This window comes from Apiospora phragmitis, assembly GCF_038363925.1.
Source record: "Apiospora phragmitis strain CBS 135458 chromosome Unknown utg000001l:1.0-2902119.0:1.0-2906034.0, whole genome shotgun sequence".
NCBI lineage: Eukaryota > Fungi > Ascomycota > Sordariomycetes > Amphisphaeriales > Apiosporaceae > Apiospora > Apiospora phragmitis.
In genome coordinates, this window is record NW_027117399.1 from 302,972 (window position 1) to 547,685 (window position 244,714).

The 244,714-nt window shown below is 47.7% G+C and overlaps 76 protein-coding genes across 76 annotated transcripts; 36 read left to right on the top strand and 40 right to left on the bottom strand.

The window, feature by feature from the left end:
* Nucleotides 1-5,943: 5,943 nt before the first annotated feature.
* Nucleotides 5,944-8,229, top strand: PG994_000092 (C6 finger domain-containing protein; the record flags this gene model as incomplete). Its single annotated transcript, XM_066851501.1, has 4 exons — nucleotides 5,944-6,351; nucleotides 6,422-6,609; nucleotides 6,653-7,879; nucleotides 7,968-8,229. 4 exons carry the CDS (start codon nucleotides 5,944-5,946, stop codon nucleotides 8,227-8,229), a joined length of 2,085 nt encoding a protein of 694 aa, XP_066722133.1.
* A 6,713-nt stretch (nucleotides 8,230-14,942) lies between these two features.
* Nucleotides 14,943-15,608, top strand: PG994_000093 (uncharacterized protein; the record flags this gene model as incomplete). Its single annotated transcript, XM_066851502.1, has 1 exon — nucleotides 14,943-15,608. One exon carries the CDS (start codon nucleotides 14,943-14,945, stop codon nucleotides 15,606-15,608), a length of 666 nt encoding a protein of 221 aa, XP_066722134.1.
* A 1,906-nt stretch (nucleotides 15,609-17,514) lies between these two features.
* PG994_000094 (uncharacterized protein) lies at nucleotides 17,515-18,765 on the top strand (the record flags this gene model as incomplete). Its single annotated transcript, XM_066851503.1, has 1 exon — nucleotides 17,515-18,765. The coding sequence occupies one exon, from the start codon at nucleotides 17,515-17,517 to the stop codon at nucleotides 18,763-18,765; it is 1,251 nt and encodes a 416-aa protein (XP_066722135.1).
* Nucleotides 18,766-19,561: 796 nt separating this feature from the next.
* Nucleotides 19,562-20,490, bottom strand: PG994_000095 (gmp synthase; the record flags this gene model as incomplete). Its single annotated transcript, XM_066851504.1, has 2 exons — nucleotides 19,562-20,109; nucleotides 20,184-20,490. The coding sequence occupies 2 exons, from the start codon at nucleotides 20,488-20,490 to the stop codon at nucleotides 19,562-19,564; spliced, it is 855 nt and encodes a 284-aa protein (XP_066722136.1).
* A 746-nt stretch (nucleotides 20,491-21,236) lies between these two features.
* On the bottom strand, nucleotides 21,237-22,818 carry PG994_000096 (Cytochrome P450 monooxygenase alt3; the record flags this gene model as incomplete). The annotated part of the gene is made up of 2 exons (XM_066851505.1): nucleotides 21,237-21,393; nucleotides 21,449-22,818. The coding sequence occupies 2 exons, from the start codon at nucleotides 22,816-22,818 to the stop codon at nucleotides 21,237-21,239; spliced, it is 1,527 nt and encodes a 508-aa protein (XP_066722137.1).
* Nucleotides 22,819-23,928: 1,110 nt separating this feature from the next.
* Nucleotides 23,929-31,779, bottom strand: PG994_000097 (uncharacterized protein; the record flags this gene model as incomplete). Its single annotated transcript, XM_066851506.1, has 3 exons — nucleotides 23,929-27,032; nucleotides 27,083-31,208; nucleotides 31,477-31,779. 3 exons carry the CDS (start codon nucleotides 31,777-31,779, stop codon nucleotides 23,929-23,931), a joined length of 7,533 nt encoding a protein of 2,510 aa, XP_066722138.1.
* Nucleotides 31,780-32,845: 1,066 nt separating this feature from the next.
* PG994_000098 (uncharacterized protein) lies at nucleotides 32,846-34,466 on the bottom strand (the record flags this gene model as incomplete). Its single annotated transcript, XM_066851507.1, has 5 exons — nucleotides 32,846-33,056; nucleotides 33,115-33,512; nucleotides 33,570-33,937; nucleotides 34,017-34,287; nucleotides 34,353-34,466. Coding segments are annotated over 5 exons (1,362 nt in total), but the record flags the coding sequence as incomplete, so codon positions are not given.
* A 1,421-nt stretch (nucleotides 34,467-35,887) lies between these two features.
* PG994_000099 (uncharacterized protein) lies at nucleotides 35,888-37,545 on the bottom strand (the record flags this gene model as incomplete). The annotated part of the gene is made up of 2 exons (XM_066851508.1): nucleotides 35,888-37,034; nucleotides 37,091-37,545. 2 exons carry the CDS (start codon nucleotides 37,543-37,545, stop codon nucleotides 35,888-35,890), a joined length of 1,602 nt encoding a protein of 533 aa, XP_066722140.1.
* Nucleotides 37,546-38,173: 628 nt separating this feature from the next.
* Nucleotides 38,174-39,910, top strand: PG994_000100 (uncharacterized protein; the record flags this gene model as incomplete). Its single annotated transcript, XM_066851509.1, has 4 exons — nucleotides 38,174-38,278; nucleotides 38,339-38,852; nucleotides 38,925-39,693; nucleotides 39,751-39,910. The coding sequence occupies 4 exons, from the start codon at nucleotides 38,174-38,176 to the stop codon at nucleotides 39,908-39,910; spliced, it is 1,548 nt and encodes a 515-aa protein (XP_066722141.1).
* An 866-nt stretch (nucleotides 39,911-40,776) lies between these two features.
* PG994_000101 (uncharacterized protein) lies at nucleotides 40,777-41,726 on the top strand (the record flags this gene model as incomplete). The annotated part of the gene is made up of 2 exons (XM_066851510.1): nucleotides 40,777-40,846; nucleotides 40,900-41,726. 2 exons carry the CDS (start codon nucleotides 40,777-40,779, stop codon nucleotides 41,724-41,726), a joined length of 897 nt encoding a protein of 298 aa, XP_066722142.1.
* A 509-nt stretch (nucleotides 41,727-42,235) lies between these two features.
* Nucleotides 42,236-43,255, top strand: PG994_000102 (U2 small nuclear ribonucleoprotein A; the record flags this gene model as incomplete). The annotated part of the gene is made up of 4 exons (XM_066851511.1): nucleotides 42,236-42,314; nucleotides 42,439-42,479; nucleotides 42,564-42,824; nucleotides 42,890-43,255. 4 exons carry the CDS (start codon nucleotides 42,236-42,238, stop codon nucleotides 43,253-43,255), a joined length of 747 nt encoding a protein of 248 aa, XP_066722143.1.
* Nucleotides 43,256-43,497: 242 nt separating this feature from the next.
* On the bottom strand, nucleotides 43,498-44,034 carry PG994_000103 (uncharacterized protein; the record flags this gene model as incomplete). The annotated part of the gene is made up of 1 exon (XM_066851512.1): nucleotides 43,498-44,034. The coding sequence occupies one exon, from the start codon at nucleotides 44,032-44,034 to the stop codon at nucleotides 43,498-43,500; it is 537 nt and encodes a 178-aa protein (XP_066722144.1).
* A 27-nt stretch (nucleotides 44,035-44,061) lies between these two features.
* On the bottom strand, nucleotides 44,062-44,854 carry PG994_000104 (uncharacterized protein; the record flags this gene model as incomplete). Its single annotated transcript, XM_066851513.1, has 4 exons — nucleotides 44,062-44,444; nucleotides 44,510-44,600; nucleotides 44,653-44,738; nucleotides 44,791-44,854. 4 exons carry the CDS (start codon nucleotides 44,852-44,854, stop codon nucleotides 44,062-44,064), a joined length of 624 nt encoding a protein of 207 aa, XP_066722145.1.
* Nucleotides 44,855-45,783: 929 nt separating this feature from the next.
* Nucleotides 45,784-48,445, top strand: PG994_000105 (voltage gated chloride channel protein; the record flags this gene model as incomplete). The annotated part of the gene is made up of 2 exons (XM_066851514.1): nucleotides 45,784-45,951; nucleotides 46,103-48,445. 2 exons carry the CDS (start codon nucleotides 45,784-45,786, stop codon nucleotides 48,443-48,445), a joined length of 2,511 nt encoding a protein of 836 aa, XP_066722146.1.
* Nucleotides 48,446-48,675: 230 nt separating this feature from the next.
* On the bottom strand, nucleotides 48,676-50,143 carry PG994_000106 (uncharacterized protein; the record flags this gene model as incomplete). The annotated part of the gene is made up of 5 exons (XM_066851515.1): nucleotides 48,676-49,146; nucleotides 49,261-49,296; nucleotides 49,374-49,488; nucleotides 49,739-49,925; nucleotides 49,969-50,143. 5 exons carry the CDS (start codon nucleotides 50,141-50,143, stop codon nucleotides 48,676-48,678), a joined length of 984 nt encoding a protein of 327 aa, XP_066722147.1.
* A 996-nt stretch (nucleotides 50,144-51,139) lies between these two features.
* PG994_000107 (uncharacterized protein) lies at nucleotides 51,140-51,364 on the bottom strand (the record flags this gene model as incomplete). Its single annotated transcript, XM_066851516.1, has 1 exon — nucleotides 51,140-51,364. One exon carries the CDS (start codon nucleotides 51,362-51,364, stop codon nucleotides 51,140-51,142), a length of 225 nt encoding a protein of 74 aa, XP_066722148.1.
* Nucleotides 51,365-53,038: 1,674 nt separating this feature from the next.
* Nucleotides 53,039-53,586, bottom strand: PG994_000108 (transcription initiation factor IIA subunit 2; the record flags this gene model as incomplete). Its single annotated transcript, XM_066851517.1, has 3 exons — nucleotides 53,039-53,185; nucleotides 53,316-53,463; nucleotides 53,540-53,586. 3 exons carry the CDS (start codon nucleotides 53,584-53,586, stop codon nucleotides 53,039-53,041), a joined length of 342 nt encoding a protein of 113 aa, XP_066722149.1.
* A 596-nt stretch (nucleotides 53,587-54,182) lies between these two features.
* PG994_000109 (uncharacterized protein) lies at nucleotides 54,183-54,596 on the top strand (the record flags this gene model as incomplete). The annotated part of the gene is made up of 1 exon (XM_066851518.1): nucleotides 54,183-54,596. The coding sequence occupies one exon, from the start codon at nucleotides 54,183-54,185 to the stop codon at nucleotides 54,594-54,596; it is 414 nt and encodes a 137-aa protein (XP_066722150.1).
* A 999-nt stretch (nucleotides 54,597-55,595) lies between these two features.
* PG994_000110 (uncharacterized protein) lies at nucleotides 55,596-56,975 on the top strand (the record flags this gene model as incomplete). Its single annotated transcript, XM_066851519.1, has 4 exons — nucleotides 55,596-55,953; nucleotides 56,006-56,444; nucleotides 56,525-56,806; nucleotides 56,864-56,975. 4 exons carry the CDS (start codon nucleotides 55,596-55,598, stop codon nucleotides 56,973-56,975), a joined length of 1,191 nt encoding a protein of 396 aa, XP_066722151.1.
* A 1,067-nt stretch (nucleotides 56,976-58,042) lies between these two features.
* PG994_000111 (uncharacterized protein) lies at nucleotides 58,043-58,813 on the top strand (the record flags this gene model as incomplete). The annotated part of the gene is made up of 1 exon (XM_066851520.1): nucleotides 58,043-58,813. The coding sequence occupies one exon, from the start codon at nucleotides 58,043-58,045 to the stop codon at nucleotides 58,811-58,813; it is 771 nt and encodes a 256-aa protein (XP_066722152.1).
* A 486-nt stretch (nucleotides 58,814-59,299) lies between these two features.
* On the bottom strand, nucleotides 59,300-60,225 carry PG994_000112 (DNA replication complex GINS protein PSF2; the record flags this gene model as incomplete). The annotated part of the gene is given in 3 exon segments (XM_066851521.1): nucleotides 59,300-59,684; nucleotides 59,698-59,999; nucleotides 60,112-60,225. The coding sequence occupies 3 exon segments, from the start codon at nucleotides 60,223-60,225 to the stop codon at nucleotides 59,300-59,302; spliced, it is 801 nt and encodes a 266-aa protein (XP_066722153.1).
* Nucleotides 60,226-60,722: 497 nt separating this feature from the next.
* Nucleotides 60,723-61,884, bottom strand: PG994_000113 (uncharacterized protein; the record flags this gene model as incomplete). The annotated part of the gene is made up of 4 exons (XM_066851522.1): nucleotides 60,723-61,341; nucleotides 61,373-61,437; nucleotides 61,523-61,744; nucleotides 61,807-61,884. 4 exons carry the CDS (start codon nucleotides 61,882-61,884, stop codon nucleotides 60,723-60,725), a joined length of 984 nt encoding a protein of 327 aa, XP_066722154.1.
* A 918-nt stretch (nucleotides 61,885-62,802) lies between these two features.
* Nucleotides 62,803-63,900, top strand: PG994_000114 (uncharacterized protein; the record flags this gene model as incomplete). The annotated part of the gene is made up of 2 exons (XM_066851523.1): nucleotides 62,803-63,175; nucleotides 63,296-63,900. 2 exons carry the CDS (start codon nucleotides 62,803-62,805, stop codon nucleotides 63,898-63,900), a joined length of 978 nt encoding a protein of 325 aa, XP_066722155.1.
* Nucleotides 63,901-74,681: 10,781 nt separating this feature from the next.
* PG994_000115 (reverse transcriptase domain protein) lies at nucleotides 74,682-75,337 on the bottom strand (the record flags this gene model as incomplete). The annotated part of the gene is given in 2 exon segments (XM_066851524.1): nucleotides 74,682-75,097; nucleotides 75,109-75,337. The coding sequence occupies 2 exon segments, from the start codon at nucleotides 75,335-75,337 to the stop codon at nucleotides 74,682-74,684; spliced, it is 645 nt and encodes a 214-aa protein (XP_066722156.1).
* A 115-nt stretch (nucleotides 75,338-75,452) lies between these two features.
* On the bottom strand, nucleotides 75,453-76,902 carry PG994_000116 (uncharacterized protein; the record flags this gene model as incomplete). The annotated part of the gene is made up of 2 exons (XM_066851525.1): nucleotides 75,453-76,643; nucleotides 76,834-76,902. The coding sequence occupies 2 exons, from the start codon at nucleotides 76,900-76,902 to the stop codon at nucleotides 75,453-75,455; spliced, it is 1,260 nt and encodes a 419-aa protein (XP_066722157.1).
* Nucleotides 76,903-81,613: 4,711 nt separating this feature from the next.
* PG994_000117 (uncharacterized protein) lies at nucleotides 81,614-83,436 on the bottom strand (the record flags this gene model as incomplete). Its single annotated transcript, XM_066851526.1, has 4 exons — nucleotides 81,614-82,722; nucleotides 82,764-82,998; nucleotides 83,062-83,088; nucleotides 83,158-83,436. 4 exons carry the CDS (start codon nucleotides 83,434-83,436, stop codon nucleotides 81,614-81,616), a joined length of 1,650 nt encoding a protein of 549 aa, XP_066722158.1.
* Nucleotides 83,437-84,164: 728 nt separating this feature from the next.
* PG994_000118 (uncharacterized protein) lies at nucleotides 84,165-85,143 on the top strand (the record flags this gene model as incomplete). Its single annotated transcript, XM_066851527.1, has 3 exons — nucleotides 84,165-84,255; nucleotides 84,330-84,883; nucleotides 85,117-85,143. 3 exons carry the CDS (start codon nucleotides 84,165-84,167, stop codon nucleotides 85,141-85,143), a joined length of 672 nt encoding a protein of 223 aa, XP_066722159.1.
* A 2,167-nt stretch (nucleotides 85,144-87,310) lies between these two features.
* PG994_000119 (V-snare-domain-containing protein) lies at nucleotides 87,311-88,124 on the top strand (the record flags this gene model as incomplete). The annotated part of the gene is made up of 2 exons (XM_066851528.1): nucleotides 87,311-87,313; nucleotides 87,396-88,124. The coding sequence occupies 2 exons, from the start codon at nucleotides 87,311-87,313 to the stop codon at nucleotides 88,122-88,124; spliced, it is 732 nt and encodes a 243-aa protein (XP_066722160.1).
* Nucleotides 88,125-88,757: 633 nt separating this feature from the next.
* PG994_000120 (uncharacterized protein) lies at nucleotides 88,758-89,781 on the bottom strand (the record flags this gene model as incomplete). Its single annotated transcript, XM_066851529.1, has 3 exons — nucleotides 88,758-89,363; nucleotides 89,460-89,563; nucleotides 89,625-89,781. 3 exons carry the CDS (start codon nucleotides 89,779-89,781, stop codon nucleotides 88,758-88,760), a joined length of 867 nt encoding a protein of 288 aa, XP_066722161.1.
* Nucleotides 89,782-90,726: 945 nt separating this feature from the next.
* Nucleotides 90,727-91,865, top strand: PG994_000121 (mitochondrial intermembrane space import and assembly protein 40-B; the record flags this gene model as incomplete). The annotated part of the gene is made up of 4 exons (XM_066851530.1): nucleotides 90,727-90,940; nucleotides 91,028-91,200; nucleotides 91,236-91,441; nucleotides 91,532-91,865. The coding sequence occupies 4 exons, from the start codon at nucleotides 90,727-90,729 to the stop codon at nucleotides 91,863-91,865; spliced, it is 927 nt and encodes a 308-aa protein (XP_066722162.1).
* Nucleotides 91,866-92,415: 550 nt separating this feature from the next.
* PG994_000122 (uncharacterized protein) lies at nucleotides 92,416-93,863 on the bottom strand (the record flags this gene model as incomplete). The annotated part of the gene is made up of 3 exons (XM_066851531.1): nucleotides 92,416-92,803; nucleotides 92,851-93,524; nucleotides 93,630-93,863. 3 exons carry the CDS (start codon nucleotides 93,861-93,863, stop codon nucleotides 92,416-92,418), a joined length of 1,296 nt encoding a protein of 431 aa, XP_066722163.1.
* A 778-nt stretch (nucleotides 93,864-94,641) lies between these two features.
* Nucleotides 94,642-95,437, bottom strand: PG994_000123 (nicotianamine synthase; the record flags this gene model as incomplete). The annotated part of the gene is made up of 2 exons (XM_066851532.1): nucleotides 94,642-95,106; nucleotides 95,165-95,437. The coding sequence occupies 2 exons, from the start codon at nucleotides 95,435-95,437 to the stop codon at nucleotides 94,642-94,644; spliced, it is 738 nt and encodes a 245-aa protein (XP_066722164.1).
* Nucleotides 95,438-98,207: 2,770 nt separating this feature from the next.
* On the bottom strand, nucleotides 98,208-100,552 carry PG994_000124 (uncharacterized protein; the record flags this gene model as incomplete). Its single annotated transcript, XM_066851533.1, has 4 exons — nucleotides 98,208-98,285; nucleotides 98,554-99,426; nucleotides 99,473-100,082; nucleotides 100,155-100,552. 4 exons carry the CDS (start codon nucleotides 100,550-100,552, stop codon nucleotides 98,208-98,210), a joined length of 1,959 nt encoding a protein of 652 aa, XP_066722165.1.
* Nucleotides 100,553-100,920: 368 nt separating this feature from the next.
* Nucleotides 100,921-101,325, bottom strand: PG994_000125 (uncharacterized protein; the record flags this gene model as incomplete). Its single annotated transcript, XM_066851534.1, has 1 exon — nucleotides 100,921-101,325. The coding sequence occupies one exon, from the start codon at nucleotides 101,323-101,325 to the stop codon at nucleotides 100,921-100,923; it is 405 nt and encodes a 134-aa protein (XP_066722166.1).
* A 705-nt stretch (nucleotides 101,326-102,030) lies between these two features.
* PG994_000126 (uncharacterized protein) lies at nucleotides 102,031-103,629 on the bottom strand (the record flags this gene model as incomplete). The annotated part of the gene is made up of 3 exons (XM_066851535.1): nucleotides 102,031-103,002; nucleotides 103,076-103,234; nucleotides 103,366-103,629. 3 exons carry the CDS (start codon nucleotides 103,627-103,629, stop codon nucleotides 102,031-102,033), a joined length of 1,395 nt encoding a protein of 464 aa, XP_066722167.1.
* Nucleotides 103,630-105,975: 2,346 nt separating this feature from the next.
* On the bottom strand, nucleotides 105,976-107,493 carry PG994_000127 (caspase domain-containing protein; the record flags this gene model as incomplete). Its single annotated transcript, XM_066851536.1, has 4 exons — nucleotides 105,976-106,001; nucleotides 106,060-106,792; nucleotides 106,853-107,065; nucleotides 107,359-107,493. 4 exons carry the CDS (start codon nucleotides 107,491-107,493, stop codon nucleotides 105,976-105,978), a joined length of 1,107 nt encoding a protein of 368 aa, XP_066722168.1.
* Nucleotides 107,494-108,398: 905 nt separating this feature from the next.
* PG994_000128 (uncharacterized protein) lies at nucleotides 108,399-109,733 on the top strand (the record flags this gene model as incomplete). The annotated part of the gene is made up of 5 exons (XM_066851537.1): nucleotides 108,399-108,483; nucleotides 108,670-108,807; nucleotides 108,918-109,052; nucleotides 109,106-109,372; nucleotides 109,435-109,733. 5 exons carry the CDS (start codon nucleotides 108,399-108,401, stop codon nucleotides 109,731-109,733), a joined length of 924 nt encoding a protein of 307 aa, XP_066722169.1.
* A 2,398-nt stretch (nucleotides 109,734-112,131) lies between these two features.
* On the bottom strand, nucleotides 112,132-112,996 carry PG994_000129 (uncharacterized protein; the record flags this gene model as incomplete). Its single annotated transcript, XM_066851538.1, has 4 exons — nucleotides 112,132-112,247; nucleotides 112,370-112,494; nucleotides 112,643-112,862; nucleotides 112,906-112,996. 4 exons carry the CDS (start codon nucleotides 112,994-112,996, stop codon nucleotides 112,132-112,134), a joined length of 552 nt encoding a protein of 183 aa, XP_066722170.1.
* Nucleotides 112,997-114,747: 1,751 nt separating this feature from the next.
* On the top strand, nucleotides 114,748-115,026 carry PG994_000130 (uncharacterized protein; the record flags this gene model as incomplete). Its single annotated transcript, XM_066851539.1, has 1 exon — nucleotides 114,748-115,026. One exon carries the CDS (start codon nucleotides 114,748-114,750, stop codon nucleotides 115,024-115,026), a length of 279 nt encoding a protein of 92 aa, XP_066722171.1.
* A 1,349-nt stretch (nucleotides 115,027-116,375) lies between these two features.
* On the bottom strand, nucleotides 116,376-117,833 carry PG994_000131 (uncharacterized protein; the record flags this gene model as incomplete). The annotated part of the gene is made up of 6 exons (XM_066851540.1): nucleotides 116,376-116,832; nucleotides 116,892-117,295; nucleotides 117,348-117,415; nucleotides 117,470-117,506; nucleotides 117,565-117,660; nucleotides 117,726-117,833. 6 exons carry the CDS (start codon nucleotides 117,831-117,833, stop codon nucleotides 116,376-116,378), a joined length of 1,170 nt encoding a protein of 389 aa, XP_066722172.1.
* Nucleotides 117,834-119,564: 1,731 nt separating this feature from the next.
* On the top strand, nucleotides 119,565-120,659 carry PG994_000132 (aminopeptidase; the record flags this gene model as incomplete). Its single annotated transcript, XM_066851541.1, has 1 exon — nucleotides 119,565-120,659. One exon carries the CDS (start codon nucleotides 119,565-119,567, stop codon nucleotides 120,657-120,659), a length of 1,095 nt encoding a protein of 364 aa, XP_066722173.1.
* Nucleotides 120,660-120,961: 302 nt separating this feature from the next.
* Nucleotides 120,962-122,238, bottom strand: PG994_000133 (uncharacterized protein; the record flags this gene model as incomplete). The annotated part of the gene is made up of 2 exons (XM_066851542.1): nucleotides 120,962-121,660; nucleotides 121,774-122,238. 2 exons carry the CDS (start codon nucleotides 122,236-122,238, stop codon nucleotides 120,962-120,964), a joined length of 1,164 nt encoding a protein of 387 aa, XP_066722174.1.
* Nucleotides 122,239-125,049: 2,811 nt separating this feature from the next.
* PG994_000134 (uncharacterized protein) lies at nucleotides 125,050-127,565 on the bottom strand (the record flags this gene model as incomplete). The annotated part of the gene is made up of 2 exons (XM_066851543.1): nucleotides 125,050-127,442; nucleotides 127,517-127,565. The coding sequence occupies 2 exons, from the start codon at nucleotides 127,563-127,565 to the stop codon at nucleotides 125,050-125,052; spliced, it is 2,442 nt and encodes an 813-aa protein (XP_066722175.1).
* Nucleotides 127,566-128,969: 1,404 nt separating this feature from the next.
* PG994_000135 (MCM2/3/5 family-domain-containing protein) lies at nucleotides 128,970-131,986 on the top strand (the record flags this gene model as incomplete). The annotated part of the gene is made up of 4 exons (XM_066851544.1): nucleotides 128,970-129,001; nucleotides 129,057-129,245; nucleotides 129,303-131,778; nucleotides 131,849-131,986. 4 exons carry the CDS (start codon nucleotides 128,970-128,972, stop codon nucleotides 131,984-131,986), a joined length of 2,835 nt encoding a protein of 944 aa, XP_066722176.1.
* A 974-nt stretch (nucleotides 131,987-132,960) lies between these two features.
* On the bottom strand, nucleotides 132,961-133,730 carry PG994_000136 (mitochondrial F1-F0 ATP synthase subunit F of fungi-domain-containing protein; the record flags this gene model as incomplete). The annotated part of the gene is made up of 5 exons (XM_066851545.1): nucleotides 132,961-132,986; nucleotides 133,052-133,117; nucleotides 133,235-133,388; nucleotides 133,583-133,597; nucleotides 133,653-133,730. The coding sequence occupies 5 exons, from the start codon at nucleotides 133,728-133,730 to the stop codon at nucleotides 132,961-132,963; spliced, it is 339 nt and encodes a 112-aa protein (XP_066722177.1).
* Nucleotides 133,731-134,192: 462 nt separating this feature from the next.
* Nucleotides 134,193-135,105, top strand: PG994_000137 (uncharacterized protein; the record flags this gene model as incomplete). The annotated part of the gene is made up of 3 exons (XM_066851546.1): nucleotides 134,193-134,434; nucleotides 134,588-134,698; nucleotides 134,796-135,105. The coding sequence occupies 3 exons, from the start codon at nucleotides 134,193-134,195 to the stop codon at nucleotides 135,103-135,105; spliced, it is 663 nt and encodes a 220-aa protein (XP_066722178.1).
* Nucleotides 135,106-136,034: 929 nt separating this feature from the next.
* Nucleotides 136,035-137,199, bottom strand: PG994_000138 (uncharacterized protein; the record flags this gene model as incomplete). Its single annotated transcript, XM_066851547.1, has 3 exons — nucleotides 136,035-136,490; nucleotides 136,679-136,874; nucleotides 137,051-137,199. The coding sequence occupies 3 exons, from the start codon at nucleotides 137,197-137,199 to the stop codon at nucleotides 136,035-136,037; spliced, it is 801 nt and encodes a 266-aa protein (XP_066722179.1).
* Nucleotides 137,200-138,624: 1,425 nt separating this feature from the next.
* Nucleotides 138,625-140,600, top strand: PG994_000139 (uncharacterized protein; the record flags this gene model as incomplete). Its single annotated transcript, XM_066851548.1, has 10 exons — nucleotides 138,625-138,828; nucleotides 138,882-138,959; nucleotides 139,017-139,066; nucleotides 139,148-139,292; nucleotides 139,366-139,393; nucleotides 139,450-139,535; nucleotides 139,595-139,622; nucleotides 139,730-139,771; nucleotides 139,822-140,053; nucleotides 140,117-140,600. 10 exons carry the CDS (start codon nucleotides 138,625-138,627, stop codon nucleotides 140,598-140,600), a joined length of 1,377 nt encoding a protein of 458 aa, XP_066722180.1.
* Nucleotides 140,601-141,719: 1,119 nt separating this feature from the next.
* On the top strand, nucleotides 141,720-145,755 carry PG994_000140 (uncharacterized protein; the record flags this gene model as incomplete). Its single annotated transcript, XM_066851549.1, has 3 exons — nucleotides 141,720-141,779; nucleotides 141,987-142,482; nucleotides 142,544-145,755. The coding sequence occupies 3 exons, from the start codon at nucleotides 141,720-141,722 to the stop codon at nucleotides 145,753-145,755; spliced, it is 3,768 nt and encodes a 1,255-aa protein (XP_066722181.1).
* A 1,760-nt stretch (nucleotides 145,756-147,515) lies between these two features.
* PG994_000141 (feruloyl esterase B) lies at nucleotides 147,516-149,117 on the top strand (the record flags this gene model as incomplete). Its single annotated transcript, XM_066851550.1, has 1 exon — nucleotides 147,516-149,117. The coding sequence occupies one exon, from the start codon at nucleotides 147,516-147,518 to the stop codon at nucleotides 149,115-149,117; it is 1,602 nt and encodes a 533-aa protein (XP_066722182.1).
* A 1,682-nt stretch (nucleotides 149,118-150,799) lies between these two features.
* PG994_000142 (uncharacterized protein) lies at nucleotides 150,800-152,456 on the top strand (the record flags this gene model as incomplete). The annotated part of the gene is made up of 2 exons (XM_066851551.1): nucleotides 150,800-152,064; nucleotides 152,141-152,456. The coding sequence occupies 2 exons, from the start codon at nucleotides 150,800-150,802 to the stop codon at nucleotides 152,454-152,456; spliced, it is 1,581 nt and encodes a 526-aa protein (XP_066722183.1).
* Nucleotides 152,457-152,895: 439 nt separating this feature from the next.
* PG994_000143 (cytochrome P450) lies at nucleotides 152,896-154,936 on the bottom strand (the record flags this gene model as incomplete). Its single annotated transcript, XM_066851552.1, has 4 exons — nucleotides 152,896-153,019; nucleotides 153,133-154,086; nucleotides 154,170-154,699; nucleotides 154,781-154,936. 4 exons carry the CDS (start codon nucleotides 154,934-154,936, stop codon nucleotides 152,896-152,898), a joined length of 1,764 nt encoding a protein of 587 aa, XP_066722184.1.
* A 1,792-nt stretch (nucleotides 154,937-156,728) lies between these two features.
* PG994_000144 (uncharacterized protein) lies at nucleotides 156,729-157,373 on the top strand (the record flags this gene model as incomplete). Its single annotated transcript, XM_066851553.1, has 1 exon — nucleotides 156,729-157,373. One exon carries the CDS (start codon nucleotides 156,729-156,731, stop codon nucleotides 157,371-157,373), a length of 645 nt encoding a protein of 214 aa, XP_066722185.1.
* Nucleotides 157,374-159,947: 2,574 nt separating this feature from the next.
* Nucleotides 159,948-160,640, top strand: PG994_000145 (uncharacterized protein; the record flags this gene model as incomplete). Its single annotated transcript, XM_066851554.1, has 1 exon — nucleotides 159,948-160,640. The coding sequence occupies one exon, from the start codon at nucleotides 159,948-159,950 to the stop codon at nucleotides 160,638-160,640; it is 693 nt and encodes a 230-aa protein (XP_066722186.1).
* A 1,247-nt stretch (nucleotides 160,641-161,887) lies between these two features.
* Nucleotides 161,888-162,508, bottom strand: PG994_000146 (uncharacterized protein; the record flags this gene model as incomplete). The annotated part of the gene is made up of 1 exon (XM_066851555.1): nucleotides 161,888-162,508. The coding sequence occupies one exon, from the start codon at nucleotides 162,506-162,508 to the stop codon at nucleotides 161,888-161,890; it is 621 nt and encodes a 206-aa protein (XP_066722187.1).
* Nucleotides 162,509-163,718: 1,210 nt separating this feature from the next.
* On the top strand, nucleotides 163,719-164,006 carry PG994_000147 (uncharacterized protein; the record flags this gene model as incomplete). Its single annotated transcript, XM_066851556.1, has 1 exon — nucleotides 163,719-164,006. One exon carries the CDS (start codon nucleotides 163,719-163,721, stop codon nucleotides 164,004-164,006), a length of 288 nt encoding a protein of 95 aa, XP_066722188.1.
* Nucleotides 164,007-164,944: 938 nt separating this feature from the next.
* On the bottom strand, nucleotides 164,945-166,673 carry PG994_000148 (peptidase family M20/M25/M40; the record flags this gene model as incomplete). Its single annotated transcript, XM_066851557.1, has 2 exons — nucleotides 164,945-165,977; nucleotides 166,030-166,673. The coding sequence occupies 2 exons, from the start codon at nucleotides 166,671-166,673 to the stop codon at nucleotides 164,945-164,947; spliced, it is 1,677 nt and encodes a 558-aa protein (XP_066722189.1).
* Nucleotides 166,674-167,215: 542 nt separating this feature from the next.
* PG994_000149 (cytochrome P450) lies at nucleotides 167,216-169,120 on the top strand (the record flags this gene model as incomplete). Its single annotated transcript, XM_066851558.1, has 4 exons — nucleotides 167,216-167,235; nucleotides 167,343-167,476; nucleotides 167,535-168,029; nucleotides 168,102-169,120. 4 exons carry the CDS (start codon nucleotides 167,216-167,218, stop codon nucleotides 169,118-169,120), a joined length of 1,668 nt encoding a protein of 555 aa, XP_066722190.1.
* Nucleotides 169,121-170,434: 1,314 nt separating this feature from the next.
* Nucleotides 170,435-170,752, top strand: PG994_000150 (uncharacterized protein; the record flags this gene model as incomplete). Its single annotated transcript, XM_066851559.1, has 1 exon — nucleotides 170,435-170,752. The coding sequence occupies one exon, from the start codon at nucleotides 170,435-170,437 to the stop codon at nucleotides 170,750-170,752; it is 318 nt and encodes a 105-aa protein (XP_066722191.1).
* A 1,105-nt stretch (nucleotides 170,753-171,857) lies between these two features.
* Nucleotides 171,858-173,504, bottom strand: PG994_000151 (uncharacterized protein; the record flags this gene model as incomplete). Its single annotated transcript, XM_066851560.1, has 6 exons — nucleotides 171,858-172,226; nucleotides 172,581-172,711; nucleotides 172,821-172,983; nucleotides 173,029-173,205; nucleotides 173,310-173,433; nucleotides 173,488-173,504. 6 exons carry the CDS (start codon nucleotides 173,502-173,504, stop codon nucleotides 171,858-171,860), a joined length of 981 nt encoding a protein of 326 aa, XP_066722192.1.
* A 3,325-nt stretch (nucleotides 173,505-176,829) lies between these two features.
* On the top strand, nucleotides 176,830-177,778 carry PG994_000152 (uncharacterized protein; the record flags this gene model as incomplete). Its single annotated transcript, XM_066851561.1, has 2 exons — nucleotides 176,830-176,987; nucleotides 177,205-177,778. The coding sequence occupies 2 exons, from the start codon at nucleotides 176,830-176,832 to the stop codon at nucleotides 177,776-177,778; spliced, it is 732 nt and encodes a 243-aa protein (XP_066722193.1).
* An 845-nt stretch (nucleotides 177,779-178,623) lies between these two features.
* Nucleotides 178,624-180,121, top strand: PG994_000153 (uncharacterized protein; the record flags this gene model as incomplete). Its single annotated transcript, XM_066851562.1, has 2 exons — nucleotides 178,624-179,057; nucleotides 179,200-180,121. 2 exons carry the CDS (start codon nucleotides 178,624-178,626, stop codon nucleotides 180,119-180,121), a joined length of 1,356 nt encoding a protein of 451 aa, XP_066722194.1.
* An 811-nt stretch (nucleotides 180,122-180,932) lies between these two features.
* PG994_000154 (uncharacterized protein) lies at nucleotides 180,933-182,129 on the bottom strand (the record flags this gene model as incomplete). The annotated part of the gene is made up of 1 exon (XM_066851563.1): nucleotides 180,933-182,129. One exon carries the CDS (start codon nucleotides 182,127-182,129, stop codon nucleotides 180,933-180,935), a length of 1,197 nt encoding a protein of 398 aa, XP_066722195.1.
* A 2,087-nt stretch (nucleotides 182,130-184,216) lies between these two features.
* On the top strand, nucleotides 184,217-185,324 carry PG994_000155 (uncharacterized protein; the record flags this gene model as incomplete). The annotated part of the gene is made up of 2 exons (XM_066851564.1): nucleotides 184,217-184,417; nucleotides 184,497-185,324. The coding sequence occupies 2 exons, from the start codon at nucleotides 184,217-184,219 to the stop codon at nucleotides 185,322-185,324; spliced, it is 1,029 nt and encodes a 342-aa protein (XP_066722196.1).
* A 283-nt stretch (nucleotides 185,325-185,607) lies between these two features.
* On the top strand, nucleotides 185,608-185,970 carry PG994_000156 (uncharacterized protein; the record flags this gene model as incomplete). Its single annotated transcript, XM_066851565.1, has 1 exon — nucleotides 185,608-185,970. The coding sequence occupies one exon, from the start codon at nucleotides 185,608-185,610 to the stop codon at nucleotides 185,968-185,970; it is 363 nt and encodes a 120-aa protein (XP_066722197.1).
* An 89-nt stretch (nucleotides 185,971-186,059) lies between these two features.
* On the bottom strand, nucleotides 186,060-187,642 carry PG994_000157 (uncharacterized protein; the record flags this gene model as incomplete). The annotated part of the gene is made up of 3 exons (XM_066851566.1): nucleotides 186,060-186,693; nucleotides 186,758-187,181; nucleotides 187,282-187,642. The coding sequence occupies 3 exons, from the start codon at nucleotides 187,640-187,642 to the stop codon at nucleotides 186,060-186,062; spliced, it is 1,419 nt and encodes a 472-aa protein (XP_066722198.1).
* A 1,384-nt stretch (nucleotides 187,643-189,026) lies between these two features.
* PG994_000158 (FYVE zinc finger) lies at nucleotides 189,027-191,126 on the bottom strand (the record flags this gene model as incomplete). Its single annotated transcript, XM_066851567.1, has 2 exons — nucleotides 189,027-190,751; nucleotides 190,818-191,126. The coding sequence occupies 2 exons, from the start codon at nucleotides 191,124-191,126 to the stop codon at nucleotides 189,027-189,029; spliced, it is 2,034 nt and encodes a 677-aa protein (XP_066722199.1).
* A 1,024-nt stretch (nucleotides 191,127-192,150) lies between these two features.
* PG994_000159 (Siroheme biosynthesis protein met8) lies at nucleotides 192,151-193,093 on the top strand (the record flags this gene model as incomplete). Its single annotated transcript, XM_066851568.1, has 2 exons — nucleotides 192,151-192,255; nucleotides 192,371-193,093. 2 exons carry the CDS (start codon nucleotides 192,151-192,153, stop codon nucleotides 193,091-193,093), a joined length of 828 nt encoding a protein of 275 aa, XP_066722200.1.
* Nucleotides 193,094-193,338: 245 nt separating this feature from the next.
* PG994_000160 (uncharacterized protein) lies at nucleotides 193,339-195,144 on the bottom strand (the record flags this gene model as incomplete). The annotated part of the gene is made up of 1 exon (XM_066851569.1): nucleotides 193,339-195,144. One exon carries the CDS (start codon nucleotides 195,142-195,144, stop codon nucleotides 193,339-193,341), a length of 1,806 nt encoding a protein of 601 aa, XP_066722201.1.
* A 1,912-nt stretch (nucleotides 195,145-197,056) lies between these two features.
* PG994_000161 (uncharacterized protein) lies at nucleotides 197,057-197,974 on the top strand (the record flags this gene model as incomplete). Its single annotated transcript, XM_066851570.1, has 1 exon — nucleotides 197,057-197,974. The coding sequence occupies one exon, from the start codon at nucleotides 197,057-197,059 to the stop codon at nucleotides 197,972-197,974; it is 918 nt and encodes a 305-aa protein (XP_066722202.1).
* A 632-nt stretch (nucleotides 197,975-198,606) lies between these two features.
* PG994_000162 (uncharacterized protein) lies at nucleotides 198,607-199,893 on the bottom strand (the record flags this gene model as incomplete). Its single annotated transcript, XM_066851571.1, has 2 exons — nucleotides 198,607-199,578; nucleotides 199,828-199,893. 2 exons carry the CDS (start codon nucleotides 199,891-199,893, stop codon nucleotides 198,607-198,609), a joined length of 1,038 nt encoding a protein of 345 aa, XP_066722203.1.
* A 1,586-nt stretch (nucleotides 199,894-201,479) lies between these two features.
* On the bottom strand, nucleotides 201,480-202,990 carry PG994_000163 (uncharacterized protein; the record flags this gene model as incomplete). The annotated part of the gene is made up of 2 exons (XM_066851572.1): nucleotides 201,480-202,757; nucleotides 202,829-202,990. 2 exons carry the CDS (start codon nucleotides 202,988-202,990, stop codon nucleotides 201,480-201,482), a joined length of 1,440 nt encoding a protein of 479 aa, XP_066722204.1.
* On the top strand, nucleotides 202,989-203,423 carry PG994_000164 (uncharacterized protein; the record flags this gene model as incomplete). Its single annotated transcript, XM_066851573.1, has 3 exons — nucleotides 202,989-203,138; nucleotides 203,190-203,233; nucleotides 203,393-203,423. The coding sequence occupies 3 exons, from the start codon at nucleotides 202,989-202,991 to the stop codon at nucleotides 203,421-203,423; spliced, it is 225 nt and encodes a 74-aa protein (XP_066722205.1).
* A 1,936-nt stretch (nucleotides 203,424-205,359) lies between these two features.
* PG994_000165 (uncharacterized protein) lies at nucleotides 205,360-206,101 on the bottom strand (the record flags this gene model as incomplete). Its single annotated transcript, XM_066851574.1, has 2 exons — nucleotides 205,360-205,751; nucleotides 205,783-206,101. 2 exons carry the CDS (start codon nucleotides 206,099-206,101, stop codon nucleotides 205,360-205,362), a joined length of 711 nt encoding a protein of 236 aa, XP_066722206.1.
* An 8,932-nt stretch (nucleotides 206,102-215,033) lies between these two features.
* On the bottom strand, nucleotides 215,034-216,765 carry PG994_000166 (uncharacterized protein; the record flags this gene model as incomplete). Its single annotated transcript, XM_066851575.1, has 3 exons — nucleotides 215,034-215,851; nucleotides 216,033-216,391; nucleotides 216,662-216,765. The coding sequence occupies 3 exons, from the start codon at nucleotides 216,763-216,765 to the stop codon at nucleotides 215,034-215,036; spliced, it is 1,281 nt and encodes a 426-aa protein (XP_066722207.1).
* A 1,443-nt stretch (nucleotides 216,766-218,208) lies between these two features.
* Nucleotides 218,209-219,856, top strand: PG994_000167 (uncharacterized protein; the record flags this gene model as incomplete). Its single annotated transcript, XM_066851576.1, has 4 exons — nucleotides 218,209-218,325; nucleotides 218,380-218,651; nucleotides 218,708-218,780; nucleotides 218,846-219,856. 4 exons carry the CDS (start codon nucleotides 218,209-218,211, stop codon nucleotides 219,854-219,856), a joined length of 1,473 nt encoding a protein of 490 aa, XP_066722208.1.
* Between the last annotated feature and the right edge of the window lie 24,858 nt (nucleotides 219,857-244,714).

Genomic DNA, 244,714 nt, shown 5'->3' on the forward strand with positions numbered 1-244,714 from the left:
GAACACTCGGACCCCTCCCTCTCTTGTACACCTTACCCATCCACCATTATGTCATTTGACGCTGGACGCTTCCGGTGTTTCTGCTGCCAAACTCTATGTAGGTATCCCTGGAGATACTGTGTAATGATGTAGTTCTGTTTATGTATTTACCTTCCATCCACCCCTCAGACTGTGGGCTAAGGGCGTTCCCCCTCTTGGATGGATCTCGTCCGGTTAAAGTGAAGAACCCTGAGGGAGGGCTTGGCAATGGAGCTTATTTCCCACGCGGCATTGACGTTGATCTGGTAGTACAGCTCCGGTGACACGGCGCGTGCAACTAGCTGTTCAGTAATTGCCAGTACCCTGACCGGACAGGCAGGGAAGGCGGTTTCCAGTTTACCGGTAAGTTACTTATCAATCACTACATACAAAGATTAGGGGAAAAGATCGCATTCGCATCATGCGCAAGCGTGTTTGTGTGTGCCTCCCAAGACATGTCGAGACGTGGACGAGCCGCCCTGCAATTTCTCACGCTCTTCGAAAGTTGCCGGGAGATTGTAATGGCGTAATGTTTTATCGTCACTCGTACGATCTGATACTGTTACCTCGACCACCCACCCCCTTGCAATCACCCAGCATGCCCTATAGTTTGTTCGACTATACCGCCCAATCATCATATTTTCCTAGTCCAAACAACTAGCCTTGGGATGAGTTTGCTCGAACGAAAAGGTGCGAACATGTCTACAATCAAAACAGGCTCTTGCCTTGCATTAATAACAGAGCTGATAAGAAGTGGTTTTATATGTCCCAAACAGCGGACAGGTGATGCTCTTCTTCCCCTGGTAACCCAGAGTATCGTTAACAGCCGCTACATTATAATACTTGGAGCATCATCATGACGACGGAGAAATTTGGCGGCGTAACAGCATGCCATTACCCCAGAACCTCATTATTTAGTTCAGTTAAGCCCACATAAATGCAGTTCCAATGCAGATATCGCTCGAGAAAGATGCAGAAGCCTTGTCTTCTCCACACAAGTGCGCTGCTTCCAGGAACAGAAGATTCCTGGAAGCGAAGGAACTTGAGCTCACAGCTTCAAGCTCCGCAAGTGGAAGGACGACTTACATGCAAAGATAGAGTCTGTGCTCAGGCATATCGATACATACCACATGCATATTGTTACAAGGGGACAGAGAAATACCTTTACCTTGATTGCATGTGAAGATATCATTAGTATTATCAGAAGAGCTGCGCCAGACTCTGAGAGTATGGGGATTGATATGTGCCTCAATATGGCTGCCATGAATACAGACACAGTCTTTGGGCCGGACTGGGATTCGGGGCCAACTTTCGACAGCGAGGCCAGGAAGCCGAAACGACGAGACCGGTATCCCCTGAATCTGCATGAAGCTACAAAGGCAAGCCGAAGTAGGTAGAGCCCTTTCAGAGATCACTTGACTGCCACTCAGCTGCAGGATGCATGAAGCTCCTGCCGCATGACTCTTCTCCAGCAGCAAGTTTAGGTGAGGAGAAGCCGGCTTGGATCGTACACGGCATTGATTCAATATTGACACGCATACATACATGCACTCCGCGTACGCAAAGGTGCGGAGAAAAGAATATTCGGCACGTTTCTTGCAGTTAAGAGCCTCATTGTTGAACCACCAACTGGCTGCGCTTCTGGGCAAAGCCTCCATCGAGCCACTCACCGAGGGCAGAATGTTGCGGGGTTCCCTTCAGCAGGGGGGGGTCGAGACCTCATTAAGATAGATTAGATCGCTCCTGCAAAGCAGAGCAGGAATGGAAAGCCAGCTTGCCCGGTGGGCGTGTTCTAGAGGGAGGACCCTGGCGGATCGGACCAATGTGCGTTGGGCAATATATATAGAGAGTCATGGTCTTTACGCCCCTAATACGACAAGAATAGCAACACGCACCAGGGAGAGCATCGTGTTGTGTTGTATCAAGCCACATGCGTACGCACAAATGTAGTATGGCTTGCGGTACTCCGTACTATGACTGTTACTCATATGGGGATTTGCTATCCAGTTCGTCATGATTGATGCATTCTAACGAGTTATTCCTTGATCGTGGAAATTTAAACCAGAGTTCCAGGCACGTCAACGGCCGCTTATAGGTCGGATGCTCCAACGGGGGGCCTTGAGTGAGGGTTCGAGCGAGTTGGCAAGTGTCGATGATTACTTAATTGACTATGTATGAGTCCGGTCTTATGTTAAGGGCGATGCCCCAGTTGTGCGGATAATTTGTCGTTGATATGGCGTTTAGTGCTGCCAGTTTGTTGAAGCATGTAGCCAAAGAGGCGATACACGCCATCCACTGACCATACTTGAACCAGGTAGCAGAGGTCTATGACATTACGACCCGAGCTGACATGAGTCACAGAGCTGATATGTACAGTTTTGAATAGATCATCAGGGATTGTCGGCGGTAGAAGATGACGTGGTAGAGAAATGGTTCATGGTGTGTGACACCACTCGATGGCAAGAACTTCCATCGACTTGTGTACCTTATGCATGCTGGCTGGTTTCTCTTCCTTGATGATTGGGAGCATTACGATGCTTGCCATGAATCCCAGTAACTGCAGAACAGGAACCACAGTAAGGTTTACCTCGTACATCCCTTGTCTCTGCGTCACCGTCAAAGCAGCATCCATCGTCATCGAGCTGTTGCTGATATGCTACTATGGGTATATCTTAAGCTCGACCACGATGAGTTCAATCATAGTGCTCCAAGGTTTTCGATGATGCGCAATGTGAAATCTTCCCGAAAGGAAAACCTAGGATGCCAAATGCCTGCCATATTAGCATGAAATCGAACCTGGTGTTTCAAAAATAAGCCTCCAGCCCTGAGCTGCCGGCCGAATGGCAAATCCATTGGATACTTCCTAGCCCAGTTCCAGAAGGCGGTGGTACAAGATTGCGAAAAGTGCGAGCAAGCGTTGCCGGGACCACATGGACATTGCCGGTCTGCCACGCGGAAAGCCAGTCATGGTGATCGAGTATGTATTCGGGCCGTTCCAAGCCTCCTTTCCTGCAAGTGCTTAATAGACCACGGTGTTCCCTTCCTCCAACCAGTCAAGTCGACGACTCCCTTGCAAATGGTTTACACGTTCCAAGATGCATGTAATCAACTTACAGTGTCCCGATAGTGTATGGTCCGTATTGATCAGATACGTGCTGCTGAGCAAGCAATCTAGAATTGGCGGTTGGCTGCACCATGAACCAAGAAAGAAGCTCCAAGTCCACCTGCCTCTTGTTGTGGCATTGATTGGCAGGGCACGAATTCTTGCTGACGGATGGTAACGACATATACAAATTGGGGTCCAGCACGATCGTCAGGATTGCGTAGTCGAGCCCAAACTGTCAGCAGGTTTTTTACGTACATTGTATGGTATGGACTTCTTGCCGTGTCTTGGCTGCGGCGATATCCAGAAAGGAAGGTGCGCCGTTTAGCGAAGAAGAAGAGAAAAAAGGCAGCAGTAATGACATTGGTGGCAGCATGAGGAGTTCGCCGCAGATCGCGCCTCGTGATCCGAGTCGGCATCAAGTGGACATGTCGGCTCGGCTCGCTTAATGAACGAACCACGGGCTTGGTTGATACTACAAAGAGATAACCTAGGCAACGAGCAGCAACTGGCAATATGGCGAGGGAAAACGAGCAACTCATAACACGTCCGTAGTATGATTGTAGGCGCTGCAGGATGTAATAGATACTGACTGTAAGGTGGCCCCAGAAATAAGTACTGCAAGCAAGTAAATCTGCGGGGTAGCAGCAGTAACTCCAACATGAACGATGTTGCAGCAGCTCTGCTTACCTACCAGCCATACAGTACCACCTACATCATACATACTCCAAGGACCTTCCTTCCCAATTTTCGGCGTGTCATATAAGGCGTTAGGTCGTGTTTCTAGTGGCCGTTGTGCTGATGTCTACACAAGCTGCGGCGGCAGCGACCGGGTCTGCGACGGTTTGAGCCTGGAATCAATGGTCGGATAGGACATTGCAAAACCGGAATCTCTTTTTACCATTCCCAACAAATCACAGGCTGATTGCCTGGCATGGTTCTTGAACCAGCCGATGTGTTACTGGCCTTCTCAGATTAGAATCTTGAGTTTGTGTTATATACATACCCTATTCAGAATTTCTACAGGAGTACAATGGAAGAAATGTAAGGAGGGCAGACACAGCCTGTATAAGTCAAGGACATGGATGTACCCTGAATTGTTCATGTAACTGCTATTAAGCGACACGGATGGGCGGTAGCGAGCGATTCGGAGGTGGGACTGTCCAAACCAGTGACACCACTGCTTTCAACCTGCAGCCAAGCTCGCGTACTTGTGCCGAATTTGCAGTTGGCACCTACTTCAAGTTTTCATGTCTCGGTACTTCACTTAAACCCAATATTCAACTGAATCTTTTGCGACGGATTGACTGACGTCAATATCTGCCTTGACTGCTCTTCGCTTTCAGGCTCGACGATTTCATCTTTCATCTTGGCAACACGCTGGTGTGCGTTGTGCGTTCCGCTTGAAGAATGCCCAGTCACTCCTTCTATTCGAATCCTGCATCTCATCTCCCCTTCGCGAAATAATCCCAAGGATACCGGATTGTATGCCTGCCGTTCTAACCTCGTTAGGAATGTGCGTCCAGTAGCTTACAGGCAGGCTGCTCGAGTGCCCTCGATCTCTGCCGGCCGTTCAATGTACCTACATACACCCAAAACTTGATGGGGTTGATAATGCATCTCTCTTATTTCAGCTTGGGAGGTTACACTGAGCTTCCCACCTTCGACCGAGGCAAATAAGTGATACTAAATAACACCAATCTCGTTACCACCACCCTCGGGCAGCCTCACACGGATAATGCCGTTCACGCGCAAACGGGTATTGTTACAAAGTACTACTCCTACCTAACCTACTCACCAGATCGACGGATGGGACACCCTGCCAATCGCAGACGGTTCTGTACATCACTTTAGTTACAGGCCAGCCCAGCTAGTCATCAGAAACACGATGCCGCCAAGGACAGTCGCTCTTCCTGTTCTAGAGTCTCCTCCGTCGCACACGCCGATTTCACTCCACCGAAAGTCTGCACAAAATCCTTCTGCCAATGCGAACAAAGCTCGTGGATTGTGACGGACTTTTGCTGCTGTCCCCTCATCCAATCTTCGTGGCTGGAATGAATTATTCCGTATCCACGAACCTACATACATGACAACATGTCTGCTCCGCCCTGTCCGTACGTACATGTGTAAGTATATATGTACCGGACGTGGACCCTCGATTGAGGGAGGAGGAGGAGGAGGAGAGAGCTGACGGGAGAGATCACCCCTCCACCCAAACCCGCATACCCCAGTCCCCTATCCTACTGGTGTCTAAACCACGAGCGGCAATCATTCTGGGGTTGTGTGTTCTTTTACGGGGCGCCGTCTCATAGTGGATTGGATTGGGTGAGATGGGATGAAAGAGGGTGTGCATGTGCCAGGGTCTTATGCATCGTGGTCTGCTCCCCCCTCGCCCTGCAGCATATTTGGTACAGCACAACGCAGCACAGTAGTACACCTAGCACGGCCAAAAGCCATGGCAAGGATGGTAATGGCCGTGGCATGGGCAATTCTCGAGGACGAGTTCTGTTGCCCGATCCTCCGGTTTATCCATTAATCCCGTCCCAAAACATAAGAAGGCCTCTATCGTTCCTTGCAGGCCACACCTTTGAAAGTTGAAAGGGTTCCCTCCTCATCATCTTTCAAAAGTCCCTTCTCACGTTCGGCGTACTGGGTATGTAATTGTGTTCTTGTCAGCCAGTCTCAGCATACACCATCCTGTTCGCCTCGTCCCGGGTTACACAATCTGGTTTATATACATTACGCTGGTTTTTTTTATCCATCACGCATGAACTCGGAGGACACGAACGTACGCACCCACGCCACTGTAGAATACAGCTCCGATGGCCACGGCTGCTTTGCAACCATCAAAGCTATCGCCGTCTTCGACTGGCGACTCGCCTCACTCGATTGGCGGTGCAAGCAGTACAGGTCGGCCTTACCCTCTCCCATCTAGGGATAGCTTTTCGATCGAGGTCCCCTCGCCGCAACTCAAGCCAGTGAATGGTTCAACTCTCAAATCACCAACTTCCGCCAAGGTCCAAAAGACTTCCGGCTTCAGTCGAGAAGGTATTCTAGGCTCAGCACAGAAGGCACGGAACCTTTCACAGTCTTCCGAAGTACGCTCAGACCCGTACACCACTGTAAATGGGATGTCAAAAGGTTCGAGTGACGAAGGCACCATCAACCCTCTTAAGAGGCGTAACACGGATGCAACCGTAGACTACCCGCGGAGACGAGCTACGATAGCTGTGAGTTGCCCAAATTGGTGCACTTCAGGCCGGGTGAATTGCCATGACTGACGTTGTTGGCTTCTAATAGTGCGAAGTCTGCCGGTCCCGCAAGTCGCGGTGCGATGGCACCAAACCTAAGTGCAAGCTTTGTACGGAACTCGGGGCCGAGTGCATCTATCGCGAGCCCGGCATCAAGCTTGACGCTGGCGACAAGCTGATCCTGAGAGAGACTTACGCGCATCGAGAGTCTTCTGCAGATGAATCTGGTTGGTGGTGGTGGGAACCCAATGCAGATATCCGGCGAATCACCACCTATCAGCAACGGCACCGTGGCTCTTACCGGCGACAACCTCCTGGCCCACGATGCCAACAGATTCGTTTCGATCATCCCAAGCGGAGGCTTGGGCACCTGGACGAGCGGAACCAACATCTCTACCATGCCAAAAGTGCACACCAACGCCGCGTTGCACTTGTTACAATGGCCGTTGATTCGAGACCTGGTCTCGAGGCCGTACGACCCTCAAATACTTCTCCAACTCGAGATGGCGCGGGAGCCGTTGCCTTCTCTTGCCAAAACCCCTTGCGTCGATCTATCCAACACCAATGCATACATCGAGGCGTACTTTGACCGAGTGAACATCTGGTACTCGTGCGTGAACCCCTATACCTGGAGAAGTCACTACCGCAGCGCCTTATCAAACGGGTTTCGTGAGGGGCCCGAGAGTTGCATTGTCTTATTGGTGCTTGCTCTTGGCCAAGCCAGTCTGCGCGGCAGTATATCGAGAATCGTACCCCACGAGGACCCGCCAGGACTGCAATACTTCACCGCCGCATGGTCTCTCCTACCGGGCATGATGACGACCAACAGCGTCCTGGCAGCTCAGTGCCACTTGCTAGCGGCTGCATACCTGTTCTATCTTGTACGGCCACTCGAAGCTTGGAATCTTTTGTGTACTACGAGCAACAAGCTGCAACTGTTGCTTATGAGCCCAAACCGAGTGCCCGAGGATCAGAGAGAGTTGTTGGAGCGGATCTATTGGAACGCTTTGTTGTTCGAAAGCGACTTGTTGGCCGAGCTTGACCTACCCCACTCTGGGGTCGTCCAGCTTGAAGAGCACGTTGGCCTGCCTGGAGGCTTCCAAGGCGAAGAGTCAGAGGCCGTAGGGCGAGATGATCTCTGGTATTTCCTAGCCGAGATCGCCCTGCGAAGACTGCTGAATCGCGTCAGTCAGCTTATATACTCCAAAGACTCGATGGCCTCAACGACAAGCTTAGAGCCAGTCGTGGCTGAGCTCGACTTCCAGCTGACCCAGTGGTACGAGAGCTTGCCAGTTGCTCTCCAGTTTCCCTTTACGCGCACGGCACTTCCAGACCCAGTTCAGACCGTACTACGCTTGAGGTTCTTTGCCTGTCGCACCATTATCTACAGACCCTACATTCTTGCGGTCCTGGACAACGAGCAGGCCATCATGGACCCTGCTGTTCGAGAAAGTTGCCACAAATGCCTCGAGGCCTCGATTCGGCAATTGGAGCATATTGGCGCGCAGTAAGTAGACTTCTGCCCCTTTACTCTACCCAGTTAAATTATTCTTCTTCCTGAGCCTCTAAATCGGTTTAATCTAACACAGGCTTAGCCACGCTGGCCACATGCCTTATCTGTGGCAAGGCGCTTTGTCGATCGTCTCTCAGACCCTTCTCGTGATGGGTGCCACGATGTCGCCATCGCTATCCAGCATCATCTTGACTCTATTGCCTCACCGGGAAGCGATGGACCAGATTATCAATGACGTCATTATGGACATTGAGAGAATGGCCGTATTGGCACCGAGCTTAAGTCTCGCAGCGGAAATCATCAAAGAGGCCGAAGTCAGACGCCGGAGCTTTCTAAACGGTTGAGAAATCTGGCACGAACCCGACATTACGAAACACAAAATCCCGGGAGATCGCCATGGTACTCGCGGATTGCTCCTTCGAGCCCACGTCAACAAACATCAACCGGGATACATGCAGGCTGCTATGGCATACATATAGGGCCGAAACGGAGTGAGATGGGTGGCTTGCCTCGGTAGGGTGCAGGCAACGCGAGCCAAATCTTGTCCAGTCTAGACCAAAGAAAGGGGTGTCATAGTCGCACCAAAATTGACCTGCTGCTGCAAGTCATACGCAACATTCTGTATCACTTCAGCCTCGTCGGGTGCAGGATGGGGCATCCTTTGGAGGCTGGTATTCACACACCTAGCAACTGCGTGGCTAACCTCACGCAACCTCCGAGAGACAGGCATTACAATACGCTCGGGGCCAATTGGCCGCGTTTTTACCATCTGGGGTTGCACCCAGTCGAAATTGGCGTGGTGTGGTTGGTCAGGGAAAAAGCTGGTTCTGGGGAGGCGGACCGCAATCCCGCAACAGCTTTGGCAATCAATCAGCAATGACTGCACGTCCAATGAGTCTACCAATATCGCGGGCTCTTCTTCAAACAACTGGGAGATCTGGGGTTTGGATATAGTATCGGAGAGTACTGTGCAATAACATGATGAATATCATCATCGAAATCTAGTACCACCGATTGTCTGTCCGCTTCCCCTACCCTTGACAGGCTCGGAGGCATATCTACCTTCGGGACTTGAACGTGCCTGGCGGGCTGGTTCCCATCAGGCCGACCTCCGGACAAGGTTCGGGGCTGTCTTGCTTCCTATCTTTGTTGTTATACTTGGGAAACTATGTGAGATGTCTGTGTCAAACAATATGAAAAGGTCGTTAATCATCGCAGCTCGGCGCTCGCTCACTAGACTGGCAATGATGGGGCCATTGGATTGGGTTGATTACGTCTAGATTGCATTTATTCACAACCCTTTACGTTGTGTCGTTATCAATTGCCATAGAAGGGTAGGTCCAATTTATTGGGCCTTCGATATGTCACACGAGATATAGCGTTCGGCGAGAGTCGTGGTAATAGAGAATTCTTTGCAGATGAGCTCTACCATTATCTACAGCATGCCGTAAGTGAGATGTGAGCCAATCTTTTCCCGAGTCGCCGCAACAAATTGAAGGACCAGTGCTGTTCGTAAGCGTCGTTTCTGTCCCCGGTTGACGATGTTTTACAGTAAGTGAAGTACCTGGCCGTAGTTGTAACCGGCATCAATATGACCGACGAAAACGCAAGTAGTCGGCCGGTCGAAATGACTTCACAGAGAGCCGGAATGGGCGGGCGCTGCGGCCGAAGTGCGCACACACCCACACGCGGCAACTGGGAAACGAGATGTCGGCACGCAGGCCGCAGAGAGAGGTTGGCTTTTGGTTGGCTGCTGATGTCGGACTTGTTCTCCAAATCTGGATGTACCAGATCACCAAAGCATGCATACAAGGACATGCCTCCAAGCAGTACCATTGCTTTTGCTCCACCCCGCACTCCGTCTCACGCGGGTTAATAGTAAAGTAGAAACCCCACGGGGAAATGGAGATGGGGAAACGGGGGAACCGGGAAAGGGACCTGGAGGCACTGACGATCTTTGCCTCCCTCCACAGTACTATTGGGTCTTGTTATCTCTGCCCTTTGCCATGCGACTACACCTGACACCTCCTCCACGATGCTGCTGCTATTTTGAAGGTACTATTCCTCGCTCTGGAATTTTGTACTTGTCTATGCTACATGAGCTAATTCACAGTCCGGACTGTTCTTCCTGTATGGAAATGGGGTATTTTGTAAGCTTCCCTTTTGGGCTGGATGTATGCACACTCTAAATTGTATCTACTTACGTACTAACAGCTTATCTCTCTTCGTCACTCACAGAATACATACGCATTTACATGAAATTTATAATGGCGACTTTGTTTTTTTGGTCCCTGTTCTCATCCACAAGGTTAGTGCGACAGGACAGCGTCTCGCCGGCGTGGCGATTACCGAGCTCACGGAAATCGATCGTCCCGCACACTGAAATGACATGATAGGCAACCCTCGGCGCCAACAACTGCCCAACTGTCAATGGGACAAAGCAACAAGCGAGCTTGGGAGAGAGTGAAATATTGTGTAACACGGTCATCCATGAATGCGGACTTGAACTCAACCTGCTAACCTAGCTTACCCTAGCCCACTGGTAAAAAGTGTTGGCAAGAAAGAAAGAAAATATGGAGTGTGACGACAAAGCAAATCACACCGTATTTCCCAAGAATATGGTTCCCAGGGTCCGGTACGGATAGATTGACAGATGCAGCCACGCGGCGATAGCGCGCGCATAGCAGAAGCATGCGGGGGTCCGTTTCGTTTCGTCGCTGCTCGCTCAGTACACACCACAACATCACAATACATACCTGCATACGGCAACGCTGCGTGGGGAAGAGTAAATCCTCTTTGGATATGTACCTGGGCCGCAGGCAATTGATGTATATAGTTAGTCCATGATAGACAGGATAAGGGTGCATCGTGAATGCGTTCTATCCTCTTTTATTGCCGTCTCACTCGTGCGCCAGCAGCAGACACATTTTCCCGTAACGTCATCCCGCAGAACCCTGCTGCTTGGTGTAGGGGTCTACTCAACTATTGTGTCGTAGATTTTTTTGTTGCTTTTCCCCTTTTCTTTCCGGGGCCGATAGAGATAGGAGGCAAGCTCCGATATCCTGGAATAGGACGAACAATCCGCTCCCAATATTGGAAACCTGCGCCTCGGATTCTTCTATGTTCGGCGGTGCCTAAGTAGGCAACGAACTCGGCAAGGGTTGCCTGCTGATAGCCAGCGAACGAGCCTACCAAGGAAAGTGAAGCTCTCAACCCTTTAGCAGTAGTACGTGCTCTTGAACAAATGTACTGTTGTCTTCTGAATCATCCGCAAAACCCAACATAGTGGAAGACGACTGACCGAATACAGCAGGAGCTATCAGAAGGCTTGAGATGTGTCCGAGTTAGGTATGTCGTTAACGGCTATCGCATTATCTGGATGAGAGGAGGCGGACCCCAGTCCGATCCTAGTATTATTGGGTGGAGTACCCAGGACCATGGATACGGAACCTACTTATGGACAGCAGCAACCCCTCCCAGCTTGGCTGTCTACCTGATAAGCGCAATTTGCTTGTGACATGGAGGTTGATCGTCAATAATCATCACCAAAGCCGAGACGTTGGTCACGCTGAGTTACTGACCGAGACCGCACGTTAGGCTGGTTAATCTAGGGGTTTGTACCAGAATGTGGACAGCAACGGGCAGTATTGATTGGTTGTGCAGAGCTTCTATACCTCTTCCCCCCTTACACGGACGTGTTGCCTCTTGACGTTCGGTGGCATGCTTTTGGTTCTATAGGCAGCCGTAGGTTGGAAGGTGGCTGTTTTAGAACGATCCTGCCAACTATCACGAGGGAGGAGATTATCACAAGATGTATGCTTTTCAAATAATGCCAAAAACCTCTATACATTCACTTCTCTCATGGGGACTTCAAGTGATCATTGCTACTTCAGGCAACTCATATATCAGCATTCTATTGCAGTTCGAGTGCCTTTGGTATGGTGCATCAGTTGAAACCGTCACGTAGTTGCAGTTGCCTTCCACGAACTAGCACCCCTTCGGGATGATATTGAATTCTTGATGGATATAAGCTGATTACAAGACTAACGGACAGAAGCCAGTGAAACATTTGACTTGCTTTGTTTCGAGGTCTTTGAAGAATAAGCCAGGGCTGGAAAAAGGGGGTGGAATTGGGAGTGGGAAAAAAAAAGTGACCGCAGAGGGGGTTGAACCCCCTTGCCTTTAAGTATATAACTAATGATACTACCGCTAGGCTATACCGACCCGGTCAAAGGAAGGATGGGTAATTCACTTACTTATTAACTCATCGAGGTTGTGTGTTACTTTACCACTAACGTCAAACTTCGGCGCAGCCATGGTTCTCAGTTGCGGGGGAGAAAATGACTTCATCAGGCAATACGAGCATTCCTGAAGAGCGGGAAGCACCATGGAGGCCGATGACAAGCCTGTCCGGCTTTGCCAGCGTTGTTAGGGGAACTGCGATTGATCACGACTCACCGATCAGCCAATCTATACATCAACTGGCTTGGTGTGCGGTTCAAAGCAGGGCAGACTACCCATGTACGAATGGCTGTCAAGATCGGGCAAGAAACCCCATGGCTCGTGGCTACTGTATATCGCAGTACACTCCCGAATTCTCATCGTGGAAGTAGGCACGGATGTTGCAGTCATGTAGAGCGACGACGCCACCATACCCAGTTCGAGTCGATGACGGGTAGTTCGAGCTCCAGGTCGTTTCTGCTTTCCCGGCGAACCATATATCAATCAAATTCTCTCCGATCAACGCGAGGTTTTCGGCCAGCGAAAGATCGGTCTAGTTGGACGAGAACCAGACAAACCGACGTGGACCAGGCCGTCCAAGCATCTTTCCGAACCAAACAAAGGCCCGCGGGACTCGAAATGGAGCCGTAAGATCACACCTGAACGGGGCTCGTACTGTGGCGTTTATGGCTGAATATAACGGTCAGCATTTCTTGAGGACTGGTTCAGGTCCCTTCAAGTAAGCTGGAATGCCATCGGGCAGGCGACGACCAAGCCAGTCCCAAACAACTTGCGGCAAAGGCCCAAGCAAGGACAAGAGCTTGGGGAGAACCCAGTGGAAGCGCAAGCCAATAAGCTAGGCCAAACTGCGTTCACTCTGTGGCCGCGGGAGACAGTCACTGCCACAAACGGAGAGGTCAATTGCATGGACAGACAGTGAGCGAAGGGGTCATCCCCGGACACTTTAGGGAGATGGTTGGTGCTCCCAGATCACTGCCTTCGTTGCTTGAGACTGCCATCGAAGATGTGGCTTGGTAATCGACAGAAGATCTCGACGCTGCTTCTGCTGGCTCAGCCCACGATGAGCACGAGGTGTTTGCCGGTGTTACCAAGACTATCAAGTTGGCCATTGGTTCTTCTAGAATGCACCAACGAGGGCCAAAGGGCCAGACCCATTTCACGCCTCGTGAAAAGAAAGCTATTGATTATATCACCCATTTGAGGCCATACCTGGCGTTCCACAGATGTGGTATCGCCATAACTGTCGATTGGAGTGCAGCGCTTTGGCTTGGCTCGCTGGCGCCATCCGATGTTACTCTACACGGCTGCGCTAGAATAGCGTCAGGAACCACCATGATTGCGCTCGGTAAGTTCTCCGTAGAATAACAAGTCTGTGCCTATCTCTCTCACATGCCATTGACTGCTAGATTATCCCGCTGGTACCATCGGGCCGGTCTGGTGCTGCCCAATGCTTGGTTTTGTTGCGCCTGGTTACTTTGGGTGTCCAAGGTATCCCAGCACGGCGGTGGCAGCGATTTTAAGGTTAACCCACCCTGCAAAATTCGGACCATTTCCCCTAGGTTAGCCCTGGAATCAAAAACCCGAAGACATGCAGCGAGTCCCGAGCCCTGCCCTGAACTTGATGCATATGGTAAGGTCTGTAGATTGGACAAGGGTGGGGTTTGTTAAGCAGTAACGGCAATTCCATGGTTCTTGAATCTTCACAGGTGCTACCTTCCAGTACGTGCAGACAGAGGATGTGTTGCAGGTGCTCTTCTTTCGTCAGATTTTCAAAGGCTAGCTCTATCCAGACCAAGGCATAAGGTTTGCCGTGCTTTCTTCTCGTTATTGCCGCAATGGGGAGTGGGTGCCAACTTTCCAGCTTGCACCGCCTAGAAGGCATCGCGAATCCCGCCGTTAGTTACTTCGCTCGCGCCTAGTATGTATTAACACCAACGGTATAGCGACTTTGTTTTTTTCCGGTTTCCTGTCAAAAAAATTGCAACGACAGGAGACCAATTGGACATCCAATCCTGCAGGAATGCAAGGCTTGAGGCAATAGAAGGTGTCGTCGTGTTTCTGAGCAAGAAACGTCATAGGAAACTGTGTTTTCAGACCCCTTCATTCTCTACTGGCAACAATGAGATAAGCTGAAAGGATGAGGCTGGCGAATGCGGTGGGCAGACCTTGGTAGAGATGTAAGATCCTTTGTTCCCGTCCGGTTTAGCAACGGCCTTGGAAGACCCTGAAAGACCCTGAATGCCATTGTAACGAACGATCCCTGCCACCTGTAAATCCGGTATCTTGCCATTTGTAGACTCATGCAAAGTGGATGTTAAGGTTCGTGTACGAACGCATGTGTATATATCTCTTTTACTATTAACTGACAGCCAAGAATAGTATATTCTTCCCAGGTATGTCTCGCAGGTCTGGGAACCAGGAGCACCATACTTATACTGACACTACGCCGCAGAGGCCCAGGTTTCTGTTGGGAGGTGAGCACACAGAGGAACCACCTGCAGTATATCAGCAGGAGCCTCGATCATTGCCGACGAACGCATCTGGCACTCCGTTACGGTCCAGTCGTTCCCAGTACGAAAGCCATTCTCGTACTCTCCAGACTTTTCGCCTAGAAATCGAGCATCATCGCCCTCTGCTTTCCCACAGTCATACGCCTCCATCTGCTCCTGAGGTACAGACCTTATGAGCCCCTAGGTCGCTGCCGCCTTCAATCAAGTGAAACGACGACGGGCCATCTACGAGAGCACTGCCGATTTCAGCTCCCGTCATGCATACTGGACTCTCACAACTGACCATTGGGTCCACTCAGAGCACCATGAAGTCAACATCTATCATCAGCCAAACAGAGATCAGAAGCCCCGAAGAGAGTGTCACCAACACGGGGCCCAGGACGGTCACTGGTATCTCACCAGACAACTGCTTCGTACAGTTTCCAAAGATCGCCTTCCTTGTCGGCCCGGAAGGTGATGACGGTATCGCTTCCGAACCCGTGCTGGAATGCCAAATCTGCCTAGTCTCCAGCCTCCATCTCCGTCCCGCGTCGTCCCCCAAGATCAAGTCGGACACGCGGCCCGCCATCCTCCCCTGCGGCCACATATTCGGCCACCGCTGCCTGGCCAAGTGGCTGCGGACCCACGACGCCTGCCCGTGCTGCCGGCTGCGGCTGCGGCACCGCGCCTGCCGCCACCGGGTGGAGCCCCGCGTCGTCGACGCCAGCTCCGTCTTCCACCTGCCGCGGACGCTGGCCGACGGCGGCGCGGTCGGGGACCTCTGCCGACCGTGCCGCGCGCAGCGGCACGAAGAAGCCGAGGCCGCCCGGTTCCTCCGGCTAAGGAGGGCGTACCGCGAGGCCCGCAACGTCTGGCGCGCCTCGGGGGACGCGCGGGACCACAGAGCCATGGAGGCGGCGCGGGCCGACTTTGAGGAGCTCGGCTTCGCGAGCAGCGTCGCGAGGCTGAGGCTGGAGCAGGCGGAATGGTGAGGATGGGAGGGTTTTCCGTTTAATCGGTATTCTAATATTTTAATACTTAATCTGTTGCTCTACATTTGAAATGTGGTTTCCTCGAACGAGTACTACTGTACTAGTGAGACCCTACCAATAAGGTAGGTAAGGAGAGGATCGACACTGGAGTTCAAGACACACACGCCAGTCCTGACAAGCCCAGAGACACGTTGATCTGGATCCATTCGGTATCGCAATAAATGGGGCCTTTTATCGTATCAGATGAACAGCGGTTATCGTAGCCGGTATTCCAAGCGTGTCGCTTGGAATTGCCGAGCGAAATGGCATGTCTCGTCCATCTTGTGTGAGATCTTCATCGATCAATCTGAGACATGATTGCCAAGGCCAGAAAATGGGAGACCCTGTCATGCTCTCAATAGAATGAGTGCACTGTAAAACACATTGGTTGCTTGATGGGGCCGAGGAATAGGTACACAATAGTAATAACTGAATTCACATATGCCGAGTTGGCATTGATGTTTGTTGTTTATTGTTTATTGTTTGTTGTTGTTGCTCTTGCTGAATTTGCAGGATGCGGCTCCTTTAAGGTTTGGTATCGCACTCCACTGACAGAAGCCGGTGCTCAGCGTCCAGTCGATCAACAACTGTATTGTCAGTATATCGTATGTCACTGCAGCAACTCTACTTGCATTCGATTTCCTAACAAGATGCAGGGCTTAGGCCTAGAAATCAAACGTTGGACTGTTTTCTGTTTCGCTTAGACACCAGATGAGAACCCCAAAACGAACCAGACCACTAGCGCTGATAGGAATTGAACCTATCTCACCATTGGTGTCTGGGGTATCTGGACCTGTCAGATATGATAGGCATACTAAAGGGATTGTGACATGTACTGTTGTGCTGCGGGACATTATTCAAAGATGCCGAAGCAATGCCTCGGTACCAAAACCTGCAGGTACAACCCTTGCAGGGTAGTACCACCACGCTAGATTGGAGATTCAAGTCGCGTTCAGCATTCTCCTTGATCAGGGCATGTTATTTTATGTGACTGATCAATGGAGCTGCAGCACAGTATCATTGATGCGCGATCTGTAGGTTACTTATTAGTCTCGTCGTCCAGCAGGTAACTCAGCATTTGACGAACTCTTAACACCACGAACTACTCAAGCTCGGCCAATCTAACGGCCGCTAAACTACCTAAGTAATCAACTCTGCAACCTAACCCACCCGGAAGAAAAGGTCTCCTTCCAGCTGTGACTCGCTCACTCAGTAAGAAAATCGTCTCTGGCGTACCATGTGTATGCCACATGTGCCAAGCGGGCCTCAAAGCCGTTGTTTGAAGTACATTGCCAATTTGCAACCAGCTGAAGACTTATTGCAGTTCACCACCGACGTTGCTCAGTGAAGCTGCGACGCGGTGCGTTTTATGACCTTGAAGCAGACCCTGGCCCGGATCTGTCCGCCACGATCCGCACTTGCTGGTACGCATGAACAGTCAACTAACCTTAGCCACTTGACATGACAAGCGACTTGACACTCGGGTCTGGACTGTCGACATCTATCTGCTAGGTTAGACTTGGATGGTGTGCTTCAATGACTCAAACATTTCTACCACAACATACAACTTATGCTTTTCCACTTCGTTGCTTGACCTCGAGGAGCCCGGAAACAACAACACACCATCCGACAGTTCCACCCCCACCCACAATCCTTCTATGATGCGCTCACGCTTCATGTACAACCCACGATAATACCTTTCAGATGGCATCTCTCAATTATCTCGAAAGTGTCATCAGCACCCACAGCTAGCTGGCGGCGGCCCGTCTCCTTCGCTCCAAGCCACCCGCGGAACCGCTTCTACCCCGCTAACCAACCATTGTCTTCCCGAGTCGCATTGCCTTGACGGCCAACGGCAATTGGCGACATGCCGACTTATTTGTGCCACGGCTTTCGTTGGCATAGGAAGAGCATCCGCTACTTTGTCGTCATCCAGGATTTGGACGATGCGGCCCCGGAATGGATCGTGGCCCGCCAGAGCGCCATCGCCTTTCTGTATTGTTTCTATGACCTCTTCGACTTTCTTCCGCCCAGCAACCCACCCCGGAGCCAGGGTAGCTTGAGCGGCGATAATTACACACTATCCAACGGTTCTCACAAACATTCTCACCCCCCTAGCGCCCACCAAAATATCCACAGAAGATTTGACACCAACGAGCGCGACGACGGTCGCCTCGATCGAGCCCCGGAAACGTGGTCTAATCGCATTCGTGACAATGCGTCTCGTAGTCGTAGTCGGAGCCGCACCCGCATGTGCGGTCGCAGCAACGTCACGCCTTCAAGAGCCTCTACGCCGGAGCCGGATGCCACCTTCAATGACTGGGCCGCTGTGAAACTATTGGAGGAGTATGATCCGGCGAATGAAACTCAACTCAATGGTCCTTGGGCATTCGTGGCAGATCACATTGTGCGCGTGGACACCTCGGTCTCCATAGCGGAAGAGATGATGAAGTACGAAGAGCGAATGAAGTCCGAGAAAGTCAAAGCCATGACCGGCCCGAGTGACGAGACAGGCCGGAAACCGAACTCTTCCAGCAACAGGAAAGCCGGCTGGTTTGAAATGCTACGGGACAATCTACAGCGAGGCGAGGAGATCAAATGGTATGTGGTGGTTTGCGGCGACGAGGAAAGAAGTCTTTCCGCCAAGGATATCGATGAGAGCCGCCTCGGATGCGTCACAGGACGAGGAGATCTCGGCCCGAGGAACCCGCGGCCAATCGAGTTCGACGAAGAAGAGTTCATATGTCGTTTCCCCGAACTTTTGGGGAAAGGAGGAGATGCACCAAGGAACAAAGATTGGCGGCGGCCGAAGGCTATCGAGCCGGCACCTCTGATCGCCGGGGAAAACTCCGTAGGTGCGTGCATGCCTGAGTTCTCAGACTTTGAAGTGCGTCCGTTATCCTTACGACCGCTGCCAGCGCGCAAGACACCGCCCGTGGTACCAACTAAAGATTACCCGCGACGTGCTCCTCCCATCCCTACGACGCTTCAAATGCAGGAGATGCGCAAGGCGTCTATAGATGATGCATCGAGACCGAAAACGCCGAGGAATGGTAGTAACGGCGGTCTTCGGAGGTTCTTTTCGAAACGGAATCTGCATAGCCCCGGCCCCGATTGAGTCGAGTCTTTCAATTGGAACATAAACAGGTTGGGCAACTGGCAGAGGCTACCACGACTGCTATCAAGGTCGCCACCGCAACGGCAATGCTGAAATCACACGCAGTTGCAAGAGCAAGCGGCTTGAAGATAGATAGGGGAGCATCGCGAGCGGATCAACCAGCCAGATAAGTCAGAAGAAGTTCAGTTCAGCAATAATACTTCAGCAGAGAACCGAGATTGTGGGAACAATGGTGCGAACGGCTCAACATCATCGAGCACCAGAAAGAGGCGCGGCGCCTGGAATAGGTGGCAGTGCCAGAGACGATCTGGGCCGTACCCGGGACGGAAGCTTCCTGGGGATCAACGCAACCTCTGTTATGAACAATCGAAGGGGCCCCGACACGACTATAGGTTCCAGCTCTCATGGTGCTAGCGGTACTAGCATCAACCGCAGAAAGACTGGATCCAGAGGACCAGCAGCTGCACTTGTTCAGCAAAGGAATTATAAAAAGAAAAATCGTAGTGCTTCTTGCTTGTCAGATTTGTCGCCATCTGAGGGATATTGTTCTGGGAGGGTGTGGTTATCTTGACATCAGAAGACTTTGCCCTCTCGCTGATTTTGTCTCCTGGTATCACGCATACAAGCTTGCTCCACGTTGATCATTCTCCTCCGACAGCGATGGGACCAGGTGTCTATGATGCACGTTTCAATCGATTGAATTGTCAACAGCTTTGTAGATCACCAGTCTTTGATTCATTGGTTTAACTCTCCGTCATCGGAGTGTTTTAAATAGTATACAAAACATAGCCTTCTCTCACTTTTTCTTTGCCTCCTCCACCGCTTTGCTGTCCTCGCCATGGAAGAACCTGAGGATCGCCGCCGCCACCACGTCGCCGTCGTGCTTCAGGTGGGCCGTCTCCTTGGCCCGGTTCGCGTGCTCGAGGTCCTTGATGCCGCCGCCGTCCACGCGGACCTGGATCTCGCGGTGCACCATGTCCTCGTCGAAGGCCAGGTGCGCCTGCGTCGTGAAGACGCGGTCCTCGATGAAGATGCCCTGGACCGCCGTGTGCGGGGTCGACCCCCACACGTGCACCTTCCTGTCCTTGGCCAGGAGCCCGCCCGAGGACTCGGGCGTCGGCGGCGACGTCACGTGGTCCTGGTGCATCTGGTGCAGGTAGACGTAGGGCGTCTCCGGCACGTCGAACAGCTGCTGCCCCACCGCCGTCAGGTCGATCTTGGTGTGGCCCAGCTCCCACTTGCCCGAGGGCTCGGGCGCCACGGCGGACCCGAAGAGGCGGCAGAGCAGCTGGTGGCCGAAGCACACGCCGCTGAGTTTGCATTGGGGGTTGCGTAGCCATATCTCTGGAGAGAGAGGTTTTCAGTCAGCTTCTTTCCCGACTACGCGTCTTGACTGGAGTGGGGAGTTCAGTTCGTACCTCGCAGCAGGTTCATCAGCTCTATGATCCAGGGATTATCTGAGTGGGCGTCGAAACAGCTCCCTGTCATGAGGATGGCATGGTAATCCTTGACTTCGTCGTAGGCCGGGACCTTGCCCCCCTTGTCGGCCACGACGAAGCGGCGGTCCGTTTCCACACCAAGGGGCGGGTCGTGGTTCAGGCCGGCCTTGGAGAAGTGGTGGTGCAGCACCTGACCGAAATGTCCCTTGTCTTTCTGCGTCTCAGGTAGGGTCTCGTCTGTCTCGAGCACCAGCATGCGGACCTTGGGCAGGTCTCTTACCACCATTCTGCCGGCGGGAGCTGGTGGTGGTGCTGCTGTGTATGATCTGCTAGTACGAGTACTAAGACACAAAGATCTCGTCGTGGGGTGATAGAGCGCTGGGATGTTGATGCTTGGAAGTTTAAAGACGGCGGTGCAGTAGTTGGCGAGAGGACGGAGCATTACGTTTTCATGACATGACAAAAATCAGACTCGACACGAGTGGGCCTTCTATACTCACCGAACCTACCTGCTTCATAAGTGAAATTTCACTGCACAACTACGCATCATCTGAGTATGACGCCATCCATGAATGTTAAAAAAGCTTTCCGCGTCTAGTCTGCCGCGTGGACCGATCCACTTCCCCGGAAAGCGGCACCGGTGGGATGGTTGGGATGAACCGGGTTCGCATCCGTATCCATCGTCCCCGGCAAAGCACCAAAACTCGGGCGGCTCTTCTTCTTCTTTTCCCCTATGACGAAGAAGGACTACCAAACCTTTATTCTTCAATGATAATTCTGACAAATACCATCTAATTCAGCACAAAGCCCAACTCATCCTCGCTCTTTTCGCCACACTGTGAGTGAGACTTGCCGATCCTTAGCTTCCACAAACTAGAGTTTCCGTTACCCAATGCCAAGTACCGTCCCAACTTGGCTTGGGAAAGGAAACCTTTTGCCGAGCAATGATGACGTTGAGAGGAGCGAATACAAGTTTCACAAGTCTGCACAGCGCGGAACGAATTTGCCGCTTATGCTCGCTCAATGGATTCTTTACTTGGCCTTTGTTGATTTCAGGTTGATCAACAACGGGATTTTGAGCCACACGAGCCACGTTTTCTGCCTCTCCATCCACTGATCATCCAATAGCTCAATATCAAAGTTCCAGAGCAAGCGGGCCAGGACCAGTCTTATCTCAGCATATGCCATACTGCGCCCTATTAGTAAAATGAGTTGAACAGATTTTCAAAGACAGTCGAACTTACTTTAATCCGATGCAATTACGAGGGCCGTACGAGAACGGCTGCATGGCGGCTCGATTATCGTTCGCGAACTCCGACCCTTCCGATAGCGGCAGCCATCGTTCGGGGATGAAGGCTTTGGCGTCTTTGAAATTGATGGAACTGCGGCCTGCTGAAAACTGATGTACACCCACTGCTGTTCCGCCGGGGACCCATTTGCCCTCAATCTCCTCGCCCTTCCCCGGCACGAACCGGGGAAAAGTGCTGGGACTTGGCGGGTAGAGGCGCAGGCCCTCTTCGATGATCGCTTTCAAGTAGCTCAGTCGGCTCGTGGACTCGAGAGTGATGTCAGCCTCGGATGTGAAAGCAGAACGAATCTCGGCGCATAACTTCTGATACTTGTCTGGGCTTCGGCATAGGAAATACGTGATGCCCGCCAATGCGGCTGAGGAGGTACCGCTACCGGCCACAATGAACGAGGACGCCATCGCCACCAGCTCCCTGTTGTTCAGGGTTTCCGTCTTGTTCTGTAAGAGGTAGCTGATGAAGTCCTTGCGGTCCTCCTTCTGCTGGATTCTCCGCTGCACCTTCTCGAAGGTCATAGCTAGGTGCTTCTGCCTAGCTTCCATCAAGGACTTCGGCGCGAAATACTTCGCCCATCGATCCAGGCCGTAGTAGATAAGGACCTGGTACCAGACGATCGACTTGGTGCGTGCGCCGAGGACCTGCAGCCACGGCTGGTCCACGTTGTCCAGACAGCCCGCGGGCTGCCCGAAGGCCAGATCGGACATGACGTCGAACGCGAAGAGGCTGTACCACCGCTGCATGTCCTGCGGGCCGCCGCTTTTCTCAACACTACCATCCCGGCAGCAGCACCGCCGCAGCTGCGCCACCAGCTTGTCCGTGTACAGTTGCAGGAACCCCTCCTGCTCGCGCAGCGCCCGCTCGGAAAACGCCGGCGCGACGGCGCGCCGGAGCCGCGCGTGCTTGTCGTGGGGCGCGCTGATGATGCCGTCGGCGGCGGCGGTGCGGATGTTGGGCCCCGCGATGGCCCGGCCGTCGAGGCACTTGGGGCACTCGTCGGCGCCGCGGCGGCCGTAGATCTCCCGCCAGGCGTCGCCGGTCCCCGTGTACGACAGCTCGTCGGGCGCGATGCGCACCACGGGGCCATACTGCTCGTGTAATGCCAGCAGGGACCACGCGAGCTCGCCGCGCAGGCTGGCGAGCACCCAGGGGAGCCTCGACGCGGCCCAGAGCTTGGGGCCGGGGTAGGAGCGCAGGGGGTGCAGGAAGATGTTGTAAAGGGCGCGGCCGACGAGGTAGAGGGTGAGCAGGGCTAGGGAGCCTGCTATGAGCCGGGTGGCCGACAATGAGGGGAACCCGCTGAGAAGCATTCTTGGTGGACCGCTTTGCGTGTGGTGTTCGATGTTATAACTTGGTGCTCGAACAACTGAACTGGTTTAATGGAACAACGGGTAGAATAATGGGAAACCAGATGGGATAATCTTACGCAGGCGGAAAGAAGGACATCCACATGGAATAATCGATACCGAGCGAGCTCAAACAAACCAATCGAATCGGCATCACCCCTCATTTCAAAGTAGCGAAAGTCACCAAGTCAATAACGGTACATTGCATGTATCGAGACTACGGTAGCTCATCTTAGAGTTTACCGGGTGTCACTTTGCACGGTACCAAAACGAAGGTCGTGGTAGTTTGAACTCATCATCAGCCGACCTCCGGGCCAAGTCAGGGGTCACGTATGCCGACCTAGGATCTTGGACCACACGGCCAGAGCCGAGTGGATGGCCAGGGGGTTTACAGCGGTACCGAAGCTACCCAGGCCCTTCCCCAGCAAGCCACGTGCTATATCGACAGGACGAGAAAGCAGGGTCTTATCAAAGGGTAGCGATCGGTAGTTCCATTTTACCCACCAGTCCGCAATTCAAGCTTTCAGACAGGGGAGAGGCTCACCATCGCCAGTTCAAACAAGCTTCTGGTCCCAGGGCCAAGACCTGAGCACGTTCTGTGGAGTGCTACATGTACAACTACCTCTGGCGTTACGACAGAGGTTGGTGGTTTGGTTCCGGGCCCCTCTCGGCCATGGGGACTTTTCCGCCGAGCCTGTACTCTGACCAAGGCGGGCCTGAGTGGTGGTTCGGCCCTGGTTATGTGCCCGAGGTGACCCTCCAGATACGAATACCTGCCTATACCTGCTCTTTGGCTCTGCTACGATATCTGGAATCAGACCCTGGGCATGACTTTTCTCACAGAACTCCCCTAATGCCATCCAGGGAGAGCGGAATCGTCGTTGCGCAGCAATTTGGTGAATGAGGGCGTCCAGCAGTGGCTAGCTAGAGCATAATGCGTGTCTTGTGAAATAATTGTGAAAACATAGCGAAAGTGCTAACTCTTAGAAAATGATACATTAACAAAAGAATCCCGCAATAAATACATCTTCATATAAATCATCAAGCTAACAAGCAGAATGCCCAAATCTACACTCAAGCCTCCTGATTCAGCAAGGCACTCTTTCGTGCCAAATCTCCAGCCAGCTGTCTCATGGGGATGTTGGCCATGAGGTCAAACACCGACACCTCGACAGCGACCTCACGCGCCACCCAGTTCCTGACCTCAACGGCGACCAGACTGTCGACGCCGTAGGCGCTCAGCGGTCTGGTGGCGTCGATATCGGTCTCGGGCATCATCATCAACTTGGCCAGCCGCTGCACCATGGCCGCCGTAATCAAATCGATGGAATCCTCATCCACACGTGCACAGCGCGAGAGCTCCTCGCGCAGAGAAATCGAGGCAGATCCTCCGGCTGAGGCACCCGCGGCCAGATTGCGCAGGGCGGCGAAACGGCCGTCCTGGATCCAGTACCAGGCGTCGTCATGCTCATTGAAGGGCAGACCGCACATGACCTGGGCCGGGTGGGCGTCGGAGCCCTCGACGGCCGTGGACAGGAGACCGTGCAAGTCCGAGTTGCGCATTACCTTGAGACCCATGGCCTTGACGTGATCCACGTACTCGTCGTGCTCGGCAACAAAGCCCACGCTGAGGAGGTATCCGATGTCAATCGTCATGGCGCGCAGGCCTTGACTACGTCGGTAGCTCGCGAAGTAGTCCTGGAAGATATTTCCGGCGCCGTAGTTACCCTGTCCGCGGTGACCCATGACGCCAGCCAACGAACTGAGCATCACGAAGAAATCGAGATCTCGGGGGAGGAGTTCGTGTAGGTTCCAAGTTCCGTGAACCTTAGGACCGACAGTAGTGCGGACGTGTGCGGCTGTCATCTTATCGAACAGAGTGTCGTGTAAGACCATAGCACCTGTAACACATCCTCGAATAGGGGGCAGGTGCTGGATTTGGTCAAGGACAGACTGAAGCGCTGCCTTGTCCCCGACATTGCAGTCGAAGGCATAGGTCTTGGTGTCGTACGTCTTCTCGAGGTCAGCGGCATACGCTTTGTTGTCCTCGCTGCTGGCTGCCGATCGCGACAGAAGAACAAGGTGCTTGGCACCTTTCTCCGCCAGCCAGCGACCGATCTCGCGACAAATGCCACCCAACCCAGCAACCACGTAAGTGGCCTCAGCCGTGATTCCGACCTTCGGCGTACGAGGCACAGCGGGGACTATGTCTGCGTCATCGACGCTAATAACGACCTTACCCATGTGCTTGCCAGTCTGCATGTAACGGAAGGCCTTCTCGACGTCGGCCATGGTGAACCTCTGGATCGGCTGGACGGGCTTGAGAGAGCCATCATGGATCAACTTAGCCGTGTCGCACCACAGCTTCACAGCGCGTTTTGAAGGGCGATCTTCAAATGCCAATAGGTTGACACCAATGTAGCTCTTGTTATCCAAGAAAGGCTTCATATCTAAGCCTGTATTGGCGAAGAGATCAGCCTTGCCGATTTCCAGGAAGCGGCCAAACTCAGCCAGGCAGTGCCACGAGAGGCGCAAGGCCTCTCCAGCAAGGGAGTTCAGAACGGCATCGACACCTTCCCCGTTGGTGGCGCGCATAATTCCCTTGTAGAAGCTGGTGTCACGACTGCTGAAGATGTGATCCTCGGGTATGCCGTACTGGTCGATAAGGAGTTGCTTCTTCTCCTCGGGGCCAACAGTCGCAAAGATCTCCGCTCCGATGCTTTGAGCGATCTGGATGGCCGCCTGGCCAACACCTCCGGCAGCCGCGTGAATAAGAACCTTCTCTCCCTTGGCTAGCTGGCCGGCCGTGACCAGAGCATAGTAGGCAGTGAGGAAAATAAGGGGCATTGATGCGGCCTCTTCAAAGTCCATTCCCTCGGGGATCGCAATCGCACCCTTGGCAGGGAAACGAACAAAAGTAGCAAACGCGTCGCACGTAGCGGTCATAACCTTGTCGCCAGGCTTTAGATCCGTCACAGCAGATCCAACGCGCGTGACGACGCCAGATATGTCAACACCCAATTTGTACTCCGCAAGGTTGCCCAGCGCGACGAGGACGTCCTTGAAATTAAGGCCAACAGCCTTAACCTTGACCTCGACCCAGTCCTCAGGCATCGGCTCGTAGTAGAGCTCGTCTTCGATCCATCGGAAGGTGTCGAGCAAACCAGGGGTCTTGATAGTCAGCTTGAGAGGTCGGCCGCAGCCGGTGAAAGAAGTAGGCTCAGGATCCCCCTTCGCCTCGTACTTGCGGAGAGATGAGTCCACATTGGGTATCCTTTCCACACGCGGGACGTAGACGCAGCGGCCACGCGCAGCAAATTCGCCGTCAGTGGTCTCACCGCGGCTGTGCTCCAATGCCACTCTCAGTACGGCATCGGAGGCTTGCTCCAAATCAATTGAGCCGGCGGGCTCCAGATCAAGGGTGGCGAGAAGAACACCGGCGTCTTCGTTGCGGATAGCCCGGGAAAGTCCAACCATCAGCGACTTAAGGGGCTCGTTAGTGTCCATGGCAGCGCCGCCGGTGATCCATAGAGTACCGGCCGAACCCAGCACAACGTCACGCAGCTTGTCCCAGTTGTCATCCGTGAGCTCGGCGAGCATCGGCGACTCCCACTCAGCCAGACATATGCAGTACTTGCCGTTCACGGTGTCTTTCATGATCTGACCCCAGTTGATTGTATCGACCGTTTTCCCCGCCTTAGTTAGAGTCTCGGCGATAGCAGCACCAAGCTTATCAGATGCAGGGGTGTCGGCGCCAATGACTAGGAACTGGCTCGCAGCCTTAGAAGCTGTGCTGACAGGCTTGGTGGAGATTATCAGAGAGACAGGCTCCTTGGAATCTTCGCGGTCACCACGGACATCCATATCTACGCCGGAATACCCAGCCTTTGTCAGGGCTGTGTGCCACTCTGGCACATCAAGAAGGGGGCCGCCGAATCTGCCATCGGCTTCACCGAGCCACCAGCCTGGCAGAGGGCCCATGATGAAACCACTGAAGATGCGCTTGATAGTCACCTCCGATAGCACAAGTCTGCCACCCGGCTTCAGCAGTGACTTGCAGTGGTCCAAGGTCTCCTGGATGCTCTTTGTAGCATGCAGCACATTGGCGCAGACGATGAGGTCAAAGCTTTCAGGGGCAAAGCCTTGCTCCATCGGCGCCATCTCGATATTGCAAGTGCCTGTGAGAGTTAGTACGTATTTTAGTACGTTTCTTTAGAGGTGAACATACCAAATTCCATGATCGACGCATCCGTGTTGAATCTCTCGGCAGCCTTGGCAAGGAAGCCAGGTGAGATATCCGAGAAGAAGTACTTGGCAGCTTTGGAGGAGCCATCGGGATTGCGAAGGCGCTCAAGGACGTGGTAAGTGGTACCACCTGTTCCCGCTCCTATCTCCAGGATGCGTAGCCCAGGAGACTTGTCAGCGATGAGGCCAACATACTCGGCGACGTTTGTGTTGAAGGAGGTGCCAAAAGCGCCCCGGTAGAAGGTGTATAGCAGGTCGCCTTCCGTCATGACCTGAAGAGGTTCGACTTCACGCTTGAAGATCTTGGGCAAGTTTTCTCCGATTCTGTCCACCATCTGTACGGTAATGTCTCCACTTGGCGAGTGCACGATCGCGTTACGGCACCTCTCAAGCTCTGCCTGAACCTCAGCAGGGTCCTCGGCTAGCGGCGGGAAATCCTTGATCGTGTCGTGCATCCATTCGACGTAAGACTTCCAGAACCCAGACTCGGGGATGAAGTCCTTGCCCTCGCCCCTAAACCAATCGAGGCAACGGTAGATGTGGTACAGGCAAACATATTCCAGCTTATCGAGCACGCTATCGTCATCTTTGCTCTTCAGCGTGCGACTGTACACAATCTCCTTGATCTGCTTGGGCTGAAGCAAATCAACGTCTTCGTGCCAGTTCTGTCCGAAACAGGAGGCCCGAGATTCCTGGGTGACCGCCGTGCTGTCGCCCCCACCACCAATCGAGGCGAGCCCAACGCCCTCCATGATGATAAGGGGCTCATCGTCGTTCTCGCAGACATTGATCGCAGAGGTCCACGTTGTATAACTGGTCTTTGTAGCGGTGCAATGGCCTTGCAGCTTAGTGCTTGGGGTGGTTGGCAACTTGGATGAGATGAAGACGCGGTCAAAGAAGAAGGGCACTACCGCTTCGGAGAGCGACTCCTCTTCTCCAGTGATGCACGGGAACAGGAGATGAAGAATGGAATCCAGAGTGGCCGGATGAACCACAAACGGATACTCAAATTGGCAAGGCATGATGCTCTTTGTATCGGGTATACTGATGATACCATAGCTCGAATCCGGTCCCGCGAACAGCTCTGTCATGTTTCGGAATGTAGGGCCATAGATCATGCCGATGGTCTCGACTTGATCATAGAGGAAGCTTCGGGCTGGCCTTTGGCACTTCTCCCGGGCATCCAAGAGAGCTTGCTTCTTGGCTGCTGACTCCAGCTCAAGCTCCTTCTGCATCGCAGGGGAGAGGGATGATTGGTAAGTCAAGGAAACCAGACCTCTGGCATGTACAGTCCACTCTCTCGTCTCTTCAGACCAAGAAGAAACAGTGAATTCGTTTAGTGAGGACGAAGGTCCTGCCTTGGTGCCTGTACGGCGCGGGTGAAGCTGGACCTGGACCTCAACACCTTTCTCCGTGTCAGGAACGCGCAGCGCTGTTGTTATCGCGACATCGCGAAGCTCATAGCCATAGATCTCCTCGTTGATATCCGTAATCTCCTTAGCAGCCTCAACAGCCATGATAACAATGCCAACGCCGGGATAAAGAATGTCCCCTTGAACCTTGTGCTCTCTGATCCACGGGTTCTCATTGCAGCGAAGGAAGTTGCGCCACGTGGGGTCTGGTACTCCAGGCACTCGATACCCAAGAAGATCAGTTCTGGGCTTCGGACGGAATCGATAGTCCTTTGACAAATGTGACTCCTCCCAGAAACTGCGACTAGGGCTATGATCCCAGCTATAGGGCGGCAGATCTACCAGCGTCTTCACATTCTTGGGTGCTTCGTTGACGAGATTCAAGTCAACCTGGCATCCCTTAGTCCAGAGCTCGCCGACCGCCTGAAGAGCCGTATCAACACCATTGACCTTTCGTCTCAGAACGCTTGCGTACGCCAAGTCGACAAAGCGGTCCTCGGTCTTGAAGATATCAAGCAAATAGCCCCTCAGGGCAGAGTGAGGGCCCAGCTCCACGAAGACGCTGGCGAAAGCTGTACGATCGTGGCTGCGCGTTTTTCCCTGTGTGTGGTGTAGCAGAGCCCGCGTCGCAGCAGTGAAATTGACTGGCGAGACCAAGTTGTCAATCCAGTATGAGGGCTTCATGTCTTCAGGGGTGACTGATTTCCCCGTAACGGAAGAGAACATTGGCAATCCAGTCTCGGGGACCTCGTGAGGAATACCTGCCAAAGCCTTCTCATACTGCTCTCGTGCTGCCTCCATGTGGAAAGAGTGGTAGGCAACGTCCATGGGCAATTTAGTGCAAAGCACCTCATCTTTCTTGAGAGCGTCGTACAATTCGTCAATGGCGGACTTGTCGCCAGATACCGTGCAAGATTTAGGACTGTTCATGCAAGCGACAACTGCCCTACCCTGCGTCAGGGCGCTGAGACGCTGCTCGATGGACTCGGCCGACGCATTGATCGCGATCATGCCGCCGTTCTTGGAGACGGTCGAAGAAACTTGGCCTCGTAACCAGGCAATCTTGACGGCCGCCTCGTGGGAGATGAATCCAGCCGTGTAAGCGGCAGCGATCTCTCCGCTGGAATGCCCCACGACGGCGACGGGCCGGACACCCCACGATCGCAACAATTGGACAAGAGCAACTTGCAGAGCGGTACAGGCCGGCTGGCTATACTCGGTCAAGCGAAGTTTGCAGTCAGTTTCAGATCTGCTGAGTTCCTCTTCCAGATTCCAGGGGCAACCGAGAGATGTGAGAACTTTCTGAGAGTAGTCCATGCTTTCCCGGAATGTCTTGTATACAGAAAGTCCTTGACCCATGGCCCACCACTGGGCACCCTGCCCGGTAAACGCAAAGGCAACTTTGGGCACAGCAGAGTTCGAGGATCGGACAGCAGCGGGGACATTCTCGAGGCCCTTCTGTAAAGTCTCCTTGCTAGATGCAATGGCGAAGCTTTTCCATGGAAGCACAGTCCGCTTGGAACCCAGAGTGTAGGCCAAGCTATCCAACAGATCAGCTGTAGACTTGGAATCGGGCCTGGTGGAAAGATAGGATTGCAGGCTCTCAATCTGGCGAGCGACGCCATCGGCATCATTGGAAGAAAGCACGAAGATCTTGGACTTGGTGTCCTCTATGGAAGTGCCATTGGTGCCGTTGGTGATGGATTTAGGAGTGGTGAAGTGGCGGCCAGTTTGTCCTGTTCGCGCCAGGTATGAGGCAGCGTCCTCGAGAATAACATGGGCATTCGCACCACCAAACCCGAAAGAGTTGATACTGGCGCGACGAGGACCCTGGTTGGGCCACTCCATTGTGTCAAGGGGGATCTTGACATTATCTGGAAGAGAAATCTGATCGTTCAACTTCTCAAACCATAGATTTCGAGGAATCAAGCCTCGCTCAACAATAAGTGAAGCTTTGATGACGCCCGCGACACCAGCAGCACCCTCGAGATGGCCAATGTTGGTTTTGACCGAGCCGACATATAGATCGGTAGTTCTGTTTGCGCCGATCGTGTTGAGAATTGCTTTTGCTTCAAGCGGGTCGCCGGCTTGCGTGCCCGTGCCGTGTGCCTCAACATAGGCGGTCGTTGCAGGATCGATGCCAGCTTGCGCATATGCCGTCCGAATGAGCTCCTGCTGGGCCTCACTGTTCGGCAGCGAGATTCCAGGAGTATAGCCATCTTCATTTACCGCCGTAGTCAGGACGACCGAGCGGATGGTATCGCCGTCTCGGATGGCTGCCTTCAACGGCTTGAGAATGAGAACACCGATGCCTTCACCCCGTGCGAAGCCGTCGGCGTTGGCGTCCCACATCTTGGACTTGCCCTCCGGCGACAGGATCTTGGCGGCGCCGAGAAGGATCGACATGTCAGGGCCGAACATCAAATTGGCGCCGGCAATGACAGACATCTCGGCCTCGCCTGTCCGGATGCTTTGGCAACCGAGATGGAAGGCTGTCAAACTGGATGAGCATGCCGTGTCAATGGTCATACTCGGCCCTTTCAGGTCGTAGAACCAGGACAGTCGGTTCGATGCCAGCGAAGCCGAAGTTCCTGTCGCATGGTAAATGGATGGGCCCTCATTGTCACGCGCTTGCAATGAAGGGAAGTCGGCGGTGAATGTGCCAATGTAACAGGATGTTTTGGTTCCGGCAACGTCCTGTAGTCGCAGTCCGGAATTTTCGAACGCTTCATATGTGCTCTCTAGAAGCATTCGGTGGGTGGGATCCTAGATAGCGCCACTCTTGTAAGCCAACTTCAACCCAACTATCGCGTTGCCATACAATTTAGACCATGGTACCACCAGTTGTTTACACTGGTATAGCCAGTCTTCCATTGGGCATAATCTCGATTATACCAGTGCTGATGCATTGGTCTAATCGTTTGAAATAAAATGATTTGGGAAAGTTAAGACAGGTCACACTCACCATGGCCTTCGCCTCCTTAGGCGTCACCGAGAAAAAAGGGGCATCAAACACTTTGAAGTCTTGCTTCAAGAAATGTGCGTGTCTCTGCTGGATAGATCCGAGTCTGTCTCCGTTCGGATGGTAAAATCCATCCACGTTATACCTTTCTTTAGGTATCTCACTCCGGGCTGATCGCCCTTCGAGCAGCATATTCCAGAACTTCTCTGGATCTGAGCCATCCCCGGGTGCCCTGAGGGCAATACCGATGATGGCAATGGGCTCGGATAGAGGCGTGGCCTCGGCCTGCTCGTGTATTAAAGGCATGTTGTACGTATGTGAATTTGGCGGGCTCGGCGACGAAAGAGGCACCGCAAACGTGGCTTCTGGGGGGGTATCAAGGGGGTAGTAGTAAGACGTGGAAGTTGTATTCAAAATATCTGAGCCAACCTAAGGCCACGGCGGGCGATCATGGCTATATCATCAGTCTATCTGAAGGCTGAAATGATATACACGTGCCCGTCTATCTTGCGGTAGATGCCTTTTACCGCTCATTCGTGGGATCCCGCGGTCCTTCTCAACTGCCGCCATCCTAGCATCCTCATCCGTATCGTCGTCGTTATACCATGACTCGCTTCGAGTTACTCAGCTTGGGATCTGGATGCGATAACCCTACTCTTTTGGATCCAACGATTTACCTGGATAGATAGGAGTGGACAGTATACCGGAACGTGGTGTGTTCTAGGCACAGCTGAAGCAAGGGTGCAAGGCGAGAGCCCCATCTCCACGCGTGCGACCTTGGAGCCAAATATCGTGGCTCTAGTTCTGTACTGGGAGACTGACCAGTACCGTCGCGAGTATTCATCACGTTTTTTCTTCTGCAGCCTCGCGTGAAGATATTTTTGTCGGAACTCAGTGGGGAACCTGGGTATCGCTTTAGTTGTGCGACCCCCGTTTCTGGGGATGGCTGAACTGAGGTCCCCTGCCATCAGGACCCTGTCGCCATATGCTGAGAGAAGCCCCATTTTGATACCGGAGTGGATCGTACGGGGCTCAATGGGCGCCTTGTAACCTCGTGAAACTATACCGGCTTATTGGTTATCACATTTTCACGTACTGGGTACACGTTCTCTGTCACCAACAACTCCCTGGGCCAAGTCGGATAGATTGGGCGACGGCTGGCTGCTAGGTGGGTAAATTTCTGGGTATGTAGATCGCATACCACCAAGTTGAGTGGTCTGCCACGTTGGGTACTAGCAGTATTCTCAGTAATTGCGAGCGTGGAACTACGTGTCGGAGGCAACATGCATAATCTATTCTGGAGGATATACTGGCTCTCTCTCTACTCTATCAGGGGCTGGTACCACCTGAATACGTTATTGGGATCATACCGTTTCTTGAGATCTCTCAGCTTCTCCAGCCTCCACGGCTCTCCGTAGATGGCTTCTGGGGGATCTTTCATGGTCGACGTAGTATTCCCGTAATTGACATATTGATGAAGCTCGCCGTAGCCAGAGCTTTCTATGAACCTTCTCTTCCATCCGTCGAGATGCTTCTCGAACTCCTCCCGATATTCCAACTTCATAGGTGTTGCCATCAACATTCTTCAGAAAATCCCATTAGTTTCTTACAGATATGAAACGTCTGATACCATGGACTTACAGGAAGTGGTCGGATGAAGAGCGCCAGGGGAACGCCGTGGCATCATCAGGGATCTCTCTGACCCGGTGGTGCGGCAGACACTCGAACATGGCGCCAAATGTCCCTTTGCCGGCGAACTCGATGTTCTTGGCCTTCACGCTTTCAAAGAACTCCCGGGTGGTCTTGAGGTCAAACTTCCTGACACACGCGGCACTCATAATCTTGTAAGGCGCGACCGTCCAGACCTCAGGCATACTCAGGAACTTGTTGTAGCCTTTGTAGGTCGTCCAAGGTAGTTCGGGCCACTCTACCGTTGCTTTCCCTGAGTGAATAGCAGGCTTGAGAGCCTCGAACCTGGCAATCCAAGGGTCTGCTTCGGTTTCTGGGCCGGACCAGACCAGGTTCACTAGAATCATGTGCTTCATTCATACTTCATCAGTTGGGTTGTATGGGCGAGGTCTGAGAAAGGGGCTCACCTGTTTCCCCTCTGTACTCTTTCTCATCCACAAGACGAATATGGCCAGATCCTTCGGGATGATCTCAGTCACTTCGTTCAAGGTGCTGAACACCTCATCGCACTGCTCGAGCTCGTACTCAAGATCCCAGGTGTAATGAATGCCACGGTTGGATTGCTTGTGCACCTGGAAGGTTGCCTCGACCGCGATTCCAAAGTTGTGGCCAGCCCCGCGAATTGCCCAAAACAGGTCCGCATTCTCCTTTTCCGAAGCGACGACGATAGACCCGTCCGCGAGAACTAGCTTGCAGGAAACCATGTTGTCGTGCAAGAATCCATACTTACCCTGCAGGCGGCCAAGACCAGCACCCATAGACACTCCCATAACTCCTGTGGTTGGACAAGATCCCACATCTTGTTGTGCACTAATCAGACAGGCTTCATGATGGTCACGGATTGGGCTTTTTACTTACTGACTTCCATGCCCACCTTATGTATAAACTTGACGAACTCGTCCGTGATGACGCCACCCCTACCGTTACCGTCTGGCTCTCTTTGTCAAAAGTCAACCCATTCAGAGTCCTCATGTCAATCAAGATGCCGTTTTGCAGATGCCTCATGGTTGATGTCACCGCATGATGACCGGCGCGAGGGGAAAACGGTATGTTTCTCCCCGTGGCATACTTGACGGTTTCCACGACATCATCGACGCAGCCCGGCTGGACGACGGCGGTGTAAGTCTGATATCAATAGGGTTAGCAGGTTATCTCCCGCGTATATCATAAAGTATAGGATGGCTCTGTACCGGACGCTCGTACTCGGTGAATCTGAGATTTGATGCACCAAAGCCATCAGAGCCTGGATAGTGTAGGCGCCCACATGGCGAAAGGCGAGACGCGAGTTCGTGGTGGTCACCCATCCTTGATAGCAAGTAGTATGCAGCCCTTGAGATCAAGTGTTGATGTAGCAAGTGCCGAACGACGAGGTCCTGCCAGCGAAGACACCTAAGGACAACCACATCACCAGTGATCGGCCAGCTTCGTCCTCTACTGGAATTCGGTTCGGGACTTAGAAGCTTGAGCGTCTAGGCGTGCTTTCTTCATGCTGGGGTATATTCTTGGCACCGGTCCCCTGACACTCACTCACGATGTGGTGGAGCCAATGAGGGTGGATCGCCATATGTGCAGAACAGATCGGCGAAAAGTTCCATGAACAACACTAGCTTGTTTGACCTAGGTCCACCGTACTGGCATATCTTCGCCCAAGGTCAAGCTATGTGGATTCATAGTTTTGGCTTGTCATGCCCACGTGCTGTCAAATCCCAATCATTGTCGGCAATCGAGCGACAGGGGATACGAGAGACGAGGGGGCCTTTCTCGACAGGGCTTGCTGGCTGTCGAAACATGCGATTGGGATGTCGGCGCCAGACCGACGCTGCTGCCAGTCGAGTCAACGAAATCATCCAACCAAGGGTATGCTCCTTTCACACTCGCCGAGGTTACAGAGGCAGACGTAGACCGCTTTCTGAAGCTGGTATTTACCAACTGAACTAGCAATAGACGGCCTACTCCGCCTGTCCTCAAGGACAAGCCTCTGGCAAAGTCGGGCTTGGTTATTGGAGCTTTGAATTAGGATGCGCCATCAAGCAAGAAACGTACTTCTGAAGGTACACGCAAGGTTGAGAAGGCCCGCACCAAGGGCAGTGTAGTCTACGCAAAGCCCATGATGGAAAAGGGCGTGGCAAGAGCTTGGTATGTCGACAGCAACAACAAACGTATCAATGACGCCGATATCGTGTAGGATACAAAAGAAAGAATGACAAGACAGCTTTGGATTGAACTCTGCAACCATTGGGATTATGGTCACCTCGAATTCCGCGCTCAATGGTATCTGGAGCTGGCCAGATTCTTCGTCCGGAAGCACATTGCTGGAAATCGAGGTGAGTTCCAGCCCATCATGTCAATCGGCAAAGGCTTGAGCGGCCAGAAAGATTTCATTATTAAGGGCCTGGATGCATTCCCTTGGTGACTCGGCACATAGGATGGAATTTGGGTTGGCAACATCATTATCGCACACAGTGGGTCAGTTGGGGCGAGAATTTATTACAGATACCAGAGTATGAAACTTTATAAAGTGACGTCCGGACCGGGCTACGCTACTTGACCGAATTATGCCAGACTATCGGTACTTCTAAATTCAGAGAAACACGTGGGAAGAATATTTGGTCAAGCTGGATTGCTCTAGGTGGCCCTACCCCTAGCGTTAAGCGCGTTACGAGCCGATTACCAGGTATCACCAGGAAGCGCGGTGTATGATACCAGCCCCGGACCATGTCGACTTTCATCTGGCGAGTCTAAGACGACACAGGACACCCTCGTGTCTATCGATGGAGCTTCCCGGTGCACAGGTAATGCCGAAGTTGCTGTAGTCCCTGGAGGAGTTGTCCAGGTCCAGGCCCTCTATGGCATCAAACTCCTGTAGCAGGCGGACGACCACGAACCCGGCCTCCGTCAGGGCAAACTGCTGCCCGATGCAGATGCGCGGGCCGCCATTGAAGGGGACGTAGTGGAAAAGCCCCGGCCTGCGCTTCTCCCACCTCTCAGGGACGAACTCGTCTGCGTCAGGACCCCAGAGATCCCGCCTGCGGTGCAGCACGTGCGTGCTGAAATTGACCTCGGTGCCGGCAGGTACGAAGATGGGCTGCGTCCCATCTGGGCCGCCGCCCGTCGGAAGCGTCGTATCTCGCTTGGCACACCGACTGTTCAAGGGGACGACCGAGTGACGGCGCAGCGTCTCGTTCAGCACGTGCTGCAAGTAGGTACAGTTCTTCAGGTTCTCGAACGTGACGCTGTCTCCAGTCTTGCTTTCGGTGAAAGATGCGCCGAAATGTTGAATGACAACGTCGCGGAGCTTGGCAAAAACTCGCGGGTTTCGGATCAGAGAGTAAAAGACCCAGCCCGTCAGCGCCGCAGTCGTGTCGGTCCCGGCAGCAAGAAGCCCCAGAACTTGCTCGCGGACCTCGTCGCGATCTGCGCATCTGGCTCGCAGGGTATCAAGGAAGTCGTATTTGGCCCTGTTCTCCCCTGAGCGGACTGTTGCGTCTGCCTTGTCCATTGCGTCGTTGGTAAACTTGTGCATAACATCAGCAATGCGCCGCAGCTCCTTGTTTCCATAGATCCAGTAGAGCCCCCTGAGAGTCAGCCGCATGCGCAGTAGGGGAACCATCTGCTCCAGGGCCCAGTTCAGGTCCTGTTTCTTCTCGCCACGCAGCCTGGTCTCCAGCGAGTGCGCACTCTGGCCAAGGAAGACCTCCGTTGCGGAGTCGAGTGTGAATCGGGGCAAGAGCGCCGCGAGACTGACGGGTGCCGTCCAAGTTCGCCCATGATTGTTCCGTGAGGTAGAAATGATTCCTTCAGAAGACTCGAGGAGGCACCTCATCATGCTCTGGAAGCGGCCTTCGAGAAGTCGAACGTTGGACACGTTCTCCCTGGTGAAAAGGGGTCGCATGACTTCCCTAGAGCTGTGCCATGCCGGACCGTCTACCGCGAATATACTGCGGCCGAGAAAAGCTTTAAGTTGGTCGTGCGCACATCACCCAGCTTGAAGTCGTCAAACTGTGTTGCCAAGATCGCTTGGATGTTTCGCGGCTCAGCAGTTATGAAGTTCGAGCTGCCCAGGACGTTCATACGCCACGTATAACGGCCCATCGCAGCAAACCGTCCCGTAACATACTCGGGCATCCTTTGGTCTCGATCAGCCTTGACACCATTTCGCACGATGTCGAGGCCCAATGGCCACTTCCTTGGCTCAGTTGGCACGCTGCCACAGCCAAGTCGACGGGCCTTCAGCCAGTGACGCCATGGACGGACGGTATAACTGTTGATAAGCCTTAGAAGAACAAATACTGCTCCTAGGCTGATGAGCAACTCGATGCGATTGGACTTCGAGGTGAGGTAGAGCATAGCTCCATGGGCGTGATTGGAAATCTCGTTCGCCATTGTCCTTTGTGATGGATCGATGCCAGTGTTACTGCTATGTGAGCAACCTGCAACCGCTGCTTGAACGCCATATCAAGCAGTTGCAACTCCATGAACCGCTCACTTCCATCCTTCAGCGATAGCCCACATTGGTTAGAGTATGTAGAAGAGCATGTGGGCCATGACGAGAACAACGTGCTTCATATGAGGCTTGGGGTTGGCTGATGGTTGCCGTGCCCCAGTGCTGATCTCTGGCAGGCTTTACCTGGAAGTTGGATAATATGTTAGGTATTTACCGCGCACTTGAAGAATAAGGGTCGTGTAACCATGAAGTTACACTGTGAGCTTGGAAATCCATCCTTTCCCACTTCCGAGTTTACAAGGATGCTGATTCGACTAGCATCCTAAATGGGGCTCAGGCAGGGACCAGGGCGAGAGATGGTTTCAGGGTACTCCTGGACTATTTCCAGCAATGAACGTTCTCCAGACATTTCCCTTCGCCCAGGACGACCATGGCTATAGCAAGTCATTATCTCATTATCGTATGAATACCAGTAGTCGGCGTTGTTCCAAGTCTGGTTCTCGTTGCCTGCGTTGAGACGAGCATAACCACAGAAACTTGATGAAAAGCTTCGTACGCTCCGTCAAGATGCCTGATTTGCTAAAAGATCTCCAAAAGGGGAATCTCGAGGCGCTTGTGGCCAAGCTGCCTCCCCTCACTGTCGGCAACGTCTTTCGAGGGATTGGTATCGCAGTAAGTTATTCCCTATGCCTAAATGAAATTGGGAAAGACTGAGCTGAGCACCTATGACAGATTTTAGCATATATCATCTTAGTCAGGATCATCTATAACTTGTACTTCCATCCGTTGCGCAGTTTTCCTGGACCTCGACTTTGGGCCATTTCGCGCATGCCATGGCACTACACCAACCTCAAAGGAAGAATCACCTGGCGTATACGGGAACTCCATGATCAGTATGGGCCAGTGGTTCGCATCGCCCCGGACGAGCTGTCTTATACTACGTCCTCGGCCTGGCGGAAGATCTATGGTCAGCGTACGCCGGAGTTCGCGAAGGCGCTCGATGGGCGAGGCATTGCCCCTACGAGCATCGGCGGACGCCCCTCATTGATGACCGAAACGCAAGAGAATCACCTGAGGTTGCGCAAGGCTATCAACCCGGCGTTCTCGGAGCGCGCACTAAGGGAACAAGAGCATTACCTTCAGGCCCATTCCACTAAGTTGGTCAAGGTTCTGACGGAAAAGTCCAAACAAGGGCCTGTGGATATGACAACATGGTATAATCTTGTCGCCTTCGACATTGTATCGGGTATGTATAGTCTCATTGAGTAGCTTTTGGGGATGCTCCGTTTGTCGTGGATGGTGCTAACACTTGTCCCAGATCTTGCATTTGGTGAGCCAGCCGGCTATCTCGATAATGCCGACCAGCCATGGATTCAGGTTATCCTTGACCGAGCCAAGGCAATCAAGTATTACCAGCTCGCGGTCTGGTATGGGTTCTTTGAATTTTTAAACTTGCTTACGCCCAAATATGTGACCGAGTCGAGGAAGAATCATATTGCCCTCACATCTGCAAAACTTGAGCGCCGTATGAACGCCGAGAACCCAGGTAAAGACTTCATGTCATTCATTCTGGAAAATGACGACCCAGCGGTTGAGAAGCTGTCCAAACTTGAGCTGGTTATGCTGGCAAGCAACTTCATCGTGGCGGGAAGTGGGACGTCAGCAGGAGGCATGTCCGGCCTCACATATCTCTTACTGCGCAATCCAGACAAGCTCGAGAAATTGAAGAAGGAGATCCGAGAAACATTCAAGACAATCGAGGACATCACCATGGTTGGCACAGCGAAGTGCAAGTATCTCAATGCCTGCCTGGAGGAGGGTATGCGCATGTACCCACCCACTCCGGGCTCGCTGCCACGCATAGTTCCCGGCAAGGGCCAGGAAATCGACGGCAAATGGGTGAAGGGCGGTATGGCCGTTGCTGTCAACCAATTTAGTGCCGGAACATCGGAGCTCAACTTCGCGCGCGCACGAGAGTTCCACCCGGAGCGATATCTAGAGCTACCTCCGGGATCCGAGTTCGCCAACGACGACAAAGCTGCGGCTCAGCCTTTCTCTATGGGCCAGCGGGTGTGTATTGGAAGATCGTAAGTTCACATTCGCTTGATCTCCCTTTTGTGGCTTATCTGACTGTCAATGTCCAGGATGGCATACGCCGAGATGCGATTGACCATGGCAAAGATGATGCTGAGCTTTGATCTGGAGCTCGCCGAGCCTGATCTAGATTGGTGGAATATGCAAGGGACTTACCTCGTTTGGGAGAAGATCCCGTTGATGATTCGGCTGCGTCCCAGGTTCGAGTAGTTGTGATATGAGGTGCACTCGCCACCCATACTCTAGGACGATAGGAGTCATTATTGCGTCGCATGAACAGTAGAAGTAGAATGGTCAGAAATAACTGACAAGTCCTCATCATACCACTGGTATAGCCGTCGGGTACCTTCAGTTATTTCAGTCAAAACCAAAGTACCTATCACATGTAGTACTTGGACGGCTTGGAATTATACGGAGAGAGTTGACGTTTGACGCGCCCCAATCGTAGGACATGTTGCTAAACATCCCATGCCAAAGACCGCTTGGTTCCCACCAGCTTGCAGCTGAAATAGATAAGATTTGGCTGTCAAGGTATTCCCGGCTCCGAAAATCGCAAGGGTGATAAGACATCCTCTGCAAAAATGGGGTTTAAAAACAGAAATAACAAGGGAGTGGCTCGCTGGCTGAGGGTCGTATCACGCGGTTGTTCATGATGGTCGCTTAGTCCAAAACCCCGGGTTTCGTAGGACTCCAGCTTACAACCCTGTCAGTTACAGGGGTTGCTCCCGTGTTAGGACAAAGTTTAGCCATTCGCTTACACACGTGGTGATGAATAAACCGCATAGGCCCGCTTTGAAGTTGAAGAGAAAATATCGTGGTATCATCGCGCGTAGCTCCCTAATAACGGATGGCAGGGATATCGCTGGTAGGTAGGAAAAGAGGATGGCGATACCGAGATACTGCTGTATCCCTCAAGAGGGCATGGCTTCACCGCTGCTGTTGCTAGATTTGATGCCATGAGCCAAAGAATACTCTTTTCAGTCGCTTAACCAGTCACCCATATCTCAGTGTACTTGTTCTGGACGTGTGGTGTGGTCTTTCATCGAACCTATCTGCATTCGGTCATGGCTCCTACCATGGACCCTTCAGTAGGGCAGACCGTAACGAAGCCTATGCAGGTGATGTCCCTTGGAATGACGAGGACAGGTAAGCATACATCTGCATCAGTTAATAGAGTCACACGCTGACATGTGTAAAAGGGTCCGCCTCCATCACACAAGCACTCACGATACTCGGCTATCAGAATGTGCACCACGGAATCCAGGCCATAAGCAACCCCAATGACTGGGCCGTCTTTTCTCGCGCAAGCGACACGTTCTTCAAGACTCTCCCGTCCTACAAGGGGCAGTCCTTCGGGCGATCCGACTGGGACGAGGTATTTGGGCAGTGTGAGGCCGTCACTGATATGGGCTCCTTCTTTGCGCTCCCGCTCATTGAAGCGTACCCGGACGCAAAGATCGTCTTAGTTGAGCGCAATGTTGACAGCTGGTATGAGAGCATGGAGGAGGCGATTTTCAGCACGACCTGGGGCTGGCGAGCAAACCTGATTATCGACGTCTTTGGCCGTCTCATGAACCTGACGGGCGGGTTGACGATCCGAAAGATCATGCTTGGATACTACGAGGCGCGTAGTGTAAGCGAGATGAGAGCCAAAGCGAAAGACCGATACCGCAGACACTACGCCGAGATCCGGGCTGCGGTTCCTGAGGAACGGCTTTTGGACTATGATCTCAAACAAGGATGGGGGCCGCTGTGTGAGTTTCTGGGCAAGCCTGTACCACAGATGCCGTTCCCACAGGTCAACAAGAGGGAGGATCATGTGGCAAGGGTCAGAGCCAAGCAAGACATGTTCCTCAAGGCGATGTGTAAGAAGACAATTCGAGCTCTCATTCCGTTGATCCTGAGCTCTGGGGCAGCAGGCATCGCAGTCTGGAGCTGGGGAAACCAGGATGCATTCGCTGGTGGCTTGAAGTGGACAAGGTCATTGATCGAGCCATTGATCGCACCGTTCGTTACCAAGCATTAGCATGTCTGTGCTCCTCGAGATTGGACAAGCTGGATGGAGTTATCATAGGGGCCAAGGCTATTGAGACCGTCCAACTCTGTATCATTATAACCTCACACCCCCTGAACTGTATGTAAACAAATGACTGTTGTTCGTCGACCTCATTCTGAAGCTGATATGCTTTTAAGACGAATATTACCCTGTAACATTGAATGAGCATGGACCCGTATGCAATAAACCGCCTAACCCCACTGATTAGCAGCAGCCAATCCTCACACCCGACCTGTCCAAGGCTGAAGTGCCTTTTGGTGCCGCTAAACAGCTAACTCGTTGCTCGCCGCATTTAACCTTACATCACAGCGATAGTGCATCTCGAAATTTTTGGGAGCTCTTCAGCCTCGTACGCGACGATACGACAGAAGCGGTGGGCGAAACAAGAATATTTCCAGTCACCTCCGCCGTCAACAAAGAGGTAAAGCAATATCGCCACAGCCCCCCGTGTTGACCGAAGCAACTCTTTTTTCGCCAAAATGAGGCTCACGGTCGAGCTCCTCCAGAACTCGCCGTCATGGCTCAACGCACTGAAGGAGCGTGAGCTTGATCTCCGAGGTACGTTTGAAAAGAGCAGATACTACACTGGTTGATCTATCCCAATTAGCCATATCGCCAAACAAAACCAAAGCCAAAAGACAGAGAGCAGAGTTGATAGCGATTTTCTTCGCCCCGTGAACAGGACATCGCATCCCCGCCATCGAGAACCTGGGTGTCGCCGGTGTAAGTTGCACCACCGCCATTCCTTTCCCCGTCTTGCATGACTAGAGACTGTCCCTGTACTAACCAGCGCACCTTTCCACACAGCCGCAAGATGCCATTGACCTCGTCGACAACGATATCCAAGTGCTGGGCAACTTCCCTCTGTCGCCACGCATCCGCACCCTCCTGTTAGCCCGCAATCGCATCGCATCGATCCAGCCCACGCTCGCCAACTCCATCCCGAACCTCACGACCCTGCAGCTCGAGTCGAACAACCTGACCGAACTGGCTGATTTGGATCCTCTGGGCACATTCGCGAACCTCACGCACCTGGTACTACGGGACAACCCCGTGACGAAGAAGGAGGTGAGTTGCTGCCCGTCCTCTCATCCGGTGTTCCTGGAACTAAATACTAAACGCCTTCGGTTTAGCACTACCGATACTGGGTCCTCTGGCGATGCCCACGCGTGCGGTTCTTAGACTACGAAAAGGTCAAGCTGGCGGAGCGCACCCAGGCGACCACCCTCTTCGGCACGGCCGAGGAGCCCACGGAGCTGACCTCGAAGCTCATGGGCATCAAATCCAAGACGTTCGACGTCTCTTCCGCATCCAACGGGCCTTCGGGCGATCTCTCGACTAGGATGTCGAGGATCAAGCTTACGGACCAGGAGAAGAAGCGGTTGCAGGATATGATCAAGAAGGCGACGAGCTTGGACGAGATCACGCGGCTGGAGACCATGCTGCGGGAAGGACGTTTGCCCGCCGGCGTCCACGCTGGGGACGAAATGGAAGAGTAGAGAGGACATGAGTAGATGTGGACTTCATTCATTCAAAAACATAGATGATTACGACACTGGCAACTGGCGTTGATTGCTTCGCTATAACATGAAAAGTTGATGGATTATACCCAGACTCAAGGCAATACAAATATTTTCGTCCACTAATGCTATTTTTCTGAAAGACCAGCTCTATGCGCTAAGGTTCTGTCGCGAGTGTTTCCTCAATGATTTCCTCGTCGCTATCGTGATTGTACTGCCGCTCATTGGGATGCGCCCGGATGGTAGATCAAATCCTTAAGGTATTTGTGTATGCACAACCCGTATCTCGCACTCCTAGTGATCATACGTCGAGGACTCCATCCCTCCAAGGCAATATTGTCATCGTTTTCGGTCTTTAAGGCAACATCATCGACTTCGGCTTTCAAAGTAACATCGTCGTCGTCCTCAGCCTTCAAAGTAACGTCGTCCTCCTCCTTAAACATCATAGTAGGGTCGTCGTCGTCCTCAGCCTTCAAAGTAATGTCGTCGTCCTTCTCCTTAAACATCAAAGTAGAGTCGTCGTCGTCCTCAGCCTTCAAAGTAACGTCGTCCTCCTCCTTAAACATCATAGTAGGGTCGTCGTCGTCTTCAACCTTCAAAGTGATGTCGTCGTCGTCTTCAGCCTTCAAGGTAGTATTGTGATCGTCTTCGGCCTTCACCTGTCGTAACTCCATCTCCATCTGATTGTCGGGTTGGGCAGTCTCGGCGTTGAACTTCAAATCCTTCAGGTATTTGTGTACGCATAACCCGTGCCGCATACTCCCAATGATCCTACGTCGAGGGCTCTATCCCGTCATGGCGACATCGTCGTCGTCGGCTTCACCCCGTGCCTGCCGCGACTCCATCTCGAGCTGGGAGTTGGGGTCGGCAGCCTCATCATCGTGGCTCTGCCGCGCCGACCCGGCAGCGCCGCCGCCCAACATGCCGGCGATGTTGGCGCTGCCGTTCAAGCTGGACCGGCTGCCGCTGGACTTGTGCTTCTTGGCGCTGCTTCCATTGGCCACGGGCAGGTCCTGCTGGACGCTGCCGTTGGCATCGTTCTTAGCCCGCTCGCCGCGCAGGGTCACGCGCGTGGCGGCAGCAGCGGCCTTGATGTCCCGGAATTTGACGGTCTTGGGGACCACGTCTTCCAGGAACTCCAGATTGTCCTGGTGGTGGACTGCGCTGGCTGGAGGGAGGTTAGTCGTCACTCAGTGTCCAGGAGCAAACCCGTTGGGTGGAAAGATAACATACCAATGTCCTTGTATTGGATGTTGCGTCTAGGCTTGCGTTCCGTCTTCGCTTGCTTGAGAGCTTCTTCAGCAATGTGTTGGACGAACATCTCCTGCAATAGGCGTTAGACTTTGCTTGACGATCATGGCAACATACCGACTTACCGCAGCTAGGCATATTACGAATGCTGCATTGTTAGAGCAGATGTTAATATCTTGGTCTTGGGCAATAATCTTCTTCACTCTCGACACTGCGGACCAAGTCAGTTGATGTTCTCATGCAGGGTGCGTTTCGCAACTCACGTGGCAATTGCGTTTGCCCAGTTACCTCCTTTCTAGGGGGGATAGCCGTAGTGTTGTAAGGCATGATGGCAGGCTCCGTGTGGAAAATGATTCAGTGTTTCGATCGAATGTGTGTGCTGTATTGACACGATACAGGACGGAAAAATATCAAGTGGTGGGTTGTTGTATGTAATGAGTGTAAAGGGAGATATGAATTTGCTGCGCAAGTACCTGTTGAAGTGGGAGGGTTAGTGCTGTAAACTCAATTTCTTTGATCATTTACTTCAACAGTGACGCAAATCCCCCGGTATCCCAAAGACCCAGAATCATACGTGCAATTGATTTGAAATCTTCAGACCGCTGGGTGTCGCTTCAGCTAGGTTGGGAAAGCGCAACCATTATCATATACTTGGAAAGCAGCAACCTGCCTGCTTTTTAGAGGCAACCCAGGTGAAGGTTATATATCACTCTCCTTTTCAAACACGAACGAGCCTGGATGATGACCTGGTTCCATACATTGAACTAGAATCGACTTACTAAATGGCTGGACTCGAAATCCAGTAATGATATTACTCCTAGAAGGGTCGTCGTTGTTCGGGGTCGTCTTGAGTGCCGTCTGGTCTGAAATGGCAATGAAGACAGACGCGTGACGGTGTTAGGAGACGCGATATCCATTAAACTCAGGTGCTTGGCGGAAAGAGACCGAGTGTTTGGGCGCCAAGCAAGCCAAGTGCAAGACACCGCCAAGCTTGGGAGGGGACCTCTAGCACCCTTGCACCCCCCTAGCAGCCAAGCTCTGGGCGTGCTGGTCTAGGCTTCCATAGGAGGGTACCATCCATGGATTTCACTGCATTGCATCAAATGCCAACCTCTGGAACCCATTCACCAATCGGTCGAATTACGTAGGAGATTGATACGATACACTTCCCTCGACGTCAAGCTGTGAATCTCGAATCGAATCAACCTCCCGGGTTCTATTCTTCGTACAATAACCATGGTCCAGGACCTTATGCGATGAGTTCACGAACAACTTCGTTTTCCGCAGCTCCACTCACCCGTCGACCGTCGTCTCTTACCAGCCGCCTTTCCTTTGCTGTCTCAACCGCCGAACGCGGCGAAGGCAACGATGCACCCGCAGCGCAGCAGATAGACGAAGAGATCGCTGAGATCAAGCGGTATGAGGTATGTTCTTTCGCCCTTTGGGGACCCGCTCGCCGATCCTCCCAAGCTTCTCCGCAATGTGCTGGCTGACGTGGAATCGACTCTAGGACTTTACTACGATCGGTACGCGCCATCAAGCTCGCTCGAGAGGGGAATCCACGATGCTAACAAGCCATCGGCAGACTGGGTACAGGATGCCTCACGCGAACAACAGCGACGGAAAGCGAAACGACACAAGAATGCCGGCCTCTTCGACAACGGCCAGGTGACCTGGCGACACCGGGTGGCCGAATCTTACGATGCGGCGCAAGGATGGATTGTCGTGACTCTCATTGGCGCCGCCATTGGTCTCAACGCGGCGTTTCTCAACATTGTTACAGAATGGCTATCCGACATCAAGCAGGGCTACTGCACAACCGGCTTTTACCTCAATGAGAACTTCTGCTGTTGGGGCGAAGACAATGGTTGCGCCGATTGGCACACTTGGACCAGTTTCGAGCCCGCCAACTATGTGATCTACATTATCTTTGCCACGCTTTTTGCCTGCCTTTCGGCAACTCTCGTCAAGTCCTTTGCGCCATACGCCGCTGGATCGGGTATCTCCGAGATCAAATGCATCATCGCTGGGTTCGTCATGAAGGGATTCCTTGGCCTCTGGACGCTCATTATCAAGTCGGTCGCGCTCCCCCTAGCCATCGGATCCGGTCTTTCTGTCGGAAAGGAAGGGCCGAGCGTACATTATGCTGTGTGCACAGGCAATGTCATCTCTAGGCTCTTCGAGAAATACGCGCGCAATGCGTCCAAGACACGCGAGATACTCAGCGCCTGCGCGGCTGCAGGTGTGGCTGTTGCCTTTGGAAGTCCGATAGGTGGCGTGCTATTCTCGTTGGAAGAGATGTCCAACTACTTCCCGCTCAAGACGTTGTGGAGGAGCTACTTCTGTGCCTTGGTTGCCACCGCTGTCTTGGCCGCCATGAATCCGTTCCGAACCGGCCAGCTCGTCATGTTTCAAGTCCACTACGATCGATCGTGGCACTTTTTCGAGGTCTTCTTCTATATCATACTTGGCGTTTTTGGAGGTTTGTACGGCGCTTTTGTCATGAAGTGGAATTTGCGGGTCCAGGCGTTCCGGAAGAAGTACTTGACAAAATACGCCGTTCTGGAAGCGACATTGCTGGCAGCGGGCACTGCCATTATTTGCTATCCCAATGTATTTCTGCGCATCGACATGACGGAAAGCATGGAGATTCTGTTTTTGGAATGTGAAGGTGCAGAGGATTACCAGGGCCTGTGTGAGTCCGACAAACGTTGGGGAAACATCCTATCCCTGCTACTAGCGACGGTTATCCGGATATTTTTGGTCATCATATCCTATGGCTGCAAAGTGCCGGCCGGGATTTTCGTCCCATCTATGGCCATTGGTGCTTCTTTCGGGCGAACTATTGGGATAATAGTTCAGGCGCTCCACGACTCGTACCCGCAAAGCGTCTTCTTTGCCTCTTGCCTGCCCGATCTACCTTGCATTACCCCTGGAACATATGCCTTTCTCGGCGCTGCCGCCGCTTTGAGTGGCATCATGCACATCACAGTCTCTGTTGTCGTCATCATGTTTGAACTCACAGGGGCCCTTGATTATATTCTGCCGACAATGATTGTGGTCGGTGTCACGAAAGCCGTATCCGAACTGTTCGGCAAAGGGGGTATCGCGGACCGCATGATCTGGTTTAGTGGATTCCCCTTCCTCGACAACAAAGAAGACCACAATTTCGGGGTACCTGTCCAAGCAGTCATGACCAACGACATTGTCACTATTCCCATCCAAGGCATGACGCTGCAGTCAGTAGAAGATCTGCTCTCGCAGCCCAAGTACCAGGGTTTCCCCATAGTAGAGGATGTAAACACTAGGATACTTGTAGGCTATATTGGGCGCACGGAACTCCGCTACGCCATCGACCGGCTCCGGCGCGAGCGCCAGATCACCATCAGCCCGCAGGCCAAATGCTCCTTCTCGCCGTCCAACGTGGCGGGCGCGATCCCCGTGACGCCCACGGTGACGGTGTCCAACACGGACTACAACATCTCCTCGTCGGCGTCGACCATCGACTTCAGCCGCTACGTGGACCCGACGCCCGTCATGGTGCACCCGCGCCTGCCGCTCGAGACGGTTATGGACACGTTCCGCAAGATCGGCCCGCGCGTCATCCTGATCGAGTACCACGGCCGCCTGGCCGGCCTCGTGACGGTCAAGGACTGCCTCAAGTACCAGTTCAAGGTCGAGGCGGAGGAGAACCCGCAGCACAGCCACGACGTCCAGAAGGGCAACGAGGTGCTGTGGGGCTGGATCCAGACGGCGGGGCTCTGGTTCTCTGGCAAGCTGTCCAGCGCCAGCGGCGGCCGCATCCGGCTCAGTAGCACCGAGATCCCGCGCGCGGGCCGGCCGCAGGGCAGGGGCGGCATCATGGATGGCGATGAGGACCTTGGTGATGAGGGCGGCGTGGAGTTGGAGGATAGGTAGCACCTCCCTTATAGAGATTATAGATTTATATCCCGCGAGTCACCGCTTGAATATTATGGCTTACAGAATTTCGTTTCATGAGCATCTGTCCTGTGTCATCGCATACTACGCATATACTAACAATCAGAACGAGGATAGATGAATGATTTGGCGTCTGAAGCTGTTGGGGCTATCGATCTATTTTTTATCCTGAAAGTGCTTCCAGTTGCTGGTGCCACATGTATCCAAAATCAGATTTCGTCAGGATCTATTTCTCGAACAATTGCAACGTCCTCATCCTCGTCATCTTTCTCGACCCTAGGCAATGACTCGTCGACTTGTGCCGCAGCCCCAATCGCCGCGACACCGCTGGCCGCGATGCCAGCCGCCACGGCATTCGCCGCGTCGCCGTCACCGCCGTAACGAGGCTGCTGCTGGCGGCCGAGCAAAGGTTGCTCGGACGATGACTCCTCCTCGGTGACAGCCGCGGTAGTAGCAGCAGCGGCGTCATCCTGTCCGCCAGCGCCCTCGTCCTTGCGGCCGATGATGACGTTGCCGGCGACCAGCAGGGCGGCGCCGAGCCACCAGAGCGGGGGCAGGGACTCGGCGAAGATGGCGAAGCCCAGGACCGCCGTGATGACGAAGTTGGCCGAAGTGTTCATGATGGAGACCTGCGTCGTCGAGCTGCCGCACGCCAGGGCTTTGGTGAAGAGGGTCCACATCTGGAGTGGGTGGGCATTGTTAATAAGGGTATTCCTTTGAGTGGACGTTTAGGGGAAGTGAATGGCCACCAGCCCGATGACCGATGGATATGGGTAAGGAAAGAGGGGACTTACGACGCCATTGAAGACTAGATTCAAACCAAAGAAGATCTGTTGGGTGCGGTTCTTGTTAGTACTGCGCGATGCATCAAGGGTAGCAATTTCGATTAGGACGTGAATATACTTACAGCGCGGACAACGTATTCAATGGGCTGTTCCATGTTACTCAGACCAAGCACCCCCGAGACGACTTCAGCTATTTGAGTGGTGAGGTTATTGGTTGTTCTGTGAAACACATGTAAGCTTCTTCAGTCGCACAGTAATGTGGTTTCTCGGAAAATAAAAAAAGCTCCCGTCTACATGTAACGAAACACATTGTCCGACAACAAGAACACACAACAGTTCATCATGTCCGCACGAACGCAAATACAACCACATGGATCAAGTACTTCGACGTAATAAGGGAGCACAACCTGAAGTCGATGACACATGGCCGATGAACTACTGACACATGCGGTTGCGATGCGACGTAGCTAGCTGGCACCGAACTCACGGGGTGGGATGAAAACTTGTATATGGCGACAAGAGAAGAACAAAAGCGAGCACATAAACGTACAGTTTAGCGAAAACACCGTTAAAAGCAGCGCAGGCGCCGCTGGCGACAGCGAGCACAATCCATTGATTCCGAGTAGCCCATGATGAAGATGATGGGGCAGCGGTGGTAGTGGTTGGTAGGGTCTCTCACACCCTCGGCGGAGGAGCGTGCAGCAGCAGCGGCAGCACCGCCCTCATCGTTCCTCATCTTCTGATTGGACGATGCAGCAGCAGTACTCGGACCCTGACGTCGCCTGGCGGTAGTCGTGGCAGTAGAAACGGAAGTTGATGAAGGAAGGACAGAGTTCGGCTCGTCCCGGTTCATTCGAGCAGGCTCTTGCCGGGCCGGCTTCTTACGCGCCATGGCGTTGGCAGGAAGGAGTGTGGTTGGGATAGGCTTTTTGGGGTGACTAATCCGTAACCTGCTTTGGAGGAAGGGGTTGCGGCAGATGGGATGTCTTCTTTTCGCTGTGTTTCAACCTACGCGCAAGGTTAGGTTGTTTTTGATTTCGTCAGAGTTGAATGCTAGCCCGTTTTTACAGGTCCGTTTCGAATACCCCCCACCTACCTAGGTCCAACCCGTGGGCGCAACTTGCAAAGCGCCTGATAATGAGGCCCCCCTGTTATTGCATTGGATTCCTCAGCAACCATGATATCGGCATCATGGAAGAATGAATCAATTCACGTTAATCGTCTCATGTCTACAGAATGATTGTGCTAGATGCATTATCAGGACGATAGAATGGGAGCTACAGATGTCCTCTTTTGTGCGAGCTGCGGCCTGCTTCAATATGAGGAGTTCTAATCAAGTGTAATACTATCTTGAATGAATCGGAGAATATCTTGACTATCGTATTACTGCGCGTATTAGTAATCTCCGTGGTTGTCACACTTGTATAGTAAACTCCCGTCATCAGTTCCCTGAGGAGAAGTAGATGTATAGGCAGTTGTTAACAACTGGAATAACTTGGGTCAACAATCGATGTATAAAACATACGTCTTTGAATATCACAAGTCACTTTATAGCCTATATGCGTGAGAACAGATAACGGCCTTGCCTTCTCTTGCCTTAGTACGCCCTCGAGATAGGTTCCCACACAGGGGAAGAAGCATATGGGCTTCGGAGCGACGGCGGCCCCTTTAGCATCGGTTGCGGAATGACCATATGTGGTCTTCCAAAAAGCCTGGGACGGTGTAGGTGGTACTACGCTGTAGCTAGCTTTCTCTAGTGCAGTCTCGATTGTCTGGTTTCCATGTGTGAGTAAAGCATGCCTCGGGACGAAGAAAAAGCCAAAATAAAGGGAAAGCTTACTGGGAAAAGGTGGTGCATCCATCGTCACCCGCTACAGAGCTGGTCTGGTCACCTGTGCCGTCTAACTTCCCCGGTTAGAACATTGCCAGCGGCCAACTTTGAGAAGTCGAACATTTCTGTGAAAAACATGTAGGGGGGCAAACAGCAGGCGTCATCGTTGTCGTGGTTCTCAGAGTGGGGATTTCTGGCCAGCAAGATTCCATCATGCAAGGTGAAGTCTCGGGCTGAAGTCGCAGCACCTAGCGGGGTAGTGGCGAGGACGGTGAACTGCATGATGGGCAGATATCGTTTGTTCCTATTTTGAAGAGTAAGTGGTCATAGAGTGATGGATGAAGCGTGAGTTCGTTGGTGGGAAGATGTTGATAATTGAAGAGAAGAAAAACGACACATGGGAGATGGAAGGTATACCGGTCTTTATAGACCGATTAGATGCACACAAGAGATGGCAAACATGCCCAATTATAAGTATATCATGGTCCCTACCCCATATGCAGGATATACAACGCTACTCGGAGCCAGAGTCGAGGCCGGAGTCTTCAGGATCATTGCCACCAAAAGAGGGACCTCATGCTTCTTCTTACTTCTTGGCAATAAAGGGGGTTCATCACCAATAAACCACAATCTACATATGCAGAGGAAAGGGGGAGCCCGTGCCTCAGGCCTCGTCAGACACCGCTCGATTGCGTATGCGCGTCAGGCAGACTGTCCGTATCCGGGTTGCGTTTCGCAGCCGATCTTGTCGAACGAGACCGGAGTCCATGAAGACAAGCCCATGAAGACACTGCGTCAGCCATAGGCACTTGCGAAGTGTAATACATTGACGCTGGCAGCCTCATGGGAAATAACGTGACCAGAGGATACGTTTATGGCCCTTGTGTGAGCCGGATGATGGTTACCGAACCCTCGTTTACCCAGTTCATACCTCCCCATAGATGACATACTCTATTTCCCAGATAACCGCCACCCATCCTATGACGTCTAGTTCGTTCTCATGGCAGATAGCCTGAGGGCATGTACTACCGACGTGAACCTTCCCACCAGTACCAAGTCATTGGTACTTCGTCGAGCATGTCCGTCTTCCATTGGGTTTACGACCCTCCGGCCGACTTGGAACAGAACGAGGATATGGGATCGGGCCAAGTCCAATTCCATCCATCACAATGCCGCTCTTCTGAGTCTTCCAGAGCCCTCCCTGTGTCATCAACGCTAGTCGCAACCCTCGTCTCGCAGTGCTTTGCTTGGGAAACGCCAAACCGTGAATCCCGTCGCAGGCAGTGTGTCGATGCGCTGGGAACGAGCACCTCTCTGTATCTCTTCGGCCAGCCAGGGCAGCCGCGGGTGACGTTTGTCCATGACTTTCTTCGAGCGTGCGGCGGTAACGACTGACCTAGTCGACAAGCTCCAGCAGCCTGAGCGAACGATACAGTCCGCAAGACCACACTCGAGTGATCAATCCCCCATTTGCAGTCGGGCCATGTATGCCCACCTTCAGGGGTAGAAGGCAGGCTCCTTTCGGTTTTCAGCTTTAGAGGCTGGGCCAACGACTGGCCTCATCAACTCCCTAGTCTATGCTCAAAAGCAGAACCTCAACATCTGTTTCATGTATCGCTGCGAGCGCCTCTATTATGTAGAGAATCACGTGTCACGCACTCGATCAGCTTATATTTGATATATCTGATTGACATGTATTAAAATGGGAAGTGTCGCAAGTACTGATTATGCCAGTAGCTTGTATCCCATGAAATCGCTTCTTGTAAACCATCTAGCAGTGCGCATCTTTGACATGCTGTCGTCCAAAGCACAATCGTGAAACCTTGGTATCAGTTTTATCATTGTTCCCAGTCCCAAAAACAAATATCGTATACACTCATCCCCAAAAACGCCTTTCCATGCTGTAGATACCCATGATCTCCCTCTTCACCGATAGAGGTTTGTCCAGGTACTGTACTAAGTGCCCGTGGGCTTAGCAGTGCAGGAAACAATCTTGACTTTGTCGGCCGATACTACTTGACCGCCACTGTCCATCTTGAATGTTACGTTCTTGAGCTGGAAAGTCCAGACTTCGTCGCAGAATCGGTAGGTGTCGAGGCTTCCCTGCAGTGTTGGGGGACATGCATTAGTCTTCAGGTATCCATCTGCAAGGCACAAGTATGCGAAGAGCAACTGCAAAGAGAGAGAGATAGAGAGAGAGAAAGAGTGACGCTTCTCCGGCAGGTGACAGTACCTTGAAACTGAGGCGTGCCCGGACTTGGTTCTGCAGCACCTCGGCGATGGCACGGTCGAAGTTTGCCAGAATCTTCATCGCAAGTTGAGGGTCGATTCGAGTCTCCATAATAAGGTCATCGAGAGCGTCCGTCAGCGCTGCACCGACACTACAGAATGGCGCCATCCGTGTTAGCCTCTCAAAGATCCAGCAACAAAGAACCACTCAGATCACATGCAATATACCTGCTTTGACGATAGAGCTCGTAGAAGCTCTGCTTGTCGGTAGCCATTGTCGGTGATCTGATGATATTCAATGGCAACGGCGGCGGGCGGATTAAAATGATGATGGAAGAGATGAAGTTGCGCCGTTTAAATAGTTCCGGAAACAGGAAGCATCCAGGGACGATGAGGCTTGGTGGAGCCGATGGAGTCAGCAGGAATGTGGCGGTGCTGGAATGCTGGAGATAGGCAATCAGCAATAGGGAGGTGGTGCTCAAGTAGCTTGAGAGTGTACATACACTGTACAGTAACCGTAGGTGGGGCCGAGTCTAAAGTACGGGGGAGTGGTTGCCTAAGGAAAATGCACTTAACACGTGCTCGCGTGGAATCTCGCGTTTCCAACGCGCTTTCGAGATCGCGCTAACCTGAAGCTATGGCATCATGACTTTGACAAAGGACTCGAATTGACGAGGTACCTTTGGGTCCCTGGAATTCGCGCCCGGAATTCACTACGTCTCTGCTCTCGGCAATGTACAGGGGTCTTTTTGCGTAGAACGTAGTGGGCAGAATTCCATCGTCAAAACTCGAATTCTGTAATATCATCCTCGCGACTCGACAAGTGCACCTTTCATCGCCACCATACATTGAAGGTCACGACCAGCCCAAAATGGCGGCCACATCTACCTTCAGCGACGAGCATATGCTCACCGAAGAAAAGAAGGCTCGAGCTGAGAACACCCGAGCAGAGGCGAAAAGACTGGCGCAAGCTCGCAACAAGCGCAAGAAGTCCCAAGTATCACCACAGGAGCGAGCTGCCCGGGCCAAGGAGCTTGATGAGCTCCTGCGCAAAAGCAAGATCTTCAGTGATATCCTGACCAAAAAGACTAAGGCTCTTGGCCGTGTCGGGCGCGACTTCGATAATCAAGCCCTTGCTGAAGCTGGCCTGGAGCTCAAGCCGCAACCCAAGATCATGACTGGCGGTACAATGCGCGACTACCAACTTGAAGGCCTGACTTGGATGTATGAGATATGCTTACAGGGACTCAGTGGCATCCTGGCTGACGAGATGGGACTTGGTTAGTATTGGCATTTTTAACTCCCTGTGCGCTTGACTGATGGAACAAATCACAGGCAAAACCATCCAGACGATCTCTCTTGTAGCTCTGCTTCGAGCGCAGGAGACATACTACGGACCCCATCTCATAATTGCACCATTGAGTACGTTATCGAATTGGCAGAATGAATTCGAAAAGTGGACGCCTTCCATTCCGTTCGTTATGTACCATGGCAAACCCGAAGATCGCCAAGCTATCTTCAAAAATAAGATTTGGAAGCATTATGCAAAAGGTAGACCTACCGACAAGTTTCCGGTGGTTTGTACCAGTTATGAGATGATTTTGAAAGACCGATCAGCGTTGTCCAAAATTGATTGGGCTTTTATCGTGGTGGTAAGCATGCCCCGGTACTACTGTAGACGACCCTTGTTTGCTGACGAATATCACTTCAGGATGAAGGACACCGAATGAAGAATGCGGACTCCAAGCTGTTCAGGGAGTTGCAGCAGTTCAAGTCTGCGACCCGACTCCTTATCACTGGTACTCCTCTCCAGAACAACCTCAAAGAGCTATGGTCTCTACTCCACTTCCTCATGCCTCAGACCTTCTTGGACTGGGAGGCATTCGAAGACTGGTTCGACTTCAGTGATCTTCAGAATGAGGAGGGTACAGAGCAATTCATCGAGGACAAGAACAATCAAGATCTAGTAAAGAAGATTCACAATGTCTTACAGCCGCTTTTGCTGCGGAGGATCAAAGCCGACGTTGCAAGCTACCTGCCGAAGAAACGAGAATATGTGCTGTATGCTCCAATGACGAAGGAGCAGACAGACCTGTACAATGTTATAAGCGATCGAGGTACCGATACAAGGGCTTATCTGGAGAACAAAGTCGTTGAGAGCCTGGCGGCGAGCGTGACTGGCACCCCGTCTGCCTCTACTCGGTCGAGTCGCCAGTCGTCTCGGGCTGGTAGCACTCGCCCGTCAGATTCCTCAGGCTCGCCTAGTAATGCTTTCTCTATGATGATGGGCAAGAGGAATGGGACACGCTCTCAAGCCAAACCAGAAGAATCGGGCGCGACTACTCCATCGAGAACACCAGCAAAACGGAAGGCAGCCCCAACGAAGGAAACGCCTCAGGCGAAGAGTACAAAGTCCAGCAGACAATCAACGCCTGCTTCGAATGGTACTGGCCGAGGCCGAGGGCGTCCTCGCAAGACTGCTCGATCTTACAAGGTACCAGATGATTCGGACGACGACGATCTTGACGACGAAGCGTTTGAAGCGAAGCTAGCTGCTGAGATGGAAGCCGCCGAGTTGACCGATGAAGAGTTCCCGCTAGACGAGGAGGAAACCGTGAGAGCCGCCACGCTGGAACTTGCCAGTAAGTTCATTCATTGTGATGGTTGTCCTCGTCCAAAAACTGACCTTCGTAGAAATGCAAATTGCCGACAAGAAGCTTGGCAATGCCCTAATGCAGCTACGGCTCGTGTGTAATAGCCCGCATAACTTCTATAATCCATGGACTTTTGATGAGAACACGCCTGTCGACCAAAGCATTGTGACCTCTTCAGGCAAGATGCTGCTGCTAGATCGCATGCTCCCCGAGTTGTTCAGACGCGGCCACAAGGTGTTGATCTTTTCTCAATTCAAGACCCAGCTGGACATATTGCATGACTACTGCAATGATTTACGGAAGTGGAAAGTGTGCCGAATTGATGGTGGTGTAAAACAGGAGGACCGCCGAGAGCAGATTCAGAACTTCAACGAAGATCCTGACTTCAAAGTATTCCTGCTTTCCACGAGAGCCGGTGGGCAAGGTATCAATCTTGCGAGTGCAGATACCGTTATTCTGTTTGACAGGCAAGTAATCAGGTCTCTCATGCCAACAGTCTACTAACGCTTGTTGCACACAGTGATTGGAACCCTCAGCAGGACTTGCAAGCCCAAGACAGGTGTCACCGTATCGGTCAGACCCGGCCCGTAGTTGTCTACCGACTGGCTACGAAAGGAACCGTCGAAGAGGAGCTGCTTATGAGTGCCGATGCGAAGCGCAGACTTGAAAAGCTTGTGATCCTCAAGGGCGGCTTCAAGTCTATGGGCCAGAAACTCGACCAGAACGAGCTCTTGGACAAGGAGACGCTGCGCGCTCTGTTGCTCAAGGAAGGCGAGGTGTACCAACATGCTGGCAACGACCGCATCTTCAGCGACGAGGACTTGGATGTATTGTGTGATCGGTACGTGTGCTTTCGTATCTGACTTGTTACTGTGTGCAAGACTAACAAGATCCCCAGGAGCGACTCTGCTTACGACCGTGCGGCGAGTGGCGCTGGCAACTCCGATGGCTTCCAGGTTGTCGATACCGCTGCGGATGGTATTAAGCAGATTAAGACTAAGGAGCTGTAGTCTGGTTACTACTAATGCGCCAACGATAGAGGATACGCTGTGTACATAGAGGTTCAGTGGCTGGGGGTATATGCTAGCAGGTGTTGATAAGGATTTGTACGTAGCATGTCTGCGTTTGTATTCTAGAACTGGTTGGATTGCGCCTGCAATAGGCTTCTGTATGTAGTGTAGTGTAATGTATCTACCCACCTGGGGGTATTGGCTCTGAATAATCAAACCAGCTCTGGCTGCATCAGTAGCCCTTTCCGGAAGAGAAAGAGTGGCGGGATCCTTTCACTCAGTACGCAAGGCTGCTCATGGAATCATTGTTGTAGGTACATCAGGCGCAGTTTTCTTTGGAAGGAGACTATGCCAAACAGGCGCTTCACAATGTCATTGATCTGTAGCGTAGAGCCGATAAAACGGTTCATTAATGGACTACCATCGTCCATTTCCGTCTTGTACTCTTGCTACAGACTTTGTTTCGACCCTACATCTTCGTGTTTCCGCCAGATATAATCATTTTGCCTTCACCCGTTTTCTTGACTTCATTTCGTTGCGACTATATGGAGTATTCGCCGTCAAGCAGTATATATGGAGAGAGGCGTGCTAAGGGAAAGAGAGAAGGAAGCAGAGAGGCGTGCCGAAAAACGTCTGACTAGGCGGGAGAAAGAATGGCAACGGGAGAAGGGCATCTTCGAGCAATACCGCCAAATCCTTAAAGAACGTCCCTGGGACAGCGACGCCTTGTACTGGGACCAGTATGCTCGGGCGATCTACGGTGACCTTTACACGGCCGAGTATCAGGAAGAAGAGGAGGACCTTCCAGAACCCCTGGTTGAAGTCTTCAATCAAGACGCAGAAGAAGTAGTAGTGGTTGCAGTTGGGAAGAAGGAAGAGCGGGGGGATGGCTCCGATCCTTACGAGTCCTACAACCTCGACGACATCGATCTTCCATCTTTACCACGTTCCCGCGACGACCGCATCCGGCTGGGGGACAACCCTACCTCCAATCCCGCCTGGACATCCAGCCACCATCGCCATGGTATTCCTCCTCTCTCGGCACGGGCAGCCGGGCAGTCGACTACATGGTGCTCGTTGGGGCGCTGGTTCTCCTGCTACACTACCGGCGCGGCGTCCGCGTCGTCCTGTCAATGAGCGCCCGGATTCTGTACGTGGTGCCGTGGCTCGCCGCGGTCCTGACGCAGGAGGCGGCGTGGCTGTTCGGCCGCTACCTCGTAGCCGCACTGGCTTGGTTCGGCCGCGCGTTGTATCGATCTCTTCGTGACTGGTTGGTGCTGCCGACGGCGCGCTGGGTCGGCCGGACGTTTGAGCCCGTGGTCGCCGGGGTCTTCGACGTCACTATCGCCGCGTGGGCCGTATACGGAGCGGGATGGGTGCTGCGGCGGATGTTCTGGTACCTCGCAAGCGCGGGCGCGTTCGTGGGGGGATGGTGGGCTCTCCTGGTGTGTATCGTGTCATTCCCCAGGGCGCCCTCGAAGCGCGAGAGGGTCGTGCCTAGGGTGTATTGGGTCAGGGTCGCGGTATTCACCATATCGGCCGTGTACGTGGCGATGTGGCTGCCGAGCTTGTACTTTTCTCCTTCTCCCTCCCACTCTACTGATCCTAAACGCCTGTCATTCATGGAGAAGATCGGGCGGGACCCGGAGCTCGACCCCCAGCACGTCGTCGTGCGGACCGTCCGGGACGCCCTCGGGAACCACATCGACGATAGGCGCTTCGCCTTCGACGTGGACCGGTGCGAGAAGCGGTATATGGACTGGTTCGTTGATTCGGGTTACGTGCTGAGGCCTTGCAAGTACCCGAATTGCATGATTCCGACCGAAGAAGAGTGGTGAGTAGCCATTTACTTTATTTTAGATGTCCATACGTGTTTTTCTGTTTAACAACGTTTCTAGGCTCCTAGCATCCGGTCCGAACAACGAGACTGGTGTAAAATGACTGTAATGTGCTGGATGCCATGATCTATTATTGCTTTAGTTTGATTCGTCCTGTGTGCGCGCTTGTGTTGTAGAGTGTGCGCCCGGCGCCTAATGATCTGGGTTGTGGTTTGGACGCCCCTCGTCAGCCGCTGTTTCCCGGGCTGCAAGGAGGCAAGACGGCTATCATGACGAGGGCCTACCTGTTTGCGTCGGCACTGGCATGGCTTGCGAGACGTGCCGTCTTGGCCTGGAGCTCAGCAGTCGCCATCCACAAGCTCATCGGTCTTGGTTCATATCGCATTCGCGTTCATTTCTCATAAGAGTCGTATAATGCACCCCCAACCACCCCCATCCAGCCGGATTGCGTCCCCATTCGCCCCGCCACCCCCCTTCTTATGCGGCTCAGAACTCCATCTCCTCATCGCTATCCTCAAAATTGCCTCCTCTTCCTCCTGCACCACCACCATATCTACCACCCCCACCAATCGCCTCCTCCTCGCGCCGCGTCGCCTCCGCACTGGCGCCGAGCTTGCGCACGCCGTCGACGACGCCCAGCACGAACGCGCGGCTCTCCGCGAGCTCCATGGCCCCCACGCCCCGCAGCACGACGACGCCGCCGCCGCCCTCGAGCGACTGCGTGCTGCCGCGCATCTTGGCGGCGCGGACCTCCTGCAGATCGCGGAGCAGGGAGCGGACCTCGGCGGCGGCGGGCACGTCGTCGGCCGCGTGGGCCAGCAGGGTCTCGGCGAGCTCGAGCCAGTGGTACGGCAGGTAGCCCGCGGGGGGCCTCGGCAGTGCACGAGGGCAAGAAGGGCGGGGCGAGGCGCGGGTCGTCCCCGGGCTTGGGCTGCTCCCTACTGCTCCGGATATTGTCTTGGAAGGGGCGGGCGCGCCCTCGGCCGTCGGCGCGGGTCGGCGGCGGCGGCGGCGGCGAGAAGGCCTGCGGGTCGACGTTGGTCTCGTGGTGGATGATGTCGGCGAGCGAGGCCGGGTGCAGCCAAGCCGGCGGGACGATGTTGGCGCGGCGTTGTTTTTTGAGGAGCAGGGCTAGCCAGAGCGGCATCTGCGCGCGGTGCGGTGGACGTAGCGCGGGTGTATCGCCCTGCAAAGTTTTGTGACGCCCATTCTCAGTTTCGCGATTCCCATTACATGTGATCGTCGGGCAAGATGGATGGATGGTGGGGTTAAAAAAGTTCGGATTAGGATGATCATACACTCAGCAGTGGGATTGACTCGAGCCTTTGTCGCGGCACGATCGTTACCATTTCCATTTCACAGAGAAAGGCAACCTCGGTGGGCACGAGACCCTGTGGTAGAGGAAGAGCCATAGCGGTTCGATTGGCGGGTTGGGGATGCCGGGGAGTTTGGCTACGATGATGAAGCTCTTCTGGGAGACGCGACAGGACGCGAAGTGGGATGAGATGGATGTAAATTAGTGGCCGTGCGCTCTCAGCTCAGTGGCTTTTAGGAGGGGTTCACATGGCTCTAAGTACTTACTGTAGCTCTGTAGCTCGCCATTTTACTCACCATGCAATCTTCGTGATCAACGACCTATTTTTTTTACCTAGTTATCTATAACGTGATTTTGACGCAAAATTCGAGTTGAAAGTGTCTTGATATCTTTATTGATTAGGCTGTCTAGTTGGTAGGAACCATGATCATTCTCTACAGATAACAATCCACGTTTGCTGGTGGCAAGCGTTTCTTGGCCATGTCAACCTCTATATGTGTAGATTGACATTGATTCTGAAGTTCCTGGTATCATTGCCCCATTCTCACACTGCTCCTACCAAAAGCCCCCAGGCTATCAATCAACCCCAATCGATTAGGCAAAGATGCGAATCGGCGTCGACAGTGTGGCCGGGTTGTTGAATCTCAAGCCCATGTTGAGGCCGGAGATCTGCTTGATCTCGTCCTCGGTGAGGTCGAAGGAGCAGCAGTCCAGGTTCTGCTTCAGACGGTCCACATTGTTCGACTTGGGAATGACAATGACATTTCTCTGGGTGCACCAGCGCAGGAGGACCTGACCGGGAGTCTTGCCGTGCTTCTCGGCAATGCTCTTGACCACATCGGTCTCGAAGAGCGGCTTGACGCTCTTGGCTCCAGCATGGTCCATCTCGAGGAAGCTGAGAGGACCGAAGGTGGAGTAGCCGGTGACCTGGATGTTGTTGTCCTGCGCCAGCTTGACCAGGTCAGGCTGGGTGAGGTAGGGGTGGTGCTCAATCTGCAGGACAGACGGCGGGACCTTGGCGTAGGACAGCAGGTCGTAGATGAGCTGGGCGCTGAAGTTGGAGATACCAATCGACTTGACCGTCCCGTTGTGGACCAGCTCCTCCAAGGCACCCCACGTCTCGCTCACCGGAACCGGATCCAGCGGGGTAACCTTGGTCTGCTCCTTGTCGGTCCAGAAGCAGGGCCACCGCATCTCCTCGAAAAGGAATGAACTTCAGCGAGATGGGGAAGTGGATCAAGAACAGGTCGAGGTAACCCAGTCCCCAGGCCTCGTTTTCTAGCTTGGCCATCTGCAGGGCATTCTCTCTCTGTCATTGGCGAACGGGGGCGGGGTTAGCATGGGTTTTGGAACATTAAGAGGCATACGTAGATGGGAAGGTAGAGGAATCCCACCTTCTTGTAGTTGCACCACAGCTTCGATGTGATGAAGAGGTCTTCTCGCTTCACGAGACCTTCCTTGATAGCTTTCTGGACACCCTGACCGGCTTCAGCACTGTTGGTGTAGTCCCAAGCACCATCGAAGTGACGGTATCCGGCCTTGATGGCATCGTAGACTGTATCGGCGCAAGACTCGCGAGGGACTTTCCAGAGACCAAAGCCCACGAGAGGCATTTTCTAGATGCGCCATATGTGAGCACTCAGCATTATACATAGCACCAGTGACAAGGTGTACTTACATGGCCGGAAGCCAGCTTGATTGAGGGAACTGCCATCTTGTTTGCCGAAGTTGCGAGTTTGCGAATGGAGTTGAACATGTAAGTAATGAGTTGGGTGGAAGAACTTTAGAAGAGGATAGAGAGCGAGAGAGAAGAAAGAGCTGAAAAGCCTCGGAATTAATAAATCAGTACAGATTGCTCCGACGACGGCAAGTTGCGTTACTTGGGAGAAATCGTTTATTTATTGTACTGGCGCGCCAATGAGGGTGGTTTCATGACATGATTCCATGACGTTGAGGCGACTCATTCCCACTACTGGTGGGGTGATGCGGGGATGGTGCCGCCAAGGGGGGGTAGTTTTGCTTGAGATATTTATACCTACCATCACTTGCCATTTAACCATGATACACTAGCGGCCGGTTAAATAGGATATCCAGGCTACTGGCATTGAAGAATGGCTCGGCTCGAGATACGATAAGATCTCTTGGCCAGGCACGCAGCACTGCGGGTGCGGGGTTGTTGGTTGACATGGAATGCTCAAAAAGGTTGGATAACATCTACGTGCGCTGGGTTAGACTGAATTGATACCTGTCGGCATCTTGGCCAATCAGCCGGTCTTCTTTACACCCTGAACTCATCCCCAAAACCACTACAGTACAATGACCTACTGAGCTTTCTCTCGGACCTCCCCGCCTCCAATCTCAGATACAGTGATAGATAGCGATTATGATGTTGACTGCATTGGGAAGCTCTCACCTCCCAAGACAGGCAAAGTGTACCTACTCGCTATCTTCTATTGGCCATACCCTAATCACCTCATCGAACGCTGGACGAACATGCTGGCTGTAGTTATCTCGAATCACTCAAGGTGTAAAGATAAAGATATAAGGGCGCCGTCGAGTTTGGTCAATTTCGCTATAGATTTCATCCGTAATTATACTGTATTCAGCTCCGGTATTACTGTATTCTGTCTCAAATCAAGAAAGTGAAATTGCATGAAAGACTAGGACGTCGAGCATGGACGAGAAATGCCTTCAATCTCCTCCGGCGACGGCCAACATTGGCGATAAGGCCAATCGCGCGGGGCTCGCGCGCCGGGCATCGTCCAAAAACCTAAACAAAACTTACGAATTATACCAGCGGCAAAACGTATCACAAGAAGTGGATGCTCTGGAAGCGCGACGGGTTTTGCGAAAGATCGACTGGCACATCCTGCCCTTGCTGATGGGCACCTACATGCTCCAGTTCCTCGACAAGTCCAGTATCAACTTCGCCGTCGTGTTCGGTTTGAAGAAGGGGACCAACCTCCAGAACCAGGACTACGCGTGGCTGTCTTCCATCTTCTACTTTGGTCCGTTTCACCCAGCTGCCGATAATGGCTTCGCGTCCAGTTAGTCGATTGACTGACTTCCCCACCACTTGAAGACTACCTCGTCGCCCAATACCCAGCAGGCTATCTTCTCCAGCGCCTCCCTACGGGGAAATTCATTGGCTCGACGATACTTGGTAGAGTACTTCCATATTTACTCCCCTGTCGCCTCTGAAGTGCCCTCCTATAATGCGAGTTCTGATGTGGTTATCGACGCAGTCTGGGGTGTCCTCCTGATCACGACTCCAGCATGTACCAACTTTGCCGGCATCGCCGCCAACCGCCTCCTTCTCGGCATCTTCGAGGCCGTCGTCAACCCGGGCTTCGTCCTCGTCATGTCCATGTGGTACCGGGGCACCGAGCAGCCGCTGCGCCTCGTCACGTACTACAGCATGAACGGCGTAGCGGGCATCTTCGGCGGCCTGCTGGGGTACGCCATCGGCCACATCCACACCTCGGGCGCCCTGCCCGGGCCGTGGATGTATATCTTCCTCATCTTCGGCGCCGTCAGCCTGGCCTGGGGCGTCGTGTTCCTGGTCTGCATGCCGAACCTGCCGTCGCGCGCCCGCTTCCTCGCCGGGCCCGACCGGGCCGTCGCCGTCGAGCGGGTCGCGGCGAACCGCCAGGGGGGTCAAGAACCACCACTTCAAGACGTACCAGGCGTGACAGTGCCTCCGGGACCCCAAGACCTGGATCCTCTTCGTCATGTCGATTGCGGCCCAGATCCCGAACGCGTCGCAATCTAGCGTGGGTCATGCTCTTCAACTGAGTGGGTGAAGGAAGCCATCATACTGATCATATGGCAGTTCCAATCAATTATATTGGAGACCTTCGGATTTGACGCATTGGAGACTCAGTATATGCAGATACCTGGTAGTGTCATCCAAGTCGTCTCACTCTTGTTAGGGGGCTGGATCTCGTCTCGCTGGCCGAACATGCGCTGCGCCATGATGTTCACAGGCAATCTAGCATGTGTAATTTGCAGTAGGCTTCTTGTCGCCCTATCATTGACAAAGGCCCAGGCTGACAAGACTTTTTCGTCAAGGTGCCGTCCTTGTCGTGCTTGACCCAGGACCAGATGGCACGCAAAACAAATGGGGCAGGCTCGTGGCTCTCTGGCTTTGCTCACTGCAGTCAGTCGGCTTCAGCCTCAGTCTCACCATGGTCAGTAGCAATATTGCGGGCTACACCAAGAAGCAACTGACTGGCGCCTTCGTCTTCGTTGGCTACTGCGTGGGGAACATCATCGGGCCGCAGACCTTCATCGAGAAGGAAGCCCCTTTATATAACGTACGTCACCCCATAATTGACCCCCCCCTATAATTGACCCCTTTAAAAAATTAATGGTATAAATCGACCACTAATTTTAAATAGCAACTATTCCTTTAATTTTAGATTATAATGTAATCGCTTTTAATAATAAATATAATAAATCTTTTAAAATTCGATTCTTTAATTTTAACTTAATCTAGTCCCTCTTTTATACGTTGTATGCTTTTAATCGATATAAATTTCGAATTCGAACTAATCTATACCCTTCGCTTTTTTCGTGGCCTTATGAGCTCTAACTTCTCTTTTAAGGATTATAATTATAATTCTATATTAATTAATAAATAGTTCTTTTTTTAATATCTTTTTTAAATCTTCTTAAATAGCTAGCGTTATATAATAAGGTCGCTTTAAATTAATATACCTTTTTAATATTAATTATAATATATTATTAGTTAAAAGAGTTTAAATAAGTATAAGGGCTTTATATTAATTAATTAAGGCTTATATTATTTCTTTCGGTCGCTTTTAATTATTATTTTTAAGTAAAAAAGAGCTAGTTATTATAACCCGACCTAACTATACAACTAAAGACCCCACCCGCCGGAACGGAACTACCATACCCGATTAAGTTATAACGTTATAATTACCGACCGTATTATTAGCTATATTAATATAAACTTTTTTATATTATAAAAGCATGTAAATATAATTACGAAAATACCCTAAATAGCGAAAGAATAGACCCGACCCGGGAAAGCAGTTAGAAAAGAGCCTCGGGACGAAGAGCGACTAAACTACCGTTTTAATAAGTAAGCTAGGAGTAATGAGATTATAACGCCCCTAAATAAGTTATTAAAATAGATCACCGTAATTTAAAAAATAGATTACCGTGAGCTAATAATAAGATTATTATAAGCTAGCGGATATTTTAATGGATTAATAAAAAAGAGATTAAATATATAATAATAAACGTTTTTTATATATTTTATATAAATACTCTTTATTTTAATAATTAATTTAAATATTAATCTTAATTTATTAATAAAATAAATAATTTTAATAAAATTATTATAAATACTTTTAAACTTATATATTTTAATTATTTTCGTTTTTATAAGCTATTATTTATTATATTAATAAAAACGATTTTTATTATACGTTTAAATACTTTCTTATATTATTAATATAAACTTTAGTACGTTTTATTAAGTTTTTTTTAAAACTTAGATAACGTTCGTTATATTTTAATTACTTTTATTTTTACGAGTTATTATTTAGATTTTTAAGTAATAATATTATAAGAATTATATCTATACCTGGCCTTAGTAATATTATCCGATAAGGAAAGGTTCTTATCGCCACCCCTAGTACCTTTTAATAAGACCCTGTTATAAACGTTGATAACGACGATAACGACGACGAGCCTATACGATAAGCGTTAGTTAAACGAATTAAGGAATTTAAATAAGAGAGCGCTAATTATTAATATTATTACGTTAAGCTTGAAAAAGAGCGTAACGAGCTCCTAATTAAAGGTATTTTAGAATAAATACTTTATAATATTAATAAGCTATGCGAAAAGGTGCGTCTCTTTTATATAATTATTAATATTATTTAAACCTTTATTATATTAAAAAAGGGTATAAAGATCAGTACGCTAACCCTTTTTAATAGAATAAGCGGAAATTTTCGAAGCTTTTTTATTTAAATTAAGGCTTATTAACGGTTTTATAAAAAGACGTTCTAAAACGTTACCTAACAAATCGTCTATACCGCCTCGTTTTTTAAAAGTAAGGTACTTACTTAGTTCGAACCTTATTTAAACAAACTTATAAAAAACGATTAATAAGTTAAGCTATACCGTACGGAGGTATAACGTATTTTTAAAAGTTACGACGGCTTCGAATAAACTTTTAAATTACTTTTCTAAAACTTCGATAAAAAGCAACAAGCGGAGAGAGAACTTAAAACCTTTAAATAAAAAGGATTAGCCGCTTTTTATATAGCCGAGTTCCGGCGTATTATAACTCGATTAAATTATACCGAAATTATAAAAATTATAATATATTATTAAGAATTAAAGGATAATATTAAGAACGAACTTAGCCGGCTCGATACCCCCGATAATTTTTTTTCGTATATAGAATTTATTATTAAGATCGATACTCGTATATATAAATAACGTTACGAGAAGTAAAGCGGACCTTAACGGTAAATTAATTAAATTTAAACTAATACGGGGCGATTATATTAATATAATTATATACCGCTTAAAAATATTACGGCGTATAGTTACTATAATAAATTTATAAACCTTAATGTTATTAAATATAATAAATAAGATAAGAAATTACGTAATACTTATTATAATTATTAAAAATTAGGATATTACGTTCGAAAATATTAAGTATTAAAAAAGGATTTTTAATAAGTTTTAAAGGGACGATACATTAATATTATTAAAATAAAGGACACTTTTATAATAATTATTAAAAATAATAACGCTATTATTAAATACGGTAGCCTATCCTGGATAATTTATTATAATAATAAGTATACCTTTTATTTAATAAATAAAGAAGGTACCGAATAATTCCTTAAAGCCCTGAAAGGCGGGGAGGACTATAGCCGGAGCGTCGCGATAATACGAAAAGAGTAACCCTTTCTTTATAACGAAAATAGTAATTCGATAAATAACATTATAAACTAATTAAAGTAATTAATAAATTATAGACGTTTAATAAATATATTAATAAACGAGTTAATAAACGAGATCGTTAAATTTAAAAACCTTAAAACCGACGGATAATTAATTATTCCTAGTATTTCTTACCCCGATTCGAAATACCTACGCTAAATACTTATTACGGCCAGTTTTAATTAAAGAATTTATAATAACTATATAATAAGGGATAATTTACAGATCTTTTTTACTTATAAAAAATACTTTACGCTCTTATAGATTTCGTATATATACGACGTTTATACGGAACACTTCGCGGAGAAACTCGGATACGAGTAATTCCCTCGAAGGATCGGTAAACGATTTATTATATAACCGTACCCGGATTATATTATTAAAAAAATCTGAATATCGATTTTAAATAAACGACGCGCGTATTTATTAATATAAAAAAACTTATAGTAATTACGATAATATTACTTAAAAGGACGAAATTAAAAAAAAATATTTTAAAAACTAATACTTTAAATACGTTTAAAAAAAATCGCGAGCTTATAAATATTTAAAAAAAAGCGTTTAATACTTTTAAAATATATAAATATATACTTAATAAAAAAACCTTTTTATTATATTAAAAAACCTATAAAACGTTTATAAATTACCGCGGACCTAATAAACCTTCGAATTATTAAAACAACCCGAATTTCAAATATTAAGGACAATACTTCATATAAAGAGAAGTATAAAAACACCCCCACTAGTATACTAAGAAGCGCCTTATAAAAAACGGAAAAAATAACGGCGACGATACGAGGATCGATCGTAAGATATTGTTAATAACTTATAAACGTAGCGTTCGAGAAATAAACGCCGCCTATTATAAAAAGACGATAATAGGCGGACTAAGATAGGTCCCTATACTAAATAATAAATAATCGAGCTATCTATAAATATATTATATTAATACTAAGTATAAAAAGAATCTATATTAAAGCGCTATTTAATAGCGAAACGTAAAAAAACTATATTTTATTACGAATTATTAATTACCTTAAATTTAAATAATAGGAGAAAAACGCCTTATACCGACTTAAAACCGTCGATAAAGAATTTATAATTTATAACGATAAAGAAGTACGGAAAGAAGTCGCGAACCTTTCGATCGATATTAAAAAACGCTATAAATAAATCACGTATAACATTACGGACGTTACAGGATACGATATAATTTTAAAAATACCCTAGTTACGGGTAAATAATTCTAAAATTAATTAAAAAATAAGCTAATTTTAATAAGATATATTAAGAAGAGGTTTAATTAATAAATAGCGGTCTAAGAAATAACCCTTTAATAAACTTAAAGTTTTTAAAATATATATTATTATTAAAAAGCTTAAGCCGAATATTATAATAATTATATTAAAAGAGTACCGGTAATTCGAAACAATTTTTAATAAGAAACTAAAAACAGGTTTATCGTTTTATATACGGTAGGATTATAAGATACCTTTTAAAAATAAGAAGAAACCTTTATTTATACTTATATATAAACTTAATTAAAAGTATAAATAAGCCTTAAAAGAATATATCACGGAAAATCTCGAGAAAAGAGTTATCTAACCATTTATATCATTAATAGGCTTCCTTATCCTCTTCGTTCCAAAAAAGAGTAAAGACGGGAAACCTAAATAGCGTATATATATCAATTATTAAAAGCTTAACGAAATTATTATTAAAAACCGGTACCTCTTACCTTTAATCGGTAATTTACGAAATAAATTACTACACGTTAAAATCTTTATAATACTCGACCTCCTTAACGTATATAACCTAATCCGGATTAAGAAAGGAAAGGAATAAAAGACCGCGTTCTAAACTAAATACGGTTATTTCGAATATTAAGCTATACTATTTAACTTAATTAATATACTAATTAACTTCTAATCCATAATTAACCATATCTTATAAAAATATTTTAATAAATTTATTATAATATACCTCGACGATATCCTTATTTATTCCGAGAATAACAAATAATACCGAAAATATATAAAATTAATACTCTAAAAGCTATAAAATATTAATTTATTAATTAACCTAGAAAAGAGCGAATTCTATTAACGATCCGTTACCTTCGTAAGATACGTAATATCCTTAGGCGAAATCCGAATAAAACCTTTAAAAGTTTTAATAGTTAAAAAGTAGTTTACACTTATAAACGCTATAAAAGTTAAATCCTTTTTAAAACTAATTAATTATTACCAAATTTTCGTCCCCGGATTTAACAGGATAGCGATACTTTTAACAAACTTAATAAAAAAGGACGAACTATTTTAATAAACGGAGAAAAAAGATAAAACTTTTTATAATATTAAAGAACGAATTTTTAATAAACTAATACTTTGCGTAATAAACCCGTCTAAACTTTTTAAAATTAAAACCGACGTATCGAATTATATAATCGGAAAATAACTTAATTAATAAAATAATAACGAAAAGTTATACCCGGTCGCATTTTTTTTAAAAAAAACTTAACGGATTAGAGTTTAATTATTAAATTTATAATAAGGAGTTAATAATTATTATTAAAACTTACAAAAAATAAAAACATTACCTTAACGAAATAATAAAACTAATTAAAGTTTATACCGATTATAAAAACCTTATAACGTTTATTACTATTAAGGAATTAAATAAATAATAAATACGATAATCTAAATTCTTTTTAAAATTTAACCTTATTATTATTTACCGAAAAAGTAACGAGAATAGTCGCGTTAACGCGTTAAGCCGACGACTGAGACCATTAAAAAAAAGTTCCGCCCGAAACGCGAATAATTCTTACTTACGATTAAAACGGTAACCTCGCACCTTTAAAATAATTAAACGCTATAAACCACGTTTAATACAACGATAAATAAATTACTAAGTTTCGGTAATTTAATTAAACCCCCGACCTCGTAAACTACCCTAAGGATCACCTCGAAGACCGCGACGGTTTCGCTTTTTACCGAAACAAGATTTATATCCCCGAGCAGTACCGCGAGAACTTTATTAAAAAATTCCATAAATATCCTATATACGGATATTAAGGGATATTTAAAACCTAAAAAAGAATCGCTAAGTAATTCGATTATAAAAACCTTAAGTTAACCGTACTTAAAATAATTAATAAATATAACCTCTATAATAAAGCTAAAGCCGTTAGATATTAATTATACGGAGAATTATAACCGATCTTACTATTAAATAAAGCATAGAAAAGTATCGCACTTAACTTCGTTATTAAACTACCCTTATTAAAAAAACCCGTAACTAAGGTTAATTATAATAGTATCCTAATTATTATAAATAAATTTACGAAATATACCTATTTTTTACCGTATAAAGAATCTAGCGATACTAACGACCTAGCGTACACGTTCCTCCGAATTATCGTTAGCTAGCACGGGCTGCCCGAAATAATCATCTCCGACAGAGACAAACTATTCACCGCTAAATTCTAAAAGTTACTCATAGTATAACTTAAAATTAAGCATAAACTATTTACGGCTTACCACCTTTAAACGGATAAATAAATTAAATAAATAAACTAAACCTTAAAATAGTACCTACGTTATTATATTAATTATAAATAAAATAATTAGGTATAATTATTACTTATAACTTAATTCGCTTATAATAACGTAAATAACGAAGCTACGCGCATCTTATTATTCCGAGTAAATTACGGGTACGACCTAGAAGTTATTAAAAAACCGGTAAAAGGAAAGCTAGCACTAATCGCGACCATTTAAATCGAGAAATTAAAAAAACTCTAGATTACGCTGTAATAAAACCTTACCTTCTTTTAATAACGAATAAAGGGATACGCCGACTAAATAAAATTAAAAGGACCAACCTTTAAAAAAGGAAAAAAAGTTTATTTCTTATAACGAAACATTAAAATAAAACGATTAAGCGATAAATTAGATTTTAAAAAAAATAGGATTATTTAAAATCGTAGAAGCTATTTTAAAAACTAATTACCAACTATTACTACCTAAAATAATACGGATATACTCTATATTTTATATTTTATTACTCGAACTAGCGGCCGAGGAAAACCTAATCAATACGTAACTAGAAGTCGAAATAGATTAGTACGAATACAAAGTCGATAAGATTATTAATAAAAGAAGGAAAGAACGAAGCTTTTAATACCTCGTTTAATAAAAAGGCTACCTATTAAAGAATAATACCTAAAAACTTAAAAAACACTTAGTAAACGTCGCGAAGAAACTTTAGAAGTTTAAAAAAAAGCTTCCCCTACGAGGACCGGCGGCCTAGGCTTAAAAAAACCTGTTAAATTAAGAGACGACCAATTAACGTCCTTAAAAACGCTTAAAGAACGCAGGTTATTAAAAACGAAGTTTTTTTAATTAATAATCGAGGAGGAAACATTATCTTCCTCGTTTAGCTTTTATATTCCCCGACGAAACGCTTCCGAACGCTTTTCTACCACGACCTTCTTTATATAATAAAAATAAGTTAAACGATTTAAGGCGGTAAATAATTACGTTTATAAAAAAAATAAAGTCTTTTTTACGTCCGACTCTTCCGTCTCCAGCTTTTTTTATTAAACAGCTAGCTTCGTTAAGGCCGACGTAATAAAAATATTATTACAAAAGCGACCAACCCGAATATACTCCGAATAACGAAACGACTTCTCGTTTATGCGATAAGCTAAGTTTTAGCGAAAATAATAAGTATAAGGTATACTGGTTAAGTCACCCGTGGATTCCATATTAGCGATAAGAGCTAAACGCGCGATAATTTTCTTAAACCGAGATTTTTTAATACGACTAGTTATAATAAATAGATATTATAATAAAGAATAATAATAAAAAAAAAACCTACTATAATTTAATAATACGGGTAATTAAGATATTTATAAAATCGACACTTTAAGGATAAAGCGGTTAAAAAAAAGAGGATAGTATTATAACCCGACTTAATTATATAACTAAAAACCTTACCCGCCGGAACGGAACTACTATACCCCGACTAGGCTATAATATTATAATTATTAACCGTACTATTAGCTATATTAATATAAACTTTTTTATACTATAAAAGTATGTAAACATAATTACGAGGATACCCTAAATAGTAAAAGGATAAACCCGACCCGGGAAAATAGCTAAAAAGGAGCTCGGGACGAAAAGTAACTAAATTACCGCTCTAGTAAGTAAGCTAGGAGTAACGGGATCACGACGCCCCTAAGTAAGCTATTAAAATGGATTACCGTAATCTAAAGGATAGATTACCGTAAGCTAATAACGGGATTACTATAAACTAGCGGACGTTTTAATAAATTAATAAGGGAAGAAATTAAATATATAACGACGGACGTTTTTTATATATTTTATATAAATATTTTTTACTTTAATAATTAATTTAAATATTAATCTTAATTTATTAATAAAATAAATAACTTTAATAAAACTATTATAAATACTTTTAAACTTACGCACCTTAATTACCTTCGTTTTTACGAGCTATTACTTATTATATTAATAAAAGCGACTTTTATTATACGTTTAAATATTTTCTCGTATTATTAATATAAACCTTAGTACGTTTTATTAAGTTTCTTTTAAAACTTAGATAACGTTCGTTATATTAATAAGTAGCTTAGTAATATATACGAGCTAAAAACTATTACTACGCTAATTACCTTTAATATTCTAAGCCGATAAAGCTTTTTTATAAGCTTTAATATAGTATATAAAGAAGTTCTATTTATTAATAAAGGTTAAATTCGTTAATAAGAATAAGAAACCGATCTTTTTTTAATAATAAGCTTTTATAAAGGTAAAAACCTTAATATTAAGTGGTTAAAAAACGTGTAATAAATAAAAGGGTAAAAATAATAAGTAAATATTATTTTAATAATAAAGAGATATAAAATCGTCGGTTATATAACTGTTATACCTATTTAAAATAAGTAAACGAGTATTATTTAAGTCGTTCGAGGCGGTTTCTAGTATAAAGATATTTTCGAGCTATTTAATAGCGATTTTATTATTCGTCTAGCCTTTATTACTTATATCGAACTTTTATTCTTTAAATTTATCGAGTTCTTAAAAAAACTATTACTTTTAGACCGATTTACTTTTATAAATTATTAAAGGAGGGATAGCCTTACTAAGTGCCGATATATATTTTAATATAGTCGTTTAATACCTTAAACTAGGCTGTTTTTATTAAATAAAACATAATTTCGAACTACTTATTATAAAGCGATTACTTCTTTAACCTTTTAAAATACCGTGCTTATTTATATTATGCCTGTTTTTAAGTTTAATAGCTTAAATTTAAGGTATACGTAATTTAGTTAAAAACTAAGACTTAATTACCTTAGTTAATGCCCTATTGATACGCTAGGAGTCGATACGACGTTGCCTCTTCGTCCGTAAGGCTAGGTGACGTCGAAGGAATGAATCTATCCAGTTTTTACTTAATAGCATAGGGTTGCTATGAAGGGCCAAAACGCGCTGAGCCAGTTCCTTGATTTGCGTATGCGTTGGTGCGACGCCAAGGGCTTCTTGGGCTAAAATCCAGTCTGCTAGATGCTTCTCTTGAACTGGAGAGAGCTTCTGATAGGCAGATTTTAATTCTCGACGTGATTGTCGGCCGTGAAGTCGACTAATAAGGGTAGACCGTGGAATACCCTAATGAAGGGCAGCCTTATGAATAGATTTACCGCTTGCCACATCTTGGATGGCGGCAGAGATGTCGTTTTCGGTATATGAACGCACCATCAGTGAATTAGTGTATATTTGAAAGAATGAAATAATTCGGATCAGAATTCGTTAAGAAATCTCTTTTTGAATCGAAATGGCGGTGGATCGTGGTGGAGGTCGACAGGGGGGTCAGGTACAGGGGGGGGGTCAATTATGGGGTGACGTACGTTACCTCGGCGTACATTGCGTAAGTCAAGTGACGAGACCCGGGTGAAGCTCTTTAATCTCGTGACTAACATCTTCCCTCTCCCCCAGCGTTCTGAATGGATACTCGATCAAGACGATCATGTTCGCTGTTCTATACTTTTACATGTGGGCCATCAATAAGAAGCGCGACAGGGAGATCGCAGAAGCAGGACAGTTGCCCGGGGAAGAAGAGAAGCAGGCAATTGAGCTTGGGATGCAGGACGTCACGGAGTTAGATAATAAGGTCTTCCGATATAGCTTATAGGGAAAACAGGAGATTGGGTAGTTAAAAAAAAGAAATATAAATATTCGTTGAACATGTGTATAGTACACTTGCATTTATAGTGGACCCCTGTCAGATCTGGCCAAATCGATATATAAGACTGCATCCCTGCAAGTCCCCCTCATACGGATGGCCCATTTACTCTTATATATACATATTGCCTGACTGGTACGGAGGTGCTTATAATTGGAGATTTTAGGAACAGAGAACAGAAAGCTTCATGGCATATAGATGCCGCCGGTATCTGGTCGGCAACCATACCCGAGCAGATATCTGCTTCGCCCTACAATCGGCCCCTGCGAACTTCATGAGAGCTTAGCAAAAACCACCATCTAATACAGCCCAGTAATGTGGCAACAACCCTAGGCGGTGGTGGTGCATGGTGGCCATGGGAGGAGGCGCAGAACCGCTGCTGCCGCTGACGTGGGCCTCCCCCATCCCGTCGTCACCGCTGTCGGGTTCGAAGTCAATCTCATTGTCGGGGAAGTCGGCCGCGGCCCAGCCATGCGCGGCGCACCGGGCCTGGATGGTCTCGAGGCGGTCCTGGCTCGTCTGGCACGCGCAGCCCCGAAGCGGCTCCCCCGCGCAGACCCGCGTGCCCTCGGGCGCCCCGGACCGGTGGTCGGTGCACTCGACGTGGAGGGGGAGGGGCAGCAGCGGCAGCCGGCCAGGATGAGCTGGCGGCGCGGGTCGTCCTCGGCGGGGAAGGGGCTCTCGCGGCTGCATCGGAACTGCGTGGCACAGAGGAAAGTGGCGCTCTGGCAGGTCTGGTCATCGCACATGGGCTTGGGCGAGACGGGGCATTGCTGGACATTGGCTAAACGGACCGGAGGGCTCGTTGCCGTACTACTGGCATTGTTTGTGGTGTTGTTGTTGTTGTTGTTGGTCTCAGTGGTAAGCGCGACGGTTGCGAGGGCAATGCAAATCCACACCCGCAGCACGGGGTGAAGCCAGCCGGTAATAGTGCTCATGGTTCTGAACCAGATCAATGCGCTGCGCTGGAGGGGTGAAACGTTGTCGTCGTGAATGGATTGAGGAAGTATCCGTCAATTGTGGCGGCCCATTCACTGTTTATGGAGCTATCCGCTAAAACATCGAAGGGGCACGGTTTAGTTCCTGATCAAACAACCGGTAGAAGAGCACCCCGAGGTGTATCAAGACGAATAGAGCCATGGGATCCATCGCCTTGACCAGGTTCAAAAAGTCGAGCCCCGTCGTGGTGATAAGCGACAGGCAAAGCCCCTGGGACAGGTTCAACGCCTCGACCACGAAGCTCAGTCTCGTTTGTGAGATGATTTGGCGGTATGCAGGTACCTCGGCGCACACATAACCTAGTGTGCGTGGCGGCGGTGGTGGTGCTACTACTGCTGCCGCGGCTGTGTCTCCGTTGCTATGCGATGGGAAGTTGGTCCTGAATTTCTGGCTGACGCTTGTAAGGCGCTCCATGGCGAGCCTGGTTTCAAGGCTGACGAAATCGAAGGCGAGCGGCTCCTTCAACAGTCCGTCTACGGCAGCCTCGATACCGGTTGGATTTTCCATGGTCCACTGGATGTTGGTAAGCAAGATGTTGTATGTGCCGAGGAGCAGCTTGAAAAAGCCATCGAGGGGCTTTAGTAGCTTGCTCGGGCGGTGGACCTGCTGGCTATTGTGCCCGCCGGCTGCACCCCCAACGACTTCGTTATTTGTCATAGAGAAGTCTCGTTTCTCCACCATGATGCCGCTGTGATATAGTACGTGGTTGTTGTTGGTGACCGCCAGCTTAGACATCTGCTGCCGGAACTGGAGACTCGCGCGGTTGCTGTACCCGAGTGCGGCGCATACGTACTTGGACGAGACGGGGCCTGCGGCCTGGTGTGCGAGGTCCGTCGCCGCGATGGCGAGTATGCCATCGAGAAGGTAGCCCTCTCTCAAAGCCGTCCGCGGAAGCTCCTCCTGGAGATAGCGTTGGTCCTCGGGGATCCCGTGAAAGGCCGTCCATGTCTTTGTGGTACATTGGTGCATCAGCTCGAGCTCGAGCGGCCTATCATATAGAAGATCTCCGGACACAGGCGGCGGAGTGGGACCGGATAGCACTTTGGGGGCGGCTGGTGCAAGACCGGGAAAAGAGCTCGGTGGTGGCTCTTTTCTGGCGAGCTTGGGTATTTTGGGCTTGGGACGTACTGCAAAAGCTGCCGTCTGCTTCCTGAGTCGCGCTTCTTCAAGCTCTCCCGCTGTGGGATAAATGCATTTGGCCCCCCGCAATATACAATTCGTGCAAGGTGGACCTTGTTCGTCGCACTGGGAATGCCATTAGCCTTACTCATTGCCTCACATATGGTGTAGCTGTATAATGTTCGATCATCAGCTGATACGATGTTTTATGTGTGTGTTTGTATGTGTGTTTGTTTGTGTCATAATGTATCAAACTGAATTGGGAAAATAAAAGGGCAAGATAGGGGGGGTTCTCTCAGTATAAGCACTGGCTTACCTTGACATGTTTTTGCTTGCAAGAGTAGCATCCGTTACGGGACTTGTGGTGACTTCGTCGTTTATGCATGATGGCACTTGCGCTGTAGTTGGAACCAATGGATACTAGCAGACTATGTGTCACACGCATGCCAGCAGAGGCATGCATACCGGCCTAACAGATAACTGCATTCCCGAAGGATACGGCGGCTAAGGGACAAAAGACATCGGAAGGATACCAGACAAGGTGTATATAAACCTGACGAATCACCCTCCCAGGAGGAGAGGAAAGATAGACAGACCAGAGCCCCTAAAAGTGCCATAGTCAATTATTAGCTGAATCAGAAACAAGTCCTTACTGCCCTTGCCACACTATGTCTGACTTGATCTCAGATGGGCAGATACTCGGATATACGAAGTGCTGCGTGCTTCCAGGATGCGCCACCCTGGGGTTGGAAGGCAGGAAGATGCGTACGAAAGCCAAGCCCAGATCCCCGTCGTATCCTTGTTCGCTCGCAGTCAGCCCAGCTAAGAATAAAAGTGCAGCACTTGGCGGTGCGGCCGCGCAGCCCATCGTATGTAAGCACTCAACTCCCCAAAAGGAAAAGGACCAGCAACCCTTGTCTGCAGTCGATAGACTTTGCTACTGTATTCGGGACTTTTTACACAGCTTGGCCCCTTATCTCGCTTTCTTTCCCTTGCCGTATGCATTTCTGGACTGGTGACGGGACGAGGAGAAGGGTCAGCGTTGGTTTTGCGCAAACGAAACATGATAAGACTTATTGCTTACTATTAGTATGCAGGCAACGTCTATCATTTTCCAATGTTCTCTTCAGCCTTACAGCCATGCCATCATTCCCCGACGTTGGAGGGCGCCAAGGTCTCACAATGACACCAACGACAGGGACAGGGACAGGGACCCATGCTGCCCCGAACACGTCCTCCGTCTCTAGCAGCACAGTGAGAGACAAATATATCACCAAGCCTGCTCTGCGCTCGCATCTGCACCACTTCAGGTATCCCGAGGTGACCTAAGGAACCACTACCATGGGCCATGCTTCCGCTTCCGACAGCTCCAAACCCGCCTGCTCTGAGCAAGCCCTCATATACAGTGTAATTCAGCTGCCCATCTTCGTGGAACAGATTCCATTAGACCGCTTAGAGCTGCCATCGTTCACGCTAAGGCATAACAAGTAAAGCTCATACCTTGGCGAGTCTTACCTGCACTGGTACACTGCCAGATGATCGTGGTGCCGTGAAAGGCGGTCGCAGATTTAGGGCTGTAGGCAGAAAAAGAAAAGAGAAAGCCCCTAATAGTGATGATCACCTACTTGGGTTTCGATCTCGTCTCCTTAGCCACAGGCACTTAGATTTCCTGGTCCCTGTTTGTGCACTTGTCCAATTGGGTCAAGTAACGCAAGAACTGGAATGAATTCAGGGAGGCTCAATAGATACTTGGGACATAGCAATATAGGAATAGTTAAAATCTAAATTTTATACTATATGATGCTGCTTGGCGAGATCGAACATTTAGATTCTACTTTCGGTAACGTATCCCACAAGCGAATGTCCTACACAAGCGAATGTCTCATTTTTATAAATTTCCTTATAACCTTAACCTTTTTTTATATTCTTTTACGTCTAAAAATGTTATAAATTTATAGAGTAATATAATTTTAACGCTTTAAGCGTTTTAAAAAGATTTAACTTTAAGCGTATAAAAAGTTATATTAATTTATTACGTTTTATCGAAAACTTTATAACGTAAACGAAATAGTTAACTTATACGACGCGAAATATTTACGAATTTTTAAAAGCTTTTAAATTTCGAAAAAGATACGATTATTCGATATATTATTAATTTAAATACGCGATCGTTTTTTCCCCGGTTAAATAATATAAAAGATATAGCGAATCGATTATTTAATTTATACGACGCGAGACGCGTCGGCATTAATTAAGCCTTTAACTTTATATAATAATAATTAGACCTCCGGACTTGTTTTAATTAAAGAATCGATTATTAAAAAATCCTTTACGAAGATCTCGACGCGTATCGCGCGTAGTTTACCTTTATACGAAATATAATTTATAAATACGAGATTAAGAAAAAGAATATCTATAACTTTAACGAAAATAGTTTTCTTATAGGTTAAATCTCGTCCGCAATAGTTATAACCACTTTCGATCGATACGAAAAACCTAGGGTAATATAATAAAAGAACCGGGAATAAGTTACAGTTATTTAAGGCGTCGAATCACACGGTTACGCCATCCCTCCGTATATTTTTACCGGGAAAACGCACCTCTCTTTTTAATATAAAAACAGCCTATTATTAAAGGATTAAGTAATTATAATTACTAAAAATAGTTGAATTACGAATAAAAAAAGCGAGGACTAGATTCGATACTTTAATTAATATACCAGGTCTTATATAAAAGGTCGTTATCGCCTCTTAGTTTTAAACGATTACGAAAGTTAATACTCGATAACTTTCGAGCTCTATTATAAAAAGAATTTAATTATTATATTCTATATACTTTCTTATTTATTATATAAGCTTTAACCTTTTAATATCGGCTATTTTTATATATTAAAAAAGGCGTATAAAAAAGAAATTAAATATTTTATACGGGCGCATATTACTTATATTTTAAAGAAGGACTTCCTACTAGCGTTTTTAAAAGCGTTCTAAGCGACTTTTACCGTTTCGAATATATAAAAAGGCTTTTAAAAGATAAGACTCGTTCTATATAATCCGGAATATATGATTTTATAATTAGATATAAAGTTATATATTTTAATACTTTTAGGGACGTTTTTCGGCCTATTTATTCCTTAAGAATTAAAAACCTTATATAATTTAATTAAAACTTAATCTTAAACCGAATACGTTTAAAACCGTATCGTATAATATTAAAATAACTTTTTAATATTTATTTTAACTAGCTTTAACTAGATTATAAAGGTTATAACATATATAATATACCGAGTTACTTTTTTAAAAAGTAAGAACGCGACATTTCGAAAAATAAATAAGATACTTAGCCGGCGCCGCCGTATAAAAAAAACGGCTATAAAATAAAAGATCATTTCGTATATAAGCTAAAAAAGACCTATAGTTTTAAAAAAACGTTAATAAATAATTATAAAACGAATCGCGTCGAAAGAATAGTTATATAAAAACGTTTAAAACACGCTTATAACGCTATAATATCTACGGAGAGCCTAGGCATAATATATATACTTATTAGAATAATATAAAAATATCTAGAAATAAGAATTTCGATTAATTTTAATATATTAAATATATTATAATAAAATTAACTTATATTTTATTAAAAAGGGTGTAAAAGAATAAGACATTCGCTTATAAGATATATTATACTCTATAAGATACGTAGTTATAGGCATAGCTATGCTTAATAACTATGTGCCTAGCTAAAGTGCTATGTGTTAGTATTACTATCTATGGGATCCGATCAGCCATCTGAAAGCAATATTAGTTACACTGGGGTTATTATATGAACAGTGGGGAGTCCTTTCTTATAGAACTCGTTACAAAACAACCTCACTACTAAACCACCCTCATTTATCTAATTGTCACATAATGCGCGGACTTCTCCGTTCACAAAGTGGAACTCGCAAAATGCATAAATTGGTGCCATCCATCATGGTTGTCTACCACGGCTTTCTTGGACCTGTTGTGGAGTTCCCTCTATTGCTACTTCGAATCCCAGGCCCCTGAGACCACTGACGTCTCCTCAGACCATCTTGCATCCTTTATGTTCTACGTATAACTTCACTAGTACTCTATCTCAATACGGCTTCTATTTTGTGAAGAGTTCTCGTCTCATGGTCCTTTTTAGGCCAATATATTAGAGAACAGCCTGCTTTTTGTGAGACCTTAGTATCTACTAGGCTGACTCGGAATCGAATTGAAGTCAACAAAACAAAGGAGAAGGAGAAAAAAAGATTTCCCCCACGAGGTATTTGGAAAATTCCTACATGTACTGTCTTCCCCTACTCGCTCGAGACAGGGGAAATGACCTCCGGTTTTGGGAAGCCTACACTTGCCGGTCGAGTATCGGCATTCTCTTGGGCTTCCCGTATCTTCATCATCGGTCAAAGTAATGATCCCTTGTTACCATCTCCGTATCTGGCCCTCGATTCGGCTGGAATCACCCAAACTCAAAGATCTGAAGGTCGGATAGAAGAAAGATGGGCGCAAGTGCTTATGATATCGGCCATTGTGCTCGCGAGAGGAGGCCATGAATTGGAAGGGCCCAACAATTGGTAGTTATAAGTGATTTCGATTCCTATTGATGTTTCGACAGGCGCACTTTTGTGTCTGATTTAAAAAGTTCAAAGCCGTGAATACAATAAAGATAGGATTTACGCTGGGCAAACTGCACAAGACGCATTTCCGGTAAGATACCATAGATTGGTCGAATTTGAGACGATAAGGTTTAGAATACCCCTGGATGAGCGAAAAGGGACTTGATTTGCCGAGTAGACAGGCCCCTGGCTACCAGTTTTTTAGCCAAGCAATTAGCAATAATAGAGAAACCGTTGGAAACAGCTAGATAGATGGTTGTTATCTAGTCCAGACAGCGTATTATCAATAGTTGGCCTGAGGCAAACTTTGGGTTTAGATCGAATCTTGGAATGTTCCATCTAGTATGAATTAAAACTAGTCTAGCAAAAGATATCACGAATCTATACCCGCAAGAAAACGCCTCAATTCTTCTCGTCTGGCCCGCTGCTCTTATCATCAACACGCTCAGGCATCTCTTCGGTGTCAATACCGCCATCGCCATCGCCGTCTTCGCGCCCCCGAGTCCCCTCCCTCTCCCCTTCCTCCCTCCTCTTTCTTCTCCTTCTTGCGCTGTTCCTTCTTCTGCTTTTCCTTGCGCCAGCGGACCCCGTGCTTCATGATGAGCAGCAACATGGGCGCGCCGGCGAAGGACAGGGCGCCGAGGATGAAGAAGGCCCAGCCATCGCCGATGCCGTCGATCATGGGGTTGATGGCGGCCGTGGCGGCGGCGCCGACGAGGCAGCGCGTCAGGTTGTTGGCGGCCGTGGCGGCGCCGGCGTGGCCCGGGTTGACGTCGACGAGGAGGACGTTGCTGGTGTTGCTGAAGCCGATGATGCCGATGCCCAGCAGGAACAACAGGACGCACGGAACCGCGAGGTGCGTCGTGAACTGCATGGCCCAGCCCCAGCCCATCAGCACGGCGCTCGCGAGGGCCAGCAGCGGCAGGCCGATCTCGAGCCGCGCCCGCTCGATCGGGAACCCGGCCAGGTCGGGCTGCTTGCTGCGCTCAAAGGGCACGCCCAGCTGCCGGCAGTGCCGCTCGTAGTTCCAGTTGATGAGCCGGCCCAGCACGACGGCGGCGAAGATGGAGCCGCCGCCGAGCGGCAGGAACATGAGCCCCACCTTCAGGTCGTCGAAGCCGTAGTCGGCGGCCAGCTGTGACGGCAGCGCGGTGGCGACGGCGTAGAAGCCGGCGAAAAGGATGCTGCTGTACATGAGCAGCAGGAACATCTCCTTGTCGGCGAGGATGGCGAGGCTCTTGAAGGGGTTGAGCTTCCGGACCCGCAGGGTATGCTTTGTCGACGCGCGGGAGACGGTCTGGTGGAGCGCGAGATCATTGTTGTTGTCGCTGGGGTCTTGTTTGACGCGGCGGTTGCGTCGGCGGTTTTGTAGGGCTTCTTTGCCGAGCTGCCACAGTGGGCGATAGGCCTTGTGCGGGCGGAGACTGCCGTCTCCCACGATGTTGCGGCAGGTCTCGGGCATGAAGAGCACGTAGAGTACCACGAAGGCGCCGGCGAGGATCGTCAGGAACCAAAAGATCCAGCGCCAGCCCAGGAACTGCGAGATGAGACCGCCGATGACGGGGCCCAAAGCTGGCGCCAGGATAGTGGGTACGGCCGCGAAGCCGACGTACTGGCCCCTCTCGCCGAGGTGACAATGTCGGACACGACGGCCTGGCAGAGTGCCACTGTCGTACTGGAACCAGCCGACTGGAGCATGCGCAGTACCAGCAGGGCGGCGTAGTTTGGTGCCAAGGCACATCCAATGTTTGCTCCGATGTAGATGACGATGCAGATAAAGTAAGCCGGCCGACGTCCGGTAGCATCGGCAAAGGAGCCAATGAACATAGGAGTGAGGCCTTGGAAGATCTGTCCTGGACGATTAGTTCTGACTCTCTCAAGGTGAAATATTCACCATGCCACAAAACATACCATGTAGGTCGTAACGGTCAAGTTGATCTGTTAAGAACAATCAGCACATGAGGTACGCCAATGCGATATGAATTCATTTCGGATCGCCCGACATACCTGTGTAAGGCTAACATTAAGATCTTTTGCCAACAATCCGAGGGCCGGGAAGTAAATCTGGGCCGTCAAGGGCGAGAAGAAGGCGCCGGCCGCCGCGCTGAGAACGATGGCTCGTTTTTGCCATGTCGTGAAGACCGAGTAGATCGGCTGGTCGTCTTTGGGGACCGGTCGCTCACTCGGGGGTTCTCCACTCGGTGTCGCCTCCGGAGGGCTATCCTGACGCTTTTCTTCACCACTCGAGTGGTGGCCATCGCCATGTTGCGTGTAGGTTCTGGGCATGTTCGTCCAGGTCAACGTGAACAACGTGCACAGGTTGCATCGACCAGGTTCGCGGTACGAAACGGGTCAAATTGAGATGCATAATGGCAAAGGCGGGTGTCATCTTTATATGTAATATCACGGCTCACAGTAGTAACCCATTGAATAGTCCAACAAGGCGAAAGCGGTCCGGTACTTCTGAATTTCGTGCATTCCTGTACCACGCGGTGGCCGCTTCGGAGCCGAGAACGGCTAACCAGCTAACAGTTAACCGATACGGTTTAGCAGATACGGCGCAGAAACGACGATAAAACCTAGCTCGGTGGCAGATCAGCCATATTTTGAGGACAGTTTTAATCGTAGGGTAATTATGAAATACGTTCTCGGGTGCCGAGGACCGGTCTTCACTTGTGCGGATTGATAATATTATCACCACACCTGGCGACTTTACGTGGCAGTACGGGCCGCTATATCGCAGTGACCACTACGGCCCCCAAGTCTTGATCATTCCTTGCAAACCGTTGTGACGATAAAATGGAGATTGCACTTGTTGATCGTGGAGACTGAAATCAGATGCGGCCCCGAAAAAAGCCCCCCATTTCCACCTGGTCGGGATTTTGAGAATAAGGTCCATCCGCCCACTAATATCCGTCTATGATCATTCACGATTCGAACACATTAGAACCATACATAATGTAGGTAGTCACGAACACGCGATACGAGGCACTATACCGAGGGGCCAACAAAGTATGCCGGGCTTGACAGGCGCCACATTTGCGCCCACGTTAACACCACACGTAGCAGTAATAAGACGACAATTTGAACATATGTTTGGTATAGGTGATTGCATTAGGTCCATGGGGTATTAGCTCCTTTTAATTAATATTCCAGATATACATGACAAATCGCGCCAGAAAGCCTTCTAGATCAGGAGAGCGAAAAGGGCGCCCAGGACACCGGCGGCGGCAGGGGCCTGGTAGTGGCCGGCAGCGTTGCCTCCAGTGCTGCTGGGGGCGGCGCTGTTGCCATCGGAGCCAGAGTTGGAAGAATCGCCGCCGTTGGAGCCGCCGTTGCCGCTGGAGCCAGTGGGCTTGGCGCCTCCGCTGGTGGTGACACCAGTGATGCCGGCGGGGTTACCGACGACGGCGGTGGTGGAGGAGCCAACGCTTATGGTGAAGGAGGTGAGGCCGCTGCTGCCACTGGCGGCAATGGTCAGGGTGTGCGCGCCAGTGCCAAGGCCAGCGGGGATGGTCGCAACCGGGGGCTGCGAGGTCTCGACCTTGGGCTGGGTGGGGATGGCGGTGTCCACAGAGTTGGAGGGCATGCCAGTGACGATACCATCAGAGTTGGTCTGGGTCAAGTATGCGGTGGCCGGGTTGGAGTAGTCGTAGGTGTACGCCGACGTCTTGGTGGTGGGCTTGCCGTCGGTGCCAGTGAAGCCAACGAGGACAGTCTGCGTGGGAAATGGGTTAGTTCATCGTGCGTTCGTATATGTATAAGCTTGAGGCCGAAAGAGCCAGTATTGAACGTACGGTGGTGTGCATCTCCTGGGCCATGGCGGCGACAGCCAGGAAGGGAGCGACAGCAGCAATGGAGGAACGCATCTTGACGTTTGACTATTACTTCTTGACTGTTGGACTTGTTCTGTACGAAGGCTCGAGGTTGAAGGCTGTACAGGCGCAAGTTAACGAACGTGGGTAGAAAAGCGAAGGTAAGGTGGTTCCCTAGAGGAGAACCAAAAGCAAGAATCGAAGGGGGCCGCCATGTTTATATCCCATTTCCCAGATGCAGGAGAACATTGGTACTCCCATCTCGATCCTACTACTACTGAGCAGGGCGGCAAGGGTTCTCCGCGAAAAAAAGTATGCTGCAAGCCGGTTGCCAGTCTAGCAAAGTTGACCTGTCCTGGCTAGAGTCGCTGCCAGAGTGGATCGACTGACTGCGCCTTGGTTCGTATTATTTTGCTCCAGGGAAGCTGAGGGAAGCTAGCAGCGCGGTGTACAGTAGTATGGTACAGTAATACTGTGCCTAGCGTATCTGGGTACATAGGTCGAGGAAGTCTCTTCCGGTGGCATGGTTGTTTACTTGTCACGTCGTCGGAGTGCCCCTGGTGTCCTTTCTGCATGCTCCCTCTCCTGTTCCCGTTGGCTGAACAGCAGAGACAACACGGCATTAGCGCGCGGCCACCAGCCAGATGATCATCCAAGCCCTGCATTTAGTCTAATTTCCGACCCTTGTCGCCGGATTGGATCAATGTCTTTTGAATCAAGGAAAAGTAGACAAAAGGGAACGCATCTTTGACCTCGTAGCATAATCAGCCTGGGATTGGCTGTGGGCGAGATTCAAGCATTATTGAATGTCGGTATAGAGTTTTGCCCAAGATTCGTCGAATGCTTCGTTGGACAGCGGGAGGAGCTGAGATGACGGGGCATTATCCCGACTCAGTCGTCTCACAGACTCAAGGAGCTTTATTATTACACAAGCTCAAGCTCTCGGCACAACGAGAACTACATGCTACACGCCCGGGGGCTGCATGTTTGTCACACTTGAAGCACGCCGTTCAAGCCACTAGCCAGTCGCGTTGGCGGTTGGCCGTGATTAGCTAACACTTCTGGAACTTGTTGCTCTGATCCCATATACGACGTAGTAGAAGTGTCTTGGTATCTCTCGTTTCGTACCATGGTGGTTATTAACAGTGTCGATCGCAAGTGAGTCGTTGCCTGTTTTGCAATCGCCTGCGTCGAGCTTTGGTCGAGTGCTCAGGAAAGGCCCAAGTCCTCCATGGATTCTTCTGGGCGAATCCATTCCGCCCATGCATCGTTGGGAAAAACAGGTGACTTTTCGCAGCATCCAGGCAGTGAGGCCTGCTTGCTTCCATGGAGTGCATGTGCTTTCGTCGTTAGAGGGCAACACTGTGCACGCCAAAGCCGACCAACCCCAAAAAGAGTGGATGGGATTTATCAGAGTAGTGGCTTGGAGGAGGGGCCGCTTGTCGGCCAGATCGGATTTTGGTGCTCAGATGATCACGAATTTTACGGTCTGCTCCTGCTATTTTTGGGCCAACTTCTGGGTCGATGGACTCGATTGAGCTGTGCTCGTGTGTTGCACACAGCGGTGGTACCCGACGTCCACGTAACCAGTCGCCAGTGGTGTTCCGGATGTTTGGATGTCATTGAATGATGAGTCGTGACGCGGCTTTTTGAGTTATCGAGGGAGATATTTCTTTAGCCAGGGAGAAGAAAATACCCTTGTTTCGACAATGTGACTTTACACCGCGGGTTGCGCGCCCGTCCTGAGCTACCTGAATCGCCGAACACACCCTGTACAGTAATCGTTTCCAAGGAACCCAAAGGGTAGACTGGTAGGGGTGTCTAATGTAGAGTGCATAAAGTACTGTACCATACCAACCCATATATAGCCGTTCTCTCATCTCCACCAAATGGCCCTGGCAACGCATCCATGGAGAGTTCTAGCATCGGTAGTGCGTCGATCCTGGCTGGCGAAGGAAGATGGATTTTCCGTTCAAAGCCCGCCAAAATTCAATTGCGCAGCCTGAACCTGGTTGACAGGGAGGCTTCCGGCTGCTAGAGCCTAGCTAAGGCCGCCAGGCTGCCGGAGATACGGCCTTTAAGTGGGAGCTCCCTGTCGACTGCACGGTTAAGCCGATGACAGCCCCCCCAAAAGAGCAGGCCACATTTCAACCTGAACTTGAAGACAGCTCATCAACTGTGGGATGAATTACTTGAGTGTTGATTCGCAACAAGGAAAGCCCACTGCACCAACATTGCCACAGACACAATCTCGACCAAGAGGCGACTCGTCCTACGATCTGCATTGCATCCCTTCGATTCGCGAACAATTTGCATGCGTCTTTGCCAACCCCTGATCTCCGAAAATGGTACGCCATCCAAAAATAACCACCACCCCTACACCACGACACGAAGTCGCTATGCCACTAACATGCACTTCCTTGATTCCAGAATACGGCGTTCAACAGTGCGCTCAAGCAATCGACCGCCGTCCGGCGTGACCTAACCTCCCTCACGTCGGGCGGCGCCCCGACCCCGGCCGCGCTTGGCAGCCTCTCGGCCTCGCTCACCTCCTTCAGCCGGACGCTCGACGAGTACGGCGACCTGGCGAAGCACGAGCTCGTGGTCGCGAAGCAAGAGAAGGCCTTCGAGCGCCTAAAGAACTTCCGCGCCGAGCTCGCCGACTACCGGCAGCAGTTCAACCACCTGAAGGAGCAGCGCGACGAGGCCCAGCACACGCAGAGCCGCACCGAGCTGCTGGGCCGGCGACCCTTCGCCACGTCGACGCCCGAGAACCCATACGCCAATGTTGGAGCAAGTCAGGCCAGCCCCGGCGAGGTGCCGACGAACCGCTACGGCGGCGGGCAGATGAGCATGGGCACCGGCGACTACTCGCGCGAGACGCACGCGCTGCGGGAACAGAACTTCTTCGACAGCACCAACAGCGCCCTCGACGAGTACATCGCGCGCGGGCAGGCCGTGCTGGGCGACCTCGGCGCGCAGCGGGAGATGCTCAAGAACACCCAGAAACGGCTCTACAGCGTCGCCAACACGCTCGGCATCAGCGGCGACACGATACGCATGATCGAGCGCCGGGCGAAGCAGGACAAGTGGATATTCTGGGCGGGTGCTCTTATTTTCTTCGGGTTCTGCTGGCTCTGCTTGCATTATCTACGGTAAAATTGGGAAATCGGCCATCGTCAAAAGGAGTCCATGTCAGGGGTTGGAAAGTCATGGGGGCCTATGGGCATCGCACGGCTGCATGAGCGGTTTGGAAAGAAAAAATGTGTGGCATTGCTTTATAGCGAGGCGTCTGGCGTTCCTGAAATAGCATCTTCAAATATTCTATACATCCAGTATACTCATACTCGATATTCTGATACTGTGGCCATTTTCTTTTGCTTCGGATCTTGTTTTTAAATGTTTCAAAGGGTAATAGAAATCACGAAAGGGAAGGAGAATTGATGAAATGAAAACAAAAAAAGCTAAGGTCCAGTCCTGCGTCAGGATCGAACCGTACGAAAATCATACCCCAGAAACACGAGCCTCGAGCATTTTTTCTAAGCGCTGCCTTTTACGCTGGGAATAGGTAAACGCCGCAGCAACCCCTGAGCCATTGGTCCCAGTGGCGGTTGGAAGAGGAGCGCTCTGTTTTGGCATATGAACCCTTCTAAATGCTTGTGTGGTGGTCACCCTATTGTCACCTTGTACTTACAGTACCTACTGCTGCTTGGTGGGGGAGAGCAAAATGAACCTCCAACGGGCAAACGCTCGTAGGTTCAAGACATGCATGACTGTAGAAATACCCGTAGACTACGACTCAGCAGGCCACCCTTTCAGCGCAATCGTAAACAGCACATCCTTGGTCGCCCGCACCTCGACGACTTCCGTGTCGGGCAGCACATGGTTGCTGGTGCTGATCTGGCCCCCGAACTCCGTCGGCCAGTCCTCGACGTCCCACTCCAGCCCCTTGGTGCTGATGACGCTGGGCTCCCGGATGGGCACGATGCCGACGTGCTTGCCGAACACGTCGTTCGCCCCGTTCTGCGCCGGCGCCGCCCACCCCCGCACGTGGATGCGGTGCATCCCGGCCTTGAGCAGGAACGTCAGGCTCTCGCCGCTGACGAGGTAGACGCGGCCCTCGGCGTACGTCGGTGATGTCTGGAACAGGTGCAGGTGGTGCAGCTGCGACAGGCCCTGGTCCACGCGGCCGCCCAGCCCGCCCATGCACACGATGTCGTTGCTGTCGCCGCTGCCGCCGCGCCGCTCCCGGATGTGCCGTAGCGCCTTGGTGAAGTCGGAGCTGTCCTGGTCCCTGTCGCGGATCACTTGGATCTTGCCGCCCGTCGCCTCCTCGAAGTAAGATTGCGACGTCTCGGTCAGGGAGTCTAGGTCCCCTATGATGACATCCAGATCTCTCTACCCATGACATATGCGTGTGAGTTAAGGAGTCAGGGGGCACAAGGTAGGTGGAAGAATGAGCTTAATCCACCCTCAGGGGAAGGGTAAACTAACAAGCACTTCTTCTGGCTTTTGCTCTTCCGGTTTTCTCGAGGTGGCTTGTGAGCAGCAGGCGTACAGATGATTTGCCCCGCCATCCGCGGCGACACGGTATGATGCTGGTATCACCTCAGTAACACATTCATGCTATCACGATGCCGTGTAGTCAGTCTGGCTTACAGTTATGCCATACTCTTTTTAGGGTCTGGATGTCGTTGAGCGGCTGGTTCAGTATAATCAGAGACAAGTGGTCCTTCTCCTTTGTAGGAACCTCCCAGGGCCGGGAGGGGAACAGCCGGGCTGGGAACCAGTCCGTTATAAGGCCTTCTGCCGCCATGGAGTAAAGTCTTCTAGGAAGTTCAAGGATCAAGCCGCAGCGACGGGACGAAGACAATATGATCTGTCGTGTAGCCTGGCTCCGAGACCTATAGTAGGGACTTCACGGTCAACAAAGAAACCGTTCGATCAGATAAAATAGGAAGGGGGGTCGTCGATAAGCCACTAGCTTACACCGGATGGCAAGTTACTATGGTCTTTGGTGGGTCCCGTGACACCCCGTCCTCCTCCGCATGACATCTGGCCAAGGCCGGCGCCGATGAAAGACTTGAGAGTTGAGGGTTCAACCGGATAGGGGCCCCTTTTGGTTAGAATCCTCTATCGCGCCCGATAGAGAGTGATGCGGCCGAATGAGCGAAGACCATTTTCATTCCAGGACTACCCGAATGCTGCGATAGGAAATGGACTAGATCTAAGATGGTTCTTGGTGCCTCCTTGTGCCACACACACGATGGTATACCCTTCCTATATATCTATGATCCGGCATCTACATATGCATAACATGCATACATATGTATAGTAGGTAGTATGATAGACCTCATTTGGTAACTCCGAAAACCCTCTTGCATTGCTTTTTGCTTGTCGCATGCTTCTCCCTAGTTCGGCACTAATGCGAGTATTCGTGGCCCGAGCTCCAGGGTCGGCAGCTCGGGACCTCAGCGGGCGCGTCATGATCTAATTGAAATTTGCGAATTGAATTTGGGGATGCCGTATGCGAACGAGGTCTTTTCCGCCTCGACTATGATTACCAAGCTTTTTTTGCGATAGACACTTCCTTGCCGAAGTTGCATCATCGTTCTCTTTTCCTTGCCTGTCTTGTACTGTTATACTGCCAATTTCCTTCCGTCCTTCCTTTGGTCCCGACAGCGATTAAAGAGGAACGAACGAACGAACGAACGAACGAACCTCTTCTCGAACTAAAGTCGGCAAAGAGATTAAAAAAAAGATGTACCGATCAGCGTTGCGGTCGACGCCGCGTGCGACGAACGCACTTCGACAGACAGCAGCCATCCTCCGGACCACAGCCCCCCGGAGGCTCGCCTCCACGACACCGGCCAACAAGAAGCGCAGCTGGAAGGGCTCTGCAGTAAGATGGGGTCTGGCAGTCGGCGCCGTCTACTATTACAGCACCAGCCCGGCGTTCGCCGAGGAACCGCAACGTACGAAGACCCCCCATTGAGAGGAACCGAGCAAGGAACCCTGGCTTGGGATGATATTATGTTTCTAACATTTGACTTGGAATATAGCTACACATGTTACCGTGCCGGCGTCGTTCTCCGATGACGACTTACCGACCGTCGAGGCCGTCGTGGCTCAGAAGCGCAAGGAGGCCGAGGCGCGGTTAGCCAAGGCGGAAGCAGCCGCCGCCGAGAAGGAGAAGAGCCCGAGCGAAAGGGCGACGACTACGAAAGCTTGGACGGTGCCCCGCCCGCAGACGGTGCCGAAGCCGGAGAGGGCGCCGTAGGCAGCCCGGAGGACCTGGAGGCCGAGGCAGGACAGCAGGGCGCCTTTAACCCCGAAACCGGCGAGATCAACTGGGACTGCCCGTGCCTGGGAGGCATGGCCCACGGCCCCTGTGGCGAAGAGTTCAAGGCCGCCTTCAGCTGCTTCGTCTACTCGAACGAGGAGCCCAAGGGAATGGACTGCATTGACAAGTTCCAGTATGTGCTGCCCGACTGAGGGAGGGAAGGAGGGAGCAACAGTCTCCTTCCCTCACGAAAAAGGACTAGTTGCTAACAGAGAACTACTAGGCACATGCAAGACTGCTTCCGCTTACACCCTGAAGTCTACGGAGATGAGCTGGCCGACGACGAGGAATCCGAGGCGGCCGTAAATGGCGCCCCCGAGCCCGCCAATGCCAGTGAGACGCCCGATACCAAGGAAGCATCGCCGAACGCTGAGGAGCCATCATCACCATCTGCCACCGAGGCAGCCCCGAAGGCAACACCCGCACCCGCAGCACCGGAGGAGAGAAGGGCAGTCCCCAAGGCCGCCTGGGATGCCACGTCTGAAAACGAGAAGAAGCCCGCCCCGGACAGCAAGCCCAAGGCAGAGAAGCCGAAGACCGAGACCTTCACTGCGTAACCGGGGGGCGAAATAGGGAAGAAGTGAGGTATACGACAAAACCAAAAATCAACCAATACCGTGGGGGCGCATTTACGAGAGAGGAGCATGTGTACAACTATTTGTAGAATTATGCACGAGACATGCCGATAATAGACAATCCATCCTCCTACTGCAATAACATGTTGTCATACAACAGCAGAGCCACTTCAGAAGCACAATAGGTGATAATGTTGTCACTGTTGCCCCGTTTCTGGTATACTTGAGCATATGCGATCCCGGGTTCGGATGAGCCTCTTCTCGCTTCCCCTTAGTCACGACAATTCGGGCTAAATCGGGATTATGGCGGTTTGGGGAAACAAGCAGATACAAGCCAAAGTAGCTTCGCAATCGGGTATCATGTATTACACGCAAGTAAAACAGTAATAAAATACACACTCAATCATACAATCGGCCAGGTGTGAGACCCTTACCCGTCTAGTTTCCAAATCTTGCAACAAAGCTCACCCACCCGCAGACCAACAAATCGCAGGCCACGAGCCTTGCCGGCCCTCTTTGCCCCCCAACTCTCTCACTGCTGAATATTCTGTGGAATTACCATCTTCGCCTTCATGGGGGCCAACTCGGAGCTCTTGGCCCACGCGCCGTCGGGCTTCTGGCGGTAGCACATGAGCTTGCCCTCGTCGCCGACGCTGCCCAGGATCTGGCCTTCGTCGTCGAAGCCGACGCGCCAGACGGGCGAGCGGTGGTCGCCGTGCCGCGTCATGTTCTCGAGCTTGCACAGCTCGCGCACCGCGTGGGCGACCTGGCCGGGCTGGCCGAGGTACTTGCGCTCGCCCTGGGTGCCCGACTTGTCGATCTCGGCCCGGATCCCGGAGTGGTGCGCCTGCGCCTGCGCCTGGGCGGCCCGCGACGAATGCGTGGCCAAGGTCGCTGTCGCCGGCGCCGCCGACGTCGAGCTGGGTCGGGACTCCTCGTGCGTGCCCTTTCCGAGCACGTCGGACACGCGCCAGCTCTTGCCGTCGTTGGGGGAGAGGGTGTATCGAGGCGAAACACTCGGACGTGGCCGTCCTGGCACGCGGTGGCGATCATGTCGTAGCCCCGAAAGTTTCCGGGAGCCCAGGCTACATCGCGGACCAGCCCCTTGTGTCCAGTGATCTCGACAGCTTGATAGAACTCCCGGGCGCGTGTTGCAGCGCCAAAGGAGCCAGCAATTGTCTCGCGCGTCCGGTAGACTCTGGCTGTCGTTAAGCCAGAAACCACAAGTGCCAGCGCATCAATTGGCACGCCTGCTCTCAGAGCCGTGTAACAAGGCTCGGGGTTGGGGTCGAACCGGACCTTGAAGCACGTCTCCTCGCCGCGGCTGGGTTTGGGCAGAGCCTGGAACTCATCAATAGCCGTATAGTCGGCCAAAGTCTCCGGTTCCTCGCTTTCAAAAACAGATAGCTTCCCGTCAGCCGCCAGGAGCGCAAAGTATGTGTGTCGCGTGTCTTCGTTATGCTTGATCGAGAAAGATCGATAAGGCGATTTGGGCGATCGGGTCTCGTAGGCTGCTTTGCCCGTCGCACTGAACCGCCGGCCCGGTGGTGCGGAGTTATCCTCCGTCCAGAGCTTGAAGTGTCCTTCAATGCCCAGCGAGGCCAGAAGGTTAGGATATACGGTCGGTGGGAGCCATTGAAGCTAATAAACACGGGGTATGTCAGCATAGTTAATCGGGACCTGGGCTGGAAGAGCAAGTTGGCGGGCGCAAGGAGCTTGCTGACACCTCCAAATAGATAGATATACTTCTAGTATTTCTGAGCCATGGGCTGACCAGTGATCGCAAAGACGCCATATTCCGTCCTTGTGTCGGTTGAAGACGCGAATTTTGCCGTCGACTGAACCTGTTGCGCAGCGATCTCCATAGGCATTGAATGCGACAGCTTGGACAATGTCATGATTGCCATGGGCGATCAGATGGAAAGCTGGGTTCTCTTGTGGTGGAGGGGGCGCTCCATCCAAGACAGGAGTCGAAGGCATGGTAGAACACTACACCGGCTCCCGCTGTTGCATCCTTACTTGATTCCAATTCGCAAGAAGCTCATCAATCAGAAAGGAATTGAAGCTCTACCTGGATCGCGGGGCACACCACCAGCAGGCGCATGGGATGGGAGAGGAGCTCACATTAGAGATAACATCGCTTATTAGCTTATCGCTTATCAATAAGTAACTTGGCTTTCTTGCATAAATGTCCTCAAGGGTACCTGTAACTCGTGTTAAAGCCATCCAGTGTTAAAGTAATCACAATCTCATATCCGCCTATATTAAAGTGTTTCTGTGAGGTAGTTTTCGAGATGGTGAGGTCAAAAAGGGGAATATGTATATCATCATTCATTGCCTCTTATGTATCGTTTGCTATCCCTTAACGTCTGAAGTACGTTACTCAACATGGTGATCACACGACTGCCTGGGTACTTCCGTTTCGTTTCACCTGACTCTAGTTACAATCACCGAGTTAACCACCTTCCCGTACGGATGAACAACGAGCGCGACTTCTAACTTGCTGCGAAGGCTAGAAGTGGTCGCATCGAATTCCTAGGTTAGGGGCATCGTCAGCACTCATGAGTCTTGTCATCGGTACATCGTTCCTTGGCTGGACTCACTGGATACAAACACCTTCGCAAGCCCCAACTGCTTCGGATGACCAGCAAGGCTCCAGGGCGCATCCTTGCTGTGATGCTCAGGAGTATATGTTCCTTCTCGGATTGCGTTACCCCTACCAGAGCAGCCAAGTAGACGACGTCGCAGCTGCTGAGATTCAGGGATTGGGAGTCGGCGTCGCCGCAGTAGTGTCCATCTCTTCCTTTGGGATCCCGAGCCTGGTGATAAGGTGGGACGCTGCTGCGACGGCCTTCTCATCGCGATCGACATTGATTATCATCGGGTCCTGATGGTGGTCTTTTGGCGGTACGGATCTGGACAGCGCGTCTTCTTTCAATGCTTTCAATAGGCATATAGGCGTCAGTGGAAGAGGCCCCGAGCCCACAAAGGCAATCTTCTGTGGACGTGCGAGGCCTGCCGAGCGCAGAGTGCATAGCTCAAGTCGCGTGAGCTCTTCGTAGTTGCCATAGTAGGGAAATGTCTCTAGTAAACACTGTGCTTCGGTCGGGTCTTGTCCCTGGGCAATATGGCGGGCCCAGTGAGACTCGAGACAGCTTTCGGCTTGGGAACACAGGTTCTGTAGCGATGGCAGGATGGCTTGGAGTTTGCAGCTCGCAAGAACCTATGGTTCGCAAGGTCAGCATCTGACGAACCATAGATCGTCAGGCAGTCTCATTCACCTGAGAAACAGTATCCGCGTCGCGAATCTCGCAGCACTGGACTACGAGGTCGCCAAAGAGACTGTTGGTGGTCTCGCTGGGGCGCAGATCCGTCAGTGCCTGCAATTTCGTATGTATGCCGACAACCTTGTTGACAATCGATGTGGCATCCCCAGGTGAGGTAGATGAGCAGGCCATATGCTCACAGCCCCTCTCGGTCTCGCCTGGTATCAGAGTGTGGAGGTCACGTGCCTTCTCCTGGGAAATACCAGCCCAAGCTAACAATCGAGACATGACTAGGCTCAGTTATCCAACGGCGCACCTGACGGTTCTTTCCTCTGATAACCTTGATGGCTGTTGTTTGTTCTCCAGGCCTGGCTAGTTGTCCAGTATGGTATCTTAGTTACGCAAATAGGTTGGTCTCTAGCGGGACAAGTTTTCCTCCATGAATGTCAAGAAATTAGGGGCAAGGATCATCGACGATTATATAGATTGATGAATGAATGAATACTTTCAAGAGTCATAGGGACGCAATGAGATAGGACTCACAATATCAATCAGTATTGTTTGTGCGTGTGTTGATGTTTACGATGCTTGTGGCCCTGGGCTTGTGGCACCGGGCAGCCAACAAGGTTCTTAGATCCATCAGCTAGCATTCCGGGCTCTGACAACTCCCACTCACACCAAAGTAGGAAGGTGTCCATGCTTGTCATATACAAACCCGTTTATTCAAGTGGATACGCTGACCTATAAGACGAAGGATATTTCCAACTTTCCCGTCAAGTGCGGCCCGAACCCAGTGATAGGGGTAGCCCGACATGGAACCCTTGGCACGCCGCACGGCGATCCATAATGGGAAGACGACATGGCATAATAACAATTCATTACCACGATACAACCTTACCTGTTTTAAGCTTTTTATATTAATTTCAGCTCAGGCGCGGTTGACGCTAGCAATACCAGTAAGGTTAAATGGCAGCATTATGGTCAAGAGCCCAGGCGTTCCACGGTTTTCAAGAAGAATGCACCTCCCTTCGCTTTGTCATTTCGGGTCCCGATTAGTCCTGGGAAGCGGGAGATGGAAGAACTGCCTACGTCTGTCGGTGATGTGCGTTTTGTTGAAAAAGCCACGATTCTCCTTAGGGGAGGCTGTCGTGCCGGTAGCTGTAGAGCACCACCAAGGCGGAGACGGCGCCGCGACATAGCTGACCCGATATCAACAACCAATGCTTTGTAATCTTACCTAGCCAGCTTCTCATGATGAACCTAAAGGTTGGGGTATTGCTGGTATCACAAATGACTGTTGCGTTGCATCCCGCAGACTGACCTATCCATCACCTTGATCATCAGGGGCAACTTATCGTGTTTTCAGGTAATCCATGATTTCTAGATCTCTATAAGTCAAGGACATTGTTTTTCTGTGGAAACATCAGTGACTTGGCGCATTCAAACATGGTTCTAAATGCAGATTCAAGGTCTAGGACTGATATCTCGCCCAAGTCACAATAGAAACTGAAGTATCGAAGTATCTCTACTCTCTAAGTTGTACTAGTTAGCGGTCAAGAGGACTCATACCAGTATTACTATAAAATCGGCGACACTAAGTAACGTAAAGGGGGTTAATATTATACAAATTATTGTGCGGGTGTTGTATTTATGCCTTCATAATACATGCTTCGACAGAAATGCCCTAATACTCTTTTGAGTTTCAATCCTTTGAAAGAACAGTACGTGAAACTGCAATGTACGATTACAGCTCGATCTTATTTCCATGAGTTATTGCCCATCAGCCATACCTATTTATGTTCACAATCCCCTTGTCCTCATCGACATCCAGAACCTCCTTATGGGAAACGAATGCATATCTCCTGCCAAGAAACTACATATTTATCTTCCCATAGTCTCCAAGGGAGGTGGTAGTACGTTTTCAGTATGGGGGCTTTTGCCGCCGTTGAGGCCGTCCAAGAGATGTTGAAAATGGTTTGAGTGTCCAGGGAGGACCATGGGCAGAAAGTCACATAGGTGAAGAACACCCCCAAGCTTCTTAATAGCCTGTAGCAATGGGGCAGTATCCCTACAATGGCTCACCGATGTCAGACGTTGGACGTTCCCTGCCATTGACCAGTTTTGGTCGTGATGATACGACTGTTCGAATCCTCCGAATTGCACGATAATACGAAACGTAAAACAGTAATCAAATACACTCACCTGACAAACCAGAGGGGCACTTCCCATTTTTTCCTTGAACGTCGTGTTGTCGCCCATTCCCACGAATGCTGAGGTATGTCAGTGCCGGAGAAAAGTCGAAAGCAGGTCCACCCATCTCGAGGCGTAAGCCAAGGGACTTGAACATCCTCCGAAGCCCTTTTCAGGGTTATTATCTCCATGTTAGGGTCGGCACCGTTTCGAAGGAAATGGTCTATGATCCAAACTAGTGTGGTGTCTTTTTCTTCGGTTCTGCCCCAGAATGGCATAAGGAACACTTTTGCTAGAGCGTTTTGCCATAGAGTCCATCTCGGTTGTATATTCGCCATACGACGTATAGGCGCTATACATGACAGGTCTTCGAATTTGTCGTATGCAATGTTCAAATCACACCCTAAATGTAGAAGATGCGACATGACGCAAGTGTATGTTCGAGCTGAGCTCAAGGCGTAAGGCCCATATTACAAGTTGACTGGGGGTTTCTAAATCGTCTGGGGGCCATTCGTAGTTATCATGTAGCAGGTAAGCAAACCTCTGAGCTTCGAGATTTGGTTCTGCTCTAGCTGATGATGACAACCCCCGTTTGTCAAGCCAGTCGCAGTATTCGTGGTAGCCCAATGATAGGCTTGGGAGCACAAGATTAGAGGTTGTGATGGTAGCAGTTAACTTGTCATCAGTAGAGGAATCGTACAAACCGTCGATTCTATGCAGAAATTTCCAAAACTGCGTTTTTCTTGCATGATCCTCGAGAAAACTTGAGTGGAGCAATCTGTAGAATTTCCGCGCTGTAGTGAGCATGGTTTCAGTGTCTTTGTCTGTGATGAATGGATTCTGATGGAATAACTCAGCAAAACTCCAGCTAAAGCTTTGTGATGTGTTGTACTTGATGAATGAGAGAAAAGCGTTCATTGAGGCCTGAAACGGGTCGAATGCCGCGCTGAATTGGTTCATCAAGGCGTTGGCATAACCTGTGTACAGAAATTCCACAATGGAACGATGGGTCAAGACGACATGCATGTGCTTTGAGCATCCTGTATCTTCCGTTGGATGGTTCTTGAACGCTGAGCAGGCCTTTGCACTGAGGCTGAGTTAACACCCAAATGTGTATCTTAAGTGACAGAAACATCTTGTACTGGACATCTAAGGCATTTAATGCCGTTGGGCAACGATAAAAAAGCACATTGCAGGTCCAATAATTCACTTACCCTGCCATATACCTTCCTGCGTAAGTCCTGGATAGATCTTTCGGGGTCCTTGTCGTAACCAAAAGCTCTCTCCCACAGCTCTGCTTCTGTGAGATCTAGCGAAGATAGCTCCACTAGGCTTAGACTCGCAGGTTGTATGAAATGGAACGCAGGCGTTGGCATTTTTTCAATGCCCTCATTCACGCTTTGCAGATACACAACCCATTTTAAGATCGAGAAGGTGTATATGCGATCGGCTGGATGAACAAAATCGAGTAATTGCTTGAATAAGGCCTCCAGCTCCGTTGGGCAATGCTCGATTCTCTCAATCAAATCAGAGACATTGTCGCCAGAAATCAAGCCGTCCTCGATCGATCCAAGGATGAGAGACACCCAGAGGAAAACCCCTTCGGCCTTTTTCACAATTATTCGCTGGATTCCCTCCATTTCAAAAAAGTCCAAGCCTAGACGTCCAGAGATGTGGTCGAGACTATGGCTGACTGATTTGCGGATGTCTCTTTCGGTTAACAAATGCAGTTGTATCGTTGGGTAAACCGAGAGGTATTCCTGGAATATGCTGTATTCGCGACTCGAGACACAAAGTTTGACGTGTTTGGGATATGCCTTCATCCAGCTATTCAGCTCCTGTAACAGCTCAACTTGTCTTCCTTCAAACTCGTCGAGGCCATCAATAAAGAAGGCAAGTTTATAATAAGGAGTTCGTAGAGTCCCTTCAAGGATATTGCGGAACCCGCGAAGGATATCACGATGCTCGAAAGCAATAGGCAGTATTGCTGTTGCTGAATCGGTCATGTCCCACAGTTCAGGAAATGCGATCGGAATCAAGTCTGGTGAACCTTCCAGCGTTGAGTAAAGCAATCCACGAAGCAACCCCTGTGTGGACTTTTGTGCTGCAGTTCCCGGTTTCCAAAAAAAGAACTTCCCCTAGTGCGAGCTTTCTGCCACTTGCCCAGACGCCTAAACGCTTGGTCGGGCCCTCATGCAGACAGATGTGCTTCACGAGCGTTGATTTGCTTGCACCAGGCTTTCCAGTTATCCAAAAGGCACTGCCTTCATGTTCTAGCCATGATGTAAACTCATTTCGCGCTTTCGCCAGTGACAGGTCAATTTCATCAATTGATGAATCACCCCAAAGATTGCTGGAGCTCGAGAACATAGACTCAACTTCGTCATCGCTGTGCACCAAGCTTGCTGTGCTATCAGAGACTGACTTAGGACTGTCCTCTTCATCTCCATCTTCATTTAACAACCAATCGAATGTCTCTTGGTGGGCATCCGCGACAAGATCAAATCGTTCATGCACCTCCGGAAACTTGACTAGGTTCAAGATCGATGTCTGTCTGACTCTTTTCAGGGCTTTATCCATGCGATTGACGAATGACTTGATCAGCTCAGAAATGTCTTCGCCGACATAATGAGCTGCTAAGGTTGGCTGGAGCTGATTGAGAGAGGTTCGAAGAGCCAGGACTTCGCTCTGCAATGCATGTCCGCTCTCAGAGATCTTTCTCAGCTTTTCACCTGTTTCCAGCCTTTTTAAAGCAATCATCAGCAAGGTCCCAAGATATCTGCAGGAGGAAGTACAAAGTTCAGACAGGCCTTACCTCGTTAAGTCGACCAATTCCAGGTTTAGCTGGCTCCTGCAACGCTCCAGTTTCGCTTCGAGCTCGGCGTTGCCACGTTTCTTATACTCGCTCCGTATCACCGCTTTGAAGCTCTGCCACTTCGAGTTTGGGCCTCTGGGTTTCATCCTCGAGAGCTCTTCCATGAGGCGCTGCGATAGGCCGACGCAGTCGGTGGCAAGGTTATCCAGTCCCCCATAGCCAATCGGTTGCTGTACCAGTTTGTCTGCGACACCTTTCAATCGTGCGGTATCTCTCTTCAAGTCAGGGTCCACAACACCATCTTTTCGAAGCTTGTTGATCTGATTCAATATCTTGAAGCCGTACTCTATGAACTGGCATATATTTGCCGCGGTGCTGAGAGCGATGAAACCGTCCATTCTGGCCACAGTCGGCCTCGAGGATCAGATGGGGGAGAACGGAGATCAAATCGTCAAATGTGGCTTCTCGTGGAAGGCAATGCCGAGATTCGGATGAGAAAAGGACTCAGCGGGCTACTATGAAGCTTCTGGACGGCCGCAAAAAAGACATCAGGCAGACATGTAGCATTGGTTGGTGAAGCTCGAACACTGCCTCTCCTCGCCTCAATCATTATTGCATTAGTCGCTATCCAACCACCACTCAGGGGTTTCTAGTACACCTTCCTACGGCGCGTACTCGGGCCCAGTTACCGTCTTTCCACCTTCCCCAGCACGTTCTTTGCCCAACACTCAAAGAGAAGGCAAATGGACAGAGTGGCAGGGCTGCCTTAGATATATCGGAACATGTTGTTCTTCACGCTCCGTTTCATCGAGACTGGCTGCCCATCCTCGTACTCGACGCCAGCCGACCCTCCATCCCCGGAAATGCCCGACATCTTCTTCATCATCTCCGCATCGAGTTCCGCCACCGTCTTCGTGTGGTTTGCGTGTTTGGGCTCAGCCTTCTCATGACTGCTTGTAGCCGCGTTCTTCTGCGGCTGCTCTTCTGCCTTGGAGTTGCTGCTGGTGCTGCTCCTGGATGACCCCGACTGGGCCTGTGAAGAGTCTAGCGTGCTGATCGTCGTACTGAATTGTCTAGCTGCGACCGGAGTGACGTAAGGCGAAGGCCTGAAAATGGAGGGGACAACGGTGTCAATTGCCTTTGAACGAACCCTAGAAACCTGAGTGGCCATGATGATAGTGGTTTGGTGATATGAGATGAGGTTGCAATTGAGTAACCTATGTGATATTAGGCCAACGTAACGATCCGTTGTTTTGCCGCCCTGTTGCTGTGACGTCATCGACCCAATTGAAGCCCTAATGACGGCACGGTGAGCAAACCTTGCTAGTGTCCTACTATAAATAAACTCTATAAAATGCTTTACTTACCTAATGGAGTATAAGTATATCTGATCCCGAATGTATAACAAGTCGGATGCTAAGACAGCGTGATTATATCTTCAATCTCTTGAGATAGTGAATATCACAAACCCTTGGGCGCCCCCTTAAAGATGTCGACATGCATGCCAAATTCGAGCATACTTATATAAAGCGGACGAAACAGCACAGTTGGAAATTATATCAAATTATACAAGAGGCCTCTTTCTAATCCGGGCAGATTCTATGCTCCCAGCTGGTCATACATGTGAAACACATCCATCGCGACGTCATGATGCGAAACTCCTAAAACGCCACGCCACGACCCCCTTTTCCACCGGTCCTCTGGTTTTCTTTCTATCTCTCCTCGCGGGCTCTATAACCGCGATTTCAGAAACGGCCAGATGCTCTCTATCACTCTCATGTCTATAATTAATCGGTAGCAACGTCGCTCATTATCGCATGTTCGTTTGTGTGCGTGTGTCATGGGGCGCTTTTTCGTTTCTTCTTTGTTTTCAGTTTTACTCCGGCTCTTCGTCCTTGATATTGTCCTCGACGAGGAAGCCGTGCTCGAAGCTCTTCTCCTGCCGGAAGGCGAAGCGCTCCCAGCTGACGCCGCGCCGCTTGCGCGACTCGTCGCGGTGGACGTAGTGGGTGCGCGGCTCGAAGTCCATGACGGCGCGCCAGGCGCGGAACAGGCGGCGCCAGTAGCAGGCCTCGGCGGCGGGCGTGAGGTAGCGGTCGCGGAAGACGCGGACGCTCTCGGCCGCGATGGCGCGCGTGCGCTCCGGGTCGGCGAGGAGCGCCTCCATCTGGGGCACGAGGTCGGACCAGTTGCGCTGCACCTGCACGTAGTTCTGGCTGGGGCCCGACGCCACCAGCAGCGGGTAGTAATGCGCCGCGTAGCTCAGCTCGTGCACGACCGGCACGCTGTCGCACACGTGCAGGTACCGCAGCCGCCCGCTCCACGAGTTGCCCTCGGTGTGCGCCACGTACTGGTACTTGCAGAAGTCCTGCATCGCGAGCAGGTCCTTGCGGTCGTGCCAGTCGATCGGCTTCACGTCGCTCCACGACTTGCCCGCCGCCGCCTTGACGAGCGCCCGCCGCAGCTCGCCGTTCTGCGCGAAGCTGCCGCGCCACGCGAGCTTCTGCGGCTTGTCGTACCACTCCCGGGTGTAGTTGGCCTCGAGCTCGGCCACGTCCTCGCGGAACTGCACGAAGGAGGCGACGCCGTCGTCGGGGTAGGACCAGCCGTCGAAGTCGGGCATGGCCCAGTGCCATGGGTTATCCTTGTGGCGAGCCCATGTCCAGCGGATGCGCTCTTTGTTATGCTCGCCCTCCTGTGCGATGTCCTCAATGTCGAAGGTGAACTCGATGTTGGGGATCTGGTGGCGCGCATCTGGCATCGAGGAGATGGCGCGGTACATGTTCGCGAGAGCGGCCAGACCTCGAGAACGATCCGGTTCCCCGCGAACTTCTTTGATGATATATAGCTGTTGCGGCTCTGTAAGACTTGTGCCCACGTACAACATGAAAACACCATTTCAAGCGCAGGGGCTGACTTACCTCTCCATCGAGGATCATACACTGGAATTCACCATGCGTGCGCCCGTCGTACGAGCCTTTTCTGTCGACGTGGACATCCTTCTCCTTGATTGTCCGGTTCAACTTCAACAAGTGATCACGGGCCCGGTATATCTCTTGGTATAGGAGCGGGAAAGCAATCTGGTTCCACAACGTCGTCAGTCATGCGTTTCCCCGAAAACAAAAGCAAGGAAGGACAAGAACAAGATTCCGAAAGATGGACTGCCAGACTTGCGTTTCGTTGCATCACATGAGATATCAGGTGGACTTACGTCACATTGCTCGTCCGACAAGCCGTAGTTCAGGTCGTCTCGACCGACAACAAAAGTCCATTCCGGCTCTTTCTCCTTCTCCTTTCCCCCCTCCTTTTCTTGTATCCTCTCACCTTCGTGGGGAAGCGAGACGGGAAGCGGGGTGACCGATTGCAGGTCGGTGTGGCGCTGATGAGATAGGTAGGAAAGCGTCACAACGACAAGGACCGTGAGAACGAGCCATAGCAGCCGACGCTTGAACAAGTCAGGCGATGACTTGCTCATAGCGAAGGCTCCTTGGGTAGCCATCGAGACGATGTAAAGGAATGGACAAATTAGGAACGAAGGAGAAAAAGGAAAGCAAAGCCACGATGTAAGCTCGAGTGCGCAAACTGTCAGTGGAAGATGACTGGCCCGAAAGAAGGAGGGGAGGAAACAGCAAATATTGCAAGTCCAGGACACCAAACGAAGGACACTCGACAACAGCAAATGTAGTCCAACGAAGAGGACATCAGCCCGCTGGGTAGGAGCCAACTATACTAGCACTGGGGCGGCTGATGACGGTAAGTCAAGCTGACATGATTGTATAAGGATACTTCCTATCATTAGTAGTAATCTATACATTGTCAGAACCATTGTCGGCTGGCCAGGCCTTGGCTGGCCTTCGTCTTCTTATAAAAGATCGTGTAGCGGACATGTCCAGGGAAGATTACTCAGATTGGGGCCTGGTGGTGGCACGAAATAGCGTGTGAACCATTCCTCGTCAACCCCTAGGGTGGAATGCCGCGGGGATACCCATGCATCGATGCAGTACTCTGTAAGTGAGTTCTTCCTTGTTGGCGCGAACCGACGCGGACATCTTTCGAAGAAGGGATAATTTTCAGCTGTCTAATCGGCGTCCGCTGAGATATCCCGCGTCACTATGATTCAGGGGTAGGATACTAGTAGGGCTAAGAAGTCCCTTGTACGGGTAGCGTGGTGGGGACGGCCAGACTTTGGGGATATGAGAAAAGCCACGAAGAATTTGCCCCCATCGCATACGAGTGACTCGTTTGCCAGAAGACTGATATGCCCGTCATGTTGTTCGTATCAAGGCAAGTAAGTATCTGTACGCGGATTCCGCAGTTGGGCTTGCAGCACTGAAACACCAAAGTCACGGCATGTTCGCCAAGAAGCAGCCGTACCAAGCAGAGGTGTATCGTATATCCACGGTATTTTCCAATATCAGCAAGTCAGCACTTTCGGTTATTCCCAATAACAACAGCTGGTAAGATGTTTCGAAGATGGTATCATTTTAGTACCTGAGGTACTCTGGACAAGAGTTCCCAAATTATGTTTCATACATCGCCGCTAAAGTTTTCCTTTTTCTCTTTTTCTTCCCCTTGTGTCGATGGGCTAACCTTATGTCGCCGATGGAGGACCTAGCGAGTAAAGCGAGCTTCTAGGCTAGAAACTTCCGATGCTACTGCTATCGAAAACGCTACTGTACTACTAATAGCACCAACAGTAACGCCATTCAATACCAATAACGCGTTAACGGGCTAGATTTTCACTAGCAGCTCCAGCTGTGTTCGTTACAGCGTTGGTGGGGCCGGCTGGTGGCATCATGCCAGGCCCCGAGTGTCAGGGCCGGGAGAGTTCTCGAACCAACAAAGCCCTGATCGAAGTGTGGGTGTGTCGGCCGGCGCAACGTTGATGCTTCGGCCTATATTGTTGACAAGACATCGTGGGCATCAGTTACATATATACAGTGACAAAGGGTACACATCGTACTACCCGGCGCAACAGTGAAAAGGTCCTACATTCCAATTTCGCAACAGCAGGCAGGATTTCAGACAGGGTCTCAGACTGATGATACAATACCACAAAGACACCAGTGTTCGTGTATGTGCTTATCTTGCCCAGCGTATGGAGGCGTATGGAAAAGGAAGTGCGGTTGCGATAAGCATGAGGCTGAGTGGGTCGTCTCGTCTTTTGCTTGGCCAATTGGCCAGGTGGTTTTCTTTCCGACACTCTGGACCGGCCGAGAACCCTAGTCTCGAAGGCGGCGCAGCTGGATAGTTGAAAGCTGAGGATCGGTGGGGTAACTGGTTGGTCTAGACATGGGGCAAAAGGAACGATTCTCTTGGCTACTCATCTAGACTTGCTACTACAGCTCAGCTGTGAGAGCCAAATAAAACCCTGCGTGAGCCTGGACCTTGGGACCGTACTTAGATCTTCTATCTACGATTTAGACCCTGGAGTCTTGCACAGGTTTGTATCCCGATTCTAACCCTCATGTGTCGTTGTTAGTAGGTAGCCAACTGGTTGGTAAATGAAATGATGCCAGCCTATCCAGACTAGGACCCGAGGTTCATCACCCATGTCACTACGTATGGTTGTTTGCGGCCCTCGATATGAACAGTTAAATCATTGACGAAGAGGGAGTTGTAGTATGGGATTGGACACAGGTGACAGGGATTCCTGAGCATTAAGCTACTTGGACGCACATTTCGGAACAGATGCCCGTCATAGAAAGCCGAGCGAATCGGGAAGTTCCCGTCCGTACGAAGCATATGCACGAACGGACCACCAATTCAATGCAGGTAGCAACCATAATCTCCATCGTCAAAGAGGACAGCCATGGGAATATTACATCACGAACAGAAGGTTAGTGTCTGGCGGAAAAAAGTTAGCATGACTCTCATACACGGGACCGTAGCATTTGTTACTTACCGAGCGGGTGACTGCAAGACAGTTGTGGTTTCTGCGAGTACTTCGTCTCCAGAAGATCACGAATGCTGTTCAATAGCTGGACGTAGCTCTGTTGTGGGTTCTCCTTAATGGCAGAGATGAAGGCCCACGACATAGCTCCCGTGGCCTGTTGCGCGATGCTCGCATCGGCCGAGGTTTGGTCGTCCTTGCTACCCGACCACATGATAACGTCTGCAGGACTGGTCTTCGTCTCTATGGTCTTCTTGTGCGCGCCATCGCCCTTGAAGGCTGTCCTGGCGAAGCCGAAAACACTCTTGGCCACACCCGCCATGTCACCTGACGCATACGCCGACACTGCGCTGAGGAGACCCTGTCCCGCTTCCGCAGCGAGGTTAGGTTCTTTCGCCACGCCCTTGGTCGAGTAAACATATGGCAGATCCATGACGGTACCAGAATGGCAAGAGTCAAAGATGGCCGTCAGTCTAACACCAGGCATGAGCGGCTTCACAACGACATGGTGGATTTCATCGTCGACAATGTGGCCTTGCGTCTTGTAGTCGAGGGGGTAGATGACTTCATCGTAACCATCGTCCTCGTCGCCGTCCAAATCCTCGGTTTGGCCGCCGTGTCCAGAATAATGCAGGAAAAGAGCATCATCAGCACGGGCGCCTTCGACGAGCCATTGCATGCCTCGCAAGATGTTTGCCTTCGTCGGTTGGAGTCGTGGGTCGGAAGTGTCGTCTGTCAAGATGATCTATAAAGGAGTATGAGCCGTGGGAGTCAAGACATTCGCCGCGAGAGGAAAACAACGTACCATGTCCTCGCGCTTGTAATTGTAGCGCTCCATGAGGAAAGCAGAAACATTCTTAGTGTCGTTGATGCATCCCCTCAGTTCGCCTTCCTGGCCAATATAGTTGATTCCGATGAGCAAAGCCTGATGACATGTCAGCGCTCGTCTCTTTTTCAAAGACACGTAGTTATATGCTATTGCAATGGCTTCCATACCTTGCGCTTGCCTGTACAATGACTGTATTGGAAAGTATAGCCCTCGGGAGCACCGGTTCCGAAATGCTGAGGAGCGGAGGGGGAGGGGGTACATCGCCTCGAGGGCCGCCTGCCTGGTGGCCATATTCGGGACGTGAGTTTATCGGGTATCCGTACGGGTCAAGGCCTGGAGGCGGAGGATGGTTGGGCGCCGGATAGCGGTTGTGATGTTGCGGCGGGGGGGCCACCATACTAAATTGTATTTGGGTCAGCAACGAGCGCATTACGATCCTAGGAAGTACGGGGCCGAAGGGACGGGCTCGAATATGTGCATACCTGTCCGCCGTACTGCTGTTGAGGTGGCGGTTGACCGTATCCGCCGCCGTGCTGCTGGGGTGGTGGTTGATTATACCCGCCTCCTGGGTAGCCGCCTCCACCGTATCCCCCACCGTAGCCTTGTTGGTAGGACATCTTGTACGGATTCAGCTCCGGGTTTGCTCAGAGAAACAAAAGATGGTGAAAACCGTATGCTGTTTTCCGAACAGGAGGGCGAAATGGGAGGACTAGAGATGGGAATGTCCGCACAGTGGGTAGTTAAGGGCAAACAGAGCGAAGGAATGTCGGCGGTTGCATTCGTCAGCGCGAGGCTGGTGTGTTTGTGCGGTTGGCCAGATTGTCCAAGTGAATGCTAGGTAGGTTGCCTGTTTGGCTGCAAGCTTTCCTTTGAAACGAGGGGCAGATCTGTGCTGTTGCATGTGTCACGCCGTCAAACCGCAATCGAAACCGAGGGCATCCATGCAGCTTCAGGTGGTGGGATGGTCGGTAAGCGTGGGAGGTAGCTGGCAAACAGCCTGGGAGCGGGGTATTCGGTATTCATATGGCCAGCCAGGAATGCTGGGCGGCATCAGTTGGCGGGGCATAGCGCTTGGCGGCTCCGTTTGGGGGGCCTTTACCTGGTCTTGGGACCCCCATCCTAGGCCTGAAAAGCGACTCCAGTGTCTTAGCCCGCCCGCGGGATCGCACAATTGGCGCTTTGGTACTCCGTAGATCGTGGTCATTCCCCGAAACAGCCGCCAAGTTGTCGCAAGCACCACCTTGCCACTCATCATTGAGGGTCGACATATGTGGGAGGGGACAGACTCCAACTGCCAACTCAGAATCGCAGTTGATTCGCGCGATTGCAGACACAAAAACTCAGATTGCTCCTCCTCGCCGTACCGCTCGGTGCACTATTTGCTTGGCAGTGGGCAGTGACACTGACACAATAGACGGTCAGCCCTGCCAACCCAGACACGTCTACATTATTCCTCTTTTCGCCCTGGAATCCCACCAAACCATCGTCTCTACTTTTCAGCCACTACACTAAGTACGCAAGCATGTCTTTCTTCAAGAAGCTCGCCGACAAGCTCGACGATCTTGATTTGGGGGGCAAGAAGGACGAACAGCAGCAGCCACCACAAGGTTGGTCATCCCATATACCGTCTTCAGTCTTCACTAGACCTTTCTTTTCGGAAGTCGGCAGCGTGTTCCTTGCGACTTACGCAATACCGCCGCAACGCTCCGTTTTACGCTACGCGATTCGGCCCATGTCTACGCACTAGCTTCCCAGATTCCAAGATATTGTCACTGACTTGATTCAATCACCAGCCACTCGCGGATACGACGGGTACGGCGGCCATTCAGGTTACCCCGGCGGCTCCGGCCCTCCGCCACCACAATCTTACTCTCAAGCACCTCCCCCGGGTCCGGAATACGGCAATCAATACCCACCTCCGGTGCCCCCACGTGAGTCCCGTTCCCATTCAGATACCACCACTCATTCCTTGCCGATATTCTTTTACATATTCTTTTTCTCTCGTCAGGGGTCTTGCTCAATGCTAACATCAATCCGATAGAGCAATCTTACGGTGGGGCACCACCCGGGCCAGTGTACTCACCCCCACGTGACAAGCCTCCGATTCCTCAGGGCTGGATTCCCCAATTTGACCAGCAACATCAGCGATGGTACTACGTTGAGGAGGCCAGCGGTCGTTCGCAGTGGGAAGCGCCCGGATTCAACGCGGGGGTGGTTCTGACACAAGAGGTCCTGACCCTTCGTACGGTGGCGCCCCCTCATATGGTGGTGCCCCTGGATACGGCTCGCCTCCCCCTCCGCAGCAATATGGAGGTCCCCCTCCGCAGCAATATGGAGGTCCCCCTCCACAGCAGTATGGAGGATATCCTGGTAGCAGCCCGTACCCGCAACAGCAACAGCAGGAGAAGAAGTCTGGGTCCAGTGGCATGCTTCTAGGTGCTGCTGGTGGTCTTGCCGCTGGTGCTGTTGGAGGGGCTTTGTTGCACAACGCTCTCGGTTCGTCGATCTCCATATGCCCTCAGCTGCGCCTAAGAAATAAGATAGCTAACATTCTGCAGATGATGATTCTGACGAAGAGCGCAAACAGCAAGCGTATGCTCAACAATCATACGAAGCTCCTCCAGCAGGTTATGGCGGGGACCCCTACAGCCAAGCCCCACCTATGGCTCCTCCGCCTATCGATGAGGATGATCACTCCTCGCTTGCAGAAGCGCGTGAAGAGTACCAGGAAGCCCTCGATGATGCCAAATCCTCGAGTGCCAGCTCCAGTGACCTCGAAGAGCTCGCAGAGGCACGAGAGGAGTACGAGGAAGAATATGCAGAGGCTTATGAGGAGGAATACGGTGATGAGGATTGAAGGCATCCATGATATGAGATCGACACGGAGGTACATGACACGGGAAACATTGATGTCGGGACGACTGGAACACTGCTGCACGTTTATGACCGTTTTCCTGCGTATTGGCTCTTCAGCATCGGTAGTGCCATGCGTCGACTGCAGGCCAAGTAGCTGAAACCTCATTCAAAGGCCAACACTTTCTAGTCCTTAGGTCACGCTACTGAATTCACACGATTTAAAGTACTCATCTTGATCCTTGTGACTTGTTCTAGTCATGGCGTTCCCAAAGGCAGTGGGCTAAGTCGGGGTAACGTATCCCACAAGTGAATGTCCTACACAAGCGAATGTCCCACTTTTATAAATTTCCTCATAGCCTTAACCTTTTTTTATATTCTTTTATGTCCGAAAATGCTATAACTTTAAAAAGAGAGTAATATAATTCTAGCGTTTTAAGCGCTTTAGAAAAACTTAACTTTAAATATATAAAAGGTTATATTAATTTATTATATCTTATTAAAAACTTTATAACATAAACGAAATAATTAACTTATATAACGCGAAATATTTACGAATTCTTAAAAGCTTTTAAATTTTAAAAAAATGCGATTATTTAATATATTATTAATTTAAATACGTAATTATTTCTTCCCGATTAAATAATATAAAAAATATAGCGAATTAATTATTTAATTTATATAATACGAGATGCGTCAACGTTAATTAAGCCTTTAATTTCGTATAATAATAACTAAACCTCTAAACACGTTTTAACTAAAGAATCGATTATTAAAAAATCCTTTATAAAAATCCTAACGCGTATCGCGCATAGTTTACTTTCGTATAGAATATAATTTATAAATACGGAATCTAAAAAGAGGATATCTATAACTAACGAAACCGGCTTTCTTATAAGTTAAATCTCGTCTAAAATAATCGTAACTACCTCCGATTAACGCGGAAAACTTAAGGCAATATAATAAAAGAATTAGGAATAGGTTATAATTATTTAGGGCGTCGGATTACACGGTTACGCCATCCCTTCGTATATTATTTTTACCGGGAAAACGCACCTCTCTTTTTAATACGAAAACAGCCTATTATTAAAAGACTAAATAATTATAGTTACTAAAAAAAATTAAACCACGAATAAAAAAGGCGAGAACTAAATTCGACACTTTAATTAATATACTAAGTCTCGTATAAAAAATCGTTATCACCTCCTAGTCCTAAACGGCCACGAAAGCCACCACTCGATAACTTTTAAACTCTATTATAAAAAGAACTTAATTATTATACTCTATATATCTTCTCATTCGTCGCATAAGTTCTAACCTCTTAATATCGGCTATTTTCGTATATTAAAAAAGGCGTACGGAAAATAAATTAAATATCTTATACGAGCGCATATCACTTATATCTTAAAGGAAGACTTCTTACCAGCGTTTTTAAAAGCGTTTTAAGCGATTTTCACCGTTTCGAATATACGAAGAGGCTTTTAAAAAATAAGACTCGTTTCGTATAATCCGGAATATATTATTTTATAGTTAGATATAAAGTTATATATTTTAACACTTCCGGGGACGTTTTTTAGCCTATTTATTCTTTAAGAATTAAAAACTTTAAATAATTTAATTAAAACTTAATCTTAAACCGAATATATTTAAAACCGTATCGTATAGTATTAAAATAATTTTTTAATATTTATTTTAATTAGTTTTAATTAAATTATAAAGGTTATAATATATATTATATACCGAGTTATTCTTTTAAAAAATAAAAACGTAATATTTTAAAAAATAAATAAAATATTTAGCCGGCGCCGCCGTATAAAAAAGAAACGGCTATAAAATAAAAAATCACTTTATATATAAGCTAAAAAAGACTTATAGTCTTAAAAAGACATTAATAAATAATTATAAAACGAATCGCGTCGGAGGAGTAATCGTACGAGGACGTTTAAGACACGCTTATAGCGTTATAAAATCTATAGAAAGCCCGGGTATAATACGCGCACTTATTAGAATAATATAAAAATATCTAAAAATAAAGAATCCGATTAATTTTAATATATTAAATACGTTATAATAAAATTAATTTATATTTTATTAAAAAGGGTATAAAAAAATAAGATATTCGCTTATAGGATACGTTATACTACTTTACTTAGATTTAGAATAAACCCACACTATATTAAAGGTAACCATCTTAACATAGTATATAGACTTGACTTTCGAGCTTAAATAGTCTCAAGGTTAAATTATTACGTCACACAGATAGTATAATCGACTATAAAATCTCCGTTTGTAGCCTTGTAATAAGCAAAAACTGGTAATAATGAGTTGGGGATAAATGCAAGCCTCTAAGTCACAGCTCTATAGGCCAATAAATAATCGATGGTGGGGTATGTGCTAACCCCTTAACCGTTCACGCCATCCGGCTTGTCGGTACAGCTGCTATGGTTCCAGGCACAGCCACGGATTCCAAAACACTCGAAATCACCCTCAGCGTTGATGCTCAAGACATCCGAGTTGCCTAAAAAGGAACAGAGATAGGATTAGTATTGTTGACATTCATCGGTCTTTCATAGCAAAATCGTTTGTCAAGTAATGGAGTCTTATGGAAATCAAAGGCAGTTTGCCAGGGCGGCTGATCACCACCAGGGTAACAGTACACAATCATGTAGGTTGCCGGGGCAGCTTCAAGCTGAGGGGACCAACACGTGGTAGCAAAGTCTCCGTCTGCCAGGGGCTGCAGAATTCCACCGGTGTTTTGCAGGCAACTGTGGACTTGGTGTTAGCTTCATGAAATCTTCGTAAAGGGGGGCAAGCAGGCGTGGCTGCGGGCATAAATGAAAGGATCGGTTCCTGATAATGATTTTCTTGGGTGATGTCTCAGTTGATACTGCGGCTTATTGGGTAACTCCTTACTGATTTAGGTTGATGACGGAGTGCCACAACTCCCCTGCGTCGTCGTGGCAGTAGGCGTCGAGCCAGATATTTCCATGCGGCGCATCCTTGCCTTCATTGACGCGGAACCGATCGCATCTCACGTAGATAAGGGCATCCACGGCACCAGGCGCTGTGGCTGACGGGGTCGGAGTCGCATTGCGGGGACTGGTCATCGTAGAGATGGTGAAACGTGGTGCCACTAGCCAAGGTAGTGGCCGAGAAGATGGCCGTGGGTAACAAACCAACATGAGTGCTTGTGGACCCGATGGAAGCGTGGACTACTGTGGCCATAATGGCCCACAGCGAGAGAGCGATGGTTCTGAGTGGTGACATTGTGAAATAAAGTAGTTGAGATATCAAGGTGACTGTCAGTGTTCTGAAGTGGGTAAATGTTTGGGTAATGTTTATCTATGAAGAAATTCTAAAGAAAAGGAAGCTCGGGGGAACATGGCTGATGCCAGAATGTATATTCACTCTTGATCTAGTGGTGATACATAACTAAATATTCTCAGAATTCACTTCTTGCAAACAAGTAGAGACTGACACATTTCACACATGATGAACATGGTTTGCTCTATTGAGCTCACGTGGCTCACGCCATGAAGGTACTCGATTTAATTACCTCCGGATTTCTCGGGCGTAGTACAAATTTATTTAGAGTCCCAGTATACAGACGAAGAAAGCTGTTGGTTGTGGAAAGAGTGGTTAATAACTTCTTAGTGTTCTAGAAGGCCAAACTGGATATGGAGAGCCATATAATCGACTCGGTCACTTGTCTAGTATTCCATTGGCGTGAGATCTTGTCTAGCTATGGCAATCATGTAGTACTGCTATAGCATAGAAATACGGCTAAGGGGCTCTAAGCTTTTCTCCAAGCAAACTTCGCACGTAGCGTGTCAATCTCTTCGATCAGCGGCTCCCGCCCGTCTCAGAGACTGTTGGTATATGTTTCTTTTCCCCTCGAACGCATTCATGCTCTGTTTTGCTTTGCAGTGCTACTCAACAAGGACGACCTCGGCGGTGGAAAGCGGGTTGGAATCAGTTGTCCCGAGATAGATTTGGGCAGACACAGCTGGCTGAAAGATCTCAATCAGAGTTTTGCTATGATGATAATCAATAATTCATGTCCTTACTCAGAACACTGTGGAAAGGATCCAATATAGCGAAATTCCGAACCCAGAAATGGGTAGTAAGGTCGTGAGGCTATACGATAGTCGAAAAACCGCTGTCGCACCCACCCCTTTTCTCAAATCGGGCCCAGCACCCCTCGGTCGTACACTCCTAGCTACCTATCTAGGTATACATGATGTGCGGTAACACAATGGTGCCTTTTGAGCAAACTGTGGCTTATAAATCAGCCGTCTTCATTGACCACCTGAAAAATCGACTGGTCCTAGCCGTGTGTTCGACACGCGTGTAACACTGTAGCCCGGTTACTCGTACTACCGCACTAAAAAATATAACCGCCTTCCATGGCAAGGATCCGCTCCACCTGCATAGGCCCTGATATGAGCCCCTGTTCCGTTGCTCAGAAGCCCCGAGAATCTATTGGCAACGGGCTATTAATAGGTGGATGTGAGGGTTGTCAAGCGATCTGATGCCCTGGTCAGCTGAAAGCTGAGCGGTACCTTCGCTTTTAAGTGCCAGTTCCATAAATACCAATACAACAAAGTTGGCTGTCCAAAGCCTTATTGTCCTTTTCTTCGTTCCTCCTCATCTTCTTTATATTTCGATCGAGCACTCGACTTCATCCCTATCAACATGCGAATCATCCGTTGGGCAGCGTTCACATTGTTCGTTTCGTACGCGCAAGCTGCGGTGGCGTCTATCGCGTCTATGGCACAGAAAAGCAATGCGGCTACGATCAGAGCCGTGGCTGCGACTACCCTAGCTTCGGACCCAGATCGAGATCCGCGGCTCTGCGGATACATCACACTACGACCCGCCGACTAATTCAAAGACTCGTTCTCTTTCGACGTCACAGCTTCGATGCCTCGTTACCGGCCTGTGTGGCCATGAAGTACATCAGCTTGCCGGGCTATAGCATGTATTTTTGCGAGAAACGAGGTAATTCAGGTGACCTCATGGCCTGGAACGCGACAACATCGCCCCCAGGAGCTATCACAAGTACCGTTTACGCCATATTGGCGCCTACCTCGGTACCAACGTCGACAACCAATCCAGACCCGCCGACTCATACTCCTGACACGGATTCGGCCATGCCGACTAAGACCCCCGACACGACGAGCGATCAGGGCCTTTCCCGGTCCGACAAGATCGCCCTCGGCTGCGGCATTGGCCTCGGCCTGCCTGGGACCATTGCGGCCATCTTCAGTTGCATCATCGCTATGAGGCGTTGGTAAGCGGAGGTTCAGTCCCCTCGAGGGGCGGCAGTTGCAGCCGCGCCGGCTGGGCACGCATATGTGACAAATTCCACATGGGCGGCGCCGCTGCAGCAGGCATGGCATGGAAGTTTGCAGAGCCAAAGACTAAGTTCATTTTGAGCCGGCCAACAGAGGAACTGGCTCTCTAAAGTGGGTATACCCTATCAGAACCTGGACACACAAGCTGGAAATGCGCACGGAAATTGTTTTCGTCGTAGGGGCCGAGCCCCTATCCTAGCTGTGCCTCATCGAAAATGTGCAATGATGACTATCACGGGTATCAAGATAGTTGGAGAAAGGAGAAACCAAGAACACAGTGGGTGTATAACTAGATAACTAGATACCTAATGTACTTGGCCAGGACAAAACTTTACTAAGACTACACAAGTTCCGAATGCCTTGAAGCCTTTGATGAACATTATTAAACATTTTCTCCCTGACCTCCGTGTGAATATCCACCAGCTAGAAAGCCAGGTCTAGCGTGTAGGGGACGGGGGTGTCGGTCAGGTCTTCAATATTGTTAAAGGGGGCCTCCGTAATTCCTTAGTGCACATAAGCAATCACCACTTTGGTACCTCGCTGTTATGCCAGCATGAAGTGGGATGCGGCGATCAAAGGATCTGAACCCAGAACAACGCTGCATCTTTCTTAAGTGTATATATAAATCTCTGTGGTCGACTCATACATTATTCTATGTGTGGTAGACAGACTGCCGGTCTGAGGCTTTTAATAGCAAGTCCTCTGGTGGACATATGTGGTGTGTGTGATGGCGAGAAGCCAGTTGAAGCAGACGAGAGAAAGATCGACGGCAGTCTTTTTGTGCAAGTTTTTGAGTCACCAGTAAAAACAAAATAGGGGCCGAGCTTTGCGCATTCTCCGGTAGGTTGATGAGCGCGCCACCAACCCACCCCCCTTCTCCTCATCGTTTACAAAAGTACAGCCCGCGTGACACATTACAAGCAATCAAGTAACCTCACCCGTTAACACAAGCATCTTGAGCATAATTCCTGTTCGAGATCGCTGGCTCCGTGGATACTAAGCGATGCTTGTTTGCGATATACAGATAGCAATACTGAGTTGCGTCTTAATTACCCGTTGAGGGTCGCTCTACCTGGGCCAGCAGCATCTCGGTGACCGAGGGTTATCTACCCCGTGTCCCTGAACACAGTCCCGACAGTGAGACCAGGGAAAAACGTCATTTCTAGTTCGTCACTTCGGGTTAGTCAACAAGGATAAGATTGTAATAGTGGTATACATTCATTATACATGTTCCGTTAGCTGCTATTATACTCAATTAAACTCAATTTTGATGTCAGTAAAGGCAGCTCTCATAACTTCGTCCACTTTCCCCGCTCTTCTTGGCCAGGCGCAGCCGTGACGTGCACCCCCCTCTCGTCCAGACCATGGAGCGGATCTACCTGCCGCAGGATATAGGTGTCGCGGTAGTGCGAGCTCTTGTCTTTGCCGTTTGCTGATTTGCTGGCTTGCGAGACACTGCTCCCATTTCTGCTATGGGCGTTGTTCGTCAACGCGTCTGCGTCGTCATCGTCAAAGTAGCGGGTTTCGCGCGTGACCTTGATCTCCTGCGTGACAAAGATCTTTCCCCAGCCCTCCGAGACGATGGGCCAGAAGATGGGGATGCTGGCGCAGATACTTGCCGCCAGCACTTCGAGGGCCGACAAGATGATGCTGATAGGTCCGTACCATGTCGGGTCGCGCGTCGGCCATGTAGCAGCTTGATGCTCAATGATGGTTTGGAGGCGCCAAGCAGCCAGTGCAATGACACTTAGGTCCAGGTTAGCCAATGATGCCCCGAATGTTAGGATAGGCCAGAAACAACTTACCACATGCCCATCGACAACAAGCCGAACAGACGGATTTGACCCGCTCGGGTCCCCCCTTCTCTCCACAGAAGGAAGCCCGGTATGATCAAGAGAGTTATATCCAGCAGCATGTTTATAGCTGTGTGACTCTCGAACGTACCAAGGAAGGCTTTCGGATGGTGCGCTCCGAATCCGTAGCAGTGCTTGTCTGGGGCTTCGGACAACCAGTAATCGCTAATCGGAACACAAGGGACCCAGGACATCACTCCATACACCACTCCCCAGAGTGAGGTGAACACAATCAGGCCAATGACGACCGTATGCATCGTTGTCCCACGAGGAAAGACCCGGCGGTATTGGAAGAGCAATGCTAGCTTGATGAATGCAGCAGAGCAGGCATAGGTCGCAAACATGACGTAGAAGCACTTGCGGGAGTTAGTACAGAAGATATAGGCAGGAGTCGCCAGCAAAACTCACCTTCTGGAAGCCTTCTACTTGCCAACGTTCCACCTGCAGGATATGCTGCCCAAGGCCGAATCTGATAGCTAATTGGGTGTCAACAGTGATGACTCGAAAATGGACCGAATGACCCAACTTACCAATGCAGGTTGTGATGCATCCTGCTGTTATCGTGACCTGCGTATCATCACGTTAGATTCATCCTTCCTTCCGTTGGCGGTAGCTGAGAGCCTACCATATTGAGGACGACGAAGAGGTCATCTATACCTGCAGCGCGGACGATTCGTAGTCGAATGTACAAGCGGAAGATGCTGCATAGCCAGGCGAGGATCTATAATGCAACCGGGTCAGAACGTTAATCCAGGCGTGAAGAGGCTCTGAAGCGACAGTGCCTACCATGAACGGTGCGACGAGTCCAATGATGGCCTCGGGCCGGTTGGCGGCCGGCATTGGCTCATCATAGTTGATCTTGGAGTAGATGAACTCGTCCTCGGCCGAAGCCATGGCCTCCGTCCCCGACGGATGTGCGGATGAGCGGCTGCTCGGCAAAAGTGGCTGTGGAAGGCTTAGCCTGCCGGGTCCGTCCCCAGATTCAGTCAGAGACTCCTACTGCTCAATCAATGTGTCTCGGTTCGCGTTGTCCACTTCGGCCCATCGCTTTCGGCCGAGTTGTTGTAACGAGTGTATAGGGCAGGGCAAATGGTGCAGCAAGGAGAAAACAAGCAATTAAAGAGAAGCAACCTCCATGGCACATCTGGGGAAAGATCTGGAGGACGGTTGACCTGTTATTCGCTGCACTTATCAGAGATGGCAGAGATGACCAAGCCCGCTGATGAAACATGATCCTGCAAATCTACGTACAATATGCATCCCCTTACTAGGCCAGGCCCCTGGCTGTTGTATGGCTGGCAAAGGGGGGTCTGACTACGCTCAATCGAATCGGGGGAAGGCCTGTCAGTGCCTGCATGCAACTGGGGTTGCGCTCAACTTAGTGGTTAGTACCCACGCGGATGAGAGTGCACGCGTGTTTCTGTGCCCCCCAAACTTCTTCGGCACTGGGGCTTCCATCGGCCTTCTAAGCATTCATGGTAATTGATCATCGCGAGGGAGCGCTAGACGTGCCGCGTACCACGGCTTTCCCACCGACAAGATGCACGATCAAGGTAAGAACTTGATTCCTCCGAGCATTCTTGTAATGCGTTCCGCTTTATTCCAAAGATGATAGGGAAGTGCACAGCCCAAGCGGCTCCAACCTGTCAATTCGGAGCCTCGCAATGTTCCGCGTAGAAAGTGGAATAAAAAGGTGGTTTGTGGGCCAGAAAGCCGCCGGCTGTTGGCCGCGGGATGGGCTGCACCGCTGCCCGGTTACCAATGGGAAGGAAGATGACTCGCAACAAGGGCGTCGACCACGCTCTCCCACGTGTGCCCTGACTCCATCCTTCGCTCTGTCATCTTTCCTTTTTGATCTGACCTCCAAGTGCGACGAGATAACGTCAGAGCTGGCAGCCAAGTACATAAGCGAGGCGGCGATTCCGCCGCTTGCGCCAATCGGCTGTGTCTTCACATCACGCGCTATGTGTTGGGTGGTGATGTATCACATAAATCTCGAAGATGGTGGTGGCACACCTCGCTTCGTACGAGAAGCTCGCAACTCCAGACGGAGCAAGCAGTAGAATGCGGCCCTCTCTTTGCTTAATAAGGTATGCATAACGTGATGGCGCCTGTGTGACGAGTCATGGCGAGTCGGGCGATACCCGTTTAACTTTGCACTTTTTGGGGACTCGCGCGGGGGCGACAATTAGCCAAATGCGACGTTCGACACCAGACAGCCAGAAATCATGTTTTTCTCTCGTATTGGGGCTGCGTGGGTAGGAAACGTGGGAATAACGACCAACGACCCCCAGGAAACCCCCCCTGGACTGACAGGTGCCAGTTCCAGAATATCTCCACGGACAGCTGCGACTCGACCGGGCTACTAAGCTGCCGCAATTGGCAATGGTACTCTATAGTCACAGTAATGACTTGCTTCAATTTCCTGTCGTGCAATAATTACAGCGGACGAGGCGCCAAACATTCATCAATTCCATTTGCAAGGGCTACTGCAAGCAGCAAGGGTGCTGGGAATCTCAAACCAACCCAAAAAGCAAAAACCAAATCCATGTGAGCGTTTAATTTGCTGGCCATTTCAATACCACCTCGAACCCCCTCCCGTCACACACACCCTTGTCGACCCAAATGGACAGCCCCTACGCTAAGGAGTTGCAAACTGCAATTGCCGTGATCCGACAGGCCGCCAAGCTCAGTCAAGCAGTCATCTCGGCCGAAGACAAAGGCGTTATCGAGAAGGATGATTTGAGCCCTGTCACCGTCGCCGACTTTGCCATACAGGCGCTGTTGACGGCCACCACCCACGCCGCCTTCCCTGGCGACGGGTTCGTAGGCGAGGAGACCTCGGCCGATCTGCGCAGCAACCCACTCCTGCTGGAGCGGGTATGGGCGCTGCTGCGACGGCTCGACGATGACGTTGCCCAGGGCCGCTGCAAAATCCCCGAGAGCCCGGACCAGGCCTGCGAAATGATCGACTGGTGCGGTTCAGGCGTTCCTGGCGGACCAGGCTCTGGACGCGTTTGGGTGTTTGATCCTATCGATGGGACCAAAACCTTCGTCCTGGGACAGGCTTACGCCATCAACGTCGCGCTCCTCGAGGGCGGTAAGCAGGTATTGAGCGCCGTGGGCTGCCCGACTCTGCCCGCCGATCCGCAAGGTCATTTTTCCAACGATACCATCGACCCCACCGGACGAGGATCTCTCATCTCGGCCGTCAGAGGACACGGCACCTTCGTACGCCCACTCTTTGGGTCTCCGGAAGAGCTCGAGGGCCACCGAGTCCAACCTCAACCCGACACAGCCTCTCTGGCAGGGCTTCGCGGTGTGACTTGCTTTAAGACGCTAGCTTCTGGTGTTGATGATGCCCACGAACTCATCATGGAGAAGCTGGGCATCCCCTTTCCGGGCAGCGATCTCTTGGGCTGGGTCCCGCGCTGGGTGACACTTGGTCTGGGAGTTGCCAACGTAACTGTGTGGGTTTACAAGAGACGGGACCGTCACGGTAAGCTGTGGGACCACGCCGGTGCCATGCTCCTTTTCGAGGAAGTGGGCGGGAAGATCACAGATATAGATGGCAAAGATATTGATCTAACAGTCGGGAGGATCATGTCTGCCAACTGTGGTTTCGTAGCCGCCCCGAAGAACGTCCATCACGAGGTCCTCAAGATTGTCCAGGAAACGCTCAAGGAGCAAAACAAGTCCCACTTGTTAGCTGCGCCCTGAAGGTAGAACGACGAAACCGCTGGCAAATATCAAATAGACCGGTCGGACAGAGGAGCCCCAGGTCGAGAATGGCCTAGAATCAATAGAATTTTCATGAAACATCTGCGAAGTGGTTACAGCTGGCGAAACAGCGAAGGTTGCTAGCTTGGTATTCGTCACCTAACCTACGAATACACCACAAGCGTCGAACCTACTTTCCATACACGTCCGGATACTCTAGCCCTCCAGCGCATGGACCCCATCCTGCATGGCCGAGAATGTTGGCCTGCCACCACGCCAATATCACTAGCCATCAAACATCCTTACATTGTCGCTTGCTTGCTGACTGCGGCTTGACTAGGCCGCAGCGTCTGTGACCATACCTTCCACGCGCCCTCATCGCATGCCCTGTCCAGCCATAGGAATGTTTTAAGCATCGCCTTGGCTGCGTCCCATGTCGTCAGGCCGAGCTCGGCGCGAAACCGCCTAGTGTGATCGAGGAAGAACATATACAGGCCCGCGCTCTCGTTTCCTTCATTGGTGGCGGCGGCGGGTGACTCCGTTGCCCCAGCCGCGATCGCGCCCAGCATCGCGGTCCAAAATAAGAAACGGCGGTTCTGGACCGTGTTGCTGCTGCTGTGCATGATGCGCGCGAGGTCGGCCGCGGCGCTGGCGAGAGGCTCAGCGCGCGGTAGCGGGAATGTCACGCCCAGCGTGAAGACGAGCGCGGCTGCTCGACAGATATCCTCGGCGCTGCCTCCGCTGCCTTCTTCCCGCCGTAGGCTCATTAGCCGGTGCTGCACGATGTTCTGATAGGGAACCACCATGCCCGTCAAGCCCGGGTCGCCCAAATTTTTAGCCCGGATGACGTACTCCTCGATCTCCTGACAACACACTCGGATATCTAGGAGCAGCTCCTTTAAGCCGTCATCCACGGGGAAAGCCGCGGCCTCGGTTAAGGGCGGCCGTACCTGCGGCAACCAGGTTTGAAAGACGTGCTGGAATGCTCTGCAAAGACCAATCTGTGAGTTAGGGGAGTGTCCGTTAGCGTGGCATCCATCAAGCCGGTGAGAATTAAATTTGGTGTCAGAGGGATACGTGCCGTAGGGGCCTTCCCGGTGACAGCTGCATTGACATTGTCTGCCAGTGTGAACGACTCCGATCCGCAGTGAAGGTCGATGTTCTCGATACCGCCGCGCATATTCAGGCAGTACAAGAACGCCGCCCAGCTTTCCTCTGCGAGTTCGTAGTGGGCCAGGTTCTCGTGCACGCCCAGACGGTCTATGCCGACATCGCGAAAGAGGCCCCTCAGCGGCCCCGCGTGTGGACAACAGTTTGCGGGCCGCCAGCTGAGCGCCATCATCCCGACGAGGGTCGAGTCGGACACCGCCCCGGGGCGCTGCAGGCCGTCGCGCACCAGGCGTATCAGCCGCATCGACGACCTGCATTTCGTCTCTTCCAGGGCCGGCGAGTACTGGCGGAGGAGCGACCACTCTGCCAGACAGCTTATGGACACCTCCAGGGCGACCGGCTCCAGCATGTTGAGCCGGAACATGAGGCTCGTCATTTCGTCGTTGGTCGGGAAGTATCGTTGAGACATGATGGGAAATATTTGCTGGGCCGCTGGGAAGAAGAGCAATTGTGTAAGTGACGTAACTTTGGCGCGGATGCATATTCACTGCAAGAAGTCAAGGGGTCAATTTCGGTGGCTCTGCGGCTGCCATACATACCCAACCAGAACATCCTTCTGTTGCGCTCATCCTCCATTAGAGGTGACAAGCACCGGAGGCTGTCAAGCGAAGGCGAAGGGGCCGAGAGTGACTCGTCAAAACCCGAAGCTGCACATACTTCTCCTTGGGTGTGTCGACCACAGAGGCAGCTCCGCCCCTCGCTTGTCGTGATCTGTCTAGTCTTCCGTGCAGATTCAGCAGATGGGTTGCTCTTTTTGGTAGCTGGTTGACGAGCAGTAGAAGCCTTCCGATGCCCTCGTGAAATGTCAGCCAAAGAAACTCATCTATCGGTTCTCGATGTGACTCGGGATCTTGGTTGGTGGGTAGTTCATACTGCAGGCTCTCTGGTTTAGTCTATTCTGGATCTTACGCCTTAGCTGAGAGGACGAAAGCCCGCTCCAGTCATCGGCACTGTCTTTAGCGAAGTAGGCCCCAGGCCGGGGCTGGAGGGCCGCTGGGTCATAGGCTTCGCTGGATGCCATGAGTGGATAGGTGAGTATATCAACTGGCCCAATTTAGGGGCTTTGTACGGATGGATGGTAGCAATGCCAAGGATCTACTGAATAGCTGCAGATGGAACTGCCAGCCCAGCAGGGGGGATACCTCTTATACATGACATACTCATACTTCTACGTCTGCCGTAACCCTTGCTCGGGAGTTCATGGGTGATCGTCTGATACTACTATCTTGGGTGCTGTCCATCGGTAGAAATGATTCGAGCTCAAACACCCACCCATCCATTTCATTGATAAGAGTAAATTTGCCCAGTGAGAAAGGCGAAAACAGGTGCGTTACTCACCAACTGGCCGCCTTAAAAGATGACTCAACTTCCGGGGTCTGCAGCATCGGGGGATCGACCTCGGGATTTGCACCGGAGATAAAAGTACCCAAAAGCTCTCTCGTTTCCCTCCGTTCCGGGGTGCTGTCCAACTTGAGCCAATGGTCCTGATTCCGAAACCACCCCGAGAGTTCTACCAGCTTCTTTTCGAGCGGACAGCAGCGGGTTTCTATGAGAGGCGCAGAGCGGATATCGCGTAGAATATCAAGATTACTGTACTCAGAGCTTCCAGAAGAAGCAAGCCGCCTTCTCGTCCAGATTATAAGCACTAAGACAGGTGGACGCAAGTTGCTTACAGACACCCGAGCCAATGAGGAGCGAGACAACTACCTTCCAGAAGCTGGGTAGAAGGAGATCACTGGCTAGGAAGAGAATAGACCTATTCTTTCATGACGTAAGATCCATGAGCGGATCATCTGCCTGTCGTATTGTTTGTATATTCTCGCATCCCCCATATATAATATGGACTTTGCCGCATAACCGAAACTACCGTGCAGGTATTCACTTATTAGTCTGCTTTGTGATAAAGACGGGAAGGGCTATATTTTGCGAAATGAGGGGCGCCCATGAGGCCACGCAATAGGGCATTAGACCGCACTCTCTCATCGACATATCACGTTTATACTATATACACCATAATCGCGAAATAGTTTAAGTGGCACGGTCAAGGGTCAACGTCCGCATCATTCGTTTATCACGAACAAGACTGAAGGACACTCTCGTGTTATGATCAAGGGTAAAAACAAATTCACCATGAAATCCAAATGGTACGTAGGACCTAACCTGCGCAGGCTGTAGAATCGGACCAGTTTGAAGTGCTTAGTTGTCGATTCATATCCAGGATTAGACGATAGCCACGACACGCCCTTCGAATTTGAGAGGAACCAGTGCGAATGCTATGGCTAATTATCGTACTATCTATAGCTCGTGTTAGGCAAGCTTACTAACCCCGTTAGTATTATTAGGCCAGAAGGACTTGATACTATAATACTAAAACCCTGTCATACTACGTTGTCCCCAGTATGCTGGGAACTCCGGATACGAGGAGGAACAAGCATTTGGGCCGCCGTATTAAGATTCTGACCGATATTGCATCATGTGAGTAAGCGATTTCTTACTGCTTTCCTTGTTGAATTCATGCGTGTCGATACGTAAGTACTCTACCGGACCCTGTAAACTACCCGGAGGCCCCTGGTGAGGTGTTCATTTTGTATATCACGAACGCGGCGAGATCATCATACTTAGCTGGATTTTACAAGCTCCAAGCACCCCTTGTATATCAAATGACTTGTAATCTCGCCCGAACCCGCCCCGTCCAACAGGTTGATTAGGCTGTGCCAAACTTAGCATGGCCAGAACTGACCTCTACATTGTGCCAGGCTTGCTGACGGCTTCTATTCCTGGGGGGAGCATGCTACGCCGTTGATCGACACGCGGCCAGTTGGACAGTTCGGCCCTGTCTCCCTCGGCGGCGAAAGGGGCGTCCCATAGCATACTGTAATGTTGAGCACCAAGCAAGTGCAGTGGTGCTGCTGGCTCCGGAAATCCGAGTATTCGTTTGGTAGCATTAGTTTCTCTGTCTAGTTCTTTCGTTTTTAAGAGCACTTAAGATTTAAAAATGTGCACGTCTAACACAGGGGCGAGTACATCTATACGTATGGATATGTTATTCAATAAGCACACTGAAGCAGTCATTATAGCTTTAAGTAGTTGAAAGATTAATAGCATTCATAGTACTTATAACATCCGTAGCATTCTAGACGCACTCCAACATACATCCCAATGCGTTACCTGCAAATGCGCGAAGCAAAAGTCAAAACTCAATCCAAAGAAGGACTCTTACTCAATCTGCAGCAGCCTCTTCATCCACCTCAGCTATTTGTAGTTGTCGGAGCCCCCCTTCCAGCGTGTTGCCCATGATCTGCGTCGGCCACAGGGCATTTTCGCCGCGGAAGTAACAGCCCTCGCGATGACCCTCGGGCCGGAACTGCAGCTCGGTGCCCTGGCCGCCTTCGCTGGGGACGGTAATCAGGATGCCGCTCCAGTCGGCCAGGCACTCCCAGCAGAACTCGAAGCGGCAGCGGGAGCAGGTCATGTGGAAGCAGCCCTCACCCTTGGCGACCTGGACGCCGCAGCCCTCGCCCGGGCACGCCTTGGTGTTCTGCGCGAGCCAGTCGCGCGTCCGCCGGTAGTGGGGGTCGCCGTGCTCGCGCTGGGCGGTCGCCTCGGCGCAGCTGAGACCCTTGTGCCACGGGGTCTGGCACGTGAAGCACATGTGGAAGCCGCACTCGATGCACATGATGTTGTTGGGGTCCTTGGACGCCAGCAGCAGCTCGGGCGGCGCCTCGGCCGCGGGCCCGTCGTACAGGCCGCCGCCGTCGCATCCGTCGCGGAGGCAGCCCCGGAAGTTGGGCAGGTTGCGCACCGAGTTTACGGTGGCGTAGCGGTCGTAGGTTGCGAACACTTCGGGCGTCGCGAGGTACCGGATCTCCTCGTGGGTGTACCTATGGTGGCAATCCGGCGTGGCGCAGATGATATTGTCTACGACGCCGTGCCCGCGGGACTGGATTTGCGTCGATATGAAGGTGGAGAGGCAATCACGACAGATGTCATGGTCGTGGTCGCACACTGGGAGGATATCCTTGGTCGGGAACGACAGGATGTGCCATGTCCATTCGCCGCCATACCCTTTGGTGATTCTCTTCCACCTTTGTTCGTCGCCTGTCTCAAACTCCGAGTAGTCCTCATCACACACGACACACGTACGCGAAACTTGCCGCGTCAATAGATGTTTAAAAATGGGGATTTTGATCGCACCCTTCCCGTCTGCCGTGTCGATTGGTAGTAACTCGGGCGCCATTTGCCCCACGGATCGCGGCGGTGCACCATCCAAGGGAGATTTCATGCGCCCATATCGAATGAGTCGGTCATGCAAGGCTTTGCTTCGGCGCAGTTGGTTTCTTTCAGGTACAGGGGTGAGAGCCTGAAGGGCCGTTCGCAATTGGTTTGCGCGTTCGAAGCGCCGTACATGGCTGATGGCATCCGGAACACCAACGGCCTCGAGGATACCGAGTACATCAAGGTTGCGATCCAGTGGTAGACTTTTCCCGCATACGGGCACAGGGCACTTGATCCAACTTGTTTTGCCCAGTTCGAACCAGTACTGGGAGCCAATGCCGGAGATGATGGCAGTCGTGAGACAAGTCTTGCAGACATATCTCCTACAACAAGTCGAAACCCCCCAGATGGGGTCGAAATCCTCAAAGGCAGAGGCGGTGACCCCCGGAAGCTGAGTGAGCACCTCGGACAAATATGCACTGCGACTCGACTGTTGGGCCCCTTTGAATTTGGGAAGATGACAGACAGCACAGAGGGCAATAGGTTGTTTGAAGTTCCGTCCCGATAACTGCATCCCATTCATAAGGCGAGTGAACTCTTGGATCTGTGGTACCGTCAATGGACTGTCAAGAGTGACTGGCGCCTGCTGTCTGTCTGTATGTGGGTTGGCGAGGGCGTTAGAGACGATCTGAGGCGATAACAGTTGTCTCATGATTAGCTCGCGCAGAGTCGTCGGGGAAGGTGTTGCATCATCCGCCATTGCCTTTAACTTGGATCTGGGCCTCCTACTGCTCCTACTGCCAGTTGCGCTGCGTGATTGTTGCCTGCTTGATTGTGCCCGGATAAGAGAGCGACCAGGATGATCAGTAGACTGGTTTCTCAACACTTCTAGTTCGGCACGCAAGCGAGAAATCTCATCCAGAAGAGCCTGTTTCTCATCGGGCTCTGTGTGATCGTTGAGTGCGGCCCAGGGATTCGTAGCAGCACTCCAGCCTGACTGGTTCTCGGCAGCCTTGCCTTTAGATGGATCGGAGTGGAGCGAGCGAAATGCAGGCCTGCTTTGAAAAGATGGGAGCCCAGATTCGTTGCCGTCGTCTGAATCGTCGTCCGCTTTCCTGATGACGACCAGCTCACCAAAGTCACCAAGCCCTGTTATAGGGAGATCGAGCTTCTTGGGGTTGCCGATGGTCGGCTCTCCTGCTTCCGTCTCTCCAAGGAAGTTCAACGAAGCCGCTGAGCCGGGAATGTCGATACCGTTGTCCAACAGGGAGAATTCGAAAGTGGACTGTGCATCTGAATACTGCGTGTCGCTATCTGACCTTATGTCCCCATCTTCTTCATACGCTGGTATGGAGTCGTCCGACTGTTCATCCCCAGAGTCGAGGAAGTTGGGGAACGCTGACGTTCACTGTCCGAATGCCGGCGCGGCCACAAGCTGAGTCGCCGTGACATGAAGAAAGACGTGAGTGTACCACGATGCTGCGCATCAAGGTCACCCGTGGTACCGTCGTCTGAAACCATTGTGTACGGGTGCCACTATGTTGCTGCGCTACTGAATAAGGTTGGGTAATAAAAAGCAATCAGAACGCGCGATCTGCAGAACCGTTGGCGGAACCAACCGGTTGCTTGCAGTGGTGAGGGATAAGACACTTGACACTTGACGAAGCAAACGAGATGAGTGGTTTAAAATGAGTACGAGTCCCTTTGCCCAACAAAGCAAAGAGAAACAAGAAGAACGGCGTTGATCCCTGAGTAGTGGTCTATTTGCAACATACAGGACGAAGAATCCGTCCCACTAAAGAGGAGGCAACACAAGGCAAGACATGCGCATCATCCAGATGCGAGATCAGGCCTGGATTGTCATGGCTTGAAACGGTGCCGGACGAAAAACCCGACGGGGAGGGGCATCTGACCGCAACGAACGAGCTAAATGCTAACGGTTGGCAGCATGCAGCAATTCGATTGGTGTTGCTTATTCCCATAGGTGCCCTTGATGCCATAGGTGCCCAGCTAACAAGGCAGATTTGGGCCGTTCTGCGCGGTTGAAGCGGAGAGGGTGAGTGACGACACAGCGAGTCGCTGTTGAGCAACTGGAGAAAGGGAGAGGGGGGCTGCGTACAAAACGGATCAGCTGTACACGCTGGCCGTACATCCTGTACAGCTGTACACACACAAATGTTGACCGACATGATACCCTTTAGCGTTTGAGTAATGACCGGCATGTCGCCCGCCTGAATCGCTGCTCACCTTGGGCGACTACTGCATGAGGCATTCAGGGTCCTTTCATCCCATGGAAAAAAAAGCCCAGAGATGATCGTACGTAAAATATTCCTATGTTTACGTCTTTGCGCAGTTTTCACGATTCAGCGCTCGGCTCTTCAATGAAGTTGACAGCGGAATTCAAATAGTTATCTGAACCTAGACTTTCTACTACTGCTGTGTGATGTATGGGAAGAGGCGGTGTTTGGATATTGGGATAAGTGCTCGCATAGCGGCATCAAATGCTAGACCGCCAGAAAACGGCTTACATACAAGCATTTGAAGACCCCTGGGCTGAAGGTGGCAAATCGTACATACATGCGATTAGTGGATGTAGATGGAGAGGCCTAAGGTCCAAGCGCTATGGCCTAACGGTTATGGTCCCATGGAGGCCTATGCTTGTACACGTCGAGCGAGAGCCTCTCCCAACTCGGTTTGGCGTCTCATGCAATCAATTAAAGTCGCGTCTCAAATGCGCTGGCCCCTTTACAGTCGACGCGTTTTGGCCCCTCTTTCTCTCAGAAATTGTCACCAGCCAACGTAGATGTAGATGATGTCTGTCTGTGTGATAAACAAATCCCGTCACTTACGTACACAACCACACTATACCCCTCCCCAATCCAACGGCCAATCCGAAGCCTGTCGCATAGTTGACTGCTAATCGAAATGGCGACTTCGAGTGATGCCGGCTTTATGATGTCGGATGCCCCTTCGAGGGCGTCGGCTGTTCCCCAGAAGCAGACAAGCCCGCAGCTCTTCTGCACGCCCACGAGCACCACCTTCAGAGAGTAACGCAGCCCCCAGCGACGACGAAGGTGAAGGTTTCGCCGACGACCAGATTCCCGGTCGCGCAAGGAGGAATGGCGCCACACAGGACATTCCACGTGTCGAGGACCGGGTCGGCTTCGCCATCCAAGAAGCCTTTGAGCACTTCATCGAGGAGTAAGTGCCGTGATGGCTATGCGAGTCGTTGGAGGACTGACGCTGACACCAATGCAGCTTCACCGAAGACCCGACATCTTCAGCCCAACCCACCTCCAGCGCCGTTACTACGGACAAGTATTACGTTGCGCAAATCCATAATATGCGTGTGTTCCAGCTATCGACCTTCTACGTCAACTACGACCACCTCTCCTCCTACCAGACAGGTGCACTCGCCAATGCCGTCAACCAGAGCTACTACCGTTTCCTCCCCTTCCTCACCAATGCCCTGCATAACATGATCGCCAAATACGAGCCACAATATTTCCGCGAGCATCGCCAGCCTACCACCTCGAGCAATCTGACCACTTCGGGTGCCAGCCATGCTGGCTCTGCCTCGCAAACCGAATCTAGCCAAGGTGGAAAGACTGCCAACCAACAGACGGACAAGCTTTTCGCTATAGCCTTCTATAACTTGCCACTGGTATCGCGGGTGCGCAGTTTGCGCGCCTTGAATGTGGGCCAGCTTCTCTCTATATCGGGCACTGTTACTCGTACCTCGGAAGTGCGCCCGGAGTTGTCAGTAGCCAGTTTTGTATGCGAAGCTTGCAGGGCCGTGGTGCCAAACGTGGAACAGACTTTCCGATACACGGAACCAACTCAATGCCCCAACATGCAATGCAACAACCGAATGGCATGGCAGCTCAATATCAGGCACAGCACCTTCGTGGATTGGCAAAAGGTCCGCATACAAGAAAACAGCTCCGAGATCCCCACGGGAAGCATGCCTCGAACTATGGATGTGATCCTGCGTGGTGAGATGGTCGATCGTGCCAAGGCTGGTGAGAAGTGCATCTTTACTGGTGCGCTCATTGTGGTGCCCGATGTAAGCCAGTTGGGACAGCCCGGTAAAAGGGCTGTAGCCATGCGAGACGATAGGAATGCCGGTGGTAACGACGCTGGCGGTAGCGGTGTCTCGGGCTTGAAGGCCCTCGGTGTGCGTGATCTTACTTATCGGTTGGCCTTCCTCGCCTGCATGGTCAACCCCGATACGTCGACTCCAGGTCAAACGGCGTCGCGTCAAATGAACGACATAATCAGCACCCTCACACAAAGCAATGCGGACACTGCCGAAACCGCCGAAGAAGCTCAGACTGCAGTGCTTAACTCTATGACACCTGCAGAAATTGAGGAGCTGCGTGAAATGGTGCATAGCGACTACATCTACTCTAGACTCGTTTCAAGTCTGGCGCCGATGGTCTACGGCCATGAGATTGTCAAGAAGGGGCTACTCTTGCAACTCATGTCCGGTGTGCACAAGTCCACAGCTGAAGGCATGCAACTACGTGGTGACATCAACATCTGCATCGTTGGAGACCCATCAACCTCTAAATCCCAGTTCCTCAAGTATGTTTGCTCTTTCGCTCCGCGTGCTGTCTACACGTCCGGCAAGGCGTCCTCTGCCGCCGGTTTGACGGCGGCCGTGGTTAAGGACGAGGAGACTGGCGAGTTCACGATCGAGGCGGGAGCTCTGATGCTCGCGGATAATGGAATCTGTGCTATTGATGAGTTTGACAAAATGGATATTGCGGACCAAGTTGCTATTCACGAAGCCATGGAACAACAAACCATTTCGATTGCCAAGGCCGGTATCCAAGCAACCCTGAATGCGCGAACATCGATTCTTGCTGCGGCAAACCCGGTTGCTGGAAGATACGACCGCAAGACCACGCTGCGCCAGAACATCAACATGAGCGCACCTATCATGAGTCGATTCGATCTCTTCTTCGTGGTGTTGGATGAGTGCAAGGAGAGTGTCGATAGGCATCTCGCCCAGCATATTGTCGGCATTCATCAACTGCGAGATCAAGCGATAGCGCCCGAGTTCAGCACCGAATGCTTGCAACGGTACATTCGGTTTGCTCGAACCTTCCGCCCCGAGTTCACCGATGAGGCCAAAACTAGACTTGTCAACAGATATAAGGAGCTACGTTCTGACGACTCTCAAGGTGGCATCGGCAAGAACAGCTACCGTATCACAGTCAGACAGCTGGAATCCATGATTCGACTTAGTGAAGCTATTGCGAAGGCAAACTGTGTCGAGGAAATCACCGCTGACTTCGTTGACGAGGCGTTCAGTCTCCTCCAGCAAAGCATTATCACTGTTGAATACGACGACATCGAGATGGACGAGGACGAGGAAACTGCCGAGGATGCAGCCGACCTCCTTGCCGCTGCGGATGCTGCCTCTGGCGCTAATGCTGAACAAGACGAGGACGATGAGATGGCTGACGGTGACGGCCCAGAGGCTACCCAAGCAGAGCAAGCCGCAAAGAAGAAGAAGACGGCAATCACACATGAGAAGTATGTGAGCATGGTCAATATGATCGTCAGCCGAGTCAGCGACGGAGAGGATTCCGGCGCAGGCGAAGGCGTTGATGCCGAGCAGCTTCTCCAGTGGTACCTGGAGCAGAAGGAAGAGGAGTTGGAAGACGAAGAGGCCTACAACGCTGAGCTGCATGTAGCCAAGATGGTCTTGAAGAAGATGGTCAAGGTAAATGAAATCCCCAAACCCCTCTTGAATTATGCAGGCGTGGGTGGCATTGCTAACGAGATTTCGATAGGACAACATCCTCATGGCCGTTCGCGGCGATGGACTCGTGCCGGACGATGCTGACAACACCAATGGCGAGGCATCCGCTGCATCGCAGAAGGTGACCTACGTGATACATCCCAACTGCGCCTTGGAGGAGGACTTCTGAGCGCCTTGTAGCGAGTATAATGATGGACGATGATTCACAAGGAACAGCAACAATAGAGGGGCGTCTGGAGTTCGTTCGACTGATGACGATGGAAAGATACAACAAGCAAGCTTTTGTGGACACAAGACGTTACGGGCGCGTTTTCGTGTCCGGAATTATGATGGTCTTGCACGAGAGAAGTCTCGGCCCGTAGGACGATAGAGATGAAGTGATGAATGACTTAAGTAGATAATGCAAAACAATTGAACAGCCAACTATTATAGAACGCAAGTGAACGGCTTCATGCTCTCGGCTAAGAAATCAAGGGAGGACTAAAATATACGCCGTCTGCAGCTCCCGTCATTTATCTACCCCTGTGCTATAAGAACAGCAAATACTTTCTCCGTATTGTTTGACAGAAGATGAACAGACCGAGTCCACATCAGTACTATAACGGAATGCGAGAAAAGCATACATAGTCCTGTAGGAAGCGTTTTGGTCTACTCTCAACCACCTTACTTACTCTCAATCTTTCGACCGATCCCACCTACTCGAGATCATCCCATCCAATGACCCCTTTGTTTCATGCAAGTCATTTGGGTCTTAACATACCCACAGGGACGGGGACGTTACTAAGCAGCGATCACCGTCCCGTGCCACGTAGCTCACTGGCTTGCCGTCGCAGATTAGCACGACTTCATGGGGAGACTGATTTCCCATTATTGTGTATTAAGTACTCGAGAGATCACTGCATTTGAGGTAGACACGCGCTCTTTGCATACGACAGGCTCGAACATGGCTCGGCCAAGCCGTACGCATGGGTAACCCGCAAGGGGCGGCTGATAGCTCACATAGGGAAAGTTTGATTTGGATCGAATTACTCTCTCCTTCTAGTACACAAAAGCCGTGCTACGCTCTGCTTTTCTATGATATGTACAAGCCATCTACTTGAAGTCAGGCTATCATCTTCCATTCCAGTCCAAGGTTACGCACGCTTAGTGGGCGTTGTTCTTGTGGTGGCCTACGGTGTGTTAGTCTCGTACGTGTGACATGGCAAAGAAGCCGTCTTCAGGAGAAGGGCCTTACGGAGATGGAAGTAGTAGGTCATGGGGTAACCGATGACGAGGATGAGACCGATGGCGTGAATGATGGCTGTGGGTCACGAAGACGTTAGCAAACTGCTTTCCTCCGGGCGTGGCAATGCCGTAACAAGTCCTGCGTCCTTCTTCCGACGAATGGACTGCCCAAGGCGGAAGGTATCTGACGTACGCTTAGCAGAGGCGTTGTTGCCGCCAAAGTGCTTGGCCTGGTAGCGGCCGAAAAGACCGGAGGGCTCAGTCTTGGGGGCGGCGCCTCGGGGGAGCTTCTCGTAGAAGCTGACAACACGCTTCATACGGACGGCATCGGGGGCAGCGCCGATCGCCTATTTGTTTAATGTCGTTAGTATAGCTATTCGAGACGAAGTACGATTTCCTCCCCTCCAGAGATTTCTCGATTGAATCCACCCATATCGGCGCTCGGGCAGTTCCTTCAATTGAACCGGATGCCGTGGGGTGTGTGGGCGGAAATGGATTGCGCAAGCGGCTTCGGAGTATAAAAGTGAGTGGTAATACGTACAGTAGGCGAAGCGATCTGTACAAAGAAGTTGTAATTAGTACGCCTTCTCACATAAGAATCATGATAGTACCGGGGGTTGTCCGTCGCGGATGCTACTAACCTTGGGGGGGATCAGGGTGGACAAAGCCCGACGCTGAACGAAGCTCATTTTGGCGGTGCTTTTCGGATGTCTTTGCGCAACGAGTAGAGGGAGGAGAGGTCACAGGATTCAATTGGCCCAGACAAGACGCAATTGAGGGGTGATCGATCGGAGTTTGGTTGAACGGTAATGGAATTGAAGCTCGAGGTTGAAAGCAGACACACGAAAAGATCGCAACCAAAGCTCTCTCGCTTTGCCGACTGGCTCCGCATTCCGACAAGAGCCGCCCAGGCGCGGCTAATATAAGCGCTCGCCAGCTGCCCGCCAGCTCGAGAGACACCCCACTACAGCCGCCCACGGCTAAGAGCTCTGGTCCTGACTTCACTTGATTCGATGCATCGAGAGAGAAGAGCCGCTTCAATTGACTGACGAAATCCGTTCAATTGAAAGTGAGATAATACCACCGAAACCCGTTCCCCACGCCCATTGCTCGCCAGCCACGTCGAGCAACACAACACACGTCCGCACACGATGGCGTCCCTCCGAACTGCCTCGGCAGCCAAGCTGCTGCGAACCGCCACCTCGTCGTCCGCGCGACCGGCCATGGCCACGGCCACTCAGCAGCAGCGACGCTTCAAGTCCGACACGGTCGTCGCAGCCAACAAGGAGTTCGCCAACGCCATGCCTTCTGGCAACGCAAGCTCGGTCCCGGAAGTGCGACGGCCGAACGACAACGGACCCGACTATGGTGCACACATTGATAAGGCGACCTCGTACGTATAAATCGTTCGCAGTAGCTCTCTCTGGTTGGCTGGGCAGCGGAACGTGCTGGGCAAATTTCGAGTGGGCACGACGTCACTGCTTCCACTCAATGCCTACCTCTTCTACGGATCACGACGGTTTCTAACGCAATGCGAAATCTACAGAATGTTCACTCCGGTCCCCAAGCAAGTCCAGGACGGCAGCGAGGACGTCAACGTCTTGCCCGCCGCTGTTCTTTCCGGCGCCCCCATGGAACTGCAAGCACGAACCGTTCGGTATGTATTTCCTTCACTGCCATTGGGCCCACATGAAGGACAAACTACAGGGAGACAAGAAAGAAAGAAGAGGAAACTAACGCTTGTCATTACACAGAATCTTCCAGCCGGCCAAGCCCGCCACACAGTCCGGGGCCTGGGGCTCGCACCACTGGCGCATGGACTGGGACGTGCTGGCCAAGGGCCACCGCTGGGAGAACCCGCTGATGGGCTGGCAGTCGTCGGGCGACATGATGCAGGGCACCCACCTCAACTTCAAGACCAAGGAGGACGCCGTCGCCTTCGCAGAGAAGCAGGGCTACGAGTATTTCGTCCAGGAGCCCCAGGCGCGCAAGTTCACCCCCAAGGCCTACGCCAATAACTTCCTCTACACACCCAATAAGCTGAAGCACATCCGTACGAAATAGAGAGAGCAGGCTGAGCTGTTGGCAGCTGTGGTTGTTTTTGGAAAGGGGGAGAGTACATCAGATTTCGGCTCCGTTTCCACAGAGATTGGGTGAATGCCGACGGCGTGTGTACATATTTCTAGTAGAAGCAGTCGAATCACCTACATCCATCGTTATTAGTACAATGCAGCCATCAAGGTGGCTTCCCAGTACCCCTTTTTGGAAACCCGTTGAGAAATCTACTCTAGTCGTCCCGAACGGCTGGGAATAACTGGAATTTTACAAAGGCAGCTAGCTAGTAGCTACATGCTATTATACTGTGATAGCTACTTTACCTAGTGAGTGGAATAATTGACTAGCGAATGGGGCAACTGGCTGGCGAACGATATAGCTGGTCAGCAAACGGAATAACTTGCAGTCCAGTATAGGAAAACTGGACAGCTCAATAGAATTTAGTAGCTGGCCATATGTAGTATTGCGTGTGATTTTTGGATGGTAATGGTTAGCTGGTTACTTAGTGATATGTAGAGTCCAGATCACAAATCTTGGAACGGGACAGACATAGATAAACGTGGACGTATTAATCAGTCGGCTCAATTCCGTTGCATTCCTCTGTTTGTTGAAGCTCCATAATTTCGAACTAATTCAACGCTGTATAAGTTGGATTGGATGTTCATGGGAAATATGTAAACCCAAGGGCCTTGCTAGAGCCTCCTGTGAACGCCAAACCCATGTCGATCCCGTTTTCAATATCATACCGAACGCCTTGCAAAAGTCAATAGTTTACAAATCAAGTACATAGGTCATGCATCATCACGCCATCCGCTCTCTGCCCAGGAACCTCGAAACTTGAGGGATCCATGGTAGGACGAGGTAGATCTGGTATCAGGGAGACGAGTCTGAACCAGACCTAGTCGGAGCAGGTACAATCGCTTGATTGCCATGGCCGCTCAAGTCATGACGACATCCTCGGGGAGGTGGTCATCGCCATCGAGGCTAAGGTCGATTCGTGCAGGAATATCCTTCTTCGTTGTTTCCTTGCGCACAGTATCTTCGCTCCACGCTCTCATCTGTACAAGGTCTCTTATGGCGGCATCTCTTCGCCATACCTGGCGATCAAGAATTGCTTTGTTGACCTTGTCAGCAACGTCCCGACGCAAGTCAGGCTTCAGCAAGACAGCAATCGACGGATCCAGTGTGTCATGTTTGAAGACAAGGAGTGACATGGTCTCTTCGAGGTCTCTCATAAACTTTTCGTTTGTAGGTGCTCGAGGGCCAAGATGCTCTGTCGCAAAATCGAGAGCCGGCTGGATATCACCTCCAGGTGCCGCGTGACAGGTCCGAATGAGTTCCACTAGTTGTAAGCGAAGAAGCGCAAAATGCAGGGACTCGTCCATATCTAGAATCTAAACGTTCGGGTTGTTAGAAACTGAGAACGCCAGGAGGAACGGTATAATTGAATGATGTAATGAAATGCTCATGCAAAAGTGGTTGTTTCTCACCATCGACCCGAAGATCATAAGAGTGGTGCATGTAAAACTCGATTTCTAATCATAGCAGGGATAGGAAAGAGGGAAAGCGTTGGTCGACATACCTCAGGATCTAAATCGTTGAGCGCCTCTATAGCTGTTTGCACATCACCCTGGTGTATCGAATGCTGGATTTGTTGCCTTGCAACAATGGAGGCATGGTCTTGTTGTGGCTTCAATCGGGCCTCTTTGGAGAACTTCTTGGCAGCGTTGGAATAGCCAGCCATGGTAAGGTAATCAAGAATCAAGGCATTGATATCACTAGAGCGACTTGGTTAGCCAGGTCCCAAAAGGTTGCAGACATCGGCGACAGAGGGTGCTCGTTGGATCAGAAATATCAAAGATTGTTTCTCCGCATTATTTTTCAGAGAGATTCCCATTGAATGAAATAACATCATAACAGGTACAGGACATGAACAAGGGCTGGGGAAACTTACTCTTTGGGAACCTGAACCTCCTCGACCTGCCGAGTGAAATCATGTTTCATGGGCGTGGCCGTGGAAGTTGAGGAGGTCATCCTGCGATCGAGTAGATCTTTGGTGGAACGAAGCTGTTCCTCAAATTCGCGGACGAATGGCGAGGACATAACCTGCCAACCCTTGACGTGACTCGCTCTGGTGCAATTACGTGGGTATGGGAGGATGCAGCACGACAAGCAGGATCATAAGAGCACACTGCTCTTCAATGCTTGTCGTTGTGGAAAGGATGAGAAGGAAAAAGTGAAGTCGAGAGGAAAAGAGACTTCAAATGTAGGTGCAGGTGGGTATGTAACTGGCAAAGTTGAGAGCAAGCAGTAGACTTGGGTTGGGTACCTACTATCTGTAAAATGTGCCAAGGTTCCATTAAAGCTTCGACGGCTGACGAAGCTTGCGGTGCCGGATGCCTACGCCTGGCACAACGGTAGGAAACCAAGCTGGATCTGGATCCAGTCACGTTCAACAATGACATGCACCACATGTTGCTCCAATACAAAGTATGAAATAAACATTGAATCTACCCCGTACTCTACGCTGCTCCACGTGTGACTGGCGTTGCGCATCTTTACAGGTTCATAGGTTTCGTTGAGTGTCGTAATCAACTTGAACCGTACATCAGGTGTCTATTTGATGACTGCCCGGTATGTCAACCATTGATCCAAACCACCTAATGTTCTGTTCTGTTCCGAAGGTAAGAATTCGTTTCAAGTCTGAAAAAAGGCAGCCCGGACTTGGCCAGAACGAAGTTGAGCTTCCAAATATATATAGGTCAAGGTACATCTGTCATTTCTCGGGGAAACAGTGAGCAATGTCAAAGGACCGACTGGTTGTGATACCTTTTGCAATAATGTTTGTGAATATGCATTGGTCGCATTGAGTAAGAGCGAGTAGTGTCCCCTAATACCCACCTCCGTAGGTGGACGGGCGAGGGGGCTGGCGAGGGGGCTGCAGCCTGCATGGCGGCGATGGGCGCCGTACCGTACCGCTATCATGGGCCACAGTCACTTATCAGCAAGCATTGACAGATTCTGCTCAAGCCTCCCACACCCAGCGCAAGCCAGGTCGGACCAATTGGGAAAGGGCAGTGTCCACACTTAGCATGTTTTCCTGACTTGCACATGCTCCGGTACGCACTGAGAATGCCATTTCATTCGCTTCACTTGCACTTATAGACAATCAACCGGACCTTCGTTATTTGTTTACCCCTTGACTGTTAAGCCTTTCACAGCCAGACAATGCGTGCATCCTCCCTTATATAGACTTCCCTGCATTCTCGAGCTGCCTCTGGTCCTTGGCCCACAGCTTCTGGCTCTAATTTTCACATAGTTGGTTAGAAAGACAGCGGGCAAGCAGGTCACACGACCACGAGTTATATGCACTTCAGCTAGGAGCGTCAGCTTGTATGCATGCACGCACTTATCCTACATCCCCCTCTACCTGTCGATCAAAGAAACAGCAACTCTATTGCTGTTGACCAGCCACTGTCACTACATCAAACTAGACGGATCTTACGTTTGAGATATCAAAGAGCCGGAATGAACTCCGGCATGGGCCTATCACCGATAATTCCTGACCATCGCGATGGCGATGACACTATCGCCAAGCGGGCTCACTACTCCCCGCCCTGGGCAGACGTGAGCATCATTGGCGTGGCAGGAAGCTCTGGTTCTGGAAAGACCACGCTCTCACATGCTATCGTCAATAGTTTAAATCTGCCTTGGGTTGTCATCATGTCCATGGTGAGCAATCTGCAGAATCATTAAATCGACCGGTTTTACTCACTTGCTGCTAGGATTCTTTCTACAAGCCACTCAACCCGGAGTCCTCGAAAAAGGCCTTTCGGAATGAGTACGATTTTGATGCTCCAGAGGTCGGGGTTTCCTGATGGTTGCTGCGTTATAGCATATGCTGATAAGGGGCGTCTCAGGCCATTGACTTCGACGAGCTGGTAAATTGTCTTAGGGACCTCAAAGCAGGGTAAGCAGCCAGTCTCCTTTTGAACTGGAATAGTCCATCGAGGTCCAAATCCCTACGGTTCGGCTGCTCACAAGTGAACAGCAAGCGTACCCAGATACCAAATTATTCGTTTGAGAAACATGCCCGCCTGGAGAACAGTACCGTCATCTATTCTCCACATGTTCTCATACTAGAAGGAATTTTCGCTCTGCATGACCCCCGCGTCCTCGACCTTATGGATATGAGAGTAAGTTTGGTTTTCATCTTTTGTTATGCAGTGCAACTTAGGCTGATCGATCTCTAGATCTACTGCGAGGCAGATGCTGATACCTGCCTTTCAAGAAGGGAGTAAGTCGGCCTTGGTCAATTATCGAGGCGATAGTATGTTGATGTAACTCTTTCAGTAATCCGTGATGTGCGGGATCGGGGACGTGATGTCGAGGGCTGTATCAAGCAGTGGTTTGCTTTTGTGAAGCCCAACTTCGAGAACGTAAGAAGCCGGCCAGGTCGGTAAACTGCATCCTGATGTATGCTAACAATTATATGTAGTATGTACAACCACAAAAGAATGTCGCAGGTAAGATTGATCCCATTTCTTACTAGAACCTTGTTGCCGTTCTGGAGTACTGTCTTTACGACCACAACGCAATCCTTTGATTTCAGCTGACCATTTTTATCTCATAGACATCATTGTACCTCGAGGTGTTGAAAACAGAGTGGCCATGAGTAAGTGCACGCTCGATCAATATTTTATGGCTGTATGCTAACACATGCAGGCATGGTGACTCAGTACATCGAAAGAAGGCTGCTTGAAAAGTCCACACGCCATCGAGCTGCCCTGAAGAGCCTTGAGCGTGGTTATGATAGCGAACCACTTTCAGATCGGGTTCTGGTCCTCCCACAGACGACACAACTCAGAGGGATGAATACCATCATTCAAGATATCGACACTTCGAGTGAAGATTTCGTCTTCTACTTCGATAGACTATCTTGCTTGTTGCTGGAACTGTACGTCATCTGCATTATTGAACCTCCCTCTACCTGTATCAGTACACTGACTGGTCAACACAGCGCCCTCAATAATGCGCAGTTCAAAGAGCATGCCATTGAGACACCACAAGGACATAACTATCACGGGTTGGTCGGGAAGGGAGAGGTGAGCGCAGTGATTGTGCTACGAGGCGGTGCGACGTTCGAAGCTGGCCTGAGGCGAATCATCCCTGATTGCAGAACCGGCCGCGTACTTATCCAGTCGGATGTGCGAACCGGCGAACCAGAGCTGCATTATCTGAAGCTGCCAAAGAACATCAACGAGCATGACACTGTGCTTCTCCTTGACGCCCAGATGTCGAGTGGAGGTTCCGCGCTCATGGCCGTCCAAGTTCTGGTGGATCACGGCGTGCCGCAGAACCGGATTGTTTTTGTAACGTACTCAGCAGGGAGAGTGGGCGTTCACAGACTGACAAAGGTCTTCCCTGAGGTTACCATTGTAGTCGGCAGTATGGTACCAGACTTTGAGGAGAGATGGGTCGAGAAGAGATACTTCAGGTGCTAACTGAGGTGAGGTGGGCTTCGATGGACATAAAGCCCTCTCAATCTCCCTATATATACTTACTTCAGTACTCATCAATATCCACCTTATCCTGTCATACCTTATCCATCATATAGAGACTTACATAGGTGTGACTCACACACATCCCGTGATCACGTTTGTATTTGTACCTCGAGTTTTGTTTTACTGGTAGAAGAATGCTGCAATAATTCACTGATGATGCATTTGGCAAGACGGGTGAAGTATTCATTCATCTTCATCCACTATTGAATACATAGTGACTGTGTTGCTTGGGTGGCTTTGGTCAAAGAAATAGGAACCCCAACGACAAGGTTCAGTAGTGAAGGCAATAAAATAGGGGAGGGTGATCCGGCCACCAACGAGTTGAATGCCGTACAACACTAGACAGGGATACTACATATTGAGCGTTGCATGAGTCACTTTCTATCGACGTTAACCCCGTTCGGTTGGTTTTCCAGGTGACAGGACGCTCATGGCTCAAGAAGCCCCGTCGTGGTGGTTATGATCGTCAGCTAAAACAAAGGATTCAATCTTTGGCTTGGTTTGATTTGCGTCAATTCTGGGAATTGGGTCATCGAGAGGCCCGGCTGACATAAGACAGTCTAGACTCCACCTTTTGGATTGCTAGGCTAAATCGGTCCACGTGCATCCCCAAGCTTGGACAGTTCAGCAGCGGCAGTCAGCCATTCCTCACGCCTTCAATTTTGCGGATTGTAGACTCCAGCCGCAAAGAAGTCCGACTTCTTACCTCTCCCTCCAAGACCCTTTTCCATTGAGGCGGCCCTGCATTTGTTTCCAGAGGAGCATCTATTCCCAACATTGCAGGTCGCATCACTTGCGCACCGCAATTTCCCTGGACTTCCCCCTCTCGCACCCGATTGCCCGACCCGAGACCACAGACGAAGAGCGACGATTCCGACACATCTACTACACATCCACTTACCACCGGTGGTGTGGTGTTCTGACGACAACAAAATCCAAAGACTCCAAATTTGCCGCACCCCATTTCTTGCGATTCCCGAGCTCCTCCACAGGCGAAAAAGTTGTTCGCGATCCTGCATATTTCAATCCGACAAGACTCAGACCTTCCAGTTGTGGATGATGGCTACTGAGGCCACTGCTGAGAAGCCCGTAGATGTCTCTGGAACTGATGCCACGCTTGTGAGTAATCTTTCCCTAATCCCTGCCCTTCACTCTCCATGCTATCCTGCATGATTTGGATTGCGCCTTGGTAGAACGAACATCCGCGGGCCTTTCATTGTGTGTTACTGTGTGCTATCGATGCACTCGAATCATGCACTTGCTCCTCCTTCCACAATATCTGGTCATGTTCTTCACCACTGACTCGGCTCTGCTTCACCTCCTCAGACGCAATCCCTTCCTACTGAACCCGATTCTCAAGATGGCGGCTCCGGTGCTACCGCATCATTAAATGGGCCCGGTCCTCAAGACGGGGTAGAGAACAAACAGATTACCGACATCGTCGAATCATCTGTCAATTCGGCCGAAGTTAGCGTAAGCGGCTCAGACACAGAAGCATCGGCGAACAGGGCAAACAAATCTGGCGATGACAAGGGCAATGGGCGGGCGTCGTCTGCCCCCAAGAAGCCCCAGAGTTTCAAAGCAGTTTCCGTCAACAAAACCTTCCTGGGCTCGAAAGTGGCAACAAATACAACATCGCGGCCTGAATCGGCGACATCGTCCGCGACTGCGACCCCAATAGGTACCCCAGGGACAAGTGCCTCCAAACTCAAGCTTGTTGCGAAGAACAGCTCGAACTTAGGTGGGTCAACGAAAACACTGACTACAAATGGCAAGTCTGGCGCAGCACCGGATCCGTCTACGGTGTGGAACCGGAACCGACGTAAGTGTCCAGCTCATCAATCTCTTGCGTCTTCTCGATGGCCGCTTATCTCTTTGTCTAGCTATACCTCCGCCCGATACGAAAAAGATGTCCGACGAAGAGCTTATGAGTAAGTATGGCATACACATGGCCAGTCGTTTGCGACCAGAGGATGAGGCGGGTGGTCAGTCAAATTGGGCCGACATAGACGAGGATGACGATAGTTGGGCAACTCCTGAGACGATCACATGGACGGATGGAACTAAGAGCTCCCTGGCCGCGACTGAGGAGCCGGTGCGCATACCATCTCCAATGAAAGAGATTGCTCGGCCGGAAAAGACCAAATCACCTGCTCCGAGCATGGCCCCGGCGTCTGCGAATCCTCCGCCTGCTGCCAAGGCCTCGCCCTCTATCAAACCTGGACTGCTCGCCTCAGGCAGAGGCCTTATCCTCAAGGGGGCACCAGAGAAGCCAACCTTGGTCACCAAGAGCACACCCCGATCGACAGAGGTTAAATCACCCTGGGCTACATTACCCCCTGTGAACAAGGCGTCTCCTGTTGTCACGGAACTGCCACAGCACTCGCATGCTATTGGTAGGACGTACCCTCCCCGTGACGAGACCATGGCGAAGAGCATGACACCACCGACGAAGGAGATAGCTGCAGATGATTTCAGCAGGTCGCCCTGGAAAGACGGTGGGGGTAACCGCGAACTATATAATTCCCAATCCGGCAGATACGAGCCTGTGCATGATCGTAGGGGATCCAGGACGGAACCAATACGCCAACAGCCAGCTTTACTTCATCGTTCTCCACATCATGAGACTCAAGGTCCTGCAGAACCTTCAGCGGCTTTCCAGAGCAGAACTACCGGTCAAGATGCCCCGCCCTATGGAAGGCGCCGCGGTTCATCCAATGTAAGCGGTGGTAGCGGAAGTTTTGCGAGTCGCTTCGGAAGACCCGCCGATGCCCCATTACAGGCCGACAACATACATCACCAGCCTGCACCAGTTCCCGGCCCAGGCCCCGGCCCCGGCCCTTTTGCGACTGGAAATGCTGCACAAGGTCAGCGCACTCACCCTTCACCAAATTGGCAATCCCGGCCGTCGCCAGTGCCATCCCACGCGGCACCAATCCCTGTGCCACCCGCTACAGAGGCGGCGCCCCAAGCCAATCTTGTAGACGACGTCGAGTTACAGAAGAGACTGATGCGTGAGCGCCGCGAGTTAGCTATAAAGCGCAGGCAAGAGGAGGAAGCGCGTGAAGAAGCCGCCAAACAGGAACGAATCCGACTGAAATTAGAAGCTATGGGTCCCGCACCGGAGCGCAAGAGTGCGAAGAAAGACGAACCAAAGGAAGGCGTGGTTTCAATCCAGCCGCGCCAAGGCAGTTCAGCTTCACATAAGACTGATGCTACACCAAATGATTCGAATGCTCCAGCAACCGAAATCGCCCGGCCTGCCCCAACGAAGCAAGGTGCGCCGGATCGAAGAGCCAGTGTTCAAGTCAATGGGGTTCAGCAACAGCAGCACGAAAAAGACCATGGCCCTTCCAACCGCTTGTCGGGATCTCAGTCCTCGGGGACTTGGCCTGAAAATACGCAAACTAGTGATCGTTTATCCTCCTGGACTGCTGCCACTCAAGCAGCAAAGAACGTTTGGGGCGCTCCGGGCAATGACCGCACACTTGGCAATGGGACCTTTGATGCCGACCTGAACCATCTAGCGGACTCGCAACCAACCCAACCTGCTAGCCTGGCAAACCGCCAGGCGCCCATCGGCCCCCCTCGACCTGCACCAACGGCGCCGCAATCTCGTGTCGATGCCCCAACGACTAAGCTGGCTCCAATTGGCCCCCCTCAGCCCCGTACTGGGCATGGTCAAGCTCAAGGATCCACTGGTCGGTCTGTGTCGCAAAACCCCTGGTCAAACGCAAATATTGAGGAAGATGACCGTGCCCTCCGAAGACAGGCCAACCAGCGCATGGAGGAGCAGATGCGTGATCTGACCAGTCGCGGGCTCACCTTGGATGACGCGCAGGCTCCCGTCAAGGATACGTGGCGTCCTGTGGCCCTTGGCGAGGATGGAAAACGACTCACTGGCTCTGCTGTAACAAAAATTCATGGAGAGACCGCCGCTAGGACATCCTGGAGCGCTTCAGCTCCTTACCATGACGCGCCCTCTACCGATTATCGACAACATCCAGGGCCAAGCAGCATAAGGCAGCCACCTATTGGATCTGCAGGCCACATTGCTCCTGGTCCTATTTCGCAGCCTCGGGCCGGATCCCGCTTCTTCCCCCATTCTGGACCCCGTGATCAAGGAGATGACTTCGCAGTGCAATCAAGATCCAAATCGCCAACGCCCCCACCTCCTACCATGCATGGCCACCCGGCTTACGATGGCGATGCAGCTCGTCCGCACGTAGCGCTACCACCTGCCAGACCGATCGTCAAGTTGCCCCCAGTGTTTAGGCCCTCGGCTATTGCCCCTGTTCCCACCCCTATTGCTCCGCCAAAGCCTGCATCGTTCGCCGCCGCATTGGCTGTGGGTACCGGACCCCAGCGGCATTCATCTTCGTCCGCGGCAATTCAATCACACCGTCCAGTCCAATTTGGCACTCAGGAAAACTGGCAAGACAAGATTAATAACCTGATTGGCCGAAAACCTGTATCTGCCGCTCGACCGACGGTTGTAGATTCGTCAAGCAAATCAGCTTTTGATGCTCATGGTCACTACTCTGCAACTGTATCACTGCCGAGCGCATCGTCGGTGAGCCCCAGCAACTCCGACGGTAACTTGGTCACTAGTAAGGGCATGGCAGAGGACTGTTTCGACGAACAAGAGATGGGCTCTTTACCGCCAGTTCATCTCCCAAAGCAGGCCCCCGATGCTATGTGGAACCCCGTCGAACCCAACTGGCAGCCTCAACTGCCTAGGTTTCGTGTAGAGGCTACGGTTGCTGATGATCCGCGCTACGTCTTTGACTACGTCAACAACAAGGCAATGATTCGCTTTAAATCACCTGGGATGGAAGAGGCGAAGTATGTCCTAGCTCCCTTTAGCTCACGCACCAGGAGCAACCCTAGGCGTCAAGCTCTGCGCGGTGCGCGAAGTTCTCGAGGTAATTCGCGAGGTGGTAGAGATATTTCGGGTGACCACAGCATTGGCGGTGCGTCTGATCGTCTTGAACGGCCTGAACGCCATGACCGGTCCTCGAATCGCAGTCGCGGCGGGTTCAGGGCTCGGTCCGAAAACTGGACCAGACACTCCTCGACAGCCCAGACTGCCTAATCTTCACTCCAAAAGTCCTCCAAACTCAGGGTTGAACGCACTATGCACCGAAGACGGTCCCGCATTCACGACAAGGGTTACTGTGCAGGTGCCTCACCAACTCCCCCATGTAATAAAACCTACGACGGGTGCACACAGAAGCTGCACCACCCCTCTCAAATCAACTCACTGTCATGGACGAAGAATAGTTCTCCTCGTTTGGCAGTGTGTACAAGTAATGCATTATTTTGTGGCCGTTTCCTTTGCGCGGTCCTCTGAGCGAAAGCTACCCTCCTACGATGTCGGTTGCTTTACGGATTCGATTTTCAGGCAGCTGAGCGACTTCCTCCTTATACTCACCTTGAAAGGTTGCAACCCCTTTCCCGTCTTTTCACGACCTGTATGGCTTCCGTACCGAGATATCGTGTCGGTTTGGGCAATTCGAGTTGAACGGTGTCGACTGTCTAGACGTGCCAAGGGAATGATCAATGGACAAGATGAAATGTGGCCGGCGTCAGTGCCTCCATGAGGAACAGGAAGTGGTTGCGAGCATGACAAATATATCTGACGATGAATGATGGATTGGGAGGAATGTGGACCGGAAGTCCCGTGGGAATCAAGGGTGGGAATTCCCGTCTCTCGAAAGTCCCAAAGGTCACATTTGTTCACAATCGGCCAGCGAATGGTTTCTTGTGGCGACCAAACATACATATTCGAGCTTTGCAGATCAATGACACGCGATGATAAATACCTACGTTCTGATGTACCCCGTGCTATTAATATTCTCTGACGTATTGATAGTTAGTAACCATTTGCAGGCAAGTAAGGAGCAAAGGTAATGAGTAATATTGCTGTTTGCGTCTTGGATATACTAAAAGTCTTGTGCGGAAGAGCCCATGGAGTCATCGTGAGGCCACGCACATGTGGCATCCAGGATGTGAGATCTATTGATTTACACCGAGTCAGCAACATCCAGGTTTGACGGGTCATCGGCTCGCTAAGTTCCCAAGGGGCCTGGTTGCATGACTCGGATGCTAGCTCTTCAATCGGCCATAATCCCGGTGCCATGGCTCCGTTACCCTGGAGCGCGCCTGACGGAGCTGCTCAATCTACTTGCTACTACGTACTACGGGACCTGCACGTGTTAGGTTGTCTTGTGCCGTATTGAGACCGAAATGAAAGGTTCTAGGATGGAACGATATGCTGACGATAAGTCGCCCTATTGTGGAATGTGCAATGCGCGCTGAACTGATTGCAACGTTTGTGCCGCATTGAGCACGATTGCTACCCACCGCGGGGGGGCTAACCTACGATCCTTGGCATCTCCGCCTCATCCGCTAACCTTCTGGGATTTTCACCCCCTGTTTCTCTGTCGCGTGGTTGGCGGTAGACCGGAATGCTACTGCGGGGGCTGCGAACCGGTCAGGCTCCCCACCTTCCCAAACCACCCAAAGATGGGGTTTAGGCCGGTCTTAGACCTTGCACTGCTTCCATCGCTTACATGGAGTGCAGTAAGTCGGAGTTCCTGAAATTGGGCGAACCCACTGCAACGACGATAGCAATTGCCGAAGGTGGACTCGTCCGCCCGACAGGGAGGGGGAGGGGCTGCCACGAGGGGAATAGCTGCACATTGTAAGCGACGTGACATAGCATAACACCAGCTAAACAGTCAATAAAGGCGGCTGGGACATAAAAAGAGGGAGAGATCCCCGGCCGCTGTCTGGATCTCCTGCTCCTCCTCCTCCCATCCCCCTCCCTTCTTAGCTCCAGTCGACCCAACCATGACGAGAACCGGTTCTTTGCTAGTATCAGCCGCCGCTGTGCTGACGGGCCTTCTGCCCGGGGCCCGTGCCGAGTTTGAGGGCACATGCGCCGGTCTTGCCAAGCAACTGAGCTTGTCTAACGCCACCGTCACCCTCTCGGATTTCGTGGCCGCCGGCACCAATCTCAGCTTGCCGGGTCTCGACCCTTCTTGTGGCCCGCCCTTCACAGTCGCGCCCGCCGACATCTGCCGTGTGGGTCTGACCCTGGCGACGTCGGACCGCTCCCGCACCAAGATGGAGGCATGGCTCCCGCGCAACTGGACCGGCCGCTTCGTGGCGACGGGCAACGGCGGCATCAACGGCTGCATCGACTTCGCCTCCATGGCCTACACGTCGAACCTGGGCTTCGCCGCCACGGGCTCCGACAACGGCCACAGCGGCCAGAACGGCACCACCATGCTCAACAACATCGAGGTGGTCAAGGACTTCGCCTGGCGGGCCCTCGACACCTCTGTCATCGTCGGCAAGCAGGTCGCCGCCGAGTTCTACGGTAAGAAGCACGACAAGTCATACTACTTCGGCTGCTCCACCGGCGGCCGCCAGGGCTGGAAGATGGCCCAGGACTTCCCCGACAACTTCGACGGCGTCGTCGCGGGCGCGCCCGCCTTCGCCTTCAACAACCTCACCTCGTGGTCCGGCACCTTCTTCTCCATCATCAAGGCGGCCGGCGCCGACGGGTGGCCGACCCAGGCGTTGCCCGCGCTCGACGCGGAGCTCCTCCGCCAGTGCGACGAGCTCGACGGGGCCAAGGACGGCATCATCGAGGATCCCACCCTCTGCAACTTCCGACCCGAGGCCCTCATTTGCTCGCCCGAGACCAACAGCCCGTCCTCGTCGTGCATCACGGGAAAGCAGGCCGAGACGATCCGCAAGATCTACTCAGACCTGCACGGCGTCAACGGGGACCTCGTGTATCCCCGCATGCAGCCCGGTCCCGGGATCTTGGGCATGATCTACGGCATCTACGGCACGTCCGACCAGCAGTTCCTCTACACGGACCACTGGTTCAAGTACGCCGTCTACAACGACCCCAACTACGACACCTCGGTGATAACGCCCGAGATGATGGCGTACGCCTGGAACAAGGACGCCGGGTCGATCAACACGTGGTCCGGCGACCTGTCCAAGTTCGCCGGCCGCGGCTCCAAGATCCTGCACTACCACGGCCAGCAGGACCCCATCATCTCTTCGTCCAACTCGAACCGCTACTACGACCACGTGTCGCGCACCATGGGCAAGCCGTCGGCCGAGCTCGACGACTTCTACCGCTTCTTCCGCATCAGCGGCATGAGCCACTGCCAGGGCGGACCCGGCGCCACCGCCATCGGCCAGGGCGACGGCAGCTCCGCCAGCCTCGACCCGGAGGAGAACGTGCTGATGGCCATGGTGCGCTGGGTCGAGGAGGGGAAGGCCCCCGAGCGCATCATCGGGACGGCGTTCGTCAACCAGACCGAGTCCCTCGGCATCGACTACAAGCGGGCGCACTGTAAGTTCCCCCTGCGCAACGTTTACAAGGGCCCGGGCGATGTTAAGGAGATCGACAGCTGGAAATGCATTTGATCCTGGACTGGATTGGATAGAATAAACGCGCACGAGGACAAGCTAATTCAACACCTGTGTTATTACTATTACTTATATACTATTTATTCTATAAGAGAAATGAAATCTACGATTATACCTTGACTTCAAAGATCTGACTTCGCCAAATCTGGAATGACAATGGTGCCAGCTAGGTAGGTAATGGTATCGAGTCTCAATAGCCGTGATAGCTCTCATTCCCGGTCTCCATTTCGTTCTTGGCCCGGCCCGGTCGGCGACTTGGGGCCCCGAGAGTTCGGTACCGCTGCTGGGCGTCCCGCGCATGATGGCCAAGTCTAGCACCGTCTTGGCGAAGACCTCTCTTTGGTTGGTGCTGTAGCGCGGTGCCGGCGGGTAGATGTTGCCAGCCGAGGACTATGGGGTGGGTTTGACCTGAGATAAAGTTGTAGCAGGGCCTGGCTCGGTAGCAGGGCCTGGCTCGCAACGCCTACATAGACTAAGAAGCCAAGATGCAGCTAAAGCCGCGAGACCAGTGGGATGCGACGACGCAGTTGCGAACGGGCGTCTCAGAAGAAGGTCGCGCGGATAAAGTCACTTGACCGAGAATTCGAAGCCCGCAGGGCAATACTGTCGCATCGCAATGCTCCTTGACCACATCACCCGCAGGTGGTTCTTCAACACAACGCAATTGAGATCCAACGGTTCCCCAAATTATGATTATGAAGATTCAGACTGCAGCGTCAGAGCGCTGCATTCACCGCCCATGGCCGACTAGAACGTCATGCCACTCGAGTTGCGATTCTACTTAACGTGTATGATACTATGCTCCGCCATGACCGTTCCAGCGAGAGACTGCACATATTACCGAAAGGCTAAAGAGCGTACCTAGAACCCCAGGGCAGAACAGAGACCAGTTAACGTTGATGCTAGTGTCTGAGAAATCCCATGGCGCCTAAGAATGAGACTTGCGACGTAGACACCGGCTACTGCTAATGAGATATTTGCATTGCATCTCAATTTCCCATTGCCGGCCCCCTCTGGAAACACGTGCCGTAAGCCGATGAACGTTATTGCAAGTGCAAATCTCGAATACGTGTGCACCGACTCGAGCAGTAACACGTATGAACCGTCTTCCATCTATCTGATAGAGACAGAGAGATCAGTGTCATCCATGGCCGTCAATGACGACTCGTGTTTCCGCAGCCGTGACTCGCTCCCTCAAAGCTTGCAATACCCTCGGCTCGGCGCGGGCGGCGGCTTACTACCACCCTGACTTGCAGAGGGCCATGAAGCTTCGCCGGCGTTACAATTAGTACAAGCTAGGATGTAATTGATGTTTTGTTTTTTTCTTCTTTAAATTTTCCCTTTCCACCGGGCGCCTCTAATACCGTCGCCATGGTAAAGCATAATTGTTGTTTTACGTACGTGGTGGCTCGCTCTCTTCTCGTTAACTTGACTGCATCCTCAGCTCTGGATGCTGCACTTGCTGCTGGCTCCAAGTAACACACAATCTGCATGCCAGTCTCAAACATACAGACAGCCCTTGCATGACGGCAGCAGGGCAGCAGGGCTGCGGCAACAGCAGCAGCGGGAACACGTCCTGATTTGATTGCTTGCTTTGCACTTGCACAGGATCCGGCTTGGGTTTGACTGGATTGGGCCAAGGACCGACCTAACCCCATAGGCTTGTTCCCCAACGCAGCATGGCGGGATATTCTTACCACCACTGGCAGGACGACGATGGGAGGGATGGCCTGATCGACTTCGAACAATACTACACCTTCCCCTCGCGGTCCAAAAGCCATGCCGGCGGTCAAGGTATTCTTCATCGCTTGCTGAAGCGACAGTATCGGCACGTCGACGACACCTGCCAGTACGCGAAAAAGAAGCAGCAGTTGGCAAGCCAGAGCTCCAAGTCCCTGTCAAAAAGCCGACAGTGGGGTACTGATCAGCGTTCCGACCAGTCCTGCCAGGCCCCGGCTTCTCCAACAACTCCCGCTACAATGCGGGCCTTCAGTTCAAACAACCTTAAGGCTCGGCATAAGCAATGCAACCCCGACCAACAATCATCCCGACAATCTGCACCGTCAGCATCTCCTGCCACTACCAACACCGACCAGCAGCCTGGCATTTTCAGTCGTTTACTGCGTCGAGCGCAGAGCAAAAGGACACTTAAATCCACGAAATCAAACACTGCCGAAGAGCTGCACACTGTGTCTCCGTTACCAGCAGGCAAAGAGCCGAGGAAAGATGCTGCGGCTCAAGGCGAAGACAGCCAAAGAACGGCTACCGCTGAGCGAAAGCCAACCCTACGGCTGAGAAAGTCGATCCGACAGCGCTTTCGAGGTGCAGAACAGCTGCCTCGACAGCCCGAGGCGACAGAGACTAAGACGGCGCCAGCAGCAGTCTATGTGCCGCGACATGCGGCTGCGGACTTTTCTCGTACGGCCGACCCGAATCCGGAGGCAGCGGCACGCTTCGCATCCTTTGACCAAGTCCGTCGGCACCCGTCTTCGTCGTCACAGCATGCGCGGGGCTCGTTGACCCTCCAACGTCCACGTACGAGCCCAGGAGACCCCCACAAGCCGAATGACGACGGCTGCTTCCAGCAGCAACAGCAGCTGCAGGTACCGCGGCAACCGCAACAAAACGACAGCGTGAAGCGGCGATCCTGGGCTGGGAGCAACACTGAATCACGATCGAACCGGTTCTCGTTTGCAAGTCACAACGCCGAATCCGACTACACGGCGGCGGCGCCGCCAAACGCTGCTGCTGCTGCTGCTCCCGCCGTCGATGATGATGATGATGAGGCGCCCCTGCAGCCGAGCAACGCTGATCAGGCCGAGCCGCGCCCGCGCCAAAACAAGCGCCACTCGTACCGGCTCGTGCCCGACCCGCACGACGCCGTCATCGAGGAGGAGACGGACTTCCAGCAGTTCCTGCACCAGGCTGTTGAGGAAGACCGCCGGTACCGACAGGACGTTTGGCGCACTCTGTCGCAGCGGTTCCCGGGCCGCGGGCGGCGCCGCACTTTTGCCGCCCAGCCGGGATGCCGAGCACGACTTGCAGTTTTTGCTCGGTGGTACCGAGTGGAATTCGAAACAACCGCAGCAGCTGCCGAGCATGGATCGGAGCAACAAACGCGCCAGCGAAAGCCACCGGAAGCGCGCCAGCATGGTCAGCTACCGCTCCCAGACCGATCGAACGAAACAGCAGCAACAGCAACAACAGCGGCAGCGGCAAGACTCGGAGATTCCGGACCTGACCTCGGCCGACTTGAAGGTCAAGAGGAAGCCGAGTGTGTCGAAGCGCGTCCAGGGGTATTTCAAGCCCGACGCTGTTACGAATCTTCGCGATTAGGCCCCCGCTGCCTACTTACTTTACTACTTATCCTCTGGAGGAGTTCTGGCTTACATGCATTTTTATCGTGGACAGGGCTGTTTGTACTACACCCGTTGGCCAAGCCTTCGCTCTCTCTCTTTCTTTCTTCTCCCTTCTCCCTATCTTCTTCTATACCAGTGCATCATATAGATGAGATTTGGATGGTTGACTCTGCCTACGCCGGAGCCACGGGGCATTTACTGGATTTGAGCCTTTGGTCACATAGCAACGGCATTATGATTGAAATGATTTTTCTAAGGTATTGGTTTCGCATTCTTATATTACTATTTATAATGACCCACCGTGTTTCTGTCCAGTATCACATGCTTGTGTTGACATGAGGACATTCCTGTTATTGCCTTGATAACTGAACTATTGCTTACTAATACTCTTCCTTTTCTGGTCCGTCTTACTGCCACTACTGATTCCGCAACCGAACGTGTACAGGGAGCTCGTCCGTGGGATACGAGAGACCATTCGTGGTGCGATATGCGCGGTCGCCGTTGATTGTCGGCGGCTTCTCATCACTATCATCTCGGCCTCTGTTCATGAATTCCATTAGTATCGGGGTAATACCAGAAAAAGGGGGTGGGTGAAAGAGAGAACGAAGGGTGGGAGAGAGAGAAGGAAAATCTAAGTATCAAAAAGCACTTACTGCAACGCATCCCACTTATCCCAATCGGTCTCAATGTCCAGCTCGCGCACCGTCAAGAGCAGCACCAGGCGCAACTCCATGAGCGCCAGGTCCTGCCCGATGCAGTTCATGGGCCCGTACTCGAACGGCCGCCACGCGTACTTTACGGGATACAGCTCGTGGCCTTCGGGCACCAGGTATCGCTCGGGGATGAACTCGTTGGCCCGCGGCCACAGCGCCGGGTCATGGTGCATGGCGGCCGTGCCCGTTGCGATGGCGAAGCCGTCGGTCGGGTAGTGCGTCGTGCTCTTGTTGTCGGAGGAATGATGCGCAGTAGTGAGGAAGAACGAGGGCCCGCCGCGTCGGATCGTCGCGGCTAGCGGGCTCAGGCGCAGCACCTCCTTGATCACGGCATTGGTGTACGGCAGCGCGTTCAGCAGCGCGGGGCTCGCGGCCAGCGTCGCCGACGCCGCGCGCGGGTCCGGGTCGAAGACGGTTGTGTGCTCGGTGCGCAGCTGCGCCAGGGCCGTCGGGTGCTTGGCGAGGAAGTGGAAGGCCCAGGTGATGGTGGTCGAGGTGGTGTCGTGGCCGGCGAAGAGGAACTGCTTCATGAGGTTCAGCACGTCCTCGCTGTACTGCTCCTTGTCCAGTTGAGGCAGAGGCGTCGTCTTGTTGTTGTTGCAGCCGCCGTTGGCGGCCGACGCGCCCTGCTCGTTGTTAATTTCCTTGGTCGCGAGCTGGACTACCGTCTTCTGCGTCGTGGCCTGCTCGCCCGACCCGATCTGCTCCTGGATGCGCGGCACCAGGGCGCGCCGCAGCGTGCGGCTGCAGCGCCACGCCTCGAGGTGCCACCAGGGGCTCAGGCGCAGCCGCAGGGTCCCGAGGTTCTTGAAGATGACGTGCCGGCGGACGAGCGTGCGCATGCTGTTCTGCAGCTCCGTCGGGCCCTCCCTCTGCTCGTTGGTGTTGAGGTTCCTGGTAAGTAAGTAGTTAGTGTCGCAAACCCCAATGCCAGTTTTTGACAGTCTCTACGAAATCCGTATGTGTCGCAAACTTACATGGCTACCCTGCAGATGATATCGAAAGTCATGTTGGTAGTAAGCTCCAGGAGCTGGAACATTCCCCCCCAAGACCCATCCTTGGGCGCTTTAGCCTTCAGGAGGCTGACGAAGGTCTCGACCTCTTCGATGAAGGTCGGCATGTGCGACTGGAGGTTCCGCGCCGAGAAGCCCGGGTTCAGCCGCGACCGCCAGAGGGTGTGGACGGGCTGGTCCCAGCCCGTGAGGTTGCGCGCGCCCGAGATGTAGCGGATCAAGTGCTTGATCTGGGGATGGCGGGGCCGGAGCCGGTCCTGCACGAGGTCCTGGCACATGGCCGGGTCGACGACGAAGGCGAAGGGCTCGAGGACGGGCCACAGGTCGAGGTAGATGACGGGCGGGCGCGCCGCGGCGCCCGGGAAGAACTTCGGCCAATTCTGGACCATGTAGATCTGGGCGTGGTGGTTGTGGGCGTCCTTGGGGAACAGGGCTCGGATGGCCACCATCATCTGGAGGTGGCCCCAGACGAGCGAGTGAGGTTCGGCGATGGGCTATACCACGGGGCTTTAGTACGTTGTAGTCAAAAAGGGGTAGAGACTGTTTGAAAAGCGCTGTATGTGCGTGTTACTCACTATGCCTTGCTCTTTCATCTTCCTGAACTTCATGCGATTCTGGTAGCCTTCAAAACAGAACAGGCCGATCTTGAAGCCCAGCAGGAGAAAGGCGGCCTTGATGCAGGCTTGCACCAAGGGCCAAGCCTGCCATTGTCCTGATGTCAAGAAAGTCATGCTAGACAACGCAAGCATTGGGCTATAACCCAGAGGCGCGATTCTCGTTGCCAAATCGGGCTGTATTTAACAGCCAGTTTGAAGTTGAAAATCTTGCGTTGGGGAAACGGCGCAACACCAGCGATGAAGAGAAGGGGGGTCCATGTCACGAAAGCACACTCCCTACTACTACCACTACTTACTACGCATCACTTTCCCAATCCGGCGTCAAAAATTGGACCGGCACTCGGCGAAACAAAGACTAACGAGATGGGAGGCGATCGGTTAGGTATGACAGCCAACTGCCAACCAGCAATGTGGGGGTCGCAAGGAAATCGGGGTCAGAACTCTATCGTATGTGTAAGTAGGGGGGGGTTCGGGTATGCGCAACGGTTGCCGTTAGCCGTAGTCCCCCCAACTCCAACGTCCAATAGACTCTTACCGAAAGAGGCCGGAGATTGAATGACAGCAAGAAATCGCAACGAAACCCCATTATCGAATCGGTCCGCTGCCACTGCACTGGGGCAATTACGTAGACTACTATTACTATATCAGATCGGGTGTCATATCCAGATGGCGGCGATAGCGAATTGCTAACTCGATTGGGACGGGCACGATACAGTTCAGTACGTAACTTGTTTGCAGCGCCCTAGCGAGACCCGCGAGGTCCCCTGTGTCGATCAACAAACAGTCTACATTAAAAGGGGAATGAAAACGCCAAGGCGTCGGCTCTCGATAATCAAAGGCCGGGTAGGAGAATATGGCTTTTCAAGCACGATATGTACTGGAAGAAGTGAAGAGAAAGGCGAAGCGAAACTGCCACCACTCCATCCAGGGGAACATGGCTTCATTACAGCCATGATTAGTAGAACGTTTTACCTGCCGGCGCGTGTGGGTGGACACTCTGGGCGGGCAGGTGTGGGCGACAGAGACTGGCATTGTTGATTACTTCGCTCTTCTCAAGGCGACAAATCTCGGTCCGGGACTACTGTTGTACAAGCAAGCAACGTTGCACTCGACCTTATCTACAAGGCCGCTTCAACACTGCTGGGTCACTGGAGTGTCCAGGGTTGGCTTCTTACCATGGTCAAATAGGGGTACCTCGTATATTCCACATTGCGGACACATAAACTGGCTGAACAGCAGGCAAATACTAGTTACCCCCACGGAACAGCTGAAGCTTGATACCATACCAAAGGAAGATGATTCTACCCTTCTCCCTGCCTGTAATAGTGAGCCGGCCTATTTCGTTTGCTGTTTGGAGATTTGTGGTGTGAACTCATTCAAACACTCGCCCTCGCCAAAGGCTCTCCAGATATCCTCCGGGTGGTGGCATAGGCTGCTACACTCGTCGTGCACCTCAAACGGTGAATCGTGAGATGCCGTTGGCTCCCCGCGGAGTCGACTGACGCGATCGCGCATGCGTGCAGCTTCCTCTGATTGGGAGACAATTGTCTTGTGATTGCCTTGCCCGTTTTGCAGGGGCCAAGGGAGTGAGAGCAGGTAGCTACTGTAGCTACCCCTCCTATTTTGAAGTGGGATAAAACAATCCCTTTCCACACGGACAAAGGCTTTCATCTCTCGTCCGGGCATGTCTCAGACCTCCTTCCAGATCAACACCAATTGGATCGGATCACCAGCACGCCACTTTCAAGGAAGGGGGTTGGCATCATTCCCGCGACAACCACCTTACCACTTACATTATCACGAAGCCATTCATAGCCATCGGCATCCCCTTCCCCAGCTGTTACTTCAGACAACACTCACCAGCACGTAAAGACTCAAAGCAAAATCTCCCAAACAAGACGTTCACATGGCGGGTATATCACAGTCCAGTAGTGCGAGCGATAGACCCGGTAGCAGCAGTAGCAGCAGCTTCAAGCTGCTCTGCCAGTACCTCAACTACGGCGACGACGCCCGCTCGCGGAACCAGGCGTACCTGACCCTGCGGAGCGCGCACATCCGGCCCTTCTTCGAAGAGTACGCGCGGGACTACCTGATGGAGGCCGAGTACGTCGAGGACATCGGGCTGGAGGCCCTGCTGGAGTGGTGTAAGCGCAAGGATGCATTTCGGGCCAAGAAGTACACGAGCAGCAATAGCAGCAACAAGAAGAGCAGCAGCAGCAGCCGCCATCCATCTTCCTCCGCTTCTTCGTCGTGGTCGAAAAAGGCGGGCTGGTCGGCCCTGGACCACGCTGCCCGCTTCGTCGTCCAGGCCCTGCAGTTAAGCTGGCGGAGCCCGGGCGGCTACTGGTCGCTTGGCCGCTGCGATCTCGAGAGCGTGAGCGCCAGCGACTCGGAGGATGGCACCGAGTTCTGGCAGGCCTGGCTTGTGCTCCGGTACCTCCAGTCGGAGTGGGAGGCGGAGAATCTTGAGGGAAGCGGCGGCAGCGAGGATTCTGGGATACGTTCAGATGTGTGCTGTGACGCGGATGTCTATGGAGACGTGGTGAGGTGAAGTGTGTTTTTTCAGTTAGGGAAACGAAGTCGTTCTGTAACTTCTGTCTGCTGTAATTCAACTCGCGATTATTACATTCCCTGCATTGTCTCGTCTTCATTCATGGTACGATAGAGGGAACACGAGGAACGAATGATGAAATCAGGAACGATTTTGGTCTGGTTGGCTGGAGTACTTAGGCGTTGTTGTCCCCTTTTCAGGTTGGCAGCCACGAGGGCGGGAGATGGGATTGATAGGTGCTGGTTTTCTCTGGCGTACTCGGTGGTACTTCTAGCACACATCTCGGGTTGGCCCAATGAAGAGCAAGAGACTTAATTCATGTGCAGGAGGATTGTTCTCACAAGGGCTTGCAGCCTGGTAGGGTTGCACGAAGAGACCTCGCGCTTCCAGCTCGTCCAACAAGGACGTCCCCTAGACAATTGCTTCTTCCACATGCACTTTATAGCAAACGAAATACTTCGACGGGCTTCAAATCGCAAGGCTCTGGAATTACTATTTATAGTATTCATAGTCTTCATGATTGGATGCGGCCGTTTCCGCGAGCATTCGCGTTTTCGTCTGGCTTTTTAGCTGTGTAAGGAGACGACGCCACCTGCACTGATAGGTTCTCGTCTTCCACACCTAAATTAAGCTGGCCGAGCTGACGTTGCTAATGTAGAGGTGTGGTCTTTAATCCTTCAGCGAAGGCGGCTATCTGTGATACCTCTGATGCACACGAGTGATGGAGATCTCAGAGCCTCATTCCCCCTACCCAATGCGGGTATTTCAACCCCGTGGGGCACCCCCTCCTGCAAGCATTTGCGAGCTTCTGCTCAATATCCTCGTCATCTATGTTTCTATGTAGGCCATCAAAGCCTTGAAGTGTATCCAATACCACCTTTGTTACTGTTCAATAGTTGCCTCTCCCCAAAATGGGTGCTAACGTCCCTCCGCGGCAACGCACCCTCTTCAACTACAACGATCCTATCAACGGCACGGTCGGCACAGCAAACTACGATACCAACCGGATGATACCTCAGGATCTTGGGGCCGCACAGAAGCGGACATTCCCGTCAGCAACATCCACGAGCAGCAGAACCACCAGGGTGACAGACTTTGCAAGTCACAAAACCGAATATCCATCATTCACTCAAACTCCGTACTACTACCAGAAAAGAGAAGAGAAGGCGGTAGCTTCACCCACGAATTATCGGTTCCGCAGGCACAAATTTCGGTCCGGTAATCGTGGTGCTGCTCTATGCCTTTACCATTTTTCATTATATTCGGCGCCCGGCTGTGAATGGCGTCATCGCTAACAGAGTGGTCGATGGCAAGACTGTTTTCTACACATGGATCATAGTTGCCATCTTCCTGCTCGACTGGGCCAAGTCGGCCTGCAGGGTTCGAGGCCGCTGCCTTGATGCGACCTGCCGTGGCACCGTCGAACGCTCGCCAGCTGCTGTGGCACAACGACAAAGCGTGGGGTTCCGTGAACGGATGGTGGAAGGTATGAATTCTCAGTACGAAATACCTGATGAAGCAGATGGTGCCATGCCGACGTCCTGACATGCCGGTAATGTGGAGAGGACCAGGTCCCGCTTTGGTTCTACCTGGCTGCTACCAGTTTCCTCTTCTATGCCGCCGTCCCCCTTACTAGGTCTGTCGATTGACCAAGGGTAGGCGCTGAGTCCTAGTACACGGCTGGTGGAGGTTGCCGGCGCCAACCGGACCACTTTAAACCTGAGATCCTGGGGCAACTTGCCCGAGGAGGTCGACAAGGCCTGGCGCCAAGGCAATCCGATGACCCCCTTTGGCGAGACCGTCTTCTACTCACCCGAAGGCAGCTCCAACGTCAGCAGCATGTACTACGAAGATTACATCCAGGATATCTACCAGAGGCAGCTGAAGAATGCTGGTAGCCCCATAAACCAAACCATATCCTTCTTTTCTGGGCCGGAAGTGACCGAGAGAGCGTTCGGTAGTGCCTGGGGACTTTTGACCAACGTTTCCTGTCCGCCAATGTCCCCTTCGACCGCGATTTACGGTTTTTCAAATTCAATACGCCCGATGATTGGACCTCGGAGATGCCTGGGGTCAATGAAACAGGATACCCATACAATTCAACGGGCTACGCTCAGCGACCTGAGCTAGCCGAGGTAGGCCAAGGCCTATCTGGTATATACCGCGACATTGGACATTCCTCTGGCGTGTCGTATAAGTACTTCGTGGCTAGGGACTACAATAGCTCCTTCGGTATTTCCCAGTATGCGGACACTGATTTGTGGCCCTTGCCGATCCATGGCCACGTCGAAACCGTCCTATGGCAAGGCCACAAACTCCTACGACGTAACCTTGGGGCAGGAAGCCACTCGGAAGCCATGGCATCTCACCCACTGGTCGAACGTTCCATATACTGTGTCGATAATGCGACGTATCTGGGTATGCAGTTCAATGCGCTGTAGTATCTGACGTTGAGGTTGCCAAGGTCTCTGCCGACACCATCACATTCAAGGACTTCCAACGCTGGCCAGTTCCCAAACGCCAAGTCGGGGGAACACCAACGACCAGGTGCTCGACTGGCAAGGGGTGGAGGCTATGCAAGCGATAGTCTACGCTGCACTGACAGGTCTCGCGCTGCACAACGAGGCGGCGTCCAAGTGCAACAGCAGCGTGTCCAAGACCTGCAATCCGTGGATGGGAGCGAGCATGGCCCTGAACTTGGCTTCTTATACGGTGAATAGTACCAGAAATTATGCACAACTGCAGTTGCCTCTTATCACCCCGGAGCAGATGACGCTGGCCATGTACAAGATCTTTGGAGTCACCGCGGCGGCTATGATGGGGCCGGGGCCGGGCAGCTGGACGTCAGAAGGCGGACTCTACGGACTAGACCCGGCCAACGACTTGGTGACTGGTAGAGTACCTTACCAAGTTGTGGCGGTTACACTGGTGGTCTGGGCCCTCCTGACCGTTTTGCCTCAGGTATGGGCTCTTCTCTTCTGGGGCCGTCGGTGGGCCGCCACGCTGGATGGCTTCGTGCTGTTCCGGCTCGGCGCCGAGTGGCGGGATGACATACACAAGCTCACGAGCGACAACCTTGGCGACAGCGGCACCGACTGTTTGGTGCGTGTCCCGGGCCTGGTAGGGGAAATACAGAAGAGTAGCAGCCGCGAAGATGGTATTGGGCTCCATGGCGGCGGTCACCATCCTCGTGCGAATTTGGACAACAGCACTGGTTTCGTGGGCTTGATTCCCGTCAGTAATAAGAGAGGTAAATTATACTCGTGACTGAACTAAATAGTGTATATTACATTTACCTACACGCTTGAGGGAAGAGCGAGTGGACGGGAGGCACTTTCGACTCACAGTGCCGAGAGGACAGTAATAATCAGGTTTACAATGCTCTAGCTTTTAATTTAGGGCTTTATAATTATATTTAGGCTTAATGAGATACCATTCACGAAATGAGCAAAGGGTCGGCTAACAGGCCGGACAACTGGTGGGCAGGTAGCAGCAGAGCAAGCCTCGTACACTGGCGTCGATGCTGATTCTGGGGATGAACTTGTGAGTGTGTTGTAATCTGTCTACCCTTCTCATCCAGTCGAAACTTGCTAACGGAACGTGCGTCAAGCTAGAAAAGCGAACGCCTTATGGTAGATATCCCTCTGCATTCGGAGCTTGAACGAGATGCCGAACCCCCCAGCCTTGCATCTTCCGATGGGGTCGAGATATCTGCTGTTTCGTCCACATAAATCCCGGCCGATGCGAAACTACTATCAGCCGAATTATCATTGGCTCCTCCCACAGTCTCTGATTTCGACCTCGGTGTCCACAGGTGGCGCCGGATTTACATGGACCATATACGGCAAGTTGTTTGGAGCAAGGAGGCATTTGGCCACCTCGTCCTGGATGATAGCAAAAAAGGAGATACTGCGGTCCATCGCCCTACTAGGTTCCCGAAGCACTTCTTCGCGTATCCCATCCCAATCTGTTATCTCATTTCACAGACCGCCTGGACATGGCAAGACCTTCGCTGCCGAAGCTGTTGCCGAGCTTGCTGAGAAGCCCTAGTTTCGCATAGCACCCCGTGGAATGGAGTCGTCAATCCAGGATGTACGGAATATCGTCAGATCAGCACCATCCGTCACCAAAAGTTGGGACTCTGTCTTACTTCTCGAGCAATCGGATGTATATCTTGAGTCTCATACCAAAACTGACTTGTTCGGCAACGCAATCGTGGCCGAGTTCAACCACCTTCTCGACGACTACCAAAGTATCATCATCTTGACGTCCAGTCGCACGGATTCGTTTGACTACCCCACGGTTTGGGCTTGGTCGCAATTCTTTATTTCCCAGTAGTGGTCCCTCGGTCCTGGCCACAATTGCGACTTGGGGGGGAATGTATGCTAAGACCGCAAGATCACTCCATTGCCATCTCCATCTCCGGCTTCGCTGTCCCGCTGACCTTGTCATCTGTAACTTTCCAGAAACTTCGAAGGTGAGAAGTATCTCACTGCCCAGGATCGAGGAAGCAATCACAAAGTCGGCTTTGCGACCTGCAGGACTGCCATCATCTCGTACGCCCCGATGCCACAGTCGGACCCCTCTCGGATCGTGAGCCGCACCTCCGACGACGATGATTCATGCTGCCGCCCCTCAAGCGCCGGCCGAAAGACCTCCCAGTCGGCCTGGGGCCCCAGCCAGACAACCGTGCGCACCTTCCTGCCGCGCCCGAACAAGGCGTCGACGTAGCGCTGGACCAGGTCGACGCTCCGCGGGTACACGAACATCAGCGCCGCGGCGTCCTCGGCCCGGCGGCACAGGGCCCAGGTGCCCGCGACCGTGTTGGTGCGGTCTTCGGGGAGGTAGGACATCATGGTGGTGGGGGCGGCGGTCGCGACCTCGGCCCCCTCTACGCGCATTGTCGTCATTGGGTCATCGTCCTCTTGTGGTGCCGTCAGATAGGAGTGCAGTAGGCTCGCCAGGAGGCCGCTGCCACAGCCCACGGAGAGGACGAGGCCCGAGGGCGGCTCTTTTCTTCGGCTGCTGTCGTTCCGAAACAGGTGCTTGAGCGTCTCCAAGAGACGGGTTGATAAGTTGAGACAGCAGTTTGGGTGGCATAGCGGCGTGTCTGAGAGGACCGGAAGACTCGTCATGATGACGGTATCGAGGATGCGTTGGCGGTGGTTGGGAATGTGGAGTGACGTCCGGGATTTCAAACCGGCGGCGTCCCTAGCGCGGCGTCCCCCACCCCCCAGCAAAGTCATTAATCTATTCCGGACCATCCCGCCGGTTCCATCTATACAGAACGCGTGTATTACCTAAACCAGAGACTTTAAACAGACGACAACGCATGTAGTGCCAACGAGAGCCAACAGGCCACCCGGCTTCTGCATCCCGCTTTCAAAGCATCTGGCCGGAAAACCCGACTATATTATTTGATCCATTAGAATAGTGAGCCGGCCCAGAATTCGCTTTTCAAGAACATACGCAACCTGAAGTTTTTGTCAAAGGCTTGTCTCTTGCCCTGACAAGAGCCTCCCCGGAATTCGCATGGAATGTAGTTACGCAAAGATCAGGAGGGACCATTCTCGGCCCGCCCACCAAGGAGCCCGCTAGATCCTAGCCACAAAACCAATCATCTAGGCTGGTCCGTTCATCGCATCATTGTCTTGGTAGTTTCTTCCCCTGGGTGTGGAGCCCAGAATGCCAAGCAAAGCTGACATCTTGGGGCATATATGCGCCACTAAATAGAGCCTATTAGTATAGATCTCTATAGTTGGAACTAAGACTAGCTTTATCCTGACAAGGAAATGCATGCACTGACCAACTACAACCGAGGGCAAGACGGGGGGCTAGTGTTAGTTTGGGGAACCCCTGACGTGCATGCTTAATATAGGCCAAACTGACTCGCACGTACGGAAGGGGGCAAGGCTTATACAACTGCTATGATCCATGTCACCGATTTACACAGCCTCTAGTAATAACTCGCGGTGCGCCCTGGATACCTGCATTGATACTACCTGGTGGAAGCGTGATAGATTAATTGCTGCGCATCTGACCGGCCCCCTGAGGATCACGATGTTATGGGGATGTGCCCATCTCGTCACGACCGAATTCGATATATATTTATCTAAGGATAATTATCCCTTCCTGACGAGTAAAGCAACATTCCAGCATATCTTTCTCATCTCAAAGCAACGCACTCACTTTCCTTTGAAGTTCCAACAGCCTCGCTCGCTCAATACCCAGCTATACCAACGCACTCGCTCACATACATAAAAGCATTATCCCACATAACTACCGTCATCATCGCCATCACCATCATCACTAAAGTCAACGAACTATTCCCCAAAAACCAAAAACATGCAGCTTATTTCCATCTCCACCAAGGCTCTGGCGTCAGCCCTGCTGCTCTCCAGCCTCGCCGCTGCACTCCCCGCCGCCGCCAAGGGGGGATCGGTATCGCTACCGGGAGGCGACGTCGTCGTCATCCCGTCCGTCTTGAACGCCAACGGGACCGAGACGTGCGACCCGCTCGAGTGCTCCTGCATGGACGAGTCCGCGTCGGTGATCCGCTGTGTCGTCCCGCTGGGCGGCGACAAGACCAAGTGCGCAAACATGTGCAGGAGCGTCGACCTCTCTCACGAATAAAGCAGTACATCCCATCTCAAAGCTATATGTACTGTTTTGCTGTGCATTTGGATGGGTCTTTGGCAAATACCTGAGCACGGCTTTGACAGGCTGTATATTATTCTCTTTGTAAAGACGTCTGGCGTTGCCTAGAAGATTTCCTATCTTCGCAGTATTTCCATGTATATTCATGGGTGTAATAAGAGGAGTTAGGAGTCATCGATTCTAATACAAATTGCACCATGCATCGACTCCATTGCTAGGTTCAATGTAAAATGTTTGTGCATCGATAACTGCTTCTTTGTTCGAAGCATTCCTGCAAACACGATGTTCTACTTTTTACCCCAGTAGTCACCGATCTTTCTGATGTCGTCGATCAGAGCGGGCGGGTTGTCTAGGGCGGCAAAGTGTCCGCCGAAGTTATGATCTGCCACGCCGTTAGGTTTCGGAGATGCAAGAAGCCGAGAGGCAGCAAGGAAGAAAGAAAGAGTACGGAGGGCTTACAGGTGTGTGAGATCAGGTTCCCCACGAGAGCGATGATCTTTTTGGGCCAGAAACCGCCGTTGTACTTGAAACTGCTGTACAGTATAGGTGCATCGGCCCTTGCCCACGGGTGGTTCGGAGGTAGTTGCAAGGGAGTTCTTCCGAATTGTCATCTTGGCTAGCCTACATGGTTGCCGAGTATGACACAGCCATGGGTTGCCAATAAAGGCAACAATACGGCTCTGGGTATTTCTAATCACCCAAATAGGACGACTTCGCTACTATTACACTGGTCGGCACAACAGTGGGTAGATCCTCCGGTCCAGTCATGAAATCGCGAAGTTAATGGCAAGGCGTGTCAAGGATAAATGCCAATCCGACTCTGAGATAGTAATGCTTTATAGTAGGCTTCGCGGAGCCAACGAATCGCTATATTCCGACTACGTAATAGTAACAATGCCAAAAGCACGTCTGGCTCAAGGAAGGCCAGCTTCATCCATGTTACGTACAAGTGTACTAATCCATTTGACGGTGTTGGTATGAGCAAGCACACTGATATGCTCGTCAACTGTGTGGATGCCACCGAGACCTTCCTGCTTGGGGTCCCAACCGGCTTGGTATCGGAATATGTGTTTGGTTAGGTCCCAGTAGAAAAGGGTATCTGTATTACCAGTACTTAATCCGGGTGCCATGATGATGTCCTTGTTGTATAAAGCCCGGGTTGTGCCAGACAGAACAGCATACGGTGTCAAGGAGCCCACCTCAGTCGGGGTTACAGGCGCCGGCTTCAGAGGTCTTGAAGACTTCAGAGTCATTGATGAAGGCGTTTCGGCTTGATCATCAAAGGCATGGAGCGTGAGATTGTACTTCTCCGTGACGGAAGAAGCCAGCTTGGCAATCTTAGCCTGCACGTCAAATGGGCTGTCGCCGACATTGACGCGGTGGTTGATGAGAGCTGTCGTCCGTTCGGGCAACGCATTCGATTTCACGCCCCCGTTGATTATGTCCACAGCCACCGAGGTCGTGAAAAGGTACTTGAACTCATCACTGAACTTTGCAACCTCCCTGGCGAGCTTGTCTTTATTCTTGGTGCTGATGGTGGTGCCAGAACCAAGCAATTTCTTCCATTCGGGCGGGAACTCCGGACCGTGTGCAGCACCGCATTGGAGCAAGCCAAGGAAGGGATTCTCGGAGTGGAAATGGGGTTCGTATAGGTTGGCTTCGATCAAGGCAATGAACTCGGCCATGACACCGATACCGGTGTGAGCAGGGGGGATTGACGAGTGACCACCAGGCATCCGTACGGTGACCTCGACATCGATAGCACCCTTCTCACCCACCGCAGGTGTCGCAAATGTGGTCCCAAACGCCGTGGTGAGGCCTGCGCCTTCATCGACGATCATTGCAGCTCCATCCTTGCCATATCGTTCCAGGAGCTCAGCGGCGAGGTGGCCAGCACCTTCACCCCCCAGGGTCTCCTCATCGAAACCGAAGGACAGCACCAATGTCCTTTGGGGAACGAAACCGGCCTTTACAAGTAGCTCCACAGCTTCAAGTGTACCAACGAGAAGGTTCTTGCAGTCGCTGGAACCACGACCCCAGATCGACTCGCCGTTCGTAGTAACCACTGAACGGTGGGTAGGTCCACTGTCCAATGGTAGCTTCGGCAACTGGAACCACATCCTGGTGTGCCATGAGGACAAGTGGCTTCAGGCTCTTGTTTGAGCCTTGCCAGGTATATAGAAGCCCATGGGTGTTGATCTTGTCGAGCTTCAACGTCTTGTGCACCAAGGGGAACGTCTTCTCGAAGTAGGCAGACAGGTCATACATCGTATCCCAACGCGGATCCTCGCCGATCGGACCCATGCCATCATACGACTGAGTTGGGATCTGGACAGCGCCTGACAGGCGAGAGATGGTCTCATTGCGAAAGGCAGATGAGTCCAAGTATTCCTCCATCTGGGTCAAGGCGCCAGTCTTGCGCTTTGGCAGCAGCGGGTCCACCTGAGGACATTGTGCAGAAAGAGGTAACGTATGCGGCTTCTCGCACTCCCGGTAGAGACCAAAGACTCTATGAGTCCATAGCAGAGCAAGTACTGATAGCGACAAGATGGCCAAGAGGGGCACCCGAAGGCGCTTAGAGGTAGTGACGCGAGGATCCTGGGCAGAAGGCTGCACCAGGGGTAGCTTCTCGTAAGTTGCCATCTTTACCACCAATGCAAGACATATATTATGGCTTCTCGGAAAATGTTAAAGGGGAAGAATGGATGAGAACAGTGGCCATGATATAACTATCACTCTATCTCCTCCATGCCGTTATCGGTTCCGTATCGCATCATCGTATCATTACCTACAAGCATTCGGAACCAGGGGCAGGCCCCGCACCTAGGCTCAATGTGGCAGGTCGCAACCACCCCGATCTGCTGAAGCCGAAACCGAAAGAAACCCTCCATGATTGCTGCATTTCAAGGTCCAGTGGTATTTATATCAAGTATGGTGTGACATATATATTAGTTAAGTAAGTAATTCAAAGAATCATCCAGCCGCCCCCGTACCGCGTACCCCACGGCCATCAGGCTGCAGCCTGCAGCGTGTCGCCTGGTGTCGCCTGCCGCTTGCCAGCCTGGGTACCTCTGATGCACGTCTCCCAATACATGGTAAGTATGTCAGCTAGTTGTGCCGAAATCAAAAGAGGCATGACTCTATCATACACGAATCGCCAATATTCCCCCCAGTCATCCATTAAGATGGCGTTCACAGAAGCCCTGTTCGTCGTTGGCACATTATTCTCACTGGTGCGGAGTACTCCACCATACCCTGGTCTGCGCTTGGCTAACCCGTAGCGTGCTCCTTCCAGGTGCTACTTGTGCTCAGTTACCAACTTGCGTCTCACCCCCTTAGGAACTACCCAGGACCTTTCCTCGCCAAGTTCATTGATGCATATGGAGGATACCATGCCGTGAAGAAGAGACTGCATCTCGCCACATATGATGGGCATCGCAAATATGGTAAGGTCCTTCGCATTCTCCTTAGATGCATCAATACTTAGCAGCTTGGCTTGAACAGGTCCGGTGTTCAGGCCAGCACCCAATCGCTTGGTATTCAACACAGTGGCAGCATACAATGGTGAGAATTTCCATTGGAAACCTTGCGAGAGGTTGGGGCTGGCAGTATTGACAATTGTCCCAGATTTCTATCTGAATCCCTCAACCAACAAGGCACAGATCTACCGGCACTCACAGTTCAATCCCCAGCATAACATATTCGGCTCCTTGGACAAGGAGCGCCATCGACAGAAGCGCAAAGTCTATGGGCGGATGCTTTCCGAGCGCTCATTGCGTATCTTCGAACCCACCATGATCGGCGAAATCGAGACCTTTCTCAACCAGCTGGTCGGTTCTGGTGGAGAGCCTGTCAATATGACGCCGATGTGCGAGTGTCTGACTGCAGACGTTGCTGGAGAGCTCGCCTTTGGGCAGCCATTGCATACACAGACCGAGACTACCAACCGCGTCTTCCCCCGCGCCATGCTCTCCATGAACTTCCTTGTCAGTCTTTTCAGTAAGTGACGCCGCCCATCCTTCCTGGGGGTCATCCTGAGCACAGAAAATGGCGCCTTCTGACTCTTGAAAGTGACCTGGCCGGCCCTCTCAACCACTTGGCCACTTCTTCGTCGGCTCAACCAGAGAAATGGTGCCGTCTTTTCGTCAGTGATAGAGAGGATAATCGCAGCTCGTATGAAGCTTCCGCGAGACGCCAGGCATGATTTCTATTCCATATGCGCAGACAGCACATACAGTGAGGAAGAGGGCCTTGGCCAAAGTGAATTATGGGCGGAAGCTGTCTTCATTCTACCGGCCGGTGCGTTATTCCCCTTTCCTAGGTCTTCATGCAACGTTACCTGCATGGGCTCTGGAACTTCTTGGTCATTAATGGCCGCCTTTTCACTTACGTTCCCCTTACTAGGTGGGACTACCTTGAAAGCTGCACTGAGTGCCGTTTTCTTCTACTTGTCACACAATCCCGACTCTTACCGTAAACTCGCTACCGAGATTCGGACAAGATTCTCCTTAGGCAGCGATATACAGAGTGGGCCACAACTTTCTGAGTGCAAATACTTGCGTGCTATGATCGACGAGTCCATGCGCCTGTCGCCGCCCTTCCTCGGAACCTTCTGGCGCGAGCAACATGCTTCTTCCACAGAGCCCTTGGTCGTCGACGGGCGCGTGATACCCGCCGGCATCACTGTGGGTGTGAACCTGTACTGCCTGATGCACAACGAGGCCTACTTCTCCGACGCCTTCAGTTTCAAGCCCGAACGATGGCTTGCACCGGAGGAGGGCGAGGATGCGAGCGGAGAGAAGGAGCAGGAAGCGGGTCGCGCGACGATGCGAAAGGCCTTTGCCCCTTTTTCTCTCGGCGAGGCGAGCTGCCTCGGAAAGGGCATGGCTTACCTTAAGATCAGCCTGACGTTGGCAAAGACCTTGTGGTGCTTCGACTTCGAAAAGGCGCCTGGGGAGCTGGGTAGGGTCGGTGAGGGACACGCAGGAATGAAAGATGACGCCAGACGCAGGGCTGGCGAGTATCGGCTGTTCGATATTTCCACGGCCGACCATGACGGTCCATATCTCGTGTTCCGGCGCCGTGCCTAGATTATGTGTTGTAACGCTCACTTAGCAGCCAAGACCTACCGGCTAGAAGACCCCGCAGTCTCAAAGCGCCTCCGATCTAATAAGGTTGCAAGGTTACTGCCGATGCCCCCCACGTGGTTGAACTGGGTATCTGTTACTCTGTAAGTAGTGATAGAAAACGTCTACCTGCTTTGCTAGAATGCCTGTAAAAAGAACAAAATCCAATTGAATTGAACATACATTTTTATATGTTAACATGCTAATAATAGCTTGCCTTAGTACATACCTACTTCTAATACTTCGAAGCTAGTCCTGCGTACCCCCGCTTTTCGGCCTGAAGGGTCTTCAAAAGCCAAAGTGACTTACAGCTCCTTCCCCGAACCAAAGCCTGGGCTACCTTAAGAGGAAGAGCTGCTGCATAATGTCGAGAATCAAAACCCGCAACTGCCTTACTCAAGAATACATTTGTGCGTGTAATAACCAGAATGGCGGATTTGGTTGAGGCTCACAGTCACCTCACCCGAGTCACTCCGACCAAATTGCAATGTGCCGCCTGAGTGAGCCAAAGGGCGAGCAAATTTCCTGGGACGCAAGCTGCCCTAACAATCCAAATACCCAAGTTCAAGATGCTTCAAAGCTACCATTAAACCTCTCAACCTTCGTATCCAGTAAAGTCATCTTGGCTTTACCCCATGGCTCAGATGGCTTTTTCCCCGTTGACCTTGACTTCCTCTTGAAAAGTGCGCCCAGCAACACCAGCAGCCGGCGGATGGTGATCCATACCAAGTCACATCTAGTCCGTCGTCAACACACGCAAGGCCGCGCCGACTTGAAGAGGGAGAGGAAAGAGAGGAATTATTCGTGCATCTCATCAATAGCACGGTTCCCGGTGCGCTGCGCTCTTTGTTCTAATTATTCCCATCCTTCTTCCCATTCTGTTCCGAACAAGTCCCATGTCTTGATTGTCTTTCATCAAGAGGCCTTGTCCACCTCCGTACCCCTTGTTGCCCGGCGCAACTTTCCCACAAAGACCTTGTTCACGAAAAGTCCAGCAACACGCACGCCGCAACATCATATCCTCTCGCATCCGACAAACCTTCGATATCCCTTGGAATATAAAAGGCCTGTGTCTGGTCTCCTCAACGACTGCTGCGGGGGGTTACCCTATACCTTTGTCTTCCAAGTCAAGGGACCCAGGCACCTGAACACACGAGAACAACCACAAGTCCACCAACGATAGATACACCCACACGCTTCTTAACTTTCTTTCTCTCCTTCTTTTATTCCTACTCATACCTTACCCAAAGCCAAGCAAACAAGAGGAACGCGGGCGAGATGGTTACCTGCCGTATCCCCGTAATCTTCTATACCGGGTGTGGCTGCACCGTTCTCGACGAGTCCCGAGACCCCAAGCAGCACCAGTGGCCCGGACACACTTGCACCAAGGCTTGCCCCCCTTTCGACATTGACTTCCGCCCCGGCCTCTGCGAGGGGGCCAGAAGCAAGATCCTGTTCAATGACGACCTGGGTTCCGACTGCCCCGTCGCCGCCGCCGCGTGCCCTCTGAATGCCGAAGAGGGGATGCCGTCGGGACCCAACGAGCAAGCCCCGAAGAAGCAAGCCCTTCACCAACCTGGAAGCCTGGCAGTCTGAAGGACCAAGGAGAGAGTAACAAGGAGCCATGAAACCGTCCCGAGGAACCCTAGAGGATTATGATTAGTCGTGCCCGCTCGACATGCATGGGATTCAGACTGTATGTAGTAGTTTATGGAAGGCACATACAGGTTGAGAGCATGACCAAGAACAACGAAGGCCGCACACGACATGCCGACAGTTACTAAACTGCCTATCCTATCAATTCATAAATTGATTTTACCTCCAAATCATCATTCGTCTTTCATTGTTCAAATTTCCATCGATATGGACTTTGTGATATCCGACCGAGATAGAAGAGCTGTTGCGTGATGCCGCTTTGCGGAAAACTTCTCGAATTCGCCTAGTAGCTCTCTCAATTCTCATTGTAGAGAGTTCTTGTTTGAGATTCACCGTATCTCGGTTCGATTTTTGCCACACTTTCAACCGCGTCCTCTTTTGAATTCCTTCCAGGGACACCTGGAGTAGCTGCCTTACTCTCGGTGAGGTGAAACCAACATAGGCCTACCTCGTTCTGACATACACTAGAGCTCTTCCCGGCATAATTGCATTACGCAACATATATGCTATGGAATCGGATGCGCAGCCAAAAGTTCAGAATCCCCATTGTTGGAATGCTGGGGTTTGAACTGCGCCAAACGCAAGACCTCGCTGTATCTAGAGGTTCCTGCGTCTTCCAATGAACGGACTTCTTCTTTGATTAATACGAGGATATGAAACTGTACAGTTTGGGACGAGTCTCGTGACCTTTACTTGATCTGGTTGAAAAAGCGAGAGGTTTCAAGAAGCCACTTTCGCAATAGGGGTGGGTGGCATGTATTGTTGCGGCTGGGACGGGCCAGTTTATGGCAGAGGGGGCCGCCATCGTTATCGTTGTCACCTTCTTCTGTGACCTCGGCGACAATCACACGCTTGACGCGAGATCCCGCGCCTTTTTCTGGGTCTGGATTGAATAGTGAATTAGTTTATATGCTTGGTAAGATCGTCTGGATATGACAAGATAGGTAACGATGATGGGAATGGCTGGATAAGAAGCAGATGTAAACCCTATGAAGGTTCATCTTACGCTGTGATGCGTAACGCATCATCATCCACCGCCACAACTTCACTCTTTCGGGGCGGGGTTCTCGACAATGACACCAGGCCGCGGGTCACCTCGAATATGGTAACCCTCGGCAGTTCCATGACAGGGGTGGTTGTAGGCCATACCGTCTATCCCGGAGTCCATTCTATGCACTTGCGAGAGTTCCTCCGGCAAATTCGTGAGCGTGAAGTCATCGTCGTCGTTGTGGCTTGGTTGTCCCGTATCTGGCGCCGAACGACAGTGGCGATCTTTCGCCGATCGCTGAACACGGCGATGTATTTCGTCATGTAGGCTCGCGAGCGGCCCATGATCCTTGCGCCGAAGAGCTTGTCTATCAAGGGATGTAGTATAGGGATTGACTACGCGATCACGATGATGCCCCCTTCGAAGCTAGAAAGCAGTCAAGAAAATTATCAGAACATAATTTCTTCAGCGGGTGAGGTTCGCAAAGATTCTGGTTGCTCACAGTGTCCATAACTGCAATTCGGCATTGGCATCTGATGGATAACCGTCTCCCTATTAGCTTCCCTTCTCATCGGTATATATAAGAGAAAGGAAGAGACCGCGAGGTAGGTTGGCTCGCAATATACGTACAGGTAAAATCGGGGTCAAGGAGGAGAGGGATGTGGGTGGTCTTGTACGTGGCAACTGCGCCCGACCCTGATGTGTCGTAAAATTAGTGACGGTCCGAACCTAAGCGGGCTCGTTCGTTCGCGGTAAAGTGACTGCGCCATTCTTGCTTACACAATACCACAGCCCAGAGCGACCGAGAGTGCGAATTTCTTCTTCCCAGGCATCTGCAGGTGGCATCTGCAGGTGATAAAGAACAATCGCAGGATACGCGGCGAGGTAGAAGTCGGCAAACGCAGAGATTGCTGCGTCAAGTTAGTACCACTGATGCGAGCGCATTCGACAACCCCCCCCCCCCCCGCGATCGACTGAAGTTTGGAAGACAGGTGGAAAGAGAATCGAGGAAGGACATACATCCACCAAAGAGGAAGTACCTGACTTGTATCTGCATAGGGACGCACATCCCCCTCGGCTTCTGCGTCTGAACGGGGTCGAACATCTCGCACTTTTCGGCGAGATCCCCGATGAGGAAACCCATCGTGCCGAATTGGGCCAACTGCACAGCTACTCCCATGAACTATAAGAACCAGAAGTGAAGCCGGCTCGGCAGCAGGAGACGAACCAGCAGCGAAATGACGGCCAGTTTGGGCACCGCGAAGGACAACAGGCCGGGAAAGAAGGCAGCGAATGTCCAGGCGGCAGCAGCGGATTGGTCTTCGGGCGACAAGGAGTTTAGATGTCGCCCAAGCCCACGGGAGACGGCTTTGGTGGCGAGTCCACACGCCGCGATGCTGTTGATCTATGCCGGTTTAGCTGTGTTTCTGGCCTAGGTAAGCCAGCTGGAGGGAGGGTGGGCATGACCACGATGATCTATATACCCCCTCGCAATTGGAAGGAACTTACCATGGAGAAAATGGTGAGGTAGTCGTCGCTCCGAAGCCTGCGCTGCACAAAGCCTCTCACGTAAAGCCTGCCAGTGGTGAATATGAAGGCAATACCAGTAACGATCCAGATGGTTATCAGCGTCCTGGTACCTTTATCCTCGGACGCTTTCTAACCCCTTCCGGGTCCACCATCGTACATTGGGGCTGATGACATTGCATTGGGTGAGGGAGGTTGCCATAAAGATCACATCATGAAGATTACAATGATGGGGATCGCGGCTGGTGCGTGGAGAAGTGGACGACTCCAATTTGAGGCAAGTGATGGCCAGATTGTCAGATGAGAGCAGCGAGCTGTACTCATCTCATAGAAATGGGCACGTGGAACATGCAGAAACACCGCTACCTCGATCAAGACCTGGAAGCGAGAGCTGCGAAGGGGTTAGTACATGTATTCTGTCGTGTTTGGTAGACTCTTCGGACGCGCTTTCCGCCTAATGATTGGCTGTCTACTCGATCATCCATACTCCTATCATGAGCCGATTGTGCAAAGTTCCAGACTGGGCTGGAATATGCATTGTCCCTAGTTAGACTTAACAAAACCGGAAGCTTAAAAGGATGTCAGATTCTGGGCGTTTAGAGAGTCTTTGCCGGTTTTGCTCCGATAAAGTTAAGTCGAGCGAACACGAATGGTCCTATTTACTCCAACGTAATTGTATCAGGAGGAACAAACGCGAAACAATATGGAAAGCCGAGGGCTAATTCATTAGGAGATGGAAATGAGGCTGTGGAGAGAGGGGGAAGAAGACGGAATACTCCTAAACCTACCGCCGAAGGGACGACTCATTGATGATCCCTCTCCGTAGGATCTCTTCTGGTAGTCTTGCACCTAGATGCGTCATACGAGCTGATGAAAACGTACGCAATCATCCGCCTGAAAGCAAGGCCTTCACCGAAGCTACCTCGTGACATGAGATGATGGCACATGCGAGGAAGAGAAGCCTCGTCTCGTTGGCGGCTGCAATACGGATATTGCCCCCCTGAGGTGCCACACGCGGTCTCACCGCCGCCGAAGCCAGACATATACCCCATACCGCTATATAGGGCGTTAGAGCCGATTGATACCGTCTGAAAGCTCTCGGAGAAAATATAATGGCAAATACATTAGTATTCTCGCGACCAGTCTGGCCCAGGATGGTATCATTGTGACTTTAAATGACTCGATCATCCCCCCACCATCGGACTGCCTGAAATATTGCGCAACCGCTACTTTCTGATCTGAAGGGCCACCTTGCCATTTCTCACTACTCACGTATCAAAAAGATAATCAAGACCAAACCTGGGAACCAAACTTGGTATTTCGGCGACAAGGACGCTGCTCGCGACCTGACTTCGCCCCTGATACCTTATTGGCATGCCCAGCCTCAAACGAAGCCGCGTCGGATGCGAAGTTTGCCTCGTCTCCTGATTTCGGTGACGGCACACTGCCAGCTACGCGTTTGAGGAAGGTGTTTACCGGGGGAAATCATGACTCGAAGGGGAGGCTGGGCAAGGAGAGTCGGTGTCCCTGTATTCTGCTCCATGAACTGTCGGCGTTCATGTGAAGCAGGCCCGATGAGCGGCTTGACGTCCGAAGTTATTGTTGGGCAAGAAGACCTGCGAATATACCAGGGCACAAGAGCCTGACCAGCAACTGAGCTGGTGCAGCCACTGTACCGTATCTTCCCGATATGCTCCTGGCATTGAGAACGCTGCCAAGTAAGGGCCGCTGGCTAGAGATGCAGTTGCTCGCGGCGGGCACAGCGTATCCATCAGTCATCAACGAGACCTGCTGTGCGGTTCGATTGGCATTGGCATCTTCATCCTCCGAAAAAAGAATACTTATCAAGCAAGGGCACAAACATAACCATTGGCAGCTGTCCTGTGGGCAGGCAGCATTATATTGTAAATGGAACAGTGGTAAGAGTGCGTGCAAGCAAAAGGAGTTGGTTCAAGAAACCTGTTAGACCACGATTTTCAAACACGCTCAAGCTAAGGTCTTAAATGCGGTCGTCTGAGATGTTGTTGAGCTTGAAGTTGATGGTTGTGGACAATCTTTTGTCTGAACGCTAATGAGAAAGGGACGTTCTTGGGGCATTGAAGTTAAGGGTGGGGTAGGTGAGACTGACATAGCAGTGCCCGGGCTTGACCCCGCCATTTACCATACCGCTGCAGACGCAATAAATTAACGATCAATCATTTTATTATAGGGGAGTAACCTATCATGTTAGGTAGTGCAAGCGCCGTGACTGCAACATCGAGTAGCATGGAGAATGTGCCGGTGGATGTCATGGCCAATTGCGCCAACAGAACCAACAACTCGGCACCGGTGGACTTGACGCATTCCTGCAGTGCCAAACTGCTGCAGAGCCCAGCCTAACCTACACTCCCACACCCAGCTGCCTGACCAATTACGTGGGTTGAAAAATCATCCAGGGCACTTCATCACATCCAAGTGATAAGAAGAGAGTACATGTCATGGTCGCTCGCTAGTTGTCTCAGCCGATACTCTCAACCCCTCTCAGCCTGTGACGCTTCTATCCTCACTCCGGCGAGCCGATCCAGCATTGTTGGGCAAGACAGAGAGAGAGAGCGAAAGCGAGAGCCAGAGAGCTCAGGCCCGAAAAGTGACAAACAACAAGTCTCCATCCGACAAACCCCCCCTGTTCATATTGCAACCAACTGAGAACGCCGCAACGATGTCGGATTGGATACCGCCTGGCTGGGACAGAGGGGCTATGGACGGCCCTGAGGGCCAGACGCACTGTGCCCAATCGACAACAATTGATCGAGGTTACGTTCGCCATCACCACACTACGTAGGCCAATGGCCCAGAACAGTCGTCCACTCAACTCGTCAGTCTTTATCTTTCCGGAGAAGCGATGATTGCATTCGCTACTGTTTCAGGTGTCAGTATGTGCATCCGCGACGCTGGTCAAGCGGAAGGACTTTGTCGTCAAGACCGGCAGGTTGCAGGATAGGATTGGGGGTGCGCACTGGAAGCGAGATGCCGCACAAACAAAGTCAAGATTGCCAGCAGGACAAGTCGCTTGGGGGAACTTCCTCACCAAATCCTTCGTCTTGGCTGCAGGCAGCGTCCTCCAGATCTTTGTTTGTTTGCTACCATGCCCTGATGGAATTACTTCAGATTGCAATCCCCTCACCGGGCTTGCTGAGCTCGGTCCGACAGTCATGCCTCTCCTCCAATTTCCTATTTCACTCCACGACTAAGCCTAGCTAAATGTCGCCACGAATCAAGTCGAGTATCGGAACTGTGCTGTGTCTAACGCGCTAGCGGCGGCACGGTTCCTACCGCTTAGATTCGACCAAGTTCACGTACAATTTACACCAGGCCGACGAGAGGCAGGCAACAGAAGATGTGGCGCCGACGGCTGAGCAGAAGGGTAGCTCTTTTCTTCGAAAGCTGCCAGTCGAAATCCGTAGGATGAGTGAGTTATTCTTCGTTGTACTCTGTTATGTTCGATCTTATGCTCACTTGCAATATGGCAGTCTACACCTTGATCTGGGAGGACCACAACCGGCAGTACCATCTGTTACTCGCTGATGGGCGTCTCAGACGATTCAAATGCGTCAAGCACCCTAACGACGACGAAGACGATGCCATACAAACAGCAATGGACATGGCGTTTGCGTCCCAGTCGTCAGTGATGACGAGAGACATGCAGCTGCAGCTGTGGCAGAGAAGGCTGGCCTCTTCATGGGGCCACCGCCACTAGAGGTGCGAGGAATGGTTGGAGTCTTACCCTTCTTATTCGGAGCGCACAATGTTTCAGCCAATGATGCTCGTATGCAAGCGGATGTATGATATACACTCAAAATGTTCCATTCTCCGGAAGCATTGTCTGACCTGTCGAAAGGTATCCCGAGATCATGGAATCTATCTTCGAGTCACATACGTTTCTGTTCAACGACATGTCATCGGCTTATCACTTCTTCGTCGCGGCACCGTCTCCCTTCATAGGCTGCATTCGCTCGCTAGATGTCAGCCTGGTATTACCATATGCTGAATATCGTTCATACAATCACGAAAGCGGGACACAGCTGCCTGCTACACAGTTAGAAGCCTTGCAGAAGTCTTTGGCCAAACTCACATTTCGCGACCTCAGGATATCACTGGACGTTCTTGATCGGCAAGGCTGGCGAAAGGTCCCTGAAAAGGGCATTTCGCAGAGCTTTGGCAAGGTCAAAGTCCTGAACGAATACATTATGGAACTACCAGCATTGTTTCCAGGTGAGAACGAACAACACGAGAATCTCGATATGGACAGCTTCACAATTCACATCCGGAGACGTCCACCAATACGTTATTGGAACTTCATCCCACGAATGGTAGAGTGTCTGACCTGGAAAGTTGCAGAGGGGACCGAGGCAGCTTGTTGGGTAACCTCTGACACAATGGGATACATCCTCAATCCGTATCACGATGCCTAGGCGTACATGGAATGCGTTGCTTAATCTCCACACTGCGAATGCTTGATTCTCGCTTGTCTGCGTTTGCTACACGCATATTTGGGTGGTTCAGATCAGAGGGGGAGAAGCAATCGCTTTTTCTCCGGCTGGTAGCATTACAAGTGGGAATCTGCTGAAATAAGGCTACTACACCAACGCTTACACAGTGTCAATCAAAGTGCTTGGCTGGCAACAGGAGCCATACTCAATTCGACCTATAATGCATTCACGTCCACTTCGTGACCGCGTTCGGGTTGGCTGCACTTCCGCATGCTCCACGGGGGAGCGCGGCTAACTCTTGGCAGCATAGAGGCAGAGAAGTCTGATACGCTGTGTTGCCATGGTCGCCCACACCATTGGTACCATGAGCTGCGTTTGCTTCAAACCCCTGGCCCTTCCGCCAGGCTTTCTCGTTCGATACTTGCCCGAGTAGGCAGAAGCATGCAGTGTACGGTCGCATCGCATCATAGATCAGCGATGTCTGGGCCAGTTGTATCTAGATACCGTTAGCCCTACCCCCATTCAACCTTACTTGGAGGCTACTTCGGCCCTTCTCTGAGCAATAAACGCGACAAGAATATTACTCACATGCAGGCAGCGCTTGCGCTTGATCTGCCGGCCCTCCCTGCTAGAGGTCACGGTATTAGCAATGGTATAGGACGGGGGTTCCCATCTGCCATGTTTCACCCTCCTACCTGCGTCCAAGACAGAGCTCCTTATAAGGCCGCCGCCCAACACCCGAAACCAGTCCACTGGCAATCTTTTCTACCAACTCGACGGACGACCGTGTTGCTGTGATCTGCTCAGACCCACGGAATTCGACCACCATGTTCCCACCCTCCCCCGGTTTCATCTCGCCGGGAAGTGATTTTACAATGAACGCAGACCTCCAGCGCCAGTCTGCATTCTTTGGCAGGCTCCCCAGGGAAATCAGGGACATGGTATACCTCGCCATGTGGGATGTCTCGGGCACGCAGCAACACGTCTTCGAGCTCGAGGAGGGAAGCGGTCATGTGACGCACTTTCCCTGCAGTATGACCGCCGGCGAGCAAGACAGCCGGAATGACGAGTTCGAGAAGCTGTGGCATAAGCAACAAGCGCGCCGGCCTCGCTCGCTTGTTGAAGACCCGGTCTGGGCACGGCGGATGTCATCCAGCTGGTACGAGCACTGGAAGTGCGAAGAGGCGATGCTGGTTAGTAGGGAGAAGGGCAAGAAGCCAGGCACGCTGTTCCTGCCGAGCCTGCTAATGTGTAGGAGGATGTAAGTATGGGCAATCCACTACTTCGTCTAAATGTTGTCTCATTTCTCCCTTATACTTGCCACCATGGCCCAGGCCCACCACCATCAGATGATGGTTGGTTGCATTGCATGTAAGAGACTTACCACGGCAAGCCCCCACCAGGTACGACGAAGCGCTGCCCACGCTCTACGCGTCCACCACGTTGGTCATGACATCGCTGCCCCTGGCCCACAGCCTGCTCGTCGCGGCGCCCTCGCCCAACACGCGGCTCTGGCGGTCGGCGCGCCTGTCGCTGACGGTGCCCTACGAGCAGCTGCACCGGCACTGCGCCAACGAGTTCATCGGCCGCCGCCCGCCCGCGCCGCACTACTGGGCCGAGCTGTGCGGCGCCCTGTCGAACCTGGTCCGCTTCGCGGCCTTGCGCGCCGTCGTCGTCCGCCTCGATCTCGCCGACGCCGACCGCGCCTGGTGCGACGTCCGCGAGCGCTGGGCCCTCTCGGCCGTGCGCGGCCGCTTGGCGCGCTGCCTCGTCCTGCAGCTGCCCGAGCTCAGCGCGGACGTGGACGCGATGCGGCCTTACCAGTTCCTTCTCCCGCCATCGAGTTATCCTCCGGACGACGCTACTGCAGCTACCTCGTCCGCAGGCGATGACGGTGCGGCCGTGGCTGCTGCTATTATTGAGAACCGAAGGAGTGATTGTATCTCCATCCCCTCCAAGCCTGTGTGGCGACCTGCATCAGGGGCGTTTACGAGGATCGCGAGATATTCGACATTTTCGGCACCTGCATCTGCATCAACATCACCTGCCGAAGGGTTTGCGAGGGATGTCGGCCATGCTACAGCTAACGTCACTACCTCTGAGAATTTAGCCGGAAGTGGCGGCGGCAGCAGCAGCAGTGGTGTGCCGTCCATACCTTTCCAGCGACTGGAGCGGTATCCGCGCCGGCGATGGACCCGCGTTGCCGCGGGCGACGGCGTGCAGGCCCGACATGAGTTCTTCTACCCCCGCGAGCACGTCGTGCTGGGCCGCGAGCGTCGGCGCGATAAGATCCGGGGCTTGTGCAGACGTCTTTGGACCATGTGACGTGCTGTGGTTACATTTAGGGGTTGAGGGGAGGGGTGACGAGGTACATACGTCCAGAGGTGGCCTCGTCTGTGTCTGTTTCAATTGGACCCGACGGAACCGAGGGCCGAAGATCCGTGCATCTTATGAGCATGCTGGAAGCGGTGGAGAAGACATCCCCCCTGCTTTTTGGTTTTTGCTTTCTGTTTTCTTACTCTCCTTCTGCATCTCTTCGCTCTTGGCATAATATAGCGTTGACAGAAATCAAATTTGACAGTGTTATGGGTCTCTTGTTTCCTCATCCAACTCTTAAACATGGTAGAGGGGTGTAAATGTGCTGTAACGACATTGGACTTGGCACCGAGTCTCGGCCGAACCCCCTGCCAAGTGAATGTGGTCTACGCTACGAGGAGCAGACGTGCGTAAGGAAAACCTTACTAGCGAAAGCAACATAGTCACTGATTTGTCAAAAGTAACTCAAATATGCCAAGGCTCGCGAATTCCTGAATAATGAGTTGACTTTTTTTCATTATTTGAAAAGGTTTGGGAAGGGTAACTTGCTACTGTGCGCAGCGCCATTTCCATGACAGACCTCGGCAGTGTCCTGCGTAACATGTATAGGTACACAAGCTGATTCGTCTTATGGGGTCGTGAAGCCGTGATTCTTATTGCTAGTGGCCTGCCTGCTTGCTATTTGATATTATTGGAGAAGGAGGGAAAAGTAAGGATACCAATTGCTCAAATCCAGATAGACACCCAGTGCCTATATAAATGGCATTCTACCACTCAACCGCAAACGCTTTCTATTAGGAAAAGAGAGGCGTAGCTATCATTAAGCGGCCCATTCATCAGGGTGGAATGCCATAAGATCATACCATTGAATGATGGCGCCGATCAGGAACGCCATGGAACCCAATAAGTTGGACCATGCGCTGTTCACCGGGTCGCTGAGGAAGAGGAAGAAGCCCGAGCCGAAGAAGCCCAAAGCCCCGAGAAAACTCCAGAAGGCACTCTGCCAGGGGGCGGAGGTGAATGCGGGCTTGTACCAATGATCCTGGGTCGAGATGATCAGGATGGCATTGGCGATGATGAAGAACGAACTGCCGACGACAAGAGGCGTAAAGACAAAGATGACGGGGGCGAGAGGGTCTTGCGGGGACAAGACGCCCGGGAATCCGGGTGCCACGCTAATGGAGAGGATGGCACCACCGACAAACTGCAATAGGCCAAGCTGAAAAGGCAGCGTGCGGAAGGTCTTCCCGAAGGCTCCGGAGGCCGGCCACCAAACCCAATGGCTGTCGCCCATGAGGGCTGGGCGGTATATCTTCTCGCCGCTGTTCCAAGAGTTGGTCGAACTAACACTCGCATTGGTGCCGATTCTCTCCAGCTTGTTACCGCTCAGCTTCTCGACATCGCCGTTCTCGTCGCGGACGCCATGGTCCAGGCCCATGTCCTTGTACTTGCGCTGGTAGTATTTCGGGTCACGGAGATGGATCTTGAATTCGCCCCGGTCGATGTTGAAAGATGCGATGAGTGAGAAGACACCCGCGACGAGGAACATGGCGGCACCGAGAAGGGTGCATAGCGGCACGGCCAGCTCGAGCTGGTTGGGGAACATTGGGAGGGTCGGGTCGGCAGCCGGCAAAAGCTGGAAGACGGCACCGATGGTGAAGACAACAGAACCCACGACGAAGACGACGGCGACGACCCAGTTGAGATCCCGGACCGGATAGATGCTGAACATGCGGAATGCCTGGTCTAAGAAGTTTGGCGGGTCTTCGCCGAGGCTCTCGACTTCGGTCACCTCGTGCACCGTCTCGAGCTCATCCTTCTGTGCCTTGTAGCCTTCCCAATCTATGATCTCCACGGGCTCCGTTCGGTTGGACTTGATGGAGCCTTTTCGTGATACAGCGCTTAGAGGCCTTGGTGGGTTGCGGGCCTTGCCTGCTTTGGAAATCTGGCGCTGGGGCGGCGGAGGAGCATAGTAGGAGGCGCGATATGATGCCCGAATCGACTGGGAGGCGTTCATAACGCGCTATATTCGTCTTGGCCGTCCTCCTCGTCGTTCCCTTGGATACAAATGATACGAGTCTTCACTGGCGTATAGTGGTCTATCTCGTGATGCCGCTCGTCGTCAATGTCCTTGACACGACAGTCCGCCCAATAAGAATAGGAAAAAAATCTGGAACAGAACCTGCCTCGATAGGGTAGAGGATACCGAATGAATGTAGAATTGACAAGAAAATACTCTAGACGAGGAACGAACACTCATTACTTGCCAACCGGTAGCGTGAGAAATGAATGAGATACGGACTTGTAAAAACGAAATTGTTCTCAGAATAACAACAACAACAACAACAACAACAAGAAGCGAATAAAGAATGTCTCAGTCAATCAATGAACCGAGGGGAGAAGAGAACAACGCTGAAGAGTCGTTGGGTTGGCCTGCCTCCAGGTCATCCTCTTGTAGCAGAAAGCAGCAATGCGAAGATATTGAGCCGGGAAGTTACATATCCGCCACACATGCCAGAAAGCCGTATACGAATACAGAGAGAGGGTAGGTATCGTGGCGGAAGGGATCTCTGCAACGAAGATCTGCAGCTCTATTCTGGCGCTGCCGAGAGCGGGTCCGTCAATGGGCAGCAGCGTTTCGTTTGGCCTTTGCGTCGTCCTGTTGGTGGGTTGGAAATGGCTTGTCTTTCGAGGCTGGAATTATGCGGTATCACATCAACATCATCATCATGCGATAAGACCGACAAGACAAGGGTAGGAGGGGGAGGATGGCAGATCCGTCTTGAGGCACATCGATCTGTCAAATTAGTAAAAACATGGATTTTCTGCCGTTGATCATGACTAGTGCCTTAGCTACTAACTCCGATGGGATGGGCGAGGAAGAGAAGAGACGGGAAGAGACGAGACGAGACGAGACGAGATGAGACGGGCAAGTCACGGACCGGTTCTTGCTGCTGTGAAATGGGCGGTTCTTTCCTTCACCTAAAACAGCACTTCCTTCCATCAATCAGTGGCCAAGGCCAGGCTGAACAAAATCCCAGGCGCAGCTGCAGCACAAGACAAACTCTAAAATTGTAAATGTAAATATAATATGGGCCCCCACCATTCATAGTTGCCAATTGCCGCAGTCGGCAACATTCACACATTCGTCAGCACCGAAGCATAAAACACGATTGTACGTTTGTTTCCCTCGCGGACCAAATACCAAATCCGATTGCTCATATTCCATCGGATTATGTCACATCAAAAAATGCACCTTTGCTGGAGAATGAATTTCTTAATAAGCCCATGTAACGAGGATGAAACCGAACCAAGTAACAAACGGCGGTTTTCTGGTGGAGAGTGGCCAGAAGGGGTTTGCAACTTTGCAAGTTGGTGTTCGTGTGTCCACCGGCGCTAAGCTGGACTTGTAGAAGCCCCTTCAGAACCCCTTGGCTCGATCCAGGCCTAAGGTTAGCCCCACGGCACTTCACTGGGCGTCACTGGGTCTGCAGCTTGGCTGCCTATTCCGGCAGCACCCTGGGGATCGTTCTTCGAATATCGTTTCGACATGCCCGTTCCACATCCCCCCATTGACTTCTTTTGAGAGCCCTCCATTCCCACGCAGGGGACAGGAAATACTCACTAGCAAATAAGAAGGAAAATAAAAGCTTATCGGTAACCGTACATGCAGTAGTGCTGCAGCTGCCCTCTCTCGGCTGGCTTGGCTGGGCAGGCCCCAGGTGGATTTGACACATTGTCAAACAGGAAACAACCCAGTAGGAAGGGTCTTGTTCGCTTCCAGCTCAGTTAGGCAAATAGAGTGCAGGACGGAAGTATGAGGCGACACGATGAACCTGCTATATCTATGGGCCCCCATAGAAGAACTTAATACGCTTGGCTATTGTGACTTGTCCCAACTCTTGATAGCATTGACAAATATCTATAAACAGAAGTTGAGACCAGCATATACCACACGACGCGCAACCAAAATAGCACACGAATAAGCAAGCGCACACGCACGCCCAGCTTGCACGGCGTTTGTTGACGGTTTCCCTCGCTCTGCCTCGGACCTCTCCTCCCTATTCGTCCTCCCCTTCAATCTGAACAACAGTAGTTCAAGCCATGGCCGCTGCGCCTCCGTCTGCGCCGCCGGCCCAAGGCGAAGAAAAGGACGTTGAGCGTTCCGTCCCGACGGCCGAGACCAGCAGCATAGAGCCGTCTGATGATCTCGAGAAGCTCGGAAGGCAGCGCCCCGCCTGCTTCAAGAGCGGGCTGCAGGAGATCGGCTTCCTCTTTTCCATCTTCGGCTCCAACCTCCTCGCCGTAAGCGTCTGATCCTTCGACCCGAATATCGGTCGCGTACTTGCGTGCTGTGCTGTCTTTACTGACGTCGGAAAAACAGGAATTCCTGATCAGCGGCTTCAACGTGCTCCTGCCCACCCTCCAAAACCAAGAGCGCTTCTCCTCTACGGCGCCCTCGGCGGGCGCCTGGACCTGGCCGTCCAACGTCTTCAGCCTGGTCGCAGGCGCCTTCCTACTGCCCGTGGGCCGCCTGGCCGACCTGTACGGCGGACGCGTCGTCTACATGGGCGGCCTAGTCTGGCTGTTCTTCTGGGCGCTCGTGGGCGGCTTCAGCGCCAACTACGTCATGCTCGTCGTGATCCGGGCCCTTCAGGGGCTGGGCGCCTCCGCCTTCTTGCCGGCTGGCATCAACCTGATGGGCAACATATACCGCCCGGGCCCGCGCAAGAACACCGTCTTCAGCCTGTACGGCGGGTGCGCCCCCTTCGGCTTCTTCATCGGCATCCTGCTGGCCGGTGTCAGCGCCCGCTTCCTGTACTGGGGCTGGTTCTTCTGGATCGCCTCCATCGCCATGGCGGTGCTGTCCGTCATCTCTTGGTTCTGCGTGCCAGTCGACGAGGCCCCGCCGGAGAGGGGGAACCTGACCATGGACTGGTGGGGATGTGCCACCAGCGTCAGCGCGCTCATCCTCACCGTCTATGCCGTTACCGAAAGCTCCAAGTCGGGCTGGCAGTCTCCGGGCATCATCGTGCCATTCATCTTAGGGCTAATGCTTCTTGGTGCCTTCATATATGTCGAAGCGCGTGTCGCCAAGGACCCGATCCTCCCGCTCAGCATCTTCTCAACCAAGGACATCGGTCCCCTCTTCGCGGCTCTTTTCTTAGCATATGGTTCATTCGGCATCTATCTCTTTTATGCCAGCTTTTAGTGGGTCCTCTTCCAGGCAACATCAGGCCCCTTCCCTCGAAGTTCAACGACTAACAACTTCATAGTATTGAAAAGGTCCTCCATATTGACCCGCTCTTGACTGCGCTTTGGTTTGCCCCGCTAGCCGGTGGTGGTGTAACCATTGCTTTGCTTGGGGGGTTTACCCTGCACTTGCTTCCAGGTACAGCCCTGCTTGCTTTGTCATGTGCCGGTTTTACCGTCTGCAACCTGTTGCTGGCGCTGGCACCTGACAACCCAACTACTGGGCGTGGATCTTTCCCGCTATGATCAGCGCTACCATTGGCATCGATATCATGTACAACGTGAGTAATATTTTCATAACTACCAACGTGGCCAAGACGCAACAGGGTCTAGCTGGCGGATGCATCAACGGCCTCCTCTTTGTCGGTATGAGCTTCTTCCTGGGCTGGGCCGATCTTGCCACGGCCAGTCGGGAGGAGTTCGGGCTCCGAGAGAGCTTCAAGACTTCGCTATTCCTTGGCGTCGGACTGGGCGGTGTCGCAGCTTTGATCGTGTTGGTGTTCACAAGGATAGGAAAGGCTGGGAGCGATCTGACGCTAGAGGAACGTGTGGCGCAGGAGCAAGGAGGTAATGAAGAGAACAAGCAGTCGCCGCCGTCTGGCTGAGGGCGAGTTCAGAGAATTGAAAACTTAACGAGAGTAATGTGCAGTCCTAATCTTTAATAGATCGGTTTGAAATTTAATTGTTTTTATTATCAGACGAGGAACAGCTCCAGTCCTTTGTCGCGTACATGCTGCAGCCACGACTGTGGTATTATAGTGGGTTCGTCCGCATCCGACCAAATTTCTTGGAGGATGATGGTGGCTTGGTTTACAGCCCAGGTCTGAAGAAGACTGGACAAGTTCTGAAAGATTTCTAGAATGACTGCACGATGCACAAGATCCGTTGATTCTGCTCCGAGGACGAAAGCTGGCCAGAGGATGCCTTTGAAGTGGGTGTCTTCGGGTGGTATCTGTCGCAAGTGCGAAATGGCTCGGCCGACGACGGAAGAGACATTCTCGCGTACCACTTCCCGCCCAAGTACGCGTAGTGCGTAGACAGAAATGGCGCCCCGGTAGGCTTCGGCGAGATGTGTTCTCATGATTACTGATGCAGATTCGCGGTGCTTCGCCGCCCATTGAGAGCAGGAGAACTGGTCGATGAGGGTTAGACTCTCGGTCTCGACACCTCGATTGACATCGCAGAGGACTTGTAAGAGCTCAGCAGGGCATCCTGTCCAACTTGAGCCTTCGGCTCTTTGGAGCACTGCTGGAAGCTCCGATTCACTGAACACATCACAGACATCCGATTGGTAATGCTTGCTCAGTGTCGCGCCGAATATTGAGAGGCTGGTTGTAACCAAGTCAGCAACCAATGGAGCAATAAGGACTCTACGAAGGGATATGTACTCACATTGCATATGTCTCCTCGAAATAGCTGCCGAAGAAGGAGTTCCATCCGGGAGTGTGCCGCCTCGCACTTATTAGAGCGCGCATAGCACGGAGATGATACCGCCAAGACTGCCTTCCCTCTTGCTGCAGAGCATCATTCCAGATGAACAGAAGGACTAGAGCCACGATAGCTTCATGCTGGTCGTTCTTGGCGATAGCCTCGCGAAGCCCTTTGATGGCCTTTTGCTCATGGACAAGGCCATCCATCATGATTTCACGCTTTTTCGTGGAAAGCGTGATAGCCCCAGCTGAATTGCGGCGATGACTGACCGAGAGGGCGATGATGACATGACGTAGGGCCTCGTTCTGCGGAATCAAGGTGATGAAGCGCTTGAAAGGGTTTTCGCTGTCGTAGATGACGCATTCACTACAACACCGATACAAGACTTGATGGAAGACAAGGTTCAGTCCAATTCTCTGTCCACGAAGGCGAGCAACATGCGCAAAACAAAAAGGGGGACTTGTCGCCATGGGACGAGAACTCACAGTATTCAAGGTGTCTCATATCAGGCTCATTCCGTGCTTCTGCCAACGGCCTCTTTAGCATCATGGTGCTGCTTAAGTTAGCCGGGCCGGCGGAAGCAGCAGCAGCGGCAGCGGCCGCGTGGGGCGCGAAAGTGGTGCGCCCGGCCATCTTGCCTCTGCTGGCCATGCCCGTCACCCATATCACTGGCTTCTTCTCGCCATAGCCCAGGCACTCACGACCCGACTTGGAGCATTTGGCGCAGTGCGGCAGGCGCGTATCACACACGACGCGCCTCTGGCGGCAGGTCCAGCAGGGGCGGCTGGCGAATTCTGAAGGTGGAGAAGAGACCTGCTGGATCAACGGTGCCACGGCGGTTGTCATGTTTCGATGCTCAGTAGGGAGGAGACTGTCCGGGGCCTCATGCTAAAAACTATGTATGCAGATGGCTTTGCCTGATAAGTGTAGGGAACTCCAGATGTCTCGAAGAAATAGGCGGGATGAGGAGGAACTGAAATGGATTGAATCCGAAAAGACGCTTTGCTCATTCTCCTGTTATGAAATAGTGTTGAGTGAACTAGAAGGTTTCAGCGTGGGCCCGCGCTATGCCTGCTTGACCCTAGTGAGACAGCCATTAAGCATAGGGCCAAGAATAGTGGCCGTGGGGAATTGCAGGCAATGACGAGTTCGTTCAGGGTCTTCTTCTCAGTGCCGTTATGGTTAATTCATCCCCGGGTCCCCCCAGCAGGCGGCCATTACTAATCCAGTCGAGACGATCTCAATGTATCATGGAAAATAGGGGAGAAATGGCATTTGCATCTTGACACATGCTGAACTATGTTTAGCGAACCTGACTCGGATCCCGCCCTGTCGAGTCTGCCAAAGTCAGCTGCAGTGGTACTGTAAATGGCCTCTTTTTGTTAATATGTTATGCAACGTGTGTCCGTATATATTTAGCACGTACGAACTTGCATAGGTAGATAGCAGGGACATTGCCGATCCCTTACATCACTGCAACAATGCCCACTCCACGATGTTAAACATATTGCACCGCCCATGCTCATAAGCGCATACAAATCGGGGTTATAGGGCAGAGAGACTCCATGCCAACTGCTGCTCCCCGGATCGGAGTTTCGGCTGTCATAGCCGGGGTCCGCAGCAAACGGTTCTTCCCGTGGCCGTGAGACCCGTTTCGTAGGCTATGGGTGTGCGAACCAAGGGTCCGGACACATCGGGATTTGACAATTTCCAGTCAAATCAAATGCAGCTTCGGCAGAGGGTGACCATGAATACGCCCAGCAAACCCCGAGCACATCCCGGAAAGCATCACGAATCGTATTGACAGCCCACTCTCGAGTCCCAGCTAATTAACGAACCCTTCTTCGTCTAGTCTGGTTCCCTAACTAATCCGATGGCGGAGGTCTTGAAGTGAGGCTTAGTGAGCACTTATTAGCAGTCCAGCGAAGGATCCATCATTGGTGACATCGGACTCAAATTCATGGGATAAACCGTGGGCGTGGCCTTGGCCTGATTTAAGGCTGGTGAGAGATTATGTACAAAAGATATCCGTTACTTCCCGAACTCCATAACCACAAAAAAAAATGAAAGCCCCGTACGCGAAGTAAAGCCAACGCCAGGCAATGCATAAAATGATCGACTCGAATAAAGCGCCTTGCTGGCTTCCCGTCCTGTCAGCCCACAGGGTCATCCACGTGGGCGCCGCTCTGGCCAGGCTTCGTTCGCACCACTACATTGTGGTCCGAAGCATCTAGACCATCCCAGGGCCACCATTGGCATACAGCCCCTGCCATCTCTCTTCTACACCGCTGACTTTCGATTTGATCATTTCGATCTCCTTCTCGAGCTCGTCCACGTTCCTAGTGAGGGCGCTAACTTCCTCGAACCGTCGTGCCCCTTGCGATGACTTGATCATCTTCTGCACCATGTACTTTTGTTCCTCTAGTACAATAAGACGTTCGCGCAGATCTTTCTCCTCGGTCTCCAGCGTCGAGATGATGGTGCTCGTCTCGCTTGTCTGACTCGCAGTTTCGAGATAGCCATCCGTGTGATTGTTGCGCAGTGGACTGGCGGTATGTCCGTTCGGCTGAAGGAATTTACGCGACCCAGATGAGGAGGAAGACGACTGCTTCAGCATGCGAGGTAAGTTCTTTAGTGGAAGCATGTGCATATGCAAAAACGAGCTGGCGCCCTGGTAAATGGCTTTCTGCAAGCGCTGCTGTGTAGGGCTCTCCGTTTTTAGATCTCGGACCCGTTTAGCCGCCATATCGTACTTTGTGAAGCTGTCTATCAGCCTCTTGCGCAGTTTGGATGCCTCCTTGATCTGAGCATGACTAGGTGCGCCCTGCCCATCCTGCAGAGGCACCAGAGCCCGCTGGAAGCTTGGCATCAGTAGCTGAATGCCCCGCTCAAATTGGCGTAATGTCTCGTAGGCCCGTTGGTCTGGTGGTTTGTGCACAATGCTTTCGACAAAATCGCGCTTTGAGAAGATGGTGGACTTGCAGTCGCGACACATCCGAATATCTAGACTGATGGAGTTTTCGTCTGGTTTCTCTGAAGAAAGCACCGACGGGTTTGCAACATTCAATCCCACATCCGAGGAACACGCCGTCTGCGGGTCCGCGCAGACCACCCGTCCACAGATTCTGCAGTGGTGTCTCCTGAAGGTCCACGATCCAAATTCTTGCTGGCAAAAGGGGCATTTGGTAACTTTTGCATCATCTTCCCACGTGACCACGGATTGCTCGATGGCCTTCCTCTGGGTTTTCTGCCCGGATAAGGAAGCTACTGGCGATAGTAGACTGCTGCCACTATTACTTGCTGCTGTGATATCTGTGGGCGGATTTGCTAGTAGTTGTGTGAGTTTGGTCAACCTTTTCTCTAGCCTGGAGATCTCTAGGGTCTGCCTCTCTACTCTTTTTTTCCGGATGGCTGCAAACGCTTCCGTATGGTCTCTGGTGAGCCCGCTGTGATCATTATAACCTTCTCGCGATTTATAACAGGTTTCGCAAACCCTATACCAGTAGCCCCTGATCGGTTCATGCGTAGCTGATCTCGATAGCTTCATCTGGTACATGGTGTGGTCCTCGCAAAACAGTCTGCCGCAATTCCTACAATTTATGCTGCCGTTCACAGCACCTAGGCGCTTCTCGCAGGACGGCTCTGTACAAGGGTCGTTCATGGTTGGTCGTTGCCAATGTGACTTTGTGATTATATCGTCCGGGTCGAAGGGGATCTCCGGCAAGACAGCAGGGGCCTTGGGACCCGGGGGCGCAGCATATACGGGAGGAGGTAGGCTTTCATTGGACTCGAAAACCTCAAGGCCGCGCAGTTTCTGATTGATGATGGATAGCGGCTGGAATCGCTTGGCTTTATCGACTTGTTTATCAAACCACGTTTTCACTTCGTCTTGTTGGAAGTCGGGCAGTTCTTGATGGTTGTCGTCGATGTGGCGGTTCAGTTGGAGGAGCGTCAACTACAACGTCTTTTCAGCATTTGCACGCCTGTACCGTAGTCTTCAGGATTGAGCAACCGCACGTACCATCTCCTCTTCACATATAGGACAGACGAGTCTGCTGCCATTAGAGGCGCCAGCGCTGGGTCCTGCGAGGCTGACTCTGGACGTGAGGTCTTGTGGGAAGTCGGGAAGCGGGCTCGAGGACCCTGGCGACCCGGAAGCAGGTGATGCCAGTGAGTCGCCAATCGAGCCGATTGACGCGGTACTGTCGGAAGGTGCATAGTAACTGGTGGCTCGCTGCACGGAGGGCGAAGCTGCTGCTGCTGTCGGCGGTGGGTGCAGTTCCTTTCCACTGCCCAAGACGCGACCCCCGCCGAGCTTACGGCTGGCCATGACGTCGGTTTCGAAGGTCTCCTAGAATCTGAACCTGTCCATGGAAGACGCCAAGGGGGCCATGATGTTGCTACGCAGCTCACACTCTGACAATGATCGAGAGTAAGCAGATGAGGCGATAGAGTAGGTCTTGGAAGCAGTTAAGATTAGAAGAAGCCAATGATCTGGGGGCGGTTGGCTGTCATGATAGGCAGATCGGAGACGGGACGGAGTTCATAAGGCGACCGCGCCCCCTGCAAACCAACAGGCAAAGCTGGCTTGGCTGGGTACAGCTGGCTATGCACCTGAGGTAGTGAGCGGGGCCTTCACCAACAAATCCTTATTAAGCTACCTGGTTAGGCGAAAGTCCTAATAAATATAGCCCATGGCCAGCATGGTCCGCTCCAATCTGCCCTATCGAAATTAAGCAACCTAACATTAGCGCCTGAGAGAGGCTGACTGCATGGATGGGAGCACATGTGAACTGAAACTGAGACAGGTCTCGAACTGTTGCAATCGAATTGTACATGCACTCAGCTCAGAGGTAATTGATAGATGCATTGATATACAGTAGAGTGATGGCTGGCTGCAAGATAAGATGCTGATCCGCATACGGAGTACTGCCTAGGCTTTGTCTATTGATCCACAGGCCGGTACGGAGTATGTATGTACGTAGATATTAAAAATTCCCTGCTGATAAATCACTTTCTTACTTAGGTACATGCTGCTTGCTGTACTGCAACCGAAGGTACGTTGCGATGCGGGGTCCATTGCTACCTTGGAACCATCTGCCACACGCATTATGATTTCGACAGGGATCCTCGCGTGCCAGCTTGCCTCCGAAATTTTTGAAGCTCCCCTCTGGTGCCGTCATAGCATCGGCGTGGCAGCATCACCAGTGTTGACAAGGCTTGAAATCCATATTATTTCAGGAGTTGCTGCCATACCAGGTTTTATATCTTGACGCGTCTGTCTTTTCTCACATAAACTCGTCCCATTGCCCAAAGGACTGCCGACATCGGTGCCTCTTTTTTTGATAGCAGCCATGTCTGAGTCCAAGGAGAAATTCCCGGAGGTACAAGGCGGCGGCAGCTTGATTCTTGCGTGGCAGATCAAGAACAAGCATGTACTCGTCGTCGGCGGCGGTGAGGTGAGTCTACATTGTACCTCTTTTTTCCCCTCTTTACTATTCAAAAGCCTGGATCTTGCGAGACATGTGTGTGTTCCCACTACGTACTGACCAGAGATCATCGTCGCACCCTTAGGTAGCTGCCGGCCGCATCCTCAACCTGCTGAACGCCGACGCCATCGTGACCGTCATCTGCCCCGCCGCGGGCCTGAACCCGGAGGTGCGCCACCGCATCGCGCACAACCAGGTGACGCACATCGACCGCAAGTTCGAGCCGACCGACCTCGAGGCCCTGCCGTCGCCCGCGACGCCCGACTCGCCGCTGGGCCCGCCCGCCATGGTGCTGACGGCGGTCGACGACCCGGCCGCCTCGACGCAGATCTGGAAGCTGTGCCAGGCGGCGCGCATCCCCGCCAACATCGCCGACGTGCCGCCCGAGTGCGACTTCTACTTCGGCAGCGTGCACCGCGACGGGCCCCTGCAGATCATGGTCTCGACCAACGGCAAAGGGCCCCGCCTCGCCGCCAGCATCCGCAAGTTCATCGGCCGCTCCCTGCCCGTCGGCGTCGGCGACGCCATCGAGCGCATCGGCCTGCTGCGCGCCAAGCTGCGCGAGCTCGAGCCCGCCGTCGAGGAAGGGCCCAAGCGCATGCGCTGGATGATCCGCGTCAGCGACCGCTACAGCTGGGACGAGATGTGCGACCTGAGCGACGAGGACATGGACAACCTGCTCCGCTACTACAAGCCGAACAAGGTCCCGGATATAGACGTCCTGAAGGCCATGAGGGGCGGCGCCATGTCGCCCGAGGATATCGAGGACGTTTTCGATGGATCTTTCGGGTTTAGCCTCGGCGTGTAATACAACAATGGGTTTCCGGAAATGGACTGGTATAGGCGTCAGGAGTCTTTCACAGCAAAAATATTCACATTTCATTTACCAGCAGATTGCCGTGGGGGTGTTGTCACCAACGCCCCGCAGTCGAAGACTTGGAGCCATGATGCTGATATGATCTAGAGGCGTCTATTTCCATTCTACCTATTTAGCCTCTTTCCGCCAACTGATCATAACCACGTGGCATATTCTACGACATATATAGCTCGTGTTTAAGCGAACCTGCCCAAGACACCCTCCCATGGTCGTAGAGGAACCAAGTCCTCCTTGGGCTTGTTGATCTGGCCCTTGGTGTAGTTGCTGCGGGCCCAGAAGTCGATCTTGCGGTCCGCCGGCATGTGCCACTCGACCTCGCGGCCCGAGAAGTTGAGCACGACGAGCCACTTCTCTCCCGTCTTGCTACCCGTCTTGACGTAGGCGTACACGTTGGGGTGCTCCGGGCTCAGCTCCTCGAACCCGCCGTACACGAAGGCATCGGCGTGCTCGCGGCGGTCCCGGAGGGCCTGTTGCCAGAACCGCCAGACCGACAGGTTCTTTGCGTCGTCGGCGGCGGCGCTCATCTGCGCCTCGGCGTTGACGGTCGCGTAGTCGTCCATGACGCGCATCCATGGCTGGACGCCGGCGTCGCAGAATCCCGCGTTCTCCCGCGCGTTCCAGTGCATCGGCGTGCGCGCGTGGTCGCGCGCCTTCATGTCCACGACGGCGCGGGAGTGGCGCAGCATCTCGGCGTCGCCCGCGTAGATCTCCTGGCACTTGTTCCAGTAATTGATGGTCTCGCAGTCCTTGTACTCGGCGATGTCCCAGCGCTCGGGGTCGATGTTGCGCATCCCGATCTCCTCGCCCTGGTAGACGAAGAGCGTGCCGCTCAGCGTCGTCTGCATCAGCGCGAGCAGCCGCGCCGAGATGTGGCGGTACCGGTCGCTGTCGTCGGCGTAGCGCGTGATGGACCGCGGGTTGTCGTGGTTCTCGATGAAGACGGAGTTCCACCCGTCGTGCTCGCTCATGACGCGCTGCCACTTGGTCACGATGGCCTTCATGTCCTTGACGTCCCACGGCTTCAGCGACATACGCACGTGCGGCTTGTCGATGTCCACGAGGTCGAAGATGAAGATCATGCGCAGTTCTCCGGCGTTGGCGCCAACGGTACGCAGAATCTCCTTGGGCTCGCTGACGCCAGGCATCTCGCCCACGGTGATGGTGTCATACTTGCTCAGGACTTCCCGGTGCATCTCTTGGAGGTAGTCATGGAGCTTGGGGCCGTTGACGAAATGCTTGAAGGCCGGCTGGTACATGTGCCCAGCGCTGAGCACGACGTCGGCGTCGGGGTAGCCCGGTACTTTGGAGATGAGGTTGATGACGTCCATCCGGAAGCCCGCGGCGCCTCGCTTCATCCAAAAGTGCATGACGTCCCACACGGCGGCGCGAACGTCTGGGTTCTCCCAGTTCAGATCGGGCTGCTCCGCGGTGAAGAGGCTGAGATAGTATTCGTCCGTCTTCTCGTCATAGGTCCAGGCCGAGTTGCCCTCGCCCAGGATCATGGCCCAGTTGTTGGGCGGCTCAGGCTTGCCGTCGGCGCCGATGCTCTTTGGCTTTCGCCAGATGTACCAGTCTCGCTTGGGGTTGTCTTTGCTGCTGCGGCTCTCCAGGAACCAGGCATGCTCGTTACTGGTGTGGTTCACGACCAAGTCCATCATGAGCTTCATGTCGCGCTTCTTGAGCTCGGCGACCAGCGTATCCACATCTTCCAGAGTTCCATATCGGGAGTCGATGTCCTTGTAATCGGCAATATCATAACCCATATCGGCCTGGGGCGACTTGAAGATCGGGGACGACCACACAACATTGATGCCCAGAGACTTGAGGTAGTCAAGTCTGGAGATGATACCCTTGATACTTCCCCATCCTGACGTGGCCCCTGGGTGGGACTGGAAGGATGATGGGTAGATCTGGTAGACTACAGCCTCTTTCCACCACTGCGGTGTCGAGAATGAGGAAACCTGCTGAGCTGATGCAGGCATGATGATGACTTATGATGGCCTCGATGAGCTAAGTGTGCTCTTGCTAAGGCGTTCGTTTTGCCGAAATATATATCTTGATGATTCTCCAGGCTATAAGGGTTTCGGGTATAGGTCTGTCCCTGAGTTCAAGAATCGCCTTGACTAAATTATCACGGTCCTGCGCTGTGGTTATGCTGGGGCAGTTGAGTTGGTATTTGAACCGATTATATGATGACAGAATGTCAACAGGACGACCTGTAAGTTTGTCGACGGAATGAGGTAATGCAGGCCTGAAGTAGTGGCGTGGTTTCCCCGAGAATACTACCGGTCCATGACCCCACGTATTACGCGGGGATGATCTTGGCGCCTCTCCACTAGCAGTATTACCCCCCGTTGAGCTTGTGTCTGCCGCAAGCACATACATATTCAAACCTGCTTAGTCAAATAGGGGTCAATCTCCAATACCAGGCTTATAGGAATATGATACTCCACTCTATGAATGCCATGCCATACGCTTGTGTGTTCTGCATTGTATGGGTTGATCTCAAGCCAGGAGAGTGCAGATCCAGCAGCGAAGCGTGGGAAGGAAATCAACGAAATCAAGGTTCGAGGCAGCTGCGGTTGCTCTACCACCTGAGAAGGTTGTGGATCATCTTCCCAAATACTTTAGCGGACCCGACATGACGTGCCTCCTCTATTGCAGTTTTTACTAATGATAAAATACCAGTCGTTAAAGAATCCGGGCAGCATCCTTATAGTCCCCACGTGCTTTGCCAGAACAGTCTGCGGTGAACGGTGACGAGTTTCGGGATCACCAAAAATATTCTATGTTGGCAAAGGACATTACTTCATCTCAAGTAGATCAGAAATATATATAAAATGGTCAGAATGGCAAAAGGAAAGGCACTTTTCTCCCCCGGACAGGCTTGAACTGTCAACCTCCTGATTGCAGAAGCCGCTGAACTCAGGGGCAAGTAACAGTCAGACGCGCTAGCCAATTGCGCCACGGAGGACTTGCTGGTGTTGGTGTTGTTGTTGGAATTGGTTGTCTTTATCACGGTTGATATGGTCGGTAACGACTTGCACTTTAAGTGCAGAGCCTGTCCGTCTTGGAATAACACGGCCTCCGGTTGCTCCTGCCAGGTCTTGGCAGAGGAAGGTGTTTAGGGCCTACAGCGTGAGCAGGAGTTGATACCATGCTCACGAAGAATGCCGCGTTACAGTGGTTATCTTGGAGGCGGTTACAGAACGTGTGAACACCACTTGAGTATGAGATATCATCACAAAGGGGTTTAGGCCTCAGGGAAGAAACGCCACAACAGACTAGAAGTGAGAGATACGTTTGAACAATGGACGTGTTCATCAATTGCCTTGTTTCTCAGCCAAACAAGCGTATTGTTGAGCCTACAAACATAGGACGCACAAAGGCAGTCCATATTTCAGGCCCCTATAGTCACAATACTCGATTTAGTGTTGTACATCGGGATTTTCATGCCCATCGAGGCCTGGAACAAAGTCATAGTTATCCTGCTACTCTGAACTGTGAACAGTGATACTGTATCGTGAAAAACACTACAGAGCATCCTACGAAGATATGGGACATCACAGTATAAGAAGGGTACCCCTTACTCCGAGGTTGGATGAAATCTTCTTTTTTTCCCGTATACCAACAAACCATCGCTGCTTACACCAACTCTACGTTCACACAAACTTACGAAACTATCACTGAGCAACTCAACATGGCTTTGAACCAGGTTTCAGTGCCTCAGAGCCCTACTCGCCGCTTTACGGACCCCATCAGCTTCATGACATCCCAGACTTGCCCTCGGGAAATATTCGATCTCATAGTCGCTGAGCTCTCCCTGCCGGATCAGGCAAGCCTTGCCACGACCAACCGCGCCCTGCGGACTCTGGTTGTTCCGGTCATGTCCGGATGGGCATGGCAGGACCCGCCCAAGCCGCTGCTGGGCATGATGGTCCAGGGGTGGATGCGCTGGGACTACGTCCAGCAAGCCGAGTCGCTGGCCCACAACGGGTATGTAGCGTGCCCCTGGTGCCGCACCATCCACCCCCGCTGCTCGCCATCGGCCCCGACCACGACGGCTACGCCTGCCGGCTGGCCGCCCGCTCGTCCTACGAGCCGAACAGCCACCGCCTCATCTCGCTCTTTGAGCGCCCGCTGCGCTGGCACCCCCTGGTCCTGCACGCCTTCATCCGCTACTCGCAGCAAGGGGGCCGCCGGGCCGACCTCGCCCGTCTCCGCGCCGAGGCGGAGCTGGACTCGAGCCATATGCTGTTCACGCAGCTGATGGCCGACGGGTCCGTCCTGACCCTGGCCGAGGACGAGTGGAAGCTCGTCTGGCGCACCGGCACCGGACTGTTCGTGCGCCTCCGCGTCTCGGAGCACATCGACTCCAACGACAAGGGGGGCCTGGCCGCCCCGTGCTGTCCCTGTGAGAAGAATCGGAAAGTCCTCGACTACGATGCTCTAAACCAGGAGAATTTCTCGGACGCGGTCCTTGCAGAGTTCCGGGCCGATCTCACCAGTATGGACCCGCCGGTGACGGAGCCAATGTTGTCCGTGGCAGACCGACGATCACCCACACTCTTTGTGGGCCCGGTTCGCGGTTGTCACCAGTGCTCTGTCGACTTTCAGGCTGCGTGGGTTACCGGCCCAGGTGATTCATGTACCCTCCATTGGACTACATGGATTTTCCTTGGACAGCCAAGCTCAGTAGGCGAGGTCCTTGAGGCTCTTAAGTACCGAGGGAATCGAAGGGCCTCGTACGTGATCCCCTTATTGGGTGTCGGTAACGTTGCTCGTCTCTCGGGCTTGACCGAGGACTACTAAGGCCATGATTTGGTAACTAATGCTTAGCTAATGCTACTGCTATAGCTGCAAGTCTCTGAATGCCAGGAGGCGAAAGCTAACCGTGCCAGCTGAGTCTTGTTTCGCTAACCCGTTTTTATTACAGGTCTGTCTGCGTAGAGATGTATGAGCAATGGTTTTCCGGGCGTATCCTCATCTATTGGGCCAACTGACCAAGCTATGAAAAGAGTAGAGAAAGCCTCGAGCAGAGAACCGACCGTGTCGGGTTTACTCTGGTATGGACAGGGTACTATGGCGAACTGCCTTTGGAAAACCACTCCATAGTAATCTAAGAGATGTATTTTCCCCCAAAAGCTAATATTCTGTAATCTTCGTGTGACTAAATACCGTGCTGACTTTAATCTGTACCTTACCCGTGTAAAAATTACAGGCAGGCGTAGAGGTGGCCATGTCCTTGCGTCTTGACTCATAATACCCTTCCATTTGAAGTCGGTCAGCTCCTCTTTGAACGGGGAGTGGCCACAGATTACACTTCAAAATCGGACATCGAAAACTAATCTTAGTCAGGGACACCCTGCATCCCCTGTCATTTATTCAATATGGTTATTATCTAAGAAAGGCAAGATACTTATTGCCAAATCTCGCATAGGGTATCATGAATTGTGACCCAATCTGCCCAGATCCTCATAGCCACATGTCCCAGAACGCCGATTAAACCAATTAAATTTGACCTGTAATAAAATCGGCACATAGAGAATCGAGATCAACTCTTTACCAACCACCATGACTGCTGTGGTGGCCGTGGTGGCCGTGGTGGCTGTGATGAGAATGGTGGCCGTGGTGGCCATGGTGTCCATGACTTCCGTGGTGACTCCCATGATGACTCCCATGATGGCTACCATGATGCGAGCCGCCGTATTGCGAACCGCCACCGCCGTGGTGCCCCGAGTTGCCGCCCATGAAACTGCCCGCACTACCCAGGAGTCCTCCCCCGAGCCGCCGCCACCGTAGCCGTAAGGGCTGTGGCCTCCCCCTCCATGATGTCCGTGACCGTGGCCATGGCCGTGGCTACTGCTGCTACTGTGGCTGTTCCGACGGTCCTTGAACTTGCTCTCAAGGACGTTGGCGGCCACGGCGCCCGCGGCGCCGCCGAGGAACGTGCCCAGCTTGCCCTTGCCGAGCTTATGGCCCAGGAAGCCGCCCGCGCCGCCACCGATCAGGGAGGCGCCGAGGCCGCGCTCGCCGTCTTCACCCTCGGCGCCGGGCGCCGCGTTGGGGTAGTCGCTGCGCCCTCTCTTCTCGTCTCCTCCGGCATAATGGCCTCCTGAGTATGGGTCGGCCGAGTGCGGTCGCTGCGGGGCATGGCAGGGCGCTAGGTGACCCCCCTGCTCTTCGTACCGAGGAGGCGGCGGGCCGGACGAAAACCCTACATTGGAATGCGCAGATCCGGGACGTGCGTATTCTGGATGCGACGGGTAGGGCGAGAGGTGGCTACTGGACTGTGTGTATTGTTGTTGCGGAGGGTACGGAGACGGCGATTGTCCGTATTGCGATTGCGGGGGGTATTGTTGTCGGGGTGGATAGGCGCCACCCGAGCCGCCGCCTCCGCCACCGTTTGTAGTACTCTGCAGCTGACATGTCGTTCTGAATTTTGAAGATGATTTGTTCGTGTGGCAGACTGTAGGAATGCTCGGATTACAGTTATAGAAAGGAGACGAAATAAAGATGAGAAGTCTTTGGCGAGAAAACCTAGGTTAAGGAATTCTGTCTCTGTAAAGCTTGGATGGATAATTAAGTAGGTATGATGACGATGATGGTTTTTGTACTGATAGTTGCGTCAGATGACTAACTTGAGCGAAGTCAGATGGTGTTACCTGGATGAGCAAACAGATATCACAAGCGCAGAGGCACGCCGAGCACAATGGAACCTTGCGCGTCATCTTTATATAATGCCCAGCTCCTAGGTTATTCAGCATACACCCAGGTGGCCAAGTCTGCCGACCTTCTGGCACCCATTTTGCCATCTCGGGTCAGATGCAAGCGTTGCGCTGAAGGCAGCACTAGGACGGATGCTCCGCCGCAGCCTCAAATGCTGACGCAAAATGTGTGGGGAGGCGGAGCTGGAAATGCAACGACCGGGCGGGAGGTTCAGATGCAAGCTCAGCGAATCATGTGCTCCGAACCACCTCAGGCTGGTGCGCCCAAATGCTCGGGTTGCGGATAGGCCTCAAGCTACCGTCTTCTGGAAGAGTCAAGTGAGAGGCGCTGCCCGTAATTGTAGTAATCCGGCCTCTGTCCGGTGTTGTCACTGCAAAAGTCCGTGGCTGTGGCGGGGCGGTGCCTCGTAAGCTTCCCCATGCTGGGACAGCTCGATTCGGTGGGCTTGGTAGGTTAGGCAGATTAGTGCCGTTCTGCCACTTTCGGCCTGCCATGTGACATGCCGGTTTCCCGCTTGATTGTTAAGCTGAGCACGAGCAGGTATGCGATGTCTTTTCGCTCTCACAATACTGTTCCGGGTTGGGCCATGTAGTAGTACTACTAGTTTCATGAGCTGAAGAGGATGTAGGATTTTGTTAACACGCCTTTTAGGATCTGAGGATCTGAGGATCTGAGGATCTGATGCTCTGGGCTCTGGGGGCTTTGACTGAAGGTCCGGGTGATGTCAGCGACCTGTAACCGTGACTGCCAATGCTGCAAAGTTACATGTAATACTTAACCACTGGTGTACCCCCACGGGACTTGTCCGAATGAATTGCATCTCTCTGCCTCTGCAACACGTTGCAGGACTTCTCCAAAGGCATCGAGCAGTATACCTCGACTTGTCACATCAGTCATTACGATGGTACTGGCCTTCCTGTATTGAGGCTACAGACTCTTTTTCCCAAGGCCGATATCGGGTGAGAACCTGCCTTCCACCGGTTGATGGTGGCAGTGTCTCTAAGAACTTTTTCTGCCCGTCAATGACTGACTGGGGAGTCGGCGTACACCACGCGCATGTCCTCTTCCATTGCAGTACTCGATTCGCTGCTTCGAGAACGCAGAATCGGGTAAGACTATCAATCGCGAGATACCCGCCAGCCGGCCAATCCATCAATACCACTTGGTCGCTTGAATGAGAGGCGTCTAGACGGATTCATTCGAAATTGGTACCCTTAGCCAACAACCATTACTTGGAAGCACGGAAGAACGTTTCTGATCAAAGTTTTGGGCGTTTTGCTCCAGAAATCTATGTACACCCCGAGGGCTTCAATGAGCCCGTATGAGCCGATAGGTTATCGATGCTCTAATATGTAGTCCGAGAATATGCGTGCAGCCATTTACCCCTTGGCTCCCGAGATGACTGTTACAAATGCCGGATATGAGAATCAAGATGAGAAAAAAAATTCCGTCATAATCGTAACAGCTTCCAGCCCACCAACCAATGCGACCAACTCCTACCAATGAAAAAATAACCGTCAGGGATATATACGCGAAATATTGGAATCATTGAAATGATGCGGATGATGTCCCCCATCGACTCGGCAACTCACACCCCGATAACTCCGGCACTTCCTGGCCGACGGCTCCGTGGAAGTGCGATTTCACCATCGGAATCTGAGCTGTCGTCGGCAGCTACCCGATCCAGCATGCGTTCGATGTCGTCGTCCTGGAGTGCAGGCCTTGACCGCGACGGCCCGCTGAGACCAGCTGGCACGGAAAGGGAGGGCTTCGGCCCGTTCGTCTTTCGGCGGGGCGTGCCTCTGATTTGTGGAGAGCCATAAGCTTCCTCCGTATCCATGTCATCCACTATGCCCGGGGATTTCTCGAACCCCACGCGTTTGCCCTGTCGTCCCGTAGGAAGACTCTTCCGGACTTGGTGACCATCGGCCCCTGGACCTAAACGAGATCCTGGAAGTGCTGTCCTGTGCGTGTTTGCTGCTCCGTTTCTAGACTGCGAAGAAGGGAAAGCATGTTTGAGATTAGCCGAGTTTCCAGGGCTGCTCATGAATACCAGGGTTTCCAGAGCTTCTTGTTCCCTGACGTTCTGGTGTGGCGAGAATATGATGGGATCCATGTTGGGTGTCCGGTTCATGTATGTTCCTGGCGTGCTTTGAAGGGGGCTTGGTTGGGCTGGGGTGTGCGGTGAGCCTTGGTGGGACGGCGATAAGAAGGCAGGTGTGTATTTGGCGTTCGAGTTGCGCCTCGGATTTAGATGGCCTGCTTGACGAGGCTGGATGGAAGCAGGAGGGGCGAGAGCAGGTAACTGCGACTTGGGCGGCGACGCGGACATGCGTGGCCTGGGATTGGATTCTCTCCAGAAGGAGTCGTAGGTGCGCCCGGGGGGCACCTGGCTTATGGGGCTTATTCCCGTACTGGCAATGCCTTGGCGTGCTCCTGGGAGTGTAACGCGCGGGCTTGCAGATGCGCCATGCCTGCCGTGCAAGGTAGACGAGCTCGAGGTAGGGGAGGCAGCTTGCGAGGCCAGCGATTCGACCTCATCGATGGAATGGCTTTGCCACCCATTGTTGACTTTGAGCATGGCATATGACAGCTTCGTCTTCAGCTCCGCCGACAGCTGTAGCGCGGTTCGGTGGTCAGTCACCTGGTGAATTCCAAGAGCGCCACGACACAGATTGGGAGATTTTACCTCACTCATACGGCTAGTCGTGGTGGAAGCCACACTCACGGTACTCGTATTTCTCGAATGGCCCGGCATACGGACTGGCGAAGTCAGAGAGCCATTTCTGGTGTGCTTGACCACGCCATCTGCCATTCTCTTTTTCGACATGCCCGTCTCTACCATCTTCTCTTGAGCAGCAGCAAGCTGCGAAAGCTGTAGCAACTGGGACTCTTGGCTGGACGTGTTCCCATTTCCAGCGGCAATGCTGCTTCCACTATCGCTTCCGGGGGCGTGAAGACTCGGTCAGTGTCGTGGGACGCGGTGGTATCCTGAGACTCGTCGTTGCTGGAATCGTTGAGGGGCTGACTTTGGCTGCTGGGGGCAGTCGAGGGATGTACAAGAGGAAGGCCTCCTTGTACTGCTTCGGAAGTCGCCATGTGCAAGCGGTCAACGTCGAACGACGACGTGGCCAAGCACGCGACAAATGGTTGGAGGGGTGGCTCCGATCCCGATCCCAGTCAGCAGGTGCCGCGTCGCGTCTGCAGGCTAATAAGCGGCAGCTCAATGCGACTAAGCACAGCCGATGTCAGTGTGGTCAGGGCACGTCGCTTGCTCGGAATAATGTGTTTTCGATAGTTGGCTCGCGCTCCTTCTTATCCGGCACCGACGGGAGAGCAGCAGTAAGCACGGTAGCGACCGCGAATTCCGCGTGTTCAGTTATTCCAGCCAAATGCGGGTTTTCCGGTCTTTGTGGGAGCGAGACAGTGGCAGCCAACCCAGCACGTCAAATCCACATGCTAGCAGTTCAACCTGGTTAGCACGTGCGATACTCTTAACAGGTCCTGGATAGATGCGCAGCAGAGCAGGTAATATGTGTGAATAGAATGAATGTGCTAGGGCATTAATCGTGAGCAGCGAAAACACGGTTGATCTGACTGTGTGTCGCTGCAAATAGATCGCGGGAGGTTGGAGTTCTTTCTCTGGTGCCGACTAACCCTTACCCGATCATGGACATGGGGGGAGGGGGCACAGAGATACGAAAGCCTGGCACAGTATTGCAAGCACTTGTGCCTTTGGTGGATGAATGGGAGCAAATGGGGGGCAATTGATGACTGACTGGGACCGCAGACACGGTCAAGGGTGATGTACGCGACGACACACCAATTCCACCCGCGGACTGTAGCACCAAGCCAGCACTAAAATTTACACGCATGTCGAGGTACATACGAAGGTTTTTGGCGCCCAGGACAAGCGCTGCAAGCTGTTTAGAGCCCGTGCGCTGGAGTCGAGGGTACATCCCACCCCCAAGTCCACTAATCAATTGGCCCTAGCGCTCTACAGCGCGCCCACTGCCCAGTATTTTTGGGGCATTGGGGAACAAGTCACAAGTCAGATGGTGACAAAAACCACTCTCACTGGCGACTGGCTTGTCCAGTCTGACCAAAAGATGGCGACATTTCTGTTTCAAATGGCGCTTTTGTTGATTGCCAATCGCGCAGGAAATGGTGCTTGAAAGCCACTCCTGTATAGCATTAAGGTCCGTCCCGGAACGTAAAGGGAAAAGAAGGCACGTATGGGGAACTACGATGATCAAAAGCGACGCGGCGGGGGACAGGACCCATAGCTTAAGTAATCTCCAGCTACTGGCCCTGTCAAAACCACAACGGTGCTTGGTGGCGGCACGTCGCGGGAGCACAAAAAGCAACAAAAGAGAAAAGAACCCTGTTAAAATGCGCGCTATTTTGACCCAAAGACGCCTGGGATCAACCCAAACACGAAGTCACGTGCCCTATGTAAATAATCCTCGCTACCCCACAATTGACAACCACACTCGATAGAGGGGAACCAACTTCAGGCATTCCGCAGCCGGAGACAGCATCATAACTAGTCCTCTGTGGCCGCCGACAGAAGCAACGTGATGACTATATACAGTCCGACTTTACTTGCTACCTACAGTATCAATCCCCAAGTGATGCCACTACGCTCGCACCAGCAAACGTGTAGCCCCGTAAGTTCGGGGTAAGAAGAGAAAGCCCACTAATGATCCTGATGATTGAGATGCCCACAGCCCAACCGGAAGGAGTACAATTTTTACGAGATCCTGATTTCCCGAATGTTCATGGATCATCACTTTTGTATGGGTCAGTAGCCAATCAGAAACATGGCTTATAGTTCTCGTGGAGCAATAAGAGACTTAAGCTGAGGGCATTGCACCAGCAGGTTTCATAATATCCCAGGCCCAAGGCGAGCACAGGATCAACTGGCATCCCGTACATTCTAATCACACTGTAATAGTTAAGAGTTTGGGTCGACACACTTATTCCAGTTAACGATCACAACGGCATGAGGTTTAACCACATAAGCTGGAAGACCATGGGAAATGCAAACCTTCATTTCCGGTAACGATATGGCGTGCCCGGCTGCGGATCGAGTGGCACTATGCGAGGAATATCCTAGGGCTAACGTCATAAGAATAAAGGCCGTTATACTTACTTACCTAACTACTCAAACTTCTCGGGCTCCTGTTGCACCAAATATGGGAAAATTGGTGGCTTCACTCATGTATGATTAATTACCTCCTGCAGGTAATAAAACTCGAACAAAGGTCATAAACGTAAGAATATTACACTGGTGTACATTCGATTCTCTGTTTTCTTGATACAACTTCCAGCCACTTTTAAACAATATGATTTCCGCTTGCTCTTTTATCCGCCGCCTCTCTTTCCCGTTTCCTCCTGCGTCTTTAGTACGCGGGACCTTCTCTCATCGTCATGCCTGCCTGCTTTATCGTTTAATCATGTCTAAATCACTGAGCCCATGGCCCCTGAGTCCTCTTGCGGCCGCTGGTATCTCGAGAACTCCCAGAAGAATCGGTGTCGGATTTCCGTCCGACCCATTCGCCTGCTTGGGTTTCATCAGAGGCCGACCAAGAACATGGGGGCCACTGCGAGTGCTTGGATTCTTGCTGGCGTGGATCTTGGGCCTTCTCCTCTGCTGGCGGCTTCTCCTCTGCCGTCTTCTCCGGTGCTTTCGCGGCCTGGGCATGGGGACTCGACACCGCAGCGACCTCACCCTCCTCATGGCTGTTGGACGGCGGGTCTGCAGGACCAGGGGACCATGAAGAAGGAGCGTCTTGTGCCACCCCCTTTTTGGCATCGACCTCTTCCAGCCGAGATAGGGTCTCGGCGTTGAAGTCCGCTAGCCGCCACGTTTCCTGTACCGCACTGACCCCCTGCTTCTGCAACGCCTTCCTCGTCCTCGAGCCGCAAGTTTCTCATCATCTCGTAAAAGCTCTTGAGCTTTTCCACTTTGTCTGGCGTATCCAACCACGCGGGGTACTCGTCCTGGAGCCTCTTGTTGGCTTCGTTCCACAGCCCCTTATTGAAGCCCTTGGGAGAGCGTATGTTGCTCCAGGTGCCAGCGATGCACCGAGACAGTTCCTCGGGGTAAAAGTTTCTTCGGAGGATCTCGTAGGTTACACATGACCGGAGTGTCCATTGCCGGGACGTGAAATGAGAGTACTGGGGAGAAGCAGGTCCGGCAGACATCTTGGTGGCTTGGTGGCTTGGTAGGTTGGGTTGAGAAAGGATGCTAATCGTCAGGCTCGTACATGGTCCAGTGAGAGGTGGATGGTGTCTCGGTTAATGGTAGCTTGCTCGATAGAATTTATGCTCAATAGAGTAAGTAGGTATATTAACAAGGAATGACAGCCTCTCAGATGCTTGGAATCTCGAGTTGTTATATAGGTGTGACTGGGCGTTTCTCCGGTACATATTCTGAAGTCGGAGATGGGTTAACAGAATAATAGACCGTTGCAGACGTTGGGCTTTCAGCTAGGACCATGTTTAAGTCGGAGATAGGTGTGTAATTTCTGGAATAATAGCTTATCTGCCAGATGGTGTGAAATAACCATAGTAAGTGTAAAGGTTCCAAAGCCTGTTTTGGAATAGGAAACCTTATTGGGGTAATAACCGTTTAAAACTTTAGCAACCTTTTTGGAATAACTATCTACAATAAACTGAGACTATTACAGCACTCATTGTTTGAAACTACGAGGTTCTTCGATTGTTGGTCTTAAGTAGTTGGTCGTGACAATACGACACTGCAGGGACTGTTGAACTACACTTGCACTTCACTCGCAGAAGACCAAGGCCATGGCCACTGGCATCATGCCGCTCGTTGCGAAGCACCGTGAGCTGTCGATGAACGTCGCCTCACATGCTTAGTGCCAGTATAGCCTACGGCAATGTTTGCAAGGGCGCCACTGATAGAATAGTCCCGTTCTGCACCATTTCACGTTCTCCGGGGGTATACAGCGAGTCCTTTCGTTACCAGGACGCCACCAACGGTCATCCCTGGTTGGTTTCTACTGCCCCGCAATTGATGGAAACAGCTCAGCCTTTCTACCGTATTATCTTAGATATCCTGCGGTCCTCCGGAGTCGGGGGGATCGTCTTGACCGTTGCCACTTTCTCTCAAGACTAAGGCCCTTATCCACACAACGGGTGCCCACCATGTTTCTATACCAGGAACTCTCCCGATTGCAAAGGCCTCTTTTCGGATTTTTCCCACGCGTGTTGTATCTATCCCAAAATTCTATGTGCCATCTCGGCCGAGAAGTACGGTATACTGATCCAAGGTGTCGCAGGCACTGTATCCGTAATCGAGACGGCGCTTGGATAAGTAGGAGGCACACGGTGCGCTGGCAAGGATATGCGCAAGCAATGTTATCAAATCCAATCCTAGGAGGGTAATCCACTTCGTGAATTCTGACTTGGACAAGTGAGTGGGTGGAAGACATAAGGAGATTCAACTTCAGATGCCATAGTGCCGATGTGGTGTATATCAACTGCCATATGACAACAAAGTCGCAAACGTGCGGCATTTCCGTTATGCGGCTCTGTGTCAGCTGCCAAGCCGTGATATGCATCGACCCAGCTATTTCCATCGCACAACAGCCCATCGACAATGCTCCGAGGCCTGATCTTGCCAAGGCACCGGTTTTGAGCAATTAATTACCCCTACGACGCGGTATATATTTATAATAGTAAAATGGGCCAATTATTAAGAAAAGGGGTAATATACTCAGGGGTTCTACACCCCCTCACTATACATTGAGTACCTTATACTCAAAGCCAGGTGCTTCGGATATCTATGTCATAATTTGAAATTCAATCTACGGTATACTTGTCAAACACCCAATGTCAACATGTTTGAAGGGGTAGGCAGCCTATATGATGGCTACAGTCTCCATGTTGAGTGAACGCGCGGCCAAATCCGTCAACATGCCCAACTTAAGACACTGCTTCAGCAATAGAGGGTCGCTAGTGACGGCCCGACGTCTTCTATCTCCGTAATGTTGAATATGTAAGACCTCCAGTGCAGTCTTGACGGCTTTCCTTGATTTAGGAACCTTCCAGTGCTTCTGCCATTTTACCGCGCCCTTCGTGTCTTGCAAATCAACACAGGAAAAACAAGGAGCATTTCTATCTATACTACACTGTGGTGAAGAGTAAGCTAAAGCACCCCTCCACGGACCACCCCTTCGCGGACTAGAAACCTATTAAATATACCCTTTTAATTTAAGTTATTTCTATAGCTAAAATTAGTTAAGACATATTATTTTCTAGTATTTCTAATAATAATATAGTCCTCTATTTTCGTTTTATCGTTTTTTATTCCCTCTATATCGTTCTGCGGCCTGCTTAGCACCTTAACGTCGATGGATTCGTCTTTAAATATAACTTTACCTCTTAACCTCCGCTTAGCCCGTCGTATATTAATTATACGAATAAATCGCTATTTTAATACGATTCTTACTTTTTAACGTATTTTAGGAGTTTTTTTATTAAGTTTAGCTTAAAAATAATTAATTTAAGCTTCGAGGCTCGCGATTTTATTAATTTATTCGTTAAGGGCCTTACTAGCTTTACGAATAAAGAGTCTTTTAAAAAAGAAGATTAAAAATAGGGTTTATAACGGCTAATTTTCGATTATTATTTCTTAATACTTAATTATTAAAAAGTGTTTTAATAAGCGTTAAAATTAATTTAATAACGAAATTAAGCGTCGATTCTTTATTAATTATTAAGGGTAGCTTTAAACGTAATTAAGCGACACCTTTATCTTTTAAGATAATATATTTCGATAATAAAGGTTTCGATTAATCTCGTAAATAAATCCTAGCTATTTTCTAAGCATTTTAAATTATTAAAGAAATTAAAACGTTAATTTTAACCTAGCGGTATATTTTTAATATATTTAATTTAATAGGTTTAAATTTAAAGACCGCGTTTAAGTATATTTTTAAAAAAATCTTTAGCTTTTTTTTAAAAGTTTAAAAACCCTTATATTTAAAACTTATATAATATAATTATAATATAATTTATAAAAAACGAGCTATATTTTATTAATAAAATAAAGTTATAAAAAATCTTTATTTATATATAAATTATAGCCGCTATAAATTAAAACGACTTATTTATTATCGTAACGAGATTAAATATAAAGAATAAAAATATTTTAAATTTAATTTAATATTATAAAATTATTAATCCACTTTTTAAGCGATGCTTTAAACCGCTAGTTATCTTAAAAATAGCCGTTTAAGCTTAAAAACTACTAGCTTTAAACGTTAGCTTATTTAAAAATAACTAACGGCGAGAGGGCTACTTTATTATAGCTTATATACTCTAAAGTAATAATTTATTCCCTTTTTTTAACTTTTTTTTAAAAGGTTAAATAATTAATAGCTTTAATAATTACTTAATAATTATTATTAACGCTTTAATTAATACTTATTTTATTAATATTATAAAAGCGTTTAAAAGAGATATTAATTAACTTTAAAGTATTAAATTTATTAAAAAAAACGTTAATATTAATAATAATTACTTTATTAATATAATTATAATTAATTATTTTAAATTTAATAGTTTTAATAAACTTATTTCTAATTAAAAATCGAGTATATTAACATTACCCTAGCGTATAAAACGCCCCGAAAGCGTTTAGCATCCGTTAAGCTATATATTTAAGCTTAACAAGCGTTAGCGTAAAGCCTAATCTAGCCTGGCCGATAGCCTAATTTGCTAATTAGGTCTCTAGAAATAGTAACAATACCTGCCGGTCCTTATTTAGCTCTTATCGCGTCGATATACCAGCTAGGCGCCGGATGACGTACGATCGGTCGGCATCCCATTTGCGGACGGCTTCGCGAACACCTAGTCCGAGCTTTACGTCACGTATCGCAGCCTGCGCACGTCTTTAAATATCAAACGACGACATGGAGAGATGACCAAAAGAAGACGAATAGAATAATAGTAGCATATATGGTAAAGAGGCAAAGGTGGTGAGAGAAATCCATATTATTATCCAAGGGTCCAACGTGTTTGTAGCGCGAAACGCGGTGGTCCGTGAAGGGGTGGTCTGTGGAGGGGTGCCTTAGCTTATCGACTGTTCTGTGCCGTGAGGCTGAGGCCAATGTTGACACCCAACGGCCATTGGGGTTCCAAAGGTGAAGAACTCTTTGGTTTTGGTCGTTTGCTCCTATCATGACCGGTTTTACTGTGATGTGACTTTACTGGCTTATAAAATTCTTCCAGGCGGCAAGTAACTTGACGAGACGATTCATCTAGAAATAGCTCCTTACAAGTATTATCTGGTGCAGGGAATTCGGTCTCGAAGGGGGAAGATGCTAAGCCAAGGATATCCGCAATGGCGTTCAGGCGGCATACCAGATTATCGGTCAAGTCTTCCCAAAGAGCCATGATTGCTTCAATAGATATGTTTCCACATAGATGGGAATAATCGCTAAAGACTGGGTTTGCTCTGGTAGGTTGTCTGGCTTCGAGGACGAATTCTGCTTGTTGGCTAAGATACTTTCAACGCCCAGCCATCGTTGTCTGATGACGTTTGTATTAATCCAAGCGTTTGGGTGTGTTGATATGTGTATAGGAGACACGTTTGATCGTGTTGGTTCGTTTAAACCCGCCCATGCTTGATTCTGGCCCCAATATAAGACGCACTCGATTAACTGTGCCACCGAACCGTCATCACCTTCTAAGCATCCATGGTTCTGTACCCATTGGCGCATAATGCTGTACGACCTACCGTGCTTCTCCATTAGCGTGAGGTATTGAGAGTGAGCCTCCTCTAGGTTCATAGTCCGGTATAAGCTAAAGCACCCCTCACGGGCTACCCCGTCACGGGCCACCGCGTTTTACCCCACGAACGCGTCTTTTTACCGTGTATTTTAACGAGAAGACTTTTTAATTTAATTATTACCTTTGATTTTTTAAAGTAATTATTATTTTTATTCTTTTCGTTTATTTTTACTCTTTATAATAATATCTTTATTTAATATTTAAAAGCGTGCATAAGCTATTATACGCGACGTAAAGCTTAAAGTAACTACTCGCGAATCCGCCCGTAAATAGTTAGCCCCCCGATTATATATCTAACGCCGTTTCGCTAGTATACTTATTAAAAGTAAGTTTAATAAAAACTAATAAGTTTTATTATTATTTTTAAAAAACGAATTAATATATTAAGCCGTTAATTAAGCTAAGTTAAGCTTTATATTAATATTAATTAAGTTTAAATTTATACTTTAATAAATATTAAATATTTTTAAAGCCTCTTATATTTTAAAATAACGATAATATACTCGTTTTTTAATTAAAAACGAGTTCGTTAAAATTATAAAGTCGAAAATAATTAATTATAACCGAGTTAATAAAGCTATAATAATAAATACTAACGTTTTTTTAATAAACTTAATACCTCGAAATTAATTAATATCTCTTTTAAATATTTTTATAATATTAACGAAATAAGTATCGATTAAGGCGTTAAGGATAACTATAAAGTAATTACTAAAACTATTAACTATTTAACTTTTTAAAAAAACGTTAAAAAAAGGGAATAAATTACTACCTTAGAATATATAAGCTATAATAAAGTAGCCCTATCGCCGCTAGTTATTTTTAAAGGGGCCGACGTTTAAAGCTAGTGGTTTTTAAATTAAAACGTCTATTTTTAAGACAACTAGCGGTTTAAAACATTACTTAAAAAATGGACTAGTAATATTATAGCTTTAAATTAAATTTAAAATATTTTTATCTTTTATATATAATCTCGTTATTATAATAAATAAGTCGTCTTAATTTATAATAAGTATAAATCGTATATAAATAATAATTTTTTATAGCTTTATTTTATAAATAAAATATAGTTAATTTTTTATAAATTATATTATAATTATATAATATAAGTTTTAAATATAAGAGTTTTTAGTTTATTAAAAAGAAAATTAAAGATTATTTTAAAAAAGTATTCGAATATAGTTTTTAAATTAAAGCCTATAAAGATAAATATATTAAGAATATACTACTAGGTTAAAATTAACGTATTAATTTCTTTTATAATTAAAAACGTTAAAAAAACAGTTAAAATTTATTTACGAGATCGCTTAAAGTCGTTATCGTTATAATATATTATTTTAAAAGATATAAAAATTATTTAAGCACGTTTAAAACTATTAAAAATAGTTAAAAAAGAATTAATACTCGATTTCTTTATCGAATTAATTTTAATACTTATTAAAACACTTATTAATATTTAAAAATTACGAAATAATAATTAAGAATTAATTATTATAAACTTTACTTTAAAATTACTTTTTTAATAACTCTTTATTAAAAAAATTAATAAGGCTTTAAATTAAAACGTTAATAAAATCACGTATTTTAAAGCTTAAATCGATTATTTTTAAACTAAACTTAATAATAAAACTACGAAAATATGTTAAAAAATAAAAATCGCACCGGGATAATAATTTATTCGTATAGCTAATATACGCCGGGCTAAGCGAAAGTTAAAGGGTAAAGTTATATATAAAGACGAAACTAGCGACGTCGAAGTGTTAAAAAGGCTTCGTAACGCTATAAAAGCTATAGAAAATAATAGCACGAAGGCGGAAAACTATATTATTATTAAAAATAATAAAAAATAATGTATTTATGTTAATTCTAGCCGTAGAAATAGCTTTAATTATAAGGGTAACGATAGCTTAATAAAGTAGCCCGTGAGGGGATGCTTTAACTTAATACTAAGTATGTGGGGCTGCTATTTACGTATTTTAGTTGCCCAGCAGACACTAATATTACGCCCTTACTCTTAAAAGGGTTAATAAATAACTCCTAGAGTTAACGAGTACTAGTACTAGTAGTCTAGTACCACTATAATACATAATTATTATATAACTGCGTTATCAGCTGTGGAGCTTGCTAATATAAGTATCCTCGGGGAAGCTCAGAGGGTATCATTAGCTGGTTTTTATTACACTCGTATAGAACGAGCATAGCGTCCCCCACGATACGATAAGTGCCATCTAAGCCCCCTTTCCGCCAATGTATCTTTCTTCACATCCACGGGTTCAGAGGTTGTAACGATCATATTTAACGAGTCACCATTTTCTTCGTTGAAGATGGGGATCGTGTAGGTATCTCACGCGGTTCTTCGAGACATGTGCTGGCTAAATTTAAGTACTAAGCTAAAGCACCCCTCCACGGACCACCCCTTCGCGGACTAGAAAACCTACTAAATATACCTTTTTAATTCAAAGTTATTTTTATAGCTAAAATTAGTTAAAATATATTATTTTTTAATATTCTTAATAATAATATAGTTTTTTATTTTCGTTTTATCGTTTTTTATTCCTTTTATATTATTTTACGGCTTATTTAATACTTTAATATTAATAAATTCGTTTTTAAATATAACCTTATCTTTTAACCTCCGCTTAGCCCGTTATATATTAATTATATAAATAAATCGCTATTTCGGTATAATTCTTACTTTTTAATATATTTTAATAGTTTTTTTTATTAAGTTTAATTTAAAAATAATTAATTTAAGCCTCGAGGTTCGCGATTTTATTAACTTATTTATTAAGGGCCTTACTAGCCTTACGAGTAAAGAATCTTTAAAAAAAAAGTTAAAAATAGGGTTTATAGCGGCTAGTTTTTAATTATTATTTCTTAATACTTAACTATTAAAAGGTGTTTTAATAGGCGTTAAAGTTAATTCGGCAATAAAATCGGGCGTTAATTCTTTATTAACTGTCGGGGGTAGCTCTAGACGTAGTCGGGCGATACCTTTATCCTCTAGGATAACATATTTCGATAATAAAGGTTTCGATCGATCCCGCGGATAAATCCTAGCTATTATTTAAGCATTTTAAATCGTCGAAAGAATTAAAACGTTAATCTTAACTTAGCGGTATATTTTTAATATATTTAATTTAATAGGCTTAAGTTTAAAAACCGCGTTTAAGTATACTTTTAAAAGAATCTTTAACCTTTTCTTTAATAGCTTAAAAACCTTTATATTTAAAACCTATACGATATAACTATAATATATTTTATAAAAAACGAGCCATATTTTATTAATAAAATAAAGCTATAAAAAATCTTTATTTATATATCAATTATAGCCGTTATAAACTAAAACGACCTATTTATTACCGTAACGAGACCGAATATAAAGAATAAAAATATCTTAAATCTAATCTAATACTATAAAATTATTAGTCCACCCTCTAAGTAATACTTTAAACCGCTAGTTATTTTAAAAATAGTTATCTTAATCTAGAAACTACTAGCTTTAAACGTCGGCCCCCTTAAAAATAACTAACGGCGGGAGGGCTACCCTATTACAGCCTATATACTCTAAGGTAGTAATCTATTCCCCTTTCTCGACGTCTTTTTTAAAGGCTAAATAACTAGTAGCTTCGGTAACTACCTAGTGGTTACCGCTAACGCCTTAGCCGATACTTATTTCGTCGATATTATAAAAGCGTTTAAAAGGGATATTAGCCAGCTCCGAGGCATTAAATCTATTAAAAAACGTTAATATTAGCGATAATTACCCTATTAACGCGGTTATAATTAATTATTTTAAACCTAGTAGTTTTAACGAACTCGTTTTTAATTAAAAATTACGTATACTAATCTTACCTTAACGTATAAAACGCCCTGGAAATATTTAATATTCGTTAAGTTATATATTTAAACTTAATAAACGTTAACGCGAAGCCTAGTTTAGCTTAATTAATAGCTTAATTTATTAATTAAATCTTAAGAAATAATAATAATATTTACTAATTTCTATTCAGCTCTTATCGCGTCGGTATACCGGCTAGGCGCCGTATAATATAAGATTAGTCGGCATCTTATTTATAAACGGCTTTACGAACACCTAATCTAAGCTTTACGTTACGTATCGTAGCCTACGCGCATCTTTAAATATTAAACAACAATAAAAAAAAATAATTAAAAAAAACGAATAAAATAATAATAATATATATAATTAAGAAGTAAAAGTAATAAAAGGAATCTATATTATTATTTAAAAGTCTAACGCGTTTATAAAGCGAAACGCGGTAGTCCGTAAAGGGGTAGTCCGCGGAGGGGTGCTTTAGCTTATAGCAACTTCTTGGATTAACTCACCGGTAGTGCAGTGGACTCGTGGTGTGAATGGTCGCTCAGTGAGTGGTGGACTGGTTGAACTGCGCATCTGTAATGACACAATACCAAGGCTATCACCCCAGCGAAGAGACTTTACATGTCTGAGCATGCTGTCCCACTGCTCTCTTTGCGTAAAAAATCTCCCACCGTTTTGGACAGTGTTGTAGAATTCGTCACAATCCTTCCTCTGCAAGCAACCCCAGTTTGGAACCCAGCTAGGTAACGTGGGCAAGCGGGCACCTCGGAGACACATGATGTATTGATACCCAGGGTATTGGAGGTAATAGTCGGCTAGACCGGTGCAAATTTGGGCGTATGTAAAGTCATAATCTGCCACTAATGCACCCTCTTTGTTGTAGTCCTTCCTCAATCCCAATAGAGCAAATATCTTATCACGAGGGTCCGACGACTCAGACTCTCTAGTATCCATGAGGAGGCGCAGGAGACCTTCCGGACCCTCATACCAGCCTGTAAGTTGGAAGGTCTCAATTTGTGTACTGAAAGCGGCCATCCAGGGAGGTTTCAGTGAAGTGGTGTTTTTCAAGTGGCGCAGGTCAGCTGAACGAGATCCGCATGTGACTTCAACCTGCGATGCAGAAGTAATCTCTTGGATGATCCAAATTCTTCGGAAGTAGGGACGACGAAAAAGTGTGTTAAGTGCATCCCCATAACCAACAAATGCTTCCTTGTCTGTTATACCATTGAGACAATCCAGGGCACGATCACTTCCTGATGATGGCTCGCCTAGGTCAACAACAGCGTATAGACCTGGTATATATTTTTCGCATGAGTGCTATCTGATGGGACTTCTCCGAGTTGTTGAGCTGGTTGATACATATAGCATCAACCCATACGGGCCTGCGGACCTTGTCGAGTCTTAGTCGCCGTAGAGCTCTTGAGCAGCTTTTTGTGATAGGCATGACGTTCCATGCAGGTCCAGTGTACATACGCCTGTTCAAACTGGCATCTCCTGTCTCGTCCGACCAGGTGTATGATAACGCTTCGTAATGAGGTCGGCCGTTGAGATCCTGGATCTGTAGGTATCCATGAAGAGGGTGGTCCCATCTTCGTGCGGGCGAAAGCAATAGGACTCGAATGTGCTGCTCGGACGGTAGGGGTGGGAAGCCATATCGGGAAAGGGTTTCGAGGCGACCACTTTCCGAGATCAGTCTGGACGACCTCCCTAGATGATTCACCAGAGTTTCTGTCAGATCAGGTCCACCATCCTGTGTTCGTGTGGATGTAAGAACGACTTCTTGGCCAGCCTGATGGCCGTAAGGCTCTGGCCGGGCTGCATTGCACCGCCTCCTATTGGTGTTTTCAAGCCAATAAATCAAGGCCAAGTATCAAAGCCATCCATGGAAGTCTCCCAGATTGCAGTTGCTTGCATTAGTGTCGTGCTGTGTCTCCCTTCTTTCTCATTGTCAGTGGTCACACTGCTGTAAAACTTTGGAAGCCAGGCGATTGGACTGGTTGATCGCAGAAGGCCACACAAACGCAAGAACGACCACCCATTCTCTGTCGCTTTTCCCTACTTAATTAGTTTCAGACAGTCTTTGGCGGTGCTAGGCTGTGAACCCCCAATGCGAAAGTCCGAGAGAGACGTGCATCGAGTGCCCTTGAACTAAGCGACGACTTGCGTAATCCACCAAACTTTGACTGATTGAAGTCGAACGAGCCATGGCTGTTTCGGGTCGCTGTAGCCAAAGGTAGCTAAGGTGGTACCATCTTTTAATTTCCATTCCATACATCCCATGCAAAGTCAGCCCAAGTATGGGTTTGATAAACGAAGTTTGAGCCAGGATCAATATTTGCGGGAAAAGAGCGGAGGGAGAGGAGTCTCATGCGGTGGGGCCAGCCTGCCGACACCGTAATATCGTCCCACAGGGGGAATGGGGGTCGCTAAGCCCCAGGTCTTGGGGGCTGTGAGAAAGGGGGGGCCAGAAATTGAAGGTAGAGGTGTGCCTCGGGACCTGCCGTTAGCTCTGAGCTGGTGAACATTCCTACGGTTAGAGGACTTTCTTCTATGATCGGCACTCCGATGCGACAGCAAACTCGCCGCAGCGATGTCTAAATACTACAGCCTGGGTGTACATTTGATACCTACATTAATATACGTGAGTAAGCGCCTATAGGTTCACTGGTACCGACGTACCCTGTAAGGCGAATCCACTGTTCTGGTAATAAGCGGGAAGCCACCACCGGGCGGACGCCAACGTGGAGGCTTGGCGGAAGCACATGAAGGCAATGCAAAAGATGGTGCGCACCGCCCTCCCAGTAGAGAAGGAGTCAAAACGAGAGAACCTCTATCGCTGTTAGGAATTGAATTAATCCCCGTTTATCATCTCAGGACCTTATCTCTGCTAGACTGCCTCCGGGCGTGGCCTGGGAACCATGGCAGAGTTGCACATGGCACGGAGAAGGAAATATGCTCTATGGCTTACTTAAGCTGTGCCACCGATAGGGTCAACACAGCTGCTTGAGGACCATTTGGACCAAATCCATGGATGCAGCCTTCAATTTGCTTTAATGATATTACTTTCAAGGCACGACGAGGAGACGTGACTGCGACTCTTCGGTGCAACCGCGGCCCTCTCTCTCTCTCTCTCTCTCTCTCTCCGTGACAGCACTGTTTCATCGGCTACAGAACCTCTTCAAGTAATTTATTAGACCATGGGGCATTCTTCCAGTAGAAGCTCACCACATGAATCACCTATTGCGGTGTGATGGTCAACACCGACGTTATCATGGACCCCTGATATAGGTGGCGAGGTTATAAAAATAGCAGCGAATCGTACGGCCAAAATGATATGAACCTCCAATCTATTTTACCCATAGCCTTGTAATTACCCCAGTTCGTGTCGAAAGGTGTAGATGCAGAGCCGAAGCCGTAGAAAGTAAGCTAACATGCACCTTCAGGGGATGTATTCCTCGAGGCACCGACCAATGTTAGCTCAAGTACATAAGATAAATATAAGCACCTCTTCACTATTCTTTTCGATAGGCTGTTAAGTGACTAAATATAGTGATCAGTTTAGATTCTCCTAAATCCCTACTCGGTTTCGTCAGTACCTACTCCTTGACCTATATTTCCATCTCTGCACAGGCTTCATGCGCGGCCTACCATGGCTGAAGTCCTCAGGGCTCTTGCTAGCGTATTAACCATCACGGAATGTATATCAAAGGCAGCCTCTCTCATCATTGTCTACTACAAAGCGCCGGCGCAGATCGAAGATCTTCAGGTATGGGTTGCGACCGTGATATTCTCCAATTCAGGTAACTAACAAGGATACAAGACACGAATTAAAACCTTCCATGATGCCGTGAGAGCCCTTGAGGCCGCTTCCGATACTCAAGATAACTTCCTCACGCAAGCGTTGTCCAGCACCTCCGCGATCATCGAAGAGCTTGACCACTTCGTGAAAGTCGAGCTGGTCCAAAATGCCACTCTGTCGAGCCGAGCGCGGAGAACTGCCTGGCTTCGGAGCAAGTCCAAGATTTCCACGCTTCAGCAGAGGCTGGACCATGCCCAGTCAATCATGCGAATAGCCTTGGACGTTTCCCAACTGTGCGTGCTCCACAACGTATTTTTACTATGTGAGATCTAACCTATTGGCACTATAGGAACTCCAGACAGAGTGTTGAATCAAAATTGTCTATCATCAGCCAACGCACAGCTAGTACTCAAGAGACCTCGGTCAGCATGGAACGAAGGATGCAAAATCTGGAAAAGTATATTACCTCCTGGAACGACTCACCCAGCACAACGACAGGGCACCAGTGGCCACGCCTGTCACCTCGAGCATGAATGCTGTGCCCCCAAGTCTAGTCCGTGCTTTCATTGGGAGTGAGCCTGGAGATATGCCGCCGCCCTTGATCATTCCTGATCGTGCGCAACTCAGATCTTTGACGACCAACGAAGCGGATACGGATGAATCGGGGAAAGGCCATTGCATAGTCGACCACGCCGGTACTAAACTTCCAGCACCAGCGAGCCCATTCGAGCTGTCCTCCACGTTCTTCCCAGAGATGTACACAAGCATGACGGCCACAGCTACAATTATTTCTTATGACCTCGAATCGGTGCAGGACACGAGCTACGCAAGAATCTCCCAATGCAGTGCCTTATTTTCCCCATCACCGCGCAAGTGGTTACGTATCACTTTGTCGATCACTATAAGCTTCGATAGTTCATACTGGAACCTCGTCCATGTCAACACTGTTGATATGAAATGGGGAAATGATGGTTGGTCTCTACCAAAGAGACACAATGCTTCTGTCGAGGATTCACTGAGATGTTTCGATGACCTCAAACAGGATTCAGAAGTCAGCTTTTATCTTGGGCCCTCGCATGATCACTATGGTAGATATCAGCCGCCAACGCTCCACCTCGAGACCACCAACCCATCGGTTATCACCAGAAAGTCCTTGCTGGAAGCCACTAAGATGGCACACCACTGGTACTGCCCCAGATACCCAGAAAGTGACATCGTGACGAGAACCTTGCACCCACATTCCAAACGCAGTGGTTCGATAGCCTGCATAGGTTCGCAATGGACACTGTTAACTCGGTTCACAGCGAATAAAACCGACTTCGATTGGTCTTTCTACAATATGAAGATCTCGCACATCTTCCACAGCACGCCCGGAATTTCACGCCTCCTTGGTCTTGTTTACGACCAAGATGATTATCTTACAGGCTACTTGTCTAAAATGGCCACATCGCCTTTTAAGGTAGGACCCCTTCTCGCTGACCCCCTTGAAATTAGATAAACAACACTATTACCCTTAACAGCAACTATATAAATATAGGCTTATTTCGCGTCTAATATAGAATTAAAGTATATTTATTTTTTCCTCTTTTTTCCATTTTTTAATATTATACGTTTTATTTAAAAATAACGTATTATAAAAAGTAAAAGCGATTAATAAATTTTTTAAAAGTAAATTAATTAATGAAATAATTTCTAATAATACTATTAATAAAAAGACTTTACGAAATTAAATTAAAAGAGTTTTTAATAAAAAACTAAGTATGCGAAATTTAATATATTTTATTATTTATTAAAAAAGTTTTTTAAATTTAGTTTTATTTTAAATTAATTAAGATTAACGTGGTTTATTATTAAATTATTTATTCTTATTATATTTTAATATTTCTATATAAAGTAATTTAATTATTAGGTTTTAAATTAATTAAAATTACGAATTATTTAATTATATATAAAAGTAGTTTTATAATATTTAAAATTAATAAAAAACTTATTTTTAAACGTAACGAAGTGAATATAAACGTCTAAAAATATATATTTAAATAATAAATACTACATTAAATCTAGATTTAATATTAATTTGAATAAAAATCATAAAATACGCGGCTTTTACAGCGATAAAGAATTTTAATTTCGTAATATAATTTATTAATACTTTAATAAATAGCTTAATTTCTTTTAAATACGCGCGCTTTAATAGCGAAGAAAGTATTATATTTAATAAATAAAATAAGTAAAGAAATGTATTAAACTTAGTATTATTATTACTTTTATAATATATTTTAAATTATATTAAAATATAGCTTTAAGAACTATCTAAAATTAAAAGTTAGTAACGACTTTTCGTTTATAATTTAATATATTTATTAAAATATTTAATTTAAGTTATTAAAAGTTTATTTAATTATTTAATCGCTTAATTAATCGTATTTATAAAAACTTAATTATAAAGTAATATTAATTTTAAACGATTAAAAACGGCGGGATATATTAGCCTTTTAAATTAATATATTTAATAGTCGTTAATTACTCTCGATTATTAAGCTAGACGAATTTCGCTTTTTTGTACTAATCGGCGCGTATTATAATAAGTTTTAACTTAATTATACTTATTATAAAGCAGGCTTCGTTAAAACTATATATATTTTTATTAAAAATATCGTGGTTCGTTTTAATATTTATAATTAGTTTAAATTAATTAAAAATAACGCTTAAATCTTTATAAAAAGCCTTTTAATAATTATATTAACGATTTATTTTAGTTTTAAAACTTAAGTTATAATTAATAAATCGTTTAATTTATATTATGAATGTTAGATTTCGCGTCGTAAGGTTCGGCCGCGGATTTAATAATGTAAAGTAGCTTTAAAGACGTTATATATTTTTATAATAGCACTTTTATTTATTAAATGTGAAGGGTTTCGTATCGCTTAAATTATTAAAACGATTTGTTTTTTTAAAAGTAAATTAAATAGTATAGTTATTAAGCTATTACGAGTTAAAATTTAATTATAATTAAGAAGTAATAAAAGTAAATTATTTAATAATACGAATTATTTAATAATAAACCACGTTATATATTAATATATAATAAATGTTTTATAAAAAAGGGATTAATTATTATTCTAAAAAGCGATAAATATTTGTTTTTTAAAACTTTAAAAAATAAAGTAATTAACGTTTCTAATATATATTAAATAAAGGCGAACGCGCTTTTTATAGTTATTTTAATAACGAAACTTTTCGCTTTATCTCTTTATATTATTAATTTAATATTAATTAAATTAAAACTTTATTAATATTAGAAGAATAATTACTATAATTAAACTAGTTATTTATAAACGTTTAATATAATATAATAGCGTTAATATAACGAACGCTATCTAGGTTTTAAAAGAAACTTAGTAAGACATACTAGGGTTTATATTAGCAATACGAGAAAGTATTCGAACGTGCGATAAAAGTCGTTTTTATCGATATAATAAGTAATAGCTTATAAAAACGAAGGTAATTAAGGTGTATAGGTTTAGGGGTGTTCGTAATAGTTTTATTAAAGCTATTTATTTTATTAATAAATTAAAATTAATATTTAAATTAATTATTAAGGTAAAAAGTATTTATATAAAATATATAGGGAACGTCCGTCGTTATATATTCAATTTCTTTCTTTATTAATTGGTTAGATTATTTAGCTTACCTTTATATTCTAGTGATTTAAGTAATCCCCTTATTGGTTAAATTACCGACTCACTTTGTCGTTCCCGGTGATCCCCGTGATCCATCACGTGACGTTATTCTTGCTGTTTTTTTGGGCCGTGTCCAGCCTGTTACGGTTTAGGATATTATCGTTATGGTTACCGTACGCTTTTATAATATTAGTGCGCTTATATTAGTATAGCTAGCGGCGCGGTCGGTAACCGTGACATCGTATTTTAAGCGGGGTATCGTAAATCCGGCCCGGTGGTTTTATAGGTTTTAGCCGTATAATTAGGTTAGGTTATAATATTACTTTCTTTTTCTTAGCTATTTTATTTTCGAAGCGCTAGGTTTTTTAAATATCTTTACCCGTTTATTATATTAGTCCCTAGTAAGCTCCTTTTTTCTTTCCGTTATATTTTTATTATAATATTTATTTATTATATTAAGTCGAATTAAAAAATTTATTCTTTATACGAAGTTTAAAAAAACCGAATAGCGTTATAACTTAATTACCCTTTTCGACGAGTTTAGTTTCGAAGTTATACCGTATTTTTTTTATTTAAAAAAGGGGTGAAAGTATATTATATTAAATAATATTTCTCGCTATAAAGAGTACGTTCGTTATGGTCGGTCCTACGACGGCTCCGGTCTATCGGTCTCTACAGTGTCTCGGGTCGTTAATAAGTCCCGTCGTTTACGCTTTAAAGAATAGGCGGCTAGTAACTTTTTACGCGAGGCGAGCGCGGCTCTAGAAAAGGCTTATCGGGAGGCTTAAGAGGCTTTTTAGTGCTTAGAGCGAATTCGGTAGCAGCGGAACTCTTTGGCGACGCGTGGCGTAGAAATGGCCAGGCGTGGTCTTCGTTTTTTAAACGAACTAGAGGCGGTCGAGTACGTTAAGTTCGAGGCGGTTATTAAGGCGTAATTTTTTAAAGCGTTTAAAATAATAAATTAAAACGCGATAAATTTTAACCTCGTTTTATTTTAAATACTTATAGTTTTTTTATAGCGTTTGCCAAGTATTTTTTAAATTTTTAAGTATTATTTTTTAACGGGTAGCATTTTTATTAAACGAGGTATTAAAAGCTTTATTTTTTTTATTAATAACTTTATTAATTTTATACTTATATTAATCCGTTTTAACTTTTAAATATATATCGATTAGGATTTTTTTAATCGTTAATTTAAATAATAAAATATAAAATATATTCGTATTATTTTAAGTAATAATAATTAATAATTAATTTTTAAAATAGTTTTTATGATTTTAAATAGTTCGATTTTTTTAAAGTTTAATTTATTATTTAATCGTTTAGTTTTAATATTTTATTATAAGAGGTAAACTTTTTTTTTTTTTTAAAATTAATCCTTTTAATTTTATTTAGTCGGCGTATTTTTTTATTCGTTATTAAAAGAAGGTAAGGTTTTATTATAACGTAATTTAAAGTTTTTTTTAGTTTTTTAATTTAAATAATCGTAATTAATATTAGTTTTTTTTATAAGTTTTTTAATAATTTTTAAATTATATTTATAATTTATTTAAAATAATAATATACGCTTAGCTTCGTTATTTATATTATTATAAATAAATTAAGTTATTAATAATAATTATATTTAATTATTTTATTTATAATTAATATAATAGTGTAAATATTATTTTAAAATTTAATTTATTCGTTTAATTTATTTATTTATTTAAAAATAATAAATTATAAATAATTTATATTTAACTTTAAATTATATTATAAATAATTTTTAAAATTTAATAATAAATAGTTTATTTTTATTAAAAATAATTATTTCGGGTAATCCGTATTAATTAATAATTATTTAAAAAAAAATATATATTAAGTTATTAATATTACTTAATTTTTTATACGGTAAAAAGTAAATATATTTTATAAATTTATTTATAATTATTAAAATATTATCGTAATTAATCTTAATTAGGGGTTTTTTTAATAAGGGTAGTTTAATAACGAAATTAAATATAATAATTTTTTATACTTTATTTAATAATAAGATCGGTTATAATTCTCTATATAATCGATATTTAGCGGTTTTAGCTTTATTATAAAGGTCGTACTTATTAATTACTTTAGCTACGATTAGTTTAAGGTTTTTATAATCGAATTATTTAATAATCCTTTTTTAAGTTTTAAATATTCTTTAATATTTATATATAAAGTGTTCGTAAAATTCTTAAATAAAATCTTCGCGGTATTATTTAAAAATATAAATCTTATTTTAATAAAAAAATAAGACTGTCGCGATCTTCGAAATAATCCTTAGAATAATTCGTAAGGTTTAAGTTTTAATTAAATTATTAGAACTTAGTAACCTATTCGTTATTATATTAAACGTGGTTTATAATATTTAATTATTTTAAAGGTACGAGGTTACCGTTTTAGTTATAAATAAGGATTGTTCGCGTTTCGAACAGAACTTCTTCTTAATAGTCCGGTCGTCGGCTTAATACGTCGACGCGACCGTTCTCGTTACCCCTTGGATAAATAATAATAAGGTTAAATCTTAATAAGAATTCGAACTATCGTATTTATTATTTATTTAATTCTTTAATAATAATAAACGTTATAAAGTTTTTATAATTAATATAAACCTTAACTAGTTTTATTATTTTATTAAAATAATATCTCTATTTTTTATAAACTTTAATAATAACTATTAATTTTTTATTATAAATCTAATAAGTTAATTCTAATCCGTTAAGCTTTTTTAAAAAAAATACGACGGGGTACGACTTTCCGTTATTGTTTCGTTAATTTAATTACCCTCCGATCGTATAATTTAATATATTAGTTTTGACCTCGAAAAGTTTAAACGGATCTATTACTTAAAATACTAACTCGTTAAGAATTCGTTCCTTAATATTATAAAAAGCCTCGTTTTTTTTTATTTATTAAAATAATTCGTCCTTTTTTATTAAGTTTATTAAAAATATCGTTATTTTATTAAATCCGGGAATAAAAATCCGGTAATAATTAATTAATTTTAAAAAAGATTTAACTTTTATAACGTTTATAAGCGTAAACTATTTTTTAATTATTAAAATTTTCGAGGGTTTTATTTAAATTTCGCTTAAAAATATTACATATTTTATAAAAATAACGGATCGTTAATAGAATTCGTTTTTTTTTAAATTAATTAATAAGTTAATATTTTATAACTTTTAAAGTATTAATTTTATATATTCTCAGTATTACTCGTTATTCTCGAAGTAAATAAAAATATCGTTAAGGTATACTATAATAAACTTATCGAAATAGTTTTATAAAATATAATTAATTAATATATTAATTAAATTAAACGATATAATTTAATATTCGAAATAGCCGTACTTAATCCGGAACGCGGTCTTCTATTTTTCTCTTTTTTTAATTTAAATTAAATTATATATATTAAAAAGGTTAAATATTATAAAAATTTTAATATATAATAATTTATTCCGTAAATCGCTAATTAAAAATAAAAAGTACCGGTTTTTAATAATAATTTTATTAAGCTTTTAATAATCGATATATATACGCTATTTAAGTTTTTTATTCTTACTCTTTTTTAAAACGAAAAAAATAAGGAAGCTTATTAATAATATAAATAGTCGGATAATTCCTTTTTTAAAATTTTCCGTAATATATTTCTTTAAAGCTTATTCGTACTCCTAATTAAGTTTATATATAAATATAAATAAAGGTTTCTTCTTATTTTTAAAAAATATTTTATAATCCTACCGTATATAAAATAATAAGCTTATTTCTAGTTTTTTATTAAAAAATGTTTCGAATTACCGATACTTTTTTAATATAATTATCGTAACGTTCGGCTTAAACTTTTTAATAATAATATATATTTTAAGGACTTTAAATTTATTAAAGGGTCGCTTTTTAAACCGTTACCTATTAATTAAACCTTTTCTTAATATATTTTATTAAAATTAACCTATTTTTTAATTAATTTTAAAATTATTTACTTATAATTAAAATATTTTTAAAATTATATCGTATTTTACGATATTCGTAATATTATATATAATTTATTTATAACGTTTTTTAATATTAATTAAAAAGTTTATAACTTCCTTTTATATTTCTTTATTATTATAAGTTATAAATCCTTTATTAACGGTTTTAAATCGATATAAAGCGTTTTTTTCTTATTATTCGAATTTAAAGTAATTAATAATTCGTAATAAAATATAATTTTTTTATATTCCGTTATTGAGTAACGCTTTAATATAAACTCTTTTTACGCCTAATATTAATATAATATATTTATAAATAGCTCGATTATCCGTTATTTAATATAAGGACCTATTTTGGTCCGCTTATTATTATTTTTTTATAATAAGCGGCGTTTATTTCCTAAATATTATATCTATAAATTATTAACGATATTTTATAATCGATCCTTATATCGTTACCATTATTCTCTCCGTTCTTTATAAAGCGCTTTTTAATATACTAATAGGGGTGTTTTTATATTCCTCTTTATACGAAGTATTATCCTTAATATTTAAAGTTTAGGTTTTTTTAATAATTCGAAGGTTTATTAAGTTTATAATAATTTATAAGCGTTTTATAAATTTTTTAATATAATAAAAGGGTTTTTTTATCGAGTATATATTTATACGTCTTAAAAATATTAAGCGCTTTTTTTAAACGTTTATAAGCTCGCGATTTTTCCTAAACATATTTAAAATATTAATCTTCGAAATACTCTTTTTAATCTCGTTTTTTTAAGTAATATTATCGTAATTATCGTAAGTTTTTTTATATTAATAAATACGCGCGTCGTCCGTTTAAGATCAACGTTCAAATTTTTTTAATAATATAATCCGGGTATAGTTACGTAATAGGTCGCTTACCAATCCTTCGGAGGAACTATTCGTATTCGAGCTTCTCCGTAAAATATTCCGTATAAACGTTATATATATACGAGATCTATAAAAATATAAAGTATCTTTTATAAATAAAAAAGATCTATAAGTTATTCCTTATTACGTAATTATCGTAAGTTCTTTAATTAAAACCGGCCGTAATAAGTACTTAATGTAAATATTTTAAATCGGGGTAAGGAATATTAAGAATAACTAACCACCCGTTAGTCCTAAAGTTTCTAAATTTAGCGATCTCGTTTACTAGCTCGTTTATTAATATATTTATTAAACGTTTATAATTTATTAATTACTTTAACTAGTTTATAATATTATTTATTAAATTATTATTTTTATTATAAAAAGGGGTTACTCCCTTTTATATTATCGCGACGCTTCGTCTATAATCCTCTTTATTTTCTAAAGTTTTAAAGAATTATTTAATACCTTTTTTATCTACTAAATAAAAAGTACACCTATCATTATAATAAACTATCCAGAATAAATTACCGTATTTAATAACAGCGTTACTTCTTTTAATAATTATTATAAGGGTATTCTTTACCTTAATAATATTAACGTATTATTTTTTTAAAACTTATTAAAAGTCTTTTTTTAATACTTAATATTTTTAAATATAATATCTTAACTTTTAATAATTATAATAAATATTACGTAACTTTTTATTTTATTTATTATATTTAATAATATCGAAGTTTATAGATTTATTATAATAACTATATATTATAATATTTTTAAACAATATATAATTATATTAATATAATTACCCCGTATTAATTTAAATTTAACTAATTTATTATTAAAATCCGCCTTATTTCTTAAAACGTTATTTATATATATAAATATTAATTTTAATAATAAATTCTATATATAAAAAGAAGTTATTAAAAGCGTTACGCCGGCTAAGTTTATTTTTAATATTATTTTTTAATTTTCGGTAATATATTATAATTTTCATGACTTTAGTATAATTTAATCAAGCTATAATACGCCGGAACTCGGCTATATAAAAAGCGGTTAATCCTTTTTACTTAAAGGCCTTAAACTCCTTTTCCGCCTGTCGCTTTTCGTCGAGGTTTTAAAAAAGTGATTTAAAGGCTTATTCAAAGCCGTCGTAATTTTCGAAAATATGTTATACCTCCGTGCGGCATAACTTAATTTATTAATCGTTTTTTATAAATTTATTTAAATAGAGTTTAAACTAAACGAGCGCCTTACTTTTAAAAAACAAGGCGGCGTGGATAACTCGTTAAGTAGCGTTCTAGAACGTCTTTTCGTAAAACTATTAATAAGCTTTAACTTAAATAAAGAAGCCTCGGAAATTTCCGCTTATCTTATTAAAAAGGATTAACGTATTAATCTTTATACCCTTTTTTAATATAATAAAGGTTTAAATAATACTAGCAGCTATATAAAAAAGACGCACCTTTTCGCATAGCTTATTAATATTATAAAGTATCTATTCTAAAATACTTTTAATTAAAAGCTCGTTACGCTCCTTCTCGAGCTTAACGTAATAATGCTAATAATTAGCGCTCTTTTATTCGAGTTCCTTAATTCGTTTAGCTAACGCTTATCGTATAGGCTCGTCGTTATTATCGTCGCTATTAACGTTTATAACAAGGTTCCGTTAAGAGGTACTAAACGTGGCGGTAGGAGTCTTTCCTTATCGGACGGTATTAATAAGGATAGGTATAGATATAGTTCTTATAATACTATTATTTAAAGGTTTAAATAATAACTCGTAAAAATAAAAGTAATTAAAATATAACGAACGTTATTTAAGTTTAAAAAAAAACCTAATAAAACGTACTAAGGTTTATATTAATAATATAAAAAAATATCTAAACGTGTAATAAAAGTCGTTTTTATCGATATAATAAGTAATAACTTATAAAAACGAAGGTAATTAAAATATATAAGTTTAAAAGTATTCGTAATAGTTTTATTAAAGTTATTTATTTTATTAATAAATTAAAATTAATATTTAAATTAATTATTAAAATAAAAAGTATTTATATAAAATATATAAAAAATATTTATTATTATATATTTAATTTCCTTCTTTATTAATCGATTAAATTACTTAGCTCACCCTTGTATTCTAATAATCCAAATAATCCCTTTATTAATTAGATTACCGACTCATTTTCGTCATTCCCGGTAATCCCTGTGATCTATTACGTGACGTTATCCTTACTACTTCTTTAAGCCGTATCTAGCCTACTACGGTTTAGGATATTATCGTCGTGGTCGCCGTACGCTTTTATAATATTAGTACGCTTATGTTAATATAGCTGGCGGCGCGGTCGGTGGCCGTGACATCGTACCCTAAGCGGGGTATCGTAAATCCGGCCCGGTGGTTTTATAGGTTTTAGCCGCATGATTAGGTCAGGTTGTAATAATTAATTATAAATAAATTATTATTATAAAAGCTATTAATGTTATTAATTAGTTTCTTCTCTTTTTTAATTATTTTTAAAAATAAAATAATATAACATTAATACTTTTTTTAAAAAAGAATAAAATAAATCGCTTTTATAAAAACTAACTTTTATAACGTTATTAAAAAGTTAAACCTTTAGTCTTATTATTATTAAATAATTAAAAAATAAATTTGTTTTTAAATTAATAAAGATTATTAATTTTAAACGATTATAAAAACTATATTATTAATAACGTTATATTAATATATTTTAAGAATAAAATATAATTAATATATTATTATATAGTTTCTTTATTTTTTAATCTTCTAATATTAATTTATATATAATTTAAAAGAAAGTTTTTTAAAAAGAATTAAATAAAGTTATATTATTATTAATAATAACTATATAGAGAAAAGGGACTTGTTTTTAAATTTAAGTTTTATTTATAAATAATTTTAAATAATTAAGCGATAATAAAGATTTAACTTTAAAATATTAATGAGTTTTTAAATAATTAGCTTTAAAAGGCGGCCACTTTTTATTATTTTAATAAAGTAAAAGAAATCGAATATAATAAACGTAATTTAAGTTTTAAAAGAAACTTAATAAAATATATATAAGTTTATAATAATAATATAAAAAACTAATTAAATATACGATAAAAAACCACTTTATTAATATAATAAGTAATAATATTTAATTTATAACGTAGTAATAAAAGGTTTAACAATTTTTAAGTAAACGTATTTATATAATAAAGTTATTAAAGCTATTTACTTTAGTAATAAATTAAATTAATACTTAAATTAATTATTAATATAAAAAGCATTTATATAAAATATATAATAAATAATTATTAATTACGGTTTTAAATTATCTAAATTCTTATAATTTATCACGTTTATTTTCGACTTGTAATAATCGTTTTATATATTAATTATTATAAATTAATTATATATTACGAATTAGTTTAATTATATAATTAAATTTACTTTTAATATAGCTTTATAATATCTTAAAGCGTGTATAAAACTTAGTATAAAAACTACCCCGCGAAATAATACTTGTTAAGTTATTTATAACGATAAACTTTATTATATTATATCGTTATTAATATAATGATTAATATTATTTAATTAAATAATATTAATTACGATTAATTAAAACTAAATAATAAAGGACTTAATAAAATAAAAGTAAAATATATATAATAATAAACGTTTTTTATATATTTTATATAAGTATATTTTATTTTAAGAATTAATTTATATATTAATTTTACTATAAATTAAGTGTTACTATTTATTATATTAATATAGCGATTTATTTCATACCACGTTTAAATATTCTTTTCGTATTATTAATAAAAACTTAAATAACGTTTATTTTATCTTAATTATGTTTATCTTTAAAATTTATTACTTAAACCTTTAAATAATAACTTTATAGAAACTGTATTAATATTTAAACTTAATTACCTCGTTTAAAAAAAAAAGAATTTTATTATTATCCTCGGCGCCTTTTAATGAGACCCCGCTATAAAGTTAATAATAAAAATAATAATAACGGCTTTATTTAATAAACGTTAATTAAACGAAAAAGAATTTTTAAAGAAAAGAATAATAATTATTAATATTATTATATTAAGCTTTAAAAAAAGCGTAGCGAATTTAAATTTAAATAATATTAAAATAACCACTTTATATAAGTAGTGATTTAACGTGGTAAGTTTTAAAATGCGGGGGTTTAAAGCTTTAAGTTTCGCATTTATTTACCTGGTTTATTTTATCTTATATATATAAGTCCTTAGTATTTAATCGTATACTGATTCATCTTTTTTAAATATACGCTCACTATATAAGGCATATAAAGCTTTTTTAAACTTTAATATACTTTTATTTTATATTAAAACATGTTATAACGTGCTACTATATTAAATGAATTACTTACACTTTATAATGTTAATAAATTATATAAAAAAGTACGCCTTTTGTATATTCTTATTAATATTATTTAAACCTTTATTATATTTAAAAAAGAAATAAAGATTAATATATTAATAGTTATTAATAAAACAAGTTAAAATCTTTAAAGATTTTTTATTTAAATTAAAACTTATTAATAATTTTATTAAAAAACGTTTTAAAACATTACTTAATAAATTATTTATACTGCCTCGGTTTTTTTAAAAAAAAATACTCGCTTAATTTAAACTTTATTTAAACGAATTTATAGAAAACAATTAATAAAATAAATTATATCGAATAAAGGCATAGCGAATTTTCGAGAGTAGTAATAGCTTTAAAAACGCTTTTAAATTAGTTTTTTAAAACCTTAATAAAAAACGATAAGTTAAAAAAGAGCTTAAGACTTTAAAATAAAAAAGATTAATTATTTTTTAAATCGTTAAATTTTAACGTTTTATAACTCAAACAACTTATATTAAAGTTATAAAACTTATAGTATATTATTAGAAGTTTAAAGAATAAATTAAAAATATAGTTAATTAATTTATTACCTTTAAAAATTTCTTTTTATATATAAAGCTTATATTAAAGTCGATATACGCTTATATAAATATCGCCGTAAAAAGAATTAGTTAATAATAATAAAATAATCGAATATAAATTAACATATAATTAAACGATATTATTAAATATAATATAAAAATATAAATATTACGACTTAACTCAATAACACGGCTAATACTTATTCGCGAAACGAAACTATAATAATTTAAAGCGTTTACGACGTTTTAAACGCGACTTAACCTCACCGGTTAACGTATATAACCTCACTTATAATAATAACTCAACTTATTATAACATTAATTAATTTATTAAAGTTAATATTATAATAGTAATTAATATTTAATATAAAAGTTTTAAAATAATACTTTTATAATAAAATAAAATAAATAATATAAAAAAGGTAATATATAAATAATAATTAAAATAAAAAGAAGTTACGTAACGAATCTCGAGATTTAACGAGATTTTTAAATTTATAAAAATAAAACGAAATATATAATAATAGAAGTTTTTTATATATTTTAAATTAAAAACTAATTAGAATATTAATTTAATTTATTAATAAAATAAATAATCTTAATAACTTTATTATATAAATATTTCTATTTAATTACTTTTATTATTATCTTAATAAAGCGTTTTTAATTATATATTTAATTACTTTTATTTTTACGAGTTATTATTTAAACCTTTAAATAATAACTTTATAAAAACTATATTTATACTTAAATTTAATTACTTAACTTAATAAAGAGAAACTTTTATTATTATTTTTTACACTTTTTAATAAAATCTTATAAAGGTTTATAATAATAATAATAGTTTTATTTAATAAATATTAATTAAATGAATTAAAATCTCGAATAAAACGACGTTAATTATTAACACTATTATATTAAGCTTAAAAAAAAGTATAATAAACTTTTAATTAAAAAAGTACTAAGATAAATATTTTATAATATTAATAAACTATACGAAAAAGTACGCCTTTTTATATTATTATTAATATTATTTAAACCCTCGTTATATTTAAAAAAGAATAAAGATTAATACGTCGACGGTTTTTAATAAAACTAGCGTGAATTTTTAAGATTTGTTTTATTTAAGTTAAAACTTATTAATAGATTTATAGAACCCGTTTTAAAATACTATTTAACAAGTTATTTACGCCGCTTTATTCTTTTTAAAAAAGGCGATCGCTTAATTTAAACTTTATTTAAATAAACTTATAAATAATACTTAATGAGTTGAATTATACCGGGTAAAAATATAGCGGGTTTTTAAAAGTTATAACGGCTTTAAAGATACTTTTAAATCACTTTTTTAAAACCTCGACGAGAAATAATAAGCTAAGAAAAAACTTAAACTCTTAAATAAAATAAATGAGCCGCTATTTATACAGTTAAACTCTAACGTAATATGATTTAATTAAACTATATTAAAGCTACGAAAACTATAATATATTATTAAAGGTTAAAAAAAGAAAATAAAAACGAACTTAATCGGCTTAATACCCTCGATTATTTTTTATATATAACATTTATTACTAAAATCAATACGGGCTTATATAAACGCCGCCGCGAAAAGTAAAGCGGTTAATAATAATAAGGTAATCGAGTTTAAATTAATATAAAACGTATACGCTAATATATTAATATATAATTAAAAACTATTCATATATATAATAATTATAATAAACTTATAAACTTTAATATTATTAAATATAATAAATAAATAAATAAAAACTTAATTTATTAAAATTATTAAAAATAAAGTTATTACGTTTAAAAATATTAATATTATTTAAATTAAAAGGACCTTTATAATCATTATTAAAAAAGTAGCATTTTAATTAATTATAATAAGTAATTTTAAATAGTTTATTATAATAATAAATATACCGCGTATATAATAAATAAAAAAGAAATTAAATAATTCTTTAAAAGTTTTAAAATTTCAAAAGCTATAAATAAGACATTATAATAATATATAAAAACCCCTTTTTAACGTATATTAATTTTATTAATAACGAAAATATATTTAATTAATAAAAATAACTCGTAAATTACTAATAGTTAATAAGTATATTAATAAATAAACTCGTAAACGAAATTACTAAGCCTTAAAACTTAAGGATCGACAAATAGTTAATTATTTCGGGCATCCTTTACTCGAACTCTAAATACTTACGCTGAATACTTATTATAGTAGGATTCGATTAAAGGGTTAACGAAAATTAAGTCGTAAGCAATGATTTTCTTATTTTACTTATAAACGAAATATATTTTACCCTTTTATTAATATCGTATATATATAACGTTTATATTAAATACTTTATAAAGTAACTTAAAAATAAATAATTTATTTTATACTTATGTTTTAACTATATTATAAAGAAAATTTAAATATTTATATTAAATAACCGATAATTATATTTATTAATATAAAACTACTTATAAAAGTTATAATAATAATATTTAAAAAAACGATATTAAAGGAAATATTTCGACGATTAAAACTTTAAATATATTTAAAGAATACTACGAGCTTATAAACGTTTAAAAGAAAGTATTTAATGCTTTTAAAATATATAAATATATATTTAATAAAATAAACCTATTATTATAAGTAGAAACTTATAAAGTAACTTATAAGCTAGTTAATAAATTCGAGTTTTAAATATTAAAGCTAGTATTTTATACGAGGAAACGTATAAAGATATCATTATTAATGTATTAAATAATACTCTATAAAAAAAGAAAAGATAGTAATAATATAGTATTTAATTATAAAAGTTTATTACTTAATTAAAAAAATCTCGATTAAAAAATAAACTCCGTTAAATATAAAAGGATAATATTAAACGAATTTAAAAAAGTTTTTATATTATATAAATAATAAATATAAAAAAGGTTTAACGTGGTTTATTACTAAGTTAATTATATTATTAAGTCGGCCACTCTTTTCTTTAACTTACGTAATTAAACTTCTATACGTAGTATCTTTACTATTATAATAATATTTTAATCGAAAAAAGATTATATTATTTTAGTAATTTAAGCGACGCGAGAAGGTTCGAATTAAATTAGTTAAAGAGCTGTTACGAAAGTGTACGACATCCTCTAAACTATTTTAAGCGACCGACTCCGCGGTATCGAACCTCAACGCGAAATCCGATATTTATAATATAAGTTAAATCTAATTAAAAAAAGTGCTTCGTAATTATATAATTAATTTAAATATTTAAAAAATACCTCTTAATATTAATATTATAAGAAATATAGCTAATATTTTTTTAAAGTCGCGCGGCGGCGACCGCGTTAATAAATATTAAGTTAAACGTTTTATTAATTATAACTTAGATTTTAAAACTTAAATAAACCGTTTATACGATTATTAAACGGCTTTTTATAAAAACATAAGTATTATTTCCGGCTAGTTCGCGTTAATCGTAAATATTAAAACTAAATACGATATTTTAAATAAAAATATATAAAATATTAATAAAACCGGCTTTATAATAAATATAATCGGGTTAATATTCGTTATAATACGTGTTAATCGTTATAAAAAAGCGAAATCGGTTTAGTTTAATAATTAAGAATAATTAACGGCTATTAAATATATTAATTTATAAAACTATTATATTCCGTCGTTTTTAATCGGTTAAAGTTAATATTACCTCGTAAACTAGTTTTACGAATACGACTTAGTAGGCGATTAAGTAATTAAATCGACTTTTAACGATTGAACCGATAATAAAACGAGCTTAAACTAGATTCAACAATTTAATACATATATTAATGCGCGAATAAAAGGCTTTTATCGCCTTTTAATTTTAAACGGTTACGAAATCTATATTTCGGCTAAATTCGAGGAACATTATAAAAATAACGGCATTATTACACTAAATATACCTTTTTATTTATTTTTTACTCATTATATTTTTTAAATATAATACTTTATTTATTATTAAAGCGTGGATAAATTATATTACGAAGTTAAAGTTCGTTATTATTTTTAAGGCCGCGTATTATATTATTTTATAAAAAATAAAACAAAATTTAAATTTAGTATATTTAGTTTAATACTTTATTACCCGGACGAAATAATTAATAAATTAAATATATATTTCTAAACGCTTATAATTAATTTATCGCGTTTAAAAACAATTAATACTTATAACCCCTAAACGTCGTTTAAATTTTAATAAACGATTAAAAACTTTATTTTTATTAAAAGTAAGGATTTTATCTATTAAAAAAGCTTTTCGATATTAATTTTAAATATTATAAATTAAATAATAATAAAAAATGAATAATAATATATAAAATAATCCTTATAAAAATTAAAAACATACTTTATAAAAGGTTAATTTAATATATTTTTTAAGCGCCGGAGAACTAAACAATCGCACGTTTAACTTAGAGGAGCCCTTTTTATATAAGAATTTTAAGAGCTATAAAACGAGAAGGTAAAAAGAAAGCATCTAGCGATTAATAAATACAGAACGAGGGGTCCGTCGAAACGGAGGGCGACTAGTAGAAGACGCTATAATATCTACGGCGAAATAGGTTATAATACGTAAATATATAAGAAGAATATAAAATTAAATAACGAATTAAATAAAAAGTAGTAAAATATAGAAAAAGTAGATTTAATAATATAATTAATTTAATAATAAAGCGTAAAGAAACTATAGTTTATTACGAATCGTTATCTTTTTTAAATTTAAAACCCTCTATAAAGAATTTATAGTTTATAAAGATAATAACGTATAAATAAAAGTCGCGAACCTTTTAATTTATATTAATAATACGAAAAGCTATTTAAATCTACGATAAAAGAAACGTATTATTAATATAATAAATAATACCATCTTAATTTATAAAGTAAATAAAAGTGGTTAAGAGAGAAAAATGTGGTATAATATAGTTATTAAAGCTATTTACCTTATTAATAAATTAAATTAATACTTAAATTAATTATAAAACTTAAAAGTATTTATATAAAATAAATAAATAGTATTTATTATTATATATCTCGTTTCCCTTTCATTAATACGAAAATTTATCGAATTTATTTAAATTCTCTAAATCTTTTTTTATTTTAAATTTACGGATCTCTTTTAAATCTCTAGATTTATTACGTAACTTAGGTTAGTTATTTATTTATAAAAACCGTTTTATTTTTAATACCTTAAAAAAAGTTTAAAAATATATGTAAATTAAAGTCGGCGGTAAATAAATTAAAGCTAAGCATATTAATATAGTAATAAATAAATTTATCTTTTTAAATAAAATAATTATTAAATATTTAAAAACTTTTATTTACTCGTTACGTTATCTTTCATTAATTAATTCTTTAAAAAGAGTTTTTATTTATTCGGTTATAATTTATATATATTAAACTTAATTCATTAAAAAAGTATAACGTATCTTATAAGCGAATGTCTCATTCTTTTACACCCTTTCTAATAAAATATAAATTAATTTCACCATAACGTATTTAATATATTAAAAATAATTAGAATCCTTATCTCTAGATACTTTTATATTATTCTAATAAGTACGCGTATTATACCCGGGCTTTCCGCAGATTTTATAGCGTTATAAACGTGTCTTAAATATCTTTATATAATTACTCCTTTAACGCGATTCGTTTTATAACTATTTATTAATGTTCTTTTAAAACTGTAAATCTTTTTTAGCTTATATACAAAGTAATCTTCTATTTTATAGCCGTTTTTTTTATACGGCGGCGCCGGCTAAATATTGTATTTACTTTTCAAAGTGTCGCGTTCTTATCTTTTAAAAGAATAACTCGGTATATAATATACATTATAACTTTTACGATCTAATTAAAGCTAGTTAAAATAAATATTAAAAAGCTATTTTAATACCGTATAATACGGTTTCGAACGTATTCGGTTTAAGATTAAGCCTTAATCGAATTGTTTAAAAATTTTAATTCTTAAAGAATAAATAAGCCGAGAAACGTCCCCGGAGGTATTAAAGTATATAACTTTATATTTAATTATAAAATAATATATTTTAAATTATACGAAATAAGTTTTATTTTTTAAAAGCCTCCTTATATATTCGAAATAATAAAAATCGCCTGGAACGCTTTTAAAAACGCTAGTAGGAAGTCCTCCTTTAAGATATAAGTAATATACGCCCGTATAAAATATTTAATTTCTTTCTCGTACGCCCTTTTTAATGTATAAAAACAGCCGATATTAAAAGGTTAAAGTTTATATAATAAATAAAAAAGTATATAGAGTATAATAATCGAGTTCTTTTTATAATAAAGTTTAAAAATTATTAAGTAATAGCTTTCGTAGCCGATTAAGACTAAAAAACGATAACGACCCTTCGTATAAAACCTAGTATATTAATTAAAATATCAAATCCAGTCCTCGCCTTTTTTATTCGTAGTCCAGCTATTTTTAGTAACTACGATCACCTAGTCCTTCGATAATAAGCTATTTTCGTACTAAGAAAAGAGGTATGTTTTCCCGGTAAAAATAATATATAAAAAGATGGCGTAATCGTATAATCCGACGACTTAAATAATTATAACTTATTCTTAATTCCCTTATTATATTACCCTAGGTTTTTCGTATTGATTAAAAGTGGTTATAATTATTTAAAACGAGATTTAGCTTATAAAAAAGCCGGTCTCGTTAAAATTATAAATATCCTCCTTTTAAATCCCATACTTATAAATTATATTTCGTACGAAAATAAACTATACGCGATACGTATCGAGATCTTTATAAAAAACTCTCTAATAATTAATTCTTTAATTAAAACGCGTTTAAATGTCTAATTATTATCGTATAAAGTTAAAAGCCTAGTTAACGCCGACACGTCTCGTATCGTGTAAACTAAATAATCGATTCGCTATATCTTTTATATTACTTAGTTAAAAAAAAAGCGATCGCGTATTTAAATTAATAATATATCGAATAATAGCATCTTTTTCGGAATTTAGAAACTTTCGAAAATTCGTAAATATTTCGTATCGTATAGGTTAACTATTTCGTCTACGCTATAAAGTTTTTAATAAAACGTAATAAATTAATATAGCTTTTTATACGCTTAAAATTAAGTCTTCCTAGAGCGTTTAAAGCGCTAGAATTATATCACTCTTTTTTTTAAATTTATGGCATTTTCGGATATAAAAGAATATAAAAAAGGTTAAAGCTATAAGGAAATTTATAAAAGTGAGACATTCGCTTATAGGATACGTTAATTTTATAAAAACTTAAGGTTTAATAAAAAGGTTTTTTCTTAACTTTTAAAAAAGATTTTAAACTTATTATATAAGAAATAAACTAATATTAATAATTATTAAATTTTAAAGTATATTATTTTATAATACCTTTTAAAATAGCTTTTATAAAACTAAAAAAGTTTTAATAAAAGTATAAAGTATTAAAGAAAACGTTTATAACTATTATACTTAAATAGCTTAGTTTATAAAATTAAAGGTTACATTATTTTAATATAAAGCGATTTCGCTAAACGATTTACGAACTTAACTTAAAAATAAGAAAAAGTTATAAGTTTATCTTACTTAATATATAATTAAACTAAAGAGTAAAAGGTTTTATTATTAAAGGATATAATCGCATGCGTAAGTTATAATAGCGAAATATTTTAAACGAATATTAAAAAGATCTAGGCTTTATTTATTAAAAAAAAAGTGGTTTAATTTTATTATAAACGATTTAAATTATAAACTCGATTTTAAGCTTATAATTATATTAAGTATATATTATAACGAATTAATTATAATTTATAAATATAAATACGTTTATAAACAATTAAGTTTTTTTTAAAAAAAAGGGTTTAATATAATTAAAATAGAAACGTTTTTTAAATTTAAAGTATAAAATAAATATTTATATCCTTTTATAGCCTTGATTAAAATCTTTTAAAACGCTTTTTAAATAATAGTAATTTAAATAAAAATCTTAAATATATATTTTAATTATTTATTATATAAGTAATCGGTGAAATACTTAATTATATAATTAAATTAATTATTAAAATATTACTTTAATAATAACTTTTAAAAAAGGTTATTTATAAAACACTATAGTTTTAGACTATAATAAGCGTTATATTCTAAGCGTACTATATTTAATTTTTAATAACGAGGTGTATTAAGTTAAGTTTATAAAAATAAAAATTACATTATATAATAAACGCTATCCGTGTTTTAAAAGAAACCTAGTAAGACGTATTAATAATATAAACGAGTATTTAAACGTATAATAAAAGAAACGCTTTATTAATATAATAAATAATAATATTTTAATTTATAAAGTAACAATAAAAGTGATTAAGCGAAAAGATTTATATAATAAAGTTATTAAAGTTATTTACTTTATTAATAAATTAAATTAATACTTAAATTAATTACTATAGTAAAGAGTTCTTATATAAAATACATAAGGAATATCCATCGTTATATATCCCATCTCTCCTTCACTGATTTCGAAGATCTATCGGATCTGCCCAGATTCTCCAGATCCTTCTTCGTCCTAGATCTGCGGATCTCCCCCAGATCCCCAGATCCATCACGTGACCTGAGTTGGTCATCCATCTCTGGCCGTGCCGTTCTAGCTGTGCAGTCCCGGCTGTCCAGTTCGTACTAGCCGCCTGGTGCTGTCGCCGTTGGTTAGTCCCATGCTCTTTCCCCTGATGACCGTCATCCTGTCCCCGGCGGGTGGGTCCGTCATCGTTGGTGGGTCGTAAGCGCTGACTGGGTAGGGCTGGCTTATGCTGGGTCTCGTATATATTCCGGGATATTGTAGAGCCGTGTCGGAAGTGGGTTTAGGTCGCATGGTTAAGCTAGGTTATAACACATAACCTTGAGTTATTTTTTTAATCGATTTTTAAATAAAAGCTATTAATTTAAAATATCACTTATTTATAGTTATAAAATAATAATAATATTTATAATTATAATATATAAATATATATAAGTTTTTAAATATATTATAAAACTATTAGATTTTTATAAAATAAAAAAATCTTTACTATTATATAATATACTTTATAAGCGAATTTATTAAATAATCGAATTTACTACTTCTTTTTAATTTAATATAGACTTTCTTTTTTTTTAATTTAATATAAACTTACTTCTTTTTCTTTATTCCTTTATTATATAATATAGTCGGTATTTAAAAAAAAGCCAAATAATTTTAACGCTTTAAGCGATTTAAAAGAACTTAAAATTAAGTCTTTAATTTATTTTTAAAACGTACGATATCCTTTACGCGACCCTTTATAATTAACGGCTTAGTCTTTAATTAAAGCGCGAAATATTCGTTAATTATTATAAATTAACTAATTTGGAAAAAGTACGATTATATAATATATTATTAATTTAAATAAGTGATCGTTTTTTCTTCGACTTAACAGTATAAAAAATATAGCGAATCGATTATTTTATTAACGCGACGCGACACGCGTCGGCGTTAACTAGGCTTCGAACTTTATATAATAATAATTAAACCTTTAAACGCGTTTTAATTAAAAAATCGATTATTAAAGAGTCTATTACGAAAACCTCGACGCGTATCGCGTATAATTTACCATTATATAAAATATATTTATTAAATATAAAGTTTAAATAAAGGATATTTATACTTTCGACGAGACCGGCTTTTTTATAAATTAAATCTCGTTTAAAATAATCGTAACCACCTTTAATAAATACGAAAAGCTTAAGGTAATATAATAAAAGAATTAAGAATAAGTTATAGTTATTAAACGCGTCGAATTATCCGGCTACGCTATTTTTAATATATTATATTTACCGGGAAAATATACCTCTTTTTTAATATAAAAATAGTTTATTATTATAAAACTAAATAATCGTAAATATTAAAAACGGCTAAACTATAAACGAAAAAACTAAGAACTAAATTTAATACTTTAATAAATATACGAAGTTTTATACGAAAAGTATTTATTACTTATTAATTTTTAACGGCTATAAAAGCTATTACTTAATAACTTTTAAACTTTATTATAAAACGAACTCGATTATTATATTTTATATCTTTTTTCATTTATCGTATAAGTTTTAACCTCTCGACGTCGGCTGTTTTTATACGTTAAAAAAACCGTACGAGAAAAAGATCGAAGGTCTTATACGGGCGCATATTATTTATATCTTAAAAAAGATTTCTTACTAACGTTTTTAAAAACGTTCTAAGAGACTTTTATTATTTTAAATATTTAGGGAGGTTTTTAAAGGGTAGGAATTATATCGTATGATTTAAAATCTATTATTTTATAATTAAATATAAAGCTACGTATATTAACGCTACCGGCGACTTTTTTATAACGAACGCTATCTAGGTTTTAAAAGAAACTTAATAAAACGTACTAAGGTTTATATTAATAATATAAGAGAGTATTTAAACGTGTAATAAAAGTAATGCTTTTATTAATATAATATATAATAGCCGGGTCGTAACGTAATAATAAAGGTCGAGTGAAGGTATTTATATAATAAAGTTATTAAAGTTACTTACTTTATTAAGAAATTAAGATTAATACTTAAATTAATTATTAAAATAAAAAGTATTTATATAAAATATATAAGGAATATTTATTATTATATATTTAATCCCTCTTTTATTAATTACGTTAGCTTAATAATCTTTACTAATTAAACTAGTTAATAGTGCTACGGTTACCTCATGTAACGGCGACCTTTAAATTTAAATAGCCCTTAATAATATTATATATAAATTAGTATATAAGCTAGTTAGCTTTTAATTTATAATTAATTAAATAATACTATTTTTTTCTTTTTCTTTTCTTCTTTTCGATAAGTCGTAAACTTAACGAGTTAATATTATAACGCGCGATTTAAAATATTATAAATAGCTTATTAATAAAATAAGCCGCTAAAAAGTATAATATCTTTAAAATAACTCTAAAGGTTTAAATTTATAACTATAAAACTATAAAATAACGAAATAAGTCCTTCTAGGCCTTAATAATAACGGAAGAGTTTTAGATTATAACTTAGTGCCTTGCGTAATATAATCTAGGCTGCTTACCGGCGTACGTTATTTTCCGGATATTCGCTTAACAAATTTTTTAAACTAACGAGATTAATATAATACTCGGTAAGTATTAAGTTAAAAGATTTATTACTCGTTATTTATTTATTAATATTACTTTTTTTAAAAGGATAAACTTCTTAAGGCTTAACGTAACTTCTATAAAAAAAATTATCGAGGTTTTTAAGCGGCTTAATAATTTTATTTTAAAATCGATCCCTTCGGAGTTTCGGTTTAATATCGATTAGATCGGTAACTAGCTCGGCTATAAAATGAATATAATAGTTATTAAATTTATTAAAATAAAGAGAATATTAATTATAAATTCTTTTAATTAAAAATAAGCTTTTATAATTAAATATAATAACGTTTTAAGTTAAGTTTTACCTTTTTTTATTATATTTAAAGGTTAATAAGTTTAATAATAATAGTTTTTAAAAAAAGAGGACTCGTTAATAAATATTATAAAGGATTAAGTTTTTACGGTATTTTTTAAAGGCTAAATTAATAAAGAACTAGCCTTAATATAATTAAATAAAGTTTTTATCTTTTATATAAAGCTTAAAAATAAAGATTAATAATAGTTTATTATTTTAAATAGCTACGTTAATTATATAAATAAATATTTTATTATAACGTATTTAAAGTATAAAATATAGCTTCTTTTTTTTCCGGTATACTTATTATATTTATTATAACCTTTAAATTTAAATCTTTTTAATATATTAAAGGATATTTATTACCGGAAAGTAATTTTATATTATATAAAGTTTAATAATATAAATATAAATAGAAAAGACTTTTTTTAATATTATAAATTAATTAAAAGATTTATTTTTCGGCCGTATATAATAATTAGCGGCTAAGCCGTAATTAATATATTTCTTCGCGATATTAATAAGCCTTTTAATAGTTAAAACCGGAAAATAGAAGACTAAATAAAAGTAAAACTATTTAAGCCTCCTTTTAACGTTTTTAATAAATAATTCTTTTTTATAACGTTATTAATATTTACGATTAACCGCTAAATTAAAAAGTTAGCGGATACGCTTAATAACAATATTATTATTTTTAATAGTATAACGCGTCGGGCTTTATTTTAAAAGAGTTTAAATATTATAAACGGCTAGATCGGCTAATTAAAGTACGAGAAATTATTTTTAAAAAGTAATTTAAAGAAAAAAAGAGGTAAAAAAAAGAAAAGAATAATATTTAACCTTAATTAAAAGTTTATATATATATAAGATATTATAATAATTAAAAAGGAAATAAATAACGTTATATTAAAACCTTAAGCTATTACTCTTTTATTATTAACGTCGAAGGCCGTTATAATTAAATCTAACTTTAAATTTAAGATTAAAAGTGGTATAAAAGCGTTTCGAGATTAAAACGATGTTTTTAAAATTTTATATAAATTTTTAATTAAATTATTCGTATTATTATTATATAATAATATTATTAGTTTTTAAGGTCGCCGTTATATAAGGTGGCCGTAGCACCGTTAGCTAGCTTATATTTAATATTACTTAATAATTATAATTAAGCTACTTAGTACTATCCTAATGAGTTGCGTCTTATCTCATCGTTACGTGACTTATTTCTAGCTATCCATGTTGCTCTGTTTATTCCTGCCTGCCCATGGCTGGCTGGCCTTGTCGTACTGTCATCGTGGTGTTAGTCATCGTGG